The following is a 267080-nucleotide window of genomic DNA, read 5'->3' as shown; positions in this document are numbered from 1 at the left end:
ATTATTCTAATCGAGAGGATAGAAGATCGAGGGGAAAGTTTAAGGTGGGGGATGTAACTCAGCATGGCAGGTCGCTGCCTGGTGGCCATGAGTTATCGCGTGCTGCTGAGATTCAAGGTCACCTTTACCCCTCTCCACCTCCTCGCTAATGCTGTTGCCCGGCAGGTTTCCTGCGTTCAGTATTGGCTTTCAAATTTGAAAGTGACTGTGCGGTTTTCACTACGTCATTGTACAACTTTGTAGGAATATTGTGTACTAAATTTCAACCAGATTAGAATTTTACACCGAAATCTGTTTCGTCAGTAGTATAGAAATTCATTTGCAATATAACAAACAATAACACATTTTTATTTTGCATTCTTTTGCATTTTTTGCCGATTTGAGATGATCAGTCATTATTTCAATTTTTAAGAAGGTTTTAGGTCAACGTATATAATTTTGAAGAATTTTTAGATCATTTACATTTTTAAAATTTATGCATGTATTCTGTATTGTCAGACATAAAAAGTCAACAAGTGACAGCATCAATTTTTTTCTCCCCATACATATGGTTAAATTTGCTAAATATTTTTCACAGCCTTGCAAACTTTCTAACCAAGAAAGGGTAAAGAGTCTGTGAGTCTTGTGTTTCCGAGATATGTGCAGGAACACAATATACTCTCGTGTCTCAAGCACAAGGAATGCACAAGCCTTCACACTCGTCCCTGCAACCAGTTATTCAGCCCCGCGTACCTCAAGGCCAAGAACAAATGGAAATGAGGAGGGATTGGAAACAACTGCTACAGTACAGAATTATCCTCCCAAGTAAATCCTGTGCAAGTAAATGCCAAAGTGAATCCACCACAAAGCGCATTTTTAAATTGGCTAGTGAACAAATTTGGAAATGACGTGTTTACAACAAATAGGCATGTTTTATTTTGTAAATTGTATAGTGTGAAAGTGAGTGAGGAAAGGAATGTACAACAGTACCTACATTAAACGAGAAAAACATCTTAAAGCTGTAACGGATGCTAAGAACAAGATTTCCCAGGTTCATTGGGGGCGAAGTGATGGCATTACATCCAGCAAATAATTATGTCCATCTTATAGCAATGATGTTTTGCAAAAACGGCATTTCAACATTTCAGTTTTTCAGGAGGTGGAAAAAAAGGTGTTAAAATTAACTTTTGATATTTCATCAACTTTCTGTACATCAATATTTACAGAAATTTTGTGGAAGTCTATTCATATTAATGTTACAAGCATAAATTAAATCCTGATGGCCAAAATTGTTGATGACGCCCTTTTTGCAATACACTATCAATATACACTTCCTAGTAAATTAAGATATAAGAGATGATAATTTCTGTAAAACAAGAGCTGTGTAGTGAATAGTATTGTTACACAGTCACCAAAATTCAGTTTGGTCAAATATTTTAGTCATTTTTTAACTAATTTAATAGCATTTCCCCATAAATGTAAGAACATTTTTTTGATCATTTTCAGTAATTTTTTAAAGTCATCAACATCTACCCCATACCCATTACTTTGCAACATTGTTTTTGAAATAGTAAAAAATTAACTGTCGAATCACATTAATATGACCACCTGCTAGTATCCAGAGTAACCATCCATTGCAGCTGGACAGTGACAGTCAGGTGCTGATAGGTCTCCACGGGCATCTGGAGCCATGCAGTGTGTCCTACAAATGTTGATTGGGCATGGAGGGAACAGATGGTGAACACGACGATTGAGGTGGTCCCACAGATGTTCAGTTATTAGGATCGATGCTATTTGGCACCTAGGGAAGAACTTTGAAGTCTTGATCGTACTCTTCCAGCCATGGTGAGACACTTTTGGATGTGTGGCAAGGCACATTATCATGCTGGAAGATCCCATCCTCCTGAGGAAAGACAACCATCATGTGTGGGTGGACGTGATCGCCAAGGATGGATTCATAACCAAATCAATCAAGAGTGCCCTCCACATGGATGATGGGACCTAGAGAATACCACGAGAATATTCCCTAGACCATAACAATGTCCTCACCACCTTGTGTTCGTCCAACAATAGTTGCGGGGTATTTTTTCTCTGATGTTTCTTGCCAGACACGCTGATGTCCATCTGTTTCATGAAGCTGAAAACACAATTTGCTGGAGAAGGCTACCCGTCACCAATCAGCAACGGTCCAGTCGCCATACTGTTGAGCAATTCCAGTTGTTTTTGTTGATGCACCTGTGTTAGCATGGGTGCAGTCGCTCTGCTACTCCAGAAACCCATTCGCAGAAGGTTTCGCTGAACTGTTCTGGTAAAAATGTGTCTGGATGCCCATTGGTTCATTTCCACTGTAGCCTGTTAGTTGGCCTTTATGCACCGTCGTAGTACAAGTTCACTTCAGACATCAGTGGTGTGAAAGCTTCACAGTTTCCATGATTACTATTCCCACTGGTGCAATTTGTTCACTCACGACCTCTACCACAGAGGTACGTGAACAGTTCACACACATCGCTGTTTTGGAAAGGTTGCACCCCCCTCCCCACGAAAGCCAATGATCATCCCTTTTGCAACTCTGTTAAATCGCTTTCCTTAACCATGACAGCAGGAAGTGCACTGTGTACAGCCAGCCTGTTGGTCGCATCATATACCACTTCACCAGCCCACGTCACGGGGGATACGTCATGGGCTACACGCTGCAATTGACACTTCGAGCAGGTGATCATAATAATGTGATTAAACTGTGTAGAAAAGAGACAGCATTGTTTAACTAGAAACAGACTAATAAAAACAAAACAAAATCAGAGTTGTGTTGGTGTCACAGCAGGAAGCTTTGTTGTAGACTCACATACCGTGCGATAGATATTTACAAAATAAACTATTCAATCAGTATGAGTTTGAAAATTTATTGTTGATATTTGATTTATTAATTCTAAACAAATTTACACTTCTTCAATGGAAGTCTATGCACTGAGGCAGTAGCTACGCTTTGGCCGGGACTCTGGATGCATGGAACTCGCCTCACGAGCTCGACCATGTTAAATTTAAGACATTCTCTCTATAAGCCTTTTGATGCTCGGCATTGGTGATTTTGGACTTCTTTGAAATTTTGAAGCCATTTATTATCTGCATGTTGCAACATTTTTCAAACAGGGGAAATTTATTTTGCACTTCTTCACACCACAATTTTCTTAAATGTACTCTACTTAATTTCATTTAGAGATGAGCAGGAAAAGGTTTGAGGATCGGCTAGGCTTGTCTGATTCCTGAGCAGCTAGGCTTGTGCCATGTGTTTTTAGTCCCAAACAGAGCTCGGCTAGTTACGTTACTGCAGCCAGAACTAAGGAGAGAAGCTCGTAAGGCTGGCTTCCCTTACATGGATGGGCTTTCTAGGATTGTTATGTCCAGCAAGCTTATTAAGCTTGCCCCAGTTGATGCATTCAGCTCACTGATATGCAGCGATTATTTCACAGAATTTAAATACTTAACTATCAGCTAGACCTAGATTTATTATAAAAGAACCGTTCACTCCCTTGCTGGACAATGCATAGTCGTGTCCGCATAGGAGTTTCTCGCTCACCGCAGTGAGCACTAATATTTGGCCATTTAAAAAAAAAAAAAAAAAAGGAGAATAATAAAACTTATTTTTTCACCTATTCAATACTTAACAAGCAACAGAAAATTAGGATCTCATCCTTATTTTATTACATAATTATTAAAACATGGTACATGATTCGTTCATTTTATGAACATCTTCAGCCATAATGCCTTTACAAGGTCCAACGGTTTTTTTTGCTATTGGCTTTACGTTGCGCCGACAAAGATATGTCTTATGGCGACGATGGGACAGGAAAGGGCTAGGACTGGGAAGAAAGCGGCCGTAGCCTTAATTAAGATACAACCCCCGCATTTGCCTGGTGTGAAAATGGGAAACCACGGAAAACCATCTTCAGGGCTGCCGACAGTGGGATTCGAACCTACTATCTCCCGAATACTGGATACTGGCAGCACTTAAGCGACTGCAGCTATCGAGCTCGGTGGTTGATTGGTAACATTGATCTATAATTTGTATATATGATTCGTCGTTAAGAAACTTATTAATAACAATCTTTAAGAAACCTTATTAAATATAAGGAGCTGCCTGGCCGAGGCGGTAAAGGCGTGCTCGGCTCACCCGGAAGGACGTGGGTTCGAATCCCCGCCAGGAAGTCGTAAAATTTAAGAAACGAGATTTCCACTTCCGGAGGTGCATATGGCCCTGAGGTTCACTCAGTCTACACCAAAAATGAGTAACAGGTTAATTCCTGGGGGCAAAGGCGGCCGGGCGTAGAGCTAACCACTCCACCCCATCAGGTGCTGCGGTTAACAATGGTGGAAGCCTTTACCTTCCACTCCTCCAAGGGCCTTCATGGCATGTACGGAGGTGTATTGGTTCAAACACCACAAACGATGGCTTTATATGTGGACGAGACCTAGAGACACTGGAAGGTATCAAATAGGCTTCATTATGATTAGGCAGAGATTCAGAAACCAGGTGTTGGATTGCAAAACTTTCCCAGGAGCAGACGTGGACTCTGACCACAACTTGTTGGTCATGAAATGCCATCTGAAGCTGAAGAAATTGAAGAAAGGAAAGAATGCAAAAAGATGGGATCTAGACAAGTTGAAAGAAAAGAGCATGAGGGATTGTTTGAAGGAACATGTTGCAAAAGGACTAAATGAAAAGGCTGAAGGAAACACAATAGAGGAAGTGTGGATAGTTATGAAAAATGAAGTCAGCAGGGCTGCTGAAGAAATGTTAGAAAGGAAGAAAAGATCAACTAAGAATCAGTGGGTAACTCAGGAGATACTAGACCTGATTGATGAACGACGAAAATACAAGAATGCTAGAAATGAAGAGGGCAGAAAAGAATACAGGCGATTAAAGAATGAAGTGGATAGAAAGTGCAAGGTAGCTAAGGAAGACTGGCTGAAGGAGAAGTGCAAGGATGTCGAAGGTTGTATGTTCCTAGGAAAGGTTGATGCTGCATACAGGAAAATCAAGGAAACCTTTGGAGAAAGGAAATCTAGGTGTATGAATATTAAGAGCTCAGATGGAAAGCCACTTCTAGGGAAAGAAGACAAAGCAGAAAGATGGCAGGAACATATCCAACAGTTGTATCAAGGTGAAGATGTAGATAATTTGGTTGTGGAACAAGAAGAGGCTGTTGATGCTGATGAAATGGGAGACCCAATTTTGAGGTCAGAGTTTGACAGAGCTGTGATAGACTTAAATAGGAACAAGGCACCTGGAATTGATGACGTTCCCTCTGAATTACTGACTGCCTTAGGAGAAACCAGCATGGCAAGGCTATTCCATTTAGTGTGTAAGATCTATGAGACAGGAGAAGTCCCATCCAATTTTCAGCAGAATGTTGTAATACCTATTCCCAAGAAAGCCGGTGCTGACAGGTGTGAAAACTACCGCACGATTAGTTTAGTATCTCATGCCTGCAAAATTTTAACACGTATTATTTACAGAAGAATGGAAAAACAAGTTGAAGCTGAGTTGGGAGAAGATCAGTTTGGCTTCAGTAGAAATGTAGGAACACGTGAAGCAATCCTGACTTTACGTCCGATCTTAGAGGATCGAATCAAGAAGGGCAAGCCCACGTACATGGCATTCGTAGATCTAGAAAAGGCATTCGATAATGTTGATTGGACCAAGCTATTTAAGATTCTGAAGGTGATTGGGATCAGATACCGAGAACGAAGAATTATCTACAATCTGTATACAAATCAGTCTGCAGTGACAAGAATCGAGGGCTTTGAAAAAGAGGCAGCAATCCAGAAAGGAGTGATGCAAGGCTGCAGTTTGTCCCCCCTCATTTTCAATGTTTACATAGAACAGGCAGTAAAGGAAATCAAAGAAAAATTTGGAAAGGGAATCACAATCCAAGGAGAGGAAATCAAAACCTTGAGATTTGTCGATGATATTGTTATTTTATCTGGGACTGCAGAAGATCTCGAGAAGCTGCTGAATGGTATGGAAGAAGTCTTGGGTAAGGGGTACAAGATGAAAATAAGTAAGTCCAAAACAAAAGTAATGGAATGCAGTTGAACAAAGGCAGGTGATGCAGGAAATATTAAATTAGGAGATGAAGTCTTAAAGGAAGTAGATTAATATTGTTACTTGGGTAGTAAAATAACTAACGATTGCAGAAGCAAGGAGGACATAAAATGCAGATTAGCACAGGCAAGGAAAAGCTTTCTTAAGAAAAGAAATTTGCTCACTTCAAACATTGATATAGGAATTAGGAAGATGTTTTGAAGACTTTCGTGTGGAGCGTTGCATTGTATGGAAGTGAAACATGGACGATAACTAGCTCAGAAAGAAAGAGAATAGAAGCTTTTGAAATGTGGTGTTACAGAAGAATGCTGAAGGTGAGATGGATAGATCGAATCACAAATGAAGAGATACTGAATCGATTTGGCTAAATTTACATAAAATCAGCTTCATGGTCCGTATCGCACTTCAATAGATTCACAATTAAGTATTTATTTATTTTCCACCTAGTCGATACAATGATTGCTTAAGGCAATTTAATGGTTAAAAGTGGTACATGTTTCGTATATTATCAACATCTTCAGCTACATAACACTGTTTAGATGAAAAATATATAAATTGACAAAGTAAGCTTTAGAGGAAGTGTCCTTAAAATTAACATAAGATTGAAGGAGGGTCCCGTTTATGATAGATTTTATTCCAGAATTTCATATAAAACCATATTTGGAAGGTTTATCGCCTCTTTTACCACAATCCCAGCAGTCTTTCTGTAGGCAAGATGGACTTCATTATCATCGTCGCCTTCAAACGCATCATCACTCTCATGTGAAATTTTTTTGTAATGCTGCTGTAACTTCCATTGCTAGTTAATAAAATTGTATAATTTTCTAAAACTATATCACTGCCCAATTCACTCTGACTATCCCGTAACATATGTTAGATTTTATTGCTTGTAATACAATGTTTACTAGGGTCAGCCATTTCTGCTGATTATCAAGCGAGTAATCACCCTCCTTGGAGAGCGATTGCCTGCTGCGTGATCCAATCTATGATGTTCATCCCAACTTCAAGAGAGAGAGCAGATTCTCAGCTCTCAAATGGTATACTGCATGTCATGCCATCGATGGACAGAAGGCCTGAACTTGTTGAAGAAAGCTTCCCTCTCAGTAGACCGCCTGCCAGGCGTCTGTGTATGAATAGTCATTGTACGTGCGGCTGCTTGGCAGGCAGCAAGGTATGCCAGTGAGTTAAAGATTCAGCAGTGATTACACACACTGGATGACTATATGCAAGTCATGAAGAACTGCCATAGCAAAAATATGCGGTGAAGAGCAGACCATGAACCATCTGCTTGTCTAGAAGTTGTGTCCAACTACTCTCCTGAGTACCTGATTGATGCCACCAAGGAAGCATGCAAATTGGCTAGATACTGATCACACTACATTTAAATTTTATTTGTGTAGGGTAAGCAGTGGCGTATGCTGGGATCAAGACGTGGGCTACCACTAGACTTAGGTTACCCCTTTTCGATAGTTGGTTTAGTGAACGTCAAGCCTTAAGTGTTTTGAGCTGCAGCCAATAGCCAATGGAGAAGCCTGTTGTGTTGTCCAGACTGCTTCACAAGCTACTGCCATGGCCTCTGTCACTGCCAATACTAAACACCTGATCAGTACAGATGGTAGCCTAAGGTGTAGCAAATTGAAGTCTGGCTTTGTGGCTAAATGGATAGAATGCTTGCCTTTGCTCTGATGGCCCCGGTTCAATTTTCAGAATCAACCCCCTCATACTGTTAATTCTCCTGGCTTGGGGACTGGGTGTTTATGACGTCTTCGCCATTCGTTTTATCCTGATTAGGTCACCAGCAAGCCTATACAGATGTTGTGCACCATTATTATTATTATTATTATTATTATTATTAAATAAAAATGTTGAATTTTACAGCGGTCGTACCCATCTTTCACTGGTTAATTGGCTTCCTCAGGAGATCAGTGGTGGTGTCCGACCCATGATCATGGGTTCGATTCCAACCAACATAAGAGAACACTAAACCTGAAAGACTGCATTTCATTTTAGCAGATCTACCTATAAAAATAAGACTATATTACTCTTATAACAGCAGACTTGCAGTGTCTTCCTACAAGGATGTAGAAGTAAACGGGAGTGAAATACCAGCACTCTGTTATCTATATAATTAAGTCAGAAGGATGAGGTGAGGAAGTATATACAATGAGTAACGCATGGTTGATAGTTAACAGTGGTGATCTGATGGACCAAAGCCTAGCACACCTATCCTCTCCGGTCCCCACGCCTATCAGGCATACAGCAGCAAGCCACGTGTGGTGAGTCGATGGGAAGGGGCAAGAGTCTGGGCTGCAATATCCGTCTCCGAAGCCTTGTTCTCAGAAATACGTGCAGCGTTCTTTCTCATTGCTTTCAAGATTTATAAATGGAACAATGTGTCAGATGCTTATATAATAACTAGCTGATGTACCCGCACTTCGCTACGGGATTCTCAGAAAGACTGACCTTGTGGATTTCCTAACTGAAGTAAACAAAGCCCATTACAAAAACGTCAGTAGGAAAGTAGCGATGTTATAATAATAATATTAATAATAATAATAATAATAATAATAATAATTTCGTGCGGCTATTTCTAGCCGGCTGCAGCCCTTGTAAGGCAGACCCTCCGAAGAGGGTGGGTGGCATCTGCCATGTGTAGGTAACTGCGTGTTATTGTGGTGGAGGATAGTGTTGTGTGTGGTGTGTGAGTTGCAGGGATGTTGGGGACAGCACAAACACCCAGTCCCCGAGCCAAGGGAATTAACCATTTAAGGTTAAAATCTCCGACCCGGCCAGGAATCGAACCCGGGACCTCTGGGCCAAAGATAAGCACGCTATCCATTTAGCCATGGAGCCGGACAAAGTTATCTTATAAAAGACTTGATCAACTGAAAAACCGCACATTTTCTCACTTTTAACGAACAGTACTGCAGTCAGATCAAAAATTAGATGGATGGCTTTTCCGGCGTTTGCTCTATTAACCAGCGTTTCGTCTTAGGTCTGACACTAGACTCTTCAGAGTGGGATGTGTCAGACCCTACCCACTGACGCTGGGGTGTATGCAGGTGAACTTACCAGAAGCTTATTTATTGAAGCACAGTCTGATAACTGCATACGGGAGATAAAACTCCACAATGGAACCAATGCCCGCCTAGCAATTCCAAATGGAAATTCTAAGTTCCCATAGAGGGAATTAGATTCTTTTCCACCAATAGAGCATATCAAAAATCAGATCAAAAATTAGATGGATGGCTTTTCCGGCGTTTGCTCTATTAACCAGCGTTTCGTCTTAGGTCTGACACTAGACTCTTCAGAGTGGGATGTGTCAGACCCTACCCACTGACGCTGGGGTGTATGCAGGTGAACGTCGTCCATGAGGTCATTTCATTCCTCCCAAAGGGGAGGCGGGCCATCAGCTGAACAAAGCAGCTCTTCGGCCATGAGAAGGAAGGAAATGTTACTGAAAGACAGAATTAAGAGAGTATGTATCGTACATACCTAAAAGAGCGGGTTATAGCTGTGGCGCAGGGGGCCGTGATCCGCAAAGGGGCCCACAGGGCAGACCCACACCACACACACCGGGGCAGGAGGGACTCCCTGTCCGCCGGGTGTTTCGCATCCTCAACGCCGATGGCCCGACGTTTATGGTACGCCTTCGCCTCGCCTCCCCTGCTGATGTCGACCGCCTTCTCACCACCGGCGTCCGTTTTCGGGGACGTCTCCATCGGGTGGAGCGTTCTCGCTCCCCCCCGCGGCTTGCTGGATTTACTCGTTCCACGTCTCCTCCTTCTCCCTCTCCAACCGTCCCCCCGCCGCCACCCATCCCCCCGCCAACACCCATCCCTCCCCCAATTCCCCAGTCTCCATTCCGCCTTCCGCCACTCTCCATCTTAGAACTTCTTCGTCTCCTGGCCACTTCCGTTACGAATCTCACGACTAATCTGTACTACCTCCTTCTTCAATACTACCCCTGTCCTTCTCCTTATGCCTCCTTTTCGAACCCCCTCTCTCTTCCTCCACAATACTTGTGAACATTTGTCTCTTTTCTGTAACACATTCATGTTCTGCTATTGCGCGCCCGAGATATACCACCTCCTCCCTCAATAAATATGTATCCAGTTGGGGTCCGCCCCGGTGTGTGTGGTGTGGGTCTGCCCTGTGGGCCCCTTTGCGGTTCGCGGCCCCCCTGCGCCACAGCTATCACCCGGTCCTTTACGTATGTACGATACATACTCTCTTATTATGTCTTACAGTTACATTTTCTTCTTTCTCATGGCCGAAGAGCTGCTTTGTTCAGCTGATGGCCCGCCTCCCCTTCGGGAGGAATGAAATGACCTCATGGACGACGGACGACGTTCACCTGCATACACCCCAGCGTCAGTGGGTAGGGTCTGACACATCCCACTCTGAAGAGTCTAGTGTCAGACCTAAGACGAAACGCTGGTTAATAGAGCAAACGCCGGAAAAGCCATCCATCTAATTTTTGATCTGATTTTTGATATGCTCTATTGGTGGAAAAGAATCTAATTCCCTCTATGGGAACTTAGAATTTCCATTCAGTACTGCAGTGCCGATCTAACAGTCCAAAGTTCCAGAGCTGGAATGACCAGGCCACAGACATCCATCATCACTCCTCTGCCATAATTCTCTTAAATATGCAAACTGCTCATTCCAATCAGTGCCTCAGAGTACGGATTGAACAGCTCGAATGCTATGATGAACCAGTGTGTTATGTACCAGTAGTATCAGAAAATTTATGAACCAGAGGAATAGCATGCTAAAGAAGAAAGTTATCCAACTCCCCAGATACTTTCCGCTAATATTCAGGCAGGCTGTTACACTCGGTACGACCGGGCGAGTTGGCCGTGTGGTTAGGGGCGCGCAGCTGTGAGCTTGCATCCGGTGGATTCGAACCCCACTGTCGGCAACCCTGAAGAAGGTATTCCGTGGCTTCCCATTTTCACACCAGGCAAATACTGGGGCTGTATCTTAATTAAGGTCAAGGCCGCTTCCTTCACACTCCTAGCCCTTTCCTATCCCATCGTCGCCATAAGACCTATATGTGTCGGTACGACGTAAGGCAATTTTCATCCTAACTATCGTAGATGTGTGGCAACAGAAGACACAAAGGCCACCACAACAAACAATGGTCAATGTAATGTTATTGTTGATCAATGCTACGCGCTTTCAATATTGTAGGCCTTCACATTTAGTTTTCTTCCAACTCTGAAATACCACTCTTATCATAGTCGGTACGATAAAATTGAATAAAACATAAATGGTCGGAAATTGTATTCTCTATAACTTTTGTTATGTAGTACTTTGCGATAGGACCAATAACATAGGTATTTAAAAATTAAATTTTAGGCGTCTTCCCCTAAACTACGATTTTATACAGGGCGCATAAAACTGTTTATAGTTTAGACTGTAGTTTCTTATTCCCCGACTCTATATACCAACTTTCATTAAATTCTGTTAACCCATTTTCTCGTGGCTCGGCGTTGATATGAACTTGGCAACAAAAATACAAATTCATGAATATCTGTGTTATCAAAACCGTGCGGCAACAATGTATGACATAAATGATCGGAAATTTAATTCTATATAACTTTAGTTATGTAGTATTTATCGATAGGACCACTAATAATATAAATATTTGATGATTAAATTTTAGGCCTTCCCCTAAACTACCATTTCACTCAGCGTGAGTAAAATGATTTATAGCCTAGATTGTAGAGGCTTATCCCCCGACTTCACATACCGATTTTCATTACATTCTCTTCAGCCGTTTTCTTGTGATGCGTGTACATACAGACAGACAGACATTACGGAAAAGTAAAAAGTGCATTTCCTTGTTGCTATGGACATGACCGATACAGATATACAATTCTTTTCAAATTCTGAGCAATGTACAGACAAAACTCTTATTTTATATATATAGATGTATTTTAGATTTCCATCATTCGCATTTGAGGTTTGGACTTCACTGATAGCCTTGGTAGCCCTCAGTACTGTATATGCCACTGAGGGTAAGCCCATGTGATGTTGCATTACCTAGTTTCTAGAAATGATATGCTTGTTATATGTTATGTATCTGACACAATTAAATAAGCAAAAATAAAATGATAGTAAAGAAAATGAAGAAGGAAGACTGTTGAATCTGCTTTTGAAATGAGGATAACAAAAAGGAAGAAGGACGATGAGCATAAGACTGCGAGTTGGCAGAAAACCAGGGAAAATCAAAAAGAGAAAACTGTATTATCTTATTATGAAAACTTCTTCCAACAGCAGCAAGGGTCAAGAAATTTGCTTGAAAAGAAGCAGCTCATCAGTCTGATGTGTTCCGAGATGATAATCTAGAACTGCTATGGCCTAATATAAAGCCAATACAGTACCAACATCCAAACTGAAAGATTTGAAGAGTATTATGCATCCCATTCCAAATGACTGTAAAGGTTTCTATGAAAAACTAATAATAATGTTATTGGTTTTACATCCCCATACCTAATTTTACAGTTTTCGGAGACACTGAGGTGCCGGTATTTAGTCCCACAGTTCTTTTATGTGCCAATAAATCCACCGACACGAGGCTGACGTATTTGAGCACCTTCAAATACCACCGGACTAAGCCAGGATCAAATTTGCGAAGTTGGGGTCTGAAGGCCAGTGCCTCAACCGTGTGAGCCACTCTGCCCAGCTGCTATGAAAAAAAAAAAAGTATTTGAATGGTGGAAAATGTGATATAGATGGTTTTAATGAAAACCACAATTTTACACTGCAAAATGTACATGTGTGAGAAATTAAAAACTATTGTATGTGACTGTAATGTGTCCAAGAGTATGTTTTCCTTCAAATTTCTCTAATAAGATTGTATTTGCTTTACAGTCTGAATGTTCAATAACTAGTAAACACTTTCCACTATTATACACTAGTCCTATTAATATATGAAAATGAAAATCCACAGCCTGTTTCCAGTCATTCGACCGGGTCAGGAATGGAATGAATGAAGGAAGACCCCATCTAGCGGTGAGGATAGGAATTGTGCCGGCTGCCGAAGCCTGTTGCACTCCTCTGGGGCAGTGGTTAATGAATGACAGATGAAATGACATGATACTGGAGTGTTGCTGGAATGAAATATGACAGGGGAAACCGGAATACACGGAGAAAAACCTGTCCCGCCTCCGCTTTGTCCAGCACAAATCTCACATGGAGTAACCGGGATTTGAACCACGGAACCCTGCAGTGAGAGGCCAGCGCGCTACTGCCTGAGCCACAGAGGCTCCCTATTAATATCCGTTTTTGTGAAATTCTTATATAATACTAGAGCCCGGATTTCCATGCAAATGCATGTTTTTAAATAAACTGGATACACTTCTCAAATTTTGCAGATATTCGTTTTATGGCTTAACGATTCCAAATAACCGTTCTTTTTCCATGCATGTTTTGGCTGTTTTAGGAGAAAATTCATGCATAATGCATATTTTGAATATTTTGGATTTAATAGCGAATATGTGGACATTTAATATTGCATAATATGACTATTCTTCTGACTTTGGCGCTTATATAATGTTAACTTGCATGATAGTGCCTTTTAAAATCTTGGTTTGCAGAATTTGGGACCGCTTTTCCAGGTTGTACAGTATGTCTGTTATTGAGAGACAGAGAGAATGTATTGCTGGCATTCTATCTGATAACCGAAGTTAGTATATATGGTAGAGGTCCTATAAAGCAATTAACCAAGCACTTTCTTATCTGTTGCTTGAGTAAAAGTTGACGCAAGCCAAAAGGCCCCACGTTGATCTCTGTAATTCTTAGGAATAAGGTACCCCCGTTATTCATTGGTATAAATTTAACCGTATATTGTGTGTTACTAGATTACGGCTCATTTTTCGTCACTGTTGGATGAAAAAAACAAAACTTGTATCACACTTCTGTGGCACTGCGTTAGCGAGATAGCACCTTACAAAGCTTGGTTTTGCGTTGAACCCTTTTCCGTTGTTATTCTGGAATTTTCTACCCGGAACTCTCACTCGTCACACGTCTTTGTTATCGCAGCAGACAATCTTTAGTAGTTGAAGACATCATCTGCAATCATCGCGTGGAGAAGTAGCTGCGGCAGCCAGAGTTAGGTTGAACAAAGTGATCCGTTCAAATCCTGACTTTGAATTCGTCAAATTTATATAAGAAAATGCAAAAGACGTACAATATGACCTCACTTTGTCCCAGATATCTGCATTTAAGTATGCACCTGTCACTTCTTGTGATGTAGAAAGATCATTTTCTGTGTTAAAAGAATATGCTGACAGATAAACGGGTGAGCTTAAATCAAGACAATTTGGAGAAATTACGGTAGTTGTACAATGTTTCAAAAGGAACTGAATTTTGATTGTGCATATTTTCCAGTTTATTGTGCATGTTTTGCAATATGATAGTGCATGAAAGCATGCATATTTTGAGATTTGATAGTGCATGGAAATCTGGGCTCTAATAATAACATAATAGTATGAATAATAATAATACTAATAATAATAATAATAGGAACAACAGAAAAATTCAGAACGAATGAAAAGCTACTGGGCAATTCGGAAAGAAAACTTATCGAAAAGGATGACTGGTAAATGACTGACTGAAATGATCCAATGAGGCTGTAAAAGAAGAAGAAGAAGAAGATGTATAAATATTGAAATCTGTAATGAAAACATGAAAAAAGTAAAGAGATTATGTAATATTGTACTAACAGCACTCCTGTCCTATTTTCTTGCCGATTATCCCAAAGCAAAAAATTGAAGTTATGGAATCTAGTAACACGTTACAAACTACAGTACATTATTATTTTACACTGTTAGTATTCCATAACAATAAGGAACAAAGATGTATTTCATATTGTCAAATATGAAACTTCTCATGTTATCATGTAAGACTGATATCAAGACTGTTATAATGACTAACTGATCTTTCTACATAACATGAAGAAAATTGTGCATGTTTTGCAATATGATAGTGCATGAATGCATGCATATTTTGAGATTTGATAGTGCATGGAAATCCGGGCTCTAATAATAACATAATAGTATGAATAATAATAATAATAGGAACAACAGAAAAATTCAGAACGAATGAAAAGCTACTGGGCAATTCGGAAAGAAAACTTATCAAAAAGGATGACTGGTAAATGACTGACTGAAATGATCCAATGAGGCTGTAAAAAAGAAGAAGAAGATGTATAAATATTGAAATCTGTAATGAAAACATGAAAAAAGTAAAGAGATATGTAATATTGTACTAACAGCACTCCTGTCCTATTTTCTTGCCGATTATCCCAAAGCAAAAAATTGAAGTTATGGAATCTAGTAACACGTTACAAACTACAGTACATTATTATTTTACACTGTTAGTATTCCATAACAATAAGGAACAAAGATGTATTTCATATTGTCAAATATGAAACTTCTCATGTTATCATGTAAGACTGATATCAAGACTGTTATAATGACTAACTGATCTTTCCACATAACATGAAGAAATTGGTGCATATTTAAACTTGCACAAATTGTCTGCTGTGTAATAATATTGAAAGGCTTCAGCACTGTTTCACGCAGCACTCTGTTAATACAACTGATTGTACTAAATCCTGGGTTTTTCTCCAAACTTGAAGAGAACTTGTTCTTTACTTCAGCTCCAACAGGCCCTTGTAAACTCTTCAGGTAAGTGACTATGGAGCAAAAAACACCAAGGCAGTGTGACAGTTTTGAAGATGATGTCTCCAGAGATCAATTTGGCTTCAGAAGTAATGTAGGAACATGTGAAGCAATCCTGACTTTACATTTGATCTTAGAGGAGTGAATTAAAAAGGACATGGCCACATACACGGCATTCGTAAATCTAGAAAAAGCATTTGATAATGTTGATTGGTCCAAGGTATTTGAGAATCTGAAGGGGATCAGATACCAAGAACGAAGAATTAGCTACAATCTGTTTAAAAATCAGTCTGCAGTGATAAGAATCGAGGGCTTTGAAAAAGCAATCCAGCTTGCAGTTTATTCCCCCTCTTTTTCAATGTTTATACAGAACAGGCAGTAAAGGAAATCAAAGAGGAATTTGGGAAGGGAATCGTAATCCAAGGAGAGGAAATCAAAACCTTGAGATCTGCTGACAATATTGTTATTTTATATAAGACTGCAGAAGATCTGGAGAAATTGCTGAATGTCATGGACGAGTTTTGGGTAAGGAGTACAAGATGAAAATAACTACGTCCAAAACAATAGTAATGGAATGCAGTCGAACGAAGTCAGATGATGCTGGAAATATTAGATTCGGAAATGATGTCTTAAAGGAAGTAGATGAATATTGTTACTTGAGTAGTAAAATAACTAACGATGGCAAAAGTACGGAGGACATAAAATGCAGACTAGCACAAGCAAGGAAAGCCTTTCTTAAGAAAAAAAACTTGCTTACATCGAACACTGATATAGGGATTAGAAAGATATTTTTGAAGACTTTTGTCTGGAGCGTGGCATTGTATGGAAGTGAAACATGAGACGATAACTAGCTCAGAAAGAAAGAGAATAGAAGCTTTTGAAATGTGGTGTTACAGAAGAATGCTGAAGGTGAGATGGATAGATTGAAACATGAATGGAGAGATACTGAATCGAATTGGTGAGAGAAGATAGATTTGGTGAAATTTGACCAGAAGAAGAAATAGAATGATAAGACACATCTAAGACACCCAGGACTTGTGCAGTTGGTTTTTGAGGGAAGTGTAGGCGGTATGAACGGTAGGGGTAGACCAAAGTATGAATATGACAAGCAGATGTAGGTTGTAGTAATTACGTAGAAATGAAAAGGTTAGCTCAGGATAGGGTGCCATGGAGAGCTGCATCAAACCAGTCTATGGACTCATGACTCAAACAACAACAAACTCTCCAAAGATTGAATAGCAAGGCACAAATGTGAAAAGTTGCACTGGATATAAGCAATATCAGCATTAAGCTGTACAATGTTAAACATTTCCTTTTGCTGTTTCTATAGAAACTGCATCCTGGGGACCAAAATACTGCAGAACATGTTTCACAGAATCAAAATTCTTTGCGTAGTAGCCTACAGCATCAATCCAGTTCCCCCATCTTGTTAAAAAAATGACAGAGGTGGAAGTAGGAGTTCAGGAAAATGCTCTTTGAATTTATGAACTCTGGCATGAGCCTTTAAAAATACTTTCTTTGCATTCAAAATTAGTAACTCAATGCCAAGAAATTTAGCCTTTGCCTGGTGTAAAAATGGGAAACCACAGGAAACCATCTTCAGGGCTGCTGACAATGGGGTTTGAACCCACCGCATCCCTAATGAAAGTTCACAGCAGCGCGCTCCTAACTGCACGGCCAACTTGCTCGGTGTCATATGTTATCAACACAGGCTTACTCACTTCAGTATCTTCCAACAATCCTACTATCACATTTCCAATATGTCTTCCTTGTATATGGTCGTTTTGTCAATTGACACCCAAATGAGACCATCATTGATTTCCAAATGTGAATAGAGTGATTGTTTCCATGTATAAGTCAGGCACACAGCATGGGATTTTTTAAATCTCCAAATAGGGATGTCAGCACAGCACAGATCCCTTGCAAACTGACATTTTTGAGGTCCTGGATGATTTACAGCTTGAGATTCAGTCAGCAGCAACTGCCCTGAAAATTTCATCTTTAAAGCACGGGCCTGATGATGTGATGTGGAGAAGCATTGCAAAACTTGAAACTGTTGTTTTTCTTATAAACCTGGCAAAGAAAGTACTTTTTTTTTTCTCCACCTGTAGAAAAATAAAATTCCTCCATGTACTGTATTGCAAGGTTTTTGCCTTTGGCATCTTTTTGTTGAAAATACCTTGAAAATGCTAAGGCCACTCTACAGTGCAGCTGTTCACTCCAGTCTGAATGAACGGCTAAAATTTGTTTGGTCTGTCTTGTCTCAAGATCAGTAAAAATGAACAGCAACCGAGCCTGCACAAAACACTCAAGCAATGGTGAGAGAGGGTAAGCTGCTGACCTTGACACTGAAAAGGTTCTGCTGTACAACTCGACTGGCCCAGTAAGGTATAGAAAGTAAATAAGAACTCGAACAATTCTCTTTCTCAAATTGTTGCAGACGTCATTTAAACAACAATGCACGTAACGGCTAACCTGCATGTGTTACATTCAACAGTGACGTTTCACCTTAACTGTTCTCTTGCTTAAAAATTAGGGTTGCCTGTGAAAACTTCTGCTTTCACATTTTTTCCCTTGTAATTTTATTCCCTTAAATACTCTTTATTCTTGAAAGACAACCGAGAAAGTTGAAAATGTTAACAAATATTTAAAAACGTACTTGTAAGTGAAATATGTAAGAATATGTACTTAACGAGTAAAATATGTAAATATGTGTACTTTAAAACTCGTGTTTTTAGGCAGTATTAGGCATGAAACATCAACATATCACAAATATCATAAATGTAAGTATTAATAGAAGAATATGTAATTACATAACTACCTGGGCCCTGGTTATGTGCTATCCTCAATATTATATTTTCAACTTAACGTTAGGATGATGTACTGAAAGTTATTTTTTTGTTTTATGCAACTTGCTTTACGTCGCGCCGACACAGATAGATCTTATGGCGACGATGGGATGGGAAACGCCTAGGAGTGGGAAGTAATCGGCCCTGGCCTTAATTAAGGAACAGCCCCAGCATTTTCCTGGTCTGAAAATGGGAAACCATGGAAGACCATCTTCAGGGCTGCCGACAGTGGGGCTAAAACCCACTATCTCCTGGTTGTAAGCTCACAGCTGCGTGCCCCTAACCACACAGCCAACTCGCCTGGTACAGAAAGTTAAACTTGCTAAATTATATACTATATGTAAACAATTAAGCATCGAAAAAATGGAAAACATGAAAAAAATGAGCCTCATCAAGGAGCCATTATTGTTGTTATTGTAACTTTTTTTTTTTGCTAGTTGTTTTACGTCGCACCAACACAGATAGGTCTTACGGCGACGATGGGACAGGAAAGGGCTAGGAGTGGGAAGAAAGCGGCCGTGGCCTTAATTAAGGTACAGCCCCAGCATTTGCCTGGTGTGAAAATGGGAAACCACGGAAAACCATTTTCAGGGCTGCCGACAGTGGGGTTTGAACCTACTATCTCCCGAATACTGGATACTGGCCGCACTTAAGCGACTGCAGCTATCGAGCTCGGTATTATTGTAACTAACAGTCAGACTGTTTTTAGTTGCCACTTTTTTTTTTTTTTTGTTCGGGGCGTTGACCCATGTGGTTCTTTTGCCCCTACTGGCACCATATTGTATGATGAACCTGCGTGTTATTGGAATGGCGGTAGTGTGGAATGTTGTGTGTGAGGAAAGGAACGTTAAGGATGTCACAAACACCCAGGCCAGAGATATTAATTGTTACAATTAAAAACCCCTGCCCTGGCCAAGAATCGAACCCGGGGCCGTCGGGTGACAGGCGGACGCGTTGTCCCCTACACTGAACAGTGATGCATGCAACTCATCTCCATATGGGGTGTGCCTGAAAGGAGCTGCCTCACCTCAGGATGAAGTCACGAGTTTGTTTACTTACTTAACTTTACTTATATTGATCTAAATCACCTTAAATTGAAGGCATGCCCAGAAAAACGAGTTAACCCAAACTCTCTTAAAATGGAGAAAAATTGAGTTTTGTGAATGAGACTGAAAAAAATATAAGAAATTATCTGTATTCATTTTTATGAACATGAGGCTCAAGCACACTGTATAAATTTACATATTTTATTACAAACTTTTTTTAATAAGCCCAAAACAAAACAACATCAGTAACAAAAGGACATTTACATTAAATTTCTTAGATGCATCACAAAGCTAGCTCCAATATTAAAAATATCTATACTCACTACTAACTCAAAAGTATACATTGAAATCTTTCATTTAACCTTTCTTGAACATGTTACACTAAATTTATTATACTTCCTAACTGTATTTATTCCAGAAAATTTATGGTTGAAGATATTATTTAACAAAAATTTAGTTATTGCAATCATCAGAAAATGGCTCATTAGGAATAGTCTGCGATTCTGCTACAGATTTAAGGTTTTGGTAGTATGCATGATAAATGGGTGGAACATAATCCATCAATTCCTTTAAATCTCTCAGTTCTGCATGATTTGGGGGGAATGTCACACAACTAAGTGAGGGTTTACCAGCTAATTTTTGTTTTCTTCTAAGTTCCACACAATCATAAGCCTCTATTTCACAATCGTCGTTGGGCACTACTCGTTTCCGGGAATACGTTTTTCTCCTGCAATTCTTCTTGAAGTCTATTGGCTCTGTTGAAGATGTCGCTGATGACTGATCAAGCCAATCTTCGCATGAAACATGTGGCCACACAGGTCACATCTAAAGGCGGATGGAAGACGCGGTTGGATGTGAAGTAGTTTCTGCTTTTCATTGGTTTCAATTTCTTGTCTACGACGTGCCTGCTCAAACAGTGAGACACCTTCTGCAGTAGCTTTGTGCCAAAGAACACGGTTTTGTGCAGTTGTTGCCCAGGTGTTGGCATTTATGTTGGTGCTATTCATAGTCTTCTTAAGCTGGTCTTTATAACATTTCAAAGGAGCACCTTGAGGCCTTTTGCTTGCCATTACCAACCTCACTGTAGAGAAGTTGTTTAGGCAGTCTGCTATCATTTATATGCTGGATGTGACCAACACATCTAACCTGATATGTGATGATGAAGACTTCTATGCTGTTCATATGCGCCTTGTCAAGAACTGCCACATTGCTTATGTAGTCATCCCATTTGATGTTCTTGATGGATCTAAGTTTCTGCTGATGGAAGCTTTCCAGTTTCTTTATGTCATGATGATTAAGTGCCCAGGTATCACATCCATATAGAAATGTTATGACTCCAGCCTGGTACACCATTACTTTCATATATATTTTGAGATCCTTATTCAAGAAAGAAGCCTCTGTGGCTCAGGGCAGCACACTGGCCTCTCACTGCTCGGTTCCGTGGTTCAAATCCAGGTTCCTCCATGTGAAATTTGTGCTGGACAAAGCAGAAGTGGGATAGGTTTTTCTCTGGGTACTCTGGTTTTCCCTGTCGTATTTAATTCCAGCAACGTTCTCCAATATCATTTCATTTCATCAGTCATTCATTAATCATTGTCCCAGAGGAGTGCGACAGGCTTTGGCAGCCGGCACAATTCCTATCCTCGCCGCTAGATGGGGGTTCCATTCATTCCATTCCTGACCTGGTCAAATAACTGGAAACAGGCTGTGGATTTTTATTTTCATTATTCAAGAAAACTCTGTGGGAGAGGCGCTCATAAGCTGCATGGGCAGAATGTATTCTATTTTCCTCATCCTTTTCTGAATTGCAGCGTGTAGGTAGAATACTACCAAGGTAGGTGAATTGGTCTACTTGTTCAAGAGGTGTTCCTACTATGGTGACATTTAATTCAGGGACAGTACCACCTGGTGCCGACTGTGCAAGTACTTTAGTCTTATGTTGATGGTCAGACCAAATCATTCATAAGTTTCCTTAATCCGTGGGGGTTTTCTTACCTGTTCCCCTATCGGGCGTGTCCCACGTGGTGGATAGGGGGCCCTCTGGACTTGTCTGGAGGGTCTGAAGGAAATAAAATACCCTCTCGCGGACCAAAAACAGGTATTGCCAGAAAACGACTTGAGGCATTGTGATTGTTACCAGCCCAAGTCAAGGCTTGGAAGTGGAGGCCTCGCCCACACATGCTAGAGAGGCATCCATGGTTCCTCCACATGGGTGATACTGTGATTCAGGTGAAGTAGGGTTGCTGACTGAGGTGAAGGCTCATTGCGGGGTGCTGGAACCAACACATCACTTTGCTCTACGTAGCCTGGATGAGCTGCGGAATGGGAAAGGGGGCGATACCACCCTGGGGGAAGGGGGGTCATGGCTCTGAACTCAGTCATGATAATGCCAAGTGGAGACCACGTGAGTAGGCCTACTGAAGAGGGAAAAAACCTGGCTAGGTTCGGGCCAGGGGGGGACCACTGGATGGATGACTGAGGGGCGTGGTATCTGCTACGGAGAGCCTGAGTTGTGGGAGGACAATGTCTGGCTGTATGCCTCACCACGGATGGTGAGAACGACGCTCAGGACCCTAGAAGGGGCAAAAAACCATATGTTTTTTTGCTAGGGGCTTTACGTCGCACTGACACAGATAGGTTTTATGGCAACGATGGGATAGGAAAGGGCCAGGAGTTGGAAGGAAGTGGCCGTGGCCTTAATTAAGGTACAGCCCCAGCATTTGCCTGGTGTGAAAATGGGAAACCACGGAAAACCATCTTCAGGCCTACCAACAGTGGGATTCGAATTCACTATCTCCCGGATGCAAGCTCACAGCCGCACACCTCTACCCGCACGGCCAACTCGCCCGGTATGTTTGATTGAAATATGGATGCTTATAAAGAACCAATTTCAAAAATTTCGATATCAAAGGAAGCCATTGAAGCTCCAGTAGAGCAGATCCAGGAGAAAGCCCAAGACGAAAAAATGGAGACAGAAGTCCCAATTGGACAGGCTGTCGCCGACTCAAAACAAGAAATGGCAACAGAAGCTCCAGTAGAGCAGACTGCTACCACACGCAAACCAGGAGCATCCGTAGAGACAGAACTGAAGATTTCTGCATCGAAAATCAACAGATTTCATATCGACAGACCACCTTGCAACAGTGCATACATATTACAAGGAAAGGAAGAGAGTGAGGAAGGAAGCCAAAGTAGCGGCTGGAACTTGGACAGAGAAGAAGCTAAGGAACAGGGATCGGCGAGAAGCTATACCTCCGACAACACCCAAAAGGCCAAGGTTGGGGGATAGTACGCCATCAAGTTTGGCTACAAAACCGCCCACCAAAGAACAGAAAGGAGAGATGGTCATGTCCTTTTTGGAAAGACTAACTTCAATCAAGGTAGCAGTAATACCTAAAACCTTTCCAGATGGGAAACTGAAGGAGGAAGACGTATAGGATTTTTCATCTGCTCTGATGGCGCAAATGAAACTGCTGTCAAACGAACGCCTTCCAGGCTTCCTCGAGTCTCCAAGGCTGGAAAGTGGAGCAATGATACTGATCTGTGCAAATCCAGAAACTAAAAGCTGGCTGGAACAGACAGTGGCCAATTACAACCGTTGGAAAGGGGAGAATATGGAGGTGGCAGAAGCCAAGAAGGTGCTGAATACTACAAAGGTCATCACCAAGTTTCCTCCTCCACTTGACAAGATGAAAGTTGATGATGTGCTTGTCAGGATACATCAGCTTGACACCAAACTTCCGACAAAAGAGTGGAGTGTGCTGAATGCAACAACTACTGATGACACAGGAAGGACAATTGTTTTTGCCCTTAATGAAAGAGATTTTGAAGAGCTCAAGAAGAGAGGCCTTACGGCCAAGATTGGACTTGGGCAGATCAAATTTCAAGTAATTAAGGGAAAAACAAAACCTAGCGTTGGCAAAGATGGTACTGAAAGTTCTACAGGCCAACCTACAACATAAAAAATCAGCTGTGACCAATTTCATCGGGAAGTTCAAGTCCAAGGCTATCAATGTTGCTCTTATACAAGAGCCATCAGTAGTTAAGGGCAGAGTAGCAGGACTGGCAGAATCTGGAGATAAGCTAATGTACGATACCACATCTCCTTGGAGAGCGATTGCCTGCTGCGTGATCCAATCTATGATGTTCATCCCAACTTCAAGAGAGAGAGCAGATTCTCAGCTCTCAAATGGTATACTGCATGTCATGCCATCGATGGACAGAAGGCCTGAACTTGTTGAAGAAAGCTTCCCTCTCAGTAGACCGCCTGCCAGGCGTCTGTGTATGAATAGTCATTGTACGTGCGGCTGCTTGGCAGGCAGCAAGGTATGCCAGTGAGTTAAAGATTCAGCAGTGATTACACACACTGGATGACTATATGCAAGTCATGAAGAACTGCCATAGCAAAAATATGCGGTGAAGAGCAGACCATGAACCATCTGCTTGTCTAGAAGTTGTGTCCAACTACTCTCCTGAGTACCTGATTGATGCCACCAAGGAAGCATGCAAATTGGCTAGATACTGATCACACTACATTTAAATTTTATTTGTGTAGGGTAAGCAGTGGCGTATGCTGGGATCAAGACGTGGGCTACCACTAGACTTAGGTTACCCCTTTTCGATAGTTGGTTTAGTGAACGTCAAGCCTTAAGTGTTTTGAGCTGCAGCCAATAGCCAATGGAGAAGCCTGTTGTGTTGTCCAGACTGCTTCACAAGCTACTGCCATGGCCTCTGTCACTGCCAATACTAAACACCTGATCAGTACAGATGGTAGCCTAAGGTGTAGCAAATTGAAGTCTGGCTTTGTGGCTAAATGGATAGAATGCTTGCCTTTGCTCTGATGGCCCCGGTTCAATTTTCAGAATCAACCCCCTCATACTGTTAATTCTCCTGGCTTGGGGACTGGGTGTTTATGACGTCTTCGCCATTCGTTTTATCCTGATTAGGTCACCAGCAAGCCTATACAGATGTTGTGCACCATTATTATTATTATTATTATTATTATTATTATTATTAAATAAAAATGTTGAATTTTACAGCGGTCGTACCCATCTTTCACTGGTTAATTGGCTTCCTCAGGAGATCAGTGGTGGTGTCCGACCCATGATCATGGGTTCGATTCCAACCAACATAAGAGAACACTAAACCTGAAAGACTGCATTTCATTTTAGCAGATCTACCTATAAAAATAAGACTATATTACTCTTATAACAGCAGACTTGCAGTGTCTTCCTACAAGGATGTAGAAGTAAACGGGAGTGAAATACCAGCACTCTGTTATCTATATAATTAAGTCAGAAGGATGAGGTGAGGAAGTATATACAATGAGTAACGCATGGTTGATAGTTAACAGTGGTGATCTGATGGACCAAAGCCTAGCACACCTATCCTCTCCGGTCCCCACGCCTATCAGGCATACAGCAGCAAGCCACGTGTGGTGAGTCGATGGGAAGGGGCAAGAGTCTGGGCTGCAATATCCGTCTCCGAAGCCTTGTTCTCAGAAATACGTGCAGCGTTCTTTCTCATTGCTTTCAAGATTTATAAATGGAACAATGTGTCAGATGCTTATATAATAACTAGCTGATGTACCCGCACTTCGCTACGGGATTCTCAGAAAGACTGACCTTGTGGATTTCCTAACTGAAGTAAACAAAGCCCATTACAAAAACGTCAGTAGGAAAGTAGCGATGTTATAATAATAATATTAATAATAATAATAATAATAATAATAATTTCGTGCGGCTATTTCTAGCCGGCTGCAGCCCTTGTAAGGCAGACCCTCCGAAGAGGGTGGGTGGCATCTGCCATGTGTAGGTAACTGCGTGTTATTGTGGTGGAGGATAGTGTTGTGTGTGGTGTGTGAGTTGCAGGGATGTTGGGGACAGCACAAACACCCAGTCCCCGAGCCAAGGGAATTAACCATTTAAGGTTAAAATCTCCGACCCGGCCAGGAATCGAACCCGGGACCTCTGGGCCAAAGATAAGCACGCTATCCATTTAGCCATGGAGCCGGACAAAGTTATCTTATAAAAGACTTGATCAACTGAAAAACCGCACATTTTCTCACTTTTAACGAACAGTACTGCAGTCAGATCAAAAATTAGATGGATGCCTTTTCCGGCGTTTGCTCTATTAACCAGCGTTTCGTCTTAGGTCTGACACTAGACTCTTCAGAGTGGGATGTGTCAGACCCTACCCACTGACGCTGGGGTGTATGCAGGTGAACTTACCAGAAGCTTATTTATTGAAGCACAGTCTGATAACTGCATACGGGAGATAAAACTCCACAATGGAACCAATGCCCGCCTAGCAATTCCAAATGGAAATTCTAAGTTCCCATAGAGGGAATTAGATTCTTTTCCACCAATAGAGCATATCAAAAATCAGATCAAAAATTAGATGGATGGCTTTTCCGGCGTTTGCTCTATTAACCAGCGTTTCGTCTTAGGTCTGACACTAGACTCTTCAGAGTGGGATGTGTCAGACCCTACCCACTGACGCTGGGGTGTATGCAGGTGAACGTCGTCCATGAGGTCATTTCATTCCTCCCAAAGGGGAGGCGGGCCATCAGCTGAACAAAGCAGCTCTTCGGCCATGAGAAGGAAGGAAATGTTACTGAAAGACAGAATTAAGAGAGTATGTATCGTACATACCTAAAAGAGCGGGTTATAGCTGTGGCGCAGGGGGCCGTGATCCGCAAAGGGGCCCACAGGGCAGACCCACACCACACACACCGGGGCGGACCCCAACTGGGTACATGTTTATTGAGGGAGGAGTTGGTATATCTCGGGCGCGCAATGGCAGAAAAGTACACAGAACATGAAAGTGTTACAGAAAAGAGACAAATATTCACAAGTGCTGTGGAGGAATAGTGAGAGGGTTCGAAAAGAAGGCATAAGGAGAAGGACAGGGGTAGTATTGAAGAAGGAGGTAGTACAGATTAGTCGTGAGATTCGTAACGGAAGTGGCCAGGAGACGAAGAAGTTCTAGGATTGAGAGTGGCTGTCGACAGAGCCTGAGTTGTGGGAGGACAATGTCTGGCTGTATGCCTCACCACGGATGGTGAGAACGACGCTCAGGACCCTAGAAGGGGCAAAAAACCATATGTTTTTTTGCTAGGGGCTTTACGTCGCACTGACACAGATAGGTTTTATGGCAACGATGGGATAGGAAAGGGCCAGGAGTTGGAAGGAAGTGGCCGTGGCCTTAATTAAGGTACAGCCCCAGCATTTGCCTGGTGTGAAAATGGGAAACCACGGAAAACCATCTTCAGGCCTACCAACAGTGGGATTCGAATTCACTATCTCCCGGATGCAAGCTCACAGCCGCACACCTCTACCCGCACGGCCAACTCGCCCGGTATGTTTGATTGAAATATGGATGCTTATAAAGAACCAATTTCAAAAATTTCGATATCAAAGGAAGCCATTGAAGCTCCAGTAGAGCAGATCCAGGAGAAAGCCCAAGACGAAAAAATGGAGACAGAAGTCCCAATTGGACAGGCTGTCGCCGACTCAAAACAAGAAATGGCAACAGAAGCTCCAGTAGAGCAGACTGCTACCACACGCAAACCAGGAGCATCCGTAGAGACAGAACTGAAGATTTCTGCATCGAAAATCAACAGATTTCATATCGACAGACCACCTTGCAACAGTGCATACATATTACAAGGAAAGGAAGAGAGTGAGGAAGGAAGCCAAAGTAGCGGCTGGAACTTGGACAGAGAAGAAGCTAAGGAACAGGGATCGGCGAGAAGCTATACCTCCGACAACACCCAAAAGGCCAAGGTTGGGGGATAGTACGCCATCAAGTTTGGCTACAAAACCGCCCACCAAAGAACAGAAAGGAGAGATGGTCATGTCCTTTTTGGAAAGACTAACTTCAATCAAGGTAGCAGTAATACCTAAAACCTTTCCAGATGGGAAACTGAAGGAGGAAGACGTATAGGATTTTTCATCTGCTCTGATGGCGCAAATGAAACTGCTGTCAAACGAACGCCTTCCAGGCTTCCTCGAGTCTCCAAGGCTGGAAAGTGGAGCAATGATACTGATCTGTGCAAATCCAGAAACTAAAAGCTGGCTGGAACAGACAGTGGCCAATTACAACCATTGGAAAGGGGAGAATATGGAGGTGGCAGAAGCCAAGAAGGTGCTGAATACTACAAAGGTCATCACCAAGTTTCCTCCTCCACTTGACAAGATGAAAGTTGATGATGTGCTTGTCAGGATACATCAGCTTGACACCAAACTTCCGACAAAAGAGTGGAGTGTGCTGAATGCAACAACTACTGATGACACAGGAAGGACAATTGTTTTTGCCCTTAATGAAAGAGATTTTGAAGAGCTCAAGAAGAGAGGCCTTACGGCCAAGATTGGACTTGGGCAGATCAAATTTCAAGTAATTAAGGGAAAAACAAAACCTAGCGTTGGCAAAGATGGTACTGAAAGTTCTACAGGCCAACCTACAACATAAAAAATCAGCTGTGACCAATTTCATCGGGAAGTTCAAGTCCAAGGCTATCAATGTTGCTCTTATACAAGAGCCATCAGTAGTTAAGGGCAGAGTAGCAGGACTGGCAGAATCTGGAGATAAGCTAATGTACGATACCACATCGAATATGCCTAGAACATGTTTACTTGTGAGCAGAAAACTAAAATGCCTTCTGTTGCAGGAACATTGTTCAAAGGACTTAGTGGCGGCCAAGATAAAACTTGGAAATTGGGAAGGTCCCAGAAAAATAACCATCGGCTCTGCATACCTCCCATATGAATCAACTAATCTGCCCCCATCAGAAGAAGTTGAGGACCTTATTTACAACACAAAGAGGAAAGGCAAACACCTAGCCCTTGGAGCAGATGCAAATTCACACCACACGGCATGGGGCAGCACAAACTGCAATGCAAGAGGTGAGTCTTTACTAGAGTTTATTATTGGAACTGAGTTGACGATACTAAACCTAGGAAACAAGCCTACATTTATAAATATTGTAGGGATGTAATAGACATTACACTAAGTACTACGCATATTGCAAACTTTATTAAAAAACTGGAAGGTGCTGGAGGAACCATCATTGGTAGACCACCAGCACATCCGATTTGCAATAGATGTGAGACTATGTGGGATTGAAATGTACAGAGACCCAAAAAGAACTAACTGGGATAGATACAGAGAAGTTCTAGGGAAGGCTGTACAAAAAATTCCAAAAAACGTGAGAGGACAGAAAGAATTGGATGAGGCAGTGGAACTATTAGAAGAGGTCATTATAGACTCATTCCATGACAACTGTCCTCTCAAAGAAAAGAAAAACACCAAAAAAAGTAAGGTGGTGGAACAACAAACTATCCAGAATGAAAAAAGAGGTTAGGATGTTGTATAGAATATCATCTAGAAATGGTATGTGGGATGTATATCATAGGAAACTCACTGAGTATAACCTGGAGATGCAGAAAGCAAAAAGAAAATCTTGGAGACTGTTCTGTGAGAAAGTGGAATCACACACTGAAACAGCAAGGCTCCAGAAGGTTTTTAAAGCAACCCATATAAACCAGGTGGGGACACTGGAGAAACCAGATGGGTCATTTACTCAGGCGGGGAAGGACACGCTGGCGATGCTAATAGTGTGTCACTTTCCTGAGGCTGAGGAGATGACAGAAGAAGAAACGGTTGAACAGAGACCGGAGCTCGAAGAACAGACTGGAACTGTGCCAACAGAGTAATAAAACACAACTATGTAAATTGGGCAATTTCGACACATTTCACCCTATAAAGGCTCTGGGGCCAGATGAGATACTTCCGATACTCCTACAGGAAGGACGGGAGATACTCTCAATGCCCTGACGGACCTCTTCAGAGCTAGTCTAGTTTTAAAAAAAAGCTATTTGCTCGGGGCGTCAACCTATAGAGATCTTTTGCCCCTTAGTCTAGCATTAGGGTACGTGCTGAAATCATGGTCTGAAGCTAAAGCAGTATTCATGCCTAAGCCTGGAAGGGCAAACTATGCCCAAGCCAAAGCATACAAACCATTATGTTTAATCTCCTGCATGCTGAAAGCAATGGAAAAAATTCTGGATAAATATATCAGAAGAACGGTGCAACTGAACTCAACGTTACATGAAAAGCAGTTTGCATATAGACGTGGCAGATCCACTGAAGTAGCACTCCACCACTTGGTTTGTAAACTAGAGTATAAAGAAACTGCACTGGTGGCATTTCTAGATATAGAAGGAGCCTTCAGCAATACAACCTATGACTCTATGATCAAAGCATTGGAAAAGAGCAAGGTGAGTAAAACCATCGTCAAATGGATTAAATACATGTTAGACGGAAGGAAGATAAAAGCAACCCTATTTGAAGAAACACTGACGGTTAGGGCCACCCAAGGCTGTGCTCAGGGAGGAGTTCTTTTGCCTCTGCTGTGGAACCTCGTGGTGAACAAAATCATAATTATGCTCAATGAACAGGGTTTCTATACACAAGGATACGCAGATAACGTAGTGATTGTGGTACGAGGTAAGGTGATGAGTGTTATCCACGACCTCATGCAAAGATCACTCAACCTTGTGGAGAACTGGTGTCGGGAAGATCAACTATCAGTCAACCCGAACAAGATAACTCTGGTCCCTTTTACACGAAGGAGAAAGTTAGAGGGAAAGAGATCACTGAAGCTCTTTGGGCAACATATTTATATAGAAGAACAGGCAATGCACTTAGGTGTAGTGTTAGATAAAAATCTAACATGGAATCCACATATAGAAAGGAACATAACCCGGGCCATGAACTTGCTGTATGCATGTAGAAGAGCCGTTGGGAAGACATGGGGCCTAAGACCATCAATGGTAATGTGGATATACACAATGATCATTAGACCGTTGCGGGCCTATGCTGCAATCATCTGGTGGCAGAAAGTAAGTCAGGGAAAAGTTGGCAGTAGATTGGATAGCCTACAGAGAATGGCATGCATAGCCATAACTGGGGCTATGAGAACTACGCCAACAGAAGCCTTGAATACTTTACTAGACCTCCCATCACTATGCAATTTCATAAAAGGACAGGCTAGAATGAGTTCATATAGACTAGCACAATCAGAGTGCTGGAATGCACAAAGACCCAATTTATTTAAGACACTGTAAAATTAACAGAGTAATAACAGAGGAAGTTCTACACATGCCTTCTGATCATATGATACCAAAGTACAAGTTTGAAAAACCATTTGAGACCCAGATAATAATAAAAGAAGACTGGGTTATCAACAAATGGAATACTGAAAAAAAAAAAAAAAAAGAGATATAGTATGGTGGACTGATAGCTCAAAGATTGTGGACGGCACAGGAGGAGAGATCAATGGGGAAAGACCTGAGAGATCAATCCAGATGAGCCAGGGCAGACACACTACAGTCTTTCAAGCTGAAATGATAGCTATCACAACATGTCTTGAAGAAAATCTGAAAATGAACTATATGAATAAGAACATTTTCATTTTTACGGACAGCCAAGCGGTCATTAAGGCACTAGAGGCAGTCCGGATAATATACAGAATTGTCTGGTACAGCCACTCACTTCTCCTGAAGCTCTCAAAGTTCAACATTGTCAAAATAATATGGGTACCAGGGCATGCAGGTACAGAAGTAAATGAAAAGGGAGATAAACTGACCAGGAAAGGGGCAGAAACACATTTTGTAGGCCCAGAACCTGTATGCGGGATTTCCTATGGACAAGCCCAACACTATATAGGAAAATAGGTACAAAAGAAACAAATGGAAAACTTGAAAAACACTCCAGGATACAGGCTTGCAAAGGAACTGATAAAGGGACCAAACAAGAAGCATACTAAAGAACTGTTGAAACTCAGCAGAGGAAATATAAGATGGGTAGTAGGAATGTTGACAGGACACTGCCATCTGAAAAAACACCTACATAGAATTGGAATAATAAGGAAAAGCAATGAAGCAGAGGAATCGTCTGAACACATACTTTTCGAATGTGAGGCGCTGGGTAGAATCAGACTCTCCACTCTAGGACTACCAGGTGAAGACAGAAAAAAAATCCAAGAAGACCCAATAAGAACAACCTGCAGCTTTGTGAAGGGAGCAGGTATATCTAGGTGGGAATGAAAGAAAAACATGGTAGCAAAAGATCTTAGAGGTCAATGCTGATTAGGAACTAATATTTAGAGGCCCCATGAAGAAAAGAAGTTGATGGATGTTTGAAGCTCCTCAGGTGTATGTGCAGGTGTTGCATTGTCATCAGCATATTGAAGCTCCATTATGCAAGTATTATGAGTCAATCTCTGAGAACGGAGCCGGGTTTGGTTGAACAGTCGGCCATTATACCGAAAATTTCCACACCTGCATGGTCAATAGTAGGAGTCTCGTGAAGCATAGCTGCCAAGTGCAGGGCGAAAAGGGTGGGGGCAAGCTTGCAGCCTTCCTTTAGCCCATTTATGATGGGGAATTCTTCTCATAGCATATTCAGGTGAAGAACTTGTCCAACCATTCCATCACAAAAAGCCTGGATTAAGTATACAAAATGATCAGGACAGCCAAAGCGCCGTAATACCATCCATATAGCTTCTCTAGGAATAAAATCAAAGGCCTTTTCCAGATGGTAAAATACTAAACGAAGCAGGATTTGTTGTTCTCTGCATTTCTCTTGGATTTGTCTAGCTCAAAAGATCATGTCAATGGTACCTCTTGAGGCACGAAACTCACATTGAGACTCAGGCAGTACCATTTTAGAGACAGTCTGAAGACGGTTCAACAACATCCTTGCGAGAACTTTTCCTGCTATGGATAGTAGGGAAATGCCACGATAATTGCCGCAGATACCTTGATCACTTTTCTTATAGCAATTTTCATGTCGGAAGGCACCTTCAGTGTTTCCCAAATTACAAGGATTAGGGAGAAAATCCTGGTCTTCAAAGGTAGTCCTCCACTTTGAATAAGTTCCAGAGGGATGTTATCTGGTCCAGGAGATTTTCTTGGTTTCATACTTTTGAGGGCTTTGGTGAATTCATGAAGGTTGGTTGGACTGCCATCCACAGTTGCAGAGGATGTTGTGGCACATGTTGGAGGAAGTCTTTGGCAGCAGTTGAGCTTCGATTTAAAAGTAGGCTGAAGAGCTCTTTCCAGTGTCTCAATATGTCTTGACTGTCTGTAAGGATAGTGTTATTGTCAACGGCTTTCAGCGCACCTGATGAAAAGCGAGAGGTCCCCAAAAGTTCCGTTAGTTTGTTGTAGAAATTCCTAAGGTCCCTGGTATAGGACAAAGTCTGGAGTTCCTTGGCTTTCTGCTGTCACCATTTGTTTTTCATCTGTCTTATATCAGCCTGATATTTCATCTTAAGCTCTTGGAAACATGCTTTCTTTAGTACACTGGAAGGGATAAGGGATAAGTAGGCTTCCTTTTTTTTTTTACTAATTAGTTTCAGAATGTTTTCATTATTATCATAAAACCAGTAATTTCTCTTCCTTTTCTCATAACCAACTGTTTTTTTCTGCGGAATCTCTGATGACAGTTTGAAGGAAGTCAGTTGCTCTGTTATGACATTTTGGAATTCTTTAGCTGCTCTGTTATGGCATTTTGGAATTCTTTAGCAACAGTTTCATTTTGAAATTTGTAGGTATTAAATTTCTTCCTTGAAGGGTTTGTGAAACGAGTATGTGGTTTCTGGCACACTAAAATCCTGAGTTGGCTAAGTCTATGAACTCTCCAACAGTCATCGATGTTTCTAGCTGTCTTTATGATGAGGACGTCTTTCTTGTCGCTTTGTGAAGTTATGACATAATCAATGAGGTTCCAGTGTTTTAAACGTGGGTGCGTCCATGTAATCTTGTATCTGGTTGGTAAACGGAATTGTGTGTTGGTGATGAGTCTATGCTCTGCACAGAGGCCAAGAAGTAGTAATCCATTTGCATTACAGTTTCCTATGCCTCGATTGCCCACGACATTATCCCATAGCCGATTATCTCTACCCACTCTAGCACTGAAGTCACCAAGTAATAATAATTTATCCATGGTGGGCACTTTGGAAAGTATTTTATTCAGTTGATGGTAGATCTGATTCTTAGAATTTTCAGAGCTGTCCAAAGTAGAGATTAGTAAGCAGAGATGAGAGTGACGAATTCATCTCCATAGAGTGGTTTGCGGAGCGTTTTATTTCGGAGCAGTGGGTTATTAAACATTATTTTCTGATCACACTCTTAAGACATTGAATTGGAGGTTACGCTAGACCATGTGCAACTGTGAGAAATGACTTTGGCCGCCATTTTGAATGAAACAAAACTACGACCAACTTGAGTGATCGAGTCGAAACTCGAAGGTGTGAGTTGCAACATTCGCGACCTCTGCGCGCTTATGCCAGTCCACTTTCTGACAGATTTTAATTTTATCCTCAATATTAAGGAATTTTACAATATTTTCCGTATCCATAACTAGGCTATCACAAGACACATATGCACCACGCTAGTCAATTTCACACGATTATGTTCCTAATCCAGATATAGGCTTCACGACAAATATTAGCTACAGTTCACTGCACCACTCAACACAAAATACATTTCTACCTTCTGAATGGAATGTGAAATATAAACACAAACAGACTCACTGTGTTATTCAGCAATCTCACTGTTAAGCGGCAAGCAAAACTGAACATTCCTGAGGCGAATGGCTTGGTTCCTGAAAGTGCAACTTACCCTTTCAAGTTCAGGAAGTTTTCCTGTAATCACGCAACTGTGGCGACAGCTCTTACCCGAGTTGGAAACCACCTTTCTTCTAGAAGGGATGAGAAATACAGTAACATTTTCAGGTCTAGGAAAAATGTGATCATACTAAGCGGTAATAGCGAAAATTCGTGATGCAATAAATGAGGTCTTTTTATATAGATTTATTACGATGAGAATTGGGACTTTGAATTTATGACATGCTAAGCAGGAAAACATGTTAATGAGGAACGCACTAAGGAGGTTTCACTGTATTTACTATTTTAAGAGTCATTCACAAATACACTTTCTCATTCAGAAAATTATTTACTGCATTGGTTATCATGCTTATGCTCTATCTAGTTCCACTACTCGCCTTAGTAGGCAGATGTATAGCAATAGTGGCCTAGCCCATTCTTGACATTACAGATCAGGCAAATCCAGAAATGCAAAAAGTTTCACGTTTCATATTTAACCTAATATGATCGCTGAAGGACAGCCTGAGATCACGACAGGTACACCTCTGATCTGACAATAGATAGCAGTGCTTAACTCTTTTTTTAAATATATATATAATTTTGAGGGTTAACCAGTTTTTCCGGGCAGGCCTTCAATCAATTATCATGTCAGCCCAATACTAATTTCTGTCTCCCTGAGTATCCACAATAATTAATAATAGGTCTTAGGAATGGTGATGTCAAGGATGAGAGGAATGCACTATATTTTCAGTCAGTATATTTGTGGTTTGTAATAAATAATCATTCATTTAAAGCAAACTACTGCTTTGTTATATTGTGGTCAATAAATATATACAAAAAATCTCTCAGTCAAACATATAAAGAAACAACAACACAAATGTCCAGAGGATTTCATTGGAGTATTTTTAAGTTCACTATGTTGGCTGCTGTAGAAGGGCCATTCTTCTCGTTTTGTACTTAATGAAACGACCGATGTTTGCATTTACTGTTGTCACAATCAGGTAGTGCTCACCAAGTGATTTCCTCTGGAGGCGGAGCTGGAAAAAGAATGCAATTTTTTTATGGTTGCTTCCATTCCAGCGAATATGAAGTAAGAGAGAAATAATGCATCTTAAAATTATGTTCTCCTACTGTTGGAAACAGAACTTGGCATATGAGAATTCAAGTGAGTTATCCAACATACTTTCATACTGTATTGTAATAATCAGCGATGGCAGCAATGACTCATCTCTAGGGGGAAAAAACAATGCAATATTACAAAGAAAGTTATTCTTATGCCAACATGTCGCAAGAGCTAGATCAACCTCAGCAGCGCTGTCTCCAGAGATAATTTAGTCACAACAGAGATCACCAACAAGGTGCAAAAGAGCTCCCTACCTACAAAATTGTTTTAGATGTTTCAATAAATACCAACAGAGAATTTTGGATAAGTGAGCTGGAGAAAGAAAGAGGCAAACGTGGATGATATAACAAATTGTTTTTAAGGCTTTAAGGCCAATCATTTTCTGTGTACATAAGCATAAACTAACATACTGATTCAGTATCAATTAATATTATGCTGTTCTGATTCTTGTCCAAACGTGGGAACAGAGAAACATATCCTAACTCCCATCCTGTCATGCTCAATTGCAGCTTTGCAGTTCCTCTATGTGGTTTTTGGTTATGTTTTAAAAACAGAAACTTCAAGAATAACTGTCATATGCTTACTTTTAACTATACCATTTGTTTTTTAAGGCTGAAGACAGCCAAAAGGGGCTAAAACATGTACCTTTTATGTCTCAGTTCTTAAAAAGTAACTTAAAAATGCATTTCAGTCTCTAAAACACAAGTTCAATATAAATATTACACTGTAACTTACCTGTAAAAAAACCCCCAATAAACAACACGCTATTGAATAAGGAATAAAAATACATACTATTAAACAATGAATGACATGTTTCGTTCTTAAAAGAACATCATCAGATTCTATCAAGTCACACTCAATATTTGGTAATATTTATGTTTTAAAATCACAGGAATAGAACCAGCTTTTGGGTGGTTAGGCCGTGTGCATTATGCAGAGTTTCGTCCAGACGTGCCATTTGGACTCATCAGCTGGAATGGCACGCCCCTCCAGGACTCTGCTTAGCAGTGGCAGACCAAACTGTGTGGCCCCGCCGAGTTAGCAAATCAAGTTTGCTAACCTGCTAAAGGAGAAATGACTTCTCCGTTTAAAAAAATGCTCCCCCATTGGAGATACAATATCAAAAAAGGCTTTCACAGCCGCAGATCTTAAAATCACAGGAATAGAACCAGCTTTTGGGTGGTTAGGCCGTGTGCATTATGCAGAGTTTCGTCCAGACGTGCCATTTGGACTCATCAGCTGGAATGGCACGCCCCTCCAGGACTCTGCTTAGCAGTGGCAGACCAAACTGTGTGGCCCCGCCGAGTTAGCAAATCAAGTTTGCTAACCTGCTAAAGGAGAAATGACTTCTCCGTTCTCAGTTTGGTCTGCCACTGCTAAGCAGAGTCCTGGAGGGGCGTGCCATTCCAGCTGATGAGTCCAAATGGCACGTCTGGACGAAACTCTGCATAATGCACACGGCCTAACCACCCAAAAGCTGGTTCTATTCCTGTGATTTTAAGATCTGCGGCTGTGAAAGCCTTTTTTGATAATATTTATGTTTATTTCTGTCCAAACACCTAGGAATTGTCTGGCTCCATAGCTAAATGGTTAACACGCTGGCCTTTGGTCACAAGGGTTCTGGGTTCGATTCCTGGCAGGGTCAGGAATTTTAACCAACATTGGTTAATTTCGCTGGCACGGGAGCTGGGTGTATGTGTCACCTTCATCATAATTTCATCCTCATCACGACGCGCAGGTCGCCTACAGGTGTCAAATCAAAAAAACCTGCGCCAAACTTGTCCTTGGACACTCCCGGCACTAAAAGCCATACGCCATTTCATTTTTTACCTAGAAATTTGAAATTTGGAACTTATCTTAATGAAGTCCTGCTTTTCTCCACTCCAGCATATGTTCCTTTACAAATGAAACATATCATTCTTTGTTTAATAGTGTGTATTTTTACCCCTGTTTAATAGTGGTTTTTTTTTTTCCTGGTATGTTACAGTATAATATTTATACTGAACTTACATGTTCGACAGACTGAAAGCTTTTAAGTTACACATAAGTGAGTTGACACTGGAAAGCAAGGCTCCTCCTTAACAAATTAATTCTTACAGTTTTTTAAAGATGTATTTTGTATTGACTAAGGTGGACCTTGAATACCCACAGCCTGTTTCCAGTCATTTGACCGGGTCAGGAATGGAATGAATGAAGCCCCCATCTAGCTATGAGGATAGGAATTGTGCCAGCTGCTGAAACCTGTCACAGTCCCCTGGGGCAATGATTAATGAATGACAGATGAAATGAAATGATATTGGAGTGTGTTGCTGGAATGAATTATAACAGGGAAAACCGGAGTACCCGGAGAAAAATCTGTCCCGCCTTCGCTTTGTCCAGCACAAATCTCACATGGAGCGACCGGGATTTGAACCATGGAATCCAGCGGTGAGAGGCTGGCGCGCTGCCGCCTGAGCCATGGAGGCTCCTAAGGTGGATCTTATAGTTATATATTTTCTTATAATATACACTCAATTTGGAACAATCCAAACATTAAATTCTTATATTTCAATTATGTTAAGGTATAGGAATGGAATAAGAATAAAGTCTTTGAGTTATAAGAACTGTGAATATTGAACTATGATGAACAAGAGATAGAATGGTATCTTCGAGAGTACTGCCACAATTTAATTTTATGTTAGAATACTGCGAGTATTTATTGTAACTTTTTTTATAACTGTTTGATTATTCTCCTTCTGCCGCTTTTCCCCCACAGCTGTGGGGTTGCAGGTGCGTACTGTGTCGCACATGTGGCTTTGGCCGTTTTATGGCTGGGTGCCCTCCCTGACGCCAACCTTTTCTGAGAAATGTATCCACTATTCTGTGCGTCCGTGGTGGTTGGTAGTGTGGTGTGTTGTCTGAATATGAAAATGTTAGGTTCTTCAGTCTGTCAAAATTAATTTGTGAATAAATAAATTCAGAAACTACTTGTAAAAGAAAACATATGATAACAGAAATGACGATGAAGATGATGATTGTTGTATAAGGGGGCCTAACTATAACAGAATTATACCTGAAAAAGAAAAATCTTAATTAAAAATAGAATGACAGGTTTCACTCTTCAAAAACATCATCAGATTCTATCAAATCACACTCGAAAATATTTTGAACTGTATAAATATTTATGTTTAAATCCTTAAATACTTGAAATTTGGAACTTGCAGTGAAAACTCTTTAATTCAAAGTCGGTTAATTGGAAATAAGCGTATTTCGAAGTAAATGCCATTCCCCAAATTCAAATATAGGTTTTCATGTGCTATTTCAATCGGTTAATTTGAAATACGGTTCATATGTAATTCAAAGTTCTCATCAGGCCCCTAAGCTATGTAATTCGAAATCAGTACTGTAATCTGGTTGCTGCAGAGCAGCTAACAAATAAAGTCATTGTAGATGACAATTTACAACAATGAGCAACTGTCTCGGATCCCTTATCGTCGCATATGCCCTACTTTTTGTTTCCAGGAATTAAAGCTTATATTGGTGCTTCTTTGTTTTTTTTTGTTTTTTTTATCACATTGTCAACGAGCCTTATTATTGCCACGAGGTACATGTACGGTACAGTAGCAGAGTTAATTTTGTTCAAGTTTCGTAGAGTTTAATTTGTTTATAATGGAATTGCAAGCAGATGAAACATCGGAAACAGTCTCTTCTCACGCACCCGCCGGCTAAATAAGCAATGACTGTGTCATCTCCACCAGCAATGCCCCAGAAAATATTGTGAATGCAATGGATGCAATAGAAGATTTTACTTCGACAACTGACAGAAATGCACTTAAGCAGCGCACCCCACTCACTCGTATTTCAGAAAAGAATGGCATTGTTTTTCAGTGTTTGCCTAATGAGGAAGATGTTGAAATGCGTTATTGTTGGAACTTAATTTCTATGTTGGCTACCATGCTAGAATAACTTTATATTGGCCACCCTGCCACAGAGTTTTTCGTGTTTTAATTTGTTTTAGTCTGTTTTGAACATCGAGGTATAGGTGGCTTCAACAAAGTCAAATAGAATATCGTGTGTGCATTGTATCAGGATGTAAATATGATTGCATCCTGGATTATAATCAACTTACAGTACTTATGCAAGTACTTTATACCATAGATAATGCAGGATTTATTTTTCTTTGTAAATATCGGATATAAACCACCATAGACCGAAAACAATTAGGTGGCACACATAACCCAACTTCTGGCCTCTACAACCGTGCATAACTCGTCAATTTCAAAGTTTTTGCTGCGTCTGCATTTTATTGATGATGATGATAATTGTTGTTTTAAAGGGCCTAACATCGAAGGTCATCGGCCCCTAATGGTACGAAATGAAAGAACAAAAATTGCAAAGGCATCCACTGACCAAAATAAAAATAAAATATGGCATGAAAAATGAATGGACAGACAGGAACTCAACAAAACACAAAACAAACAAACAAAAACCAGTGGATCGAACTCAATACAGATCGAAAATAACATTATTGCCGACCAAGGAACCATTTATAAAGCACAATGATGCTTGGTGTCTAAAGGGGGTGCAAAATCCACGTCTAAGGCCCCACAGAATGGTACATGTCGCGAGTAAAATAGAACCATGGTATGTGTCATGTTGGGGTATTAATCAGAAGTAGCGAAGACTCACGGTGTTCCACAAAAGATGGTACTACTCACAAGTATTGCAATACGTACAAGCAACGCAGACCTATGGTGTGTCTCACACAATGACCCAACTCCGAGTCAACGCAAACCGAGAAGGTTCCCCACCTAGGTGTACTAAACACGGGCGCCGGTATTCCCGTGGTGTTCCTCACATAGTGGGTACTAATCACAGGCAACGCAGACCCACGGTGCTGCTCATATAGTGGTACAACTCACAGGCTACGCCCAGACCGGCGGTGTTGCACACATGGGTACGACGCACGGGTACTGGAATCCACCAGGCCAGGCTTTTACTGCTACTAATCACAAACCTATTTCGTACCGAATTTAGTGGTACTACTCGCAAGTACAGGCAACCTATGGTGTTCCCCGCGTGATGGTACGATTCAATATTAGTTTCATGGTTCTAATTCACAGCCCTTGGCCGCCCCTTTTAGTCGCCTCTTACGACAGGCAGGGGATACCGCGGGTGTATTCTACATGTGCGTCCCCCACCCGCAGGGGGTCTGCATTTTATTACTGTATTCTTTTCATGACTGTAGACACTGCTTGTGAATTGTTTCCATTTGTCTAACGGAATTCGCTACAATCGTACATCCTTTCTGCCGATGGCAGGTGATTGACAATAGTTTAGTTGCTTCAGTTTATAGCTTCGTATTAACGAAAAAGTATTCAAAATAATGGATAGGTGTGTTCTAAACATTCAGGAAGAGTGGGCCAGTCTATTTAGGTATGTAAATTTTAAGACTGATGAACCATGGACTTCTTTATTATTATACGTAAGTCTCTGTACGGTATATCCAATTTTTTTTCAGCTTCCTTTTATTCTTGTTGTATTCTAGCCTGAAAAAAAAAAAGAGGGGAAATTATGATCTTTCTTACAATTTCTGCTCTATTAGTCTTGAGGATTGGAGGTACCCAGGTTTGAGTCGCGAATACAACACTAGCTTACATATTTTCAGTATTTTTTTGTTACGCAGAAATTTGTTTAATTCGAAGTTATGTACCGTAATTCAAAGTCTGATTTTTTTGGTCCCAATCACTTCGAATTATTGAGGTTTTACTGTATTAATGAAGTTCTCTAACAGTGCTTCCTCACTCCTTTCTGATCTAGCATAGAATGTAAGGTGGTGTAATACTCTGTTGTTGTCGTGAGTCAAGCTGGCTATTTAGTCAGTTAACTTTCCACTAGGTAATTCTCAGGTTAGGTCAATGACATGCTGAACTGTACTTATACTGTAGGTTTTATTACTATTATTTTTACAACTGCGATTACTATTTATATTATTATCATATTTTAATTGCAGGGGTCCCTTAATGAGCAATTAATGGACTGGCTAGTTTACCGGTAATTTTCCGTCATGTCATTTTCTGTTGACTTCAACACCTTTTTCTGGATGTGTACTTGTAGTTTTTAAAATCATCATCATCATCATCATCATCGAAAATGTAGTTTTAAAAAATGTAAATTTCAATATCTCCTTTTATTTTCTTGTCTGCTTTTATTTTTGATGTGTTGAATATTTAGATCTGTGTTGATGCCTTTGTACTGGTGTGAATTGTCGTATACGTGCCATATGTATCTAATCGCATTTTTGTGGTCTTTGTATCTGGTGGGGAAATTAAGTTTTTTTTTGCAACTTGCTTTACGCCACACTGACACATGTAAGTCTTATGGCGACGATCGGATAGGAAAGGCTAGGAGTGGGAAGGAATCGACCGTGGCCTTAATTAAGGAACAGTCCCAGAATTTGCCTGGTGTGAAAATGGGGAACCACGTAAAACCATCTTCAGGGCTGCCGACAGTGGGTCTTGAACCCACTATGTCCCGGATGCAAGCTCACAACTGCGCACTCCTAACCGCACGGCCAACTCGCCCGGTGAAATTAGGTTTAGTTTGCCCTATATACAGGGTGGTCGGAAACAACGTGAACCGGGTATATGAGCATTAGAGTGTTGGTCATGCAGGAAAATAATATGAAATAAATAATTAGATATCTTGCACCGTTGTCATTTTTTTACCAGCTGCTGAAGTTACCCAATCAGATTGCTTAGTGGGCAAATTCAAATGGGCTTTGCGAGGGGGTGTTGCTATATATCATCTGATGGCCGGGCAGGCATCACTTTTGATAGTGAGACAAAGTCTCTCATAGTGCATTGGCACTGCCGGTGGCGTCGAGTGGCCTGCGCAGTGGCCTCCAAAGTATGCGCTAGCCATGCGTCTTGGTAGGTGTTCTAGGTACAACCTGATCCCAACCTGGCAAATGGGGGCGAAACGCTGGCAGCCAGGAATGAGTTAGCTGGAAAATTTATAATGTCCAATAACGAACCATTTATATTGGTATTGAGAGCCATGCCGAGAAATTAGCCTCAAACACAACCACACCATTGGTTTCAGCCTGTGTCACCATAGCGTAGTTGCTTAGGCGTGGTTCTGTCAGCTCGGAGGTCTGTATTCAAACCCCTCCCCTGGCAATGTTTTGTTTCCGACCACTCTGTATGTTCACAATTAAGTATTTATTTATTTTCCACCTAGTCGATACAATGATTGCTTAAGGCAATTTTTAATGGTCAAAAGTGGTACATGTTTCGTATATTATAAACATCTTCAGCCACATAACACTGTTTAGATGAAAAATATATAAAATTGACAAAGTAATGCTTTAGAGGAAGTGTCCTTAAAATTAACATAAGATTGACAAGATTAAAACAAACAAATAACTCAAGAGAAAATATATAATATATAATTTTAAGGACACTTCCTCCAAAGCATTACTTTGTCAATTTTATATATTTTTAATCTAAACAGTGTTATGTGGCTGAAGATGTTTATAATATACGAAACATGTACCACTTTTGACCATTAAAAATTGCCTTAAGCAATCATTGTATCGACTAGGTGGAAAATAAATAAATACTTAATTGTGAATCTATTGAAGTGCGATACGGACCATGAAGCTGATTTTATGTCACTCTGTATGTGATGTTGCACTTTGTTTCTTGACATTTTAGGATCATTCAAATTATTCGTTGTTATTGCTGGGCAGAGTGGTTGAGGTGTTGGCCTTCTGACCCCAACTTAGCAGGTTTGATTCTGGCTCAGTTCAGTGGTACTTGAAGGTGCTCAAAATACGTCATCCTCGTGTCCTTTGCTTTTCCCATTTTGTTGTATTTAATATCCAGCCACATTATTTTTATTTCTAATGTACTTCTTTTTCAACTTGAGTAAATAAACACAGAAATCATTCCAAACCTGCAGACTGAAGTGTTATAATTTCTCAGTAGATTTGAATACTTTACTCCACCTACAATATTATCCACAACAAAAGTCGGGTATCGAAAAATATTGTCAAGAGGTGTCTGAAAAGCTTTTGTTACCATCCTACAGTTCCGGAGGTACGCATGGCAGATTTACCAAAAGAAAGGGTAAGATTAGTTGTTCGACCCTTTGTTACCACAGGAGTGCACTATGCAGGTCCAATATCTGTAAGAGAAAGCCACAGAAGAGGCCGCATTCGTACTTACAAGAGTTACATAGCTGTATTTACATGCTTCAGTACCAAGGCAGTGCATTTGGAGTTGGTGTCGGAGCTAATGACCAAAGCTTTCTTAGCTGCACTGCAATGCTTTACGGCGAGAAGAGGTTTGTGCAAGCAGCTTTTCTCTGATAATGGGAAGAATTTCATTGGAGCAGCCAACTCACTACAAGATATCCAGTCCTTTTTGGAAAAGGGGTCAACGACCATTAGCTCCTCACACGCTCAGCAGCAGATACAGTGGAGTTTCATTCCTCCTCGGTCACCCCACTTTGGGGGATTGTGGGAAGCAGCTGTAAAGATGATGAAGAGACATTTGCTGACTGAAACACAGGGACGCGTGCTAACTTTAGAAGAAACCTACACTATTCTTTGCGATATAGAGGCTGTATTAAATTTACGTCCCCTTACTCCCTTGCCAAATGATCCAAATAATTTAGAAGTCCTAACACCAGCACATTTTCTTCTAAGTGACTCAATCGTGCAACCTATGCAAATGGATTTGTTGAGAGAACCCGATAACCACTTGTCACGTTGGCAGCATTTGCAGAAAATTCGGCAGCGGTTGTGGCAGAGATGGCAGCGAGAATACTTGCAGGAATTGCAAAAACATGTCGAGTGGCACGATATCAATCGACATATTGATGTTGATTCTTTGGTGCTGTTAATTGAGGACAACATCCCTCCTCTAGAATGGCCTAGGGGTAGGATAGTTCAAGTTCACCCTGGATGAGATGGTGAGGTGAGTGTTGTCACCGTTAGGATAGCTAGTGGAACTTTCACCTGAAGCATCAAGAAGATATGCCCTCTTCCCATTGAAAGGGATGACAAGGAGAACTGAATTAAATATTTCCTGTGATACCTCTAACTTTGTGTTATTTTCATCAAAGATATAATTTCAATATTATTTTCTTTAATTACAAAAATATGTATGTAGGCCCACAGAGTTTTGTATTAATGCATATGTTAAGAATATTTAAGTATTTTTACAATAGGTATAAGATTACAATAGTTAGTTGAAAGAACTCCTTTCAGGAGGGGGGGAAAAATATTATGAAGAGACTTTTAATTTTTATAAATTTATTACATCCATTGGAGTTGGCACTTTCCGAGCCTATTTCCGATTGGTCGGATGAGTTTGTATGGTTGAAAATTGTTATGCAAACAACAGTCATGTCCGTCATCAAGTTGTGATACTGCATCATTAAGACATATCAAATGTAATAAAGTACCGAAGGCACGAAGTTCCTTTACTTCAAAATCAATCAAAAACAAACATGGTTTTCATTCATTCCCAGATTTTCAGTTTTCCTGTGTTGCACGTTTTTTTTTTTTTCGTGGTTCCTCCAAAAATGGAGAATCAAGGGTCCACTGTATACGAGAGAATCTGAAGGAGTAAAATGACTGCAGTTAACACTCAACTGTAATCTACTGGATTATTCACGATGTTTGAAACCAGATTCCAATATTCTAATGTCACTCAACTTTCAGACAGAAGTGATGGTGATAAAATTGGGAAGTGTGACAACGATAGCTGACAGGAAAAGATGGCACCAAAGAGGGTATTTAAACAGATAAAAGATTATCTGGGATTAATATTTATACTCCAAAAATTACCTCACACATTGGAAGAATGGAATGAGTTATTGTCCTAGTCAGGAGGTGTGATGGTTGATGTCACACACTATTGAACATAGTTCATTTATCTGACATAATCATTCACTATTGAAAAATTGTGCTCACTTTGTTCTTTTATTCATATCTCTTCCTTGTGAAAGATCAATCTATTAAGTTTGGAATTTAATTTAAGCCTTTTCCAAAAAAATTTTTTTTTTTGCCGTCAAGGATATATATTTGATCCGAACATTTTCCTTTTTCACTTAAAATCATACAGAATGGATTATGAAGAAGTGTAAGATCAAATTAAGTAGTCTTCTGCACTTTAGGGCACATTCATCCAAGGAAAATAAAATCTGTACATCAGAAATTTCCGTTTTAGAGTATCAGTGAAGCACCTGTAATGTAATACATTGAGTGCTTAAGCTCAGGTGAATGATTTTTTGCCCCTCAGAAGAAATGTAAGGCGTCATATTTAAGTGCCATTTGGTCAAAAACGGATGGCTGCTATATTCATTCTCCCCAAACACCAAGAGATTACTGCTACAGTATATGAAACAACAAGGTTTACAATAACTTTTCACTCCAACATACCTTATGCTTAAGAGTTGGAAGGAGTGCTTCAAGCTTCAGCACAAGATTGATGAGTGCTGCTGCCCGATCAGTTTCATCCTCGGCAAACACATCCATGATGGTATCCAAAGCTTCAGCAATAATCCACAATTCAGTCTCTTTGGAACAAGCATCAAGAAGAAATTTTCCAATATTCTGAAGGAAAGTAAGAGAAATTGCAAATTCAGATCAACATTGAAAGATATAAATTACACCAAAAAAGTTAAAACATTTATTTAATATTATTTCTGAGCTCACCTCCTGTGATTGAAAACAACTAAACAGACAAAAAATTCAGGGATGCTCTTCATGTTAAGAACGATAGTGCAATTGGATAATTGGATTGGTGGGGAAAATATTTCTTTTCGTGAAAATGAGGTTACTTCCGGGTGCGCACTTCACACTGACGAACTTCCCATATTTGCTAGGCCAGAGCCAGTCGCTGCCTGCTGCTGTGCATCAGAGGAGGAATGGGAAGGGAGAAAAGTGGGAGACAGAGGTAATGCGTGGTGCGAATGCGCAAGTTTCTTGTCGGTTTGACATAGTCACTTCCCAGCCCCAACAGGCAGTGTACAGTTTGTTCTACACAAATCGACTGCTATGCGAACACTGTAGAACAAAAGATGAGCATGTACCAAGATTACAGGCAGCTTTTCAGATCGTTCGCGACACATAACACATCCTGAAAAGAGTCCAAACATCTCTACTACACCATTATGAAATGTGCATCGAAAAAGGAGGGGGACATATTGATCTACTGTACTGTAATCAAACAACTGGTCAAATTGTTTCCTTCATTCAGTATTTCATTCCATTTACAATGTTGTGAGCAAAGGAATACAAAATCATGGGACGACAGCGTTGCATCTTCAAGCATGGAATATAATAAAGAACGTCACTGCCACCATCAAACGAGAGGAGAAACGATATGGTGCATTCCTTGGCTGACAACTGTATCTTAATTACAGTGTGTTCTTGTACAGTATGTGTAGTCACGGCTGTTTAATAAACGAACTGTGGATACTGTGGATATTGCCTGTAAGAGACGACGACAATCCTGTGTGATTCACAACTAAGTATTTTTTATTTTCCACCTTGTCAATTTTCTCATGAGTATTTTGTTTTTAATGTTGTCATTTAATTTTCTTATGCTATTTTTAAGGACACTTTCTCTCAGAGCATTGATACTTTGTAAATATATGTATTTTTCATCTAGACAGTGTTATGTGGCTGAAGATGTTAATAATATACGAAACATGTACCACTTTTAACCAATAAGCTACCATAAGCAACAAATGTATCGACAAGGTGGAAAATAAAAAATACTTAGTTTTGAATCTATTAAAATGCGATACGGACCATGAAGTTGATTTTATGTAATCCTGTGTGAGTTGAACAAAGAGACTTGTGCATACGCATGGAGCATTATGTCTGTCTCTATCATACACCCCACTTCCCCTTCCTCCCCTTCTCTTTCCTGAAGCACAGCAGCGTCTCGTGCTCTGGCACAGCAGATATACGGTGAGTTTGTAAATTTGAATCGTGTGCGTCCTGAAGTAACAAAGTAAGCTCATTTTCTCCCAAAAGAAATTTTTTTTTTCCTGCGAATCCGATAGCATAATCACTCTTAACATAATACAAAGAGCGTCTCTAATTTTTTTGTCGGCATAGTTCTGATACACCCTGTATATTATACAGAGATCTTATTTTCACTAGTGGTTTAACATTGCATTAACGCATCAACGGTTTTCGACATCGCAAGGGTGGGAAAGGGCTAGCATTGGGAAGGTAATGGCCATGGCCTTAATCAAGGTAAAGCCTGAGCATTTGCCTGGTGTGAAAATGGGAAACCATGGAAAACCATTTTCGGGGCTGCTGACAGTGGGATTCAAACCCACTATCTCCCGAATGCAAGCTCACAGCTAGGCGACGTTAAATGCACGGCCAACTCACTTGGTATACAGAGAATAAGAAGTAACAGAATGTTATCTGAAAATAGGTTGATGTTTTCAAAGGTGAATTTGTTATTAAAAGTTGGAGGTATCATATTTACGCGAATAATCCCCTAATTTTAGGAAGGCTCTTTTTGAAAAATGAAATTAACTAAAATTTCTTCCACTGAAAGAGTAACATAGGCATAAACAAATATTTCATATCACTCCGCGAGGTCCACGTGGTCTTTACGCAAATTGAACGTGTAAATTTACGGATATAGCTGCTTTGCTTGACCCTATTTGAGATAATAGAAATACATTATCACTACTATAAAAATATATTTGCCATGAAAATCAGCAAGTAGGCCTAGGATTTATTTCATTAATCTGAACTTGCAGTAGGCTTGATTCTCTGTAAATCGGAAGATTCGTTGTTTCTTGCGTCACTAGGATCCTCTTTAAAATTATTTAAAAATTCGTCACACTCCATGTCTAAAACACTTTTCACACGCGGTGTCTTTTTACTCGGATATTAACATGACCGATGGTGAATAATACTTTTCGTGCAATGTAAACACTTGAAACAGACACACCGGCAAACTCGGATGTTAGTTTTGCAATACAGTAAAACCTCATTAATTCAAAATCGTTGGGACGCAAAAATCAGACCTTGAATTACATGATTTCGAATTAACCGCCAACTCGTTGGCCTACTTCAGAAATGCCAACCCTTGCCGCGTCACAAAATATTCTAAGACCCGTTACTGCATGCAATTAACATTGTTTCACAGTTTAAACCTTCCAAATGTCATGAAAAAGAACAATTTCCAAAATGTATCCAATAAGATGCATTTACATTACTCAAATAATGCACTTGGATAACTCACTGACAAATGTAACCTTGTATGACGAAAGAAAAAACACAATTCAAAGACGAGGACAAATTATGCTGGCTCCCCGGTGCAAGTGCTTTATTCTTTGGATTACTGTACTGTTTGCATTTTTAGATGCCTTGTACTTGCAAGGAAAGAAAGCACCCAATGCCCATAAAACATCGTGGCTTATCAAACTTTTCTATTCACTTTCCTTTGCAATGCAAAATAGTACAGTGACACTGTCTCCTTTAAAACAAGTCCGTTTGGGCTAGGCATAAAAAACAATGCAGTTTCATTGGCATTGCTAGTATTGTTTGGTGCGTACTAACTGATTAGAATTATGAGCCACGCTTTTTCGCCAACTGTTGGCATCGCCAGTGTTCGCGGATTCTGCTTCTCAGCACACCGCCTGTTACGTGATATTGTGGCATTCCTTAACATGCTGAATACAAAAGAATTATGATCCTTCAAACGCAGTACCTATGAAACACACTGTCGCCACACCGAAGTGAAAGTGCGGAAAGCTACCCCTGCACGTTCCTGAAGACGCATTCTATCGTGACATGGAGAAATTTTGAATTTAAATTACTCTGTAAAATGCTATTTTTTAATGTAAAAACTTTTAAATTTTAAGTCTGAATTGTTTTCCTTTTAAACATGACAAATGGGGGCTGTTTTCTTCCTCCATCTGCGGTTACACAATGCATAACTATATACTCAACTTCGAAAACTAGGTGAGCAGGAGCGCGTTGCCAACCTTGACGCAAATACAACCCGCACCCCAATTTCGTGCATCAATTAAAAAAAAAAAAAAATGCGGGGATTAATCGCGTAAATATGGTATTAATTTAATATGTTCCGTTTTAATAACTGTGACATGCTACAGGATGGTCATTCTAAATTAAATGTCTTCCATCTTGTGAAAGTTGAATGTTTTTCCCAAATCAATCTGTGTGTTCAAAAGTGTACACGCAGTGTATTTTTACCTACAAAAATGTTTTAAGAAGATGTTTGCTTCCCAAAATACGAACACAAAATTTTGGATACGTGAGCTGGAGAAAGAAACAGACAACTTAGACGAGATCATACACGACATGACAAACTGTTTTTAACGATTTAAGGTCAGTCAGTTTCTGTGTACATAAGCATAAACTAATATACTTATTCAGTATCAATTAGTATCCATGCTGTTCTGATTTTGGTCCAAACGTGAGAACAGAGAAGCACATCCCTACTCCCATCCTGTCATACTCAATAGCAGCTTTAAGTTCCCTCCCCTACATGATATTCCCCATGGGCGGTAGAATAACACCCATGGTATCCCCTGCCTGTCATATGAGGCGATTCAAGGGGGGCCCAGGGGATGTCAACTTGGGAGCATGGGTTAGCAACCAAGGGGCCCTTAGCTGAGTCCTGGCATTGCCTCCACTTGTGCCAGGTTCCTTACTTTCATCTGTCCTATCCGACCTCCCTTGGTCAACTTTTGTTTTTTTCAGATCCCAACAATATTAGAACACTCGAGGCCTAGGGAGTCTTTTATTTCCACGCTCTTCGTGGCCCTTGTTTTCCTCTGGCTGATACCTTCATTTTTCGAAGTCTCAGATCCCTTCCATTTTTTCTCTCTGATTAGTGTTATATAGAGAATGGTTGCCTAGTTGTACTTCATCTTAAAACAGTAATCACCACTATCACCACCTCCATGATAATAAAATTTCAAATTATTTTTCTTTGGAACTGTGAGGCTTTCTACTAAAAACACTTCTAAAACATAAGACAAGGAGAAATATCGATAACAAGGCTGAAATCACAACGTTATCACCCAGATTCTTTACCTGTCAATGATGGAAAGATTAATATGAATTACCTGGAGAATAGCTTGACTTCTTTCTTCGAGTGAAGTTGCCATTATCATACCAAGGGTTCCGACTATTCTTATGAGGTTAGCTCGGACATTAGCATCTGAACACTGTTGCTCGCCATTAAATAACAGCTGTAAAAGTGAATTTAACCATCATAGTTATAAAAGAAAAATCATGAAGGAAGAATTTACTAAAACAAACAGCCTTTTGGGTTTATATTGTGTGAATTAAAAACTGCTTGAAAATCTCAATCTTTTGAGAAGATTTTTGCTTCACTGACTTCTTCTGAGGAAGTAGAGACATGATATAAACCCAATAGACTACCATTTCCAGTATTCTGGACAATGAAACCATAGGTACTTTTAAGTTGCCTCCTTGGTCATATGAAGAATTGTGTGTTGCAATTATTGATGCCGGTTGCAATAATTAATTTTCAGGCAGAAACTATTTACAGAATGCACTCCTTTATTAATATCTTTAGCAATATCACACTGATTACATGTTAAGGCATGTCTTATCATAAACCAATACTAGCATTTACAAAATCTATTATTAGCATATATATATATATTTACAATTTGTTTTATGTCGCAACGACACAGGCAGGTCTTATGGTGATGATGGGATAGGAAAGGCCTAGGAGATGGGTAGGAAGCAGCCGAGGCCTTAATTAAGGTACAGCCCCAGCATTTGCCTGGTGCGAAAATGGGAAACCACGGAAAACCATCTTCAAGGCTGCCGACGGTGGGATTTGAACCTACTATCTCTCAGATGCAAGTTCACAGCTGCGCGCCCCTAACCGCATGGCCAACTCGCCCAGTGTCATTAGCATCAAGATATAATATGATCATTTAGAAAGCAAGAAAACAGATCAAAATAAACTTTCGATGTAATAGGTCGTGTTCAGTACACACTGAAGAGATGTTAACACAATGGTGACGGGCCCCGAGAATTCTCGTAGTTTCTCGGTCAACCGTATGTGACGGCTAAGAGAATTCTCGTTTTTATGGACCTCGTGTTTTCTTGATCGCTGCTACAATCTGGTGGCGGAATTATAAGTTTTAAACGGTGTAGTCATGGAATAAACAGTATAATACAACTACTGCTCCATCATCATCTTTTCTTTAAACTTCAATAACAAAATAATATCGGAAATGTCGAGCTATTCCTTGGAGCTTCAGTGCAGCTGTCAACACGGCGTGGTGCGTGCAGTTGCAAACAGATACGGATATTTGTGATGAATTACGTGCAGACCGGTTATCAGATATACCTATGGTTATGAGATACAGCAGAGACTCAGATGCATACAAGTTGAGTAAAGATAGCACTTATAGTATGTAGTAGGTATAGATACAGTCAGCGACTTCTCAAAAGATAATCCAGTTCGTAATTTAAAAGTCTGAGGTCAATATCTAGAATAGTATTTGCATTACATGAGTTTGAATGCAGCAGTGTAAATTCGTTCTTGCAGGCTTGAACTATCTGGACAACAGGGGGTAGTAGCCTCCTTTCGGACCTGGTCACCAATGTGTTAACACATTCACGCCTGTACCCGAGTTATTGCCTATAGCGTGTGACCATGCTGTGGACCGTATCCGAGTTAGCCCGGATAAGCACAACCTTGAACTGGAGCCGTTCCTACGCAGCTGGTATCTATTTTGGTCACAAATATGTGTGAGACAGATGAAGGTAATATCCATACAAATGCATCTACTCACCAGAAACCACATGGCCACGGCGATTTTCCCTCCCAATGCACTTCTTTTGTTTTGTTTCTGAAGGTAGCCTTGCGCTGGCCCAACTAGCTGCGTAGTTGGTTTGTGATTGCACAAGCGTGTGTATAATCGCGTTCTGAAGTGTAACCATGGTGTGGAGGGACAATATGAATGATGCAAGTGGTGCGAATTTACAAAGCACAGTTTTTCAGCTGCTTGAAAATTATCTTGGCCAGGGGTATACAGTCTATATGGACAATTATTACAACAGCGTTGGACTCACAAAACAATTACAGGAATAGAACACTGCCGTATGTGAAACAATATGGTCAAATAGGAGTGTACCAAAAGATCTAAAGGAACATCAGGGAATTCTCAAATGGGGGGGAAAAGTGAACCCGACATACAAGTACAGCCACCTCTCTCCGACATTTCAGCTTCATCTACTTCATGAGCTCCAAGTCAAAATCCTGCGATTTTGCCGCCGAAAAAGGCATCGGCCAAGGATCACCAATTAGGTTAGATGGGAAGAGAAAAGAGCATATTCTCTTGAAGTTTCCACCATCAAATAAAGTCAAGTTCCCCTCAAGAAGGTGCAGTGTGTGCTTCAAAAATAAAATTATTAGTGAAATACGCTATTTTTGTGAAAAGTGTGGTGTTCCATTCACCCAGGAAAGTGTGACATTACCTACTACACACCCTACAGAGATACTAGAGGACTTCATTAAGGTATGTGGAAAATTTTGTTTCCATATCTTGTTTAGTTTAGAACTTATTGTGAAAAGAATTTGTTGTTGTTTGCTCTGCCATTAACAGCTGGAATAGCTGGGCCAACCCTTTAAATAGCCTGCTCAGATGATGGGCGTGCATGTGTTCAGTATAGAAGAGAAATGGCCAATCAGACACCAGTGGGATCCAAACTCAGAACCTTCTGATTTTGTATAAGATGCTCTTACCAACTGAGCTGTGGTAATGTAGGTCACATTTGTTCTATTAGAAAGAATCTAACAAGGAAACCCTTGCATCTGTAAGTCTCTGATCTGATTGAGATTTGGTACTATGACTTCAGTAGGAAGTGACGGCCAGTTCATGTGTCACACTCTTGCACACACATTACTTCCCCACCTCTACCTGCTTCCTGCCGCTCACTCCTGTCTATGCGGTGCTTAAACAAGCAAACTTTGACACCCCAAAACAGGAGCTAAATATATGACTGGGCACCTAATTTTGATATGGCTGAATAAAGCATTCCTTCTGAAGTCATCGTACCAAATCTCAATCAGATCAGAGACTTACAGTTGTAAGAGTTTCCTTGTAAGGTACATCACAACCACAAATGAAATGGCGTATGGTTTTTAGTGCCGGAATTGTCCGAGGACATGCTCGGCTCGCCAGGTGCAGGTTTTTTGATTTTACACCCGTAGGCGACCTGCGTCGTGATGAGGATGAAATGATGAAGGCGACACATACACTCAGCCTCCGTGCCAGCGAAATTAACCAATGATGGTTAAAATTTCCGACCCTGCTGGGAATCGAAGCCGGGACCCCTGTGACCGAAGGCTAGCACGCTAACCATTTAGCCATGGAGCCGGACATCACAACTAGAGAGTGCATGCAAGTCACCTATTATAGGCCAATTCAATGAATGTTTAATTTTCACAACCGTCTTGTACCCGAAATAAACTTTCAGTACATGTAGCTTTCACAATGACTCCACCTTTCTGGTCTAATGCTCCCGTAGGCCAGCGATTTCGAACATTATACATCTGGGACATACTTGACATTTTTAGCAAAGTACGTAGACACTACGGGAACTGCGCTACTCCGCAGCATTCATTATAACTAAGTCAGATAACTAGATAACTAGTTTTTATCTGTCTGCTGTAGTCATATTGTATTGCCTGCCCTTTTCAATGGTTTTATGAATATTTAACACGAAGCGTGTAATGCTATACCGCAGTTCGTAGTCAGAATTCATCCATTCTTTAGTCATCATGCCATCTGTTTGGTAAATTTTTTTTTTTTTGCTAGTTGCTTTACGTCGCACCGACACAGATAGGTCTTATGGCGACGATGGGACAGGGAAGGGCTAGGAGTGGGAAGGAAGCGGCCGTGGCCTTAATTAAGGTACAGCCCCAGCATTTGCCTGGTAGGAAAATGGGAAACCACGGAAAACCATTTTCAGGGTTGCCGATAGTGGGGTTTGAACCTACTATCTCCCGAATACTGGATTCTGGCCGCACTTAAGCGACTGCAACTATCGAGCTCGGTCTGTTTGGTAAAAATCTATCCATATATTCCTTTTTTTATCCTGCATTTCTTGACGTAAATCTTCGTATTGTGTCGTAGAAGGCAATGGTGTTTCTAATCGTAGTTCTATATATAACGATTATATTGTTAACTCATAAGTTAGTCTCAAAGGAGCGGTTTTTGCCTGGCAGAGAACTTTATGATACATGGCCTTCACTCTTTCTAGTCTAGCTAGCTTATCCTTCGGTAGGTATTCCCAGATAATGTCTAAGGTGAATGTCATGATGAAGTCTGTGTGCACATAGACTTTTTTCTCTTAGCAGCAAGTAAGTTATTCGGAAAGCTCTGCCATCTGTTGAATATATTCGGAACCTTGGAAAGGTTAGAGAATCAAAGAGTAACTAGCAGGGAATAGTATTCTTCCGTGTTTGAAGGAAGTGCATACTCTCTGGCTTGACTTGGTAGTAATCAAACATGGCTGCATGCAATGACATTACTAAGGATGAAAATCACATATATTAGAATATTGATGGAAGTGTTAGTCACTTAGCAACCTGCTAAGTACAGAATGTATTGCGGGTTAGGGTAAACCTTCGCCTGCAGCTATTGGAGTGATCATTTAATGATTTGATTTTATGATTACGCAAAGTTGGCTCGTCGTAGAGACCTATCAATGTCTCATGATTCACCAGCAGGCAATTCTGGAGAGAATAAAACAAAAATAAAGCAAATCGGTTCACTAGAACGGACGGATGGATTTGCCAAATCTGTTTTTAGTAAACTCTTTTAATATATAGATTGCTGAGCAGGGAGCATGGCTGCTCGCTCAGAGCATAGAACATGCTGGCCAATGATCTAGACTTCACCTATAAAAGGGTGGACTTCTTTGACTTGAAATATTTTATATAATTACATTTGCTACAAACTGCTCTAAATGCTGCTTGTCACTTTACTACCATAACAGAACTACGTAGGTTTCCTGGACAAATGTATATTAAGGAGCAAGACAATAAATATTTTGTTATAAAAAACCTGAGACTGTGTATACAAAGTTTTGATACTGATTTTTTTGTTACAATTGTCTGCTCAATTTTTGTGTCAAGAAATGTACCTATTCATGCAGATTTGTTTTTGCAATGTCCTGAAACAGCATTACTTGCAATCTCTACATACTTCATCACATGAGTAATTGCTAAAATAAACATCAAAAGATCAAGTACTTTCGTTGCTAGAATAACCAGGAAAAGCTTTGAAAATGTCACATTCTTCTTCATATCCAGTAAACTATCTTTTCTTTCTTGATCTGTTACAGTTTTTTGAGTAGACATTCCTACTGACTGAATTACTACGAGAACAAATGAGTTTTCAAATACAATGAATATTCTACAAAATGTTGTACTTAAAATAATAAATCACCAACACCACTGCTTTCTACAAAAGGAAAATGACACCACTTTGCTTAAAGCATAAAGAATGTAATACCATCTATTAGGTCGTAAGACAATTTCCTTATTAGCAATACCGGTAAGTTTCATGATTGGGCCTATATAGATGGATGTGACTTATTTATTCAAAAACGTTAATTTATTATCCACATAATCAATATAGTTTATTCTCAAACACTACTAGTTTCGACCGTACACAGCGGTCATAATCAGCTATTAATCATAAAATTAGAATTAGGACATGGTAGTGATGTCATAAACAGGGGGGGTTAAACCTCATGAGTTAAGGCTACAAAAACAAACACATAAAATACACTAGTGTATACAGTAAAAGTCATCTGATAAATGGTCAAGTTGACTTAAATAAAAACTAGCAGGTCACAAGATTAATGACACTTAAAATGATTTCAAAACTGCACTTGTGTTGAACAAAAGATGACGTAAAAAAGCCATTGTCTATTAGTAGTCCAATCATGGATCATAGAAAAATATGCATTACAAGAAAATATCACAGTGAAATGAAAATCCACAGCCTGTTTCCAGTCATTCAACCAGGTCAGGAATGTAATGAATGAAGCCCCCATCTAGCAGCGAGGATAGGAATTGTGCCAGCTGCCAAAGCCTGTCGCACTCCTCTGGGGCAATGATTAATGAATGACAGATGAAATAAAATGATATTGGAGAGTGTTGCTGGAATGAAATATGACAGGGAAAACCGGAGTACCCAGAGGAAAACCTCTCCTGCCTCCGCTTTGTCCAGCACAAATCTCGCATGGATTGACCGGGATTTTAACAACGGAACTCAGCGGTGAGAGGCCAGCGCGCTGCTGCCTGAGCCATGGAGGCTCTAAGAAAATATCACAGTACTGGTGCAAATAAAACTGATTAATTGTTGATGTGGCTGTCAACGGCGTATCACTGAAGGAACATTCTTCTTCTGTTACAATAAATGAAGGATATCCCGGTGTTATTAAAGTAAGTCTATCCGTCCATTAGGGCGTTAATAAGAGGATATCCTTCGAGGTTACAATAGTGCACCCAGCACAGCTGTCAGTGTCAGAGAGAGTAAGCTGTATTGACTGGGTGGATATAAAACTAAAGTTTTTGTAAAAAGTAAGACAAGTTCCTTAGCACATCGTGAATATTACCAAATCAACATTTTAAAAAATGCAAGTGAAGAGGTTAATGCCCTACAATATCCAATTTCTCTTTGTAAAGGAGAGGTATTCTAAAAGTTATAATTACCTGTATATCAGACTCCTGTAACTGACCAAACAGGTCAGATTTGACTTTTGCAAGCTTCTCCAGAGCCGCTCTCATAGCAGCCGTGGCAGCCTCAAGCAACTCTGTGTCAGATGGGTCTGAAATGGGTGGATAATAATACTATGCTAAATGCAAAGCAAAACAATGTTATACACATGATGACAAAGGCTTAAGGAGAAGTAAAAAACAGAACCATCACCATATGTAGATAACTAATACTGTATCTGATGATTGAAGTAAATACGATATGTTTAAGAGGTTTGTAATTACCCTGATACTCGAAAGATTCCAAACGTAACTGAATGGTTATCATGTCAAAGGCATAAGGGATGGGTGTTAAATATATTTATTAATTCTGTTAGTCGAGCTCCTTTATTGAATGGGTCATTCCATGAAAAGAGGGGCATGGATGCAAAAAAAGTGTAAATATTTTCTGGGAAACATCAGGTGAAATTAGTTTGGCAAAACTTCAAAATACAATGTGAAAGTATCAGAATTCAATATATCAAGTAAGTTTTTGTTATACCGTATTTCACGGCATAATCGTCGCCACCGCGTAATCGTCGCATCCTTTATTTTCAATACAAAAATCGGACTTTAAACCTTTAATTACATAATCGTCGCACGTCCAAATTTTGTTCACTAATCTGGTTAAAAGGTAAATGGAACTGCAACGTAAGTTGCACATGAATGCGCAATTTAAATACGTGTATGGTTTATGGGCAATTTGGCAACACAGTCACGTTTGCGACATGTTGCACAACGTATAAATAAATAATACCGGTATATGTACGACGCATGGCTTACCGGTAGACTATCGGCAGTTTGACAACGTGGTCGCGAGACAGTGTACTATTTATTCACCACCTACAAATTATGAGTTCCCATTTGAAATACGTAAGGCTGTAAGTTATCGCTTATCGGCAACGTCGCCAGGAAATACCGGCTAGGTAGGTTGAATGGACCTCGAACCAGCCCTCAGATACAGGTAAAATTCCCTGACCCGGCCGTGAATTGAACCCGAGGCCTCCGTGTAAGAGGCAAGCACGCTACCCCTACACCATGGGGCCGGCTCCTGTGTTATTGCGCACGAAGTGAAATCCAAGATGATAACGCAGATTTCCACGGAATTATTCAGCCGAATTATTTACGATGTCTCAGTTGTCATCGCTAGACTCTTATCTTACTACTACGTCATAAGTGTCCGGGCATGGGATGAAAACTTTTATCCAAGCAGTCAAGATAATTATTATCCAATGCTATTAAAGTTTTATTTTATAAACTCGTCAGTAATGTAATGTAAAATCATCAATAACTGGGAAGAAATATTAACCTAATTACCGTATGTTTAAAAGAAATTGAAAAAAATGAATGTTTGTTACTGACGTCTCGGAATACAGTCAACTATACAGTAGATCTACACCGCGCTAGCTAGAGCTCCGGTTTGCGAGCTTTGCGCAAGCGCAGTAGTGTGTCGCAACCAACGAGCTAAACTGATAAATTGTTGCATGCTTCCTTGCTGCCTAACAGTATTGGCTGCTCTGGAATGGACAGATCACAGATGCATTTATTTGTTTCAGATTTACGTGATTACTGTAGACATGTGTGCGTGAGAATTTAAGTTTTTAATTTGTATTTTGGGTGTTTGCAGAAATAATTTGTTTTAATAGTGAACAATTACGGAAAGTCATTTATATCGCAAAACATCAACGTGTGAAGCATTTATAGGCGATTATGGGTAAATATAGAAACTATTCTGCGGGCTTCAAGCTAAGCGTAATTGCCTTCGCTGAACAGCACGGGAACAGAGCTGCAGAAAAAAAAAAATTCTGTGAGTGAAAAGTTGGTGCGTGACTGGCGGAAAGTAAAAAAACAAGCTAAAAAGCACAAACCCTTCTAGACGCGCGTTTAGAGGTCCTAAAACAGGGAAGTTTCCTATAATTGACGAAGAAGTGTTTAGGTACGTCAGTGAAATACGTAACAATGGCTGCAGTGTATCATATGAAATGTTACAAATTAAGGGACAGGAGGTAGCGCGCAAACACAACATACCGGTAACTCAGTTTAAGGCGACTCGTGGGTGGATTAAGGGGTTCATGCGACGACACAATCTGTCGGTGCGAAGGAGAACAACACTAAGCCAAAAGTTGCCTGCTGATTACACGGACAAGATTGTAAATTTTCACCGATTTGTCATACGTTTGCGCAAGGAAACTTCGTACTTGCTTTCTCAAATCGGTAATGCCGATCAAACTCCAATCTTTTTTGATATGCCTCGCAACAGCACTATTGCGCTAAAAGGATCACGGAGTGTATTAATGAAAACCAGCGGTAGTGAGAAGTTGCGATGCACGGCAATGCTAGCCATTACAGCTGACGGGAGAAAGTTGCCGCCTTACATCATTTTCAAGAGGAAAACGATGCCTAAGAATATACAGTTTCCCCGTGGAATTCATGAACGAGTGCAACCAAAGGGTTGGATGGACGTAGAACTCATGCTGGACTGGGTTAAAACTGTGTGGAATAGAAGACCTGGTGCACTACTAAAACAACCAGCTCTGCTTGTTTTAGATAGTTTCCGAGGTCACCTCGTGAACGAAGTGAAGCAAATTCTCACTACAAATAAGACACGACAGATAGTCATTCCTGGTGGCCTAACATCTGCTTTGCAGGCACTAGACGTATGTGTTAATAAACCCTTTAAAGACCACTTATGTCGATTTTACAACGAGTGGATGATGAGCGGCGATCAGCAATTGACGCCCGCCGGAAATATCAGGCGTCCACCCTTGGACTTGTTATGCTTGTGGGTGAAGAAGAGTTGGGATCTTATACCACCTGAACTAGTCTCCAAGAGCTTCAAAAGGACTGGGATGACGCAGTGTGGCAGGGAGACGAAGAATCTGATACTGGTATTAACAGAGGCGAGGACGGCGCATCAGATAGCGAAACCTGCGATAGCGACACCGAAGATTTGGAATAAATTGTGTACCGGTAAGTCCGCATTTCACAACAAAGCGATAATTTTTTGCAAGTGTAATATTTTAACTTTAATACTCAAATTAATGACAAATTAACTTAATACGTTCATTTTTATTTTCAGGTTGGAAAAACGTTCGCCGAATTGTTGCGAAAAATTATGAATTTTGTTTTAGACTATTTTAATTATTTTGATGTATAAACGCGAGTATTATGTGCATCTTAAATTTGTATCAAATACAATTTAGTTATAAATACATTTTTTGAGTAATACAAATACTGGTATTAAATATTCATCGTATAATGGTCGCACCCTACAATTTTTTTCGAAAATTTTGGTATAAAAAGTGCGACGATTATGCCGTGAAATACGGTATTTGCATCCAAAACTGATCATGTTTACAGGAACTGAGTTAGTCAAGAAATACTGTGATTTGATGCCAGCTTTTTATAACTGAAATAAGGAATCCAGCATTGAGCACTCTGATCATATTAGACGAGCATATTCTGATAAGCAGTTTGCTAATTGTATGATTGCTAAAAATGTTAATCTCTATGAAATGAACTTTATTGTAACGCAAGTCATGAAAAAGTTTGGTTGAAACTTACGATGCAATGATGATGATGTTTCGTAAAACTTGGTTTTCTTCTTCCCATGGTACTACTGAGCGACACTTATAATAAAACAAAATTTACTTTTTACATCTAATGCATGAAAATGCAAAATAAATATGTAATCTGAGTTGCACATTTCAACCTATGACATGGCGGTGTCACGTAATAGACCAATGATAGTGAGTGTTGTTAATGACACACTTTAGACTGCAAACCTTTACCGTATAGCAAGGGGAATACACTGGATATGAAACTAAATATTATTAAAATTATTTAACCAAAGATGAATAAACCATGAGTTTAGCCACTTCACTGCAATCAACATGCGAAATATAAAGAGGAGGGCAGAACGGCATAAATAGCTCTTGCAACATATGACTGGTTTAATGTATCTGGAGGGTTCTGATTTGATAGTGATATTGTTTCTTTCTATTTCCTGTGTATTTGATTTTATAGAAGCATATTTAAAACACAACAGTGAGAATTAATGACAACATTTTCAAAACACAAATTGTCTGTGGACCACTCACAATATCTACTGGATGACTTTCTACATTTCATACTTACTCCTTGTTCTTGAGTTCATACTCTTTTGTGGTTTGAAAGCATTTTTCATTCCCATATACACACTGCCACTTCATCAACTCTGCTTGCTATACATGTCTGCATCAACCCCCACCTTCATACTTTATACCGTATTTACGTGAATAATACCCGCATATTTAAAAAAAAATTGAGGCACAAAATTGGGGTGCGAGTTTTATTTGAGTTAATATTGGCATTTTTTTTTTTCAAAATCAGCCTTCCTAAAGTTAGGGTGCGGGGATTATTCGGTGGCGGGGATTATTTGCGTAAATACGGTAATTAGAGATCTCAAGTGTGTCTGAACTCTCAAACTCCTCATATGATGTTTGTAATAATTAAACAGTAAGAAGGGAATAAGTTATGTTGCTGTCCCACTTGAGGTTTGCTTTATCAGAAAATACATATCTACAGACATATCCTTTTTGCTGACTAATCTAGTTCTTTCTTTCTTTCTTTCTTTCTTTCTTTCTTTCTTTCTTTCTTTCTTTCTTTCTTTCTTTCTTTCATTCTTTCTTCCATAAGCCTATTTGGCTCCTCATCCATTTCATTCACCAAGATGCTTATAAGGAGTCCCTCACCTGTCAAATGGAAGTGAGATTGTTACTCCCATAGGTCTGAGGCCTGCATAAAACATTTGAATTCATAAGGCCTAAAATTTGACCTTAATTACTGCTTTAAACATTTCCATCTGTCGTTAAAATCTCTCCCTCACTGCCTTAGGTATTTACCCATACCCTGTAAAGCACTTGTTGCCAAGTTATTGCATCACATTGCTGAGAACTTGTTCCTCCTTCCTGGAGGATAAATGCTTTACATTAAAATATTTCTCTTTTATTTACTTTGTCTGGCCTTTTTGTAATTACCCTAAAAATACTTGGGATAAGCTGAAAAAAGAAAAAGTCCTATAAGAAGGGTGTTAGGGATGATTGACACCATGGGTTTCGCTACAGTCACAGTCCATTCAGATATTACAGAACCGATTTGCTGGGAACTGTATGCACTAGTGGTCATGGAACGAGCACCTGCAAACAACTAGTGGTACCTACCATTTCTTTGTTTAGTGACACAAGCTAACCTTAACGTTCAGCAGAAAGCAAGTTCAGTCACTGCAAGCATAACAAATCATCAGAAGTTTCTCTACTTGAATACAGGGTCTGTCTTATAAACTCAGATCGAACACACAGTGTTCGTACTCTGCGCTACAACAGCTGCCTCAGCCAAACTTACGTCGCATGCGGCCACCATGCTTTAAGCATGTATACAATCTTATATGAAATCTTATCTTATAAAAGATGCTGGAAGTGTCGTCCTTCCTGGATTATACAGGCATTATATCTGGTAACCACATTCTGTGTGATGTGAGTGAGTTTTGCCACTGTAATGTGTCTGATTTCATTTGTAATGCTTTCTTTCAGTTCCTCCAATGTGTGAGGATTTGTTCAATAACTTTTTCTTTCAGTTTACCCCACAAGTAAAAATCACACAGTGTTAGATCTGGAGAACGAGGAGTAAACAGACCAGCACTGATCACTCTGTCTGCAAACACTTCCGAGATTGTAAGAAGGGAAACTTCAGCTGTATGAGCAGCGACTGAATCTTGTTGAAACCACCCACACGATTTTTCTTCTTCCATTAATTGATGGAAGAATGGCATCACCCAAATGTCATCTTCGTACCTCTCTGCACTTATCGTCGTCTCGAAAAAAACAGGCCCAATTACTCGTCTTGCACTAAAAGCACACTAAACACTAATCTTCCTATTATAACGAGGGACATCATAAACGCCATCAGAATTTTCTGCACACTAACAACTATTAAGATAAAACCAGAACTTATACATACGAAAATATGGTGTTGCAATGATAACTGTCTCAGAATGTTAACAGCTGAGGTTCAGACTGGCGACTCATGCTCACTAGGTCAAAAACGTGCAGGCTGCTTGCAAGGTGAAGAACTATGAGTGCTTCTCCCATACTGCAGGTGCTGGAGCCCAGAGTACAAACACTGAGTTTGGTCTGGGTTTATAAGAGAGACCCTATATAATGACCAATAATTTTTTTCCTCTTTTTTTTTTTTTTTTTTTTTTTTTTTTTTTAAATTTTGCACTAACTCAGATATGTATTATGTCAATGATGAGGTAGGAAAGAACTACAGCCTAAGCATTTGCCTTCACCACTAGTTTACCAGAAAATGTACATAGAGTATAAGATACTTACTGGCTTGTTTAAAAACTAAATTTCCAATGCTAACCCACATTTTATACAGGTTACTAGGTCCTCCCAGATCATCCACATCCAGGGCTGACAAGATATTATTCAAGCAAAGGAATGCTCGGCATCGAACTGTAATAACTCTGGAAAATTAAGAAAGTGCTTTCATCAGTTTTAAACTAATCATTTAGTACAGCAAAGGTATCAGTTTGATTTTAAAAACCCACATAAAGTACAGTCAAAAATTCTTTCTTTAATACTATCTCTAATGCTCCTAATTTAAAGCCATTTTGATATACATTTATTTTATGTTGAACAGCTATCTGAACAGATCATTGCTTATGGGTGAACTCTTATCCCATCATTTCATGCTGTTATGTATATTATTGTATTGTTACATGCCAGCACAGGACAATTCAATCAGTTGTGACATTTGTGCAGGAAGTTCAAGTCCTTATTTTTTGTGTGTGATGTCAAGCAAGAGCTCATGGTGGGGTTGGGTGGCGTGCATCGAGTCAAGTTGAGGTTGTCCTTAATGTGTCTATAGGTTGAGAGTAGCGTTCTAGACAAACAAAATTGTAGCATTTATAATCAAAGTATTACGGGGGGCTGCTTCATGTAAAGCTTTATGATATGCGGAGAAGGCACTTAGTGTTTAGTGTGTGACAAAGAACTACAATAAATCAAAGTTTTAATTTGTGCCACACGAATTAATATAATAAACATCAGGGAGAGGAATGTGAAGAACTGTCAAAGATATCAGGGGAAAATACTGATCTGGAGGCTATCGAAGCAGTGAATCTTTTGTTCATCTCAGCTACGGAACAGCTTTACATACGGCCAGAGACCTTTGGCCATTTATTGAAGGGGACCTTGTTACAGTGATGACTGCAGAGAAAACATGTGGAAGAGTTTGAAAGGTTAATTAAGAGATAGAATATCCGAAAAATAAATTGTATCGTTAACTCTAAGGCATCTGAATATGGAAAACACCGAAACAAAATAGCAACAGTGAAGGGACAGGCCAGCCATTAAGGATTTACGTAGGTAGTTCCCTTCCCTGTCCCTTGACTACTGTTATTTCATTTCAGTGTTTTCCAAATTCCGACGTTCCTCATCACCAGATGTTTCATTCCGGGCTTGTGTCAATGTCATGTTGTGTACACCTGTTATGTTATGTGACCCTCTCAGACCAATTCTAATGGTTCCGTCAGCTTCCGCTTCGAACGCTAGCGTTGTACCGTGTCCGGGGAGCCATCTGATGATGAATGAACGTACCATTTCCACTTTGATTATAACGTCTAAATTCAAACTTCATTGTTTGAGAAGCCTTTCTCGTGGACAGTCGAGATTTTCTTCTGATGATGCAGAGCAAAGTTCTCTGCGAAACGCAAGGAAGTTCACCTTATTTTCTTGACACGGCATAAGCCCAAAAGTCTATAACATGTCTATAAGTACGGGCCGTGAAAGCAACAATGGCAACATCCTTTCTAGTTTACAGACACTGATAAATATTTGTACACTTAGCTATTTCTTTCTATATATATATTACTTCACTGAATTTTGAACACATTAGCACCATTTAAAGCCTGAAGTTTAGAGTGGAGAATTGAACATGGTTATGTACAGTATCCACTTTTTTGTAATTTCTGTATTTTAATATATTACACTTGAAATTATATTTTCAACATTTCTTTCTCTTTATTTACTAGTGGTTTAACATTGCACCGGAACGAATAGGTCTTACGGTGACGATGAAATAGGAAAGGGCTAGGTGTGGGAGGGAAGCAGCCATGGCCTTAACTAAGGTACAACCCCATGACATTTCTGATCAGAATTTTGAATGTAAGGGATTCTAGGCAAGTTCTTCACAAGATTATTTCAGCTGAAAAATTATGAGAGAGATAAAATTAATTCCTAAGAAGTATCTTTTTTCCAGTTATGGACAGAATTATGGCTGGTAGTTATAAACAGGGGAGCCTCCGTGGCTCAGACGGCAGCGCGCTGGCCTCTCACCGCTGGATACCGTGGTTCAAATTCCAGTCGCTCCATGTGAGATTTGTGCTGGACAAAGCGGAGACAGAACAGGTTTTTCTCCGGGTACGCCGGTTTTCCCTGTCATCTTTCATTCCAGCAACACTCTCCATTCTCATTTCATAGCATCTATCAGTCATTAATATAAACCACTTAGGGAGTGGCGACGCCATCGTACTAACAGCCTATATCTGATTCATTCATTCCATCCCTGACCCGGTCGAAGACTGGAAAACAGGTTGTAGATTTTCATTTTCAGTTATAAATAGGGATACCTAGTTTCACGAATGATGGGATTAATGAAACGTGGTCATATTTTACAAACGGCCAGTACATTATGTTTCACGCCTTCCTAGGTCAAACCTATAATTTCATACTCGCAAAATAATGCAAAATACGACAGTTACATTTTAATGCAAAATTCTGATTTTGTCAACAATTTTTTTTTCCCTGTGAAATTTTGGATTTTTGGGTAACATTTAACAAGGAATACTTAAATCATAAAGTTTAGTGCCGTAAACCGAAGCCCAAACTAGCTTCTGATTTGACGGATAAGCCAGGACGCCATTAACTGTATTGCTCCCAGTGTTCCACATGACGTAAATGGCGTGTTTACTGTTTTTGAGTAGGGATAGTTAATGATTAAAAAGTGAACATTTGAGAAAACTGAGGTGCGAAGAAATGCGAAAGAATGTCCACCTTCTTTTGTGAAATTTTGCGGTGTATGGACAATGAATGTTTTCAAAATTGTCAAAACCAAATCTGGGAGAATAGAGTAGCTTGTAAGAATTCCAAAAAGTAAAAATCAACAATTTCAGGTGTCAAAAGGCTCATCGGGAGCATCTCAAATTTAGGGCAGCTGAATGTCGTGAGGCGAGTTCTGTGCTGCTGGAGACTGCAGTTGAGCACATCTGCAATCTCAGTGATGGAAAATAATTTTGAACTCATGGTCTTGGAAATGCGTAAACTTATTTAGAATTATGAAATAATACATCAAATTTGAAACCCATATTGACTAGACAATATTAATTTTGACAATACCTATCAAACGGTATGAATTTTATGCCGACACTTGGCGACAAGTTCCAATTGTTGTTCATGTTATGGACAGAGAGAGAGAGGTTTTGTTTTCATGTGAAATAATGCCAAATTTGTATTTTTATATGCAATAACACAGAAATCAATCCCATTTTCTACCAAAATTTAAGATTTTTATTCACCATAAAATAGGGCCCCTAATTATGAATCTTTCTTCCAGATATTTCTGAGGTAGCTGGAGCCACTTTGACACATTTAACTTTTGGCCAAGGGTCCAAGTCTTCGTGCCTTTTCTAAAGCCACATGATTTTACAGGTGATAATCCCAATAACGGATCTATCAGCATTCAAACCTCAACCAACATAACCTCCTCACAGCTAACAGTAATACAAATATAAATTAACACCTCTTTTCAGCATCAATTCCTGTACCTTAAGATCCCAATTCTGTACACCCATTGGCTCGTGGATATTAACACTAAGTATGTAGTTTTCACTCAAGCTCTCACCAACTCACCAACTCAACACTCTTCATTACCCATGTATCCTTTTATGTGAAGCATATCACCTTGTTATTTCATACTGGTTCCGTCTGTTGCCACTGATAAAAATGTCAAAATATTTGTTTTTAGTAAAAAACTTGCTTGTTCCTACTTCGTTTTTAAATTTTCCAATCAGACCATATCTTATTATCAGGTTTAAAAAGAAGATAAAAGTATTACAATGTTTAATAATAATAATAATTGTTACCATGGTTTGGTGTATTAGCAGAGGTGAAAGAAGGTGTTGGGGTGAATGGGTCTAACTACAAATGCCAAGAAAAAAATTTAAACTGAAATGGAAGGTTATATTTTCAAAAAACAATTTCTCACTGAGTGAGATAACAATGACCAAGCAATTTAAAATCAAGACTTAGAAAGAGATCCAAGATTTCAAATTCTGTAACACACATCGGTTATAAGCCCTCATTTTTACAATTTTTGCATTTCCAGAACAAAATTTACAGAGAAGCATAAATTTACAAAGGGGCAGAAATCCCCTAGTACCAGGAGCACCAGCTCCGTAATTAACACATGTCCAGCCTCCTAGAGGCACTTTTACAATGCATAAAAGAGCTGACCCGCTCTAAATTTTTTAAGCCTATTAAAGGCAATACCCGACTTTACAATTAATCGCCATCAAGGCACAACTTACAAAATGAAACGGGGGTATCTTGTACCCAACCTACTGGGCCTTAGCAGAAAAGAACATGTTAAGTAAATGGCCTGAAATACAAAGGGATGGAGGCGAGAATTTGCACTCCTACATGTAACTTCTTAAAACCTAAAAGGCACTAGGCCGACGAAACAGGGGCTATTCCCAAACTATAGAGGTGACCCGTATAATAAAGAAATTTAAAACATTAAGGAAAAGAAGAAAATCAGTTACCAAAACAGTCACCTCAAACCAAACAGAAGGGGAGCTCGAGAGGGTAAAGTACTCTCTATCCCCGATTTACAATTAAAGATATTTACATAAGCCGGCAGAAATTTACATTACAGAAAGGTAGGTTACATGGCAAAAGTTTCGGACCTTTCCCGCGGGTTAAACTGCTGAGCTAGCAAGAAATAAGGATGTTAAATGGCCATTACCTTACTGAAGATCTGCTGGCTGATGAAAGAGGCACCTCCCACCTCCTGCTACACGTCCATACACTGGGTTAGATGTAGATCAAGTGGCCAGGAGACGTGAAAATCAGCAGTTTTTATACCCTCGGGGAAAGTTCGAGACCTTTCATGAATAAAACAGCCACACCCACTTAATTTTATTGGGTCGCTTAAAGTTACACACCAAAATCGAAGAAGAAACCTGTGATTGGTAGAAAATTAATTACAGAAATTCTTGATTGGTTAAAATCAAAACAGGCAGAAGACAGGATAAATATTGCCAACCCAAAAATGAATGCACTAAATTTAGTAAAGAACAAACTTGAGAATACAAAATTTCTTCAAATAAAGTTCCTTCACTTCGCTCCAGGGTGCATGATCATAGTTTTTTGCAGGGGCATCTATGAGAGAATGCCCACAGTTCTAGATAAATAGGAAACAAAACTAGTCGAAATTCACACGACATCTTCAGAGGAAAAATTTAAGTAGGTCCAGTTTTAAGTTCACTGTTTCTCCTGTAGAGGAGTACTTTAAGGCGGAAAATTTAAATGTGCGGCGTAGAGGTGTACCACCCGGTACAATAATAATAATAATAATAATAATAATAATAATAATAAATCAATGGCAACAAATCTGAAATTCAAACACACACGGACACAACAAAAAACAACAGACTTATAGCAAGAGGATAAGAAAGTTTTGGGAGGATGTGGAGAACAAGAAGACCAAAGGTAACTAACGGTTCTACGAGCTGCTTAAAGGGCCCAACGAACAACAACAATAATAACAATGTTTAATGACATAGAGAAATAGAAGGGGAAAATAATGAGGAAAGTCTTTGATCTGGTCTACTCAGAGGGAATCTGGAAGAAACGCAAGTCTTGGCAGCTTTATCAGCATTCTGTAAAGATCACCGACACCATCAAGAAAAGGCGATTAAAGTTCTAAGGGCACATTCTCAGAATGAACAATGACAGGCTCACCAAAATGATTCTCAACCTTGCTCTCTCAATGAAAGTCAAGAATAACTGGCTTAGTGAAATAGAAAAAGACCTTCAGGAAACTGGCACCCCATGGGAAATTATTCAAGATTGACTATGGTTCAAAAAAGCAGTCAACACCCATCATTTTGCTGAGAAAATGAGTACCAGGACTAATAAATCATGGACTGAAGAACGGAGAAAAGTGTTCAGTGCCCAGATGAAGAGATTTCGGGAGAAGGAAAAAATCAACATCTGTAAAAGAAATTCTATCGCGCTCTACAGATGGGCATAATGCTGTAAAAAAAAAAGTTATTGGTTTTATCTTCTAACTACCTTTATGGTCTTAGAAAAACTGACAGAATTCATCCCGTAGAAATTCTTTTATGTGCCAGCAAACTGACACGAGGTTGGCATATTTGAGTACCGATACCTTTACATACCACCCAAATGAGCCTGTCCACTTGGACTCAGTAGGCCAGCATTCTACTGTCTGAGTCACTCAGAACTCGCAATGTTATGCTTCTTTTCACCACTGACTCACCTTTTATAAATGTGTTTGCCTTCCGGATGATCCTTCAGTATGTCGCATACATTCTCAGCTGGGAGTATTGTCTTATCCCAGATCTTCTGCACTAGTTGTTGAGCAATAATAGCTTCATGGACCTAATTACAAGCAAAATAATAATATCAGTAATATGTAGGGGAAAAAAAAAAGTTCATATTATTATTGTTATTATTATCTTGCATCAGTTAAATTATGTTAACAAATACAGTACTTTATTTTTGTTCAATTTTGTTTAATTGTGAAAATAAATTTAAAGATGATGATGATGCTTGTTGTTTACAGGGGCCTAACATCTAGATCATTGGCCCTTAATGGTACGAAATGAGATGAAATGTAATGACAATTTAAAAGTCCAAAATCATCCACTGACCAGAATTCAAAACACGATGACAAAGAATGAATGGAGTAATATGAATTTAAAACAATCAGTGGATCTGACCTGCAATGCCCCACATTCCCAGAAACTAGTGTAAAACAACAGTATTACTGACCAAGGGACTGCTTCTAAAGCACAATCCTGAATTGATGATGCTTTTTGTCTAAAGGGGTCCAAAATCCAGGTCATCGGCTCCTCATAATGCTACTTATTACTAGTAAAGTAGAACCATGGTTTTTGTCATGTTGCGGTACTAATCAAAAGTGGCGTAGACTAGCGGTATTCCACACATTATGGTACTACTCACAGGTAATGTAATATGCGCATGCAACACAGACCTATGGTGTTTCTCGCACTGCATCGCTAGTTACAGGCAATGCAAACCTATGGTGTTCCTCACGTAGGTGTACCAATCACAGGGACTCATACTATCTTGTGGTGTTCCTCACATAGTGGGTATTAATTATAGGCAACACAGACCCACGGTGTCACTCATATCGTGGTACTAATCACAGGCAACACCTAGACCTGTGGTTTTTCTCACATAATGGTACTAATTACAGGCAACGTAAGCCCGTGGTGTTCTGTATGTAGTGGTACTAATCACGGGTACTATACAGTAAAACCCATTCTGATTCACACACTGTTGCTACTAATCACAAACCTATTGTGTACCTAACATAGTGGTACTACTCGCAAGTAAAGGTGACCCATGGTGTTCCCTGCGTGATGGTACTAATTACAAGTAGTCTCATGGTCCTAATTCGATCATCCCTTAGTCGCACCTTATGACAGGCAGGAGGTACTGTGGGTGTATTCTTCGTCTGCGTCCCCTACCCACAGGGGGTTGTGTGTTTGGTCTGTGAGAGCTATTTTATTTCGCTCAAGTCCGCCAACAAGCCAGTTAGGATCCCCCTATCTACCACCTGGGAAGCGCCACGTGGGAGTATCACTAGTGTACCAGGTGTGTGGTAAATTTGAAGATGAAGAGTCATTTCCATACTGGCCAGAATATATGACGAACCCACATAATAAATGACCCAGAAGTCTTGAAATATAAAAAAAGATTAGTATAAATGTTAAAGAATGTAAGTGATAACATTACTAATGCACAAGCCAGGAAAAGGGGTAAGAGACAGAGGAATAATAGCACCTTTAAAAGAAAAATCTTGGTACAGCTGGCTTCACTCATAGTAGTGACTCCTTGTCAGACTTTCAGCGAAAAACTTAATGGCATCTGTGGTGAAGAAGGCACCCACAAAGACTTCAATGACTTAACAGGCACAGAAATAATAGCTGCACAGATGGCTGGGATGGTGACAAGACTGCAACAAATTGCCACTGAAACCAATTTCTACTCTGTCGAGGAACATGCTCTTGTCAACATGCAGCGGCGCACAAAAGAATAACTAAGCGGACCTTTCAAAGTCCAGCAGCAATCGAAGAGCTATGAGGGAGGAGGAAAATGAAATCTAGGAACATCTAGTGACAAATTGGCAAGTTTGGTGGCAGATGTATGAACAGTTGTCTTGTTTTAGGAACTGTGGCTGTAGAGCAATTCAGTAGCTGTATCCATGACTAATCAGCCCTATTTAGGAACCACTCTACTCAACCTGCATGGGGAGGGGGCTAGAAAAGGTGCCCTAAACCCAGCCAGCCACTCAAACAGCTGATTGGAAAACTGCATCCAATCGCTGCACCACACTGCAATTGAAAATATCGTAAATATTATTTTGCTACCTGGAATGTCAGAACCTTCTTTTGATGACGTAGTATGTGAAAGGCCAGAGAAAGGAACTCCTCTTACTGTCCACAAATTGAGATGATATCGTACAGATATTGCAGCACTCTCAGAGGCTTGACTCACTCACTAAATCATGAAGGGTGACTGAGAAAGTGGGAAAGGGTGTTTTACATTCTTCTGGAAAAGCACTATATGTGTGGAAATGATTCTACTATAAATAATGAGGTTCCGAAAACACACCTGCCAACTTTCCAAATGACCCATCAGTAAAATCCCCGTACGTCAAAATATGCTTGAATACAATGCACCAATATGCGGTAAAACATGACAAAACTCATGTATTTTCTTCAACAACATTAATATAAAACACTAAATGCAACCAATGGCTTTATAAGGGACAAAATAGTTCACCTCAGTTAAACTAACACAGATATCTTTAAAATGCATCAATGAAATCTTTTTACACAACGTAATTTGTTTATGCACATGACTAATTAAAACTTTGAAGTAAAGAATATGTTGCTGTACAGAATTATATGCACACAAATTATTTAAATTATTTACACCATCATATACACATCTTCATTCTGGTTTAACAGCTAAAGTTGTGGCTTGCTTTGCTTTCTTGAGAAAGTCAATACAATATGTGTTTGTATAACATGCTTCAGAACTTGTGGTCTTCAAAATGGAAATGGCTTCCCGAGTTCCACTGGACATCAATGACCTGAACAGTATTCTGTTCTTAATCGGTCTCTGCATTACTATGTGATATGGTAAGAACAGGCAGCATGAATATAGAGATCCTGTCATATTTATAAGGTCCATCAGCTCCACGGATATTCAACAACTGTGCCCATTTTGAATCATTTGTAGTTTGGTTCCTTACAACACTAGATATGTCGTCTATCTGAAAAGCCGCAAACTGGCTTCAGAGTTCATTCACAGCGTTATATCTTGTTTCATTTTCTCTTTTACATAAAATAACAGAAAACTTCTCAAAAAAACAACAGAAGAAAACTGTGCTTCTTCAATGGCATCAAGTTTAGCAACCTGTGCATGTTTTAGCATTTCGTTCTTAAAAGGGAACTTGTTAACCATGTAGTCACAGGTTGCACAGAAATAGTTACTAACTAATGAGAAAAACAGAGAATTGTCTTCATCTTGTAGCGCCTTAACCAAGTTTGAGGTTTGAATGCCAATTAATTCATTCATCATCCTTCTGATTCTTGACTGGGTGATCTTGGACATCAAGCAATGCCGACCGTCTAACTACACTTGGTTTGACAAACTTGGTGAGCATCTGTTTCAATAGATCCATCATTAATTCAAACAGTAAATAAATATGTGGGGAAGCACTCTGAAGGACTGAATTGATCTTATCAGATGATGGGATAGTTACATATAAAAAATACAAAATGCCTTGTTCAGGTCAGAGGAAAGAAACATAAACAGCTTTCTTCACGAGATGTAGTGGGATTCACGTTTCTGGGAGCAGGTGAGTCATGTTTGCAAGAACATGCCATTCCTTTGGCAGAAGAAGAGGATGAGGAGGAGGAATATGAACTCTCTTCAATTGATTTTTTTTTTCAATTTGTTTTATGTCGCACCGACGACAGGATAGGAAAGACATAGGAGTGGGAAGGAGGCAGTCGGGGCCTTAATTAAGGTACAGACCCAGCATTTGACTGGTGTAAAAATGGGAAACCACTGAAAACCATCTTCAGGGCTGCTGACAGTGGGGCTCGAAGCCACTATCTCCCTGATGCAAGCTCACAGCTGCACGCCCCTAACCGCATGGCCAACTCACCCGGTCAATTGTTTGTCATCAGATCTACTGTGTCCTACTTTGGGTATACTGTAGTAAAGAAAAGAAAAACTGACAGAAATATTTAGAGCTCCCACTACCAACTCATCCTTAAAAATTAAGGAAGTGGATCCCACTGATCTAATAATCTGTCTAAACACCTGCCTAGGGATAACTATCTTGTGCACATATGTTTGAACAACTTCTTTGTTTCCTTTCCAAGCATTCAAAGAAATTTCTGAAATTGTTCTTTTCTTTTGGCACTCTTCTCCAAATACTATCCCATTGTCGCCATAAGACCTATCTGTGTCAGTGCGACGTACAGCCACTAGCAAAAAATAATAGAAAATATCAACAGGAATCTCAACAGGAATGTTATAGCAGCTTTTTCAGCAGCCAAGTTGTCCAGCTCCGTGGCTAAATGTTTAGCGTGCTGGTCTTTGGTCCAGGGGGTCCCGTGTCCGATTGCCCGCCAGGTCGGGGACTTTAACCTTCACTGGTTAATTCCGATAGCTCAACGGTGTGTGTGTGTGTGCGCGCGCGCGCGTGCGGGCGCACGTGTGTTCACGCGCCATCTTCATCATTAGAATCCATCGTAGTTAGGAACCCATCCTCAGACACGCAGGTCGCTGATGCGACGTCAACTCGTACGACCTGTACCTTCACAATTAAGTATTTATTTATTTTCCACCGAGTCGATACAATGATTGCTTAAGGCAATTTTTAATGATCAAAAGTGGTACACGTTTCGTATATTATCAACATCTTCAGCCACATAACACTGTTTAGATGAAAAATATATAAAATTGACAAAGAAATGCTTTAGAGAAAGTGTCCTTAAAATTAACATAAGATTGACAAGATTAAAACAAACAAATAACTCAAGAGAAAATATATAAATTATTTCTACAATAGAAAGCAGTCGTCAAGGAAACACTTGTACAATATTCCATAGAGAAATTGTCCTAATAAATATTCTTTTCTTAATAATTCATGAAAAAAGATCAATTTATAAATTAAAAATTATACAATTTAGAAGTAATTATCGAAATGAAGAAATCCTGATATCACAGTGCAGCTCTTATTATTAATGTAGATGAAAATATAATTAATTCCTAGTTGTCAAATCTTATTAAGCCTGCTTTCCTTTGGAACAGTAACTCCTGTCATTCTTTCACAGTTTTGTGCCGGGTGTAATAATGATGATGCGTTCTTCCTTGCTGTTGCACCTGAGGAGGTGGAGGAGCGGGGGATATAGGTGTGTCAAGAACTTCCTTGCTGTCACCTATAGCTTCAACTGAGGAGGAATAAGTTGTAGGGCTATCTGTAGGTGGAGAAATTCCAATTCTTTTTTCTTGATCCTTCTCAAGCATTTTCAAATATACTAGAATTTGATAATATAATGGATTCTTATATTCTACAGCCTCATTAAGGTTATCATTTTTCTTTACAAGTTGGTCTAGATGAATGTACAGGTCTTCATATGTGTTCATTAAGCTGCCCTTTTTTAACTTTTTTATGATGGTCAGGTCTTGTTCTATGTTGGTAAATTTATGACCTGTGGCAGTCATGTGTGATCCCATTGCTGAGAATCTTCTATGTTTTTCAGCATTCACATGTTCCAAATATCTAACTTTAAAATTGCGGCCAGATTGTCCTATGTATGTATTCTTACATTCAAAGCATGTGAGTTTATATATACCGGAATCAAAAAATTTATCTTTTTCCGAGAGATTTATTGTATCATGGTTGAAAATACTATGTTTTATGTTGTTATTGGTGGAAAATGCAATTTTGAAATTTTTTCTCTTAAATAAATTTGTTATTACATGAATGTTTGGATTATTATATGTGAACTTGATATATTTTTCAGTTTTACTAGGTTCGAATGCTAATTTAGATTGTTGCTTCTCCGAAAATTTATTAATTATTTTATCAATCATGTTATTGTTGAAACCATTCAAGAGGGCTTGTTGTCGGATAAACAACAGTTCTTTATTCCTTTCAGATTTGGATAAAGGAATACTAAACGCTCTGTTAACGTAACTATAATATGCTGATCTTTTCTGTGCCTCAGGGTGTAACGAGTTGTTCTTGATAGTGGTCAGTGTGAAAGTGGATTTTCTGTGTATTTTGAAAGAAAATCCTTTTTCTTCTCTTGTTGTGACTATGTCCAGAAAATTCAGTGATTTTTCAACTTCTTCTTCTAAAATGAATTTTATATTGGAATCCAAATTATTCAATATATTTAAAACTTTATTGCTATCGGTGAGTCTGTTATCTATTATAGCGTAAACATCGTCCACATAACGTGTCCAAAAATCCAAACCCTCTATTTGATTAATAATTTTCGTGTGTTCCAAATAGTCTAAGTATATATTAGCCAATATTCCTGATGCTGGGGCTCCCATTGAGAGTCCTTTTTGCCGGTAAATTTTATTATTAAACGTAAAATAATTTTGATTTAACACAAATTTTAAAACATTAATAAAATCTTCAATTTCTGGTATGCTTACTAATTTGTTCTTCGTTAAATTCTTCTTAATGATTCTGATAGTGTCTTCTATTGGAATGTTTGTATACATGTTGGTTATGTCAAACGAACATGTCGTGTGAGATGATCCAAGTTTAAAATCTTTAACTAGATTGCAAAAATCCACTGAGTTTTTGATAGGTGTTTTACAATGAAATACGTATTTACTTGATAAGAAATTATGTATAAATCTAGAAGTTTTATAAATGGGGCTATTTTTGAAATTTATGATAGGTCTAATTGGTTCTCCCTGTTTATGTAATTTCGGTAGTGCTCTCGCAGTCGGGAGTCTAGGGTTCATATTTATTAATGTTTGCACATCATGTTCATTAAACAAGAAAGACGTGCTTTTTAATAGTTTTTTAAGATCCCTCTGAATACGTGATGTCGGGTCTTTATCAACTGTACTAAACGAATTGTTATTAAAAAATGTTTCTGTTTTTTCAATATAAACATTTCTATCTAAGGCTACAACTGTTCCTCCTTTATCTGCTTTTGTGATAATTAAGTTATTTAGTTTGATTTTTTGTTTCAAGTTATTAACCGCCTTGTTGGTGCCTCGAAGTGATTGTAAACCTTTTACTAAAATAGGAATTTTCTTCTTAGCTTCATACCTTATGTCATTCTGTAAGTCTACAGGTAGATTCTGTATTGCTGTTTCTGTTTCAGCTAATGTGGTGATTAAATCATAACTTTTGTTTGAACTTGGCCAATTGAAATTAGGGCCTTGACTTAAAATAGAGGTTTCTTCTTCATTAAATTCTATCTCAGACAAGAATATTTATTAGGACAATTTCTCTATGGAATATTGTACAAGTGTTTCCTTGACGACTGCTTTCTATTGTAGAAATAATTTATATATTTTCTCTTGAGTTATTTGTTTGTTTTAATCTTGTCAATCTTATATATTTTTCATCTAAACAGTGTTATGTGGCTGAAGATGTTGATAATATACGAAACATGTACCACTTTTGACCATTAAAAATTGCCTTAAGCAATCATTGTATCGACTAGGTGGAAAATAAATAAATACTTAATTGTGAATCTATTGAAGTGCGATACGGACCATGAAGCTGATTTTATGTAACGACCTGTACCTGTCGAATCCCCTTCCAATGCTGGGACCGATAAAACAGTACTTATAATACTTTCTTGAGTAGCATCATAAAATGAAATCACTACGAGATACAACTTGAAATCGGTATCATTTCTTCCATCTGTCGACAGCATTTGCCTGGTGTGAAAATGGGAAACCACGGAAAACCATCTTCAGGGCTGCCGATAGTGGGATTCGAACCCACTATCTCCCGGATACAAGCTCACAGCTGTGCGTCCCTAAGCGCACGGCCAACTCACCCTGTAAAAAAGCAACAATGTGTTGCAGTACATGCCATTTCATTTCGGACACACGGTTTTGTGTGACCACAACCATACTTTTTGTGATTTCCAATGTAGGAAGCATCTTTCTGAACAAAGCTCCTGCATGATCAACTGCACTCAATGGAATGTTGTGTTCCACTAAAAAAATAATTAAATAAACACTCTGCTTTGATTAAAACGTATACAATATCTCCAGCTTTGGCAACAAAAAATACTGTCCATTTTCTGATTTTCTTCCTTAGATTTCAAATGACCAAGATGTTTAACACATTTTACATGATTAGTCAGGTCATTTTTGCCGCCAAGTGCTATGTTAATACCACAAGAGCACACGGTACAAAAAGCAAATTGTTCACCTTTTGTAGATTTCAGTATACATGGGAAATGTATAATGATAATTTTTTTTCCGTATATTTACTCATGATTACTGATAAACAACATGATCATAAGACAAAATAAACAATGAACACAATTCATGATATTCCACAACTACATAACCTCAGCTTTGCACTATGTGGCAATAAATATATAGCAAATTAAGCAACGAAGATAATTCACATGTTTTTCCGTAGCTAGAACACAACCTATGCTTTGTAATTCATGGTGAAGAACAAACAGAACTACTTTTTAAAAAATACAGGACGGTAAAGGTTATCAAACGAATCTATGCAAAGAACAAGCGAACGGTTATCCAAGAGTCAGTCTCAATCAATATCGATCGACTAGGATTCAGGACGCATCTCGTATTCCCAGTCGAAGATATAAATCAGAGCGATCTATCGAATAATAGCTGGTCACAGAGCACGTATTGGCAGCCTGCGGAAGTTATTCTGACGCAAATTTTAAAAAGAAGATCTTGGTACGTAAAATCGTATTTATTACAGTTCACCCGTAAAACCGTAAAACACAGTCTTTCCGTAAATTTTACGGAAAAACCGTAAAAATTGGCAGGTATGTGAACATCTTACCCGCACTACCTTCTTGTCATAATGTACATACCACGAGTGCAAGGCTAAATCTTGGTAACACGCAACTGTAATCAGTGCTTAGCTCCCACTTTTAACATGGAGGATGATACTATAGGGAATTTTTCCTTTTTTCCCTTTTGATTCCAAACTACTCAATATAAAGAGCAAGGACAAGAGAGATTTTAATCTCTGGAAAGGGGTTGTTGGTGAAAATGGTGTAGATAAGGGATTCTTAAACTGTGGTATGCATACTGTTGGGAGTACTAGTGCAATCTTTAGGGAGTACGAAACAAATTCTCAAGACAAAAAAATGCAATGTTAAAGAACCAAAAGTTACAGGGAACTTATTGTTACAAAATGTTCATTTGAATTTGAAAGCTGTATCATTGTTGCCAATTGTCACAGTGCAGCTGGTTCAGTGTATGTTGTTTTAAAGACAGTGTGATAACAAATTATTATAGTTAAGTGGCTAATTAACATATTCACGCCCATCATCTGAACTGGCTATTTAAAGGGCTGGCCCAGCTATTCCAGGTGTTAGTGGCAGAACAAGCAACGACGAATTCTTTTCGCAATAAGTTTTAAACTAAACGAGATATGGAAACAAAATTTCCTACATAACTTCATGAAGTCCTCTAGTATCTTTGTAGGGTGTGGTAGGTAATGTCACACTTTCCTGGGTGAATGGAAACACCACACTTTCCACAAAAATAGCGTCTTTCACTAATAATTTTATTTTTGAAGCACACTTTGCACCATCCTGAGGGGAACTTGACTTTATCTGATGGTGGAAACTTCAAGAGAATATGCTCTATTCTCTTCCCATCTAACCTAAATGGTGGATCCTTGGCCAGTTCCCTCTCTGGCGGCAAAATCGTGGGACGTTGACTTGGAGCTGATGAAGTAGATGGAGCTGAAATGTTGGAGAGAGGTGACTGTACTTGTATGTCGGGTTCACTTTTCCCTGGTATACCTTTGTAAAGCCCGTATCCTTGAGATTCCATGGCATCCTCATAGGTATTTCTTGCAGTCCCATTATGAGAATTTTGTGTTGGTCCATTATGTCAGTTATCACTTTTAGTTTACCGGTCCGCCAACGCAAGTTAATAACGCTATGTGTGGAAAAGGAGGTGATTTGTTTTGGTGTGATTTGTTTTGGTTTGAGTTTTGATTTTGTAAGGCGTGTGTGTGTGTGTTAGGGTATTTCAATGCATCCGATCGAATTTATCTTCTAAGTGGCAACCCACCGTGTCTGAATGCTGCCTTCTCTGACCTCTTGGTTCAGCCAGTGAAGTATTTCTTAAAAGACTTTTCATGGTCACCTGTGGTGGGACTAGGTCTTGAGTTACAACTCTGGACATGATCCAGTGAGGTTCCCATTAACGTCACGGTGGGTGCCCTAGCCTTTGTAGGTACCCCTATAAACTGCAAGGAAGTAGTTGATGATCGATGGTTCCTCTGCCTTTTCTGCCATTGGGATGTTGCCAACACCCTCTTCCGCCTTCCTAGCCATTGACCATTCAGTCTGAAGGTTTGGTCTGCGAGAGCTATTTTATTTCACTTGAGTCTGCCGGCAAGGCGGTGAGGACCCCTCTGTCTGACACCTGCGATGCACCACGTGGGAGTATCATCTCTCACCCCTGCTACGACAGCGTAATAGGTAACATGATCTTTACTGTACACCAACTGTATGAAAAGTCCAGAGAACAGCACTGCTTCTAAATCTTGTTTTATCTCACCAAATCATCTCTTCCTTGGTTGACCTCTTGGTGCCTTGTATTTTACTTCTTTCTCGAACCACATTGTGGCTGTTTTCTGAGGGTTCTTTCTCCTTAAGTGACTAAGCCATCTTAATCTAGTTTCAACACAGACCTTGAGTGACTGTTCCACCTGCACTTGATGTCATATTTCCTCGTTTTTATTCCACCTCTTCTATTCTCCTTATTTTTCTATAGTCATCGATCATGTAGAGGAAGAGCTTCCTCCTCCAGGCATACTCATAACATACAGAATGGATGGCAGACTTTTCAACCTAAGAAGGTTAAAAGCAAGAACACAGAATTCCACATCATCACTGATTGAAGTTCATAACAATACCGTTACTGTTCAGTCAGAGGATGATTTAATGTCAATCACGAATGTTTTCTCAAAAAAATAGGGCCAAGTTGGTTTCAAACTTAAAATTTATCTAAGACTAAATACTTCATCAGCTAGTACTGGGAGAACACCCATGAGGAATGAATGTCACCATTACACTGGTGGGGAAAATCTTGAGGTTATGAAATAGTGATGGTGTCCTCTCATCCAGACCAGTTATTGATACATAGACACAGGATCATACTGGTGGTGCTGCTGCATCCTTTGGCCATCTAGGAAGCAGAGTTTTTAAGAATCATAATCTGTGTACAGTCCAGTAGTTATTCCAGTGTTGCTATGTGGATGTAAAGGTTGGACAACATATTAAAGACATCTCAAGAAATTTGGATACAAGTACCGAAGCCAAGACAATTCAGACAGTAGCTGCACTGTACACGTTATATGATCCAAATGCCAAGCTCTTGACTTCCAAAACAGGTGTTAATTTTACAAATGGTTTAGATTCATGTTGAACATGTTGCAAACGAGAAGAATTGGAGATTCCAAAATAGTTGCTTGCAGGAATGGGCATTTTGTAATGTTAGTTTTTCTGTTTGATGTTAGGTTGTAAACATAAGAAAAGTATAGTTTACAGACTAACATTGTAGTACTGACTTATAGTCAAGCCAATATGGTACTTTCCTATTATTGTTTATCAAATGGAATTTAATGCAGTACTCATATTTCAGAATTAATATTACTAAACCTTACAGAATATAACAGAAAGAAGTGTGCTATATTGCAAACAGTATAACACTTCATTTATAATAACATCCAGGCACTTGTAAAAGTAATACTGAAGTTTTAAGACACTGTGAAAATGCCACAGAAATACTTTCCATATTCATTTAATAGCTTGAATTACCTCAGGTGGCATTGTGAGAGGCCAAGTCTCTGTCCCAGCTGGTTCATTTTCTGGCAAACTTGAGTCACTTAGCACTTCATCACTACAGTCTGAGGAATCTTGCTCCATTGCTTCCTCATCAGCATCTACGAGGAAGAAAAGGTATTATCAGTTTCATTAACAGTATTGTTTCTTTCTGTTGTTCCCTCTATCCACACTAGTCATCTCAAATGAACAATATATCACTTCAAAGTATGTGATAATAATTATTTATGTAACTGCAACAGGAAGTAAACTTTTACGTTATGAGCGAGATGTTTATGTCCGAACTGTAGGGGAGGGTGGAATTTTTAAACAAGTAATGTAAACTTCAACAAATTAATTAATTAATTTGTTGATTGTACTCATCGATACGGTCATGAAGTGGACAGCTTGCAATAATGTAAACTTGTCACTTTAGTGACTGTTGTGTAGAATATTTTATTCATTCTAAGGTAATATACTTATTTTAAATAAAATATTAAATTATAAGTTATTCTTACATGTTTCTCCAGGTTTGACTCACACAGTAATGTTTTCTTCTTTAGTTGCATCTTGCTAATAAAGATATAAGAGGAGTGTACATGGAGATATCGTCCCCACCTCTGGCAAACTAACAAATGTGCAAATTGTCAAAAAATTAGGAGAGCTGAAAGAAATTGTGATTACTCATATCAAATCCATTTTTATATTTAACTCATTGCGGACCGTGGACGGCATAAGACGTTTAAGCTTGCTCCTATGCTGCGGGCCATGGACGGTGTAAGACGTTTAATGTTCCGGGCGAAGCAATGCTGTTTATATTCGTCATCTGTGCATTCTTACACCTTAGCCAGCGTTACTGGTTGTACAAGGAAGTTGGTTGACCTTGTTGAGATAACCCTCGCGTTGAGTGGGCTCATGTTTATCTCGGCAGTTTTAGCTGGAAAATCTCAGCACTACCTCGCGCGTCAAGTCGGTACTTGAGATTCCAATGCAGTGCATGTTGTTCTTACCGAGCGTAGTATAATGGCTTATAAAACAAAGTTTCTTACGGAAGAAGAACTGTTAGATATTGTTCGCAATGATGATTCTGGTGATGAACTTATTCCTGAAATAGACTCAGATAGTGAAAGTGAGAGTGACGAGGAAATTCTGATTTCTGAATGCGATAGGCCTATAGAGGAAAGTGAAGTGCCTGATACATATCATCCTACCGAGCTCAATAGCTGCAGTCGCTTAAGAGCGGCCAGTATCCAGAAATAGGGAGATAGTGGTTTTGAGCCCCACTGTCGGCACCCCTGAAGATGGTTTACCGTAGTTTCCCATTTTCACACCAGCCAAATGCCGGGCCTGTACCTTAATTAAGGCCACGGCCGCTTCCTTCCACTTCCTAGGCCGTTACTATCCCATCGTCGCCATAAGACCTATCTGTGTTGGTGCAACGTAAAGCAAGCAAGCAAAAAGATACATATCATCCTAGTTATTGTCCACCTGTTCCACCATGTACAGGGAATTCAGGGCTAAACGTTCAAATAGAAAATGAGCAGGATATTATGAGTTACATGAGTATTTTCGTGAATGACGAATTTTATCAGTATGTGTGTGAGCAGACAAATCTATACGCGAGTCAAGTGATAAGTGCGGCACCCTGGCCTTTCACAAATAATTCGATTATGCAGTGCTGGAAACCGATTGATGTCTCCGAGATGAAAAAGATTTAAGGGTTGATGTTCATCACAGGTATAGTTCAAAATCCTGATATAAAAATGTACTGGACCGAAGACCCTGTTTTTCAGACTCCGATATTTTCTAAAACAATGTCCCGAACACGCTTCCTTCATATTCTTTCATTTCTTCACTTCAGTGACAGTAATCATTATACCGGTAGTACAGACAGGCTGTATAAAATTAGACCTATTTTGGAAATATTGAGCAATGAATTTTCAACCGTATACACTCCAAGCAAAAAAATTCCACTGGATGAGGGGTGCTAGCTTGGCGAGGGCGTTTGAAATTTCGAGTCTACAATCCTGGAAAACTTACTAAGTACGGCATTTTAGTCAGGATGGTGTGCGAGTCTAGTTCAGGATATATTTGCACTCTCAAAATTTATGATGGAAGTGGAATTTCACTCAGAGACACAGTGTTGGAATTACTGAATCCCTACCTTGACCAGGGGTACGTGGTATATATGGATAATTTTTATAACAGTGCAGGTTTGGCTAAGGAGTTGCATGAGCGCAACACTACTGTTTGTGGAACAATACGGCAAAACAGGGGGGTCTCTAAAGAAGTCAGGGAACGACAGAAAAGTCTGAAGAGGGGAGAAATGACTTTTATTAGAGATGACGAGGTTCTTGTTCTTTCATGGATGGACAAGAAGGTCATAACAATGATTTCAACAATGCATTCAGCAGAAATGACGGAAGTACCAAAAGGTAGATTTGGAAAACCTGCAATGAAGCCGGAATGTATTGCTGATTATAACCCACACATGCATGGAGTGGATATTGCTGATCAGTACCTTGCAATGTATCCATTCATGAGGAAAACAGTGAAGTGGCCCAGAAAGGTTTTCTTTTTTATTTTACAATGTGCCCTCTTTAATGCATTTAGGCTTCATCAAAAGAACACTAGAAACAAATCCCTCTCATTTCTATTGTTCATGTCTGTAGATATCTGATACAAGACATGCAAATAATTCAGTCAGTATCTCCAGTTCCTTCTGAAGCATCTTCAACAAGTATGAACACCTCTAAATCCCCACCCCCACAACGAGCACCAACAAAGAACCCAGTTTTCCGGCTTGATGGAAAAAGGAAGCAGCATGTTCTTGTTAAATTTCCTCCTGTAAAAAATAAGAGCACCCCCTCAAGGAAGTGTAGAGTGTGCACAAAAAACAAAGTTAGAAGTGAAACAATATGGTACTGCAATAAGTGGGGTGTTCCTCTCCACCCTGGAACCTGTGATACCAGATATCACACCCTCAGTACCTACTAGAGGTAAGCACAAAGTATCATGTTTCTAACAGCTATAGTTCAGGAGTAATGGTAAATTTTATCAAGTGATGCATGTTAAGAGGGCCTGGCATGAAAATGGCTGGTCCAGGCATTCAAGTGTCCCGCTGAGAAGCTGGTACTGAACGTGTTAATGAATGGCTTTATGTATTAGTCATACAGATCGAGCTGCAGATGTGAGACTTTGTCTGAGGGTAGACATTATATAAATAATAAAATCTAGGCCACAACTTTAGAACTACAGGTTCCCTAGTTAATCACTTTCGCTAGTTTGTCATAGTGGGGACGATATGCAATAATAAAACATCAAAATTAATGTTATTTTAAGCAGTAAACAGTCCACTAAGCTATCAGAGTCATAAACATCGTCATCCCATCCTGGATTAATGAAAGTAATATGAAATTTATTATATACAATAATAATAATAATAATAATAATAATAATATAATATGGCCTAAGCTACCATGTGCAGGCATTTTAGTTTGACGCCATCCCGCTGTCTGCTCGTCAATTTCGACATTCTGTTTTACTCTAGGCCTATTGGATGGTAGAGTAAGCCAAATCTCCCTTGGGTACATATGGCTGAGTTTCAATGAATTTTGTCAGGTAAACACCAAATGAGTCACCAGAGATATTTTACATGCCGACATCGTATGACATGGAGTGCTGAACTGACTTTTTTCGCCCTTCAAAAATCCATCAACCTCTGTCGGGTTTGAACGTGCTATCTTGGGATCCGGAGGCGACACACTACCAATAATCCACAGAGGCAGCTGTAATATATGCCACATTTATCTATCGTAAATGGATTAACCTATAGATCAGTCAAAAAGGTGGTGGCGACAGATTACACGAGCTGGGAATGCAGAGATGCTAATTTTGCTGTAGGTGGGTAAAGAACTACAGTGCTGCAATTAGGCAGAGAAACAATTCAACAAGGTTAACCCATTGAGCCCTGCATATTTGTTGGATTGAAACTGCATTGGCGCTGGGATTATTTTGGAGGAAATATAGTGTCGATTCATGTCGTGAGAAATTTCTTACTTACAAGACTACTAAAGATTTAAATATACATGAAAACAAAAGGCTTTCATACCACAAACTGCGGAACAAGGAATACAGTAAAACATTTTATTTTATTAGCATCACGGGTCCGTACTCAGTCCACCTGCTGAGCTGTAACATGGCCTTCTTTTTGAATTTCCTCTTCGATTTCCACATCTATTTGTTCTTCAGGAGCATTGCTAACACTAATACTAATATTACTACTAATTTCACTGAAAAAATTACATTCCTAATCATCATTACTTCCTAAAAGGGGTTATATATCGGTAAATATCAGTTCTATACTGGCAGCCATCTTGTTTACAAGCGAATCTTAAAGTCGAGAGATAGCCCACTTCAAACTAATATTACCAAGCACACTATCGATATATATTAGCAAAGAGCATATAACATTGCAAAGAAAGAATCCCTACACAAATCACAAATGCAACCCACTCTGCCATCTCTTGAGGAAAAGTTGAATTACGTAGTAAAATGAGACAACGGAACAGTTCCGTGATCCGGCATTTGGTCCGCCAAGACGAAGCACGGAACGGTTCTGTGGCTCGGGCCCAATGAGTTAAGTTTAGGTGTTCTCTGATTCATAATCTATCAGACTATCCATGTTTACATTGCTACGAAGTGGAGTTCAACCAATTAAGAGACAATTTCTAATAAAACAGTGGGGAAAGTAATTACATGACGGTGAAGTGTCATTTTCTGTTCTCTTCTGTTGGATGGAGAGATGGCGTGGAATGACATTAGTAGATGAATAAGTTTGAGTGGTGTCTTTAAATGTAGGAAAGATGTATGAAGATAAATTTGGAATTTAAGAGGATAACTTGGGGCAAATATTTGTTTATAGGAAGGGAAGTTAGGGATTGGAATAACTTGTCAAGGGAGATGTTCAATAAATTTCCAATTTCTTTGAAATCATTTAAGAAAAGGCTAGGAAACAACAGATAGGGAATCTGCCACCTGGGCGACTGCCCTAAATGCAGATCTTTTGACTGATTGATGCCATGTAGGAAAACAAGACTGGAACAGGTCGATCATTTGAAGTATTTATGATGTATGTTCTGCCGAGATGGTAGTATAGTAAGTGAGATAAGGCAAGGTACAGAAAAGTTAATGCAGTGAGCCTGCAATTGCGATCAATGGTATTCTGTAAGGAAAAAGCAAGTTCTTGAATGAAACTCTGCTGTACGAGAGTTTTATTCATGAGTTAGAAGTAACAGATATAAAAGTAGTGAGAATTATTGCTGGTACAAACAGGTGCCAACAATGGTAGGAGGGTACTCAGAAAGATGAGATAAAGACTACAGAATAAGATGAAGCTGTATGCATAAACTGGCTTCAGTGGCGGAGTTATGTGAGACACAAGTATATGCCTTCCATTTAAGGAATAGGGAAGCTTATCGTGAGTTATGTCTAGAATGGTCAGGTGTCCAATTGCAGCACTGTCACACTCCAAAATACCTGGGAGTGATCCTGGATAGAGCTCTTACGTTCAAAACCCATTGTAAAAGATGAAAATCTCAACACAAAAGAATCTTATTCGCACATTGGCAGGGTCACAATGGGGTTCCCATCCTCAAACAATCTGAACTTCAGCAGTGGCACTATGTTTATCTGCTGCTGAATATGCTTCCCCAGTCTGGTACAGTTCATCTCATGCCGGACAGGTAGACACGGTCCTAAGTGAAGTCTGCAGGTTGATTACAGGTTGCTCAAAGCCTACTCAGCAGGTAAGCTCTATTACCTGGCTGGAATAGCACCACCCTGTGTACGTAGAGAAGTAGCTGCCAATAGAGAGAGGCTTAAAGTGGAACAGAACAGTGCCCACCCACTGCATGGACATAGTTCTCCTCAGCAATGGCTGAGATCCTGGAAGAGCTTCCTGAGTACATCTGAGGTGCTTACTGTCTCATCAGAGAAGGCAAGGCTGGAGCTGTGGAAGAAGAGTACCCCTCACCTTTGTGGATGGATGCCAACTGTTGAGCATTTACCACCTGGACATAATGAAAGCTGACTGGTGTGGAAGTCCCTGAACAGACTACGATCAGGAATGGGAAGATCCAGGGATAACAAAGAAATGGTGGTTCAGCTACAAGTGATACAAGATGTGAATGTGGACAAGAACAAGCCATGAGCCACATGCTTCAGTGCTCTCTGTGGCCAATATCATGCACAGAGAATGATTTCCTATAAGCCACTCCGAGTGCGTTGGACATTGCAAAATGTGAAAATGAGAAACCATGGAATAGCACCTTCTGAGCTGCCAACAGTGGGGTTCGAACCCGCTATCTCTGGAATGCAAGTCGACAGCTACGTGACCCAAACTGTGCAGCCACTCGCTCGGTTTTTAAGAACTATTTTGTAGCTTTAGAGTTATTGTTGTGTGTTTAGTTTTAACTTTTAGTTTTAGATTATTTCATTTTGCGTGGAATTTCGTACTTGTGGCAGTCCAAATTGTCTGGGAAGTAACTGATCTTTCAAATAATATAAATATGCGATAACTGTATGCATTTTCACGTAGCAGTATAGATATGAAATATACGGTTCCAACTGTCATTGTAACTGTCACCAATCAGCTTAGACAATCCCAAACTTGTAAATTCAGTACTGATATCTTTCATTTTGGACATTTTCTCTCTCAGTCCTTAAAACTCACGTGCCGATAGAGCCAGAACTTGGATGTCATCCAGAGTGTCACTATCTATCCCAGCGATCCCGAAAACTATGGATTCTACACTAGTATAGGTCGTTTTTGATTATTTTTACTCCCTCCCCACTCCACCCCTAGGGGTGCGAGGTGTGTCTTACTCCCATGGCATTTCTCCCCAGATAGTATCAAGTCATATGTGTACCAAGTTTGGTTGAAATTGTTTAGCTTTGCCAATATCTTTATATAAATATATTGCTCCTCAACTGTGTGCAACCCTCTAAGTACAGAATGTATTGCGGGCTAGTGTAGGCCTTCGCCTGCAATTATTGGAGTGATCATTTAATGACTTGATTTTATGATTACTGAAATCTGACTGAACTTGGAGACCTACCAATGTCTCATAATTCACTGGGAGGTGGTTCCAGAGAGATTAAAACAAAAACGAAGCAAATTGGTCCAGTAGAACGGATATACGGATTGGCCAAAGCTGTTTTTAGTAAACTCTCTTAATATATAGATATTGATAATTCTTCATAACAATGTGTTAAGGTTGGGGGTTAGCATAGAGATAATTCTGTTAATACTCAACATTAAAGTAACATACCGAGTGACTCTCAGGCAGCTTTGAGAGCAATCCAAGAAAAATATAACTTTCATCCGGTACCGGTAGCTGTTAATATAAGATCACACATATTAGGCTACAGTGACCATATCTGCATGAAATGGGTCCGAGGTCATGACGGAGTAGAAGGAAATGAGAGAGCTGATGAAAATGCCAAAGCAGCTACTACTTCTTCTGACGCCTTGTTGATATATGAAAAGTCCCCTATGTCTCATGTACAAAAGGAACTGAGGGAATATACACAAGATATGTGGAACAACCAATGGATCACCAGCACTAATGGCCGGCTAACAAGGGAGTTGTCCTTTCCAAATATTCAAGACAGACTACAAAGTAGGTTTTTGCAACATGAACATATTATAACTCAGTTTTTGACAGGACATGGAAAGTTTGGATCATACTTCGAGATGGTTTGGAATCAGTATTCAGAAGACCTTTGAAATGCAACAAACTGTTCCTCATCTTTTATTTGAGTGTCCGATTTTTAACAGGAGTAGATATGAATTATTAATGCATTTAAACATGTGTAATATAGAATACCAAGCACCTCTCACTATGGTATTTCAGAGAAGATGCTGTTATAAAGTGTTTGTTAAATTTCTCCATCTCATTTATAAGTCATCTCTATTTTAATTCAATTGTCATGTATTAACTTAGTCTCACTATCTATAGCCCTAATATACTACTTGTAAAATTGGGTTTGAAATGGGAAATTCAATAATAATAATAATAATAAAAGTAACATACCATCACTGGAGGAAAGGTTGGCCAAGATTTCAATGGCTGTCTGCTGTGCTTCTAGAAGATGCTCAACTTCTAGAACAGACTTGTCCTCACTCCCATCACCCTTCTTTCTTGAAGTGACAGCATCGAGTGGGAGAGAACTTGTTAGAGAATTGAGCGCTTTGCGCTGGTCCTGGTCCAGTGCAGCGGTCAGATTACATAGCACCTGTGTCAGCATTGGAGGTGGGATGCTCGACACCTTCCAGTACAGCATGTTGAGAAGAAGACCTGGAGGAGGGCAAACAAATTAAATAATGGTGACAGTGAAAACAATTTTGAAGATACCTCTTCTTGTTGGCATTGTACCTTAAAATATATTTATTACTGTATATGCAATGGAAGTGAAAGATAAAATACAGTGAAACCTCATTAGCGCATTCCTCATTAAGACATGTTCTCGCTTAGTACGTCATAAATTCCAAATCCTGATTCATGTTATATTAAATTTTATAAAAATACCTCACTTATTGAGTCACAAATTTTCGCTAGTACCACTTCGTACGAACACATTTTACCCATCCCTGAAAATATTCTTTGTCATCCCTTGTGAAAGGAACGTGATTTCCAACACAGATAAGAGCCCTCGCCACAGGAGGCTGGTCGGGTAAAAGTTGTGAGAGAATGGGAAATGGCTTTGAATTCTTGAACTTTACAGGGTAAATTACACTTTTGGGCAGCATGCTATTAGCTTCTGGAAAATTCAATTTTGCTTTCTGATTTTCAGTGATATTGCTGAATAACCTAGTGAGCCTGATTGTACTTGTATTTGCATTCCATTCAGAACTTAGATATTTATACTGTGTTGAGTGATGCAGTGAAGGGTAACGAACATTTATCATGTAACAGCCTACCTACGGATTAGGAATATCAAGTGAAGTTGACTAGCACGGTGCATATTTGTCTTGTGGCAGCCCATTTATGGTTACTGAAAATGTCATGAAATCACTTACTAATGAAAACAAAATTAAAATCCAGAAGTGGACAGGCATCTGTATCTTTCAGCGATGGCAGGTATGTTGAAACTAGTGCCTTCAAGTTTCGACTCGAGTAGATCGAAGAGTTGTCGAATTGCGGATTTCTCAGTAATCATGTATATCCCTGCTCTTTCCTGTCCCTTGTTTAAGAATATTTCGAGTTTTCATGTGCCAATTCCAGTACCTGAAAAATAACCACCTATGTTCTGAGAATTCAAGCTGTAATGGCATTCTTTTTTTTTTGTTGCTATTTCCGTTTACGTCGCACCGACACGGATAGGTCTTATAGCGACGATGCGACAGGGAAGGAAGCGGCCATGGCCTTAATTAAGGTACAGCCCCAGCATTTGCCTGGTGTGAAAATGCGAAACCACGGAAAACCATCTTTAGGGCTGCTGACAGTGGGATTCAAACCCACTATCTCCCGGATGCGAGCTCACAGCTGCGCGCCCCTGACCGCACGGCCAACTCGCCCGGGTAATGGCATTCATGATTTGTGCCGTGTCATTCGTAAAGACATAATAACATAATTATTACGACTGAAATCGTAATTGTTGGCAACTCTGCTATTACCAGCAATATCATGAAGGCTTTGAGGTTCCACATCACATCTACTGAGAACCACTGGTCAAAAGTTTCCAGTATTTTCTGAACCAGATATTATGTAACATATCAACAAACTTTGCTGATAACGTGAAGAGTGGGTTTCATGCCACAAGTCAAATTCCGACTAATCCAGACCACATAATGAGGAGGTTCGGCAATGCAGTGTACAGGCATAAGGCTTTCAGTTTTGAGAAAATGCACAAGGAAGCTCGTTGTCCTTCAACAAAACCTACCACTTTTAGCTGCCGCAAATTAAATGTTCTTCCTGGGATGTCAATTTTGAACAATGACTTTCAAAGAGATGAAAGCAGTGCAGACGCAAAAGATAGTGTTGGCAGCAGTAGTGAAAGTTGCATCTAGGAGATACGGGGTTCAAACCCCACTGTCGGCAGCCCTGAGGATGGTTTTCCATAGTTTCCCATTTTCACACCAGGCATATGCTGGGCTGTACCTTAATTAAGGCCATGGTCACTTCCTTCCCACTCCTACGACTTTCCTATACCTTCGTCGCTATAAGACCAATCTGTGCCTGTGCAATGTAAAGCAAATTGAAAAAGAAAGAGTGAAAGTGACCAAACACAAAGCAAGAATAATTAACTTCTAGTGTTGCAAGGTTCCTAGTTGCTGATTATAAATGTAAGTCGGGGAACAAAGAGCATATGGGGTAGTGTGTAGGGGTGGCCACAAATGATGGTGGAAGGAATATAGATATCAAATTATTGCACTCACAAAACAACAGCAAAAACGTGTTTTTAACATCCCTGATAGGGATACAATAGCCAAAGGGAACAAGTTGAGAATAGAGATACTTAGAAAGAAAATGTATTTTAGACTTTTGGCCATGGTGAACATGTTCACTATTTTTTTTTTACTTTTTTAGCATTTGTATTTGTATATTTTGTAAGAAAAAATGTTTAGACCTTTCAGTATGATTTCTGTGGAGTTTATATCAATAACTCATTAAATTTATTATTACAACAATTTTAGCCAGCTATTCATACATTGGACACTGTAAAAACACTTTAATTATACCTACAACAAAGCAGGAACAATGTAAAATATTTTAAACATTAAACAAAAAAGTTAATGTCCAAAATTGCTTTATACACTTGGAAACTTTGGACAGAAGTTAAAAAAAACATGCAACCAAAATCACCCTCATGTACAGGGTAAATTCAAACTTTTTTTCTCTCAAGCACACATATGTTGACGGATAACTTTGTTTTAAGGTTACTGTATTAATTAGACATATACCTGATTGTTTCTATGATAAACAATACAATTTAAGATAAATGAAAATAACCTCCAAACTGTCCAGAGAGTGGTCAGAGCTAAATATTCTATGCTATACCTACCAGAAGCTAAGACCTTAAGAAGCGTCACAGTGGGATCATTTCCTTCCAGAGCTATCAGCTTTAGAATTAGAGCCTCATGTTTCTGTAGGACTTTGATCGCATATGGGTTATCTTCTGTTACCGTGTGAAGACACTGAGCTGAAATCACAAATCACCATAAAACACCTCTCTTGAATTAATAACAAGCAGCTGATTATCAAAGGAATGTCATAAGTAACAAGCATAACAATCCAGAGACAGGGGTGATCATTTCTTAAACGGTATTAGGACATGAAAAGAATGGAGGACACGGTGTACTTTACCAAGAAAACTACCAACAACATAATCCAAAAAATTATTATTTATCACAAGAAAACTACTGGTACTTCAGTATTTTGAAGTGTTTCATCCAAAGTCATGTATAATGAACTTGGATTTATAAATGAAAAATACTAACGTAAGGCACAAATTTGTTTACAGAGGCTAATTTCAACACTAGTAAGAATTATATAATTTTTCAAAGGATATTTTATAGCATGAACTTTTTGCGTACAAATGTTAATATTTCATCAAAATATAAAAATAACCTGAAAAATTCTGAGCCATGAAATGGAACTTCAATAAAAGCCAGCAAGAAACAAAATATAACAACAGAATAATACATTTTATTAACATGTATAACTAGGTGCATTAAAACATTCCCATGACTAGGGTAAGGACGTTCAGAAAATGTCATATTTTTACCCGTCTTCCATTTTGGCTGTTTGTAGGAATTAAGGAATGGGACGTTTCTGAGCATATTTAACCTTATGTTATAGAGCATATAAATGCATATATATGGTTTAATCATATTTCCATATTTTTTCGTTGTTTAAGGTCATAAGTTTGGTTACAGGTTATATTTAACATGGATAAATGTACTGTACTTTTAATGTGATGTCCAATGTTGCTCATATCAATGAGTGTGTGTGACAAAACTTGAAGCTGGGTCGCAAAGCTGAATAGTTGATGCTAATTGTATCTCGTTGGACTTTTACATCAGTAGTTTTAGAATAACTTACTTTAGCCTAAGAATTGCAGTGTGGATATTTACACCCAATCGAATGTCATCCTTGTTAAGAGACAAAGAAATAGCACAAGAGCTTTATCTTCTTATCTGTCTTAGCACTTGTGGCTCATGACAACTTATCTTTCTCCCCTCACCTTCCTTAAAAGATACAATTTTCACGTCTTCATAGTTACATTAACAGTGTTAGAGCTGACATAAGGACACCAACAGAAAGTGTTAAAGTGCTGAAGAGTTTGGGGAAGAATGCTTCTCTACTGAAGGAAAAAACCTCTTCTGCAAAGAGTTCGAAGTTAAAGTAAATGCTATAAAGCATTTTAAAGTCTAGCAGCATAGCAACACTGCTAGACATAAAAATGCTGAGATGAATGGGGAATAAGAGGTATGTATTTTCTTTCTTTCCTATATTTTACTTCAATTAAATATCCATGGCAACTGTCGGCGCATTCTTAATTCCAATAACTAATACGAATTTATTGGTTTACAAACGCAGTGATGTGGTCTCTTGTCATCATTGTGTAAGACTGCAATATTCATTAAAAATATTGCGGTACTGACCTCAGTTTAATAACAGATAATGAATTTATGGCAGAGACTAGTGGAATTAAGTTAAAAGTACTAGTAAGGAAATTAATTGAACCCTAAATTTACCACTTGAAAGAAAACTAAAAAAATCACTGCACAGTCTCCAGTAATGTATAAAGCTTGGTCTGAGCAGGGTCCTTATCTGGCACATTGCTTTTGAAAGCATCCCAGAACTACTCAATATGATTGAGGTCAGGTGACGTTGAGGGCCAGGTAAGCATCCTCACGATCATGTAATGTCAAAGAACTATTCGGCTCCAATTCAGGAGTGATAGGCCGCTGCATTGTCTTGCTGTATGTACAAGTTGCCGGCAGGGAGCTGGAGACGAACAAATGAGTAGACTAGTTCTGACAGCAGTTTGTACTCTCATCATTGGATAGTTTACTTCAGGCTGTGCATCATGCTTTTATAATGTGTGTGTGCCCACCTGTTACTATAATAATTCTTACTTTGGAGCCGATGACCTAGATGTTAGGCCCCTTCAAACAACAAGCATCATCATCATCATCATCATCATCATCATCATCATCATCATCATCAATTCCTACTTCTTTTTACTCTTGTTTCTTTAACTTAATTGCATTTTAGACTTCTCCCACCCATTCCTCCCCTTGCTCTGACTGCCACATACTTTCTTCTTTTTCCTTTCTCACTGACTTTTCTTTTTTATTTTCATCTCTATTCTCTTTTCCTTGTCAATCTTGTGTTATGCTTTATTTTATTTATTTCTTCTGCAATATTTCTCCCCCATTGTCTTTGTTTAGTCTGTCTATTTTGCAACACACAGATTTACTGAACAAGAAATACCTTACTTTGAGCTAAGATGGCATTGTCACTTCCCACCTGGAAAACTGGCACAGTGTGAGTCATGTGGTTATGAAAGAGAGTTGCACCACTTACAACAGACCAACAGTCAAGTATTTGCAAGTTCAAATTGTCACTGTTTAGTTTAGTTTACTGCCTTTTTTATATGGCAGGGCTCAGGCTATGAAGCCTGCTATTATGCCAAACCATATTATACAATACTGTTATACAATTTATAGGATAATGTACATAAAATCATTAGTTACACATATTTCTAAAAATCACTAAAATTAATTTACTTAACCTCTATAATTTTGTATCCTTATTGATAGTTAAGAACTAAATATTACTTTTTTTATGTTGGTGAGGTCTACTTTTTTACAGATCTGAATACCACATTAAACATTTTTTTTTTTTTTTTAAACTCCGATTGCCTATGCCTCTAATTTCAGCTGAGATTGAGTTCCAGAAACGTATGTTAGCAGGTATAAATGAGTTGTACGAGTTACTGTAACGAATGGGAATGGACAAGAGGGATCATGAGGATGATCTGGAGGGAGCTCTATCGGAAGGAGAGAGGTATTTAAAGTCTGTTCTAGGATAGTCTGGTTTGCTTGTTTGCAGAACACTGTGGAGAAGGAAAACAGCATGGTACTTACGTCGTTCAGCCAATCTTAGCCATGACAGCTGAGAGAGGAAAGGGCTAATATGAGTCTGGATTGGGATATTTAACACGAATCGAGCACAAGCATTGTAGGCTCGCTGTAGTCGACATGAAAGTGTTTTGCTCATACTATTATAAACTACATCACTGTAGTGAAATACTGGAAATATTAGACTCTGAACTAATAATTTTCTTGTGCTACTTGGAAGGAAGTCCCTCAACCTTTTCGCAGAATGTAATGAATAGAATATTCTTTAACAAATTTTTTTGACATGTTCCGACCAACTTAAATATGGAGAAGTCTTCCGGGTCGAGAGACGTATTATCTCTTCTGAAGATGTGAAGCAAATTCTCAATGAAACAAAGAATATCTCTTCTGTTTTCTTGGATATGGCACACTCCCAGGTCAGATTATCATGTCTATTTTTTCAACAATCTAGAAATATTAGAAGGTCTTCCTTTTTTTAATCAGAAATAAAAATATTAACTCTTTCATTCTCTTAGACTGCCTTGCTTTTTTCCACAGTGTTCTAAAAACTCACGTACATAAACAAGAAATACAGGCATAGACAGAAAATTTTCTTAAAAACATTCCACCTGGCAAAATCTTTCATTATTGATGTTACCGTGTTTTGGTGGTGTACAGAGGTGTAAGAAGGTCCCAGGGTGAATGGGTGGATAGAGATAAGATCAAAGCATAATTTAAAACACTAAAATTTGAAATTTTATTTCTTTCCTTTCTTTTTCTGGGTTTGAAGTTTGATAAATAATTAGAATGAACAACAACAACAACAACAACAAACAGTTGAATAGAATAATGATGAGCTCGTCAGCTCAGATAACAGGAATGACTTAAGTCAAACTTCAGGTATACAATAATTTACAAAAAATTACTTGTAGCTCCAAAGTTACACTATTTTAAAGAGCACTTTTGCTTCACAATTTACACTCTAGGAGACAGACTCCAAACTTTACTTCAGTCCGGCCTCTCAAAGAAACAAGCTTCTTATCCAAATTTCACATTAGATCACTTTGAAAACAGTGTTTACTGTCAATTCTGCTCGACAGTCTGATCCATAATTGTCTATAAATAACTAGAATTTAAAGAGGGGCAATAAGTGCCCATACTGAATGGCCTAAATGTACAGAAAGAAACGGTTTAAGAAAATTGGCCATGAACAAAATGCTAGGAAGTGAAGCACTTGCACATCTTTTGAAACCTTTTGAAAAGCACTTAAAATCCTACTTGGGCTTATGGCCCTAAGTTACAGCGGCTAAGCCTATGCTACAGAGGGTGAATACAGTAGATGGCAAAAATATTAACACATTCATGCCCGTATCCGAGTTATTGCCTATAGCGCGTGACCATGCTGTGGACTGTATCCGAGTTAGCCCGGATAAGCGCAACCTTGAACTCGAGCCGTTCCTACGTAGCTGGTATCTATTTTGGTCACAAATATGTGCAAGAAAGATGAAAGTAATACCCTTATGAAGGTTTCTACTCACCGAAAACCACATGGCCATGGCGATTTTCCCTCCCAATGCACTTTCTTTGTTTTGTTTCTGAAGGTAGCCTAGCGCTCGCACAACTAGCTGCGTAGTTGGTTTGTGATTGCACAAGTGTGTGTATAGTCGCGTTCTGAAGTATAACCATGGCGTGTAGGGACAATATAAATGATGCAAGTGATGCGAATTTACAAAGCACAGTTTTTCAGCTGCTTGAAAATTATCTTGGCCAGGGGTATACAGTCTATATGGACAATTATTACAAATAGAGTTGGACTCGCGAAACAATTACGGGAACAGAACACTGCCGTATGTGGAACAATACGGTCGAATAGGGGTGTACCAAAAGATCTAAAGGAACACCACGCAATTCTCAAATGGGGTAAAAAGTGAACCCGACATACAAGTACAGTCACCTCTCTCCGAAATCTTAGCTCCATCTACGTCATCAGCTCCGAGTCAAAGTCCTGCAATTTTGTCGCCAAAAAGGGCACCGGCCAAGGATCCATCATTTAGGTTAGATGCGAAGAGAAAAGACTATATTCTCTTAATGTTTCCACCATCAAATATAGACAAGTTTCCCTGAAGAAGGTGCAAAGTGTGCTTCAAAAATAAAATTATTAGTGAAACACGCTATTTTTTTGGAAAGTTTAGCGTTCCCATTCACCCAGGAAATTGTGACATTACCTACCACACCCTACAGAGATACTAGAGGACTTCATTAAGGTATGTGGAAAATTTTGTTTAAATATCTTCTTCAGTTTAGAACTTATTGTGAAAAGAATTCGTTGTTGTTTGCTCTGCCACTAACAGCTGGAATAGCTGGGCCAGCCCTTTAAATAGCCGCTCAGATGATGGGCGTGAATGTGTTAAGTTCCAGAAAAAATGTTTTGTAGAATACAGAAATTTAGAAAATCAAAGTCACTCCCATACCAAGTGGAATGGGAATTAAGAGGGTGAACACTCTTTATCCCGTAAGTTACATATTTTCCAGCAGGGATTTGAATCGAGTCCTTAGACTTGCCTGAAAATTTACATTTAAAAGGTGATATTAAACTTTAGAAATTTACATTAAGAAAGAATTTTGAAACCTTCTCCTCAAGTTCACTTTCTGGAGCTATCACATTTTTAAAAGATGTCTGCTATTATCTTGAACTGGTGGGCCTTCTGATGACGGGCAAGACTGCCCCTTCCTCCACTAACACCATATGCACTCTAGACTGCAAACTCACAGCTCCGCGACCCTAACTGCACATCCAACTTGTTTGGTTGTATGATATGTAAAAGCTAGTACAATTTTTGAAATTATCACACCTGTACAAGCTGTACTGACCTACTTTTACTCATAATGCATAATCCGCAGGCCTTTATTAAAATCCCACCATTAAGGAAACACATCACTCTTTCAAATCCCATAACAAGTTGCCCGTGAGTGGAATTTAATCTCTCTGTTAACTTTTTACAAGCTGTGAGAAGCTATAGTGTTCAGTCAAGTGTGCGTGGTGAGTTTTGAGACTGGCATTTTGCGAATTATAGAGCTATCTTGCAACATGGTTCGTAAGAAGACAGTCAATGAGGAAGAGATTGCTTCAATTTTGAACTCCACAGATGTAGATGAAAGTGATTTTTCATTTTCAAAAGTCTGATGACGGAAATTCAAGTAGCGAGTCTTCTCAGTGCAAGAGACCCTCGAGTGCCCCAGAGAACAAAACAGCTGACGAAAGGACTGACGTGAGTAACTAAGACCCAGGATCTTCAAGTACCATTCTGATATTTAATATTAATCAAGGACCAATTTTACATTCATATTTTGACATGGCAACCGAGCCTACAGAATACTTTTCACTATTTTTTGATACCAAAATGTTCACACGATTCACCAGAAAAGAGCAATTCAGGGGAAACAAATGGAAACAACAGGCAACACCTCCAACTAGAAGATGCAGAATCAAAGACTGGCCATCTCCAACATTTTCTGATATAAGGGCTTTGACTAGCCCAATAACTTATTTGTGGAATGACTCGTATGCCTTTTATGCAGTACCATGCTGCCATGAAAAAATTTCATTATATCTTTTGCACCTCTGCGATGGAGTACATCCAATATTCAAGGTAAGTAATTAATATTATGTACATATGTATGTTTATAACTAGTGTTTGATAATTCTGGATGAGTTTTAATTTGCCATATTTTTGGTCCACATACAGACATAAAATGCTTCCGCCTACTAGGGTTAAATTTAAAAAAAGTACGGTGCCATTAGTGAGTGGAAAAAATAAAATTTAAACTTTAAAAACCTGAAGATCGAACATAACAAAACCAACAAGATCGATACAATTTGAAAGCCTGCTTATTTATTAAACTGTTATGCCACAATCTGTGCAAATCTAGTACGACCATGATGCTTACCAACTGCTAATGTTGTTTCAAAACCAAACACTGAACCCTCCAAATATCTGACTAAAATGGGTAGAAGTTGACCATCATTAAAATGTTTCAGTGCAGTGCTATTGCTTTCACTGAAAATAAAAAATACACAAAGTTACAAATACAGATTAAGCATTAAAAACATTTGACTTAAATGAGTACTCAGCAGGTATATGAAAGCACAAAAACTGGCTAGTAAATGAAGGTAGGAAAAAGATTAAAAGACTAATCGTTCTTGTGATAACCCAGCAACCTCAGGAGGGTAGCTTCCTTAAAGAAGTCATGACTGGAGATGTAAGAGCTGAAAATGTGACAGCCTTGGAGACTTAAACTGAATCCCTGAGGAATGAAAAACTGCAAATTAACCAAGCAGTCTCCTCCTAGATAAAAAGTTTACAGAAAATAACAGAAGAAAGAGATTTTTTTTGCTAGTTACTTTACGTTGCACCGACACAGATAGGTCTTATGGCGACGATGGGACAGGAAAGGCCTAGGAATGGGAAGGAAGCGGCTGTTGCCTTAATTAAGGCACAGCCCCAGCATTTGTCTAGTGTGAAAATGGGAAACCAAGGAAAACCATCTTCAGGCCTACCGACAGTGGGATTCGAACCTACTATCTCCCGGATGCGAGCTCACAGCTGCGCGCTCCTAACTGCATGGCCAACCTGTCCGGTAAAGAAAGAGAAAAGATCACTGTAATATTCTATGTTGCATGAAAAGATTTCAAGCATGTTGATGAAAATGAAGTAATATTTCTCTAATATTCATCTGTTTATTAAGTGAGAACTTAATCACAGAGTCTGATTTATATGAAGGACAAAGTCTCTAGACTTAACAGAAGGCAAACAGCATTAAATTTTGATCAGAAAATTAGCTTCTGAAATATGATTGTACCTTACTACTGAGAAAAATAATGTTATTGGTTTTACATCCTACTGACTGATACTCAGAGGTGCTGAAGTGCTGGAAATTTTGTCATGCAGGAGTTCTTTTATGTGCTGGTAAATCTACTGACAAAAGGCTGCAGTATTTCAGTATCTTCAAATTCCACCTGACCAAGCTGGCTCTGAACCAGCCACACTGAACTCCGAAAACCAGTGATCTACCTAATGAGGAAAAATAATTGGATGCAAACAGACAAATCATATCTGACAGGGGATCAATCTTCTTCCTAGATGTAGCCTACTCTGCTTATATTTATTCCTAGCAATGTTATTTCTGGTACTCTCGTTCCAAAATTTACTACACTGACCAGATCTAATAAAGAAAAATTTGAAGAAGAATCAGTGAAATATGAATTGCTGAAATAGTTCATACCACAACAAGTCTTCCTTCATATGAATTGAATTGTTTAAAAATATTTTTGAATAAGGAATATATAACCAAAAGAAGCCTGGCTAAAAAAAAAAAAAAAAAAAAAAAAGCAGTAACATGCATAAATAAACACAATCACGGTCTAGTGTACATTGGGAACAAGGGAAGAGGACAAACCTGAAAACACATATGGACAAATCCCATATCTTTGCATAAACCATAATCAACAAACAAATTTAAGGAATTTACAGACGAAGAACATGAATGGAGGAAAGTTCTTCTCCCTTTTTTTTTTTTGCTTGTTGCTTTACGTCGCACCGACACAGAAGGTCTTATGGCGATGATGGGGCAGGAAAGGCCTAGGAATGGGAAGGAAGCGGCCGTGGCCTTAATTAAGGTAACAGCCCCAGCCTTTGCCTGGTGTGAAAATGGGAAACCACAGAAAACCATCTTCAGGGCTGGCGACAGTGGGGTTCGAACCCACTATCTCCCAGATGCGAGCTCACAGCTGCATGCTCCTAACCGCACGGCCCACTCGCCCAGTGGAGGAAGGTTCAGCTTCTTATCTTTGCAGTCTATTGTAAGATCATAGTCAGTTCCTGATATGATAGCAATAAGTAGTGCATTCCTCATATGGAACTGGTTTTACATTTACCCAACACATCCATGGAGAAGTGCAAGACACAGATTTCTAGTCTGTGAGCACTGTTATGAATGTGAGAATAGAGATACCACAGGAAGGTTTTATGCTTCAATATCCAATATCGGTACGTACAGAAGTAACCAACTAGCTTCTCTTGAGAACAACTGCAATAGTCAAGAATTACATCTAAAAGGAACTCTGACTATAAGAGATCATTTGGCACTGAATTTGGAAGATGTAGACTATTACTATGATACATGATTAGGCATAAAACATCATCTGCCATGGATTATGAACTGTATTTTTACGATACCGAGATAAATTATGGGCCAATGCCAATAATTCCTACTCCTCATCCATGATGGAAAGCTAAAACAAGTTTTCCCTCATATGGGTTGAATTGTTTAAAAATATAATTGAATAAGGAATGTATAATCAAAAGAAGTCACACAAAAAACAAAACAGGAGCAACATGCATAAGAGATAATGAGAGTTGAGTGTACATTGAGAGCAAGGGGAGAGGGCAAACCTGAAAACACAAATGGACAACATAACATTGTCTTTATTGGTGAACTTCCAGCTCATCAATCCAGGTCTCTTAGATTTATTTCTTCACAGGCTTTGATGAACTTGTTTCTGCTTGCCAGTTTCATCAACAGCAGTAGCCATCCATACTCATCGAACGGTCATTTCTCAGAGAGAGCATTATTCTTGATATGGAAGTGTGGATAGGATGACGAAAATTCAAGATAAACATTAGAGAAGGGAGATTAACCTGAAGTGGAGAGGACTTTTAACATTCTTTATGGTCCTGGGATGAGCGAGAACATACGGAAGTTTATATGAAAGATATTCAAAATACAATCAATCAATCAATCGATCGATCAATCAATCAATCAATCAATCAATCAATCCTGATCTGCATTTAGGGCTGTTGCCCAGGTGGCAGACACCCTATCAGTTGTTCACATAATCTTTTCTTACATTATTTCAAGGAAGTTGGATATTTATTGAAGATCCTCCATGGTAAAATATTCCAACCCATAATTCCTCTTCCTATAAACAAATATTTGCCCCAGTTTGTCCTGTTGAATTCCAACTTCATCTTTCTTACTTTTAAAAACTCCATTCAAGCCTACTTGTCAATTAATATCATTCATTCCATAAGATCTCTCCGCTGAGAACTCAGAGAGTCAGGCTGTTTGTCTCCTTACTCCAAAGTCTTCCCGGCCAAAAGCTTGTAATATTTTTAAAACACTACTCTTTTGTCAGCCTCCCATAAGTCCAAACTTTCGTCCACGTTGTGGGAGGTGGGCAATGGCATGAAGTAAGGGATTGCCTACAGGGGTGATGTACAGCAGGGACTGTGTATGACCCATGACTGCTATGGTAACTGTGAAGGCCCTAAAGGAACCCTGAAAAGTGATAGCTAATGGGGCTCTGGTGAAGTCCTCAATGGCAAATGCAGCGGAAAAAGAGACTTTTGGAACAGCAAAGCTGGCAGACGAGGCAACCCTCTTCCCGTGGGGTTTAAAGAAACAAGGGGAACCACTGCCTTGTGGTGAAGAGGAATCTTCAAAGGCTAAGGGAGACAACCCGTACAGAAAACAGGAGGCCTGGAGGCTTAGGTGGCAGTCCCAAAACCAATCTCGGGTTGCTGTGGGCTAATAACTCGCACAGCCTTAAATATAAATTAATAAAGAAACCAAAGTGAAACACAACCGGATGGATAATAAGTTGACAACTTTTGGCATGAAAACGGAAAACGAGAATAGGTTTTTAGAATGTCAGAACCCTGAGAGGGAGCAGTAGATTAAAACACGTGGCTAAAGTGATGGAGGAGTACAGGCTGGATATCCTTGGATTAAGTACAGTGGCCAGACTTTGGAGAAATACAGACTCTTAATAGATGCACATTCCTTTATTCTGGGCAAACGGTAGGGGGATGCAGAACATACAGAAGGTGTAGTATTGTTACTGAATGAAAGCACAAAGAGGAGCTTTCTTGATTGGAAACCTATCTCAGAAAGACTGATGACAGCTCGATTCAAGACCTGGGTTCGCAATGTGACCATGATCCAGTGTTATGCTCCCACAGAAATGTCAGAGATTGAAAAAAAAAGGAAGAATTCTACTGCCAGCTAAATGAGACTATTAAGAGAGTGAGAAAGAGGGATATTATTACCGTGATGGGGGATTTAAATGCAAAGGTTGGTTCTAACAATTAGGGGCTGGAACAAATTATGAGAGTGCATGGAGTGCATGGATTGTAACAAAAATGGGGAGCTTTTCATTGATTTCTGTGCTGGGTGGCACTTTATTCCCTCATAAACAATGCCATAAGATTACATGGGTTTTGCCAGATCATGTTACAGAAAACCAGATTGACCTCATCGCCATAAGTAGAAAGTTTACAATATCATTGACTGACGTGAAAAATAAAAAAGGGGCAGATACTGGAAGTGATCATCACTTGGTAGTTGCAGAGTTTAGAATGAAAACTGTGGCAAGTAGAAGGAAATTCAAAAGGCAAAACAAGAAATTTGATTTAGGCAAATTGCAAGATTAAAGCAAAAGGAAAGAATTTCAGATAGAATTAAGAAACCGCTTTGAAGCTCTTGCTGTTGAACCAGAACTTATGATGGACGTTGAATTATCATGGAAGAAAGTTAAGAACACATATTTAGAAGTTAGTGAGAAGGTACTTGGATTTCACAATTATCTCGAAAAAGAATGGACGTCTGAAGGTACTTGAAAAAAAATAGAGGCTAGGAAGTTAGTTAAGGCAAAGATTAATATGTGTAAAACAAGACAACAGAAAGCCGCAGCACAAAAGGAATATGTGAAAGCTAATAAAAGTGTGAAGAAAAGCGTAAGAAGGAATCATATACAGTGGGTAGATGAACAAGCATGAATGACAGAAGAGGCATCAGCAAGGGGAGATGCTAGGGAATTGTATAGTATCACAAAGAAACTGTTAAGGAGAGAATTTATCAGGAATATACGCATTAAAAACAAGAGAGGTGAACTACTGACCACCCAGGAAGAACAGTTACAGAGATGGAAGGAACATTTCTCAGAGCTGCTCAATAGAGATATAGAACAGAATGGTAACCAACAAATGGAACCAGCAGATAGTGACCCAAGAATGAATTTACATCCTCCACTCTGTCCAGAAATAGAGAAGGCCTTGAAACAGATAAGAACTGGAAAAGCACCAGGTATGGATAATATCGCGCCAGAAATACTTAAAAGCAGATATTGAGACCTCGGCATAATTACTGCAACCGCTGCTGGAAAGGATCTGGAATGAAGAAAAGCTACCAGCTGAATGGAAAAAAGGCTTGATTGTTAAGATACCAAAGAAAGGGGATATTACTAAGTGTGATAATTGGAGGGGAATTTCATTGTTGTCGGTACCTAGTAAGGTGCTTTCACGGATCATTTAAGAGTGGGTGAAGGATATTGTGGAATTGCATCTTAGAAGGGAACAGGCTGGTTTTCATAAACACTGTAGCTGTGTCGATCTCATAAACACTATGAGAATTATCTTGGAACAAAGTACAGAATGGCAGAACACCCTCTACTTGACTTTAATTGATTTTGAGAAGGCCTTCGACTCTGTAAATAGAAGAGTTATGTGGCAAACACTTGAAGAATATAGTATACCACGGAAGATCCTGAATCTTATAAAGGATATGTAAGAGGGTTATAAATGTCGAGTTCTGCATATGGGAGATCTTACTGAGCCAACAGATGTGACCTCGGGAGTTTGACAGGGCTGTATTCTTTCTCAGACGCTTTTCCTACTTGTGTTGGATAGTGTTTTGAGAAGAATGTATCGAGGTGGGAAAAGGGGGATCCAGTGGGCTTACAAGATAGGTTAGAAGACGTTGTTTTTGCAGATGACATTTGCCTACTGGTTCAACATTAAAAACTTTATATCATGTCCATATTGAAAGAAGATAACATATGTTTGCCTACTGGCTGAACAGTTCAGGGATATGGAAAAGAAGATTAAGCAGTTGGAGGAGGTGACAGAGGATGCTAGACTTAAAACTTAATAAGACCAAGGCGATGAGGGTCAATTCCAAGATTGATGATAAACTGTCTATAGATAATAGAGAGATAGAACAAGTAGATTCCATCGTATATCTTGGGAGTATGGTTACTACAACTGGAGGAGCAGACGAAGACATTAAGAGTCATACCAGGAAAGCAAATGGTGCTTTGTTCAATTGTATCCTATATGGAGAAATAAGAACAGTTCTAGAAGGAATAAGCTATGACTTTTTAATACAAATGTTAAGTCCGTTCTGCTTTATAGCTGTGAAATGTGGAAAAGTTACCCAGAAGACGACTAAACAACTGCAAGCCTTCATGAATCGCTGTCTTAAGACATATCATCAACAGAAGATGGCCGGACGTTATCTCAAATGAAAACCTTAAGCAAGCCTGCTGGAGCCATTGAAAAGAAACCCCAAGGTGCTAGAAGGCGCGGACGCCCAAAGAAGACCTAGAGAAAGACGATTGAAGAAGAATGTCTAGCAGTGGGATAGACTTGGAATGAAGTGAAGAGGTCAGCCAACAATAGGAACAGATGGAAGTGTTCATGGAAGCCCTATGCTTCAGGAAGAGCAACAGGAAATAAGTAAGTCAATTCACTCTTTTGTCAGAAATAATCCAGAACAAATCGAGCAGCTTTTCTTTGCATTTTTAAATATTAATTTATATTGGAATTACAAATTTACTCATTCAGGACAAATATTTCATGTTCTCTATGCGAATCAAAATCTGTGTCAGGCAGGTCACAAAAAGACATGCAAAGGGCCACCTGCATCCCGTGGGCCACCAGTCTGACACACTTGCTATACAGTATAACATCATCTGCAAAACACCTCATCTGTGATTCCAATTCTTTGCTCATATCATTTATACCCTAACGTCCAATAATACTGCCATGTGGATTCCCCTCTTCCCCGTCCTAATTGTTACAGGATCAGATAGATCTTAGCCGAGCTAGCCTATAAATTTCTATTTAGGCCCAATATATTTAAGAAATAATGCTTGCTTTGTCCTAAATTAGAGCTTCCTTCATGGTACAATAATGAATTATTTATTTTATTAGCTTCCTAAAAATTATCAAGGCTGCCACAGGGACAAAGCAAAACAAAACACAAAATATGGAAAATAGTAGAAGAGATTAAAGACAATAACACATTATTATGTAGCATATAAATGATTTAGTAAAATCGCGATAGATCCCTTAACTGCCGAGATTGCAATATATACAATTTTTTTTTTTTTTTTTGCTATTTGTTTTACATCGCACCGACACAGATAGGTCTTTTGGCGACGATGGGATAGGAAAGGCCTAGGAAGTGGAAAGAAGCGGCTGTGGCCTTAATTAAGGTACAGCCCCAGCATTTGCCTGGTGTGAAAATGGGAAACCACGGAAAACCATCTTCAGGGCTGCCGACAGTGGGGCTCGAACCCACTATCTCCCGATTACTGGATACTGGCCGCACTTAAGCGACTGCAGCTATCGAGCTCGGTATATATACAATTAAATCAGATTCACATTTAATGTCAGACATGGAAGAGCAATTATCTTCAAAGCATTAAAATACATTTAGGATTTTTTTACGAATATCTATTTATTTTTATATCTCTTTGGAAACATGCGAGGGGAAAAAGTAATACAACAAAATAATGGACAGGAAGGTAATTAAATTCCATTCCATTCAACAATGCTTCTATGACCAACTGCCATATACCATAGCGAGAACTTACCATAAATTCCAGAGTAAATGAACTGCTTGAATGAAAGTATCTTGGTGCTCAGTGTCAGCTCCTTTCTTCAAAGGCTGCAACTCACCACCATACTAAAAGAAATAAAGAAAAAAAATAACTTCAGAATTATGACAACTGCACTGTGCTTGGTTTCAAAATATGGAGCAATTTTGCATACTGTACTCTGTTCCTTAATTAGAGTGATGAGCTGTATGTTATTCAAACCAAGTAAACTGTAAGCATATCTTGTACCTAATACATATTTATGAAAGTGGTATCAGGTAGAATTCATAGTACAATAAAAATTTTGGATGATTCATATAAGCTTACTTTGATGCATAAGTAATGGAAAAGAAGAAAAAAAGAACAAGAGATGAATTGTCACACACAAAAAATTGCCCACAATTGATCAAATTTTATATAAGATACACAGCAAACCAGTTCGAGAAAAGAGAATCAGTAAATAAATTAGCAAATGATTATACCGGTACCTCAAGTATTTTACCAACAATAGACGTTGTAAGCAATTTTTATATCAGCCTATTTTGTTGATATACAAGTGGTTATTGAATGTGTTAACTGTTCAACATTATTGCATTCCTAAACACTATCGTATGTTCTGTATTATTAAAAGTTTTGTTGTGCATTAAAATGCACAAAATCGTATTATCCGTGTTTTCAGTTATCCGTGCGAATTTGTCCGCTGATTAGCCCGGATAATCTGAAGTCCCAGCTTATAAATCTCATATTTATTCCGTATTGGCTCAGCACAACTAAGGTTAAGTTATGAGTAGGTTCCCACCTTCCAATACTTATCAATTTCTATATAATAGGTTTATTAATTACATAACATAAACCATATAACCTCTAGTACATGTTTCGTTCCGATTTATGGAACATCTTCAGCTAAAATTTGACAAAATGGCAAGACAATTAAAATACATTGATGTTATGATGATACAAAAGCTAAAAGATATGATAAAATGGCACGAAGATTAAAACAATACGGAATAAATATGAGATTTATAAGCTGTAATTTAGCCAACCAGGCAAAAAAACAATCAAATGCCTATTTGAACTTAAAGATTAAATTGTCAAAAATTGGCAAAGACATAAATTTCCTAAAACAATGTTTACATCAAAAACTCGTTCCTAAATTTCTAAATTCAGTACAGAGAAAACCTTGTACAACAAAATGGCATAAAGCTACTCAAGAAAAAACTAACGACTTATGGCTCAAAAATGAAATTAAATTTCTATACAGAAAAAGTCTTTTTTAAACTCTAAGTTATATAATGCTCATCTAGAAGCTTCCTCCCTTATGGCCCCTATTGAATGGGATTCCTTTTTGAAATATGGTGATACTAAAATTCAAAATATCTTAGATAAGAAACAAGAAACCTTGAACAAAAAACTTTACGTTCTTACTCTAAATCAAAAAAACATAAATCAGTCAAAAGAATCCTCCATTAACATCGAACCCAATTCAACCTTTCATCCCCCAACTAAGAATCTAACTGACGTTGTTTTCGAGGACAAAGAGTTGCAGATTATCAACAAAGGACCCAAACATAATTGGTCTAATCCATACAACCAAAAGCAATACATAACAACCATTGCTGAAGTAGAACAAGTCATAGCTCAGCTTCCAATAGATCGACAACTTGAAACTAAATTCGAAGTCAAAAAGAAACTTGAAGAATTATTTAAAGATCAGAAAGTTAACACACCCCATTTACCCTCTACAGATATAAAAGGCCTAAAACAAAAAATAAAAGATAATGACCTTATAATCACAAAGGCGGATAAAGGTAATGTGTCAGTTATTATGCATAAAAAAGAATATATAGAAAAAACCGAAGCATTTTTTTCAGATAATACTTTCACAAAAATTAAAAAAGACCCGACTAACACTGTCCAAAGAAAACTAAAACAAATACTTAAAAACATTAATTTCATCCTTAATGAGAACGAAATATCAAACCTAATTAATATGAATCCAAGACTACCAACAGCAAGAGCTTTGCCTAAGATACATAAACCTGACACACCCATTAGACCAATTATTAACTTTAGAAATAGCCCCACCTACAAAACCTCTAAATTTATCAATAGCTTCCTAAAAAAGTACTATACTTTCCAAAGCAGAACCACAATGAATAATTCAATAGAATTTTGTAAAATTATCAAGAACACAAAATTAAAACCATCTTTCACCTTGAACTCATTCGACGTCTCTAATATGTATTCTACGATCCCCACGAAAGAAACTCTAAATATAATTAAGAACAACTTAAAGACATACAGAAAACTTAGTAACCATGAAATAGAAGAATTTATGTTACTCCTAGAATTTACACTTAACAATAATTACTTTTCCTTCAATAACACAGTATATCAACAAAGTGGTCTTCCTATGGGATCTCCAGCGTCAGGTATCCTTGCTGAAATATACATGGATCACTTAGAAAAACATAAAATTTTAAATGATGAAAAAGGTATCATTATCTGGCTAAGGTTTGTCGATGACATCTTTGCAATTATAGATGAACAAATCAATAGTAGCACTAATTTATTAGACCAGATCAACAGTTTAGGCCCTTTCATAAAATTTACGTTAGAAACCGAGAACAATAAAAAACTAAATTTCCTTGATTTAACAATCGAAAGGAAAGAAGAAAAGTTGGCCTTTACAATCTTTAGAAAACCGACTAAAACTATAAATACCATACGAAAAGATTCGTACCATCCTGAGGCACATAAAAGGAGTTCCTTTTTAAGCATGTTAAATAGAGCCTTTAACATTCCCTTGTCCAAAAACGACCTCCAAAAATAAATTAATCTCATTTACAAAATAGCGATAAGCAATGGATACACAAAACACTACACAGATAGATTAATGAATAAAATGAAGAATAAACCTCAAACGCAGCTGGTAAAAGAACATAAAAAGAAAAACTTCGCCACCTTTACTTATAATAACGGGAATATTTACCAGATTACTAACATTTTTAAGAAATTCAATTTTAAAATTGCTTTTTGCACCAATAACAACAATCAACGTTTAATTTTCAATCATCAAAGCATTGCAAGTAATAACAAATATTTAAATTCCGGGATATATAGGCTTAAATGCTCAAATTGTGCCAATTCTTATATCGGACAAACAGGCCGTAATTTCTTAGTAAGATATCAAGAACATATTAATGCCGAAAAACACAGGAAGTACTCGGCCATGAGTCTTCACATGACCGAATATAAACACAGTTTTACATCGATAGAAAGGGACTTAACCATTCTACGAACGCTAAACAAAGGCAAATTAATGAATATTCTTGAAAATATCTATATTGAAATTGATCAGAAGCGAAATCCCAACCAGAATGTTAACGAAATTACGGAAAATATAAATATATTATTAGAAGAGGCTACCAAATTAGATTCATCTAGAAAAACCATCAAAAAGAATCCCAACAAACAACCAACACACCTCCTTCCGATTAGCTCCACCCCACACAATTGTTCCCCTACCTTTCCTTCCGTTTCCCCTAGCCTATCACAACGCCACTCCTCAATTAGCTCCACCCTACACAACATTTCACCCGCTCTCCTCACGTCACTTACCTCTCCTTCCAATACTCCCCGCCCACCGCAAGTGCCTTACACATGTACACAAGACTCAGTCAGTTAACAACACGACATAAGGGAGGACGTTAAATACGACACGACTGTCTATAAGGTAATCAACTCCATTATCCTTCATTCTCGCGAACATACATTTTTAACAAGGTTTTCTCCTTAAAATATTTTTTATTTTACTCATTCTTTTCTCGTTTCAGACTCATTTCAATAAGCTAACCACAACTCAACTTCAACTACGGTTATTTTATCAAGAGTTCCCCCGATAAATATACATTAAGAAAATCTTGTATTTCTCCAATTTATCTTCAAGATTAACAAAATGTACACGTCTCCAACATGAAGAAGAACTTTATCGCCGTTTTTAATTCGTCATTTGAACACTGACTTGTTGAATTGTTAACAAACATGAATGAACTTTATTTCATCATCATAATTATATGTTTTAATCTTCGTGCCATTTTATCATATCTTTTAGCTTTTGTATCATCATAACATCAATGTATTTTAATTGTTTTGCCATTTTGTCAAATTTTAGCTGAAGATGTTCCATAATCGGAACGAAACATGTACTAGAGATTATATGGTTTATGTTATGTAATTAATAAACCTATTATATAGAAATTGATAAGTATTGGAAGGTGGGAACCTACTCATAACTTAACCTTAGTTAATCTGAAGTCCGCTGTACATGACTCAGATGGGCCAGATGGACACTCGCAAGGCAAGCTACAAGTGCCTAGCTAAGGTGGCTGAAGTGGAAAATACCAAACTAGTGCCACAACTCAAGTAATAAATGTAATTAGTCCAGAAATGGTCAAATATAGCACGAACAATTACTCCACAAATGGTAAAATACTGCAAGAGACAAGAGATAACTGGCTACATAAAAAGCAAAGCAAAGTCATCTCCGTATAGGCCAGGAAGGCCCTTGGAGGAGTGGAAGATAAAAGGCTTCCACTATCCGTAACCTCGGCACTTGATGGGGTAGAGTGGTTAGATGTACGTCCGGCTGCCTTTGCCCCCACGAAATAATCTGGTACTCAGTTTTGGTGTGGGGTGAGTGAACCTCAGAGCCATGTGTACCTCCGAAAGCGAAAGTTTCATTTCTTCAATTTTTCGACTTCCTGATGGGGAATCGGACCCATGTTCTTCCGGGCGAACCGAGAATGCCTTTACCGTTTCGGCCAGGCGGTCCCTAAATGGCTACATAGAATCATACTAATATGTGGCAATTTTCAAATCCATTCTTTCAGAGATTTAATGTGTTAATCGTGCAAGAAATCAAAGGTGTCACATGGCTTCCGCCCCCCAATCTACTTTACGTCGTATGGACACAGACAGGTCTTACGGCACCGAGCAAGTGGCTGTACGGGTTGGGTCATGTAGCTATCAGCTTCCATTCGGGAGATAGTGGGTTCGAACCCCACTGTCGGCAGCCTGTGGTTTCCCATTTTCACACCAGGCAAATGCTGGGGCTGTAACAATTAAGGCCACGGTCGCTTCCTTCCCACTCCTAGCCCTTTTATATCCCCTCGTCGCCATAAAACCTATCTGTGTCGGTACGATGTAAAGCAAATCGTAATAATAAATAATAAAAAGATCTTATATTGACGATGGAATAGGAAAGGATTCTAGGATTGGGAACATCTGCAGGGTTGCGACAGTTGGGTTTGAACTCACTATCTAGTGAATGCAAGCTGGCACCTACGTGCCGCAAACCGCGTAGCCAACTCACTCGGCCTGTTCTATGAAAGAGGACATATACTTCGTTTCAAATATGAGTGATAAACTGACGGTCAAAACATAGTAAACTTTAAGATAGACCTGTCATAGTGGTATCAGATCAGGGATGTCAGCCTGTATGATAATTATCAGAGCATACGAGATTAGATTTTGAGATGAATACAATGTACGATGTTACGTTGTACGATACTTATATGATATGAGTAATTTATGTTAAAACTTCACAATATTACCAATACTTTGTTCAGCAGCACAACAAACGTGTGAGATAGTCGTGATGTCGATATTTCTCTGCAAGCATCCTGTATGGTAGTAAGAACTATACTACACTGCAAGCATATCCTGCAAACGATTCTGGACACTAACATCGTTCCCGCCAGATGGTTACAGATCGTTTGAAAAATACATACTTTCAATCACTTATCGTACCTCAGTTCTTTTTACTAGTTGCCGCACTAACACATCGAAGGTTTTCGGCGACGGAAGGATGGGAAAGAACTAGTACTGGGAAGGTAGCGGCATGGCCTTAATTATGGTACAGCGTGAAAACGGAAAACCACGGAAAACCATCTCCAGGGCTGCCGACGGTGTGATTCGAACCCACTATCTCCCGAATGCAAGCCCACCGCACGGCCAACTCCGCTCGGTCGTACCTCAGTCTCCTATGCAACTATGTAAAGATGTCGAGTCAAGTGAACGGGTCTAGCAAACGCGAAATTAACGTGGAGAACGTAAGAAATAGGGAACTGGAGGAGTAATGTACTCGAAGGCATTCTTAACACAGGGTGAGCAATATAAAGCGGAACCAGTCCCGCAGCCCGGCAGCGCAGCCTGCACACGGGAGATGCGTGCGTGACGGGAAGTCCGCAGTAAATACATTGTCGGGAAAGCTATTTGTAACAAACAACACAAATATAAAAGTACTCACATATATCACGCCAGAAGATGTTGAAACTGTCTCCCTTCGTTGTTCAAGCATTTCTGGTACCTGCTTAGGAAATTGTTCATTACCCTCCGCAGTTCCCTCTGAGAAATGGCAGCAATTTCTTGACATATGTAGTTTCGAAGTTCATCTAAAGTGTGTGGATTTGTTTTGTACACTTTCCCTTCCAATGCCCCCCAGGGATAAAAATCTCAGGGGGTTAAATCGGAGGACCGAGGAGGCCATATGTTGTTAGTGAGCCCATGACCTTCCATGTTAGGCGCCTTTAAACAAGAAGCATCATCAGCATCATCATATGTTGTTAGTGATAACTCTTATCTTCAAATACTGCATGGAATCCCTGTAAGGAAAAGTGGGCTGTATGTGCCGTCGCAGAGTGTCGCTGGAAAAACGCGACACTTCCTTCCCTCTCAGTTAATTCTTTTTTTTTTTAAAGCCGCAAAATGGTTTGCACATACCTATCACTATTGACAGTTTCCGAAAAAATTGGGCCTATTATTCTCTCGCCGCTAATAGCGCACCACACTCCTATTTTTGCATCATTCAGGGGTACTTGGTGAAGCTGATTAGGCTTTTCAGTACTCCATTAACGATTATTTTGTGTATTAATATACCCACTTAGATGAACCCACGATTCTTCCAAAAAAAAACCATTAGATTAGGGTCAATTTCTCTGTCATGTATCGCATTCAAAACACATTTACAAAATCGCATTCGTAATCCAAGGTCACCCGGTTTAAGTTCTTTCACTGCAGTAAATTTTTACGGCTTTAACTTCGGTCACTTTGTACCCGTTCGAACAGAACCTTAGGAAATTTCCATTTCCTGAACAAGTCGTCGAAGCGGTTTTGTAGGAGATATTTCCCGAGTGTTACAGAACGGTACAAGTCTCACAGCTGTGGCGTAGCCACTGATCTCTATACATGGATCGCTGATGGCAGGTCTCCGCTGCAGGAGAAAGTACGCCAAGTTGAGCGCGCGGTTCGCCATGTTGGCGTACCCAACCTAGAGCTCTCCTTATGGGGAAGCAATGATAATAGTCAATTTTAAGTCGCAATTAATGGCGCATTGGAATAATTAAAAATATAGAGACATGTTCACTCAAAGCATAAGGACATTGGGATCACTGACACGTCATTCCGAGGTCAGTAAATCTCCGGGATAGCAATAAACATGAGTGTATAATAACGGCCGACAAATATTTTTTTTTGCTAGGGGCTTTACGTCGCACCGACACAGATAGGTCTTATGGCGACGATGGGACAGGAAAGGCCTAGGAATAGGAAGGAAGCGGCCGTGGCCTTAATTAAGGTACAGCCCCAGCATTTGCCTGGTGTGAAAATGAGAAACCACGGAAAACCATTTTCAGGGCTGCCGATAGTGGGATTTGAACCTACTATCTCCCGGATGCAAGCTCACAGTCGCGCGCCGACAAATATTAACTTAGGTGCTGAATACATGCAATTAGCGATCGGTAACACAATACGAGTGAAAACCAGTTTCTGGAAACATTGCTGTAAATTGTATACTTGTATGCCACGAAATTATGCATTCTTAAAATGATGTACCTATAAACGTAGCTCAATATACAGGCCTAGATTCGACATATCGTAATCGGTGCTTGATAATGAATTTCTGTTTCCTGTTTCCATGAAATAACGCGCATATGATCAAATTAAAATATCATTGAAGCAAATGTACACATTTATAAAACCAGCAAATATTCAAAACTTGTCAATATATTGAACCCATAATTCTACGGTGAGAAAAATATTTTTTTTCTCCAATATTTATTTGGTATTAAGAAAGTACTTTTATGTTTGAAGGTAGCCATGTTGCGCTCCTAAGAGCCCCGATGTCGCGTGGGAAGGTTCTCACTCACGGCAAGCTCGTGAATTGCCGGGACACCTCGGTGGAACTCGAGTGCCCGACAATTCTTTAAATTCATGGAATTCTATACAACGAGGGATTTTGGCAATATAGTAAATGAAGAAATAAATAAGCAAAATTATTCGTACACCCTCCGTGAAGACAGAGACACCAGGGAAAAACATAAATGTAGTTAAGCCTAAGTGCAGGTTAGAGTGAGATCAGCGAACCAGCTACACTTGCCAAGGTCAGGGGAGGAAGAAAACGCGCGAAACGCACGGGCAGAAATAATTTATTTCCCCGGTTATGATTGTAGAAAAATTATAAAATTAACGTCTAACATAAGTGCAAATCTGTCCGGAGTTCTGGGACAAGTCTCATCAAAATCCGTCTATTAGACGCAAAATTGGCAGATTACACAATCAAGCCTCATAGAGGGGATAGCGTCCCTTCTGAGATTATAAAAGAAACCCCCCACCGTAGATTTTGCAGTGTCGATCTGGAACTTGAAGCCGCGGGAGCTTGTGCCCGTCGTCATTAGAATTTCGCGCCAGATTGACCGACAAATAATTAAATACATGTCCGTGGCTAAGGTCCATATACTTGGTTAAGAAGAGAAAGCGATTGGAAAGTTCTGAACGTTTGCCGACAAACTAGGAAAGTGTAGGCAAGTTTTATTTATATAATCTCATGTACGCTTGAAAGTGAAGAGGTTTTTTTGGGGGAAGCTATTCAGAGTAGTTCTGCTCCCTTATCTGCTGAACACCTGTTTTTATTGAAGCAACGGAGAGAAACCACGCTGGGAACGCATCAGACAGTTGTAGTCGACTGCAGAGCGAGGGAAGTTCGTGGTGCAAATTACAGAGAAAGTGCCTGATTTATATGGTAATTTTAATATCGTGTGTGTGAAGGGTAGTGTTTGTATGAGTGAGATTTTGGAAATGAAAATGTTATCTGTGAGAATGAGCGGCTAAGCCCGAGGTCAGCTGGTGATGATGTAACCAGAATGCTGGGAATGTCACCATTGTGCAGGTCTGTCTATTTTATATTATGTTGTAGTTAGTTATTTGTTCTGTCCCAACAAATTTTCCAGATGATTGTCGGGTTGATATTCGTAATTATCAGGCGAAAAGTGTTGTAATTTTTGGTCAGCGTGTGAAATTTTCAGTGTGTAAAGTTCATGTCAAGAACGGTAAAATGCGACGCCTAAAATTTTGTGTTGAATGTTCGATGAGATATCATCCAAAGCGTGAATTGTTGGAACGTTATAAGTGTAAATTAGTCGTGGCGAATATCTTAATCTCAGATGTCAGTTGAATTCAGAAATGTTGGTCGATAATAATAATAATAATAATAATAATAATAATAATAATAATAATAATGTCTACCGCGGGATAAGGAAATTTTTCTATGTTAAAGTGCATTTAACCAGTATATTTTTACAAGGATCGCAGGCATATTTAGATGATTTCGGTGAAATTTGTTAGAGTCACAGTCATTAATGGGAAGGAAATTTTAAGACATCGTGTATATCAATGATACGAAAAGTCGCTGGGTGCTCTTGGACTCTCGAGGTTCGAAAGTCGTAATAATAGTAAAGTAAGAGATGTGTTTAATAATGGTTGTCGTTTTCACCAGGGGATCGAAGTATGAAAAAGGGTCTTGAAGGAAAAGGGATTGAGAGCGACGGATTTATATGTATGTGGAGATGAGAGAGACGGATGAAGTGATACCGCTGGAATAAAGCGAGGAGAAGGAGTTTGAGACAAGCTATATTTTTAAAGAGGAAGTATTTAGGAAACAGGCTGTGTTGAGGCAGGCTGTATTGTTTTCCGCAATCAATCCGAATTTGAGACGACTATGGTGTGGAGCATCGTAAATTTATAGAAAGATTCCAAGTGAAAACGACTTTAGTAAATGTTAAAGTCTTGGTAGTAAACATCCAGTAATTCTTGTTACGTAAAGCCCGTATGGATAATAAGATAATGAGCGACCTCAAGGATCAAAGAGCACTTTGGACCCATGGTTGGGTTGTACTGAATTTGTTCACTGGAGAGGTCATTGATAAAATAGTTGGAATTGATTGATAGGCGATTTGAGAATTTCGAATGCGGTAGTGATGATTATTATTTTGAAGGCATCCACTAAATTGTAAACGTGTGTTGGGAATTTTCATTTGCTTCCCTAACACTTCAGTGCACAGGCTGAGATTGTGTTCGAGGTGGAGAATCGTTCGTCACGTATATTTATTTTTGAGCTCACGTATTGTAATGGTAGAGACTTACTGTATTTTTTTTCGACTTGCATTCATTTGATAGTAAGAGACGTGGTTCCGATCGTGTGGTATTTGTCTGACCAGATTTTGTATTAAATGTCGGAGGTGTTTGAAATTGCTAGTTCGCCTGATATGTTAAGGGAGGCGTAGTACGACCCACTTTGACGCCCGACGATAGATTTAGGACGTCACATGTTATTCTTGGAGTCACTGATGATGAGACGTCCTAGTTCACGCCCGACGATAGAATTTGGAAGGTATCATGTACATAATGATTAGTGTTAGGGTGTACAGATTTCAAGTGAGCCCGACGATAGGTCTGGGATGGTAGCTGTACACACTCAAGTCTCAGTTTAGATGTTTCTTTTTTTTGTCGAAGCGGCCTGGATGAAGGTAGCAGTTACAGTACGATATGATTCTATGAAGAGGGTCAATGCGTAGCTCTCCATTGAGATAACGGGACAGCTGTTGACGCGTGAGGGTTGTCCAAGTGTTGGATATCGACCTGATGGAGATTTAATATTTTTACTGTGATTCTCCGTGCGTGTTAAGCTTTAATGACTTCGAGATGTTGATTTATTTTTACGGACTTCATTGTTTTCTCGTTTTAACGTCCGTTCTCGTTTGATAGTGTGCATATTGACACTCAGTGTATTAGTGTGAGACTTGAGTTGCGAATGCGGTTTCGATTCGTCAGCCAGTATTTTATTTTATTTTCAATCTTGTCGTACTTTCATTTTATTCATAGTTAAAGTAAGTAAGTAATCACTTTACAAGTAGTGTGTTGGGACAGACAGTAAATAGAGAGATCTGTACTGGTAGCATTGTTTTTCAAGGGAAAGAATTCCTTAAAGTTGTAGTAAAATTTATTAAGCATATCAAACCCATTTCTAACCTGAAAATCGGTTCGATAATAATATTTTTCAAGTGACTTTCCACTTTTTAATTATCTTCAGTGTTTGGCATTTCTTCTAAATGCATGATTAGTAATTGTCTCCTGCATTTCGCAGTTTTGTTCCTTTAGAACGACATAACGTAAGATCCTCACGGATCCTGTTGTTGTTGGTTCCTTCCGAACAGCTGTTTGGGGTGATGCACATTTAGCATCGGGATTACCTTATCACTTAAGGGTGTCATGAATGACAAATACATGGTGGGATTTTATTTCAATTGTGAATGATGCTGTTAACTTGTAGTGAACACCATGCTTTCCCATAATATTTCGCAACCTATCCAAAGCAACTGATAGTCAGTTTGGTTCGATTAAGGGTCCATTCGGCGGGTGTTCCGTATCCGTTAAGGGTATTCGACTGGTGGATAACCTTAATTGAGAGAAAATCAGGCGTTCTACTTGTTGAAAGTCAGATTTTCCACGGATCGTGTGGATTAACTCTCAGTTCTCGTTTGGAATAATAGGTGCCCGGTTTTCAGGTCTTCCCTTTTTCAGTTTTTCAGTTTCGCTGTCCACTAACATATTAGCTTCTCCGAAGCAACTCTTCGACATTGTAAGAAACAAAGTGACGGTATGTAATGTGACTGTGTTTGGAACATTCAAAAATCAATAATTTATATTTTTTTTATTTTGCAAGAATGCATATTAAATTAATGATGTTATCGTGCTCTTTCAATTTAATAAAAGTTAGTAAGCACATTTTTGCTCCTCATTTCAAGTAGTTAGGCTCTCTTCTGAACCCCATCGTTTGGTTAAGATCGTGACCGAATTTATTCCCGCAACGACCCAGGATTTAAGAGTTCTTAATTGTTCTACTGTAGCAGCCGTGGCCGACCAACGATGGAATGGTAAGTTCAAGGGTTCAATATCACATTACCTGCAGCTTAATTTACTATTACAGACCTCTTTAATTAAATTCAGCTAGCAAAGCGATATTGATAGTCATCATCAGAAATATGTAACACCAGTTAAAAGAGTCCCAAATACCACGAATAGTATAATGGGATAGCCCCAACCACCCACCACACTTTCCCTTCTCCCACCACTCCAGTGTCTGAAACCCATAATTATTACTGATGTAAATAAGGTCTAGAATTCTTCCAGACTTCATTTTCTAAGATTGTTATAAGGTCACGTCAATTATTTAATCGAAACCGTCAGTTTAATTATGAGAAATAAAAAAATATATAAGTAAATCTTTACTTGCAGTTAATGTTCAGTAAAATTGAAAACAGTTGGCTGTACATCACTTCTAAGGTGTACAGTTTGTCCATTTCTATCAAAACAGTCTTCCTCTAAGTGATCCGAGCAGAGAACAGCTGTTTTAGAAGGCTCCCAATTCTCCCGCCTGATACTCCTAATCGATGATCGTAGATGTTCGGGTCTCGAGAAAGGAAACCTGCACCGTGCGCTCGCTGCCATCTTACCACGCCAGTCATCTTCTATTCGGCTTACTGCTACCCAAGCTACCAGCCATCCAGGTATAGAGATCAGTGGGCGTAGCGCATGTGCTCAAATGCTAGCCTACCAATTAATGGAACGTATTATTGATAATTCAAATCCTACATTTGTTTACATCGGTATGAAGCTTCAATGCTTAAACACAGGCCAATATGTACCAGACGCAAGCGGTAAAGCACTGCTATACGGGCGGAATGAAGTATCTTCAGTCATTCGGCATGTAATCCACAGGCGAGTACGTTGACATGCTCCTTATCTATGGGGAAGCAAGAGAAAATTCGTTGCAGGTACCACGTTTGTATCAGGAAAGCTATCTGGGAGGTGACATTCGAATGTAAAGACTTTCCGCAGTGTTGAAAGATGTTTACGAACAACAGGGTTACTTCAAATGATACCACCTGACCAACTGGTGAGAATGAGGAGACTGTTCTGAACACAGCTCGCAATAACCCACACAAGTGTACACGAGCAACTGCACAACACGTGGGCATCAGACAGGCCTCTGTACTACGAATACTGCATACACACAAATATCACCCCTACCGTCTGCAACTAAACCAGGGTGCATCAAGCCCGACTCGGCTCGGGCCAGCGTTTTATCTCGGGGCGACTCGGCTAAGCTCGGTTCAATTCTGCTTGGGTGGTGGAGCTCTGTAGAGCAAGTGACGTATGGGGGAGACAGGAGGAACGAGCAAGACAGGCGAAGGGAAAGAGAGAGAGCGCTATTGTTCAAAATCAAGGAGTAGGGATCTGCACTCAGGTCAACCTAGCCAAGCGTCTTTTGCATCTTGAGTCGCGCAATGTACCGGTGCATGCACCCTGAGAGGTCCTGGTGTATGGTGTGGAATCTTGGGTGATGGCCTTATTGGACCGCATTTCTTTCAGAACCATTTAAGAGGCACACGCTACCTGCACTTTCTACGCCACGAACTACGGCTTCTGTAGGACGATGTGACATTTGGAGAACGTTCAACGATGTGGTTTCAACAGGATGGAGCTTCACCAGAATGGATGTTAGCCGTCCATAACCATCTCAATAAAACACATCCACGAAAAGGGGTAGAAGAGAGGACACATCTCTCGGACCGCCAGGTCACCGGATTCAACGCCATTATACTTCCTCTTGTGGAGGAATTTGAATCAATTTACATCCAATAGCCCGAAAATCTCGAGCGCCTTCGACAACTCATCGCCGAAACCTGTAGATCAATAACACCAGCTAATACTACAGCACACTAGAATAACCATTCAGCGGCGTGCCCAGATGTCCATAAACCAAACATGTCATCAATTCGACCATTTTCTAACATTAACTATTGTTAGCACAGTTTCGCCCCCCCCCCCCACTACCTATCTTATCTTCGTCCGAATCTGATGACATATTGACCATTCCTAGGGCTGCATAAATTTACAATCACTGAAAATGCGCATAAAATGGAATATTTCGCATACATTAAGAGATAGTAAACATAAAGAAATAAAAATAAAAGAGTATCCCTGCCCCGGACTCGAACCTATCACATGCAAGACTGGCGCACCGTAGCGTTCGGCTTGCTCTTACCATATACTGCACCGCGGCACAATGCATGTATGTAGATTACAGCTCATGTGATAGTTTTAACACTCTCACAACGTACACTTCGTGTTTCATAGACATTTCATTTACTGTACATATCAAATCATATAGAAAGCACCGTCGTGGTTTCGTTTATTTAACTCACGAGGGGTCGCGTCGCGGTCTTTTAGACCGGGCGCATATACTTCTTTATCCTTTAGAAATAGTTACACGGTATAAAGCTTCCTCCTTTTCTGTACCTTTCAATGAACTCGTCCACTACACGTGTTTACGTTCGCTGTTCCCTCTTCCACTATCAGTCAGTCAGTGGAAAGCTTTGTCTGTAAGCCTGGTCGTTTCCACTGTGCGCGATTCCTGGCGTTAGCTTATTACCTGGTCCTTTACACCGTGCGCGACTCCTCATGTTCGCCGTCTGCGGTCTTTGTTGCCGGTATAGAAGTGTTTTGTGGGTATAATGGATATATTTCTCTTCAATCATACATTGTGTTTTGCTATGAAAACTGGTATTAAGTTCTACGGATATGCATTTCTTTCTTAATACGACTTGTTTTGCTACAAAAAAACTTAGTATTTCGTTCCACGGATATATTTTTCTTTAATAATACAATACGTTTTACTAGAAAAACCAGGGGCGGCCGTACCTTATGTGCTGAAGTGCTGCAGCACATTGCCTATTGGGAAAATTAAATTAGTTTAAAAATATTATCTACAAATACTGTACAGTGCATTGAAAAAGACGTCAGCCAAAGAATAGGACATTATTCAACCCCCCTCACAACCAGATAACTACTGGTGCGCTCCACGTCGGGTGCTGTGCGATCACAGCTCACAGAAACTCTGCCTTTTGCGCATGCGTGCCGAACTTTTTCGATACAAAGAGAATGTGTTCCGATCGGTTCCGACAGGCTGTGGAAACAACAGCCAAGACATCACTACACATCGATTCTTCGTTCGACCACAGACAGGCAGCACTTGCACTAGGCACACTTGCATAACGAACGATATGAGAACGTGGCAGCTGGCACCCTCTTGACTCAGCGGTAGTATTTAGGAGAGGATCGCTCAAAGCAAACGGGAAAACGAAATACTATAGAGCTGTTCGCGCCAGGTATTTTAATACCAAAGAGGATAAATACTACCAACTTGCCTATTCCATAGTCACATTTGTAAATCGATGAACTATAAAAATTGTACTTTTTATGTTGTCAAAATAAGGACATGATATTGTGATTTTCTTTAATTAATATGTCTAGTTTATAAATGACACTATAAAAACGTAACATATAATTTTGCATTACGACGTTGCTGGTTTTATTTCAATGGTGTTGGTAACATTGGGAAGTTCTGTTTTTGCGCGCTCATACCAGTGTTTGAGATCGTGAATATTTTGCCATTGCATGTGTTATTGTGTGTTTAATTATATAGTTTTATAGTCTTTTATGAGGAATGTGTATATGTGTTGGGGTTGTTTGCGTGTTTGTTCAGTGTGGAAAACTCAGTGGAGAGCCTCTTGAAAACCACATACCGGTATGGTTCTAAATATTTTTATTTTTTGGAGTGGGGATAGGTTACAGCACACAACTGATTTTCTGCACCAGCCGCCACTGAGAGAAACTCGTATTTTGTTTGGTGGTCGAGGTATTGTTTTAAGAGAAAGTACAACTAGGCAACCATCCTCTATATAACACTAATCAGAGAGAAAAAATGGAAGGGATCCGACACTTCGAAACATGAAGGTATCGGTCAAAGAAAGACAAGGGCCACGAAGGGCTTTAAAATGAAAGACTCCCTCGGTCTCGAGTACTCTAATACCGTCGGGGTCGGAAAAGAACAAGAGTTGACCAAGGAAGGTCGGATAGGATAGAAGGAAGTGAGGAGCCTGACACAACTAAGTGGAAGCAATCCCACGACTCAGCTAAGGGACTCGTGGTCATCAACCCACGCTCCCAAGTTCAGAGCCCCTGGGGCCCCTTTTAGTCGCCTCTTACGACAGGCAGGGCATACCGAGGGCGTTATTCTACCACCCCACCCACAGGGGAAGTATTTTGTTTCATAAATATGTTTTTCTTTAATAATAGAATGTGTTTGCTTTCCTTTAACAACACAGCTTGTTTTGCTATAAAAGCTAGTATTTTGTGTCGTGGATGTAATTTTCTTACACGATGCAACGTGTTTTGCAAGAAAAACTGGTATTTCGTTTCATGGACATGTTTTTCCTTAAATATACAATGCGTTTTGCTACAAAAACTGGTATTTGATCGACCGTGTGCGACCCATCACGCAACTCTTCTGACGCGACCCCTCACGGATTAATAACGGCTACCTATTTTGCATAGGCCGTAAATACAAAGATATTCGTTTTACTATGTATACTGTGCGTACCGGAAGGACAGGTGTTTTCAGGGCGTATATAAAGTTGCGGTTTGCATAAAAAACCAATATTGGTATTAACCTGGTGTAAACCCACGCGTTCTCAGTGTGCGGTTTTCTCTTGTCCGTACGCTTAGCGCGGTCATCTAAAAACTCACGCGCTTAATCTCCACTCTATCAGCCGTCTAAACAGCTCTCTTGAGCATGTACACGTCGTTTTTGACAGCTGTCAACATTCAAAACGCGCGCTCTCGTTCAAAAATATATGCTCAAATGGCTTAGATACATGCTGCCCTCTAACGGTCATCCACTGAAGTCAGTTCGCTAGTACTGCATTCTACAGTATATCCCCCACCACTGACCTATAGTGGCGTTCTCTATATTCCCCTCACCACCCCGCAATGCTGAAAGCAGCTAAGACCTTTCGAGTATTTTATCCTAATCCAATTAACATCACCCGTTTAGCCCACGGACTACATCGTATTGCAGACGAAATACGGACACGAACTTGTCCACACTAGATGGGGTATATGGCTATCTGTAGTTTCCTTCTATCAAAATCATTTCGAACAAGTGTTTACACATTTCGAAGATAATCAGACCGCGAGTGTTCGTGAAGCAAAGTTGAGATTTGAAAATGAAACAGTCTATCAAGTTTTTAATTTCATTCATTTACATTTTTTGGCAATGTTATTGGTAAAACGAACGTTTGGAGACCCAAGGTGCATCCCTCTAAGTGTCTCTCGAACTTGTTAACCCTAGAACTTCCAAGAAATGTAGTAATCGTTAAATCCCAAGAGGAGTCTCTCGGAATCTTGTTTCAAGGTGGGTAAAATTTACTGTAAAAGAGGTAGCATAACTGAAGAATGGTCCCTTCACAAACAGCATTTATTCAATTCAACGTATTTTAGCATTATCAATATTAAAATGCATTACCAGGATGAGAAAACTGATCTATCTACAGTATAATTGAAACTATTCCAGGCCTAAGAGAAATGCATATATTTTTTCTATACGCCTGGTACATCATCCCTTGGTATTACGGTACGTATCTGGTGCACTTTGTGGTAGCTTTTGAATGTTTACCACATATATTATATTCCTGTCACATTTGCAAAACACAGTTTTTCGCATTCTTCCATTCCTGTGAACACATAGGTAGCAATGTTTCTTGTTTGCGACTGTTGCCGTCATAGGAGCTGAACTCTCAGGGTCATTTGTAACACTTTCAATGCAATGAACTGGGGATTTACAGAGCCCTAACATCAGAACCTACACTCACATCCCCATCCGAAGACTGCGATAAATGTTCCATGTGTATCACCTCGTCACCAGACGAAGTGATACACGCCTTGGAACTTCTTCGACATATTCCGGGGCGGGGTTTCTTCCTACGAGGGGAACGCCCAGGTTTTCCAAGAGGAAAATCTGCTGGGGCAATCTCAGACCCTCTGGGTGGAGGGCGAGACCCCATTCGTAGGAGAGGTGGCAAGGTTGTGGCAACCCAATAAACCCTACTTTACTGGGCCCTTTACGAATTTGAATATAACCTAAAACCTTCCGCTCTAATAAAGTAAGGGGTAAAAAGGTGCGATTGTAGGGGCTTATTAATTTTAATTCAGTGTAGGAGAATAGGATTGCGACCTCGATGTTGGATTCTTCTTTCCCGCCGTCGATTCTTGTTTAGACGGGCCCTGGTCGACGATGCGGCTTTCGCCGATCTCTTGAGGGAAGGAGACGTTGCCTTCTTCCCCTGCTGTGCCTGTGTAGGTTTCTTAGCCGGCACATACTTGTTTGTGGTCGAAGGCTGGGTCGAACCCGCCTTCGAGCTTTTTCTCTTTGCGGCGTTGCTGACCGGAGCAACTGTCGCCTTGAGCGCAGCGATCTTCTGGGACGGCGTTGCTGTTGTGAACGACGAACCTGCGAGAGACTCTGCTATCATGCTGAAATCTAGTGTCTTGGCCGGGGCACTGAGATTATTGAACTTACGGCGCGCTTCCTGGCAGGAAAGAAAATCCAGGGCCTTGATCTCCTGGATCTTCCTGTCACTCAGGTATACCGGACAGTTCCGATCCCGAGAATGAGGACCAGGGCAGTTAGCGCACCTATATGGAGTTGTGCACTCTTTCGCGCCATGAGCTTCTTTTCCACACGTACCACACAAATGGATTCGAACAACGAGATACCATGTGTCCGAATCTCTGGCTTTGATAGCACCGCATAAGAGGCGGGATGTACGGCCTCACATCGCAACGATAGGTTGTAACCTTGACTTTCTCTGGCAACACTGACAATTGAAGGAGACTGTGAACGCACCCGTGGCAACATCTTCACCGTTGACTTTGCGCGTGATGCGCCGGACGTGTGTCCCGCCACGGTGCTTCATATCTTCCATCAATTCATCGTCAGTGTTCAGAACGAGATCACGGTGGAAGATAACTCCACGAATCAGATTCAAGGTTTTGTGCTCTTCCACTTTGACGGGGATTTCGTCAAAGTGATCGCACTTAAGCAACCGATCTGCTTGGAGCGCACTGCTCATCTTAAGAAGCAAACCACTACTGCGCATTTTCTTATGATCCTCAAGTTCGCCGTATACACCTTCGATGTGTCGACTGAAATGGATCGATTTAACCACCTTGAAATCTTGCCCATCGGTTCTGATAGCAACCAGGAACCTAGGGAAGCTAGAACCCAAACTAATTCGCTGCACTTGTTCCTAGAGGGTTGCCCTCGTTAGGGAATTAAATGTTAAAGACTTGGGTAGCGAACTACCCGTGGCAGGCGGAAGTTGTTTCGACACCATGCCCGAAATCATCCTCCCCGAAAGCCACGCACTACGATCAAGGACCTCTGTAGCCGAACCAAGCAGCCAAGGCAATACCCATCTGGTCGTAGCATGTATTGCCCGGGGTCCGATGTTGGACGATGCCTAATACGCGAAGGCTGAGGCAGAGAGTACTAGGACTCCCTTCCTCCAATCACCTGCAATAACATGTACCCCATAGCATGTGCAGATTAATAAATATAGAGAAAAAACAAAAATAATATGTCCTTCTGGCATTCGGCTGTGCGAGACCTATGTTGTCAGACGGATACTACTGCACGGGTACATGGCGCTCCCACCCGAAGGCTTCCCGGGATCACCAACGGGCTTTCGAGCGTAATCGCACGCGTAGGAGGCCCATCTTCGAGCAGCACGCACTTCAAGAATTTTGAATCGGTCTACAACTAACCCTCAATTTAAAAAAAATAAATAAAGAGGGGACCGATGGCCACATGACCCTTCTAGTCGCCTTCTACGACAGGCAGGGATTACCTGTAAATGTATTCAGCCCCTCCCATCCACAGGGGTTTCAACACATGATACCAAACCGCAATCCATGTCCGCGACAAGGTCGCCCCTTTTAGTCGCCTCTTACGACAGGCTGGGGATACCGGGGGTGTATTCTACATCTGCGTCCCCCAACCGCAGGGTGTGTTAACCTTTCAGTCACCTCTTACGACAGGCAGTGGATACCGTGGGTGTATTCTTCGTCTGCGTCCCCCATCCACAGGGGGTGATACACACAGAACTCAACAGTAGAGCTCAGTTTAATTATTAATATAGGAAGAGATTCATTTCTCAAACAAGTATTATTCTCGTCCATAAAGTGCATCCGGTGGACTCTCCTATGCCAACAGCTTACGTTCTTTAAATTAACAGTGCAACTAGGTACTTAAATCAAGATCTTAAAAAGGTACTCAGGTACATTACGAATCACTGTGAAAAAATGACAATAAATAAACAGCGGAGGTGGATAATTTTTAGAAGACAGAACTCTTTTTTACAATATTCTGACACTAATACTTGTTGTCTATGTAGCCTTAGAGAAGGAAACAAAACGACTGTAACTGCGGTACGTAATCAGTTGAAGATCAGTCAAAAGGTGCTGAAAGACGCATTATTCCCCACCAGTTTAATGTGGAGATGTAAGGGAGCCCCATGGGAGTACCCCTTAATGTTCCTAGGTACAGTTTGTACTGGTCCCCTTGCTCTCTCGTGGCAAATGAAATACCTCCCCAGTTTTTGTCAACCTTAAATGATGAAGTTGAAAATGCTAATATCTAGAGGGACTAATTCACCCAACCATCTCAACTTTAACTTACAGAATAATATATGACTCGAGCATCCATCATCTTGTTGCTGCTGCTGCTGTGTGTATATTACGATACCGCAATTCAAGAACGGTTGGGATAATATTCTCTTCATAAATGGAGAGCTCCTCACTTAACAGAGAAACAATTCACTAGACATCCATAAGTTTCACGACAATAATTTTATTTTGAAGATTTCCTCAGCCTTCTTCAAGGTTATAAGACACAGGATATTTAGTTAGCCCGCAATTCCATCTATAACATTATGTAAAACTACCATACCATTCGTGTCACCTAAAAGTCCTAGGCGTTACGTTCGATAACAACATGTACGGACAACGCATAATACAAGCGCCATAAAGAAAACATTCCCCGCATTGCACACGCTGAGCGGGTACAAATACTTATTTCCTGAATTTAAAAAAATGCTGGTAGAAGTTCTAGTTTTCCCTCATTTCGACTATTGTGATGCGATTTATAGAGACGCTGGGCGCAAATTTTCGAGCAGATTGCAACGTGGTCAAAATGCATGTGTGAGATACGTCTGTAACCTACGTTACTATGACCACGTAACTCCTTCATATAACCACCTATCTTGGCCCCGACTAGCAATCCGTCGCCATCTCTATAAAGTCCTTCATTCTTCACAGCTATTTTACTTCATATTTCTCATTTCTCATCCTATCACAGTCTTAACAGTAGATCTAATTAGATTAATTAGATTCCATTCTTGCTTTACCTACCCATAGAACTGTCATTTACGATCATTCATTCACAGTACTTGCCTGCTGTGTGTGAACTTCCTTCCTGAAAGTATCAGAGGGTGTGCTATTCGCACTTTCAAAGAAGCACACCCATAAGGATCATAAGCAAACTTGATTTTGCTACTAACAACCATTATTGTCACAGATGCCCTGGTAGAAGACCAGTTTGAAATTCTTAGTAATTTGAGTTTTTTAAATGTTATTAAATTTAATGCACTACCTATTTTTTACACGTAGAATATTACTTTTAAGAATTTGTCCTCTTATATTTAATTTATTACAATTTGTATTTAATATACTGTAACGTAATACAATGTATTATACCGTACATATTTTTCAGTGCCTGGTTAGATGGAAGAAAAGGCCAGAAGGCCTTAATCTTGCCAGGTAAAATGAAACATTACTTACTACTTACTTAGGCATACTTACCATTTCTCTGAAATGAAATGACCACGTTTCGTCTATCTGTCTGATAAATACTATTAAGGTGAAATAGTGTGAAATAAAATGGGCCTCTGACGATGACTCGGTGGCATGCGGCTAAACGGCCGTACCCAAGAAATAATAAATACACCTCAGAATGGTTGAAGAAGCAGCATCTTCTGGGACTATAATTTTTTTGACGCCGTGAGTGCCAACCATGTGGGTCTGTATCTTAATTAATGCTACGGCCGCTACCTTTCCAATCCCAGCACTGTCCCATCCTTGTGTCACCTAAAACCTGCGATATGTTAGTCTTTTTTAAAAATACTTCTACTATCTATGATCAAATCATTGATAGAGTATTCAGCCTTGCCCTAACATTATTCATTTGGACTCACGTTGAACAACTTTTAGTTCAGAAAAATTTCATCTCAGTGGCCTGTATTTCTTGATAATCAGATAGGGTCCGTTTAGGTTTAATTTTCAAATGAGGAAAGCTATAATGCGTTGAATGTAATTCGAGTATCTTCTCTCGTTTTCATACTCACCGCCAGAGTCTTTTTAAAGTTACCATGGTCACTGTACCACAGACCATTTGCCATTACTGAAGTCCATTTTTATTGCACATTATCACCATGAACGAAAGTTATGTCAAAAATATTTGCCTGTAGAAACCAGACTAGTGAACTATTCACAGATTGCAATGTACACCTCAGACTTCCCCCCCCGCAACGCAAACTGAGAGTAATGCAATGCCTTCGTAATCCATCTAAACATCGTAATTAATCCCCAGTGAGGAATAAAAAAAAAAAGAGTTCTAACGCATTCCCTGAAGGCTTTCTCCACTGTTCCTACTGCAAAGTGAATCTGCAGTGGAGCGGCCGAGCGATGAAGTAGGTCTACGAACAAGAAAAATACGAGAGCTACAAGAGGTAGTCCATGAAGAGGTACTGAATTTACAGTAACACAGTTGTATACAATGAGGTAACTGCAAAGAAAACGCCATTACTGAGATTCAAAATCCACAGGGTCAAATAAAAGAGAGAGAGAGAGAGAGGTGGGGGGAGAGGAGGGCAGGTGTGGTGGTCTCGTCTCATAGTAATTTCAACGAACATCAGTTCACAAATCGCGAATGGCCACAAGGATTCTACTTTTTTTACAATTTAGACGATGGTAACTGAAAATATTAAAAATACCGAACAGAAAGAAAACACTCATCAGTTCTATAGGTTTCCTTTCAGACAACTCTTTTACATTAGAGATGAAGCACGCCACCAACTAAATTCAAATATCCCAAAATGACCATATTTTCTAGGGGTACGCTCTTATAGGATAGGCCTGTGGTTTTAACTAACAAATAAACACGAAATATACTCTACTAATAATCAATAATTAGCAATAATTAAGGTGTGCCATTTTCTAATACAAAGGTATGTAGAATTTTGATGTATTTAATTCTATTTTTGGCATCTATTAGAGATTCACCGAACTAGTTCACCCTGACTTCGCACGGGAGCAACCTTCAAATTTCCTTGTAGGCATCACTTCACAGCATATGTACACTTGCGAGCAGAAAATGTGGGCCATATAAGATAGGCGATTTAGGTTCGCAATGAAGTGTCTGAAAGACCTGCCCTCTCCATCGGCAACCCCGTTTCTCCCTCTTGTATACTTCTAGCAACATGACCGCTAAGTTCTTGCCTTCCCCTTCACCCTCCTCAACACCCCCACCACCACCCGCACCTGCTCTGCTACCAAGTCGAATATCTAATCATATTACACATATTGCACAGAATAATTTAAAGTCGCCAATACGTTGCCACAGCTGAACCCAGCGGGTACGCGCGGCCGCCATATTAGTTTTACCAAAACATTGATGTGAACAATTACCATATCTATGTTGTACTTATTACAAACGTGCTGTGCGTCTGAAGGAAAGGGCTATATCATCTGTTTTTACTGCTTTCCCCAAGTATCTACTAGCAAAATCGAAGGATAATTTATTTTTATTTTAGCCATTTGATGAGAGAAATATGCCGTAGTACACATATAGAGAGCACTATTTTTAAAATGTAATTAACAGGAGATGAGGGTCCTTACAATTGCAGTACTCCATAAATTTTAAAATTTCTTTTATTAGGCTCCTCTATGGCAGTACAGAAAATACCTGACGTGGAACGTTCTGTCTAACACAAGTTTCTACACTTTTATTATAATGTCCATAAAGACAATTGCTTACAGAAGTAAAATAAAATTATTGCGCCAGAAAAAGAGGCGAATGAAGAAAACACCGGCTGAACTAAGCACTAATATAGACAGGCTCTTTTTCTTAATCTGTTTTACGTCACACCGACACAGATAGGTCTTATGGTGACGATGGGATAAGAAAGGGGTAGGAGTGGGACGGAAGCGGCCGTGGCCTTAATTAAGGTACGACCCCAGCATTTTTTTGGTGTGAAAATGGGAAACCGCGGAAAACCATCTTCAGGACTGCCGACAGTGGGGTTCGAACCCACTATCTCCCAAATATTGGATTCTGGCCGCACTTAAGCGACTGCAGCTATCGAGCTCGGTCAAACCATTATTCATTTTGACAAATACTTTCCAATTGAACTTGACTGAATTAACCCATAGGATTAATTAATTTAATCATTATTTCGTGTAGCTAGCCTGGTGCATCGCTTGTAAGGGTGGGAGGCGTCTGCCGTGTATAGGAAAGTGCGTGTTCATGTGTGAAGGATAGTGTGATGTGTGATATATGAGTTGTAGAAATGTTGGGCACAACACAAACGCCCAGTCCCCGAACTAAGGAAATTATTCACGATTAAAATCCCCCGACCCGGCTGGGAATCGAACCCGAAGGACCGATGGCCAAGACGTGACCATTCAGCCATGGAGCCGGACAATGTATTCAATCAAACGTGCTGATGTCTATATACCTTCTATTTTATATTTATATGATTTACTGAATCTCCCTCTTGTTTTAACAATTTTATAATAATTATTTAGGGCTAGTATGGTAGATTATATTTTTTTGCGTAGTAAGTTTATATGAAATTTAGGAAATGTACATTATTGACCTTGCAATTATCTAATTTATACATAGGCCTATTGTGTACATTTTTTATGTGTATGGTATTATGTGTAAGAACTAATATTTATAAAGGCCTAGACACTCATAAACAATGCTGTTTCTTTTATCTAATATATGCCTTTGTAAAAACGCCCCATTATTTTAGTTATATCTTGCAAATCTGCAATACGTTTGAGCTAAATACCATCTGATACCGTCGCTGAAGAAACAAAACCTCGTATCTCACAATGTCCTTCCTACCCATTATGTTCCTTAAGACTGGTCACGCCTCCCAGTTACATATGGATATACAGCTCATCAGAACAATTTTCGTCGGTTAATTTTCTTACGCATGTATACAGTATATGCATGGGCTGTATATCCATATGTGACTGGGAGGCGTGACCAGTCTTAAGGAATATAATGGATGGGAAGAGAATTGTGATATACGAGATATTGTTTCTTCTCTACAATAGGCTTTACGTCGCACCGACACAGATAGGTCTTACGGCGACGATGGGATAGGAAAAGCCTAGGAGTGGGAAGGAAGCGGCCGTGGCCTTAATTAAGGTGCAGCCCCAGCATTTCCCTGGTTAAAACGGGAAACCACGGAAATCCATCTTCAGGGCCGCCGACAGTGGGGTTTGAACTCATTTCTCCCGGATGCAAGCTCACAGCTGTGCGGCCCTAACAACACGGCCAACGCGCTCGGTTATTGTTTCATTAACGACGATATAATCCTAGGCTATTTGATCGCATAACTCCGAATCTTTAAGCTACTGCGATTTAAAAAGTGTCCTGGACTGTCAAGTGCGTATCATTATGACTGAGATGATTTTCTATTGCGTTAAATTGGTAAAAAGATGAAATAACAACGTTGAAATGCCTTTCAAACCACTGATTCTCATAGTAATCAACTGACACTGATGATCTGGCCAATATGGCGACGTACGGAAAACTCTGCTTCAGCGAGCGCATTGCAGTAGGCGTCGCCATTTCAAAATTATTCTGTGCTCAATTCATTGGACTGGCCATTGTCTCATTATTTACTCCAATCATAGCATATTTCATCAAACGAGGCTATTTCTGAACCCCTCTCCATTCGACACCAGGGCATAACAACGTTCATTTGTTTACTTTTGTTCCTCCGTATTTACTTCAAGCCAGTGATACAGAGAAGCAGTAAAGGATGGGCGGAGCGAAGTGTTAGGTAAATGTAGTAGAAATCTTACGGAAGAGTAAACACTATTGAGGTCTACGGGAATGGGCCACATTTTCCGCACAACTCAGTGCGGCGTTTCTCTAAGACCCTTCAGTCTGCCTGCTTATTAGCTCGTTCCTTCTCCTCACATGATATTTAAACCATTCCTGTGCTTTTACAGAAGTCCCAAACAGTTCACGCAAAATAAAGAACATTATCTTGATAAGATTATTGAGGTGAATAAACGTCTTTGATTAAAAATACGTGATTAATCTCAAAATACACCGCTGTACAAACTACTCGGTGGAAATGAACGAAAGAGCGGTAACATCTTGCCAGACGTCTCCCACGGGTGCATAGAAACCTGGCGTGAGGTCAGCGCGACTATAGCGCCAAATGGGTCTGGCCCCAAAAAATGAGGCAGTTAAAGGAACGGGACAAGACGGTGTGAGTCAATCAGTGAGCTGCTGCTGTGCACTGTGGTGGTGTTCTTCATTACAACATGGCCGGGGGACAATATTTGGATGACTTCACACGAGGAAGAATAATCGGGAAACTGAAAGGAGGACGAAGTGTGACGAGTGTAGCCTAGGAGTGTGGTATTGCTCATAACTGTTTCACGTGCATGGAGAGCACTGCTGCCCGACGAAGAGCAGGGGGTCGACCACGATCAACTACAGCAGCAGATAACCGCTACATTGTGCAACAGGCAAGAAGAGACTCACGTCAAACAGCGGGTGTAATTGCAACCGCATTTAACAGGACTGCAAGGACCCAATCTCGTGCTCCACAGTGGCACGGCGACTGTATGGCGGTGATCTGTTTGCCCGACGACCATTACGTTGTGTTCCGTTGATACCCGCACATCGGAGGCCAAGAGCATCAGGTCTGGATCGACGAGGGGTGGGTTAGCGTGCTCTTCTCAGATGAGAGCAGATTCAGAATGAGTAGTGATTCTAGACGTACCCTCATCTGGCGAGAGATGGGAACAGGTAATGAACCCAGGAACGTTGTCGAACATGGTCAGTTCGGTGGTCTAAGTGTTATGGTACGGGGAGGCATAATGTTGCAAGGGCGTACCGACCTCCAAATCTTTGAACGGGGTACACTCACCGGTCAACGTTATTGTGACAGTGTACTCCCTCCCCATGTGCGTCTTTCCAGGGGTGCATTCGGCCCTGACTTCATATTTATGGATGATAATGCACGACCGCATCGAACCAGCACAGGCGGAGGAGCTCTTGAAACGAGAGGATATTCAGCGAATGGACTGCCTGCCCGTTCCCCCGACTTAAATCCCATCGAGTACGTGTGAGACATGTTGGACAAACGTATTACAGCACGTCCACATGCACCAACGACCATCCAGCGGTTGTCAACCGCGCTGGTGGAGGAATGGAACGCTCTACCATAAGAACTCCTTACCAATCTTGTGGCCAGCATGGGAACACGTTGTAGAGCATGCATCACTGTCCGTGGTGAACACACGCCCTTTTAAGAACCATGTCCCTTGTTTTGTGATGTGCAGGGGACCATCATGAGTCGCAGTGACTTACGTATAATTTATTGTCTCTGTATAAAAGTGTCGTTTCTGTTCGTCTCGTCACATATTCCTTTCAGTTGCCTACCGTACCATACTGTAGCAATTCTTCCTACGTATGGTTCAAGTTTCATCGAACTAAGCTACTTGGCATTGACACAACATACGAAAGTTACTTTCGTCCTTAAGTTTTGCACTATAACATAAACATGCTTACTAAGAACTACCTTTTTCATACAGGTACATTCCATTAAATGTTTTTTTTGTTTTTTGTTGTTGTTGTAGAGCTTTCTATACTTAACAATTCTTCCGCATATACATGGAATACTGTTACGTAGTTTGTAAGATATACAGTTTCACAGAAAAATATTAAGCATTGTATTGACACTTCAAACGCTAGAAACTGCGGTTCAAATGATTCATCACCAATACCCATATACAAAATAAGTACTGTACCTCACTTTAGCAGGCCATATTTGTCGAGGGAATGTTACAAACGCAAATTATGAGGATATTTCCGCATGGAAACCAAGGTTCTCTCCGTCAGTTGGTTTCGAAAATGCAGAGGTTTTAAAAGAGACATCTGACAACTCGAGCAATTCTTATCTATAATTTAGAAAACACCAAAAATGTTCTTATGAGTTTCTTAACAATTAAACACCAAATTAATCAAGAAACTCTACATTATTTTGTGGAATGAATATCTAAACACCTAAAAGTTCCATGTTGGGTTCGCCATAAGAAAAAAACGAGTCAGTTACTTCACTGAAGGAGCTGGTACTTTTTCAGCAGCAATACTATAAGGTGAATGAGTTAAGATGGCATTGTCTCATTCAAGACTAAAGCAGCTTTTCCAGCCTGGTTATACCCGTGCAGGATCTTTCGGTATTAAATGTTGAGAATAGGATTTCACAAAACATGCAAATTTGTATTATCAACAGTTGACCACGGTAAACAGGTCCAGCAACGCCAAGATCAATTTGTGATGATGATACCATTGAGTGGTAGTGACCGCTAATATTGGGGATGGGGAGAGGAGGATAAGGTAAGCTGTAGGTTCCTCTGGTCCTATAAATTCGGCATCTCTGAGCAACAGTCCCAGGATGACCTCCAATACTGAAGAAAAGAGCGATGAGGACAGTAAAACGCTTTCAACTGGACCATACAGCCCAGATAAAATATAATTCTCTGATTTGCAAGAAGGCTGAGTGAACCTGAAACTATCTGGTGTATACACACAAAATCCACGGCCCACAGAGTTCATTAAAGGCCTGGGGTGAAAATGACTGTTACTCAGCAAGAAGGACCAGCCGATACGGGCGTTCTATGGAGCTACAGTGACGATATTATTGTTAAGTTCTCGTGATTGTGTTCACTGCCTCTCATATCAGACATTTCCTTAGCTAACCTCATGACACGCACTAAAAAATTATAGGCCTATTAGCTGATGTACCGGTACCCGTGCTTCGCTACGGAATTCTACATTGTATACAGAATTCTAGGCTAGGGTAGTGTACAAGTTGTGAGCAAGATTCAAGCCGAAGACAGTCGTGATCAGTGGACACTCTTCGTCTTTTTCGGAGGGGGGGGGGGGGGAGGGGGGTCGAATAGTGGAGAGTCCCACGGCAAAAACTATGCTTTTACTAATCTGTTTTCTAGGAGTACCTGATGAGTCGGAAAATCTCCTCCAAGCCAGAGGAGAAACCCCCTTTTCACTACTAATTTGGAATAAAATGAATGTGGAATTTAATAAAAGTGAAGAAAAAGAAGCTTTTCATAAGAAATGGCTCTTTTCAGGGTTGAATTTTGAGTTATTTACTGAATTGTGGTGCTATAATATAATTTGGAATAGGCCGAAATTATAATTCTGGACCAGGTCGTACTACTACTACTACTACTACTACTACTACTAAGTGAGCCTTTGCCGTAAGTGTGCACACAGCTCATTCAAAACAGAGCGTCAGAGTAGGGATCGAATAGCTGGAATACTATGAAGAACCAGTGTGCTACGTACCAGCAGTATCAGAAAATGTATGTACCAGAGGAATGGCATGCTAAAGAAGAAAGTTTTCTAACTCCCCAGCTATTCTCCGCCAATATTCAATCGGGCTGTTACACTCGGTATGCAGAAGTAATCCCATCTATTGACGTCCGAAACGGGGGAGGAGCTTACCGTCAGCTGTTTCCAATATGGCGGCGAGATAGTGACGGGATGTAAACACGACAGTGATCGGGTGTGCGTCTGTAGGATTTATTAAGTGTTCAAAATGTCTTTGGTGTCGTATGCGCAACTGTTGAGAGTTGTCGGAGATTTCATGCGTCCATTAGTGGAAGGGGAAGAAATATTCAAGCGTAATTACTTGATATGTGTAGGTAAAAAGTTTGAAACAGAAGATGAAACTGGTTGTGTTTACAATCATCCCACATCGATTCAAAACCGCACAAAGTTAATGTTGTCTTGAACAAGGGGGTGAAAATATGAAGTGCAACTGTATATGTAAAGCGGGTTTGTCAGAGAAATGTTACCGCTGACACGCTAATTCACCTTAACAGTTAAGCTACTGTAATTTTCCACTATTAGAGGTTATGGAGTAATTTCTTAGCCAGGTGACGGGGGAGTTACCTGTTTTGTAAACTGTAATCTTGGGGAAGAAAGAAAATAATAATTCTACTAAGTAAATGTTGTAAAGCAAATAAATCCTAGGCTTTATACAGGCTTGTGTTGGAACAGCCCACATAAACTTAAATGTTCTTCCATTTTTACCATCAGCACAAAAGTTAGAACTTAGAACCGACAATAATAAGTATAAAAAAAATATAACTACCTACAGAATATGCAGAGCAAAGTTGGAAAATTATCATTTAAGAGTACTATAACCTCTACAGTCACAGCTGTTTGGGGTTGAAGAATACTTGGTTTGTCCAATTCTACCAAATAATTAGGTTATGGCTTCTAATTTATGATGACCGGGCGAGTTGGCCGTGCGGTTAGGAGCGTGCAGCTGTGAGCTCGCATCCGGGAGATAGTGGGTTCGAACCCCACTGTCGGCAGCCCTGAAGATGGTTTTCCGTGGTATCCCATTTTCTCACCAGGCAAATGCTGGGGCTGTACCTTAATTAAGGCCACGGCCGCTTCCTTCCCATTCCTAGACCTTTCCCGTCACATCGTCGCCATAAGACCTCTCTGTGTCGGTGTAACGTAAAACAAATAGCAAAAAGAGCTATTTATGACGGCAAAATACTACATATTTTCTTTCATTGATAGAAGTATTATATAGGCAATTTAAATTCAGTGCTTAATTACTATCAGTTAAAGATATTACTCACATGTAGATAGTTAATTTACTGTCTGCTGTTACACATATGAAGAAGTTTACAAAGAGCGGATTACATTCTATGTGCGGCACAGAAGTATTAGGCTACAAGTTTATCAGTATTTTTGATGTAGCTAAATCTTTGTGAATACAAATTAGAGATAATAACTATCAATGAGTACAATAAACAGTACCGGTACCTACGCTGTGGAAAGAAGTCGTCTTCACGAGAATGCAGACTGCGCACTGTCATGTATCGCGCAACGCGTTTTCCAATTGACAGCGCGGAAACCCATCTTTCTCTCTGAACGTTTTGTACAGGAAAGTAGTGACCAGATTTCGCATCCGTTTTATACGATTTGCAACCTTATACAGAGCAGTACCTCCTCAAATTTGACAATTTTCTTTCTGTTTCCATCACGACGTCAATGCTTCGCCATATAAATATACCTCACCAGTCACTATGTTGCAGCTTCAACATTCTACCGCGTGGCTGCGCCATCTAACTTTTCTGACGTCAATTGGAGTTGAGGGCACCATAAAAGACAAAGAACATCACAACAAACAATGGTCAATGTAATGTTATTGTTGATCAATATTGTGCGCTTTCGTTATTGTAGGCCTTCAATTTAGTTTTCTTCCAACTCTGAAATACCACTCTTATCATAGTCGATATGGTAAAACTGAATAAAACATAAGTGATCAAAAATTGTATTCTCTATAACTTTTGTTATGTAGTACTTTTCGATAGGGTTAATACCAGGTATTTAAAAACTTAAATTTTTGGCGCTTTCCCCTAAACTACGATTTCATCCAGGGTGAATAAAATTGTGTATAGCTTAGACTGTAGTTTCTTATTCCCCAACTCTATATACCGATTTTCATTAAATTCTGTTAACCCATTTTCTCGTGGCTCGGCGTTAATATGGACTTAGCAACAAAAATACATTTTCATGAATATCTGTTATCATAGCCGGTATGGTAAATTTGTATAAGACATAAATGATCAGAAATTTAATTCTATATAACTTTAGTTATGTAGTATTTATCGATAGGACCACTAATAATATAGATATTTGAGAATTAGGCTTTCCCCTAAACTACCATTTCACTCAGCGTGAATGAAATGATTTATAGCCTAGATTGTAGTGGCTCATCCCCGACTTTACATACAGATTTTCATTTAAATTCTCTTCAGTCGTTTTCTCGTGATGCCTGTTCATACAGACAGACAGACAGACAGACAGACAGACAGACAGACAGACAGACAGACAGACAGACAGACAGACAGACAGACAGACAGACAGACAGACAGACAGGACACAGACAGACATTACGGAGAAGTAAAAAGTGCATTTCCTTGTTACTGTGGACATGGCCGATACAGAAATATAATTATTTTCAAATTCTGAGCAATGTACAGACAAAACTCTTATTTTACATAGGCTTTATAGATAACCTGTCACCAGAAATTCTTGATAGATGACGTTGCATATTATTGTCTCGTATAGCTGAGTACGTTGACTCTGAACTTGAGTAACCTATTTTTTTAAATATTCTTTGTGTTATTTCGGTTTAAAAAATTTGCCGACTTTCTTCTTCTTCATCCTCATATTATTATTATTATTATTATTATTATTATTATTATTATTATTATTATTATTATTATTATTATTATTATTATTATAATATTGCTACTTGTTTAACGTCGCACTAACACATCGAAGGTTTTCGGCGACAGAAGGATGGGAAAGGGCTAGGATTGGGAAGGTAGCGGCCGTGGCCTTTATTAAAGTACAGCCCCAGCATTTGCCTTGTGTGAAAGTGGGAAACTGCGGAAAACTAACTGCAAGGCTGCCGAAGGAGGGATTCGAACCCACTATCTCCCGAATTCAAGTTCCCCCTGTGGGTGGGGGAGGTAGAATAACACGCACGGTATCCCGCCTGTCATAAGAGGCGACTAAAGGGGGCCCAGGGGTTCTGAAGCTAGGAACGTGGTGATGATGATGATGCTTGTGGTTTTAAGGGGCCTAACATCGAAGGTCATCATCGGCCCCTAATGGTACGAAATGAAAGAACAAAAATTTCAAAGGCATCCACTGACCAAAATAAAAATAAAATATGTCATGAAGAATGAATGGATGGACAGGAACCCAACAAGACACAAAACAAACAAAAACCAGTGGATCGGACTCAATAGAGATCGAAAATAACATTATTACCTACCAAGGAACCACTTATAAAGCACAATGATGCATGGTGTCTAAAGGGGGTGCAAAATCCAAGTGTAAGGCCCCACAGAATGGTACATGTCGCGAGTAAAGTAGAACCATGGTATGTGTCATGTTGGGGTATTAATCAGAAGTAGCGAAGACTCACGGTGTTCCACAAAAGATGGTACTACTCACAAGTATTGTACTTCGTACAGGTAACTCAGACCTATGGTGTTTCGCACACAATGGCGCCACTTACAGCCAACGCAAACCGATGAGTTTCCTCACCTAGGTGAGTTAAGTTTGTCGCTTAACAAGTTCGTGGTTAGCTTGTTGGGTTGTTAAGCTAGGTCCTCACAGGTTCTCCACGAGTCTGAGTATATCTTATTCCAAATGAAACGAAGATGTCCAATATTGTATTTATTAATTTACTAACACTTATTACATTTGAAGATTTAAAGTCTATTTACACGTTCTGAGGCCTGACGCCTAACAGCCAACTCAATTAGTTGGTAGTTCTTAACTGACTACATTCCAAGATACCTTTTCCATTTGGAGTCCAGGGTTTTATATGAATTAGGGCAATCACGTGTCAATCCCTCTGGGTGGGATACATTGTCTTCGTACTGGTTGATTACCAAGGAAGAGGGGATATGTGTAGCAAAGAGTTAGGAGTTTAGGAAGGGGTTTCTGATGGCACCAGGGAGTGGGGCACATACGTCACGGAAAGGTTTGGGCTGATTCTGCCAAGCCTGAGGATATGTGTCAGGATATGTGTCATCCTGGACTCTGAGTTGTTATTGAAACTTACTCACATCTTGACTCACCAGTATTGGTCACTAGTTTGCCTAAGGTCTGTTGAAACTGCTTGACACTCATACAGTATGCCAGCAGCAGTAATAATAATAATAAAAGTAGCTTTTAGAAGCCGAATACACTAGTATTAATGGGTGAGGGTTCTATTCCCGGTGAGGGATATAACTCCTCCCCCCTTATTTTCATGTTACTGTCCTCAGTAACATTTACATTTTTCTTATTCCTAATTTTTACAGTTTTACATAATTTATACATTTTCTTTCTGAACATGATTGTAATACTTCCTATTATTAGTAAAACAAGGATGACATTAGTAGACACAAATGTTTTTATGTCAATAGAGGTTGTACGGATGGGTTTTAAGTCTAGTTTCATTTTCTTTACATCTAAATGAGAAATATGAAACGTAATTTCATTCTTAATTAAAGGTTCCTTCTGGATACCTAGGAAAGGATAAGTATGGATGTAATTAGTAGGTTTTTGTTGTAAAGTTATTCCCATACTGGAGATAGGGCAAGATTCATTGGAATAAATTACCTGTGGTCCAGAAATCTGGATGGATTTCTGGGATTCTGGAGATGTTTGTAAGATTACCTCTGGGTTTCTTGTAAAGAACAGAATATGTTCTTTGTTTAGCGGTCTAAATAATTTTACATCATTCTTTACAGAAGCAAATTCACATCCTGCAGTATTTGTTAAGTTGCAATTTGTGATTCTGGTGTTATAATATAAACATACGTATGATAGGGTGTTCTTAACACATGGTGCGGTAGACCATTTCATAATTGGACCTTGTAGGTAGTATTTTTCAGATGGGACAAGTATAACATTATTAATGGTGGGTACAGGGGTTACATCATATAATTTATATTGATTTCCATCCGTGATTGGCATGGAAAGGATTATTATCATTTCTTCGTCCAGCACAAGGACTTGAGTTTTTGACATTTTTAGGTTTTCATACTGATTATATTGATCGGTATGGATCATACTCTGTGTAGGATAGATTGATAACAAATGTTTGACAATGTTAGTTAAGTCTTTTCTTGATAGCATTTTTACATTTGTCATCTCGTGAAATGAAAGACTAATGGTTTCTTGAAGCACTCGTATGATATTTCGGAATTTGTTAATACACAGTAACACGTATTGGATGTTTTCTAGTAGATTTATCTTGAAGTCTTCTGTTCGAAATATACCTTGAATTACCTTCATATTGTCATTAACATGATTCATTTCATCATAAAAGTTTTGAGCAATTGAATTTGTAAATGATACTAGTTTATTTATATGCTTGATTTCATTAAAATGACTTTGTTTTAAAGTGTTTAATTGATTTTGTAAATTATCTAAATCGTCCTGGTCTAGATTGCCAGAGATGAACTTAATTACTTTTCCTAGTCCGTTTATTAAACCTCGTTTAGTTCTGTTAGAAGTACTGGGTATTAGCTTATTTAATTCTTTTTTGGTATCTTTGGTTATTTCAGTTAACTCGTATATTAAGTGAGGAAAAGTATTATTGCTTTTCAATACAAGACTAGAGACAGTATCATCAATAATTTTATATGATTCTTTTAAGGTAGTAAGATTGAAATGAACCATGAATTTATGGTACTTATCGATTACCAATACAGATCCCATGGGGTCCGCATAAAATCCTGATGTGGTTATGGGTTTGGTGTAGATGGTGGCATATCCTGGTAGGAATCTGGATCGGGAAGAGATTTCCTTTTTGGTTTAATGTCACGGAAATTTCTGACATGGGTCTTGCCATTTTTCATTTTACAATATACTCGGTTCTTTTCGATTTTGGTTATTGTGCCTTCATTATATAGGTTTTTGGACTTCCTATTTCTGGTTAGAGGGTCTAGGACATATACCTTCTCACCTATTTGATAGGAGTGTTTGAAAATGGGGTTTGCTGGGTCAGATTTATTCTCATTTAAGATTTTCATCTGGTTTCCTTGTCTCTCAATATATTCATTGATTTTTGGAGACGAGGAGAAGATATGATTTAGTGCTTTGTAATACGGGCCGTATAGAACATTGAATGGTGGCTGTTTGGTTGTGGAGTGAATTGAAGAATTATAATTTGTGACCGCAGTGGTTATTAGCTGTGGGAGTGGAGTGAATTTATCATGATCTCTTGAGATTCTCAGTTTTTCGAGGAGGGTCGAATTCAGTCTTTCTACCGGGGAGTTAGACGATGAATTCAGAGGTGTAGTGGCATGATATTCAATGTTAGTAGCTTTACAGTATTCTGTAATTAAGCTATTCTCAAATTCTCCTCCCTGATCATGGGTAATTCTCTTGGGATATCCATGGTGTGAGAAATACACTTGCAGTTGATTCAGAACTGCCATGGCTGTGCCATTGGATAGTAAATACGCTTGTCCGTATTTAGAGAATACGTCTAGTATAGTTAAAATGCGGTTCTGTTCAAAATGAAAAGTGTCAATATGAATCAGAGCGAACGGGTGGTCGGCTGTAATAGGGCCTTGGTTTGGTACTTCGTTAGGGTGTCTTTCATATTTATTTCTCTGACATAAGTTACATTGGTTAATTAGATTTCTAATTTGTTCTTTCAAATGTGGCCAATAGTACTTGGTTCGAAAATGTTAAAATGTTTCAATGATACCATTGTGGTTTATTGAATGGTATTGTAATATCAACTGTTTCTGAGTCTCTGAGCTTTCAATATCTTCTAGAAATTTAGATGTCCTAATGATTATTAATTCTGACGTAAATAATTTCTGACATACCCTGATGAATGGGATTTCGAGTGTTACGTCGTCAAAGTAGGCGGCATATCTGTTTGACGTGTTAATAATTTTGAGTAGGTGACTATTCAAATCTTGTTGGAGGTTTTTCTCTGTCACTATCATGATATGGCGGGTATATTTCTTGAATAGTTTTTGTTCAAGGATTTTGGGAAAGTTACCATATTTTATGATAAGTTGGTTACGGTTTTGATTCAAATTTCTCTCTGATGTTTTTAGAGTGAAAATGGGATCTTCTTGATTTGAATGTACAGTTTCATTGTCCATTTCATTCTGGTATGTATCATCTCCGGGGATGGGTACATTAGAAACTGTTTCATCATTTACATTTACTTGTATTTTGGAAAGAGCATCTGCGACATAGTTAGTTTTCCCTTTAACATATTTTATATCAAAGTCAAACTCTCCTAATTTCATTTTCCAGCGGTAGAGTCTTGAACTGGGATCCTTTAGGGTGAAAAGCCATTGCAGTGGACGGTGGTCACTTTCCACATGAAAGTGTCGTCCCCATAAGTAAGGTTTAAAATGCTTACTACTTTCTACGATGGCAAGCAATTCTCTCTCTATGGTGGAGTAGTTTCTTTCAGCGGGGTTTAGGGTTTTGGAATAATAGGCAATAGGGTGTCCCTTCTGTGTGAGAACACTCCCTATGGCAAAGTCTGAACTGTCTGTGGTTAACACGAATGGTTCTTCGAAATTTGGGTAAGCTAAGACTGGAGCATTTATTAGAAGGGTCTTTAGTGTTTCAAATGCAGATTTGTACTCAGGGTTTTCTGCATCGATTTTCGATCCCTTCTTTAGGCAACGGGTCATTGGATATGCTACTTTAGCAAAGTCCTTTATAAATTTCCTATAGAAACCCGCTAGTCCTAAGAATTGTTTGATTTCTTTGGTGGTCTTGGGAATAGGGTAACTTTTAACTGCCTTGATTTTTTCGGGATTAGGTTTTACTCCGTTCTGTGAAACAACATGACCTAGGAAGGCTACTTCCTTGTGGAGAAATTCGGTTTTATCGAGCTGTATTTTCATATTTACTTCTCGTAATTTCTGCATTACAAGGGTCAGGTGTTGTTTATGTTCCTCTAGGGATTTGCTATATATGATGATGTCATCCATATATACCAGACAGAATTTGAAAAGAAAGGGGCGTAGGACATTGTCCATTACGCGCTGAAAGGTGGCCGGAGCGTTTCTGAGTCCGAATGGCATTCTGCGGTACATTAGATGCCGATTGTCTATAGTAAAAGCAGTTTTTTCTATAGATCTAGGATCCATTTCAATTTGATGGAATCCTTGGGCACAATCTAAAGTCGAGAAATACTGGCAGTGACCTAGGTTGTCTAGAATTTCTTCTATTCTAGGGAGAGGGTATTTGTCTTCAATGGTCTTCTTATTCAGCTGTCTGAAATCTATGACTAATCTCCATTTCTTCTGTCCAGAAGCATCTGGCTTCTTGGGCACGGCCCACACGGGATTACAATATGGAGATTCGCTGTCGGTGACTATTCCCTGGCTAATAAGTTTTTCAACTTCTTCACTTAATACCTTCTTTAGTGCGGGAGGATATCGGTAATTTCTCTGATATACCGGGTCCTCATCAGTAGTTCGAATAAAATGCTTTACGGCGTTAGTGAATGTTAAATCGCACCCGGGATAGTAGAATACATCCGAGAATTCAGAACATATTTCTGATATGACTCTAAACTCTAGATCGTTCATATGTTGTGTGCGGAGATATTCTTGAATATCGTGGTCTGAAATAGAATTTATTTCCAGTGGCTGTATTGTAATGTTCTCCAAAGGTTCAACTAACACTGGTTTGTTAAATTCTTGTTTTAACTGTGTTTCAATAGGGTACATGACCTGGTAGTTTTCTGCATGCAAAATTGCATCTGCAAAATATATTCCTTCATGTTCAAACTTTGGAATATATACATCCCCTTGTTCGATATTGACAGGGATAGCAATTTTCTGCATGTCTGGAAAATTTACTTGCTTGTTGTTTGAGTGGAAATAGAATGGTATGTCTTTGTTGTTTAATGTAACTAGGTTTGATTTATAATCTATTTTTGCACCTAGTTTAACAAAATCAGCTGTTCCGATTAGCGCGTCGAAATATTCGTGCCATTTCATGACTCGAAAATCTACGGGCGTGTCAATTTCATATTCTGAAAAAATGGGGAATTGTATGTTTTCTTCACCCATTGTTTCCGAATGAACAGATTGTATGCAGAATGGTTCTCGGAACAAATATTCTGCAAAATATTCATGTGCTATTGATGGGTTCATTATTGAATGACAAGCACCACTGTCTATCAAGATTTTGAATCCAAATAGAGTGATGAACGGCAGTTTGGGAGCGTTTCTTATGTTATTTAGGTCTTCGCTTGAGATGGCGGGACCAAGTGAAAATCCTGACTCTGTTCTTGGTTTTCATAATTATTCTGAGGTAGTGATGAATCGACCGTGTCGTATTCGAACTCGTATTCGTGGGGTTGGGTTTCCTGAGTGTAGTCTGATGACTGTGCCTCCTGAAAATATTCTGGTGGTACATAGTCACATTCGTTAGTCTCCTCTGCGTGTGTATTTACATTCCCTCTGATGGTAGATACCCCTGACATAGGTGTTGGGTACCTTTGAGTATTGGTCGTGAAGCGTCGGGCAAGGTTATTTGGTGTAGGATAAGGTCGGTTCATTGGCTTAAAAGGTTGTTGGTTCTGTGGTCTGGCAGTAGGTGGGTTCGGACCTTGGAAGGGTCTGAAGTTTGGTTGTTGGTTAGGATTTCTGAATTGTTGGTTTGATTGGGTAGCGAAAGGTCGCATTTGAGGAAAGTAATGGTTCTGTGGTCTTGGATACATAAATGGATTGTGAGTGGCATGGTTTAGTGGTTGTGTCGTTTGATTGTTCCTGTTAGGTGGTGTCTGCATGAATGGCTTGTGACTGGCACTGTTATTGAGAGGATATTTCGGTGTCCCTCTCAATTGATCCATGTAATTTTCATGCGCTGTCATTGTCATAGGTCCTACAGTGTCTTAATGCTTGACTTAAGTCTGTAACTTGAGCATACCGTAGGTACGCTCGGTACGGTTCTAAAATACCTGCTTTAAAAGTGTTCAGACTCAGATCATCTAGCTCTCTCAACTTGAGCTCCAAGATCTGGTCTCTGTAGTTCAATTTGCATAAACTTTTACATTGGAGGACTAAAGTGTCCAACCTGTCATGATAATCTGTGTAACTCTCGTTTCTCTTTTGGAAACAGTTGGAAATTTCCTGTACTAATAATCTCTCATCTTTGACATCACCAAATTTTCTAATTAATTTCTCCTTAAACTTCTCATAACTAGAGTTCGCATCGAGATCCAAAATACTACTAGCTTCTCCTTTTAATTTGGATTTAACGACATTAAATAAAAATTCATTAATAATATTTGCGTTGGGAACTGTAAGGGCTCTCTTGTGAGTATTTATAAAACTATCGCATCTCGCTATGAAATAGTCTAAACTACAAGATGCGCTTCCGTTAAATTCAGGTAGCAACTGAATTTGGGCATATTCAAATTTTGAAAGCATTTCTGTCTCAGTCATTGTAGTGACTTTATTTGACTGATTAGTTGAAATAATTGACAATTATTATTATTATTATTATTATTATTATTATTATTATTACTGCTCTTGCTCAACTAAAAGAGATGAATGATGTTATTACTGGCAATATTCAGGCATTACAAATAGGTACTTTAAATGTAACTCACAGGCAGGAAATGATGATCAGCATGGACTGCATTCTCCTTGAGCTGTGTAGTCGGTTGGTCTTCCTTCTGCGTTGTCGTGCTATCGAAAGGCCCCTCTGCGGAGTTGTCGGTACGCACGTACAGCGATGGCGGTTGGTTGCTGTCGAAAGGCGCTTCTGGAGCGTTGTCGGCTAGCTTCCTTCCTTCAAGCTGGCGTAGTCGGTTGTGGTCGAAAGGCCTCCAGTGAGGTTGTCAGTTCCACTTCCTTCTAGCTGGCTGGTTCAAATGGAATAGATGACTTCAGTAGTTTGCGGGAAGATACTGGCTTGACGGACAAGTAGCGAAAGGCGATTCTGGATCGTTGTCTGAATACTTTGTCCAACTAGCACGTAGATCTTGTGGCGATCGTGTATCAAATCCCGGCCACAGGCCCCCAGTTAAGTTTGTCGCTTAACAAGTTCGTGGTTAGCTTGTTGGGTTGTTAAGCTAGGTCCTCACAGGTTCTCCACGAGTCTGAGTATATCTTATTCCAAATGAAGCGAAGATGTCCAATATTGTATTTATTAATTTACTAACACTTATTACATTTGAAGATTTAAAGTCTATTTACACGTTCTGAGGCCTGACGCCTAACAGCCAACTCAATTAGTTGGTAGTTCTTAACTGACTACATTCCAAGAGACCTTTTCCATTTGGAGTCCAGGGTTTTATATGAATTAGGGCAGTCACGTGTCAATCCCTCTGGGTGGGATACATTGTCTTCGTACTGGTTGATTACCAAGGAAGAGGGGATATGTGTAGCAAAGAGTTAGGAGTTTAGGAAGGGGTTTCTGATGGCACCAGGGAGTGGGGCACATACGTCACGGAAAGGTTTGGGCTGATTCTGCCAAGCCTGAGGATATGTGTCAGGATATGTGTCATCCTGGACTCTGAGTTGTTATTGAAACTTACTCACATCTTGACTCACCAGTATTGGTCACTAGTTTGCCTAAGGCCTGTTGAAACTGCTTGACACTCATACAGTATGCCAGCAGCAGTAATAATAATAATAAAAGTAGCTTTTAGAAGCCGAATACACTAGTATTAATGGGTGAGGGTTCTATTCCCGGTGAGGGATATAACTGGTGTACTAGTCACGGGTGCCGGTCCCAAGAGCCCCGTGGTGTTCCTCACATAGTAGGTACTAATCACAGGCAACGCAGACCCACGGTGTCGCTCATATAGTGGTACAACTCACAGGCTACGCCCAGACCCGCAGTGTTGCCCACATGGGTACAACGCACGGGTACTGGAATCCACCCGGCCAGGCTTTTTACTGCAACGAATCACAAACCTATTTCGTACAAAGTTAGTGATACTACTCGCAAGTACATGCAACCCATGGTGTTCCCCGCATGATGGTACGAATCAAGAGTAGTTTCATGGTTCTAATTCAATCATCCCTTGGCCGCCCCTTGTAGTCGCCTCTTACGACAGGCAGGGGATACCGTGGGTGTATTCTTCGTCTGCCTCCCCCACCCACAGGGGGGAATAGGAACGTGGATTGGCGAGCATGGGGCCCTTAGCTGGGTCCTGACATTGCTTCCACTTACTTGTACAAGGCTCCTCACTTTCAACTATCCTATCCGACCTCCCTTAGCCAACTCTTGTTCTTTTCCAACCCCGACGGCACCGGTATTAGGTTTGCGAATCCTAGCGAGTCTTTCATTTTGACGCCCTTCGTGGCCCTTGTCTTTCTTTGGCCGATATCTTCAATTTTCGAAGTGTCGGTTCCCTTCCAATTTTTCTTTCTGATTAGTGTTATATAGAGGATGGTTGCCTAGTTGTACTTCCTCTTAACATTATAATCACAACCACCACCGAATGCAAGCTCACAGCTGTGCGACCCTAACCGCACAGCCGGCTCGCTCGGTACTTTCTTTTTATCTCAAGCTTGTCAACAAATAAACGCCGGCTATAGAGATGTGTTACTATTTCACAACATGATTTGAATCACAGGCTAAAAGTTCCGTCATGTTCATCCACGAAAGTCTAAGGACATGTATGTGAAACTGTGACCTGAGTCCCACCCCCGCGCGCTGAATTGCCCCCCACGGAGGATGCCCACAGAGACCAAATGTAGTTAGCACATGGCTCGGCTCCCATGTTACACTCTCATTATTGGTGATCATAACATCGCCGTACCTTCGGGATACTACGAAGCAGGCACACGTTCAATTATACACACGTATCTCGGAAAGCATCCACCCACTCAACGTCTGAATCGAAATGAAAAGGACCTTCACTGTATTTGAAATATTTTATAAATTGTACAAGACTAATTAAAAAATACTCACTTCTCCCGAAAATCTGGCATGTTTATCAGATGATTGCTTTTGATCTTATTTTTAAACTTTTGACTTGTAGTTTTGTGGTTTTTCTTTTCTCGACTTTCTACCTGACCATTTCAAGAAATGCATATCAGTAGCTAGTATTTTATTTGCGAGCAGAATGCACATTGCCCGTTTTCTTTCCATGAAGTAAAACACTTTGAACTAAAGCTTCACACGTCAATTTATAATTCTGTGAAGAATACTCTTACTCCAGATTAGTGAATCCAGCATCTGAATTATTCTTTCTTACATCGCTTATTCGTCTCCCTATTTTCGACAGAGCTTTATTGTAGAATTTTAAGATTGAAAGTCAAGGTACGTTATTTACGTCTGTTTACAGCCTTAAACCAATACAAGCTTTAAATTTAAATTTAACAAAACTGCTGAAATCATTATCATAATCAATTTAGACCAGTTTTCTTGAAATCTGAATCACAGAGGCATGTCTTTTCATTTCAAAAATCCCACATGCGTTGTCTCGAAGCCCCGAAGTCGAACCTCCGGCAATGACAATGCCACTCAGCTATGACATTAGTTGTTTATAACTTTAATCCATCCAGTATTCGGGAGATAGTAGGTTCGAATCTCACTGTCGGCAGCCCTGAAGATGGTTTTCCGTAGTTGTACCTTAACTGAGGCCACGGCCGCTTCTTTCCCACTCCTAGCCCTTTCCTCTCCCATCGTCGCCATAAGACCTACCTGTGTCGGTGCGACGTAAAACAACTTGTAAGAAAACTTTAATGCCAAAATAATAATAATAATAATAATAATAATAATAATAATAATAATAATAACAACAACAAATGTCGTTGCTGGCGAGACTTAGTATTTACAGTGAATTATGTCTTCTAGTATGGGCTAAAACTAATTTGTTACTTTTATTGACCTGTCTCAGTCTCACCCTTGGCTTTGACAATATGAAAGTGACTGCCGCATGAATGATGCTTGTAATGCCGTTCCTTATGCAGCCAGTCCCTATCATGAATGGTATGAAAATGTCGCTCGTAGGGTTGGTTGATGCGTACATTTCAGTAGACTTGGCAGACAGATATGTAATAGCAACTTCTGGCTCATTTCTCTAGTTCTCTTCAGTGACGCGTGGGTATATATGACAGCTGATGGCGGAGCTGTTGAGGATCCCACCAACCTTCGGACTGACTAATAATATTATTATTATTATTATTATTATTATTATACGCAGCTGAGACAATAGCCACGAAGGGACTCTCAGATTTGGAAAAGAAAGAAAGGAGGTACCTTAGAAAGATTCTTGGACCCATAAAATCATCAGACAAGTTTACGTTTCGCATGAGACCAAACCGAGAACTATACCAACAATTTGAAAACATCACCACCACAATGAAAAAGAAGAGATTGACGTTCTACGGACATATTAAAAGGATGGGATCGGAGAGACTCGCCAACAGGATCCTCACCTTCCAGGAGAAGAGGAAGACACAAGTCCCATGGGTAAAAGAAGTCCACCGAGATTTAGAAAAATGTGGGATCACGGCAGAAGATATAACAAACAGAAAAATCTTCAGGCAGAGAGTTGCGGAGGTGAAGGACCTAAATGATGAGAAAACGAGGAAGAACAGAGTATTCTCGGCAGACGAACGAGCACGAGCAAGCCAACGGATGAAGGAATACTGGCGAAAGAGGAAGGAGAAAGAACTTGAGAAAGCAATGAAGTTGCGTAATCGTAGCCCATAGATGGCTGAAACGAAAAGAATTTTTTTTATATAATAATAATAATAATAAAGAATTCCAGTGGAGTAATAAATATGACGAGCATATAGTTTTTGTGGTATGAATAAGAAAAGTAAATTTTTCCATGAACATATTTATCGAGTTTTGTCCTAAAAAACAGCATCCAAACTAGTGAAACAATAAAAAATTAAACTCGCAGCCACCACACGTTGACGGCTTTCCTATGGAAATAGGAATTGTTTCTTTTTTCTACGAGTCAATGACACAGCGCAAGGTTTTCAGCAACGTTGTGATAAGAAAGGGCTAAGATTGGACAGGCATGCGGTCGCGGCCTCAATCAAGATGCACAGTGTAAACATGAGAAACCACTGAAGAACATGTTCAGAGCTGCTGACAGGGGAGTGCAAGCTCACAGCTACACCATCCGAACCACGCAGCATACTCACTCTGTGATTGAGACAGTTACTGTTCTCCTATCTGCAGGAATATTTGGTAAAAGTTGGTTATTGCTTAGTTGGAAGGTCCTGACTGACAAACAGTCCCATGGGTTTACAATTAGTACGTGTGGGCAGAAAACCTCGTGTGTGTTGGAATTTGTATGGCAGCCTGTAAATTACCACGGTACAGGATTGGGAAGGAACTGGTAGTGACTTGTACGTTAGGGATCATGTGGAAAATGGTGGATAGATGCCTAGGATGGTCGAAGGTGGAACTCACTTTAAATTCTCTAAATGGTCGAAAGTGGAACTCACTTTAAATTCTCTAAGTCAGCGTCAGTGCCAGCGCTGGGAATCGTTCCTGGACCGACCGAGTGGGAGGCTGATATACTAATCACGGCGGACGAGGTCCTCGTACCCTCCAAAGAGTTAACATCTCGAGTACGCCGAGCATACAGTGTTTCGAATTGTTCTAAGAAGTGGAGATACAATTGATTGCCTGTCAGCGGGCGGTGCGCGACTTCAGCACATCTCGCTCTTAACGAGGTTCCTGTGCAGCATCCGACATCCATTACACTCACTCAACCATATTACAACTTGAACTGCTTGCACCCTAAGAACTATTTTCTTCGCTGATGATGATGATGACTTGTTTAAAGGGGCCTAACATCTAGGTCATCGGCCCCTAATGGTACGAAATTAGACGGAATGTAATGACAATTTGTAAGTACAAAATTCATCCACTCACCAGAATTCAAAACGTGACGATGAAGAATAAATGGATGAATATGAATTTAAAATAATCAGCAGATCCAACTCACAATAGTTAAAGTTAAAACATTCCAAAATCGACCCACTGACTATAATTCAAAAAGACGACGATGAACAATGATTATGAACTTAAAACAATCAGTGGATCCGACTCGCAATGCCCCACCGTCCCAGAAACTATCTTCAAACAGTAGTAGGGAATGTTTCCAAAGCACAAACATGGATCCATGATGCTTGTTGTCTAAAGAGGTCCAAACTCCAGCTCATCGCCAGTAAAGTAGAACCATGGTATTTCTCATGTTGCGGTACTAATAAAGTAGCGTAAACTCACGGTGTTCCACACATTATGGTACTACTCACGAGTATAGTGTGTCGCAAAGGTAACTCAGACCTGTGGTGTTCCTCGCATAATGGCGCCATTCATAGGCAACGCAAACCCATGGTATTCCTCACCTAGGTGTACTAATCACGGGCGCCGGTATTCCCGTGGTGTTCCTCATACAGTGGGCACTGAAACGAAATGGCGTATGGCTTTTAGAGCCGTGAGTGTCCGAGGACAAGTTCGGCTCGCCAGGTGCAGGTCTTTTGATTTGACTCCCGTAGGCGACCTGCGCGTCGTGATGAGGATGAAATGATGATGAAGACAGCACATACAATGATGGTTAAAATTCCCGACCCTGCCGGGAATCGAACCCGGGACCCCTGAACCGAAGGCCAGTACGCTGACCATTCAGCCAACGAGTCGGACACAGTGGGCACTGATCACAGGCAACACCGAGACCCGTGGTGTTTCTCACATAACGGTACTAAACACAGGCAACGTAAGCCCGTGGTCCTCCCCATATGGTTGTACTGATTACAGGTACTGTAAACCCACAGTGATTACTCTCTACTGCTACTTATCACAAACCTATTGTGTACCTAATATAGTGGTACTACTCGCAAGTAAAGGCGACGCATGGTGTTCCCCAAGTGATAGTACTAATCACAAGTAGTTTCATGGTTCTAATTCAATCATCCCTTGGTCGCCCCTTATAGTAGCCTCTTACGACGGGCAGGGGATACCGTGGGTGTATTCTTCGTCTGCGTCCCCTACCCAAGGTTTTTTTTCGGTGATTGAGGTTACCAGCTTTCCTGCCTTTTTTATTTCCCGAGTCTTTCCAATTGGGAGCCCACTTACATTTAAGAAGAATCCTCTCGTAATTTGTGAAGCAAACATATATATATATGGCTACATAAAAAGGGCTTGGGACATCGTACTTAACATGCACTTAGAGAGAGTGTGCAGTATGCGCGCGCGCGCGCGCGCGTGTGTGTGTGTGTGTTTCGGGGGTCCAGACTCAATGTATGCCATACCCCGTACCCTACTGGAGTCTGTATTTTGTAGATGAAAACGACTGCGGCTTAGCCTATATGTAAGGAATCGTTCCGTCATTCATTAGGGCCTGAAATGGGAAAACATTCATAGGATGGCCAAAACGTTGTATTTTAGCTTCTTCGCTTCTTAGTTGTGTTCGCGAGGCCCTCATTCCAGCAGAACACTCGTAGCAGGAAAACTACATCGGCAGACTTTCATTTCTACGTGGTCCCGGGAATTTTAACCTTCATTGGTTGAATCCGAAGGCTCGGAGGCTGGGTGCCTGTGCCGTTTTCAGCGTCAGAAATCATCGTAGGTAGGGGCCCACTCTCACAGATACGTGGTCTCGTATAAGGCGTCAACTCAAAAGACCTGTGCTAGGCCTCTCCGGAGCTATAAGCCATTATTATTATTATTATTATTATTATTATTATTATTATTATTATTATTATTATTATTATTATTATTATTATTCCGTGTGAAGAACTACATACGTGATTTTGTAGCTAACGCTTTATCGTAGATATGTTTTGTTAATGATGTATATTATTATTATAATAATGAAAGAAATATTTTACGGAAAATTTTCGGCCCAGTCTGGACAGAGGGAGTATGGATGAAAAGGAAATCTCATGAAATTTATTGTCATACTGAAAAAATCTCAGACACTATCAGAAAAATGTTGAAATTATATGGTCACATTCTCAGAATGAACTATGCTAAACTGACTAAAAGAATTCTAAATCTTGTCCTCACACTGAAAGTCAAGAACAACTGGCTAAATGAACTACAATCAGATCTTCAGGAAATCAATATCAACCAGAAAACTGTGAAGAACCGATCTGCTTTCAGAACACTGATTAATAATCATTATTTCGCGGAGCCAAAAGATGGAACTAATAAAACCTGGACAGAAGAATGTAAGAAGAATTTCAGTGAGAGGATGAAGAGATTTTGGAAAGAGAAGAAAGCAAAATCATCAGCTGAATAAGTTCAAGCGTGCTCCTCAGTTGGGCACAACGGTGTGAAAATAAATATATATAATAATGGTATAGGAAAGGGCTAGGAATGGGAAGGAAGCGACTGTAGTCTTAATGCCAGCATTTGCCTGGTGTGAAAAGGGGGAAAGCACGGAAACTACCTTCAGAGATGCTGAGCAGTGGGGTTTGAACTCCCGAAAGCAAACTGACAGCTACGTAACTCTAACAGCACAGCCAACTCACTCGGTAAATATATAATTAACGGTTAGGTATGTTTTATCTAATGATTTCTTTACAATTAATTTTGACTTTCCTATTCATTTTTGACACCCAATGTAATAAATTATACTCTCTTCACTAGACCACCAACGACCGAGCGAATATTCATATTCTACCTCTGTCGTTCTTACCGCCTACAGTTCCCTCAAAAAGCAACTGAACATGTCCCGGGTGTCTATGCCCTATCCTTTTATCTCTTCTTCTAGTCAAATTTCGCCAAATCGCTCTCCTCTCGTTAATTCGATTCAGTATCTCTTCATTCATGATTCGATCTATCCATCTCACCTTCAGCATTCTTCTGCAACACCACATTTCAAAAGCTTCTATTCTCTTTCTTTCTGAGCTAGTTATCGTCCATATTTCACTTCCATACAATGTCACGCTCCAGACGAAAGTATGGTGTTATATGTGCATTTTAAGCGTTTTTTTTATGGGGTTGATGGATTCTTACTCTCTTTCTTTTGAAAATAGTCGCCTTCTACCAACAAATTAACAGAAACCAACATGTTCCAACATCACTTCAAATACTGAAAACAGTTTGATATAGTTTCCAGTGTTCACCACTTCTATGAATGGTCACAAAATTAACCTGCACGCATGTGTAGCCGCAGGGAGAACCCATTTGGGATCAGAACAACAGCTGAGTACTAGGGGTCCGGCAGAGAGTTGACAGGAGTCTGGCAATGGCAGACTCATCGTGGGATCCCTGTTCGCTAAAAACTTCTCACCTCTTGTGATTCCCAGGGAACTTAGAAAATCGCTGGAGAACTGACTAGCACCTATGAACACCACAAAGCAGTGTGTAGCAGTCAGTCCCAACAGGCGCGCGACAGACAGTAATCAGAGTCGCACAGTCAAGACATGCGGAGTGAAGGAGCTGAATTATAAAGCGAGCCATTAACTATTTAAAACGTGGTTCGCTTTCATCTCCACCCAATCAACATACCGTATATATATGTGGTAGAGTAATCATACAGCAGGTTACTCAATAGATCCTCCTGTCCTTTCCACTACTCACAGCTACCAGCTTCGTTCGCTGTAACGAAATTATCTCCCTCATTGATTTTCACTCTCTCTCCCCTTCCTGCCTCGCTATCTGACTTTTTCTATTAAAACTCAATGCATAATTAAGTGAATTCCTTTTTTCAGCTCCCGAGACAGATGACATAAGACACGTTACAAAGAAATTCTTACAAGAGATGACACGCGAATTTTATTTTATATACATTACGTTATTTTACAACAAGCGAAGTTAATTTTCACTGGGAACAAGTCCTATGCTATTCATGAAATAGTCTACTGTTGATTAATTTAGATGTCAGGAATAATAATAATAATAATAATAATAATAATAATAATAATAATAATAATAATAATAATAATGTCATCCTTTACGGCGCAGTTGGTCTGTCATCATTCTGTTCTTAAGAAGATAGCAGGTTTTCATCCTAGCCTAGGTCGGTAACATTTGAGGGCTTTTAAAAGCGAAAGCTCAGTGTCGCTGGCTTCCGTAGCAAAGTTAGCTTTCGTTGTTTGGTACTTTTTGGTTAATTACAAAGATCAATCCTTAATGTTCTAGAAAGCTGCGGATAATTCCACATTTTAAAGACTACTTTCTTACAAGATGCTTTGGTCAATGTCTAGGACTCCTCTCCATACAATAATACCCGCAAGTAATTTATTGCATAGTCGCGTTCCTATTCCTCCTCCTCTTAACAGGTCAGCTACGTTCCTCCTCCTTACCTAGTTTTATTATCAGATATCCCTTCCCTTAACATGCCAATCCTTGTTAATACAAACGTAATGAGAATAATTTATTAAGTAATCCCTCAAAAATCGAATGCATCATCTTAATGTCCCGTTAATTAGCCAACTATCAGTCAAAAACAAAAGCACACAAATGAAACTTGAACATGAATCATACATGTATTTTTTAATTCTTTTTATGCCAACAAAGTAATCCTAAAAGAAAAGTACTTTAGCGCGTAGGTTTCGGAAGACAGCTCATGTCTTGTCCTATAGCAGTTACAGTACACATCTTTAAGAACAGCTCTCATGAAATGTATTTTTTCTATAATTTTAGTCAAATTTACACGAAATTCTAGGCGTTGAACAATATAGTTTCAATTAGGAAAACATGAGAAAATATTTCTGAAATTATTATACGTTTTAAAACAATCTGGACCATTTTCAGAATATCCCACGTGCAACAATTATTTATTTCTTATTTTGAGACTTAGTTATGTAGGTTAGAAAAATAAAGGAATGCACTGTAGTATTATATCTGGTTTCAGTGCAACCCTTATATTTTAACATGTATATATTAATATGCGGGGGCTGGGCTGAGGGGCTCAGACGGTTGAGGTCTTCTGACCCTAAAGTGGCAGATTCGATCCGGGCTCAATCCGGTGGTATTTGAAGGTGCCCAAATATGACAGTCTTGTGTCGACAGATTTACTGGCACGTAAAATAACTCCTGTATGACTAAATTCTGGCGCCTCGGCGTCTCCGAAGACCGTAAAAGTAGTGAGACGTAAAGCCAATATTATTATTATTATTATTAAGGGGTGAAGCATGATAAACATATTTTTCACACTTCAACACAAACTATTTCTGAAAGTAATCAACTGTTATGAAAATGGATACTTCATATAATGAAGAGTGCATGTTAGCGCAAAACCTGAAGGAAATCCGATTACTACTATTACGCAGGGAAGCGTTTTGAATTACACAAAGCTTACTTTGAGTAATTTACACTGAAGTAATATCACTAAAGCTAAGGGTTTCATTCCATCGTTCACAATACTTGCATGATCATGTTCACTTCCTTTACTTTTTCTGCCCTTAGACACATTCTCCAGTGATTTTTTTTTTTTTTTTGCTAGGGGCTTTACGTCGCACCGACACACTCCAGTGATTATGACCAGAATGTTGTTTATTAGAGTTTATGTCTAATCGTACTTTATTTATTTGTACTTCGTACAATGATAGGCTGCCTAAATCTCACGAAGTATACCATAACACTTACATATTGAACATACTGTATGTTTAACTATAAAGAATTTTCGGGAGTTGATCCTTCTCGTATGCAGTACTATAGAGGTAATTTATAACCATTTGGACGGAACCTTTAATGGCTAAGACGGCCAAATCATAGTATACAGTAGATTCTTGGGAATGCCAACACTTTTGAAAAAAAAAATTAACTAAGAATTTTGATATGTTTCCTCTTACTCCGATGAAAAGTCCTACAATCCTTATACAGGAGATGTATGATTCTTTGAAGTGGCTGATGATTGGTTCATAGATGGCGCGTTTTCCCGCATCCACCTTTTCTGGTTGACTGGAGTCGATCTCACATCTAATGGTGGGGTCCAGAATATGCAAAGTCCTTTTCTCAGTCCATTCAAAACCACAAACGTAATTTCAACATCACCGTGAGAACTTTTAAAAATGGTCTCACTTACAAATAATATATCATCGTTTGCTGGAAGTTTTACACCGACAGTAAAACATCTATTAGGTTTTAAATCTTGGACATTAAATTATAAATTCTGCATGTTGTTCCTCTTCATAATGTACGAGCCATGAACGTAGCCATATATTCGGCTAGAAACTCTTATTATTTGCCAGATTTTGAACATACACGTGCACAGGACTGACGACCTCAAATCAACAACAATCAGAATATATACTGTAGAAGAACGACGTACATTTCTATCGAGTTACAGAGTACGGGCAAGGAGATCAGCGAGATGAAATCCGAAGCATAAAATTTCAACTGTGTGAGAATAAGTTTCTTTATTGCTCTTGCATATATTTCACAGAAGTAGAAGGGAGAGAAGAGAGGAGAGTAGGTCGGAGCAATTTTCATGTGCGTGCAGCTGTACACATGTTTGGCCGTCTCGCTATTGCTATCTCTGTCGGCTCCCAAGGGACTGGTCAGTCTCATTTCGGACCAGACTAATGAAGCCCATCACAATTTGAGTTGGTAGATTACAACTGGGGACACTAGATGGCACCAAAGGCTGCTAATAATTCCCCATCCCCCCACTCCCCTCCGCCCTCCTAACTTTAATGTGATGGTTGCAAAATTACTACCGTAGCATACACACACATACATAGCGCGGCTAACACTGATAGATATGGGGAAAGAGCCCACTGCAATAACTAGAACCCATGGGATTCAATATTACTGATGAGTGATGCCGCTACAGTTGAAATTACACCCCTACTCCCGCCAATAGACGGACAGCGACAGATATTCTGCGGTACCGTTGCTACAGCATAATTTCTATCATAAAAGTGATAGTGACGCAGTCTACACAAACAGCATTATCACAACAAACAAAGTACACAATTAAACACACCAACTTTGTAAGAAAAGTGGGCAATTATATGACACAGATTACAGAGTTCGTTAACAATTGCTGGGTATCATAGCTTTTCGAAAACCTACCACGTGGCAACCTATCGACATTTAAATAGTGTTGTTTCCATCATTCTTTTGTTGTTGTTTCCTGAGGTATCTGATCAATAGACATCGGATATGTATGCGAATGCATATTATGTTTGCCGATATGCAGACCTCCAAAACAAACAAAGAAGTACGTTTCAGGGTGAAACTGGACGAATTATTAAATTTAATAGGGCATATACACTGACTGACAGAGCAAATGCAACACCAAGGAGGAGTGGTTCGAAAGGGATGAAAGTTGGGGAAAAAACAGAGTCGGCACGGAAGAATAATTGATGTTTATTTCAAACCGATATGCAGGTTACACAATGCGCACGGCATCGACTCAGTAGGATGTAGGACCACCGCGAGCGGCGATGCACGCAGAAACACGTCGAGGTACAGAGTCAATAAGAGTGCGGATGGTGTCCTGAGGGATGGTTCTCCATTCTCTGTCAACCATTTGCCACAGTTGGTCGTCCGTACGAGGCTGGGGCAGAGTTTGCAAACGGCGTCCAATGAGATCCCACACGTGTTCGATTGGTGAGAGATCCGGAGAGTACGCTGGCCACGGAAGCATCTGTACACCTCGTAGAGCCTGTTGGGAGATGCGAGCAGTGTGTGGGCGGGCATTATCCTGCTGAAACAGAGCATTGGGCAGCCCCTGAAGGTACGGGAGTGCCACCGGCCGCAGCACATGCTGCACGTAGCGGTGGGCATTTAACGTGCCTTGAATACGCACTAGAGGTGACGTGGAATCATACGCAATAGCGCCCCAAACCATGATGCCGCGTTGTCTAGCGGTAGGGCGCTCCACAGTTACTGCCGGATTTGACCTTTCTCCACGCCGACGCCACACTCGTCTGCGGTGACTATCACTGACAGAACAGAAGCGTGACTCGCCGGAGAACACGACGTTCCGCCATTCCCTCATCCAAGTCGCTCTAGCCCGGCACCATGCCAGGCGTGCACGTCTATCCTGTGGAGTCAATGGTAGTCTTCTGAGCGGACGCAGGCCGGGAGTGCAGGCCTCCTTCAACCAATCGACGGGAAATTGTTCTGGTCGATATTGGAACAGCCAGGGTGTCTTGCACATGCTGAAGAATGGCGGTTGACGTGGCGTGCGGGGCTGCCACCGCTTGGCGGCGGATGCGCCGATCCTCGCGTGCTGACGTCACTCGGGCTGCGCCTGGACCCCTCGCACGTGCCACATGTCCCTGCGCCAACCATCTTCGCCACAGGCGCTGCACCGTGGACACATCCCTATGGGTATCGGCTGCGATTTGACGAAGCGACCAACCTGCCCTTCTCAGCCCGATCACCATACCCCTCGTAAAGTCGTCTGTCTGCTGGAAATGCCTCCGTTGACGGCGGCCTGGCATTCTTAGCTATACACGTGTCCTGTGGCACACGACAACACGTTCTACAATGACTGTCGGCTGAGAAATCACGGTACGAAGTGGGCCATTCGCCAACGCCGTGTCCCATTTATCGTTCGCTACGTGCGCAGCACAGCGGCGCATTTCACATCATGAGCATACCTCAGTGACGTCAGTCTACCCTGCAATTGGCATAAAGTTCTGACCACTCCTTCTTGGTGTTGCATTTGCTCTGTCAGTCAGTGTATATGCATATCTTCATATATTTGAGATTAGTGCATACATTTTCAAATTTCGGATTTATTGTGCATGTTTCCGACTTCTATTATGCATATTTTAACATGTTTTAAAGGCAGTTTTCAAGGAAATGTAAAGTAATTAATGCCGTAAACTCTTTCGGCAATCAAACGTTTCAAAGGGAACTGACACTTATCAAGACACTTCCAAATCATACCAGAATCAATCAAGAAGTTAGAAACACGTGGGTTGCGTCTTGGTAATTCACCGGACACTATGGAGAACGTGAAGCGTAAACTGGAAGGAAACGTTGGACTTCGTCTGCAGCCGGGTTGAGTGGCTCAGGCGGTTGAGGCGCTGGCCTTCTAACCCCAACTTGGCAGGTTCGATCCTGGCTCAGTCCGGTGGTATTTGAAGGTGCTCAAATACGACAGCCTCGTGTCGGTAGATTTACTGGCACGTAAAAGAACTCCTGCGGGACTAAATTCCGGTACCTCGGCGTCTCCGAAGACCGTAAAAGTAGTTAGTGGGACGTAAATCAAATAACATTATTATTACTTCGTCTGCAAAGATAATGCCGTGATGTCCTTAAACGAAATTCGGGCTACGGCATCATGGTAGCTATAAACAAATATCTGGCTGTTAATAATAACTTAACTCCCAAATTCAAGTGCTGCCCTGTCACATCCATAGATGTAAAGATAGCATTCTCCGCATTGAAGCTAGTTTTAACAGAAGAACGCCACAGATTTATACCAGAAAACTTGGAGAAGTCTCTTGTAGTGTACTGAAACAGCAAATTATGGACAGGAAAAGTAACATGTACAATGAAAGAGGAATGTGTATTTAAGTGTGCTTTTTCACGTTTGTGGGTTATTTTTTCACGGTTTTCTTACAATCTTATTAATTTATTTATCATGTGTATTAACACACTGTGTCTTATCTAGGAGGCGAATGCATGTTGTTTTAACAGGGAACACTGATAGATTGTTACGTCTCAGACTATGCTAGGTCATATGGCGAAGATGGGATAGGAAAGGGCTAAGGATGGAAAGGAATATGGGTTTCCGTGGTTTCCCATTTTCGCACCATGCAAATGCTGGCGCTGCATCTCAGTTAAGGCCACGATCACTTCCTCCACACTCCTAGCCCTTGCATATCCCAGTGTCGCCATAAGACCTATCTGTGTCGGTGCGACTAAAACAAATTGTTAAAAAGAAAAAAAAAATACAAGGGTCAATCTTCGAGTCCGTAAGCCTCGTGTAATATATATACAGTATATAAAGCAGAATGTTTGTCTGTCTGTTCCTTATACAAATCCATACCGTTCCACTAATCTGAACCAAATTGTGTATACTTACCTTTTAAGACTCTGCGGTTAACACCATCTACAAGAAATTTTAACAGCCTTTTCCATTCCCTATGTTTAGGCACTTTGGCATATTAATATAGGCTAAATATCAAATTTGTCGTACAAGGATGAGACAAACCTCATTTTAAGCCTCACGACGCGAAGAACAAAACTCGTTGTTAAGGCCCTACGGGCCCTCCCCCACAAACCGTGTTTTAAGGGCCTAAAACCAACCGTTATGGAGATATTGGGATCACACTACCCCGCTCTAGGAATCGGATGAAGAAATGACCACTGTAACCATGGAAACGCCAGCTCAAGGATTCTGTAGTAGAATACAGGCCTGGTGTTCGAAGTAGGCACGTGCGTAATTGTAGGCGACGCATAGGAGAGATTCTGCTACACATATGACCGTGTAGAAAAAAGCACTGTGGGGGGTAAGCCACCCCTAGGAGAGATCTAAAATAGTGTCCAATCCATAGGTTTCGGGGTCACTGAGATGAACAGTGACACTCCGCATGTAGTTTAAGTCTAACTTCACCCTCCATCGGCATGGGGGTGAGAAGGGGTGAAAAATTCAAAACGGCCAAGATTATGGATGTATGTGGGTGCATCCCTCTGGGCCGGGGTGGAAAGGGGTGAAGTATAAAAGTAATAGAAAACGATCAATATTAAAGTAAAATCCATAGTTTTCGGGGTCGCTAAGATGGATAGTGACACTCGAGATGTCGTTTATGCCCAAGATCAGCCGCATCGGTACGGGGATGAGAAGGGGTGAAAAAATGTTCAAAATGGTCAAGATTAAGGATGTATGTGTTATATTCCAGCATAGCTCTCAATGAACTTGGTGCACACATGACTTAATATACTATCTGGAAAAAATATATATGGGGGTTAGACACCCCTAACGGAGGGAATAACATTAAAAATAATCGTAAATGACGAATATATCTGTCGAATCCACTGACACTCCGGATGTCTTTAAGTTGAAGGTTATCCCTCATCGGCAGCGGGGGGATGTGAGTAGGCGTGATAGAGCAAAGTAGAAGAGAGGGAGGAGGGGAAGAAGAAGGTGGTAGTGTTCCACGTTGGTATCAACAACGTAAGGCAAGCTGATATAAGTACCAACATAGTTGGGGATGTGTGGGATCTGGTAAATGCAGCACGGGTGAAGTTTAAGGAAGCGGAGATTGTTATCAGTGGAATTCTGTGTAGGAGGGATACTGACTGGAGGGTGATTGGGGATTTAAATGAGACTATGGAGTGGGTATGTGGGAAACTGGGAGTGAAATTTCTAGATCCTAATGGGTGGGTAGGAGATAGGGATCTGCACTCAGATGGCCTTCACTTACACCGCAGTAGAACGTATAAGATAGGAAATTTGTTTGGAAGGGTAATGGGGAACTACATTCAGGGAAACGGGGTTGTCTAGGGAGCGCTGATAAGGGAACAGAGATCTGGAAGTCAAGTAGGGATGACATAAAAATGTTAGTGTTGAACTGTAGAAGTATTGTAAAGAAAGTAATAGAATTAAGTAATTTAATAGATATATATTCACCAGATATTGTAATAGGAGTTGAATCATGGCTGAGAAATGATATAATGGATGTAGAAATTTTCTCACGGAACTGGAGTGTGTATCATAGAGAAAGGATAGGAATGGTGGGAGGGGGAATATTCATTCTGGTGAAAGAAGAATTTGTAAGCTACCAAAATGTTAAAGATGAGAAACATGAAATTCTAGGTGCAAGGCTCATTTCTAAAGATAATAGGCAACTTGATATCTTTGGAGTGTACAAACCGGGAAAGGATAGCACTGACACGGATTCAGAATTATTTGATAAGATCATCAGCTATGTGGGAAACGACATGGAAAGGAATGTGATTGTAGCGGGGGATCTGAATTTACCAAATGTCAATTGGGAAGGAAATGCGAACGACAGGAAGTATGACCAACAAATGGCAAATAAGTTAATATGGGAAGAACAGCTGATTCAGAAAGTGATGGAACCAACTAGAGGGAAAAATATCCTGGATGTGGTGCTGGTAAAACCAAATGAGCTCTAGAGAGAAACCGAAGTAATAGATGGCATTAGTGATCATGAAGCTGTTTCTTTTTTGGTGTCAGAAAGGATGGTCTTAAAAGTAGGACTATTAGGTAGTGCCATATGGGTGATAAAGCAGGCATGAGGCAGTTTTTAAAAAGTAACTATAATCGGTGGAAAACGGTAAATAAAAATGTAAGTTGACTCTGGGATGGGTTTAAAGCAATTGTTGAGGAATTTGAAAACAGGTTTGTACCTTTAATGGTGGTAAGAAATGGTAAAGACCCACCTTATTATAATAAACAAAGAGACTAAGGAGGTGCAGATTGGAAAGAAATAGAGTTAGAAATGGCTGTGGAAGTAAGGAGAAATTGAAGGAACTTACTAGGAAATTGAATCTAGCAAAAAAGGCAGCTAAGGATAACATGATGGCAAGCATAATTGGCAGTCATACTAATTTTAGTGATAAATGGAAGGGTATGTATAGGTATTTGAAGGCAGAAACAGATTCCAAGAAGGACATTCCAGGAATAATTAATTAACAAGGGGAGTGTGTATGTGAGGATCTTCAGAAGGCAGAAGTATTCAGTCAGCAGTATGTAAAGATTGTTGGTTACAAGGATAATGTCCAGATAGAGGAGGAGACTAATGCTAAAGAAGTATAAAAAATTACATATGATACCAATGACATTTACAATAAGATACAAAAGTTGAAAACTATAAAAGCAGCTGGAATTGATAAGGTTTCTGGGGATATACTAAAGACAATGGCTTGGGATATAATACCATACCTGAAGTACTTATGTGATTATTGTTTGCTTGAAGGAGCAATACCAAATGAATGGCGAGTTTGCTATAGTAGCCCCTGTGTATAAAGGAAAGGGTGAAAGACAAAAAGCTGAAAATTACAGACCAGTAAGTTTGACATGCGTTGCATGTAAGCTTTGGGTAGGCATTCTTTCTGATTATATTAGACATGTTTGTGAAATTAATAACTGGTTCGATAGAAGGCAGTTCGGTTTTAGGAAAGGTTATTCCACTGAAGCTCAACTTGTAGGATTCCAGCAAGATATAGCAGATATCTTGGATTCAGGAGGTCAAATGGACTGTATCGCGATTGACCTGTCTAAAGCATTTGATAGTGTAGATCATGGGAGATTACTGGCAAAAATGAGTGCAATTGGACCAGACAAAAGAGTGACTGAATGGGTTGCTATATTTCTAGAAAATAGATCTCAGAGGATTAGAGTAGGCGAAGCTCTATCTGACCCTGTGATAATTAAGAGGGGAATTCCTCAGGGCAGTATTATAGACCTTTATGTTTTCTTATATATATATGATATGAGTAAAGAAGTGGATTCAGAGGTAAGGCTTTTTGCAGATGATGTCATTCTGTATACAGTAATAAAGTTACAAGATTGTGAGCAACTGCAACGTGACCTCGATAATGTTGTGAGATGGACAGCAGGCAATGGTATGTTGATAAACAGGGTTAAAAGTCAGGTTTTGAGTTTCACAAATAGAAAAAGTCCTTTCAGTCTTAATTACTGTGTTGATGGGGTGAAAGTTCCTTTTGGGGATCATTGTAAGTATCTAGGTGTTAATATACGGAAAGATCTTCATTGGGGTAATCACATGAATGGGATTGTAAATAAAGGGTACAGATGTCTGCACATGGTTATGAGGGCGTTGAGGGGTTGTAGTAAGGATGTAAAGGAGGGGACATATAAGTCTCTGGTAAGACCCCAACTAGAGTATGGTTCCAGTGTATGGGACTCTCACCAGGATTACCTGATTCAAGAAATGGAAAAAATCCAAAGAAAAACAGCTCGATTTGTTCTGGGTGATTTCCGACGAAAGAGTAGCGTTACAAAAATGTTGCAAAGTTTGGACTGGTAAGAATTGGGAGAAAGAAGACGAGCTGCTCGACTAAGTGGTACATTCCGAGCTGTCAGCGAAGGGATGGCGTGGAATGACATTAGTAGAAGAATAAGTTTGAATGGCGTCTTTAAAAGTAGGAAAGATCACAATATGAAGATAAAGTTGGAATTCAAGAGGACAAATTGGGGTAAATATCCATTTATAGGAAGGGTGGTTAGGGATTGGAATAACTTACCAAGTGTTGGGAATGCACTTCGAAAACGATAAAACACGGGTACAATTCCACAATAATCGAACACATTTATTTTAATACACATATATACATGGAAGCCATCTTGCGAACAACAAAATGATACCAAACTAAAACTTGAAGTGTCTTTCTTTGCTTATTTCAAAGCTCTCATAAACAAATCTCAGGAGTAACAAGAATCAAAGAGGTTACACTAACTGATCTCACACAACATCCTCCCACCTAAGTCAAATGAATGTTAACATGAATTGACTTACACCCTTTATGCACAAATTGCCACTTTCATAAAATAGTCCTGAAACAATTACAAAATGATAAAATTCAATAATATAAACACAAATAAATATGTTAATTGACACATATCACAAATTGAACTTTTCTGGCTTGTGAATCAATCGTCCTAGACGAGTTATTTTCACTGTCTGCTTTGAAACTTGAGGACCATCTTCAGCAGGAGTAGAAGAGTCACATGCTCCGGCCTCGTGATTATACTTTATATTTTCCTCACTTGGAACAAAGTCTTTCCTTAGGTGGGTATCCTCAGGTGGTTGAAACTCGAGTTCTAGTGGGCATATTCTTTGAACTGGCCTTATAAGCTCGCCTGAAGCAGTGACGACACGAACTACTCTAACATTGCCATCCTTTCCCTTAACAAGCTCGACAACTCGTCCCAATGGCCAATCCATTCTTCTAGTGTCATCATTGCCAACCAAAACAATTTCTCCCAGTTTGAGATCATGTGGCTTATCCTTGCTGGCGAATAACTTCAACTGACCTAAATACTCAGTACGAAATCTTTCTCTAAGATTCTTTTTCAACTGAAGGCGATACTGCAGTTTTTTCCGAAGATCAGTTGCTTCGAACAGGTCATACTCGGGTACTCCTACTTCTTCTATGTCGTGTAGAAACATGTTTGGAGTTAGAGCAGCCAGATCTGATGGGTTGTCAGACAAATAGGTTAATGGCCGAGAATTTATGACGGTTTCGCAGTCACAGAGGATTGTCTGCATCTCTTCATAGTTGACAGATGATCGACCAAGCACTCGACGGAGAAGAGTTTTGAGCATTCCTACTAGTCGTTCCCACCAACCTCCCCACCATGGCGAAGCTGGAGGATTAAAACGCCAATCTATCTTCCGCGCTGAACTGTATTGTGAGATTGCATTCCAGTCCAGTTTGTGACAGGAGTTCTTAAACCCAACAAAATTTGTTCCCTGGTCACTGTAGACAATGACAGGTCTTCCTTGTTTGCTGCAGAAACGTCTGAAAGCTTGTAGAGAGCTATCTGTTGATAACGAAGATACCAGTTCCAATCGAACTGCACGGTAAACTCCACAAGTGAATAAGCAAACCCATGCCTTCTTCGAGGTTCCATCATCGGCTTTGATGTAGAGAGGACCAGCAAAATCAACTCCAGTAACTTCAAAAATTCTTGCGTCACGCACTCTACTCTCAGGTAAAGGTGAAGGATGAGCTGCCAACTTCTTTGAACTATGACGTTTACAAATCATGCAGGAGTTAATAACAGCTCTAATTGTTTGTCTACCTCCTAGAATCCAATACTGTTGCCTCAGAATTGACAAAAGCATCTGCGTACCAGCATGACAGTTGCTAAGATGGGCGTCCATAATCAGTCGCTGAACGACTGGGTGATCAGCCTTTGGGAGCACAATGGGATGACAAAAGTCCCTGACATCATCCCGGTTTGATATCTTGGTCATCAAACGAATCAATCCCTGTTCGTCAACAAACGGAAGTAAGCTCTTTAGTTTGGAATTGAAAACATCTATGAACACTTCCTCCTGCACCCACCGTAAAATCTTCCTTTCTGCCGTGACAAATTCCTCACTTGTCAGGTCACAATGTATGCGTTGAGCTTTGCTGATGCGACAGTTGGTCAGAAAGCGGAACATCCAGCCTACCATCCTTACAATTTTCTTGTACTGAGAAAAGTGTCGGTAATACCAATCTTTACCGATGTCTTCTGAATTACTTGATATCAATGAAACGACATTCTTCCTTCTCTCCGAATTTATCTCTTCCTCATTATAAGAAAAGTCAGTTTGTGGCCAGCAGTCTGGATTTTCTCTCAACCAACCAGGGCCTTCCCACCAACGGCATTGTATCAACTTCTTCACAGAACATCCGCGTGATGGAAGATCTGATGGGTTTTCTTTTCCAGGAACATGTCGCCATTCGCAATCAACTGACAGTTCTCGTATCTCTTTAATCCGGTTCATGACAAAAGCATCCCATGCTTCACTTCGCTGAATCCAAGCGAGAACAGTTGAAGCATCTGTCCAAAAAATTGCCTTAATATCGGGAATACAATAATCCTTTACAATCGATGCATATAATCTCGTTGCTATTGAAGCTGCTAAAAGTTCTAACCCGGGAATGGTCAATCCCTTGCCTGATTTTCCAGTTGGTGCAACTCTTGACTTGGCAGCCACCAAGTGAACACTCACTTCACCCCCTTGCTCAACACGCAGGAATACAGCTGCTGCATATGATGTCTGACAGGCATCTGAAAAAATGTGAAGTGTCCAGGAGTCGTCTGGGCTGTTGCAGTTAGACAACCAACGAGGAATCTTGACTTGAGCTAAAAGAGGAACTTCTTCAAGCCAACTCAAGAATTTCATTTTGATCTCTTCATTGACTTCCTCATCCCATGTCAAACCTTCTCTCCAAGTCTGTTGAAGCAACAATTTTGGTATTAATGCTACACTACATGTGACACCCACCGGATCAAAAATTCTATGGGCAGCACTCAAAATAACTTTCTTTGTTATTTTCTCGAAGCTAATCGAAAGAAGGTTATCTATGTTGATTGCTAGGGAATCGTCGGACTTGTTCCATAGGAGTCCTAACACATTGATAGGTCCGGAAACATCATTACTTCCGGTCAACTCCCACCCTCGAAGACAAAATTGCCGTTCCCTCATGACACCTGAAGCTACATCAATAAACTGTTTAGCTTGTTCTTCATCGTCCACACTGGCAAGGCAATTTTCAACATAGAAGCTCCACAAGAAGTTCCACAAATGACTTGGGCCATGGTGACTTCCCTTCCTCACACAGTACTAATGTATTTTCAAGGTGAAGTTTGATGCATGATTCTAATAGAAAAGGACTTGGAAAGACTCCAAATACAACACGACAATGTCTGTATGTCTTGAGACTTCCATTTCTGTCTAACCACAAGAATCTCAAAAAAGTTCTGTCTCTCTCACGAATGCTGATATGGAGAAAAGCTTTTCTTATGTCTCCAACAACTCCCACCTTCTTCAGTCGGAAACGAGCCAACACGGAAGGTATTTTCTCAATTAAATTAGGGCGTTTCTCAAGACATTGATTGAGGCTGGGCTGTTTATCTTCTTTAGACGAGGCATCGAACACGGGGCGCACTGGTGTTGTTGATCCAGGTTTCACAACGTGACGATGAGGCAAATAGTGGCAATGAACATCCATTTCCTGAGGAGGCACTTCTTCTATCACCCCTCCCCTCAGCCAATCATCCAGTACTTCCTGATAAGCATCATAGTAACCTTCAGTCTTCAATCTCTTAACAGTAGACATCAGTCTCTTCAGTGATAATTGGTAATTATCAGGCAGTGGAGGATGGTTCTCAACCCATGGGAGGTGAACTTCAAACCGCTCTTCTTCATTGACTGATACTGTATCAAGGAAATGTTGCTGTGTAGTAGACTCAATCTCAGATCTGCTGCGTTTCTCAGATGGATCGCTAATCCCTAAAGTATCTAGAGTCCACAAATCTGTGATGGTGGCTTCTCTTGTTAGCATAGCAGTCACCACCATAGCCATACTTTCTTCATTCCTATGTTCTGAAGGTACTTTGCCCATTAAAATCCATCCCAAACGAGTTTCCATGGCCACTAGTCCAGTACTTAGTATCTTGTGGCCTCCTGTAAACAATTTGCCTGCAACATCAGCTCCAATTAATATTTCTATTGGTCCATAAGATTCGATGTCACTCAAAACAATGTTCTGACTACTTAGTTCTTCAATCCAAGGACCTTGCTGTACTGAAGGTATGGCACCACAAATTCTTGTTTGGTCTAATGCTTCAAAGTAACAGTTGTAGCTACCATCCAGACTAGAGAGATATATAGTGTACACACAATGATGGTATACTCCAGTGGTTGTACCTCCAAATAGCGAGTGTTGGATATTTTCCTGTCTGCCAGTTTGATATCCCATTTCCGTGGCTGTACTCTTCAAAATGTAGGAACGTTGTGATGCTGAATCAATTAATGCTCTTACAGTCCGCTCAACTCCTTGGCCCCGAACCTTGACAACTAGTGTTTGCATCAGCACCCCACAATGGTTCGACAAACTAGCTAAAGCTTCATCTTTCTGGACTTGCGCACTAGAAGCCATCTTGTCTCCTGTTGAGTTCGGTCTCTCTACGGCTGAGTCTACCTGGGTTTGTGGCAACTTATCACACATACCCACAAAGTGTCCTCGACTACAAATGATGCACCTAGGCCTATTTCTACATTTCTTCGCTGGATGTCCGACCTTGAGACAAGAAAAACAGCATCTTTTAGTCTCAAGTGCAAGATGACGTTCTTGCAAAGTCATCTTCTGGGCCTTAATACAGTCTTGAGACTTGTGATTAGACGAACAAAAGACACACCCTGCTGTTTCTCTACCAGATGCAGTAAGGAGACCTGCTGCTGTGGGAATGTTCTCATTCGGATTAGTGGTGTAATTCAAGCTCTTTTCCTTCTTCTTTGGACCTCCCTTGACAGCTACCGAAGACAAAACACCAAACCCTGACATAGCCAAAGTAATCTTCTGTTCCTGTTCTACTTCACATCTAAGAAATTGCATCAAACTGTCTAATTTGAAGAAGACTGGCCAATGAGCGCGAGTGAAGAAGTTCTCTCCCAAGTTCTTAGAATGTCCTCAGGCAAACATGACTCTGCTAGTGGTAAAAGCATGGAATTATACTTGTCCGTTGTGACACCTAAGGTTCCTAGGGCTCCTATATGGCTCTGAAGCTTATCATAGAGGGATGATAAACACACCTTATTAGGGCTCACAGCATTCTGTAAGATTAAACTTAACAACTCCCTAATGTACACTTCTACCAGCAAATCATCCTTCCCATAGCGTGCTTTGAGACTTGATATTGCTTTACAATAATTTTCTCCGGTAGCAGGAAAGCTCTCAACTAAATCTCTTGCTCTGGATCCAGAAGTGGTGGCCTGTATGAGGTATTGGAATTTATCACTAGGGTCTAAAAGAGGGTCCTCATCAATTTTCTTAAATTGTGACCAGAAAGGAAGCCAATCTTTTAGTTCACCTCCGAACTTTTTCAATTCCAACAAAGGCAGCTTGTATGAACGCTTAACTTGGAGTGACGAGTTAGAATTAACTGATACTGCAGTAGCTTCTGAGTGCCGGTCTTCATTTAATAATTTCGTAACAACAGTCTTAACCTTATAAAATTTGAACTTATACTCGTCAGCCATACTGATTTCTTTGTCTAACTCGTCATCCCTAACCTCCACGTTCTCAATCATATTAGTGAAGATAAGAGTATCCATACCTGTTAATTCATGAAATTTTGTTTCTAATAGATCCATATGTGCACTAATACTTTCCGTATCTTTCTCCGGCATCTGTAGTAACGCGTCGAGCTCATTGTAGATCTTGGTTATTGATCGCCGTAATACCGCTCTTGATTTCTTTGTCACAGCTATATTCACTTCCATGCTTGAAATACTACGTATGAAACTGTTTATGATTATATAACTGTCTAATGTCCTGTCACGGTCGCCAAATGTTGGGAATGCACTTCGAAAACGATAAAACACGGGTACAATTCCACAATAATCGAACACATTTATTTTAATACACATATATACATGGAAGCCATCTTGCGAACAACAAAATGATACCAAACTAAAACTTGAAGTGTCTTTCTTTGCTTATTTCAAAGCTCTCGTAAACAAATCTCAGGAGTAACAAGAATCAAAGAGGTTACACTAACTGATCTCACATAACACCAAGGGAGATGTTCAATACATTTCCAATTTCTTTGAAATCATTTAAGAAAAGGCTAGAAAAGCAACAGACAGGAAATTTTCCCCTTGGGCGACTGCCTTAAATGCAGATCAGTATTGATTGATTGACTGATTGGTTGATTGATTGATTGATTGTCCAAAATGTCCGAGATTACGGATGTATGTTCCAGAACAGTTCTCAACCAAACTCGGTACAGATATGAATTACTATCTTGTAAAGATACTGTAGGAGTAAGACAGCCCTAGGAGAGGGGGTGACAAGTAAAATAATCGAAAACCCATATTAGTTTCACACATATCATGAGTGGGAGTTCAAAGGGTACATAGTGTCGAATCGATAGTTTTCGGAGTCACTTTTTTTTTTTTTTTTTTTTTTTTTTTTTCGTGTGGCTATTTCTAGCCGAGTGCAGCCCTTGTAAGGCAGACCCTCCGATGAGGGTGGGCGGCATCTGCCATGTGGAGGTAACTGCGTGTGATTGTGGTGGAGGATAGTGTTATGTGTGGTGTGTGAGTTGCAGGGATGTTGGGGACAGCACAAACACCCAGCCCCCGGACCACTGGAATTAACCAATGAAGGTTAAAATCCCCGACCCGGCCGGGAATCGAACCCGGGACCCTCTGAACCGAAGGCCAGTACGCTGACCATTCAGCCAACGAGTCGGACTTCGGAGTCACTGAGATGAATAGTGACATTCAGATGTCGTTGAAGTCCAAGAAGTCCAGCATCCAACGGGATAGTGATTCAGAAGGGGTGAAAAAGAAAATGCCCAAATTCACCGAGATTAGTGTTTGATTACACAGTTTTCGGGGTCCGTCGGCTGATTGGTGACAGTTTCAGTGACAGTTGGAATCTGTAATGCGACGCGTTATAACTTATTTTTATTATTTGTTTGAAAGGACCAACTACTTCCCAGACAATCTGGGCTGCCACAAGGAAATACTTTAATGTGAAACTAAATAATCTAAAAAAAGTAAAATTATACGGAAAACAACCATTCTAAATCTACAAAATGCATAAACAATCAATCAACGTCACATTTTAAAAACTTAAAAAAAATCACCTCAAAAAGGTAATACAAATCCTAAAAGTAAAAGATGTGAAAGAGAAAATGACCGAGATTGCAGATGTATTTGTGTACAATATCTTTCAGAAAAGCTCTCAACCACACTTCGTACAAATACGAATTACTATCTGGACAAGAAACTGGAGGGGTAAGACAGCTCTAGCAATCCTCGGGGAGGGAATGACATAGAAGAATAATCCAAAACGAACAATATTATCGTCGAATCCATAGTTCTATAGTGATTGGCGATTTGAGCTTTCTCAACCGATTAGTACAGGACATTAGTTCGAACCCACTATCTCCCGAATGCAAGCTCACAGCTACGTGACTTGAACCGTGAAGCCAACTCGCTCGGGCATAAATATTCTAGTGCGGTCGTGAAGCGACCTTCGAACACGCTTGATTCTGACAGCTCATGGAACTTTAATATGACTGAATTAAATTGAGAGTTCTGTACAGGAGGTAGAGAAAATCTGAATGCGAAGATGTGAAGAAAATGGCTTTACCTCAGTTGATGTGGAGCTGCTTCTGTTAATAAGATCAGGATCACAAAGCAACAAGAAAATAAACTTTTTGCTTTTCGAAGATAGCAGTCCGTAAGAGTAGAAGACATGCGACGCGGCAGCTCCGTCGAGCAGAATTAAGTTCCTTGCACGTGTTCCTTAACAAGTACACGAGGCAAGGTTAGTTTAAAAGCGGATTATTACTTGACGATCGATTATAATGAGAAGTCATTTTCTTAACAACATATTCAAAATGTCAAAGAGCGAGATACAATGTACTTTACGTCGCATCGACGTAGATGGGTTTTATGTCTACGATGGGATAGGGAAGGACTAGGAGTGGGATGGAAGCGATCGTGGTCTTAAGGTACAGCCCCAGAATTTGACTGGTGTAAAATGGGAAACCACGGAAAACCATCTTCAGAGCTGCCGACAGTGGGGTTCGAACCCACTATCTTCCGAATACAAGCTGACAGATTCAAACCGCGCGGTTACTCGCTCGCTAAGGGCGAGATAATAAGAACCAGTGAACTAGAATGGATATGCATATGACTTGCTCGTTGCAAGCGACCATTCTAAGCAAATTCCCGAACAGAAAGCAGCAAGTTCAAAACTGAAATCTCTTAGCTATATCAATGGCAGTTGTTTATGGCATGCTTTAGAGAGAAATCGAAAGCACAGGACACTGGGGTTCACTCAGCCCATAAGAAAAATGAGTACCAGGTTAATTCCTGGGGGGAAAAGACGAACGGACATAGGGTTACCCTCCCCCTCCCCCCCCCCCCAATGGTGCAACAGCCCCGAAGCCCCATGGCCAACCAAGAGACCACTGCTCAGCCCGAAGGCCTGCAGATTAAGAGGTGTTGTGTGGTCAGCGCGACGGATCTTCTCGCCCGTTATTACTGGCTTTCTAGACCGGGGCCGCTATCTCACCGTCAGAAAGCTCATCAACTGTAATCACGTAGGCTGAATGGACCTCGAACCAGCCCTAAGATGCAGGTAAAATCCCTGATCGGGCCGGTGATCGAACCCGGGGCCTCCGGGTAAGAGGCAGGCATGCGACCCCTACACCACGATGCCGGCGTAGGGCTAACATTCTATTCCAATGAAGTTCCAAGATTATGAATTACAGAAGCCTTTACCATCCCTTTAACCATGGTTTTTGATGATCTATACAGAAATTGTCTTCCTTTAGAGATACATTTTTGAGTTTTTCCTTTTCTTTTTCTTATCTGCTTCACGTCACCAGGGAGGAGAAAGGTGTCATCGGTGGGATTCCAACAGGAGAGCTGAGTGCAAGCTTGTAGTGGAGGGAAAGGTTAATGCCAATAGTCCCAGAAGAAGACATCCAATCATCTAGGAGGAACACCTGCAGCCACATGAAGCTACCCTTACAGCGAGTGCAAATTCATAGAATATAGACATTTGGTGTTTTTGTTTTGTTTTGCTAGTTGCTTTACGTCGCACCGACACAGATAGGTCTTATGGCGACGATGGGATAGGAAAGGCCTAGGAGTTGGAAGGAAGCGGCCGTGGCCCTAATTAAGGTACAGCCCCAGCATTTGCATGGTGTGAAAATGGGAAACCACGGAAAACCATCTTCAGGGCTGCCGACACTGAGATTCGAACCCACTATCTCCCGGATGAAAGCTCACAGCCACGTGCCCCTGACTGCACGGCCAACTCGCCCGGTTATTTGGCGTTAACATGAAATATTGGATTGCAGCAATTTCCTGTACTTCATTAGATACATAAATGTGTCTAGTTTAATATTATTTAAAATGAATGGTTCGTTTTCCATTGACTTAGTACTATTCCACTACAAAAATATGGGCCGTGCCTAGAAAGATTTCTCGGAAACATTAACAGGTGACTTGTCATGGATAGGGAAAACGATTCATTGCAATTGAAATACCTGAAGAGGTCTGGAAAAGTTTGGTTATATTCAAATAAAATATAATGGGAATCAAAAGTAACAATTACCTCAACCAAGAGTTCTGAACAGCAGGTAACACATGAGATTCAAATAAAATGTAACGCAAGAACCATCTCTTGAGGGCATACTGGCTAGAAAATAACCCGTAACCATTGAGTAAAAACACAATATTTCGGATGATTACTGAATGCTACTGATATCAAAGCTGGTAAGACCCTGGATTTATGTTTGAAAATAATTATGTCTTTCAAGCGGAAAGATTCACAGAAATCAGGCATTGAACTTGGCAGACACAAAAGTGATGTCCTTTTCCTGTCACATACGTAACATGTGTAATTCATTTTTTACTGTTATTAAATCGGTGGTAGCAAACCTTTGCCTTGGAAGATGTATTCAAAACCCTTCATTGGGATAATAAAGGAATAAAAATCAACGGGATATATTTGAACCACCTGCGTTTTGCCGATGACATCGTGCTCATAAGTGAAAATCTAGATGATCTAGAAAGCATGATCCAAGAATTAAAAACTGCTTCTGCTAAAATTGGTTTGGAAATGAACATTAATAAAACGAAAATACTAAGCCCAGACAGTCGACCACTTAAAATGGGAAATCAATATATAGAAGCTGTCGATGAGTAAACTTACATCTATCTTGGACACAAGATAAAACTTGGAAAAGACAACCAACGTGCAGAAATTCCTCGCAGAATAGGTATGAGTTGGACTGCATTCCGAAAACTAAGATTCATCCTCACCAACAAGGATGTTCCAATTAACCTGAAGACCAAGGTTTATAATACGTGCGTGCTTCCAGTTACTACTTACGGTCTGGAAACGATTACTCTGACGAAGGAAAGTGCTCACAAGCTTCAGCGAACACAACGAGCCATGGAGCGACAAATGCTAGGGATTAGCCTTAGGGATAAGATCCGTTCAGAGGACATCAGGAGAAGAACTAATGTAACAGACATCCTAGAGAGAGTAGCAAGACTAAAATGGAAATGGGTAGGACACGTAGCTCGACAAGACTACAACAGGTGGACCTCTAGGATTGTTCACTGGAGACCATGGGAACACAAGAGAGGCATTGGAAGACCCCAGAAGAGATGGCTCGACGACATAAAGCTGTTGGCTGGAACACGCTGGTTCCAAGTGGCTCAAGACCGAAGCACATGGAAGAGTCTTATCCAGCAGTGGATTGAAATAGGCTAGAAAAGAAGAAAGAAGAGACCATTTCATCAATTAGGTTATTGAGCAAGTATAGTTGTATTGTTTCCAGGTAGGTGAACATTAAAAGTTATATAATTTTTCACAATTATCACAACTTTGACTGTTGCAGCTGTCACACCTATAACCATGGATTTCCCGCGACAGACCACCAAGACTTGACACCTGCAATTTAGGATAGCAAAAATACGAAACATCGCCATTCCCTGTCAAAGCCAAAGGATATAATAATAATCATAGTAATAATAATAATAATTGTACCGGGAGGTACACCTCTACGCCGCACATTTAAATCTTGCGCCAATTAAAATCTCCTCTACAGGAGAAACACTAAACTTGGAACTAGACCTACTTAAACTTTTCTTCAGAAGATGTCACTACCGTAATTTTGTGTTTATGAAATTGCCAGTACTGTGTAAATTTCAACTTGTTTTGTTTTCCATTGATCAAGAAGTGTGGACATTCTCTCATAGATGTCACTACAAAAACTATGATCATGCACCCTGGTTCGAAGTGAAAGAACTTTTTTATACAAATTTTGTATTCATAAGTTTGTTCTTTACTAAATTATGATCATTCATTTTTGGGTTGGCAATAGTGATCTCTTCTTTCCGCCTGTTTTGAATTCAGCCAATCCCTAATTTCTGTAATTAATTTCTAACCAATCACGGGTTTCTTCTTCGATTTTGTGTAACCTTGTATCCGCCAATAAAGTAAGAGGGTGTGGCTTGATTATTCATGAAAGGTCTCGAACTTTTCCCGAGGGTTTACAAACTGCGGATTTTCGTGTCTCTTGTTCACTTGATCAACATCTAACTAAGTGTGTGTATGTAAAGCAGGAGACGGGAGGTGCCTCTTTCATCAGGCAGCAGGTCTTCAGCAAGGTAATGGCCGTTTAACAACTTTGTTTCTTGCTAGCTCAGCAGTTTAACCCGCGGGAAAGGTCCGAAACTTTTACTATGTAACCTACTTTCCTAAAATGTAATTTTCTGCCGGCTTATGTAAACTTCATAAAGTCTGCAACCGTAAATCGGGGATAGAGAGTGATTTACCCTCTCGAGCTCCCCTTCATTTTGGTTTGAGGTGACTACGTTTTGGTAACTGATTTTCTTCTCTTCCTTAATGTTTTAAATTTCTTTCTTATACGGGTCACCTCCATAGTTTGGGAATAGTCCCTGTTTCTTCGGCCTAGTGCCTTTTAGGTTTTAAGAATGCATGTTTAGGAGTGCAAATACTCGTCTCCATTCTATTTGGTGTTACGGGCCATTTACTTAACCATTATTCGTGTTCCATGAAGGCCCAGTAGGTTAGGTACAAGATACCCCTGTTTCATTTTTGCAAGTTGTGCCTTGATGGTAATTAACTATAAGGTTTTGATATTGCCTTGGATAGGCGTGAAAAACTGAGAGCGTGTCAGCTCTTTTCAGGTGTTGTAATAGTGCCTCTGGGAGGCCTGAATTTGTCATTGTTGGAACTAGTGCTCCATGTATTGGGGATTTTCTGCCCTTGCGTTAAAATTTGTGCTTTGGTAAAATTGAGCTAGGAGCTCAAAATTGTAAAACTGGGGCTTGTAGCCCAAGAGTTTTAAAATCACTAAAATTGGGATCTTTTTTGTCTTGCTTGTCATTGTACCTGATATATTGTTGTGTTCACCTAGTGAAGGATTGTTAAGTTTGAAGTTCTAATAAAAAAAAATTAAAAAATAACCTTTGTTACAGTTTTAAATTTGATTTTGTAGTTAGACCCATTCACCCCGGCACCTTCTTTCACCTCTGCGTTCCACAGATACCCCGGAACAATAATAATAATAGTAGAATAGTAATTTGGTTTCAAGATATAGACAGCCGTCACAGTCTAAAAGTAGATTTATCCGGCATTCTTCTGGAGTGGATGTTCGATAATTGCAGAGCTCAAAATAGCCACTGTCAGCTTCGGGACTGGAAACCATGGTCATTGAACTACACAGCTCCCAGTTTAATCTGAAGAGCGGCATAACATGATTAGTTTAGTTCCGAAGACGACCTTATGTATTTTCATTGAAAGAAAATGTCACCAAATGGGTGGGGTTTCTAATGTTCCACCTCGCTAGGAAAAGAGATGCGGCACTCCTTGGCTCACAGCTGCAAACAGCAAGATGATTTTTTTGCTAGGGGCTTTACATCGCACCGACACATATAGGTCTTATGGCGACGATGGGATAAGAAAGGCCTAGGAGTTGGAAGAAAGCGGCCGTGGCCTTAATTAAGGTACATCTCCAGCATTTGGCTGGTGTGAAAATGGGAAACCACGGAAAACCATCTTCAGGGCTGCCGACAGTGGGATTCGAGCCCACTATCTCCCGGATGCAAGCTCACAGGCGCGCGCCTCTACGCACACGGCCAACTCGTCCGGTACAGCAAGAAGACAAGAGGCGATGCACTGCGAACTGCGGCAGAGCAAGATCTCCTCAATTGGTGAGTAATGAGGAACACTTTCTTAAGAAGAGAGTTCACCTGTATCGCACTCCTTGCGCACGACCCTCGCGAGAAAGAGAGGGAGAGAAATCGGATAAGACGTTGCAACAAGAACCAGAGTGAGACAGAGAGTGAATATAAATATGACAGCATAACAATACTTTATGGGGCTCTCATCTTTTCTGCTATTCCAAGGGCCACCTAAATCTTTCTGTCGCTGCACACTCCCTGAGGGACCAGCAACCCCTCTTCCTAGTAATATATGTACAGTCACTCGAGGAATAAGCTGCTACAAAACACAGATCGCCCCGACACTTGTTTCACTACTGTACCACGCGGAGGGTAATTAACTGTTATCCCAGTTCAGAGCTTTCAGTTTTACTGATAGAAAGTTAAAGTTAGAGTTAAGCACGTGAAACGTCTAACGTATATTTAACAAAAACAAACCAAGCCAAATCCCATGGCGCAACAGCCCCGAAGGGGCCTACCACACCTACCAAGCGACCGCTGCTCAGCCCAGAGGCCTGCAGACTACGAGGTGTCGTGCAGTCGACACAACGAATCCTCTCGGTCGTTATTCTTCGCTTTCTAGACCATGGCCCCTATCTCACCATCAAATAGTTCCTCAACTGTAATCACGTAGGATGAGTGGACCTCGAACCAACCCTCAGATCCAGGTAAAATTCCCTAACCTGGCCGGGAATAGAACCTGCGGCCTCTGAGTAAGAGGCAAACATGCTACCCCTAGACCGCGATGCCGGCGTTCTGACGTATATAGTAATTAAAAATAATCAACAAATTGAAATTTTCACGCTATTTTTTTTATTCATTTCAAGTTTATTTCATTTGCACATTTTTAGAGGTTCTTGTTGTTTGTCCAACCGTTGTCCCGTTTCTCTATGGGGTCGGGTATGAGGTGAGATAATCTGTCGTGATGGGTTTTTATGACCGGATGCTCTTTCTGACGTCAACCTCATCAGAAGAGTTAAGGAGATGAAATGAATGACGTGATATATGATAATAGGAATAGAGAGGTGAAACCCGGTGCCGGCACATAGCCTACTCCTGTCGATTAGCACCAAGGGGTCTGCTCAAGGTGTAACGTCACCATCCGACGGACGAATCATCATCAACCTCGTGATATGCCCTCACTCCATACGAGCACTGAGGAGAGGTTTGGAACTGAATCCAGACTTTTGGCAAAATATCTAGATTTACACATGTTTTAGTAACTGTCAAAATTTTATTTTCGATAGAGCTAACCGTTTACCTGTTATTTTACTTGATGTAGGGCAAAAATTGCCCAAATTTGGGACATACCACTGTAGAATCCTCCACTAGTTCGAAACAGTGAAACATATCAAAATCAAAAGTACCCCATGCGTGACTCAGGATTTCAAGCTATAGCCTAACCAAATTTCATCTCAAACAGTTCGGTGGTTTTCGAGCCTTTCCGAAACACACAAACAAACTAACACCATCTAGTTTTTATTAATAGTAGGTAGAAGTAGTATAGAAGAAAAGTACAGAGTGATTCATATCAAACGGGTGATTTTTACTACGGTTTAATTTCTGTTTAGTGATAGTTACAAACACGCAATATATTTCTATTTATTTATTTAAATTTCATTCTACCATTGCAAACTGCGATATGACAAGGAATACCATTTCCATTAAAAACAAAGTTATAATTTATATGCTTGATAAATCTATATCTACTCCTAGTTATTAATAATTAACTATTTGAATTATTTCGCAGAATCTGCATTGAACTTTTCAGTGCAAGAACGACCACTTCTTGGCTTGACTGCCTAGAAATCAAAAATAACTTGCAGAAACGTCCTTGGATCATTAATCCAAAGTCATGGACTTTCTCCAGTGCGTGTTTCTTTTTGGAAAAATTCTGCTATCCATTCATGTATATTTTCTTTCTCACGGTCAACTTCTTGTGGCTGTTCAGTCTCTCTTTCAAATTGTATGATAGGATCAATGATGGAACCCGACTTGTTTTTCTTGTCGATTACAATAATGTCCACTCCTGTTGTAGTTCCGCTGTCAGCAAGAGAAGCTGCTACCTTGCTCCTAATTCGATGGTGGCGAGTGTTACGCGAGAGTTCACCGTGTGGATAAGAGCCTACTAAGACGTGCACTTAAAATGGTTTCTGTCTCGCTACTGTGTTTGCAGCGGGTGCTGTCCTGGCCAGTAGCGGCGATTAGGCGGGGCGAAGGGGAGCAGTTGCCTCCCCCCCCCCCCCCCCCGCTTTGCGGTGAAAAGTATTACATTTTGATTCCATTTTAGCCAGCTTAAACTAGGAGTTTAAAAAAAAAACAAGTTGCACAAGCCCTGTTGTCTTATCAGCTGATCCTTTCCTTTATTTTCTTTAATTACACCCTATTAACAAAATTATTAGCAGAAATACGCACAAAATATCGTTCGTCACGGATAACCGATTTGTGCAGCGCCAAAGCAAGCAATGGACACTTAGCATGTGCCGTAAAGAACGGTAGCAGGGTACATTTTTTTCCAAAGTAATGGACACTGAGGTATGATTCACCCGCTTGCCGCGCACATTCGTCAGTTTGTAAGTATCTTTAGTGTTTGTTAGTTTCTTAGTGTGCAGTCAAATACTAAATTATTTTAATTGTATAATCACACCGTACTTTTATTAAATGTAATAAATGTGTAATATTGTTCCTATGGTGAAAGTTTTATTGCATAGCATTGAATCAAAATTTCACATAACAAGTATTACCGCACTTAAATTGGTAAACTGTCAACCTCTACCTCTCTGTCGAAATTCGCTTAGAGAGCATCAAAGAGCTTACCACTTTGTAGCTTTTTTTCTTCAGTATTGATGAAATCCCTCCTCCCCCCCGCCCGCCCTCCAACCGCTATAGGCCTATCCCGCAAACCCGGGTACTGTTTGTTGTCGGTTTTTTATTGCCCCCACACTTTTAATTCCCAATCGCCCCTACTGGTCCTGGCTTCAACCATGGATGACCCTTACAGGAGTATCTGTGAGGGAATTGCTTACCTTCACATTATCATGTCTGACGGTGCAGTGTCGTCATCACAACGTATCTATCTTATCGCCAGTATTTTAACATATTATTCCCTTGGTCGTCCCCGGATTCTCTTCCCTAGAACTTCACCTTCAAAAATTAACTGGAGAAGAAGAGTGTCATGCCTGAGTATGTGACGAACTATGTTTTCCTCTTCTTCATCGCCTTCAGTAGACATAGTTTTCCCTTTACATCTTTTTAAAGCGAGGTCAGATTTAACTTTTCGTCCCTCCAGCTTGTCCTGGGCACTCTTCTCCAGAACCACATTTCCACGGCCTTCCAGTTTTTTACAAGTTTCTTTACGTCGCACCGACACAGATAGGTCCTGTGGCGACGATGGGACAGGAAAGGGCTAGGAGTGGGAAGGAAGCAGACGTGGCCTTAATTAAGGTACACTTGCCTGGTGTGAAAATGGGAAACCACGGAAAACCATATCCAGGGCTGCCGACAGTGGTTTTCGAACCCACTATGCACCGAATACTGGATACTGGGCGCACTTAAGCGACTGCAGCTATCGAGGTCGGTACGGCCTTCCAGTATAACCTCTACATAGAAGGTGAATAAACTAACAATCATCTTTAAAAAATTAAACTGAACATTAATGTGAAAAGTACTAATGTAAGCAAATCAAAAGAAAATACAATAATGCATCTAAAATGTGCAAAAAGCACAATCCAGCAAGTGCATAAGTTCTGCTATCTAGGGTCAGTTATAACGGATGAAATAGAACAGTATTATGCGAAAAGACCTTTCAAGACAGAAAACAGCGCTTAGTGAATAAGTCAAACATTCAACAAAAGAAAAAGTTCATTGAGACATTCACTGTCAGCGAATTGCAGGGTTGTTCTGAAGCTCCAGAATTCCAGTCTGTACATCTGAGAACCTGGATTAACATGAGTTTTTCAATTCAGACAGAAGTTGCTTATATTGTGACAAATCTGGAACCTCAATGCAATCATTGTTTGAGAGCTGTTCCATTCGTGGATTATTTTGTGGCACGTGAATTTTAAAAAAGAACTGGCTTTATTCTAAAGCTTTCACTGAGCAGAATGCGTGTCTTCGGTTTACCACCCCTGATCTATGCGAACGTTGCCACGGTCTCTCCCTTCTCAGAACGCCCATTAGCCCCAAGTAACAAAGTACTGAGGATATATCCACCGGAAAAATGTTTTACACTAGAATCAATCATTTATGGCAACATGTTTGCTATACAGCTATATCCGACTCCTTACGATTTAAATAATAAAACACTAAAAGACGTTGAATAGAGTTCTTGCCCCCAGTTCCCCACAAATTCCATTCACTGGGGGAAAAAATATCCAAACGTCATGAAATAAGGAATGTAGAATACGGAAATTTTGGCTAGATATTTGTCGAGGTAATATATTTAATTGATTAAAGGTACAAGACTACAGGTTAATATTCGCGCGAGAAAAGCCGTCGTAAATGTGCCATGCTGGTCCATTAATAACCGGTATAATCGCCTGACTGTTGAATGCAGGCATGCGAACGTGCATGCATCGTGTCGTACAGGTGCCGGATGCAAGCTTGTGGGATGTAGTTCTATGCCTGTTACACTTGGTAGGTCAATGCAGGGACGGTTAATGCCGGTTGTGGATGACGCTAGAGTTGTCGTTCAATGATGTTCCAAACGTGCTCGATTGGGGACAGATCGGGGATCGAGCAAGCCAGGGCAACATATCGACACTCTGTAGAGCACGTTGGGTTACAACAGCGGCATGGGAGCGTGCATTATCCTGTTGGAAAACACGCCCGGAAATGTCTTCATGAATGGCAGCACAAGTCGAATCACCAGACGGACGCACACATCTGCAGTCAGGGTGCGTGGGATAACCACAAGAGTGCTTCTGCCGTCATGGGAAATTGCTCCCCAGACCAGAATTCCTGGTGTAGGTCCAGTGTGTCGACGCCGCAGACAGGTGGAATGCAGGCGCTCACCTGGCCAACACACGGCCATCACTGGCACCAAGGCAGAACAGGCTTCGATCGGAAAACACTCCGTCCTCCAATGAGCTCTCGCTTGACACCACTGAAGCCGCAGACGGCGGTGGTTTGGGGTAAGTGGAATGCACGCCGCAGGGCGTCTGGCTCGGAGCTGTCCTTCAAGTAACCGATTTCGAACAGTTCGTCGCGTCACTGTGGTGCCAACTGCCGCACGAATTGCTGCTGCAGACGCAGTCCGCTGGCCACAGCCATACGCCGAATACGGCGGTCCTCCCTCTCGGTGGTGCCACGGGGACGTCCGGAGCCCGGTCTTCTCGTCACCACTGCTGCCAGCACGCATGCACAGTGGAGACATTCCTGCCAAGTCGTTCTGCAATAGTGCAGAAGGAAAATCCACCTGCACATAGCTCTATTACACGGCCTCGTTGATACTGACCTCGTCGCATACTTGACCCACCCACAGTCACTCCGTCCAGTCTCACAGGTAACAAACGCTCCCGCACAGTACAGTCCGCATTTAAAGCAACGTCATGGGGCCGCTACTATCGCCACGCGAATGCGATTTTCGGGAAATTTGAATCAACGTCATCTTTCAGATGTATAAACAAGCCTACCAACGGTCGTTAATCTAGCGCAACCCCTTCTTGGTGTTTGTATATTTTCTCTGGAACGAAGTATGGATACGTTCATCACTCCCCACATTTACGCTATGTACAAGAGCAGAATTCGTTCTGCATTCGAATTTTCGGTTAAATGAGGTATTTTTAGGTTATCTACTCGATTACGGACGAAGTTACATAATATGCCTTTTCATTTCCATCGTTCAGAGACAGGGGTTTTTTACTGCAGTTATTCTGGGCGGAATTTTTACATACATACATTACATACATTATCATTATAGACTGTTATGCCTTTCAGCGTTCAGTCTGCAAGCCTCTGAGAATTTACTAAACGTCGCCACAATCCTCGATTTCCAACTAGTGTTGTGGCCTCATTTAGTTCTATACCTCTTATCTTTAAATCGTTAGAAACAGAGTCTAACCATCGTCGTCTTGGTCTCCCTCTACTTCTCTTACCCTCCATAACAGAGTCCATTATTCTCCTAGGTAACCTATCCTCCTCCATTCGCCTAACATGACCCCACCACCGAAGCCGGTTTATGCGTACAGCTTCATCCATCGAGTTCATTCCTATTTTTAACTATCAATAAAGATCCTGGCAAAAAAAGGGTCGTGTTTAAAATCCACCAGAAAGGGCCTAGATTGGAAATGCGCATTGAATCAGTGGAGCTACATTTTACTTTTTTGAGTGCTTCTGAAATATGACCACCGGTAGGTTCAACGCTGTGCATTGCGGGACTGCATGCTACAAGGGGCGAGCTGCGTTCTCCAAGAGCTTTTCAAAAAGTTCACTTATACTCTCCCAAGATGAATGCCGAGCTCTTGCATTCATTTTATAGTTGTCGGCAAGGCAGATGTAAATTATATAGGCGCCTAACTCATTCTGTATCAGTAGCCTATCGCCGTGTATGGGAACATGCCAGACATGTTCACATTGTCCGTGTCATTATTCAGCTAGCCTACATCAGTGACGCACACGTCTGTTTCTATGAACTGCAACGTTAAGTACAGAGAATATGCGCCTACTCAAATGTGTTGCGTTCAGTCGAACTTATAACCGAAGCGCTGAAAAAACACGTATAACAACGTCACATTGTTTAAGTTCTCCGAACTGATTTAAAACGTTGATCTAAAATATATGAAGCATTTTTAAATTTTAAATTCTCAGGGCATTATCTGCCATAAGCACAGCACCTTAAGTAGGACCATAATTAACGCACTGCGTTGGGCAGGTGGCGGAATTGAGTTCCTGCACAATCGCGGGCATTTAAGAGTGTTTGAATGCGACACCAAAACTGGATTGGCAGATTTAGTAACACGTAAAATAATCTTCTAATATTCTATGATTTTTTGTTACAATTTTCTTGTCTTATGGCGACGATAGGATAGTATTATTTATTTATCGGATGGCTACACATTACAATTAGGCGTACAAAATTAACAAAAACTTTCTTGATATTATAAATATTACACTAAGATATCTAAATTGGTGTCATATTTTATGACATCATCAGTTGCCACCAGCAAGTCTGTGAAGTTCCCATTATAGGACCTAGTCTTGCAGTCCTGTATAATGTGGCGGATGGTCTGCCTGTCAGTTCCACAGTCACATTTTGTAGATTGTAATTTATCACACTTATGGAGAGCATCTGCGCACCTGCCATGGTTGGCCCGTATTCTACGGCAGACCCAATTCTGCGAGGCTGTTTAAACGCAGGAGGTTTCCTCGTGATGCAGGGTAGTGTTTGACAGCTTGGAGGGTAGTTTTCTTGCCAGCTTTGCTTCCAGGAATTAACAAGTTTGAACTATGTCATAGTAAATTCCCTACCAGTGATCACTGGTCGGTATCTTTGTAAATCCTGCATGCCATTAGTATCGGAAACTGAGGGATGTCTAAAATTGTCTTGTACTTCCGAAGAAGAGCGTTCTTCCGCCGAAGGTCTGGAGGAGGTATATGACCAGAACAGAAGGTGGGTGTTCTTATAGTTCCACTAATAATTCGCATTGTGCTGCTTAGCTGAGGAAAGGGCTAAGAACGGGAAGGAAGCCACCGTGGCCTTAAGGTACAGCCCCAGCGCTTTATGATCTACTGAGCATAATTCTAGCAGAATGGCAAAGTTCCTGGGGTATTTATTGGTGGTGCTGAGTAATGACATTTGTAGCACAACTAGTGTATGAGTGTTATGAAAGGTGTTGCTCATAGGATCAGTCGCACCGGCTGGCCCAGTGAGGAAAGCAATGGCAAACTACCTCACTCCTCATCTTGCCTAGTACGCCTCATTTGGGCTCTGCCATTGGTTTTTGCGGTTTCCCTATAACAGCATAGCCTTTGGTGGTGCTAACTGAGGATCCAACCAGCCTCTGGGCTGATGACCTAACAGACACGTGAAAAACAAATATGTTTTTGAAATGTGCTAAATTCATGGACTTTTTAAAGTAATCACAGACAGCTTTTTCTAACATTATTTATTTAAAAAAGGTAAGCTCGAAATTTTGTCTTTATATTTTGATCATGACCATGGGGCATCCAATGTTATGTGGAATCTTAACCACTGGAACATGAATGTTCATTCCATATGCATTGACTGGGATTGCAACCGCGAGCGTCTTAGTGAAAAGCCAATGCATTATCGGCCTGAATCGCGTAGGCTGATTGAGGTCTGCAACGCGAATGAAGGTAGATAGTTTCGGCTACCCATCAGACCAAATAGACTTTCTCGTACATGATAAGAGAAGCAGAGTAAAATTTAAGTTCTAGTATTAAATGATTTCAAGAAGCGTGTACGAAGAGGTGGTCAAAATGGCAACTGGCAAATAGGAATAGAGGAACTTGCTTGATTCATAGACTTGTAGACGGAATACTGAAGGGCAAAGCGTACAGGTATGTCTTTCAAATACAAGTTTCGTTAAAGAGCGTACAGAACTCTGCACACTTCAAACATTTTCATTATCGTATAAGTGGGAAATAAATATACGTAGTATCTGTGTACCTTAGTTTTGATACGTAAGTGAAAAACAGATTTTGTTCCAAGTGTATGTCATGGCATTCATCCCCCTGTGGATGGGGGCGATAGAATAACACCCACGGTATCCCCTGCCTGTTTTAAGAAGCGACTAAAAGGGGCCCCAGGGGCTCTTAATTTGGGAACGTGAGTTGGCGACAACTGGGCCATTAGCTGAGTCCTAGCACAAAGTGTCGGATCCCTTCCATTTTTCTCTCTGATTAGCGTTATATAGAGGATGGTTGCCTAGTTATACTTTCTCTTAAAACAATAATAACCACCACCACCATCATCATCATTGCATTCAGAACGCTTTTTTTTTTTTTACAATTTGCTTTACGTCGCACCGACACAGTCTTACGGCGACGATGGGATAGGAAAGGCCTAGGAGTGAGAAGGAAGCGGCCGTGGCCTTAATTAGGGTACAGCCCCAGCACTTGCCTGCTGTGAAAATGGGAAACCACGGAAAACCATCTTCAGGACTGCCGACAGTGGGGTTCAAACCTACTATCTCCCGGATGCAAGCTCACAGCTGCGTGACCCTAACCGCACGTCCAATTAGCTCGGCAACTTTTCTACTGAGCACATACTTGCGCAGTGGAATACAAACGTTCAGTCTTAGGGAGAAAATACTCCACACATCGGAAAAAAGTGTTGCGTCACCCCTGTGTGTCATTTAACTGTGTTGCTACCTTGGCTTGTCCTATGCAGACCGTAAATACAACCCTTAGGATGTTTGAAAACATACAACTGCACGTAGCCAAACCCACTGGCAGAACACCACGCTCAAATGGGAGGCAGTATCTCAGTTGAAGTTGAAGCAGTACTGTGGACGCATATTCTGAGATGTGAAGACCAATACATTAGACTAAGACCAAGGACTCTCATCATTATCCTACGTATAAATCGGCGCGCCTCTTGCTCGGGGATTACTGAAACAGACTGACTTTTAGGTGGCACAAGATTCAATTAACCGGTATGCATAGGGATATTTCGTCGCTATTCAACGAGATTCAATCTCGAGAAGCTATCACATATAAAGATTAATACCCCCTGAACATAACACTAACAGTTGTGAGGATTCACCGCTCTTATGCTCTACACCCAGAACGTAACCTCAAGACGACAGCTGTTGGTCCGTACGCCTTAGCTCCACATACGTGTTAATATTCGAACGTTACTCGCCTGTTTCTTGAAACAAGTAATTTCTCATGCAGGATAGTAAACATTCTTAGGAATTGTATTAAACAGGACTACAGGGATTTAAAGGCAAACTACTTTGAGACGAGTCTATAGTAAGTTCAGTGGATAAAAGCGAGAAAGTATTCACTAACAACGAACGGTTGATTCTCGTTATGTGAAACACTAATGATTATAGGCAAGCCTTGTCGACCCGTATCTCCTTTAAAATAGCCTACTTCAATCCATCCCTGACTTTACAGATGAGAAGTGGCAAGGGGAAGAAGGGGTGAAAGACAGGAGCTTGGAAAGTGTAGGGAGTGAGAGGGGTGCGGAGGAGGTGGGAGGGGGTGGGGGGAGTTTAATCCCAGAGCTGTGGGACCTTAGCAACTCCCAACACATTAAAGTTAAGCAGAGCAGATCTCAAGGGGTCCCATGGGACATCCATTAATGACTGCTGGGGATTCAGATGGCTACAGCAAAGAGGTTGCTGAGCCAAGTTACATATGCAAAGGTAAGAAAACATTCTTCTCTCTAGCCTTATATACCTTCTGTCTCAAGAAATCTTTGTGCAGATGTATTTACTTACTTTGCATAAATCTTAAAGCATTATTACACGGTGCTATTTCTTCCGGTGGCAGGCGGAGCAGCGGTAGAGAGAGGGCACGGTACGCACTGGGAGCAAGGTGGAATGAGCTTGGAGACCGCACCGCGTCCCCTGCAGCATGCCGCCCCGCACAGCACAGCATTGTTTTGACTGGGGCATCAATCCTACCGGGGCGCCCATATTTCAGAAGCGACCACCCCTTCTTTCCTCACAGTCTCCCGCCCAGCTCTACACAGATTTGTCACATGTCCGTCCGGGCTAATTTCTGAAATCCCCATCCATTCCGATAGAGCGATGATCAAAACTCCCAATGTTAAGCTAGAAGCTGTACAGGTACCGAATTAAGTGTGTTCAAACTTTCAGCGGTCAACGAGGTAACTCCCTATTCCGTGAAAGCTAAGAGATTCAAGAGTAAAACAACAAGGTTATCAACGTCATCGAGGAAATAATCCGTCCATATAAAAACAAGAAGGATGACAACAATAAGCGGGCTCCAAGTTTTCAATTTTGCTTTACGTCGCACCAACACAGATACAGTATGACAACGGTGGGATAGGAAAGGGCTAGGAGTGGTAAGGAAGAGGATGTGGCATTAATTATGGTACAGGCCCAGCATTTGCCTAGTGTGAAAATGGGGAAACCAACTTCATGGCTGCCAACAGTGGAGTTCGAATCCACTATCTCACGAATGCAAGCTGATAGCTACGTGACGTATGGCCACTTGCTCTAAAGGTCGTACTGATAAAATATAAAACAGCACAGAATAACATCACAAATTGTAGAGCAGGCTTACTACTTAGTAAAAAATCCAGTCGTGAGCACAACATAAACCCAGACAGTTTCATTAAAGACCGATTTCCTAAATTGCCCCGTAGTTACGATCAACCTGAAACATAAACCAAACCAAACCCCATGGCACTACAGCCCTTGAAGGGCCTTGGCCTACCAAGCGACCGCTGCTCAGCCCGAAGGCCTGCAGATTACGAGGTGTCGTGTGGTGAGCACGACGAATCCCCTCGGTCGTTATTCTTGGCTTTCTAGACCGGGGCCGCTATCTCACCGTCAGATAGCTCCTCAATTCTAATCACGTAGGCTGGGTGGACCTCGAACCAGCCCTCAAGTCCAGGTAAAAATCCCTGACCTGGCCCGGAATCGAACCCGGGGCCTCCGAGTAAGAGGCAAGCACGCTACCCCTACACCACGGGGCCGGCTAACCTGAAACATAGTTTCGCATTATTATTATTATTAATATTACAGTAGAACCTTCGTTATCTGAAACACTTTTTACCGAAATGTCGTTTAACCGAAACGATCGGGAAAAAGATTTGGTTAAATAAGAAAAAACACAAAAAAAAACAACAATATGTTGTCTAATTCTGACGTGCTGCTAATGGAACGGTGGCATGACGTAGCAAACGATAGGAAAAGAAAGAAACAAAAGAAAATACAAGACTTTTTCAGGGGAAAAAAAGCAGGGTCTGCTGTATATTTACAGTACACGAACTATCGAACACCGTTTAGTTTTGTAAATACAGTTGTCAGACAAACCACGCGTCTCGACGGATTGTGGGCGAAGTCCAAATCCACAGAGCAATTTTAGCCCTTCGGTCTTGAGTACACTTTCGACATGTATTTAGCTAGACTGCATAGATGTAGAAGGGGCTGCCTGGCCGAGACGGTAAAGGCGTGCTCGGTTCGCCCGGAAGGACGTGGGTTAGATTCCCCGTCAGGAAGTCGTAAAATTTAAGAAACGAGATTTCCACTTCCGGAGGTGCGCATGGCCCTGAGGTTCACTCAGCCTACACCAAAAATGAGTACCAGGTTAATTCCTGGGGGCAAAGGCGGCCAGGCGTAGAGCTAACCACTCTACTCCATCAAGTGCCGAGGTTACGGATAGTGGAAGCCTTTACCTTCCACCCCTCCAAGGGCCTCCACGGCCTGTACGGAGATGACTTTGCTTTGCTTTTTGCATATATTTAGAAGTGGTGGTACTTTGTAAACGGAATCGAGCTAGTCAGGTATGACCTGCACCCTGAGGCGTGGTTAATTTAGAAGGGACTTGGGCCTTTTGTAGCAAAGACCTTCAGTGTCATATTTACCCAAGTTCGAAATGAGGTAGTTCGGGTTTCCAATATTAAAATACTTTGTCAACAATGTACTATATATGTAGCCATATTGTCTTCATTTACCTTCATCTAAACCTTTAAAAAACTATTATTAACCCCCTAAAAATGATATTTCAATTATTATCCTAAATTTGGATTATCCAAAACCACCTCCCCCTTTGTTTCGGTTAACAGAGGTTCTACTGTGATATTATTATTGTTTATAGAAAGTGGATCAAAAATTCGTACGAACGTCTCGTAAATATATTTATTTCCAGCATTTGCCCAGTGTGAAAATAAGAAATCACGGAAAACAATCTTCAGGGCTGCCGACAGTGAGGTTGGAACACACACGCCATCTCTCGAATGCAAGCTAACAGCTCCACGGCTCGAACCGCGCAGCCAACTCGTTCGGTCCCAATAAACACGAAATACTGCAAATATAACGAAATATCGAATAGAGTAGGTGGTAAACAGTACAAAATTCAAGAAAGTTTTTCACTACGATGTACTTGTGAAAAATAAAGCATCCAATATTTTAGATCAGTGGTGGTATTTCCCCGTATTCGAGATCCAATGTCTGTGGAGCAAACTGATTTCCCATGCATACAAGTATTTGGATAACGTACAGTACTATCCGAAGTTCTAAGTAATATTTATTTAATAAAGCGTACCGTAAAGTACCTTAACAACAAGAAGACCGTTACTGATTTTACGCCCCACTACCTAGTTTTAAAGTTTTCAGAGACGCCAGAGTGCCGGAATTTTGTCCCCCACGACTTCTTTTGCGTGCCAGTCAATCTACCGACACGCAGCTGACGTATTTGAGCAGCTTCAAATAGCCAAGGACTCAGCCAGGACCGAACCTGCCAACTTGGGCTCAGAAAGCCAGCGCATTAACCGTCTGAGCCACTCAGCCCGGCCGTATGGGAAAAGGGTTCGAACTCGAAGGAGACGACGCTCGCGATACCAGGCATCACTAGCGCACATCACTACTGGTTAGTGATTCATTCGGAGAGAGAGAGAGAGAGAGAGAGAGAGAGAGAGAGAGAGAGAGAGAAAGACGCGCGAACGGTGAACGAAGCACGTTTCGAGAAATTTTCTCACGCAGTACTTGTCGGATTTTGAAAATAATCACGCTTATGAAATTGCATTTGCATATCTCTAATGCTACGTGTAGAAAATAGTGTAATTCCATTTATAAAGCCAATGTTGGTGCCGTTTTCTCAACAGATATTGAAGATCTGAAAAAATACTGCAAGTTCGATTTATGAGCCCCGTGGTTATACTAGGCCTATTGAGGTGAACATTTTGATTGATTCACCCTGTATATTGATTAGTTCACGAACTGTAAACGTATTGCTGTGCTAAGCTTCTTCGACCACTGCTCACACCTGTGTAGCAACCTGTTTTACGGCCGAATGTCCTACCTGACGCCAACCATATCTGGGGAGATGTAATTTTGTGTTGGTTGGTAGTGTGGTGTGTCTGAATTTGAGAAGAAGCGTGCTGGAGCAAACACAAATACCCAGTCCCCGAGTCAGAAGAATTAATCAGACGCGATTAAAATCCCCGAACCGGCCGGGAATTGAACCAGGGACCGTCTGGACCGAAGGCCTCAACGCTGGCCATTCAACCAAGGAGTCGAACTCTTGCTGTGCTATAAGGTGAATTTTCGCTATTGTGAAATTACGCAAAATGCTAATATAAACTTGCACATCTGTATTTTCATTTTTCATTACCTTTAAACTAGTTTCTCCTGTGTTTTGAAAACGGGGTAAATTGATAAATGCATTCAAAATGCGAAATGTATATACTGGAAAACAGGCGATTGTATTCAAATAACACTTTGGTTTATTTTATTCGTCTTCTGGAAACTTAGAAACAGACGAGTTTGTGCATGCTTGGACTCCCTACAAATGCTGTTGGTTGCTAAGCTCAGATATCTAGTCAGTATCCAGTCAGTGAATTAGTAGTGGGGGTGGGGGAAGGGCAAAAAAAAAAAAAAAAAATATATATATATATATATATACCGGGGACCTGGGGAATACAGTAGGGAGGAGACAAAACTGAAACAAAATTGATATAAAATGGTTTTTGATGCTCTCTAGCGAATTTCGACAGAGATGTAAAGATTGACAGTTTACCAACTTAACTGCGGTAAGAATAGGTTTTTTTTTTTTTTTTAATAGATTTTGATTCAATACTATTCGTACAATTAAATTTTCACCAAGGGAACAATTACACATATGCACAACTAAGGTTTTGTGCCGTCAGATACTTATCGCACTTCTATACTCTGCTGAGCAAGTATTCACTACTTGCTGTGGCGCTGAAAATCGGGTTAGCTGCATCGAATGATATGTTGTTCGTATTGCCGCTAAGTATTTTGTTAATACTGAAAGACATTAAAGGAAAGAATTAGGTAACGGACAACAGGGTTTATATAAAGCTGTAGGTGGCTAAAATGGAATAAAAATTACTGTATATTTTTCCACATAGTGGGGGTGGAGGCAATCCCCCCCCCCCCCTCCCCGCCCCAATCGCCGGGACTGCACATAGTTTACATAAGCAGCTCTGTAATGTATCTGAGGCCCTACCAATATCATAGGTGTTGAAAGTTATTATAGAATAAAATTTAACTGTAAGGATAAGAAAACATGAAACGGGGATGGGGGATAAAAATTTTGTCCACAAGAAAGGGTTATATTTAATGTGGCATTAAATCTATCAGCACACTTGCCAAGAATGTAGGCATTCTTAAATAACAACTTATGGTGTCAGTATTTCAATGCATAGTGTTGAGCAGAGGATGCAGTTGTCCAACTGTTTTAACATGTTATGCTACACTACAGCCAACGGCGTAGCTGTGCTGAAGCATCAGATCTCATGAGATCTCCGAAGCAACACTGGGTATCAAAAATAAGGTTCTTAGAAGGAAACCACAATTTCATCGATTGCAAATATTAAAAATCATTTAAGCTCTTTAGGCTTTTTTCAGTTGTGAATTTACCAGAGTTTCGACCCAGTGTAGCAGTGGCCTCATCAGTTGGATTACTACACCATTCCAGTATGCTGGCGGCTAGTGCGCCATTGAGACACCACTGCAGGACAATGCAGTGACTGTGCACTAGGGGAAGCATGTGCCTCCACTTTCATAAATGCCTCACTTTGAACTTTTCTTCTAGGAAGCTTATTTTTTATATAGGGGAAGACGACCTAGATGTTAGGCCCCTTCAAACAACAAGCACTATCATATTTTTGATATAAAGGCCAAAGGCAGGCATTTATAAAAGTGGAGGCATATGGTTCCCCTAGTGCACTGTCCTACATAAGAGGCTTCCAGTGGTGTCTCAATGGTGCACTAGCCGCCAGCGTCTTGAAAAGGTGTAGCAATCCAACTGATGAGCCCACTGCTACACTGGGGTGAAACACTGGTAATTTCATGACTGAAAAAGCCTATAGAGCTTAAATGTTTTTAACATTGGGTATGTTCAGTACTTGGATGAGTAGTCATATGCTGTTGGCTATGGAGGAATGGAAAGGAACAGACCAGTCTACAGCAAGTAAACTCTGGCTCAGGATGCCTTATCAGAGGCTCCTGGGAATCCTGACTAGCTTGCCAACATCCAGGTTTGGATAAGGCACTTGAGTACACTACTAGCATTCAAAAGCCAAGGATAATGAGCAAAAGGACTTTTTGCACGGAACGTGTCACCTCCTAATCTGTAGGCCTTTAGACTAAGCAGCAGTCCCATGGTAGGCCACGGCCATTTATGTAGCATCATTAGATCTGTTTGTTTAGAGAACCTCCATGTAAGTGAAACTTTCTCTTTCTTCTTGTTCCATATCCTCATCAGACGTTGGCTGTCAGCAAGGCCATGTGAATCTTGTTCTCAGCAACTCAGAAAAGAGTAGGGATACAGAGTCTATACCATTCTCGTAGATTCTGTAGCGCAGCTTTGACCTTGTAAGATAAGCTGAAGGAGTCTATATTCATAATTTCGATTGATTTGGCCAAAGCTCAGAAGTTTCTTCTTTTTGGACAGGTATGTACTTTTTTATTTTTAGCTACTGATTTAACATCAATTAAGGTACAGCCGCAGCATTTGCCTGGTGTGAAAATGGGTAACTTCATTTTTCAGATATTCGAGTACCTCAGTGATACGTATTGTATCAACCTATGGTATTCTGAGCAGATGTCAGTAGCACCAAATCTCAAAGGATCAAGGTTTTTTTTGGAGGTGTTCTCTGCTAGGATCCTCAGCACCATAAAGTATGACAGAGAATATACAACACCAAAGTCATTATGTTCATTGACAATGATACATACATACTGGGTGTCCATAATTAAACTGACGGTATTCAGCAGGGCCTATAATAATAATAATCGTAGGAATCTGAAATTTCGTAGATATGCTAACTAAGCATGCGCTCGCGAATGTCTCAAAAATTATTAGTTCCAAGTCTTGCCACCACCGGGCGAGTCGGCCATGCGGTTAGGAGCGTGCAGCTGTGAGCTCGCATACGAGAGATAGTGGGTTCGAACCCCACTGTTGGCAGCCCTGAAGATGGTTTTCTGTGGTTTCCCATTTTCACACCAGGCAAATGCTGGGGCTGTACCTTAATTAAGGCCACAGCCGCTTCCTTCCCATTCCTAGGCCTTTCCTGTCCCATTATCACCATAAGACCTATCTGTGTCGGTGCAACGTAAAGCAAAAAAAAATATCTTGCCACCAGGGAAAACTATGACGCTGCAAGCAGTCATAAAGTGCAATTTTCTGTAACTCTGACATCAGAATGTTCTTCCGGTGGGATTGGATTGTGTCACTTTCCTGGTCGCTGCAGGAACAACCACTGCATTCAGCTTACGTGACCGTTCGGTGTGATTTTACAAGCTCCTTCACTCTTGGTCCATTTATCTTTGAGAAGATGTACAGTGTCATCCGCACGTTATAGTGACCTCCTTGTGCAACATGTGCTTCCAGCTTTGCAAGAACGCAATTGTGACCGCACCGTTATTTTCATGCAAGACGGGGGAAAACCACATGTCGCTCGCCAGGTGAATTTGCTGCGAGAAACCTTCAGTAACGACAGCATCATCTCTGGGCATTTTCCAGATGTGTGACCTTCAATATCCCTCGACCTAAATTTGTGCGACTTCTGGTTGTGGGGATATTTGAAGAATCGTGACTATCACAGACACATCCAGCCTCTACCTGATCTAAAGGCTAGCATATAACGACATGTTGCTCTGATTTCATACAATATGCTGCAGGCAACTGTCGACCATGCCATGCTGCCAAGTTGCGAGACCATATCGAACAGTGTTTGTAATCATCTATCCAAATAAACATGGCAGGACTACAGTTTTCATGTGTTTGATGTTTTCCTGCCTTTATCCACAACCCTACCACTGCTTATAGCACCATATGTTTGCCTGGTGACTTGGAAGCTTAATTGTTGTGGCATAATTCGCAAGCGCATTGCTTAGTTAGCATAACTGCGAAATTTCAGACTCCTACGATCGTTACAGCCCGTGCTGTGCCGCGCTGAACTCCGTCAGTTTAATTGTGGACACCCGGTTCATATGTACATACTGGCAGGAAAAAATGCAACACCATTACTGTGAATGTCAATGTCAGCCTACAGAGAAGATAGCTTAATCGCATTACATAATCAACAATACAGACCAAACCAAGCAATAGACGCCAAGTATAGTATAGTACAGTATAGTATTTATTTATGAACAAACAGGCTTTCCGCCCCATTACATGTTCACGAAGCAATAAGACACAATATTAATAATTATAATAAAAAATAATAATAAAAAAATTAATAATAAAATAATGATAATAATAATAATAATAATAATAATAATAATAACTAAATACATAATAATATAATAATGATAATAGAGATAATAGGAATAAATAATAACAAAAATGATAACAATTCTGTAGCAGTCATCGGCTCGAGGATCCAGCAAACTCATCACTTGTCTTTATGCCTACAGCAACTTCCGTTACATTCATTTTACCTGATCTACTCCCGATCAATACCAAAACATCGACAGTCAGCACTTACATTCTAACCAGCCATAACACAAACAAAAGTCCTCCATGTTCACAACAATAAATAACACAATCATAACACAGCAGAAAATCATAATAACTTACAATCAAATTTCAACACTGGGCTCCCTCCACACTTACCTTAAATACCACTTTTATTTCAATGCACTACTACCTCTCATGTTGCAACTTGTCCTTATTTACCCATGCTTGATCTCATTTTAAAAACCAAGCCATGCTCAGCATTACATTTGCTATCGCAACCACCACGCATTACGTGTCCTTGTGCATTCAGCACATACGTCATCTTCATTGTCCTCTAGCTTACTCTCTGTCCAAACCATAACAACCAACATTCCGCAATTGCCCTTCAATCCATCATACACTACATTTACCAACCCGCACTTAATACAATCATCTCTCCAACTCCAAAAATTTCAGCAATAAATTAAACCATCTCATTACCAAACCATCTTCGCCTATACCAACACTTCTCCCACACCACATTTCGTTTCAATCGATAATAAAATCACCTCTCAATCACTACCATTTAATACCAACACATTACCTCCCGAATTCAGTAATCAATGCTCCGTTTACATCATCTTATTAATACCAAACACAAATACAATAATACCACTTCCCAAATCTAAAATAATTCAGCAATAAATAAACCATCTACATACAAACTCCCGGATTCAGATACCACCTCTTACCCACAATTTCCATTCCAGATCCACCTCATATACCTTCCACAATACACCACTAAATCTAAATGTACAACATCTCAGATTTACAAAATAACACCGCTTAACACTGCTTCTCACCACATTTCAACCATAGTCCTCAATAACTGCGACCATTTTATACCACCACTTCTCCAACACCTCATTTCAGCAATATGACACATCTTAACTTAATCATAACACATAATCATATCTAGATACCAAGTCATCTTCACCTTAAAATACCAAACACTCATATACCATCTCTTCACCAACACCACATTCCAATCTCCACCATCCAAAACTCTGCTCCCTCTTAACACTCGCTTAGTTAGCATTAAATAAACCTCCTACCAAACCAAAAGCTAATACAGCTACCCTTCAATACCAACACATCGCTTCATATACCACCTCTCAATCTCATACCACACTATCATGCTATCCTCTCTCTTATATACATAACCATTCCACTCCCCTACCCCCTTGTCCACCCTCTAACTTACCCTCCTTCATTTTACTCTCGCAGGCCTTTTTTGTCACACATAAATACCTGTTCAATTCACCCCCTTTTTCCCACTGTTTAATAATCCATCTCAAGATTTCTTTCTCATCCGCTCTCCCCAAAATTTTCCGATGCTCAGCACTCAATAATCCATGTCTTATCTCCCTCGTTTTCTCACAGTCTCTTAGCAAATGAAATTCTAAATAAAATAATCAACAATACAGACCAAACCAAGCAATAGACGCCAAGTACTGGAGGTGCTTAGTGCCACATCAATATCCAGTGTACCGTACTTGGGCAGCCACGCAGCCCTATATTCTCACATGTAGGCGATAAATATGATCCTACGGTATAGTGTCCCAGGCCACTTGCACCTGCTGTCGCAACTGTACAATGTTAGTAGCTGGCCATAGAGAATGGGTCAGATGCCGTCCCATCATGTCCCAAACAAGTTCAACGGAAGAGAGGGTTGAGGATCATGGTGGTCAGGGTAGTTGTCAAACACCACGAAGAGCATATTGGAGAAGTACTATTCTGCTCAAACAGCACATCACCTTCCTGCCACATGAAATACAACAGGGTAGGTCGAACAATGCTCAGGACGTACCAGGAAATTTATAACAGACTCTCCACAAACACCAAAGATGAATAGGAATTGTAGCTTACTGTGCCCTACACTCTGATGCCACGAGCTGAGCTCGTATGTCGGGGGGCAAATATAATCTGAAACACAATGCTCACCATGTAGATGTTGCAAACATAAATGGCCATCACTTGCTTGAATGTACAACTTGCCCTTATCACTAAATACAACAGGTGATCCTTGTCCCACACCACAGGAGACATGCCAAATAGTGTGACAGAAGAGAAAGCTGGCCCAAAGGCACGCGTGTTCACAGTCCTGCTGTAAGTAGACATTTCTCTATGGTACATGTTCACAATCCTGGTGCCACATTTGCTCAGACCTCTGCTGTAGATGTGTTATAGTCCATCAGTGATGCCCTAACAATACTGCAATCTTCACATACGTCTGTGCTACACGACCGCCCCGAACCTGGTCTATGAGTTAGGCCTGTTCAACTGACCACTGATGATGACATTGCCATACTAGGAACATATCAACACCAACACGCGTAGCAATCCATTGATATGTCTCCCGAAGCAATCCCTCCCAAACGGCTGAAATTGCACAACAGGGGCATGCAGCCATCGTTCAGGCACACACGCTTAAACAATGCTATATCTGTCAGACTAAAAAAAAACTTTATAATAATTTAAATACCCCACTTTCTATGCTTCTATTGAACTAGAGCACAAATATACTATGCACTGGTTCTCAATAGGCAGTCCATGGGTCATATCCAGCCTTGAATGAAAAAAATATGCCAGGCAGATGGTGACAAGAAGAAGTGTCATTATGTAACTTTTGAATAAAATTAATGACAATTTTTTCACACATGTGAACAATTTAATTTTAACAATGCACAGGCTTTCCTGACATGAATCATATTAGAAATAGTTCTCAAAATAAGATAACTAATGTTCATCACATAAATACCTTCAAATTAGCTACTACTTCTTAAACTCCAGATTTCAAACTGATTGCTGAAGGGCACTGCTCTTATTTTCCTCATTAAATAAAGTTCCTGTAACCTTCATTTAAGTTTAAATAATTTTCAATTTGGTTGTTCATAACAATGAAAATGAAGTATAATTTAAAAAATTCATCATCACCTCAAGAACGGTGATCAATAGACGATGATGATAATGGCGATGATGGTGCTGGTGGTGGTATGAATTTATTAATATAGATATTGGATGATGCCTCAACAAGTCGCCTTTATCTTGGCTGCTCAATTAATTCTAAAAAATATTTCTGTGCTAAAAAATCCTATTTCTCCTCACTGGTCCATGGTGAAAAGCATGAAAGTCACAATAGCCCTCAGTAAAAAGTAATGGAGAATCACGGTATTACAGCTACAGTAAGTGACAGTGACATTGATGTTCAATAACCGCTATAGTTATTTCCAAAGAAAATTACCAAGATCATCTTAGGTGCAGCAACTATTCTGTACAAGTAATTACTTTCTCGAAGAATACCGTAGTAGTCTGTTTATGTAAAAGAAATGAACAATATGCTGGATACTATTTCTAGATATCACATGTAACTTTTTAACCCCAAAATTCAAAAGTTGTGATGTTAATTCACAAAGCAGTTTGATTCTTAGGATTGATCAAAATATGTTCATAGTTATTTCCTAGCAGTACATGCTGACTGCACTTGTATTTCAACGCAAGAAGACTAGATAGCTACCTGATACACAAGTGGTGATAGTTGCTACAAATTTACAGTATACTGTATCACCAGTTCCTCTGAACATTAAGGAAGAAATATAATGTCCAAAAAAAAAAAAAAAAAAAAATGGGAGTCTCAGGTAAAGAGAGGAGGATAGAGTCATGACAAGTGAGAGAATGAAAGATTCTTCAGGCCTGGATCCAAGGGGAACAAGAGTTGACCAAAGGAGGCTGAACAGCAAAGTTAATGGAAAAAATCCAAGACAAGAAAGTATAAGAAATGCCAGACTCTGCTGAGGTCTCACAAGCTGTGAGCCTAAGAAAGAATTGGATAACAAAAGGAGAGACCATGAAGGGAAGGAAATGAAAGAATCCTTAACTCTTGAAAACCTGATGCCACTGGGATCATCTAAGAAACAACTGATCAAGTGAGGTTGGAAACATCCTCCAAATAACTTCAAAATAATTTAACTATGTAATTACAGACCTTTTGGATGAGAGCAGACAGAGGAGTCATCACATCTTGTTCCACCAGCAGGTCACACACTGCAGCATCACAGTTAACAGTCAGGTTTCTGAAAGAAGGGAAGCAATAAGAACATGTAAGCACATGTACTAGAAGGTATGCCAAGTCTGTATTTTACTGCAATATCATCCAGCTCCTTTGCTGAAGGTCCATGTAGAGACCTTTGGTTCAATTCCCAGCTGAGTCAGGGATTTTAATCGTAATTCTCTTGGCTCAGGGACTGGGTTTTTGTGTTGCCCCAATATCCCTGCTAATCATTCATGATACACAACACAATCTTCCACCACAATAACATGCAGTTTCTTATACATCGAAGGTAGAAAAGTCTCCTTTCAAGTGTTCGGTTTTCAAAAATCTATATATTAAAAAGGTTTACCAAACTGACAGAGATTAGTGTTGAATCCACAGTTCTTGGGTTCATTAGGCTAATAGGTGACAGTTGGAATCGTGTACATCATACAGTATGTATAGCGCGACATGTATTACATTATCACTTATTTTCATTATTTGTCTGAAAGGATCATTTACTTCCCAGACAATATGGGCTGCAACAAGGAAAAACTTCCACGCGAAACAAAATAATCTAAAACTAAAATGTTAAATTAAACACACAACAATAACTCTAAAATTACTAAATAGTTCATAAAATATTAATCAATGTCACAATAAAGAAATCTAATCACTATACACATCATTAACAGGTAATATAAATCCTAAATAAAACATTTTAAAAAGTACCCAGGCAATACATGAGTAATTTCATATAAGACACGTTATTTGACCTACTTATAATGAATGCTGCAGAAAAGCAGAATTCCTCTAGTAAATTAGCCTAATTTTATTTTTCTTATTTTTTGATATTTCATGCCCTTTTTACGGTGCTTCTGTCGCAGTTCTAAATCAAAATTTCAACTTTTTCGTTGGTTGGCAATATAATGAAGTGCTTGCTGTCCACACATTTCTGGAACTTCAGAAATTTGATTTTTAACATGAATTTTGGACAATATTTTTAAAGAAGTCCATCAACTTAGAACTTTTCACTATATCTTGCACAAGATTTTATGGATTTTAAGGACTTCATTTTCAATTTTAATACTCATTCCACACCATTTGAGACTCATTCTTCCTCTTTATATTTGATTTTTTTTTGCTACTTGCTTTACGTCACACCGACACAGATAGATCTTATGGCGACAATGGGATAGGAAAGGCCTAGGAATTGGAAGGAAGCGGCCGTGGCCTTAATTAAGGCACAGCCCCAGCATTTGCCTGGTGTGAAAATGGGAAACCACGGAAAACCATCTTCAGGGCTGCCGACAGTGGGGCTCGAACCCACTATCTCCCGATTACTAGACTTTATATTTAAAATCCAACATTTTTACTTGAATTCTTTATTACATAAGAATGTTAGATTCACTATGTAATATCCACTTATTTCATACATGTTCCTATTGTATAATCTACAGCAGATGCAGATGGCCAAAACATGTCCCGATCACTAATTCTGTAAAGTTTTTGCAATTTTAAGTTGTAAATAAAATGTAATTGTACTAGATGCTACCTGCGGCTTCCCTCGCGCCGATTTCGTAATTTGATCAAATTAATCATTCCACCGTATTGCGTTAAGACATTATCTGAAAATCCCTCACTGAAAAATTGCGGTTCATTTACCTCAGTACCTCTTTGTAAACCACCTTTATGGTATTGCCTTTTGGGCCTAAGATGACCAGGCTAATGGCAGAGCTAATTCTGGAACATGTGACATGGAACTCTACATGTGAGAAAGTCCTCTCTCAAGTCGGAAAAAAGAAAAAGTGCTTGTTTTCTTTTAAAGGAGATTCCAAATACCTATTTCCACACATGTAACATCTTCAGCTTTTGATATATAAGTATCCTCATAAAAAGAATTTCAACTCCTTCTTCACTTATTTTTACCCCCATTAAGTGGCTTTTCCAAAAATAAAAAATGTTCCTTAATTTTTAAAGGAGATTCCAAATACCAATTTTTACATCTGTAACATATTAAGTTTATGCGATTAATCATTTTGAAAATTCACTCCCTTTTTATGATCTTTTTACCCCTCTCAAGTGGATTTTCCAAAAACAAAAAAAAGTGTTATTTATTTTTAAAGGATATTCCATGCATCCAATTTTCACGTCTCTAACATCTTCAGTTTTTTTAGATATAAGCATCCTCATGACAAGGATTCAACCGCCTTTTCACTTAGTTTTACCCCTTTAAGTGAATTTTCAGTAAATAAAAAGTATGTGTTTCTTTATTTTTAAAGGAGATTTCAAATACCAATTATCACATCTTGAAGACTTGAAGACTGTACAGTTTTTGAGATATATACTCATCTTAAAAATCCAGCCCCCCCCCCCCCCCACCTTTCCCCTTAGCAACGAAATATCCAAAAATCCTTCCTTAGTGAGGAATATAAATATGGTATATATGTAATATAAATGTATCCCCAAAATTCCATTTCTTTATGTCCAGTAGTTTTGGCTCGGTGATGGTCGGTCGGTTAGTCAGTCAGTCAAGACATGTTATTTTATATATATATAAATTGATTAAGTGGACAACTAAACTTCTATTTTATTATATTGAATCTTTGAGTGTCACTTGATAGAATATGACGATGTTCTCTGAAGAACTAAACATGTCATTCTTTGTTTAATAGTGTTTTTTTTTATAGATATGTTACAGTGTAATATTTATACAGGGGGGTACAGAAAAATGTAGACACTTTTTGACAGTCAATATTAATGGAACAAAATGACATACAGTTACAATTCTTCCATGGGGGCAAAGGTTATTTTGTGTGTTCAAAGTAACCCCATTAGCGGCCAAACAATGTTGATGCCGCTGAACTGCTGACCGAACTACGGCTGTCAGTGTTGTCAGTGTGATAGCAGCACAGGACCCCTCGATGGTTTGTCGTAGCTCGTCCAGTGTAGCTGGCTTCTGTCGATAAACTTTATTTTTCAAGCTCCCCCATAGGTAGAAGTTAAGAAGTGTAAGGTCTGGAGACCGTGGTGTGCTGAACAGCTCCTCTTCGACTTATCTATCGTACAGGTAGATTTTCATCCAAATAGGGTGTGACATCTCTGTGGTAGTGAGGTGGAGCACCATCTTGCTGTAGATAAAATCTTTCATCTCTCGCATGGCAGGTAAAATCGATGTTTGCAGCATATGAAGACACATCTCACTAGTTAGGGTACCTTCAAAGAAGAATGGGCCAATCAAACCGCGCAATGACATACCACACCACACATTAACACCAGGTAGATTAACATGTTTGTCCACGTGGACGTGAGGATTTTTAGGAGCCCAGCACACACAGTTGTGGCGGTTTACAATACCATTCAGTTCGAATTCTGCCTCGTCAGGCCAGATAACCATCCCTGCAAACCGTTCATCCTCGCGAAGCATGGCTTCAAATCACTCGCAGTACTCCATCCTTCGATCTGGATTGTCCTCATTCATAGCGTGCAGCAATTTTGGAATGCAGACTTTCCACTTTGCAGCTTTCGGAATTCATCGTGCGCTTGATCGGCTTGCCACAGCAGTGTTGCAAGTTGGACTCAATGTTTTTGGTCGACCAGACCTTTTCCTATGCACATCCTGAACAGTACTGTCACTTCAAATTTATACCGAATACGATAAATTGTATGTGTTTGTGGCTGAGTTTTGTACATATTATGCCACTGTCATTATACCTCCATCATGTTTTCGTACTTCCAGTACCACTTCAGAAAGGCCTTGTATTGCTCAAACGACAATCTTACTTCATTGAGTGCTGCACTGTCATCCGCTGCGAAACGCGTGCAAAGATAGTCGCCCCATTCACGTGACCATCATCTGTTGAGAAAACAAAGGACTACGCTATTGTGCAAAAATTGCAACGACATGTTATTTAACTTGTGTGTTCGAAAGACTGATAACCCTTTAAGTTACATTTAACTGAGTCGACACTGGGAAGTATGGTTTCCTTCTTAAGAAATTATCTCCTTTCGACAATGAGTGTATGACAAAGGAATAAAATGTAAATAAATGGAACAATAAGTCTGCCTCTTAACTGAATTTCCTCACTAAAACTTCTAACCTGTCCAAGTTTTGTTTAGTGGAGTCTGAGGATTGGAACAGGGTACAACACAGCCTCATAAAGTCAGCTGAGGAGCTGTGCTTGTGAGAACTCAGTCATGGAATCCCTGGCATGAAGGGCAATACATTCAGCTGCAGGATGACCTTTACAAATCGCTGTGCTGTTGATGTCCCTTATATCGTCATTAGGGATGACCAAATGTCATATGTTTATGACTTCACGGAACAGCACACCAGCAGTGGAGGCGGTGTGACATGCCACAGCAAAGACAGAATAAATATGATAATTACGAGGTCTAAAAGCCTCCGTGGCTCAGGCAGCAGTGCACTGGCCTCTCACCGCTGAGTTCCGTGGTTCAAATCCTGGTCATTTCATGTGAGATTTGTGCTAGACTAAATGGAGGTGGGACAGGTTTTTCTCTGAGTACTCTGTTTTTCCTCTGTCATTTTTCATTCCAGCAACACCCTCCAGTATCATTTCATTTCATCTGTCAGTCATTAATCATTGCCCCAGAGGAGTGCGAGAGGCTTTGGCAACCGGCACAATTCCTATCCTTGCCGCTAGATGGGGGCTTCATTAATTCCATTCCTAACCCAGTCGAATGACTGGAAACAGGTTGTGGATTTTCATTTCATTTCGAGATCTCCAGACATGAACACTGTTATTGTCAGTGCCTGAAAAAGAAGCTGGATTTGTCATTAAGGACAACCAGATTCTCATCCATAGCAGTCTAGGATGACGTCTGTGACACCACTGTAAACGGAAACAGCGGTTGGGAAGCGTCGGTGGCAGAATATGTAATGGACGCCATGAAAATAACATTCCTTCAGCCAAACGTCTGAAAATGGTTCAGGTACATACAGGGGTCTATAACAATGGTATTGTACGTACCTGAATTGCAGACACCATAATAGTTGGATCTACTCGTGCTTTCAGAGGATCAAATAATTCTCTCTCCTGGTTGTCAATCCAGGGCACCCTGAGCCCAGTTGCCGTGGGTGTGTGCCCTCATGCATCCACTGATCCCAACATGAACTAACAGTCTGGTCAGAATGGACTAGCTGCTGGGCAACTCATCGATATGACCACCCAGCCTCGTGCATTCCAATAACATACCCATTCTCAAACTCTGAGAACTAGACAAAATCTCTTCGAACGCACTGTGGAGCCATGTCGAATGGTTGACAAGTTTCCACAACTGGAAACGACATTCCTCTACGTACAAGTAGCCTTGGCGAGCCTTTACATAGGGCATGTCTCTAGTCGCAAGATCGTTCAACTAGCCAGTACTGTCCGAGTACTGTACTAGCCACGTCACTACGCTGATCATTTGGCTATCTCCTCGAGAAGAAACTCCATGCAGATTTTTGCAACAAAACATCACCACCTTCTTGGTGTGCAATTTGTTGTTGTTTTGAGTGTACGTTAAGTATGTATGTCTAACCCACATCCCATTCTCTATGGGGTTAGGTATGAATCGAGATGAATCTTCAGAGTGAGTTGCTCTTCCCAATGTCAATGTCATCAAAGGAGTTAATAAGATGAAATGAATGTGATATATGATGGTAGGAAGGAAGAGGGTGAAACACGGTACTGGTACATAGCCTACTCCTGTCGAATAGCATCAAGGGGTCTGTTACCTTTACGTCCCCATCGGACGAACAAATCACCATCAACAACGTCCTATGCCCTCACTCTATATGAACACTGCAGAGGTTTTTTGGAATTTTATCCAGACTTTGGCACACAATCTAGTGATAGAAATTCTATACCACCACCTCTCCTACCCTGCCAGCCAACATTCTGATGGTGACAATTTTTTGACCAATGTACACACCATTGGCAGGTATGTAAATGATTAGAGTTTGCAATTCCCTGTGATAGGTATAACAGTCACCAGGGTGCATTAGTGTTCTTCATGTATAGTGTTATGAGGCCTAGAATAGTATAGGAAAGGACATGAATAGCATCAAATGTTGAGTGATCACTGTGAAGGACTTGGGAGATGCCACGTACTCATGTGAGACAGTGTTATCAGCACCTGACAGAGTTTGAAAGGGGCCTCATTGTGGGTCTCCATTTGGCCAGCTGGTCGAATCGTGCAACATCCAGATTTCTGGGGCATTCAGAGGTGACAGTGGCCCAATGTTGGACTGAATGAGAACGTGAGGGCAGGCATACTTGTCGTCAAGGTTCTGGTCTACCACCACAAGGGAGGAACGCTGTATTTTGCATCAAGCACATTGTAATCCCTTCACATCTGCGGCTTCCATCCGAGAACAAGTAAAGAACTTCCCGGAACATTCTATGTCATCCTGCACCATTGGTCAGAAACTAGCAGCAACTGCACTAGGGAATTACTGTCCCCATGCGTAGGCTGCCATTAAAACCACAACACAAACGGCAGCGTTTAGAATGGTGCCATGACCGGGAATGGCGTCGCATTGTTTTCAGCAATGAATCGCAGTTCGATACTACCCCAGATGACCATTGTCTGCGAGTATGGCGGCAACCTAGGGAGAGGTCCCAATTTTTCATTGTTTTGGAGAGGCACAGGGGTGTTATTCCTGGTGTCATGGTGTAGGGAGCCACCGGGCATGACTTCAGATCATGGCTGGTAGTGAATGAGGAACTCTGATGGCACATGGTACGTCACAGATATCCTGCGCCTGGGCAATGCTCGTCCACACATGGCACGTGTCACTATGATGTTGAGGTACTTCCGAGGTCAACAAGATCCCCAGATCTATGTCCGATAGAACATGTGGGACCAGCCGTCCCAGTGCCAGTTACAACAGTTGTGGGCCAACTTGCCTGGGGAGAGGATACATCTTTATGACACCCTTCCCAACCGAATAAGTGCATGCATCCAGTCCAGAGGAGGTGCAGCCTCATACCGATAAGGGGGCTTGTACTGCCAGGTTCTTTACTTCCACTGCATTTTCATCTATTTTAACTAGATTGTATGATGCTTATTGATATCATTACGGCAACTTGGGTCTGTAATTCTCAATTGTTAATACTGAAAAATTATGAATATCCAGTTAACCCAGAGCAACACAACGCAATGTAACGCATAACCATCATATTTTACCCATTGTTCATTTAGCTCTAAATGTAAAAATTGTTAACCATTTGTGCGTTACACTGCATGTATTATGTACACAGTTTTATGTTATGTACCCTGCCCACTTTGTAACTTCTAGCTGATGATCATGCCACTAAGTATCGAAACCGGTACTAGACATAATAAATAACATGTTGTAAACATCTTATACGACATACTTAGTATTGAATAGGTTGAACCTTTTCTCAGTTCTAATAAGGCCTTGAGTTGGTGCTGTATGTCTTGTGCGAATGCAGTCAATATGATGCCTCTCCCCGTCTGCAGCGAACAAAAATGCGGCCATCATTTTCAAACAAATAGAACCTGGATTCATCCAAAAACACTACCTGCTGCCATTCCTTTCCCCAGTGATGTCGTTCAATACACCACTGCAGTCTAGCATGTTTATGCACATTAGTCAAAGGTAGGCGGAGAAGTGGACGAACGCGCCGGTAACCCAGACCGTAATAAACTGCAACAGACTCTCATTCCCGATAGTGTACGATGTATTACACTGTTCCACTATTGCTCCAGAGCAGAGGAGGACGCAGATCTGTCCCTCAATGCCATTCGTATGAGGTGTTGATCTTCTCGCAGGGTGGTCTGGGTGGTGCGACCAGACCCATCTCGTCGTGTTCTACGGCCTTCTGTGAACCATTCTATACACACCCGCTGCACTGCCGACACACTCTGTCCCACACGAGCAGCAATTTCCCAGTTGGATGCATCATGTTCTCTCATGCCAATAATGCGTAATCTTTCAAACTCGCTCATTTGACAGTATGGTTCTTGCATACATCTGCGAGACATCCTGCACATCTGCTCAAGTCACACTGATCCATTACCTTCGGTTTATAATGACGAGTTTATAGTGACACAGACACATTTTACCAGTCGTTAGTGGTGCGAAGAGATATTGATATGGATCTTGCTATATCCTTTACATCGCACTGACACAGATAGGTCTTATGGCGACGATGGGACAGGAAAGGCCTAGGAATGGAAAGGAAGCAACCATGGCCTTAATTAAGGTACAGCCCCAACATTTGCCTGGTGTGAAAATGGGAAACAACTGAAAACCACCTTCAGGGTTGCCGACAGTGGGGTTCGAACCCATTATCTGCCGGATGCGAGCTCACAGCTGCGCGCCCCTAACTGCATGCCCAACTCACCCGGTGATGTGAACCTTGAACCTGAGGACCAACATGGTTCAAATGCTAATAATTTCTTCAGAACATACTAATGCACATGTCCTGTGAATATGAACTTCCTATTTCCAGTCTTTCAGGGTGTTCTGGTTTTTATGAATATGAGTGTAATAATAATAATAATAATAATAATAATAATAATAATAATAATAATAATAATAATAATAATAATAACAACAACAACAATAACATTATTGGCTTTATATTCACTAAAAACTTTTATGAGTTCTGGAGATGCCGAGGTGCCAGAATTTAGTCACGTAGGAGTTCTTTTACATGCCAGTAAATCTACCAATATGGGACTGACATATTTGAGCATCTTCAAATACCACCGGACTGAGCTAGGTTTGAACCTGCCAAATTGGGTCAGGAGGCCAGCACCTCAACCATCTGAGCCACTCAGCCTGGAGAGATCACCCTTCTGAATGGAATAAACTCTTGGGTGGAGCATTTGACTTAATGTACGAACATAAGGCTGGTGATGTAAGCAACGAACAGTGAAGACTCATGATGTTATCATCAAACTGAACCTTCAGTAAATCATATAATTGTCCTGACGTTTTACCGAGGACTGTGTTTGGTATTTTCAAGGATACAGAGTGACCTTGATGTCCGCAAAGCTCACAGTCGAATGGAGCGCTGTCACAATTCCACCCCATTGTATAGTCCGCCAAGGTGTGAGGCAGTCAGTGAATGGCTGTTCTTCAGCCAATGATTGAAACACTATGGAGCCCAGTGTTGGTCGACCTGCCATGGCAGAGTCAGGCAACTGATCACCCATTGCTTCTTTTGGCCTACCGTGGCCACCATGTCCTCCACAAGTTAAAGCTTTCAGGACTGGAAACCAGGCTTTGTTGACCCATTCAGATTCCACCTTAAGGTTGAATCAGTTGGTGTGCTTCAGGATTTCAATGGCTACCCTTTTTGGCCGGGTGTGGTAAGAGACAGTAGTTGCCAGAACTTTGGTGTTGCCGTACTATATGTCGTGGCTTACTAGCACTCGCCGAACAAGTATACAATACATTATGCTGCATAGCTATCTGTCTCTCAAATAATTAGGTCAATAACTTTGTTGCCAAAATACAGCAGAAAAACACCTAAAACACATTCAAAAAAGCTTTTTGTTGCCCGATACACCGATAAGGGTGATCTTTTGTATGCTCGCGATAAAATCTACCTCTCACCACAACCAGTGAACAACAGATGTTCCTTTTTCATCTGTGCTGTTTTGCTTCGCATAGTCCCTGTTGTATCACTATCAAAATTATCGCTTCCTGATGCATCATTCCCACTAGTGTCATTTTTGATATGCTCTATTGGTGAAAAATATCTAATTCCCTCCATGGGAATTTAGAATTACCATTTGGAATTGCTAGGCGGGCATTAATTCCATTGTGGAGTTTTATCTCCCGTATGCAGTTATCAGACTGTGCCACATAAGTGGCTTCTGATAAGTTCACCTCCATACACCCCAGCATAAGTGGGTAGGGTCTGACACATCCCACTCTGACGAGTCTAGTGTCAGACCTAAGACGAAATGCTGGTTAATAGAGCAAACGCCTGAAAAGCCATACATCTAATTTTTGATCTGATTTTTGATATGCTCTATTGGTGAAAAATATCTAATTCCCTCCATGGGAATTTAGAATTACCATACTATGAATGTCGAACCAGCTCAAGTGGTTAATAAGAAAAGACAGCAAAGGAGTATAGTTCTCACTTGGGAGAGGTTAGATGATATTCAGGCCAGTTTTGTGTATATCTGTAGAAATATGAAAAACCTGATTTATGAGTGAAATAAACTTTGCTTTTGCTCTCCTGAAAACTATGTAATTGTGATGTAACTCAATTTACACAAACACCCTCTAAATACTGGACAGTCAGGCTGAGTGGCTCCATCTAGCCTAACGAGCCCAAACTAGTAGGGGGATCAATCCTGAATAAGCCTGGCAGTATTTCAATGTCCTCAAATATGCCACCTTTGTGTTGATAGAATGTAAAAGAACTCTTGTGGACTAAAATTCTGCCACAGCAGTGCTCCTGAAAGTGAGAGGTAAAACCAATAATATTATCATTAAAATACTGAAGAAAATATTGTGAAGAAAGAAAAATATAAGTGGGGGTGATCTTCCAAGAATGAGAACTCGGGAAGTAAATCAGAAAAGAAAACAGTAGTCAAAGACGACACATTAAAAAGAGGAAGAATGGACAGTCTGTGACGTGTGCTGCAAGTGTTTCTATATTTAGCCTACTTCAAGTAAATTCTGGATCATTTAAAATTGTACCGCACATGTCAAATTTTCTGGGACTTGCACACAACACAAGCTTCGAGAAGTGTCCAAGAACAAGATAACCAGCATCAAATTAAAATTCAATTGGCTTACATGAAATCGAAAGGTGACTCCTGTTCGGTCATTGGTCATTAACTTTGCTGTGTTCTTTCCTATTTCACAACCTAGCGCGGGCTACCTTCAGTAAGTGTGTCGCAGGGTAAATTCATTCTGTCTTTGGGATCATGTACAGTGGACGTGCTGTCCGGGAGCTCTGGATTTTCTCAGGGTAAGAAAGTTTTAAATTTCCTAATGTAACTTAGACTAATTTTATTTTATTTTACATTTTAACTTCTTACAGGAGTATTCGTGGATTTTACTAACATGAATCTAAACAAATTCACGATAGTGTAAAGTTATTTTACATCCATCCTCAAGTTTGCATGAGGCAAGCTTTTCTAACAGTTTCTGTACCTTAAAATTAAATTGCTCACTAAACTTGACCTCAGTAATTCTGCTTTATTTCAAATCATTTTCCTATGACCTGTATTTTTCTTTAGCGGAGGTGGTCGCTTCACATTTTCAATTTGTAATCAATTAGGTATCTTTTCTTTATATTATCTACTCACTCTATGCAGTGGGCCAATTTGCGTTCAGATCTTAACATTTGATTTTGTATCTATAGTAAAATTACTTTTCTTCAAGACTCATACCAGTAAGATCATTGCAAGACTGCAAGTTAATTACGCCCAAGTTTATTTTTCTGTTTTAGTGTTTATGCTAGTGTTCTTTATTTCCTTCTTTGTTTTTTATGATAAATAGGAATTAACTAAATTATTCTTTATTTGGAGTTTCAGCCACAAAAGTTTACGTTACACTGCCTCATAAGGCTCCTTCTGCTCTCCATATCCTGCCTTTAGTTGCTGTGTATTTACCTTCTTTAATTTTGATTTTATGGTGCGGTTTTAAGGATTCTAAATGTTTCAAATTTCTTTCATTTATAATTTTATGTTAATGCGCTCAATAGCGGTTACACATCCATTACATAGTCTCTGGAAAAAGAGAAAAATGAACTCAGCTTTGTAACCCAGTGTCTCAATTTTTTGACCTCACTAGATTGAAGTATTTTCTGAGAAAAATGCACATACAGAGTTGGTCTGTCAGTACTTTATGAAATTTTGTACCACAGCATGGACTAATATGACATCTACACCGTCTTGGTCCAATGAGAATGATGGAGTAGAGTTTGAAGGTCCTACAACTGATTGGAAATGACATTCGATTGGGCTTCAATGACATTATGTACATACTTTCAATGAAGATCTACCTGGATAAAGTTGCTGGTTCTAGCCCATGTAGAATGTGTTGCTATTGATGTAAGCCAATCTGTCATGAGAACAGTGGCCTCTTTAGGGCCACACTCCCTCCGAGAGACTTTATCTATGGCTACGGCGAATACTGCCCACGCGGCAAGGAAAAACTTTTAATTCACATTTCCACCACAAGCCCTTTAGTTCCTAAGTAGACAGGTTGGCAGCCTTGTGCACCGCCCGACCACGTCCTCCGCGAGAAGTAAACAAAGGAATGTCGTTCTGCGTGTACGTGTTTGCGGTGAAAGTTTGGTAGTGACGGAGCAAGTATTGATTAACATTCATAACAGAAATGTTCCTCGTGGATAGACGTGTCTTCTTTTCTGAGGATGTGAAGCAAAATCTCCATAAAACTTTAAAAGAATTTTTCCTTGTTTTCTTGACACGGCAAAAGCCCAAAAGCTGCATTTTCACGTCTATAAACAAAATCTTTCCTTTTTTTTTTGTGAAAAATAAGCAAGATTAACTTTGCAGAACTGAATCACTTACAACATATTCCACATAAATCAACTGCACAATTGTATAAAAAATCTTACAATTAACAACCACAACAAACCTCAAGGCCCCAGCAGCTGAGTTTCTAACAGGAGAACTTGGATCCAATAGAAGTGGACCCGCTATTCTAACAATCTTGTGCTTCACTACATCTTGAACAGATTCGGGATCATCAAATACAGTTGCAAGAGAATGGAGACCGACAATCTTGTCTTCCACACTTCCCTGCAACTAAAAAGGAGAAATACATGTAAATAATTCAAAAAGAAGGATGCAATACTAATATATCCATTAATGAATTATGTATTCTGTAAAGCTCCTACTTTAATTAACATAGTAATACAATTTGTTTTCATAAAATGAATGGGTTCTATGGAATGCATTTACTGCCCAGTTTATTTTTCCCCAAGAAGAGTGATTTAATATATTAAATAACTCATTTACATGTAGTTACGGTAATATTGAACTAGAATTGTCCAGCAAAGAAAATCATTTTTAATGAAGTTACGATGTTTTTCTTTGAAGATATGTGAACAACTAACTTCATAAGTCAAGTTACGATGTTACTGTTTGGGCATTTTAAACCAATAATGACCATCAACTTCAAGTTTTGACTTTTTTTTTTTTGTTAAATTCTATTTTTACTACTTAAAATGAACTAAAAGGAAGAACTGACTGAACTTAACACTCTTGGGATTGTTGCCTGTGAAAAAAATATCGTTAAAGACCATGAAGTTAGACATGTGTCTCAAAATAATAAATTTAAAGGTTAGGTGATTTGGAGGGATAAAGGTATTTTTAATAATTATTACCAGAAGTTATTATTTTTACCTTTGGAATTTGTTCTTATTTGGAAAATACAAATATAAAATGAACTGTGAGACCACTTTTATAAGTCTTTGTTAGTCACTAATTGTGCCTGATTGAGTTGGTTCGGCTACAGAAGTTTCCAGATTTTTGTAGAAATGCTACTGGCAACAGTCCCTGATATGCATTATCAAGTTCCAAGGTGCAAATTGATTCCTGTCTTCCTCGTAGTTTCTGTCTAAACTTCCACATTTCTCCTCTAATCGGAAGCTTTAGCTGTTGCTGGTGAAAACTACCTTTCTGGTCCAGCTGAACAAATAAATACACACTTACCTTGTAATTGAGTTGAACGAACCGCCATGTTCCTCACTAACTCAACCATCAGTTTGCCCCTTGAATACATTTTGGAATGGGTAAAAGACTACACACAATAATCACCATAACATTTTAGTCGGCGTTTTACACTGCACTGGTAACATTCCTGCCTGTACTGTGTCTCGACTTCAATGACAGGAAATGTCTCTCCCCTGCTGCTAAAATGAGTTATCAACTGATCATCTCTCAGGTCACAGAGCAGTGAGAATGGAACCTTGGAACATCTTGGCACGTCAATGCAGACAAATGCTCAAAATCAGTGCTATCCTTAACATGCAGTGTTGAGTGAATGAGTTGAATACTTCCTGTAAGATGATCGTAACTTCACTTTTACAGAACTTGTTATAGACAACACTCCATGAAGGAATGAGGAAGTTGTAATTCTCCATGTAGGAACTAACGATTTAAAAAGGCAATGGAATGAATATATAATGGGGGACATTTATGATCTGGTGAACTTGACTAAGAAAAAGTCCCCGAAGGTAAATGTTGAAATTAGTGGTATACTGAGGAGACCAAACGTATCATGGAAGAAGATTGGCTGATTGAACGAAGAGCTTCAGTGGGTGGTCGAAAGTTCCGGATCACTTTTTGTAGACGGCAACAATTGGATCGACGACAGGGACTTCAGGAGGGATGGACTTCATCTGAACCAGCGAGGAGTGGCGAGACTAGGTGAACTCTTTTTAAGGGTTACCAAGTCCTTTTCCACCCAAATTGATGATGGCGCAGAACAGGAAGCTGAAAGACGATCTAGGACGGAAGCAGATTCGATGCAGCGACGACAACAACGGGGCCACCGACAGGATATTGTGAGTGGCAGTGATAGCGGATTGGGTAAGTTTCTTAGATTGTTGCAGGTAAACTGCGAAAGTATCGGTAATAAAATCCCAAAATTCAAAAACTTAGTTGATGCGAGTGACCCAGATATAATTGTGGGAACAGAAAGTTGGCTATCGGATAATATATATAATTCAGAAATATTCAGGTCAAAATTTCTAACGTTTAGATGGGATAGAGGGTCGAAAGGAGGGGGGGGGGGGGATTTTCATTTGTGTTAGGTCAGAGCTAAGCAGTAAGTTAAAATGTGTTCTCGATGACTGCAAAATAATTGGGGTGGAGGTAAATAATGCACACAATAAACAAAATATAGTCATTATTGGAGCTTACCGCCCGTCGAAATCAGGTTTAAACACGATCACTCGTCTTTCAGAATTGACATATGTAAATATAAGCTCCGGGAAAAGAACTACTGTATAATTGCAGGGGTTCTAAAACTATCGTCAGTAAACTGGGCTGGGTCAACTACGGGGGACCTATCGCAGGAAGCAGTTAACTTATTAGTGTGGAATAATGGCTTTTCCCAAATCGTTACAAAGATCACACGTAAACAAGCACTTTTAGATGTTTTTCTAGTCAGACCGGATGACATAGTTATATCTTGTGATGTAATTCAGAGGATAAGTGTCCACAGTGTAGTGGTATTCAATCTCTCTTGGAAAACTTGTAATACGAGGCATGTGGGAATTTCTAAGACTATTTGGTGTTATACGAGGGGAGACTCCTTAGGTTTTCAAAACTTTTTGAGGTTGTGCTATACTAATTGGTTGAAGGAGGGCAAGGGGATGAACGACATTTGGGAGAAATTCAAAAACATTTTAAATACTGGACTGAATAAATTTGTTCCCTAACGGATAATTAGGGAAAATTCAGATCCGCCGTACTACACTGTGACTATTAGGAAGCTTAAATGTAAGACTAGGAGTGTTCAACAGAAGAAATAACAACGATGCGTGCAAAACGGAGTATAGAAGTTTGGTGAAGGTTTTGCTAGCAGAAAAGAAAGTGGCTGAAGAGAAATATCTCGACAATATCCTTAACGAAATTTGAAATTCCTGCAACCCTTTTTTTAAAATATATACGAAGACTGAAGGGAGAGAACAAGTCAGTTCCTTTTCTTTGTATAGGAGGGGATTTATTGGCCACAACAGATACAGATAAAGCGGAAGCATTAAATAAGTACTATGGAAAGGGGTTTAATACAGCAGCACAGTTATTCAGGTACAATTTTCCGAACACTAATAATTATTTCCAAATTAAAGCTTCATTATTGCATAAAGGTCTTTCTAAACTCAGAAAAGGTAAATCTTGTGGGCCAGATTCTATTTCCGGAGAGGTACTTAAAGTCGGAGGTGAAGCGATCCTATCGTATGTAATAAGAATCTTTAATATATCATTGAACAATACGATGGTTCCAGAAGATTGGAAATAGGCCATTGTAGTTCCTATTCACAAAGGGGGTGACAAGAGCGACTTGAATAACCACAGACTGGTAAGTTTGACATCAATCTATTTGAGCAATTAATAGTAGATTTGAGGTTAAAATGGGACTCTTGGGGAATGATATTTAAGGGGCAGCATGGTTTTAGGGAAGGCTTCTCCTGCGAAAGTCAGCTCTGTTCCGTATGTCAAGATATATCGGATAAGCTCAACAGTGGGTCAAGAATTGATGCAATAGTAATTGATTTTGCTAAGGCATTCGATCATGTGTCACAGAATATCCTCCTTAACAAGTTAGCGCATATGAGCATTGACATCAGAGTTGTGAAATGGATACGAGAACTCCTCAATGGAAGAACTCAGAGGGTGCGCGTGGGAGAAACGCTATCTTCTCCAATAAGTGTTATGTCTGGTGTGGCTGAGGGTAGCATTATTGGGCTAATTCTTTTCATACTTTTTATGAATGAGATGCCTGATTCGAAAAAATTGGAAGTGCGTCTCTTTGCCGATGATTGCATCATATACCGGGAGATAAAGACTGAGGAGGACGAACTATTGCTTCAGCAGGATTTAGATACAAATGAAAAATGGGCACGTGAAAATCGAATGAAAATCCACAGCGGAAAAAGCAAGAAATTGTGTTTCAGTAAAAAGAAAATGACAGGAAAAAGGGATTACAAAACTGGAGGGGAAAGTGTTGTTGAAGTTGATAGTTGTAAGTACACAATAACCTTGTTACTATTAGAAAAGACAAACTGGTCAGAGCAAGTGGAAAATATAGTTAAGAAATCCTGGAGATCGTTAAATTTTATTATGCGGTACGTCAAGAAAGCTAATTCTGGTGCAAAAAGTAAAGCTTATAAATGCCTGGTAAGGCCGATTTTCGAATATGGATCTGCGTGCTGGGATCCATACAAGTGGGTTTAATAAATTGCCTATTATAAGTTCAAAGAAGAGCAATGCGTTTCCTAACCGGGAATAGAAGGAATACCATTAACTGGGAGTCTTTAATCTACAAGAACTAAAGCTCGTCTATGTGCTCTTTATAAGAGCTATACAGGAAAGGCTGCCTGGAGTAGTATTAGGAATAGGTTGGAACCTCCCTTATACTTATTGAGAAATGATCATAAGCAGAAAATTAGGGCCAGAAACCAGCATATAGACGTGGGCAAGTTTTCCTTTGTAAACAGCACCATAAGGGATTGGAATAAATTACCTGCAGCAGTCTTTGATAGAGTCCCTTCTGGTATCAAGTAATTTAAGATCATTAGTGCTAGTGAAAAGTGAAAAGTAAAAGTTGTAAATTGCAGACACTGAATTTGCGATTTTCTGCTTGGTTTAGATTGTGAAACTAGTAGTTTTTCATGTGATATTCTCTTTCCAGGGAATTGGTTGTTGTAGTTGTTGTTGTTGGGTATTACCTATGTTTTTAACTTTACTTTATTATCATTATAATGTTAAGCTAGTAGTAACCTCAACCCATAGTATTGTAAACTGCAGTGTTAGGCACTGGAAATACTTAAGTTGTGTATGAAATTTTATATGACGACGCTGGATTTAAAATGTTAAAACTAGTAGCATTTCCTGTAATATATTTTTTTTTTTTTCCCAAGGAACTGCTTGTTGTACTCCAGTTGGTGTTGTTACATAGGTATTGTACCGGGAGGTACACCTCAACTCTGCTCATTCAAAATAAGCGCCTTAATAAACTTCTCTATCGATCAAAAAGTGAACTGATACTACATGAACTTAGAACTTTAATCAAAAGATGTCACTACTGAAATATTAAGTAATTGTGTTATGGTGATGTTTCATAAACATTGAATTTCTTATTTTGTTTTGCTATACATCAAGAAGTTTGGACATTTCTCCACAGATGACACTACCAAAAACTATGATCATGCACTCTCGTGCAAGGTGGAAGAACTTATAAGCTAAAGAAGTTTTGTATTCCCAGGTTTTCCATAACTGAATCTATGTTAATTTATTTTTGGGTTGGCAACACTTCTCTTTCTTTCCGCCAGTTTTGAATCTGGCCAATCAGGAATTTTTATAATTAATTTTCAACCAATCCTCCATTTCTTGTTCACTTTGTGTTAACCAATGAATATTGAGAGGGTGTGGCTGGATTAGTCCTGAATTCTCTCGAACCTTCCCTGAGGGTATATAAACTGCGGCTTTTCTGGCTACCTTGTCAATTGATCATAGTCTTTCTTTGGCCGGCATTATATCTATAAGGTAATGGCCATGTAAATTCTATCTTTCTTGCTGTTTCCGCAAATTGATCCGAGGGGAAGGTCCGAATCTTAACTATGTAACATACTTTTCTAAAATGTAAATTTTCTTTCGGCTAATGTAAAACTTCATAAAATCTTTAACTGTAAATCGGAAATAGAGAGTGAGTTACCCTCTCGAGCTCACCTTCATCTTGGTTTGAGGTGTCTACGATTTTGTAACTTTTTTTCTGTAATGTATTACAATTATTTCCATGTGCGCCACCTCAAGTATCTTGGGATTAGCCCGTTTCATCGGCCGAGAGCCCTGTAGGATTTTATATTTCATTATCTGGAGCGCAGTGGTCGCCTCCATTCAGTTTGTGTTCGGGCCGTTTATTTAACCTGTTCTTTTTCGCAAATGCCCTGTAGGCTGGGTACTAGATACCCTTGTATAAAGCTATTTCCAGTTGTAATTCGTGCCTTGTGAGGCCAGAGATTGTAATATTTTGATGTAATGTTGCCTTGAGTGGGCTGTAAGAAATTGAGAGCAGGCAAGCTCTTTTCCACGTTTTTGTAATAGTGAGAGTGCCTCTTGGAAGGCTAAATATTGTAATTTCTAGAGCAAGTGCTCTTAAATCAGGATATGTCCGTCCCTCTTTAAACCTTGTGAGTTATCAAGTTGTGTAAACTGAATCCGGTATCTCTGAAGTTGTAAACTAAGGGCTTGAAGCCCCAAAGATGTAAACTTCATTAATCTTGGATTTTTTCAAGTCTGGTTTCAAGATTGGCATTGCACCTGATTGTTATTTCACTTAGTGGAAATTTGTTAAGTTTTTTTTTATATTAAAAGAAACATAACCTTTGTTAAATTTTTAATTCATTTCTTGATATTGTAGTTAGACCCATTCAAATCCGCACCTTCTTTCACCTCTCTGCGTTCCACAAATACCCCAGAACAAGTGGTAGCAGAGCGTGGTTGAATGGGTCTCAAATAAGCCCCTTGTGACAGCTAAACATATAATCCGCGCCAAACTCTAAGAATTTTCTTGGTCGCTGGGAATTTTTCTAAATTTGTAAGTTTTCTATCATCATGTCTGGCCCTTGCGAAGTCCTCGCTCCTGGGTACTTGCGCAAGGAGGAATTGATCTATAAGTTACTCATTAAAAATGTTCAATCTGGAGGCACGGTTGCGGCAGATAATGCCAAACTTAAAGAGTCATTAGAATTGCCAATTTGTATCCCAATTTTGGGGGAGAAGGAAATTGACGAGGCTCTACCCACCATCACTGACAACACCACTGAAGTAGCGTCTGTGGTGAGTTTTTTTGAAGTAAGCAATCCATCACCTAACCAACTTAAAAGGGTACAGGCTAGATTGTTCCATTCTTATAATAGGGCTAGAGACCTATTGTCTCTAAAATTAAAAGAAGACCATGCTAAGGAGGCTAGTAATTTAGTTGACCATCTATCAGGAATGTCAAATAGAGTTAATCAATTGTTGACTGGGGCAGCTGCTGCCAAAACCGACCAAGCCCCTGTGATAAACATAGTGAGTGACGAGGATTCTTCAAAAATGGTAGAAAGTAGAAAATCCGGGGCAACTCAACAAACACCAGCCCCAATGGAAACCAAGTCTGGTCACCCAAAACAAATTCCACTTTGCTTTTTGAACAATGTTGTATTTGAAGCCTTTCAACCCTCTAGGCCGTCACCAATTATGTCACCCTGTTTTAGTAGTTTGCCCCATCCACTGGCTATGTTGCTTAGGGGTATTTCTAAATTTTCAGTTATCTCCACTAATGATGTCATTTCATTTCTCAGGTTTTTAGTTGAATTCCAGGATCATGCTCTAGTGTTTTCCCTCTCTCATTCGCAAATTCTTCAAATTATGTATCCATATTCCGTACGCGTCCTCTCGGACAAAATAGTCAAAGTCTATAGCTGATAGCTTATCCATAGAAGATTTCCACGCCCACCTTTTGGCAAATTTCATTCTGGCTAGGGCAATGTCCTCTTTAATACAGAAGTTCTATTTTAGGGTACAACGTCTGGACGAAAATCTTGCGGACTTCATCCAAGATATCAAATTTTATACCCGAGTGTTCGCTCTGCATTTTTACGAGGAGCAAATAATGCAAACTATTGTTGAAGGTATCTCTCCACCTTATAGATCTTATTTATGTTTTGAGACTCGTCCCCAAACCTTGGCAGAATTAGAGGCTATGGCTGTCCCAGCTGAAGGTGTGAGGTATGCCGACACCTTAAGAGTTACGAAGGAGCCCCCTCCATCATCTAGTAGTTTTCGGCCTCCACCTTGCCGAACTTTCACCACCCGCAAGTGCTATGCTTGTGGGTCTACGGAACATCTACTTAACAAGTACCCAGTGATAAAGTCGAGTGGGGCAAAGAATGGAGCAGGGTCATCTCAAGAATGTTTCAAATGCGGCTCGTTTACTCACCTCGCCAAGAATTGCCCTAATGTCAATAGCTCCCCCTCCTGCTCAACTTCTGGTGCAACCTCCGCGAACTCCAATAATATAAAGTGACTAGTGTCATCGGCTGAGTTGGCACGTTCATCTTCCCAAGGCTCAGCATCCGTTAAACCCACCGAAAGCTCTGGTAAGAATAAAAGTTCTTCTAATCTATCATTTCAATGCCCTAAACAATGCCTCAGAATTGGGGCGGAGACCCCGCACTTGTACCTTTTCTTAAAATTGAATTGTGAACCTGTCACTGCTCTATTAGACTCAGGGAGTGTGTGTTCTATTATTTCGGCTGAATGCTATTCTAAATTAAAGTCTGTTTGTGAGTTTCCCGACTATTATTCTTCTTCTGTCCAATGAGTTTCAGCTAACTCTTCTCCTTTAGAAATTTTGGGTTTCATCTTTGCTAAAATTCGTATTTCTAAATTTACCTGGAAAATAAAATTATTGTGGCTAAACACTTGTCTTGCCCTGTAATGTTGGGGGCTGATTTCATGTCTTCTACTGGTCTGGTGCTCGACATTCAGAGCAAGTCGTGCACCTTCAAATTTGCTAATAATTGTAAAATTCCTTTGCTCAAATGTAATTTTATGTCATCTTTATCTGTTTCGCCTACACAGGATGAGATCTTGTTAGACCTTAGACATCTACCTGAGGAGCAGGCTGAAAGTATTCGTAAATTGTGTCAATCGTTTCCCGATGTATTTTCTGATACTCTTGGTGTTACTGACCTTACCGAATACAAGATTGAGGTTACTGATTCGATCCCAGTTAGGTTTCCACCTTATAGGCTGTCTCCACCTAAAACGAAGGCTCTAAAAGAGATCATCGATCAGATGTTAAAAGATGGTATTATTCGACACTCTAAGTCGGAGTATTCATCGCCCATTTTTCTGGTCCCAAAACCCCAAGGTGGCTTCAGGCCTGTGATTGATTATAGGGCTTTAAATTGCAAGGTAATGTTACAATCTGTGCCCCTTCCTGATCTTCACTCTTGTTTTTCATGGTTTCGGAAAGCCAAGTTCTTTACCACCTAGGCCTTAATCAGGCATACAACCAGATCCCTCTAGCTGAAGAATCAAAACATCTCTGCTTTTGCCACGGATTGAAACTTGTATGAGTACAACCGTGTGCCTTTCGGGCTCCCCACGGGGGCAGCTGTTCTCACTAGACTGCTAGATAGGGTCTTCTTTGACGTCAATTTTGAATACTTGTATCACTATCTTGATGATGACGTGGTATTTTCGGAGACCTTTGAAGAACACCTAGATCATCTAAAGGAAGTACTCTATCGACTTCGTAAGACAGGGTTAACTGACAAGTTATCTAAGGTAGCTTTCGCTAAACCTTCTATGTCATTCCTAGGGCATATTGTGTCGCCCAATGGTGTTTCTATTGATCATTCCAGAACACAGGTCATCCATGATTTCAAACCTCCTAAGGACATCAAAGGTATTGCCAGGTTCATAGGCATGGTGAATTTCATCAGAAAATTTATTCCTAACTTTGCTGACAGAGTGGCGCCCTTGAACTCACTCCATAGGAAAGGCGTCAAATCTGAATGGGAACTGTCTCAACAAGCCGCTTTTGAAAATCTGAAATTAGCTCTCTGTAATGCCCCCGTCTTAGCTATGCCTGATTTCTCAAAAAAATTAATTGTCCAAACCGACGCCTCATCATCGGCGGTGGCTGCTGTCCTTCTTCAGGAAACTGAACTCGGAAGGCGACCCATAGCTTATGCTTCTAGGACATTATCGGCTCAAGAGGCCAAATATTCCATCAATGAACTTGAGGGTTTGGCAGTTTTATTTGCGCTAGAGAAGTTCTGACTCTACCTGGAACATGTCGAGTTCGACCTTGAAACAGATACCCAAGCATTAAGTTGGGTCTTATTTAGGCCTCATCGTACTGGTCGAAAAGCCCGCTGGGCCATCAAGATTTCCGCTTTCCAGTTTGATGTGAGACATATCAGAGGACTTAAAATGTTGTTGCGGATGGACTAAGCTGCATGTTTTCTCACGACGTGGAGACCACCGAACAGGAAAATAGTTCTTCTCTTCCCACGCCCATACCTTCAGGTGTTAATGCCATTCTAACTGATGCCCCCATGTTGTTTCAGGACATTGAAAAATATCAACGCGAAGATCCAGTGCTGGCTCCTATTATGGAAATCTTTTCTTCTGGGGAACATGTTGGGGTTTTGTGTTGCTCGTCGAGGCATGATCAAAAAATAAAAGTAGTGGTTCCAGCTGTTCTTGTGCCTATGACCTTCAAGTACTATCATGAGACCCCATTAGGGGGGCATTTAGGCATCTTCAAAACTCGGGAAAAGATCCGGGAGATGGGCGGCGAAATTCGTGATTGGTAAAAGCTTGTAAATCTTGCTTGTTTAGTAAGCCAACCTTGTCCACTAAGCTAGGTCTACTATCATCTCATCAAGCGCCGCGCCCCATGGAACGCCTATATATAGACTAAGTCAGACCCTTCCCCCAATCAAAGGGAAACACCAATAAATTCATTCTAGTGTGTGTAGATGGTTTCACCAGATTTTCTTGGTTATTTCTGACTAAGCTGGCAACCGCTCAGTCCACTAACTTATTTCTTGTTTGTATTCTATTTTTGCTTCTTTTGGCCCCTGTCAATATACATAGTTTCCGATAATGCTAAAGCATTCACATCCAACCGATTCTGTAAATTCTGTTTTGATCTATCTGTATCACATGTAACTATTTTGGCTTATTATCCTCAACCATCCCTGGCTGAACAGGTCAATCGTAATCTTAGATCTGCTCCAATCACATTTCATCATGAAGATCATTCCAGGTGGGATACGTCCCTGCATTGGTTGGCCTTTGCTTAAATTTGGTAGTTCATGAGTGCCATAAGTTTAACCAATCTCTCACCTTTGGTCACTTAATGATATTTTACCAGAGACAATAGATCCCGATAATATTAGTGATCTATTGAAGAAGGCTAAAGGCAATCTTAAAGCTTCCCATGAAAAGGTTAGGGAAAGATACGATCGTGGACAGAGGCCCACCAATTTTAAAGTCGGAGATCAAGTCGTGGTTAAGAATTTTGTTCCTCCAGGCAAGCTTGTCCCCAGATTTCATGGGCCATGCGTTATATTAGATTTTTTGACACCAGTTACATTATTGGTCAGTAATCCAGCCACATAAAGAATCTTTAGGGTTCACCTCTCTCAGGTGAAACCTGCGTAATTTAATTGTTTACTTTAGCTTTTAAAATTTGGCAGGAGTTTAAGGTTATGTTTCTTTAATTCGAGGCCTTCTGCCCCAATTGTTTTATTAAATTTTGTAATAACCTATTATGTACAATCTTCCCCCCTGTTTTTCCTGCTGTCAATTCTCTGGTGGCCATTACCACGCCCCATCTCCTGCATCCACGCATTGTACACACACATCACCGCAAACACCGCCCGCCCCTCTACCTCTCAAACAAAGATCGTAGTCTCCAATTTCAAGCAACAACACTTCTGTTGCCAAGATCTTACTGTTTCAGTAACCCTGCAGCCATCAGCCGCAGTGTAGTAACATCCGGCGCGAGAAACTGGAGTGGGGTAAGGGCCCACTCCACTCCAGTGAAGACTTCTTGCGAATGGCGCGCCGGGGTTCATCTTCCCACCAAAGGCTCAAGTGCGGTAACCCTACCGCCAACACATCTGGGTACTGTACATATACATCTAATCTGCGGCCACCATCACCACGACTACCCCTCTCATAGTAGCGGGAGAGGTGTATCTGAGGGTATTGGGGGGGGGGGGGGTATTCGGGCAACCTCACCTGATCATCGACAGCAGGTCTTGCTGTCAAATCTATCAGCATCTATTTAACTTTCTATGACAACAAGGACACTTTAAATCTTGATTTACGTATTTTCCTACAAACCTTATTTTGAAAAAAAAAAAAAAAAAAAAAAAAAACTTAGAAAAAATTGTTTTCTTCAACTTGAAACGTTTTTTCAAAATTCTTCTGTGTCACCCCAAGGAAGGACATTTGTGGGGGGGGGGGGGGGGAAAGGTCTGTACTGAGAGGCCAGTATCTGTATTCGGGAGATAGTAGGTTTGAACCCCACTGTTGGCAGCCCTGAAAATGGTTTTCCGTGGTTTCCCATTTTCACACCAGGCAAATGCTGGAGCTGTACCTTAATTTAAGGCCACGGCCGCTTCCTTCCCACTCCTAGCCCTTCCCTGTCCCATCGTCGCCATAAGACCTATCTGTGTCGGTGTGGCGTAAAGCAAGTAGCAAAAAGAAAAGTAGTGTGTTCAATCTATAATATTGTAAGCCGTAGTGGTAAGCACTGGAAATACTTAAGTTGTGTGTGAATTTTTATATGATAATGTGGGATTTAGAATGTTAAACTAGTACCATTTCTTGAAATATTTTCTTTCCATGGATTTGCTTGTTGTACTCTTGTTGTTTGTTTGTTGTTGTTGTTGGGTAATTAAGTTAACTTTACTTTATTATTACACTACTGTAAGTGACCTTTGCCACTGGGATATTTCCCATTTGCGATGTACTTGTTAATTAATAGTAATAATAATAATAATTTAAGTACATCGTATCTTAAGTTATGAAGTTCTTCATTGGAACTAATTTCCGCCGAGCAAAACATGCCCAAGACTGCACAGAACCGGCCATGAAAAAATTGCGATTTACCATTTCTCAGAGAGGCATTGATATATACACGGATGGATCCAGAACCCAGCATGGGATCGGAGTGGCGTTTTTTGTGTCTAATTCACACGTCACTAAGCAATACCACTTACCTAACACATTTTCTATTTACTCAGCTGAATTATTTGCCATTTGGCAAGCCCTTCTGATTATCAAAGACCATGCTTTTACTAAAACTACCATTTAAGCCGATGCCCTGAGTGTTTATAATCTCTATCTTCTCTCACCTTCTCCCCAAATTGGTATCTTTATAATGTTAAGCATCTCATCTATTCGCTGGAACAATCAAGGGTGTATCTCACATTAGTTTGGGTGCCTGGACACACTGGTATCTTTGGCAATGAGCAAGCAGATTATTTCACCACACGTGCTGACTGTGAAATTGCTTAAAATTTCAATAAAGTAAAGGGCCCCATACATCTGCAGTCTTCTGGGATACTTACCTGCGCAGAGTTGCCTCCGGGAGGTAAGTCAGAAGTATGCAGTTGCCCACATATGCTCAGAATGATTTACTGAGGTAGTTGAATACATGATAAACTGTTTTCTGTTTAAGATAACACATTTTGGATGTTTGAAAAAATAATACGGATAGAAATTAATCAATTAGTCGGTATGGAAGATGAGCTGTTACTTGGACTTAATGTTTCAGCTCTGCGCGAAGATGACACATAAGAAAAAATTTCAGTTTCATCTTCGTAGGTTAGCACATTTACATTTTCTGCAGCAAGTCTGAGAGAGCGCTTTCGTTGCAAAGTCTCCGTCTGAATTCAAGCAGCACCAGAATGTCAGACACTTGCCCGCAGATGTTTTGTCGGCAGATTTAATGGCCATAAACTCAGGGTCATGTCTGAAGAGACTGATTTGCGCGGACTTACCTCTGACTGAGTCTGCATGTGTATGGGGCCCTTAAGGAACAGGAAATCCAACAGATAACCATTTCAGATATAACCATATAACCTACCTGCTAGAATAATAGCAATAAAACATAGCACAAAAAATTAATTCATTGTTATAAATAATATTCTGTGTGCACTGATTAGGAGGCCGAACAGTTAGATTCCCTAATAGGCGTGGCTATCCCTACCTCAGTGGTAATGGAGCAATTTACATGTAGCCTACTGGACGAAAAGAATGTACGCTATAATGGAGAATACTTAACAGAATGCAAAACCAAACTCTGGTAATGGATATGCCACAAAAGTGATGCACACATAATGGAAAATATTTTGCTTCTGCTCACTGTTGAACATCGTACTAACACATTTTCATTTTTGATGATGCTCAAAAGGAATCTTGGGGTAGGACTGGGAAGAAAGCAACAATGCCATTAAGTAAGGTACAGCCATGGCCTTTGCCTGGTGGAAAAACCATGGAAAAACATCTTTAAGGCTGCTGATGGTAGAGTTAACCCTCACCAACTGTTAAACGACCCATAACCTGTAGCCAACATCAACAGAGGAATACAAATCCAAACTGTGGTCGAGCATTAAGTGTAAAAGAGGGCTAGGAGCCCGAACTCCATCACGGACAATAAAGGCTTTATCTAATCTATCTAAACTACTCAAATACCACAAAAATGATTAATGAAAAGGCTATAATAATGTCTGAAAAAGTCGCTAACAAAACAACAATTTTCTTTTCTATCTGCTTTACAGCGCACCGACTCAGATAGGTCCTATGGCGACAATGGAACAGGAAAGCGCTAGGAGTGGGAAGGAAGCGGCCATGGTCTTAATTAGGGGAGAGACCCAGTATTTGCCTGCTGTGAAGAGGAAACACGGACTGCACAACCAAATCGCTCGGTATGCCTTCTTGTTTTCTCTCTGTTTTACCCTGCAATAACCCAGACAGGTCTTACAGCGACAATGGGAGAGGACAGAGCTAGGACAGAGAAGAAAGTAACGCAGGTCTTCCCCTTAAAGGTTAGTGGCTAAATATGTAGCCACCACTTTCTTTTCTGTACGCTCAACTTAATTTTTCTCCCCAGTCTGCAAGATATTGTATTAGTGCAGTTTGTATGGGTGTAATTTTGATCAGACCAGTGTCTTTTGACTGCTTATTATCACACTTGTTACAGTACTGAGTGGCTAAATATTTAACTACTATTCATCCAGGTGCAGAAAGATAGTCAAATATTTGTGGACTTGGTGTCCATATGTAGCCACCAACAATCTATGCAAAAAGGGCATGAAGAAATGTGAGCGTTAAGGGGTTAATTAAGGTACAGCCAAACCGGTAGCGTATCCAGTTGGAGTTTATATTGACCATCTCTGGCTACCGGTATTTGAATTCAAAACTACCACTGAAGATTACACAAAATGATCATCGCCTAGTGGTATACAGTAGAACCTCTGTTAACCGGAACCGGGAGGGGTTTGGATAACGAAAATAATAAAATAATAATAAAAAATAATTTTTAGAGTTAAGACATGCCTTTGCTGGCGAGATGTAGTGTTTACAGTGCACTATGTCATCTGGTATGGGCTATATCAAATTTGTTACTTTCATTGACCTGTCTCAGTCTCATCCTTGGCTTTGACAATATGAAAGTGACTGAGGTATGAGTGATGCTAGTAATACCATTCCTTATGCAGCCAGTCCCTGTTATGAATGGTGTGAAAATATCGCTCATAGGGTCGGTTGGTGCATGCATTTCAGTGGGCTTGGCAGACTGATATGTAATAGCAACGGGAAACTACCTCACTCCTCATTTCCCTAGAACGCCTCTTCAGTGACGCCTAGGCTATTTATGACAGCTGTTGGCGAAGCTGCAGAGGATCAAACCAGCCTTCGGGCTGAATACCCAACATACAACATACAGAGTTAAGACACATTTTTTTGACATTTATTTTCAGTTGTTTTGATTAAATGGTACTTCGGTTAAAAGTGTTCCAGATAACAGAGGTTCTACTGTATAACCTCAAGAGTTCATTTCAGTAAAATACGCAAGCTGTTTCTATTTCTTCATACTCTGCTCTTTCCTTTTATTATGCTTCAATTGACTTAACACTGATGCAGCAAGAGTATGCTTCTGCCTGTAGGCCTAATAGACAAATGCTTGATCACAGCACACATGTAAGTTATTTAAACTCAAATCTAAAGCAGAAATAAGTTGTGTCTGGTCTGTATACAGTCTCTTAAAGCGACTACTTTTTAAATACTTTGTCTACATCCTAGAGCTAATGGTTTGCTGAATTCATATAGACCTACAATGTACACAAGAAACTACTTGTAGCCAGAGAGAAGCACAAACACTGTACTAATTTTTAAGTGATTCTGTAGCCTATTACTCACTGCCATACATTTTCAAAATAAATGTTCATACTAAATGAATCTAAATTCCTGAATTAGGCTACAAAGACAATTCAGGATAAATGATAAAAATGGCACACTTATCTCTCAAAGATTGCGTAAATAGAATAAAATACGGTAGGGCCTAATTGAGGATATTTAAGTACAAAAAAAAAAAAAGGTAAAAATTAAATAAATCAAAAACATACAAAGCAAAGAATATCTGGACAAGCACATGTATAAGCCCATGTGCTCCCATAACAGTCAACATAGATCAGGTTGAGAATATCAGTATCATGAAACTTCATTACCTGGCAGATATAGTCAAGATTCAGGATAAATCTATATCATTAAAATTGCGTCATCCGAGCTAAATCCAGAAATGTGTACAAAAGAAGCTTATATTGCCCATATATAAATAATTTGGATTAAAATAATGTAGGCCTACTGAAAAATGTACGGTAAAGGAGAAGCAATCATTTCCGGCAAGTAAAAAAAAAAAAAAAAAAGAAAATTAAGGTTAGAATTCAACCTAAAATTGTCGCATCTCTCCACAAATACCTAATTTTCGGGACTTCAAAATTAAAACCTAATCCGAAAGAAAAAAAATATGTCTCTTGTTTTTGAGGTATATACTTACATGCTCAATAACTGTCAGGATAGCACTCTCTCTTTTCGAAGTAGAAGTATCACCACTTCCTAACTCAGATACCTCTTGCTCTATTTCTTTAACACTTGGCAAACCAGTGGGTGCATTTGCTTTATGTTTACGTCTATTATGTTTCGTTTTACCCATTATTCAAACTTGCTTTTTAAAACTGAATACTGAAAGGTTCACATCAACACGAAGTCGCACATAACCACATGGTCTGATGTGCCTCACGTTGTCAGAGCGGCCATATTGAGATCCACATGTACGGCAACGTTAACACAACTATTTTACCTCCGCAAAATATATTTTCCATGTGGCTTCAGGAAATATTGATGAATACTTCATAGAATGAATAATCAATATGTATACTTATTTATTTAGCTTTTAATTAAGAAACGAGAGAATGTTAACACCTAGAGGTAATCAATTTTGCATTCAGCAGGGAATTCTTCTTTGCATAAAAACAAAGAAGCAACAACAATCATTCTCATTGCCAAAGAGGTTAGATCATGAGAAGACATGCACACGCCCAACGCACACACATGTTCAGAAATAACGTCCCGACATAAACAAAACATGGTGCCCCCCTCCACAAACCTCGTCGCTTAAGCCTTACGGCATTGCTGCAGAGAGACAGCCCGCTACAAATGGTCATAGCGGCAGATGTATTGAAGTACAGTAGCTGGAAACCCACCCTGAAGATTAGGGTATCAGGAGGTAAAGAAGGTTTTCAACCGAAAATTATTTGATAGTATATAGTTAGGAATGTATAGATGCGTTATATCGGATCATAACTTGGAAACAGGGCCGATGACCATAAATGTTAGGCCCCTTTAAAGATCAAGTATCATAATCTTCAAGCAATTTGGAAACATCGTTTACCGGTTCGTAATTTGGGTCTGGATTTTACTGAAGTTTTATAATCATAACGGATATTGAATTAGGATAAATTCTATAAATAGAAAATTAATATGCTAAAATAAGATTTTGATGTATAAATTATTATAGTTGTGTAATTATTTCTTAATAAAAATAACTGAAACTTCTTTTTACTTCTTGAACAATAAGAAAATAAATCTGAAATATTTTGTTATTTTGTCCTAAAATATACAACACAAGTGCTATTATTGCAACATCTCAACATAAATAATTATTATACAATTTAACCTTTTTACAGGAACGTCTTATAATCGAAAATATTAACTTATCATATCTTTCTAGAAAATATATAAATAAACGAAAGGTAAAATAATACACATAATAACACTGTCCATGGTTGCATAGTCTAATCACATAATAAAGTTTCAAAATAAAAGGAAAATGGAAGTAAACACAAAACTAATCGTGAAATGAGTATTAAATAACTAAACATTTGAATCAAATACTGTTAAATGCTGGAGTCTCCCCCCCCCCCTGCCCTCCGCCCCCCTACCTCCTCGCTTAAGGCATTGCTGCAGGTATAGTAGGGCCCACGAGAGTTGAAGTCTGACAGGTGAGCGGCGAAAGCTGTAACTACGAAGTACGCTGCGTTGTCATAGTTACCTCAATTCGCGGTCTACCACCTTTCAGACAGGCTGAGTGTTTAATAAAACATGTTGGCCTAGGCATAATGCAATTCATTTACCCTTGACCGGTTCCTAAGCTCGTGATAATAATTCCAGCATTTAAGACAGAACACGACATTATCGATATATATAAAAGATTTCATAATCACTAACAAACACATCAGTTTCTGACAATAACCTCAACAAATGCACATGTTAATTACAGTATAGAACAACACTACCCACATTGATAGTTTTTATTATTTAACGCCGATTGTTAACGGTACTTGTACAATTCGGGAATAAACTACGGTACGGTATAATAAACACAATAGGAAGACGATACTTCATCGAGAAAAGAAATCAGTCAGAATATGAATGACAATGATGGAATTAAGGAGACATTCGGACTTTCCCCAGTAATTGCTCAGAAAATAGCAATAAAATTTACAGACATGCAAGGTACACAAAGCACTGAACCGAGATATTTGTAAAAATAAAAAGTACTCACTGCTCTGCCGACAGCAATCAGTCATCTAGAAGGGGCTCTATCCCATCCATATCATCTCCTGTACTATCCTGCTCGTTGTCACTGTCACTGACACAATCATTTCTCTTCCCTGGCTTCGAACAGTCACACCTCGGTCAGTTGTATCTTTTGGCGTTTCTTTTGACTTGGAAGTCATTGTTAAACACTCAAAAGAACCGATCAAATAAAACTACACGGATTCTTTACGAATAATGGAGTACTTCACACTAACACTATAGTCACACTACATGATCGCTAACATCTACAGACGAACAAAACTAGGAAAACTGAACAACTAGCCATCGATAAACTTAAAGAAATACACTAACACCTAACATAATATTCTGAAAACATACACATTAAGCAGCAACGGCTAGCACAGCTAACACAGTACCATTCGGAATACTATCACAAAAGCGACTGAGAGCAAGCCAACCCACGTGGTGATAGCGTCCTAAAATGTTGCAACTCTGTTATCGTTGCCATAGGAACAGGCCATTTTCGAACAGCGTTAGTCAACTTTTTCTCGCCGGTGGCGCTAAACGTCAGACTTCAACTCTCGTGGGCCCTACTTTAGACAGCCCGCTACAAGACTTTGTTGTGATTGAAAGGGTCATAGTGGCTGATGAACTGAAGTGTAAGTGATGAGATCCTCCTCCCTTCCAAAATATTAATAATCAGTCCATGTCTCGTTCCTTGCTCTTGCCGCTTGGGAATGGGTTCTATGAGATGTTGAAAAAAAGTCTGGTTCACGCCTCAGATTCGCTCAGACTCGATGGCAATGTATTAGTAGAGCCACTCTTGTCCTCTCCTGACTTGGAACCCACGGGCTTACTATTCTTGCCGAAACATATTCTATTATGTTATGTTGGCTGACTTGGGAGGCCAGTCAACGTCAGGATGCTGTTCCAAGAAAGCGTTGGTTACATGTGCTGTGTGAACAGAGCATTTATCTTGCATAACCTGATAATGGAGGAACTTCTTCCACGGGGTAAATATCTCGAACACTAGGAAGAACAGCACCTTCTAAAATGTCCTCGTATTGCCGCACTCCTCAGGGGTAATAACTAATGACTGTCAGATGAAGTGAGAGAGTGTTGCTGGAATGAAAGATGACAAGGAAACCCGGAGTATCCGGAGAAAAACCTGTCTCGCATCCGCTTTGTCCAGCACAGACCTCGTATGGAGTGGCCGGAATTTGAACCTCGGAAGCCAGTGGTGAGAGGCCGGCGCGCTGGCGTCTGAGCCACGGAGGTTCTTGAAAGAGAGAGAGAGAGAAATGATTTTGTGGTTGCAAAATTTGAAAATTGCTCTCAGAAGGAAAGACCAATGGACACCCCTGCCCCTCCCCGATAATCTCTCCCCCCCCCCACACACAAATCAAAATGCTCAAATTACGCCCATGACTGCAGGTGAGGGGTTCGGCGGTCGTGGTCTATACTAGGAACAGTTTCGCATTCGCCTTAGTGTAAGAGAATGGAAGACCAAGGAAAACCATTCTCAGGACAGCAGTCGGCGGTGACCAGCTCCTCTCCGTCTTCCGAACTCAAAGGCGTAGAGCCACGGTGCCTATCACAAGCACTCAACGCCCGTCACAGTACCCCTTACACTGCAGTTGTCGTCGTAAAATTCTCCATACCGTAGGTTGTGGAATGGCCAGCTCCAAACTTGCTCTAGTCGTAGACTTCTTTGGACTTCTTGCATAACTCACGTCTTCCACAACGTGGTTTGCTACACAAGGACGTCCCTGTCCTTTCTCTCGGTGTGCCATACAACCTGTTTTCCACTAATCGATCATACCATGCTTTGGTAGTTTTCACCTGTGGCGGAGCTTTCGGATATTCTGCTCTGAAATGTCTTTGTACGGTAATTTGCGATTTCGTTTCATGAAACTACAGACAACACAGTGCGCGCTCCGCACCTTGTACACCTCCATGGTGTCTGCTCCACGTTTCCTGCCAGACGAGCGAGGAGAGTGCATGGAGCGAAGTCTGTCGGCTAGGCCTAAAACTTGATGATATGGCATGAGGATTGGCAGAAATAAATTTCCATCAGTAGTTTCGAAATTATTCACTGATACTTTCAGGTACCGGAACTAATTTAGAATAACTCTGTATTATGTCACCGCATACTACTGTAGATCAGGGGCGTATTCTCCTTGAATGCAAGGCATTCATTGCATGCGTTATGATAACACAAAGAACTGTCTGATTTACGATTTTAGGTTGTTTCAGGTCAAATATTAACGATTTCATCTCTCAGAAGTTCAAAAGGTCCGCGCAACTGTACTGGTTCCGTTGCTTGACTACGTGTGGTGCTGGTGTAGTCTCGCCGTCTACTCCACTCTCGGAAGAAAGAGACAGCAAATGTAGGAGTTACGGACGTAAGGCATTCGATCTTAAAATTGCATTCAGTGGCAGACGTAGTTCTGAAACCCTCCGAACGATTTCGCTGCAATTGAAACTTGGTCAAAATTTGTCACCTCATACCCGTGCTACCCTCTGCCATCTGTTAGCAACTTGGAGAAGTCGGCATGTTTACAGCGAACGGGACACATAGATTACCCCCCAGCGAGAACCCAACGTGACGAAACTGACCAATGCCACTGGGGTGACTTACCTCCAGTGCTTGAGTTGTGGCTAACTAGTGAGTTAATTCATTGTGTGTTTTGCTGATTAGTGAGTTCATTCTGTGCGTGCTGTTCCTGTGCTATTCGTCGTTTTCGGTGTGTTATTATATTTTGCGCACATGTGGTATTAACGATGGATGAGTCTAAAACGGATATAATTGTAAATCAGTTTGAAAAGCCATTTACTGGCCGTTCGTTTGATGAAAAGATGCAAATAGTTAAAGCCGCGAGACCTCTACCTTCCCTCGTAAATTTCTTCTTCTTCTTCTTCCTCTTAATCTGCTTACCCTCCAGGGTTGGCTTTTCCCTCGGACTCAGCGAGGGATCCCTCCTCTACCGCCTCAAGGGCAGTGTCCTGGAGCTTCAGACTCTGGGTCGGGGGATACAATTGGGAGGATGACCAGTACCTCGCCCAGGCTGCCTCACCTGCTATGCTGAACAGGGGCCTTGCGGGGGATGGGAAGATTGGAAGGGATAGACAAGGAGGAGGGAAGGAAGCGGCCGTGGCCTGAAGTTAGGTACCATCGCGGCATTTGCCTAGAGGAGAAGTGGAAACCACGGAAAACCACTTCGAGGATGGCTGAGGTGGGAATCGAACCCACCTCTACTCAGTTGACCTCCCGAGGCTGAGTGGACCCCGTTCCAGCCCTCATACCACTTTTCAAATTTCGTGGCAGAGCCGGGAAGCGAACCCGGGCCTCCGGGGGTGGCAGCTAATTACACTAACTACTGCACCACAGAGGCGGACCCTCGTAAATTTAAAAACAGAAAACAAGAATTGTGTACGCACGTTCAATCCAGAAACTTACAGTAAAACTCTTTGGCTCGAGTTCACCTACATGTAATTAGGGTGAGTAGAATTGAAATTTACTTAATACATTGTGTTAACTGCATGGTTACTAGTTGCATGCCTCAGTGGAGATTCCAGGATACGCCACTGCTGTAGATTCTCTGCAAGATGTTCATTAACTTAGTCAATGGCGGCGATTAGGCGGGAAGAGCGGGGCTGTGACTTTGTGGAGAAAAATAAATTTTTATTCCATTTTATCAGCTTAAAACTAGGAATTATACAAAACATATATACAAACCCTATTGTGTTATCAGCTAATTCAATTCTTTATTTTTTAATATTAAAAATTTATTTACCTGATATACGCATAACATGCCATTTGACGCAGCTAACCGATTCGTTCAGCACCACAGCAAGTAGTGGAGACTCGCACAGCAGCGTGTAGAAACGCGATTGCTATCTTATAGCTCACTGAAGAGTTTTGTTCGCGGAGAAGTCCATGTGCTGCAGCATGACAGAGAGGTGGATCGTTCACTTCGCTAGCTGCTACCGAAGGGTTCACATTGGCTCCTGGCAAAAAATGAAATGAAATGGTGTATGGCTTTTAATGCCGTGAGTGTCCGAGGACATGATCGGCTCGTCAGGCGCATGTCTTTTGAAAGCTTACAATATAGTATTGAGTCAAAAAAAAAAAAAAACCAAACTAATATTACCAGAGTTAAAATTAGTATACTGTCAACCTTTACTTCTCTGTCGAAATTCGCTCAGAGAGCATCAAAAACTTACCATATTGTAGGCTTTTTTTTTTTTTTTTTTTCAATGTTGTTGTCTAACCCCCACTATATCCCCTAGAGCCCTGTTAATTTTTGGTGTCTGTAAAGTTGTGTTCACCGGACGAGTTGGCCGTGCGCATAGAGGCGCGCGGCTGTGAGCTTGCATCCGGAAGATAGTAGGTTCGAATCCCACTATCGGCAGTCCTGAAAATGGTTTTCCGTGGTTTCCCATTTTCACACCAGGCAAATGCTGGGGCTGTACCTTAATTAAGGCCGCTTCCTTCCAACTCCTAGGCATTTCCTATCCCATCATCGCCATAAGACCCATCTGTGTCGGTGCGACGTAAAAGCCCCTAGCAAAAAAAAAAAAAAAGTTTTGTGCAGCCCCCCTCTCCCCCCACTCCCTCACTTCTAATTCCCAATCGCTGCTACTGTTCTTGGCTGGCACAATTGCTGGATCTTTCCCACATAGGGCTTGAATGGCGTACGATGTGCCGACACTTGACCTAGAGATATTTCAAAATGACGTCAACAAATGCAAGAAGCATGCAATGAAGTACTGTATTGTAGGATTATGTTCGTCACCTCCATTACATACGCAGTGGTACAGGGGTGAGTTGATGCCCAAGGAGGGTACGTACATGGTGGGCTCTAATTACAGGAAGAAGTGTAAGTGAGGAGTATGTAATTTCAGGATTACCGCACTCCGTAATGAAAGGCCGCACCGCGTGCGATATTTCACAAAAATCTTAGATAACATTCTGTTTTCTAATATCAATAAAAGCATAAAATAAATAAAAGTTTCAATGGGTAAAGCTCAATGTATAATGAATGTTTGTATGTTTGTATGTAAATGACGCATCTCCTCCTAAACCATTGGAGCAATTTCAATCAAATTTTGAACACTTATTATTTGCTATCTGGAGACGAGCGCCGTGGGGGTAAGCCACCACTAGCCCCCTTAGGGGGGTTAGGGGGGTCAGGTACAAACATAATCGAAAATAGTGTCGAATCCAGAGTTTTTAGGGTCGCTGAGGTGAATAGTGACAATCCCGATTTTTAAAAGTCAAATTTTTGCTCCCATTTGGGTGGGAGGCGAGGGGGGACTGATAAATAAAATTAAACGAAAATAGTGTCGAATACATAGTTTTCGGGGTCGTCGAGGTGAATTGTACACTCCGCAATTTTAGTAGCAGGAGACAAACCACTTGGGGATAACACAGCCAAGGAAACCTTAGGGGCGGGGGAGGGGGGCAAGGGGTCAGATATTCAAATTAACGAAAATAGTGTCGAATCCATACTTTTCGGGGTCGCTGAGATGAATAGTGACACTCCGGGTTTTTTAAAGTCCAAGTTCAGCTCCCTTTGGGGTGGGGGTGAGGGGGGTGATATATAAAAATAAACGAAAAAGGTGTCGAATACATAGTTTTCGGGGTCGCCGAGGTGAATTGTACACTTTGGATTTTTAATATCAGGAGATAACCCACGTGGGTGTAAGACAGCACAGGAACCCTTAGGGGCGGGGGGGTGAGGGGGGTCAGATCCACAAATTAACGAAAATAGTGTCGAATCCATACTTCTCGGGGTCGCTGGGATGAATAGTGACACTCTGAATTTTTTAAAGTCCAAGTTCAGTCCCTTTTCGGGTGGGGGCGAGGGGGGAGTAATATATAAAATTAAACGAAAATAGTATCGAATATATAGTTTTCGGGGTCGCCGAGGTGAATTGTACAGTCCGAATTTTGAGTATCAGGAGACAAACCACGTGGGGGTAAGACAGCCCAGGAAACCTTAGGGGCTGGGGGGGGGGCGAGGGGGGTGAGGTATTAAAATCATCGAAAGTAGTGTCGAATACATACTTTTCGGGCTCGCTGAAACGAATAGTGACACTCCGGAATTTTCAAATGTCCAAGTTTCTTAACTGTTCGTCTCCAAGTACTCCTAGGTTGTCCATGTTTCCCCTTTCCTATTGGGTTCAATTCTAAGACCGACTTTTCAATTGCTCCGTCCTGTTTTCTTAATGTGTGTCCTATCCATCCCCACTTTCTTTCCCACCGGGCTAGCTGGCCGTGCGGTTTGGGGCGCGCAGTTGTGAGCTTGCATCCGGGAGACAGTGGGTTCGAGTCCCACTGTCGCAGCCCTGAAGATGGTTTTCCGTGGTTTCTCATTTTCACAAAAATGCTGGTGCTGTACTTTAACTAAGGCCACGGCCGCTTCCTTCCCTCTTTTAAGCCTTTCCTATCCCCTCGTCGCCATAAGACCTACCTGTGTCGGTGCGACGTAAAAAATGTAAAAATAAACCTTTCCTTTCCTTATTTCTACATCAGTGGGTTTCCGCTCGGTTTCCTTCCACAGGTTTTCGTTTGTGATCATTAGACCTCGGAATTTTAGGTGCTTAAAAATTTCACTTTAGGTACCTAAAATAGGCTCTCGAATATGAAAAAATAGGTTCTAAGATATATTTGAGGTAGCTTCAATTTTACGTATTTTAATGAGCATTTATCAATTAAAATGTCATTTTTATTTTGATAAATTGATAAGAACCATTTAAGGGGAAAATAAAACAATTTTCACTCACCTCTATGCTGCAAACGTCACAGAGGATTTTTTTTAATGTCGCAGTGACACAGATATGTCTTACGGCGACGATGGGACAGAAAAGGGCTACGAACGCGAAGGAAACGATGGAGACCTTGATTACGGTACAGGGAAACCACGGAAAAACAATTGCAGGGCTGCCGACAGTGGGGTTCGAATCCATTCCGAATGCGAGCTGACCTGAACCACTCGCTAGGTCAGAATATAACTTTACCATCCGATGTGAAGTGTTGAGATCTGGAAGCTGACACTTTTGGCGTAATTCACGCGCTGAACAAACGGAAACACTGAAATGTTCTCATAGAATGAAATTAAGAGGTTTGTTTCCAGCAGATCAATGGACATTGTCTTCCGCCTCGTAACACACAGACTATGGACGTGTTTACTGCGGGAGTTTCAGCACTCTCGGAGAGTGGGGTTTGCAGCTTCGCGATTTTAATGTGACCCCCTCTGTGGTGTAGTGGTTAGAGTGATTAGCTGCCACCTCGAGAGGCCCGGGTTCGATTCCTGGCTCTGCCACGAAATTTGAAAAGTGGTACGAGGGATGGAACGGGGCCCACTCAGCCTCAGGAGGTCAACTGAGTAGAGGGGATTCAATTCCCACCTCAGCCATCCTCGAAGTGATTTTCTGTGGTTTCCCCCCACTTCTCCTCCAGGCAAATGCTGGGATGGTACTTAACTTAAGGCCACGGCCGCTTCCTTCCCTCTTCCTTGTCTATCCCTTCCAATTCCCCCCCCCCACACACGGCCCCTCTTACCAGGTGAGGCCGCCTGTGTGAGGTATTGGTCCTTCTCCCCAGTTGTATCCCCCGACCCAAAGTCTCACGCTCCAGTACACTGTCCTTGAGGCGGTAGGGGTGGTATCTCTGCTGAATCCGAGGAAAAAACCAACCCTGGACGATAAACAGATAAAGAAAGAAAGAAAGAAAGAAAGAAAGAAAGAAAGAAAGAAAGAAAGAAAGGACTAAATTAAAAGTGTGTTTAATCGATTTAGGAAAAACGTAGGAATTATAGGAATGTAGGCAAATGTAGGTTATAACATCAATTTAGGCATTTTTAGGTTCTGTACGACCACCGATTTCAATCTTGTAAAAAAAATAGGTTTTGCCTAAAATCCGAGTTCTACCGAGATTTTCAGACCATCTTAAGTTAATGATTCATCCTATAGGCACTTAAATGTTTCGCTACAGATTATGTTACGTATGGTACCAAATTGTCTTCAAAACTTCTACTTCTATCACAAGGTTGATTATCCGTGTGGATCGTGAGTCTGGCCTGAAGCTTGAAGTTAGAAGTCCTGTGTATTACCTTGTGTATTTCCTAATTGGCTTGGCAATTATGAAGTAGCATAGGTATGAGCAATGTGAGTGGTGCCATTCCTTTTGTAGTCAGTCTCTATAATAAATGCCGACCTCGCAGTTAGTGAGCCTGCCACCCACGCGGCGACGCCAGGCTCGATTCCCGGCCAGGTCAGGGATATATATATATATATTTTTTGCTAGTTGCTTTACGTCGCACCGACACACAGAGGTCTTATGGCGACAATCGGACAGGAAGGAGTTAGGAGTGGGAAGGAAGTGGCCGTGGCCTTAATTAAGGTACAGCCCCAGCATTTGCCTGGTGTGAAAATGGGAAACCACGGAAAACCATCTTCAGGGCTGCCGACAGTGGGATTCCAAACCCACTATATCCCGAATGCTGGACACTGGCCGAAATTAAGCGACTGCAGCTATCGATCTCGGTCAGGGATATTTACCTGGATCTGAGGGCTGATTCGAAGACCAAGCTCCTCAGCTACAAGTAGTACTAGTTAACAGGTATAACCTACTGTACAACTTATTTTTGCACCAGAGCTTGAAACAGTAGGACACTTTAGGCAATTCTGAGAGATAAAATTTAGATGTATTACAGCTTTCAGTATCCTTCAAAATAAGACACTTACGTCGCACCGGCACAATTACTGTAGGTGTTATGGTGATGATGTGATAGGAAAGAGCTAGGAGTGGGAAGAAAGTGGCCGTGGTCCCAGCATTTGCCTGGTGTGAAAATCGGAAACCACGGAAAATCATCTTTAGGGCTTTCACCACAATGCGATTTGAACCCACTATCTCCCACATGCAAGATCAGAACTGCGCGACTCTAACCGCAAGGCCAACTCGCTCGTAAATAAATAAATAAATAAATAAATAAATAAATAAATAAATAAATAAATAAATAAATAAATAAATAAATAAATAGACGACAATCCCTTCTGTGCAATGTTTAATAAGGAACCGATTTAAGAGACATTTTGACTGACAAGTGTCTACCTTGCCATATTTATCTTATATCTGTCTTTTCTCAAAATTTTGTAAAAAAAAAAAAAAAAAAAAATTCTCGCGCTACTATCACATAGCTCATGTACTTCAAATAATGATTAAATAAATAAATGAAAAATGCCGGACTGAGTATCTCGGACGGTAGAGCGCTGTTTACTTACTGAGTTCTTTAAGACTTCGCGATTTCTTATGATGTCTTCCCCGATGTTGAATTAATTCAGGTCTGCACTTGTATCCTCCAGCCATTTTTTCCTATTTTGGGAATTTATTACATTGAATAATCTTCTTGTAAGTCTATTGTTGTCCATTCTAAAAATGTGTCTAAAATTTCAAACTTTTCCTCCGTTCAGTATTAATGAAACTATCTGTTTGACTATAGAGGTCTGCATTTCGCCTTTTGATCCAAATTCCATTTTCTTGTATGGGGCCAAAATGTTCCTAATAATTTCACATCCTTGTTTTTCAATTATTATATTTATTTATTTTATTTATTTATTTATTTATTTATTTGCGAATAAGCCCATTAGAACTACGCAAAGTACTTAGAGGCGTGGATTTGCCTTCCTTTGTGCCCATATTTATTTCATTCTTTTACTGTGGGCTTCCTTTCTTTCTTCAGACCAAGCTGTTCCGGTCTTCTTTGGTCTTTGCATTTGTGAATTTTGGATCTGAAGATTACCCCGTTCTAGACATCTGCTGGTGTAATTCCTGCCTGTTTCAGATCAGTTTTGATTTCGCCAATCAATTTCGTTGCGTCTGTTTGGCTTTACTCCTGTTTTCATGGAATTCGACTAGGCCCTATTTCTTTTGTAAGTCTATCTGGGTGTATTCTTTTAATGTGTCCATAGAATATTAACCTGCATTTTCGAATGTCACTGTGAATATTTGCGTATTGTTTGATTTATTGTCTGCCTCTGAGTAGATATTGTCCGTCGACGAATTTTGGGCCTAGGATTTTTCTTATGATTTTGTGTTTCTTTCTCTCAGTATTTTAAATGTTTACTTTCCTGTTCAAAATTAGCGTTTTTGATCCATTATTATTATTATTATTATTATTATTATTATTATTATTATTATTATTATTATTATGAAATAAATACATAAATAGAAGTAAAGAAACACATGAATATACAAATCAATAAATCTCGCACAATGTTCTTTGCATAGAGGAACCCATCTCGGCATGGAGGAAGTTTAAGCGGTGTTCGCGCCCGGTCGGGCTGTATGTGTAGAGTTTGCCAATAATGGCAAGATATAAATCTGAGCGCAGGGGTAGTGAGAGGGCACACTCTCTGGGGACGACTACTTTATCTCCGCTCAAATACAAGCCTTTATTTTCCTCTCGACCCCGAAAACCCAATCCCGCCGTGTGACAGCCATTTGTTTTCTATATAAAAAATGTATAAAAGACTCCAAAAGCAAACGACAATAAATTACCACCAAAATTTGAATCTTCAACCGTCTTTTCTAAAAGTGTCTCTCACTGAGAGACAGCAAGTGTTGTTGCCACACACTTGTGAACCAACTTGGAAAGAGAGAATATGTGTGTCGATAAGGACCGGATCACATGGTAGTTCGCCAAGAGCTGGATGTTAAAATGAGAACAGTAGCGAGGGAGTCAAACAACATCCGAACTAGTTTGTGATACCGTCTAGTATTGGCTATTTAAAAAAATAAAATAAAAAAATCCCTTCTAATATTCTCATGATATGTATTAAAATTGTGTTTTTTACAACTTGCTTAATGTCGCACCGACACAGATAGGTCTTATGGCGACGATAGGAGAGGAAAAGCCTAGGAGTGTGAAGGAAGCGGCCGTGGCCGTAATTAAGGTACAGCTCCAGCATTTGCCTGGTGTGAAACTGGGAAACCACGGAAAACCATCTTCAGGGCTCCGACAGTGGGGTTCGAACCCACTCTCTCCCGGATGCAAGCTCACAGCTGTGGGATCCTAACCGCACGGCCAACTCGCCCGGTGTATTAAAATGTTATACATAGAATTTAAACATTTAAGTTTCTACATTTCCTAACAATTTTCATCAATCAATCAATCAATCAGTCAATCAATACTGATCTGCATTTAGGGCAGTCGCCCAGGTGGCAGATTCCCTATCTGTTGCTTTCCTAGCCTTATCCGAAATGATTTCAAAGAAATTGGAAATTTATTGAACATCTCCCTTGGTAAGTTATTCCAATCCCTAACTCCCCTTCCTATAAATGAATATTTGCCCCAATTTGTCCTCTTGAATTCCAACTTTATCTTCATATTGTGATCTTTCCTACTTTTATAGACGCCATTCAAACCTATTCGTCTACTAATGTCATTCCACGCCATCTCTCCGCTGACAGCTCGGAACATACCACTTAGTCGAGCAGCTCTTCTTCTTTCTCTCAATTCTTCCCAACCCAAACATTGCAACATTTTTGTAACGCTACTCTTTTGTCGGAAATCACCCAGAACAAATCGAGCTGCTTTTCTTTGGATTTTTTCCAGTTCTTGAATCAGGTAATCCTGGTGAGGGTCCCATACACTGGAACCATACTCTAGTTGGGGTCTTACCAGAGACTTATATGCACTCTCTTTTACATCCTTACTACAACCCCTAAACACCCTCATCAATTGTTAGTAATTTTAAACATTGTGATTTGATAGAATTTGATGATGCTCTCTTAAGAACGAAACCTGTCATGCTATTTTTAATTAATGGTATCATTTTCAGGTATAATCTGTAAATGATTGTTTTCTTTTTCAGCTATTTCATACATTTATCTTATATTGAATTAATTTCGACATACAGACTACTGCAGAACCTCACAGTTATATTCAATTAAACACAAATGTAATTTGATAGAATCTGTTGTTCTTTCAATAAAGAAATAAAGGGCTGGTGAACTACCCGGTATATAGATTACAGAAGAAAATACTTTATTATGATGCATAGAATACATGCAGAATAATTGAAATGAGTGGTGTATTCACCCCTGGCTTGCACAACTTGTCATTCTCGTCCGATTTTAAATGACTATAATGTCACTGGTTTTAACGTTTCACTGACTTCTTTTACGGTTCTCGGATACGCCTCACGATTTCGAACGAAATAATGTTTTGGTCGTTTTCATAGGAACAGCCATCCTCGCATTATTCACCCTTGTCCAAAGTTCATCAACATATTTGCTGCTTAATTTTCTCAGTTCTGAGGAAAAATCTGGAATTTCTTCCTAAAATGATAATATAGAGTCTATTGTGGCAATAAAACGTAGACATGTTATAAAATGTTGTTAGAAACTAAGTGAAAAATGAAAATCCACATCCTGTTTCCAGTCATTCGATAGGTCATGGATGGAATGGAATCTAGTGGCGAGGATAATAACCGTGCCGGCTGCTGAAACTTGGTGCACTCCTCTGGGGCAATGATTAATGACTGACAGGTGAAATGATATTGGAGAGTGTTGCTGGAATGAATGATGACAGGGAAAAGCGGAATGTTAGAAAGTAAGTAAGAAACTGAAAAGTTCATATTTTGTTTATTGGTCTGTCCTTTTTAAATTCATATGAATTCTTGTAAAGCTTTTATGTGCAAATGCTCTAATTTTACGTACTTTTGTATCTTGGTCATTTTCAACACGATTCATTATATGCTATTAATATTTCCACAAGGAAGTAGTTGCACGGTTTGTGGCACATAGCCGTCACCTTGCATTCGGGAGATAGTGGGTTTGTACTCCACTGTCGGCAGCACTAAAGATGGTTTTCCGTGGTTTCCCATTTTCACACCAGGCAAATGATGGGACTGTACCTTAAAAATTTATTATTATTATTATTATTATTATTATTATTATTATTATTATTATTATTATTATTATTATTATTATACCGGGGGTACACCTTCCCCAGCCAGTTAAACTGCTCGCCTTCTTTAAGACCATCTATGTAAACAAACTTGCACTGGTGTACAACAAGATACTTTGGTCTTCAACTGTTAGATGTCTCTACCATCGGTTTAATTGCTCCCTCTAGCGGGATGAACTCTAAGTATATCATAAAGGAATGTTTATTTTTGCAGTTGACAAACCTTAGGCTTTGAGGATTGTTTTGTTTATCTATTGAAGTTGTCAACACTTCAGCTGGTTCATTCTTCAGTTGTAATCAACCTTTCAGACACTTGTAAATATGTTCTCTAGCCAATTCAAATTGGGGTTGTGTACAGGAATCCCGCCTATCAGTAAACAGTTTTGGAAGCTTCCCCTTAAAAATACTATGAAGGCAGGGCGCTTTAGGGCCGTCTTGTCTTACTTGCTCCAGTGATTTGAGTTCGGCGTGTCCTAAGGGAGGCAGGGGCGCGGCCTGCGTGAGGAAGGCCCAGCGACTCTAGGTAATGGCAGAATTTTCATAGATATGTATAGCTCCTGTGGATAGTGTGAGGAGAAGGTTTCAACCTCTTTTATTGAATGTAATTTTTTAAATTTGGTGGTTTAAATGTTGAATTTTCGGCAAATCTGAGGATTCTGTTCTATTCCTTACTGGGAAATATGTAATGTAAGGGAACAAAATTGATTATGTTCTGTTGGTTCCCATTCAACTTGGCATGGGGTGACTGAAGTTTTTAAAACTATAAATTTCAGAACTTATTTGGCATTAACGTTTCTCATTTAGTAGTATAGCACTAGCCTTCGTATTTTGGGGCCATAAGCCCACTTAGGATTTTAACTATTTCTAGAAGGAGTGCAGGTATTTCACCTTCTTGCATTTTGTCGATGGCCGGTTAAAAAAAAAAAATATTTGCTCATGACGTCGACCTCTGTAGATCTTTTGCCATTAGTCTCACCATATGTTAGGAACCTGCGTGTAAGTGTAATTGTGGAAGGGTAGAGTGTTGAATGTGAGGAAAGGAACGTTAAGGACGACACAAACACCCAGTCCCCAGGCCAGGGATATTAATCATTCACAATTGAAACCCCTGACCCTGCTGGGAATCGAACCTGGGTCTGCCGAGTGACAGGGGGACGCGTTGCCCCCTACACCGCGGGGCCGGACTTGATGGCCAGTTACAACCAACCTTTCTCTTTTGTCATTAAGGCCATTTAGTATGGGCAATCATGCCCCTGCTTATTCAGTAATTGTTTCAGGTGTTAGTTCCCTTCGGGAACAGTGAATTATATAACTGTTGAGGAATGGATAAGACCACATCGGGTAACTGTATAAATATTTTAATGTGAGGACAACCTATAGGTTGTCAGGTAGAACTTAAGTGCACCATAAGAAATTGATGCCTCTGCGAGGATGGGTTATGGTATTTTTGGAGCGCGGACTCCCATGTAGTGTAAATGGTCGGAGCAAATCATGCTCTTGTAATTCTGTGTCTGTCAAGAGCAATAAGGCTCTTTTCTATGTAACTGCCTGCTAATTATTACAAGTTTTGTACCCGATGATCGGCCTTTTAAATCCCCATATTGTTAGAGGTGGCGAACTCAATAATAGTCTGTTCTATTGGATTGTTATTCATTCATATTTTCTATTTTTCAAATTTAAACTAGAAGAAAAGGAAAAGAGTAAAATTTCAAAATTTGTTGTGTTAAGTTCTGCTCTAGTTAATTCCTCTTCCGGCCATTCAAACTCCACGCTTCTTATCCCTCTGTGATCCACGAAGTTCCCATAATAATAATAATAATAATAATAATAATAATAATAATAATAATAATAATAATAATAAAATGTGGCTTCCGGAGTGTCCTGGCCCAGATCTTTCGAGTTGACAACTACAGGCGATCTGCGCGCCTGTGAGGATGGTGGATGGAGATGTATGACGAATTCTAATGCTGAAGACGGTACAGTGGCGTATGTTGAGGGCTTCCAAGGCTATCGATAAAGCCCACCCCTGAAATGAGAAATGTAGAAGACTAAAGCGTAAGTTATTATAAAATAAGCGTCTGGCACATTGTTCCATTTGCAAAACTTGAAAGCTATGAGAAGAAACGTCGCACGTATTTCTCAGACCAAGGCGTCGGAGACTGATCTTCCAGCCCAGGCTCTGCGTCCCTCTCTCCTCCACCCACCTCACGTGGCTTGCTACTGAATATCCGATAGTTGCGGGGACCGGGGGGATAAGTGTGCTAGGCTTCGCTCCGTCAGATCGCCACAGCTAACTACAGTAACAACCATGCATTCCTCATAGTATGTATTTTCTCACCTAATATTTCTGACTTAATTACACTCAACTCTCGATTTACCGTAATCGGATCAACCGCGTTGCGGCTTAACCGCGATATTAAAAACACTAAAAGTGCACGAGTGTTAGGAGATACAGTAATTCAGAATTAGAAAGGGTCGGGATAATATTGCTGAGTCGTAATAGTAGCAGGGGTGGCACGACCTTGAAGTTATTTTGTAGGTGGTGAGCCAGTGGTATACTCCACACCGCTCCACTCTCAGTCATTGTCTTGTTTTTGTACAGTGCAGTTCAGTTCGCAAACAATGGCAACCAAACAAAAGCGTGTCGTTTTGACGATTCAACAGAAGTTGGATATTGTATACAAAATATAAAACGCGGTTCTACCATTAAACAGGCGTGTGTCCAATATAACGTTGGTGATTCTACAGTGCGTGAAATTTTACGCAAAAAACTTATATCTCTTGCTTGTTCGTCGGATGCAAACAGCAGTATGGCAAACCGAAAAACTATGATAACATCTACGTTTGTAGAGCTTGAACAATGCATGCAGCGAGCTCAAGGGACTCCAGTCTCGAGACCGATCTGTATGACTAATGCGAAGTTTTTCTTCGAAGCTCTTGGGATGGAGGGTGATTTTGGTGCATAATCTGGATGGTTTACACGCATAAACAGCGACATGACATCCGTGACGTTAGTGTAAAAGGCGAGTTCATAAGTGGAAATACAGAAGCTGCTCAACAGTTCAATTCGGATTTTGAAAAATTTGTTCTGGATGAGGGTTTGGTCCCAGAACAAATTTACAATGCGGATGAGTCTGGCCTGTATTGGAAATGCCTACTAACCCGTACTCTTGCTTTCAAACAGGAGCGTTGTGCACCAGGCTATAAAGCATGTAAAGAAAGGATGACGATTATGACCTGCGCGAACGCATCGGGCACTCATAAATGACCTTTACTCGTCATTGGAAAAGCGAAAAACCTCACTTTCAAAGGTAGCCTACAGAGGCCAAAAATTTTCCTGTTGTGTACAAGAACCAAAAGTCTGCTTGGATGAACAGAGAGATTTTTAAGCTGTGGTTCGACAAAAACTTCGTCTCGCATGGGGCTGCCTTGGCAAATGTCGAGTACATCGAGGACCAGGATGATGCTCTCATCACCGAACATCTTGTTTTGAGGAACTTGGGAAGCAAAATAAAGAACATGTGTTTCTGGGAACAAAGGCGGAAAACCATGACTGATTATTTTCAGAAACAGTAAAGTTAGGTAGTCTGAATAGTTTTCTTTGCCTACTTTTACTGCGACGTATTGGGTAAGTTAATAAAAACAATACAGTAGTATCATTTATTATCATTTTACTGTACTTTCAGTACGCCTGTTCTGTTTTTAACTTTCTGCTGGTTAACTAATCCGAGAAGCCTTAACCCTACATTATCCCGGGTAATCTAGAGTTGAGTGTATATCGATAACAGAGTGCTGGTATTTCACACCCGTTTACTTCTATATCCTTGTAGGAAAACACTGCAGGGCTGCTGTTATAGAAGTAATATAGTTTTCGTTTTTATAGGTATAGGTAAATCTGTTAAATGAAATGCAGTCTTTCAGGTTTAGCATCCTCTTTTGTTGGTCGGAACAGAACCGTGATCATTGGTCGGACACCACCACTGATCTCCCGAGGAAACTAATAAACCAGCGAACGACGGATATGACCGCTGGTAGAGCTGTGAAATTCAAAAAGATAATATTTCATAATCATAATAATAGCGCGTGGAATCTGTATAGGGTTGGTGGTGACCTAATGAGGATGAAATGAATGGCGAAGACATCATAAACACCCAGTCCCCAAGCCAGTACGAGACTTGAACCACGGACATCGGACTAAAGGCAATCATTCTATCCATTTAGCCATAAAGCCGGACTTTAATTTGCTAAATAATTCTCTGATCAGGTGTTGAGTATTGACAGTAGCAGAGGCCAGGGCAGAGGCAGCCTTGTCAACACAGCAGGCTTCTCCATTGGCTGTTGGCTGCAGCTCAAATCGCTTAAGGCTTGACGTTCACTAAACAACCTGGGAAGCACAGCCAGACTCAGTGAGAACCTCAGAACTAGCAGTATGTTACGCGGCAGGAGAGTATGCTTGTCCAGTATGGTACAGATCTTCCCATACCAAAGCAGTAGACCTGCCAATCAATGAAACGTGTCGCATCATCACTGGCTGTCTGAGATCTACACCGCGAGAAAAAATTGTACCATCTTGCTGACATCGCACCTACTGATATCCGACGTGAGGTAGCAGCACATCATTAAAATACCAAGCTCATCCAGCTTATGGACTCCAACCAGCACCATCACGGTTAAGTTCACGCAAATGTTTCATGAAGACCACACAGAAACTTAAAGAAAACACAACAGCACGCAAGATTAATTTTTTAGCGAGCTAGGGTTGAGCATCTTGGACGATGAAAAGAACCTTGTGAAGAATTACCAGCTGGACATATGGAGTACTGGGTGTTAACACGTGCAAGATCAATCTGCACAAGTGGGGATATTTTGTGGATTCTGTTTTGTGTGGCTGTGGTGAAGTGCAGACTACGGCCCATCAGCTGGAATGCCACATGTACTGAGAAAGAGCTGCTTGAGGCGACAAGGAACGTACTCGACGTCTGCTAATTTCTGGTGCACCACTATATAAACCTTTGTGCACAATTTATTTTTATTTGTTTTCTGTACACATTTTTGAACATCTTTATACGTAACTCCGCTCCTGACACGAAATAAATAAATCCAATCTCTAATTTACTGGTAATAAAATCTTCCATCCTCCGATCGATTTGTCGAAGATTTTGTACGTAGTTTAAAATCCACTGCGTGCAATAGGCTTTAGCTTGAGCAAAGTAAGTGCACTATTTGAAAGTCCGTAGAAGTAAGTGAAGTCATGTTTGAAAGTGAGTTAAGGAACGAGATAATTTATCACTGTTTCTACTGCAGACTTTTCAAGTTCTCTAACATCCTTCCTCCTCTACTTCTCTACCGAACTCCCTGATGTGAAAGCCATTTCTATATCTTTAAAGTGAAGACTGTCTAGGCGCAAATCTACCTCATTTCTCTATTGAAGCACCACACTGAAAGCCAAGAGGGAGTAGCGTGCAAATATCAGCAGAAATAAGCACAAGAATAAATCTCATCACAAGGGAACAAATGCCATTCACAATTACATTCAACCTATCTAGATCTTGGTGCAACAGCTAGAGAATAGACAACTGCATTTTGATCAAGAAAGACGAAGGTGAACATTTAGTTATTTTCTACAAACATATCTAGACACACTCACCTTTATCATCATTTTCTTTATTTCTATTTTTTTTAATCTTTACTTGCATGTGTATTAAAGCGCATTAAAGATGTTCACGTTTCATAATGTCTCCATTTAAAAGCTTTCTTTCAAACTATGAATATAGAGTATTACTAATGCGTAGGGTATCAGTCACCAGCTATATTTTTGTGCTCCAGGACTCTTTCCATTCCTTTGTTCCCATAAGAAGGTACCGTATTGGTCCTACTGCCTGTGTAATTTCTATGACATAAATAAATAAATAAATAAATAAATAAATAAATAAATAAATAAATAAATAAATAAATAAATAAATAAATAAATAAATAAATAAATAAATAAATAGATAAATAAATAAATAAATAACAACGTACCTCACAAATAATCACTTAAGGACCAAGATGAGGTATTTTATTCATGCCTGCTTCCTTTGCTACAAATTTAGCCAGTTTCTTTAATGACTCTAATGCTTTATGTTTGTCACTGATTAGTATGCAAGCCTCTTTGAATATATTGATTATACAATATTTATATTCTCACCTTGCATTATATTTCCCTTTGCTCCTTGTGATCAGTGAATAGCGATTAAAAGCAAGGTATTCTATATCTTATTTTGCATTTCTTACCAAGGTTAATAATGTCTACTAGCCCCTTTAGGTATTCTCGTCTAAGACGACATATACAGAATGTGTCATATTATTTATTTATTTATTTATTTATTTATTTATTTATTTATTTATTTATTTATTTATTTATTTATTTATTTATTTTTTAAACAATATTTTAGAAGGCTCATTACCCCTTCACTTCCGATACTCCCACTCGCTTTACTGATATTGTCCTTTTCATTTCTCTTACCTCGTCTTTATGAACAAAATATCTTAAACCACATTCCATTTTATCTGATTTAGTGAGAATAATGAATTGTGTAAGATGTACAGTGAGTTTCTCTGATTGGTTGGCCGACAGGCGCGCCCAGCGTATCTGCCTCCCGTTGACTCATCACTTCCCGTTACGCAGCGCAACAACAGCACGGAAATGCCCGCACTTCGCAGTTCAGGTCCGTTGATCTGTGTTGATCTATCTCTCCAACAGTTCTCGAGTTGTGAAATGTTACTTCGGGGTATAATTCTCATAATGCCTTCACATGTGTACACAGTAGAGGAACGGGTGTTTATGTACGAAAATTATGTGAAAACAGAGTCTTGCAGGGAAGTTGTTAGGCGATTTGTAACGCAATTTCCAGGTGTACGTCCTCCACATGGAGAGACAGTGCGGAAACTCGTAAACATATTGAGGGGAACTGGTTCTTTACTCAATAAGAAGCGAAGTGTTAACAAACGAAATCGCAGAAAGATTAGAACATACACCTACAAAATCCCTAAGACGACTTGGACAAGAAGAGCTCAGCATGGCGGACTACGAAAATGTTAAAATCTGGAGAGAAATAGCCTCAATTACGGAAAACGAACTTACGCGTTTCCTTAGACGATGCCAGAAATGTGTGGATGCAGGAGGAGAATATTTCCAACATCTCCTGTCATAAGGTACGAGCTTATTTTCTTAATTTTAATTGTTATCTCATGTCATGCACGGATAAAGTGAGCGAAGTGATGTCCTTGTTGTTACGCCGCAGAGCGGGAAGTGATGAGTCAACGGGAGGCATAAGCTGGGCGCGCCTGCCGGCCAACTGACGAAAGAGACTCACTGTAATTTGATCTTCAAACTAACTAATTTCTTGAAAAAATACGGTAGATCGTAATTCAGGACCACCGAGCTAGCTGACCGTGTGATTAGGATCACGTACCTGAGAGCCTTGCGTTAGGGATGTGGTGGGTTCGAATCCCACGGATCACAATCCTGAAGATTATTTTCCATGGTTTCTAATTTTCACACCAGACTAATGCTGAGGCTGTACATTAATTAAAGTCACGTACACTACCTGCCCAATCCTAGCCCTTTCCCATCCTTGCGTAGCCGAAAACCTGCGATGTGTTAGTGCGATTTCAAAAAAGTAGCAAAAAAAGTAATAAAAATACTCGTTTATAAGAAGATAAATTAGGGATTACTTTACCAAGAGAGATGTTTGATGAAATTTCCAACTTATTTGATATTATTTCTGAAAATAATAGGAAAACGAACGACAGAGAATCTGCTACGTGGATGACAGTCCACAATATAGATCAGTGCTGACTGATTCATTTACTGTTGTGATCGTGATATACAGCGTGTGAGGTTATTGACTTACTTGACTTAATTCCTGTTGTTCCTTGTGGAACATAGGGCATCAACAAAGCATCTCCATCTGATCCTGTTGTCAGCCAACCTCTTCACCTCTCTCCAGGTCTTGCCTTCTTCCATTGCCTCCATGTGTACAGATCTTCGCCACGTTTGTTTGGGCCTTCCTCTCCTCCTTCCATAGCCCAATTTTCGTTAGCCTTTTCAAGCCAAAGGTCGTCATCTTCGGATCCGTCCGGTTTCTCATTGTTGATGTTTCTGTAATAAGGTAATTTAAGGTTGTGCGAGTTATTGGCCCACAGCACCCGAGCTTGGTGGTGGGGCTGCCACCTACGCCTCCAAGCCTGCTGTTTTCTGTTGGGGTAGTCTCCCTTAGCCTTTGAAGATCCCTCTTCACCATAAGGCAGTGGTTTTCCTCTTTATTTTACCCCAAGAGGAAGGGTTACCTCCTCCGCCAACTTTGCCGTACCAAAGGTCTCCTTCTCCGCCTCAGTTGCCGTTAAGGACTTCACCAGAGCCCCGTTAGCCGTTACTTTTCAGGGTTCCTGTAAGGCCTTCACAGCTACCGTAGCGGTCCTGGGGCACACAAGGTCCCCGCTGTACTTCACCCTTACAGGCTATGTGAGGTTATTAGTTTTATTAAAAATCAATCTCGAAGAGGGGAAATGTTATAATTAATTTATGATTTGCAGTTCACATAAATCTTCATAATTTAACAACAATAATATATTATATTATTGTAGTATTATTGTTATTATTTGCTTTACATTCCACTGACTAACGTTACGGCTTTCGGAGACGTCGAAGTGCCGAAATTTAGTGCCGCAGGAGTTCTTTTACATGCCAGTAAATCTACCGACACGAGCTTGACGTATTTGAGCACCTTCAAATATCACCGGACTGAGCCACGATCGATTCTCCCAAGTTGGGGTCAGAAGGCCAGCGCCTCAACCGTCTGAGCCACTCACCCCGGCAAACTTCGTAAGTTGCGATATCATGTACTGTACTATATATAAGATGCCCACATATTGCACACAATATAGTATTTCTTCTTCTTTCGTTTTGACCGACTATGGACGACGTTATTTCGAATTCTGCTTCATCTGTTTCTATGCTTTAATCCTCGTCCAGTTCTCCTTCATCCTTTCATTTTGCAATTTCTTCCCTTCTTCTGTCCAGGGCGCTTGGGTGCGGCATCTAAATTTTCCTTTAGGGGCGTAGCCAAGGGGGTTTACTGTGGATTAGAACCCCCCTCTCTCAATGAAAATTTTACAAAAATAAAATGAACGGAAACTGGCAATAAATAATAACGTAAATAAACATTCAGATACATAATTGTAGAACCAACAGATCTGTTGAATCTATTTTCTAAAAAGTCTCGAAAGTTAGATTTTAGATTGTAAACTGTAAAGCTGTTGAACTTGATCATATTGTTCTTGATCTGTATTTTATTGTAATATTTTGTAGAGCACTGCAATCTGAATATTAACATAATTCCCTTGTATCAGTGTCCTTATAATGCATGCGGGCACAACACACGCACAACCATCTTCACTGTGTTATGTCATCATTTTGTAACTATGCCTCCCCTCCCCTCCCAATCGACCGATTACGCCTACGCTACTGTTTCCTTTAACACTCTTGGTGGTATTGATCCTCGACTTGTAAGCATCCTTGGTGCTGATTTTCGTTCCTTGTATTTCCATTTCTTCCAGGTCCTCCTGATACCAACACACCATGCTTTTCCTGTTCTCAAAAGTTTTTATCTGATTAGTCAGTCTTCCCGGGTTCATTCTGTAGACATTCCGAAGAAAATGGCTCTCCTCTTCCGGATAGTATCAGATATCTTTTCCATCTTGAGACGTAATTTTTGGTTTCCTTTCTTTCTGTATGACCCATTCTCAGTTTTTTAGGGTCCCATTACTTTCCTCATAATCTTTCTCTCGATCAGTTCCAACTTCTTGACCAATTCTGTTTTCATGTTGATAATATTTCTTAGCAGGCCTAAATGCAATTCCGGAAAACAGCCTAAAATCGTTTGTTTCTTTACTCGTTTTCATTTTTATTAAAATCCTAGCCAAATTAACTTATATAATTATTTCTGTAATATGTTCCTTAGTTCTATATCCTCAGGGATTTTTTTAAATGTCCATACCGAATGTCGTTGTAAGGGCTTAAGTGAAACAATGCTTTGGCTCACATTAGCGCTCTTAGTTGTAGAAAAAAAAACTGCTAATCTAATCGACCGGATAACGATGATTAAGAAAAGGATTGTAATTTTGAGGAATAAATAAATAATATAATCTCATACTTTATTATATTTGATTTACCTAAAATTCGTAGCTCATATCCCCAGGATGTTTTCAACATTGAGCTGCTTGCCTGAAGAGCTGGAACTGTGGATTTTTATCGGGTTCAAACATTCAGCTGCATATAAATCCTCCGGGCTGATCACTGTCTGGTAGTGTCAGTGTTTTGCATTGATAGTATTTATTACTCCCAATTAAATTCGACACTTTTCTTTGTTAGCGCTTAACGTCGAACTAATATATTTAAGGTTTTCGGTGATGCAATGTTGGTAACTTGCTGGGGTTGGAAATGTATCGGTCGTAGCGTTAATTGAGGCACAGTCCCAACATTTTTCTTGTTGTAAAAAAATTGGAAAACATAGAAAACCACATTCAGGGTTGCCGACGATAGGATTCGAACCCGAATGCATGTTACGCAACCCGAAACGCACGGGCAACTCGCTCGGGTTAACTGGTCTCTTGTTGCTCTTGACTTTATAACACACAGCAAAAACGAATGCTTAGATAAAATGACGATTCATGTCACCCTAGTGTCCCTTTTTCAAAATCTGGTCAGTCTACTCTACCTCGACCGTAAGAATTGTATACAAACGAACGCCGTAATTTTATGTATATTAGTGTCCAAAAGTTAAGCATAATCAATGAACGAGGCCATACCGCCTGATAGGAATGTCAGACGGATTGCTGAACAAACGGAAGCTGAATCCCACACCATATGTCACACAACTTGTCCAAAAAAAAGTGTCAGAAAGGTTCTGATAGCAAAGGTAAACCTTTGACAACAACTAACAAAACTTGGAAATGTCTTCCACAACAAAATATGCTGTTAATAGGGTGTATGGTTACACCTAACGGCCACACATGCTTCGGACCGACGTGGCATGCTCTCTATCAGATGGTCTTAGAGCTCTTGTGGCAGTCGATCCAATTCCTCCGAAAGGGCAATGCGAAGGTCTTGGAGGGTCCTTGGTGGAGGTTGACGGGATGCAATTCGCCTCCCCAATGCATCCCAGGCATGTTATATAGGATTCAGATCCGCAGACCTCGCTGGCCAGTCAATGCGATGAATGTCTTCCCCAGCCATAAATTCATCCAGCAGAGCAGCGTGGTGCGGTCGGTCAATATCATCCATTAAGAGGAAGTCTGGACCAACCGCACCTCTGAAGAGTCGAACATGTGGTCTCAGTATCTCATCCCTGTATCTCCGAGCGTTAACAGTGTTCCTCGGACCACGCATGAAGATGTGCAGGTCCGTACGGCCATTCAGTATGATGCCGCCCCACACCATGACGCCAGCACCACCATACTGGTCCCGTTCCACGATGTTCCTGTGATTGTATTGGCTACCCGGCGACGGGAATCGTTTTGCAAACTGAAGCGGGATTCATCAATGAAGAGCACATGTTTCATTCATTCATGGTCCAGTTTCGATATTGACGGCTCCACAGTGCTCTGTGCTGGACTGAGCGGGGCACACAGCGCTGGTCGTCGGGCAAACAGCTCTGCTGTTCTGAGACTCCGGTACACAGTTTGCCGGGAAACGGCAAACCCTGAGACGGCTGCAAGCTCCGCCGACAATTATCTTGCAGGTGCACTCCGATTTCGTCGGGCGGTTAAGGCCAGATAGCGGCCTAGCTGCGGGGTGGTTACCCTTGGTCGACCTGGTACTGGCCTACGACTAACATTCCCTGTGTCACGAAAACGTCTCCAAAGCCTGGAAATGACACTTTGTGGCACATTCAAGGAATCGGTGACTTCGGTCTATCTGGCCTGCTTCCAGGCGGCCGAGTATTCTACCCTGCAAAACGGGGTACAAATGGCGTCGTTGTGCCATTATGTTGTCACGTTCACCACGAGGCTACACTCCGCACACTATAACAGGGCAAACACGACTGAAGGAATATGGGGCGCAGACACTGGCTGTGTTTACCTTGTGGTTACGCCGCTAGTCAAAGCAGGGAGCACTCCTTTCCTATACAGAGCGAACACGTAAGGTTGGTAGGTGCATATATCGTGCGATTTGAGGTATTTCTCCTGTTGCCCTGTTTACTCGTAACTTATGCTTAACTTTTGGTCACTAGTGTACACGCATGTACAGAAATAGCGTTCTGACATTAACAATCAACACTGCCCCAGTCCAGTACTGAAAAATTGTGGACAGGGAGTGAATGGGTAGTGCTGAAGGCACAGTGTGTGTATTGCTATACGTTCAGAGGTGCTCACGCTGGGCATTCCGTCCCGCGGGCGCCCAGCACTGTAAGTGATGAGCGCAGCGTGTTCTATTCAACCACAGTGACGTCGTGGCTACGTCACAGGCCATGAAGGTTCGGCGAGGTTCTTCCAGTCACTCTCGATCACTGCAGCGATACTCGAGTTTGAAATGGAGCCAGAAAGTAATGAAGAAAAAATAAGTTAATTATCTTCATTGCTGTTTGTGTATTTTGACCGGATACAATAAAGAGTTAGGCCTACAACCTCAAATATTTCTATAATATACCCAATGAATTACAATTTTCATTATTACATTTTAAGAGGCGCTTTAGAAACTTGTCTAATAAAATACGGAGTTAAGGTGTATAAGCTGTGTCTTGTGGTTGTTTAGGTTTAAATTATCTGATAAACTCACCAACAATCGAATCATGCTTACCGCGAATATCATCAGTTAGGTTATTTATTTAAAGGCATTCTGTATGTCTGTCTGGTAGATTTATTTACATTGTTGTACTTTAATCTTGGATATTAAATATATATGTCCTCACTCGTGATGAAACTCCCCCTCGCCATGGACGCCTGATAATTTTTTTAAATATACCGGGCGAGTTGGCCGTGCTGTTAGGGGTGCGCAGCTGTTAGCTTGCATCCGGAAGATAGTGGGTTTCTAACCCCACTGTCGGCAGACCTGAAGATGGTTTTCCATGGTTTCCCACTTTCACACCAGGCAAATGTTGGGTCTGTACCTCAATTAAGGCCACGGCCACATTCTTCACACCCCCAACCCTTTCCTATCCCATATACAGACGAAAGGACAAGGTGTTAACTACATGTGTGGCCAATGAATAGCACTGAAATATCGTAACACACTAATTTATTACGGTAGTATAGAGGGCAATATGGCCTTCCCGGTGCAAAGGAATGACAACACAGTACACATAAAGTTGACGTGACAAACCTGGGCCTAAAGACCCTCAAAGTAGTCCCCTGCTACTGATACCACATGCTGCTAACGATGTGGGAGACGCTGAATACCATCTGCCGCAGCATTTGCCGCACCATGTGTGAATCGAGTCACCTGTTGGCGCATAGCGTTAGCAATGTCCTCTCGTGTTGCAAACCGCCTACCACGTAGTGGTTCCTTAACCTTTCGAATGAGATCAAAGTCACAGGGCGAAATGTCGGGAGAGTACGGTGGGTGCTCCAATTCTTCCCATCCCCAACGTCGCAGTAGCTGCCCTACACACTCTGCTTTATGTGGTTTTGCATTGTTGTGCAGGATTATTGCACTGTCCACAAGATCCTGACGTTTCTCCCGAACGCCACGTCGTACGTGTCGCACCAGGAAGTCCGTGTAGTACTGTGCGGTCACTGTTCTGGCATGTGGAACAGAGTGGAAAACAACGACAGCCCTGACGTCATACGCGACGATCACCATCAATTGGACTGGGGAATGATTCTGACGGACTTTCTGCCTCGTTGGTGATTCAGCATGTCGCCACTCCGCAGACTGACGTTTTAGTTCTGGTTGGTATGCTCTGGCCCAAAATTCACTGATGGCGATTATTCGTGACGAGAATTGATCGCCGTCCTGTTGCCAGCGTGCAAGGTGGACGGAGCATATTGCATAGCGCACCCACCTTTGAACTTCCGCCAGTGCATCCAGTACCCACCGTGATGCGATTTTGCGCAGTTGCAGCTCATTACGCAACATCCTGTGGACGGTGCGTTTCTCGATGCCACTTGCCCTCTCTAACTCCAGCAGCGTCCATCGTCTGTCTTCATCCAGGAGCTGCTCGATGACGGCACGTGTTACGTCGGTCCGCACACTGACAGGTCATCCAGAACGTTGCTCACCACTGGTTGACACTCGTCCTTGCTGAAACTTTCCTACCCACCGTGCTACTGTACGGCATGGTAGGGCATTATTCCCAAGGGCTTCCACTAATTCACTGTGACATTCCATCGCATTTCTCCCTCGGAGAACGGCTATTTTGATGTAAGCGCGCTGCTCAACACGGGTTACTTCCATCTCGCACGACACTCACCAACTGACTGATTTCACAGCCCTCGCTGCGCTACTACCAGCTATCGCAGAGCCATCTGTTGTTCTGCATACACACTATGCCTGCAGAACGTCCACATGACACATATATGTTTGTATCCGTTCACATATCTACAAGAAAAAAATAGCTGCCATGACTTTTGCCACAATCCTCGTACATTCTGTGGTGAATACAGAAGCGAGCGTTACTCGAGCTAGTGATATTATACGAGTTTTGAAAATCTAACATAACAGTAAAAGTAGCTAACATTGGAGAATACGGGACTAAGGCAGAGCGAAGAATATTCTGACTTAGACTTGGTAGAGGATGAATGCTGAGTTGTATTTTTTCTTAAAACAGTAATCACCACCACCACCATCCCAGAATTTACAAGTGGAACTCATAGAGCTAACATGTGACGCGTGCGGTTGAAACAAGAGTACAAAGAAAGGGAAATTATTGACTTTTAAGGAACGCTTTCCATAACTCCGAAAGTTTGCGGCAGAAATCCTATCATTGGAAGTACTTGCAGATGTGAACAGTTATTTTCCAGGAAGAAGATCAACAAACCTCGATTCCGATCTCGGATAACATACATATTTTTTTTAAAATTTGCTTTACGTTTCACCGACACAGATACGTCTTATGGCGACGGTGGGATATGAAGGGGGGTTGGGAGCATGAAGGATGCGGCCGTGGTTTTAATTAAGGTACAGATCCAGCATTTGCTCGGTGTGAAAGTGGAAATCCATGGAAAACCATCTTCAGGGCTGCCGACAGTGGGGCTCGAAGTCACTATCTCCCGGATGCAAGATCATAGCTGCGCAACCCAAACCGTACGGCCAACTCTCCCGGTGACATACATCTCAAGGCAGTAATGAAAATAGTGTCTGCCAGCACTATCAAGCCTAAAATTGACCGAATTGTTGTCAGCAAACGTCAGCAGGGCTCAGAAATCCAGTGAACTTATTTTTTATTTTCAGAGGAAGCGAATCCATGATGCCCAGGGTGTAGACAAATGCTCACCGGAATGCTCTTAAATTATTTCATCATACCTTTGTCTTGTCAAAGAGAATACTCTTGATGTATTTATGCATCTTGAACATGTCAAAATTATATTCTTCGTTTAATATTTGTTTAATGTGTGTAGTAGTTATGTAGCCTAAAATTCTGTTGTCTTTGTATACATCTTCCGTATTAAAATGCTATCAAACCTTGCCACATCTTGTCAAACCTTTAGGAATGTTCAATTTCTTTTTTTTAATGTTAAGAAGGAAGCCATACTTTATAGTGTTAACTTTGTAAAATGTAACATAAAACTTTCCAGTCTGTCAAACATACAAACATTTCAAATACATTATTACACTATAAGCATACCTGTAAAAAATACACACTATTATACAAAGAATAAAATGTTTCATTCTACAAGAACATCTTCAGATTCTATCAAATCACTTTAATCAAGCGTAAATATGTACGGTATTGTTTACGATGCGTAAACTTGTCAATGATAGACAGTTAGGTGATAATATGAACAAGTAATAACAAAAATGATAAGTATTCAACATCACCGTATTAACATAATGAAAAACTTTTGTGCTTATCTAGATTGCCGAAGTTTAGTCTGTTATATACTATACTATTTCAGGATTGTGGTCATAAAGAAGCTTGGTATTCGGGAGATAGTAGGTTCGAACCCCACTGTCGGCAGCCCTGAAAATGGTTTTCCGTGGTTTCCCATTTTCACACCAGGCAAATGCTGGGGCTGTACCTTAATTAAGGCCACGGCTGCTTCCTTCCCACTCCTAGGCCGTTCCTGTCCCATCGTCGCCATAAGACCTATCTGTGTTAGTGTGACGTAAAGCAACTAGCATAAAGAAGCTAGTGGGACGTTTTGTGTTTGACAGGCTGGAAAGTTTATGTTACATCAATAATCTTTGACAAGATTTGACAAATTTTCTTGTTAAGTATTCAATTGAAAGAAAAAATTCCTTGGTGTACAACAGAGTGGAAATTTCCTTTCTAACTTTCTTACCCTCCTCTTGGATGATGGAAACCACGTTTTATCGGGTAAACCTAGCATGTTAGTTTCGTGTACCAATATCCAGGAGATCACAAGTGATAGTCTGGAAACCAAGAGCAGACGTTCAGTTCAGTACTGGAAACACATTTACCTAAACCTATCCAGGGGTAGCACGTGGAGGGATCAGCGTACAACAAGGTATTGACCAATCCTGATCTCCTTATCTATGAAGATGTCAACGTCAGATTCAGCCGCCTCAAATAGAGATCTCCTCCTTTCGACCATATTGTCACCGAATGCGTTGGAAGGGCATTCGTTGGATTCATCCAGGACTTTGTAGTGGCTTTTACTGAGGCCATACGATGGTTATTTAATTTATGTCTAACTCTTTGAGCCCTTTTGCTTGCATGGTTGTTTTTATTGTTATAATGTGTATATTTTGTAATTATGCATATAATATTAATTGTGTTTATTCATGTATATTGTTTTGTGTACGTTACCACACGCTAATAATAATAATAATAATAATAATAATAATAATAATAATAATAATAATAATAATAATATGGTAGGTTATTATTATTGATTGTTTACTTTTAGGTATTTTATTACCTGTTAATTATGTGTGAAGCGAATTTTTTTTAGATTTCGTTCTTGTGACGTTGACTGATACATCACCCCCTTTCCACCCTTACCCAGAGGGGTGCACACACATAAATCCATAATCTGGGCAATTTTGGACTTTTTCATCCCTTCTCACTCTCATGCCTATGGGGGCTGAACTTGGACTTAAACGAAATGCGGAGTGTCACTGTTCATCTCTGTGGCCCCGAAACCTATGGATTGGACAATATTTTCAATCATTTTATATGCCACCCCCTTCCCACCTCCACCCGTAGGGGTGGCTTATCCCCACAGTGTTTTTTTCTAGACAGTCATATGCGTAGCCGAATCTCTCCTTGGTCTAGCCTACATTTACGCACGTGCCTACTTCGAACCGCAGGCCTGTGTTCTACTGTAGAATCCTTGAGCTGACGTTGCAATGGCTACGGCTGCTCATTTCTTCATCCGATTCCTAGATCGGGGTAGTGTGGTGGCAATATCTCTATAATGGTTGTTTTAGGCCCTTAAACATGATTTTCGGGGCCCATGGGGCCTTAATGAGTCTTGTTCTTCACGTCATGAGGCTTAAAATGAGCTTTGTCTCGTCTTTGTGCGACAAATTCGATATTTCGTCTATATGGCTTATAATGACTTTTAAAGGTAATTTTTTGACACCTTGGGTTACATTATTTCAATTTTCGTAGGGATCTATAATTGTTTTGAAAATAAAATACAGCCCATGTTACTCACTGGTAATATAGCTTTCTATAGGTGAAAGAATTTTTAAAATCGGTTCAGAAGTTTTTGAGTTTATCCATTACAAACAAATATACAAACATACAATTTTTTTATCTTTATAATATTAGTATAGATGATTCGTATTTCCTATCCTTCTTCGATTGGAGGTTAACAGGAGCTGTGAGGCGGACTGGCCAGAGACCAGGCGCTAATCATGGTTCGTTATGGGTAACTGATGGCATCTGTAAGGTGTTTCTACAGTCTAAAAAGCATAACTGTTATCCGTCACAGATATATTAGAGCCTAAGATAGCGTATCTGTTGAGATTAGACCGCTCCCCGAAGGCTCGTTTCACTTAATCTGAATGCTATTTATTACAAGAGTGGGATACAGGTTAAGACGGGGGGTAGAGCTGGTTCGACAAATTGCGGAACTGTTGGGAGTATTACAGGCGATCAGCATATCCCAGGCTCAGCCTCGCACTACAAATAGCGTGCATTATCAGTCCCCAGTGGCGCATTAACGTGAAAACTAATCTAGTATCACCTTGAAATCCTTCAAAATAAAATATTTATTTATTATCTCTAGAACGTGCTTTCGCGATGTTAGTCTGAATCCGATTATTAATTTATCTCATGTTATTTGTTCAATACCCTTTCAATTGCTATAGTTTTTAAGAGACACCAGGATGTTAGAATTAGGGAAAGGGTTTTTATAAACTAACAGGTTAGAATTAAAAACGTATTTAACCAAGGCGCAAGTGTTTTCTACCCGCACAACGGTTCTGCGTTGAGATTTGCATAACTATTAGTGATCTGAATTATCAGACACCCTAACATATCTGCAACTTGCCGACATAACTGTGGAGCGGCTAGCTTATTCTTGCGCCTTGCTCAAATACGTTTGCATTCTAAGGTATTATTGCCTAAAAATATCTTCTCCCTAGTTAGAATTTTATCGCACAGGAGTTCTTTAACGTTCTGGAAGCCAGTGACGCGGAGTTGCCGAATATAAACATCATCAATTGCCGTTGATCTCACGCAGGATCGAACTCGCTATCTTGGGGACAGAAGG

General features: G+C 40.3%; 1 protein-coding gene across 1 annotated transcript; it reads right to left on the bottom strand.

Moving 5' to 3' along the window:
• Positions 1-35139: 35139 nt before the first annotated feature.
• LOC136874292 (HEAT repeat-containing protein 3) lies at positions 35140-233401 on the bottom strand. Its single transcript, XM_067147931.2, has 14 exons — positions 233150-233401; positions 216422-216591; positions 203767-203854; positions 107574-107665; positions 99806-99915; positions 92791-92928; positions 89820-90083; positions 81721-81845; positions 69891-70012; positions 63656-63792; positions 57243-57358; positions 50593-50718; positions 45902-46075; positions 35140-35383 (listed from the first exon to the last, which is right to left on the bottom strand). The coding sequence occupies exons 1-14, from the start codon at positions 233303-233305 to the stop codon at positions 35261-35263; spliced, it is 1941 nt and encodes a 646-aa protein (XP_067004032.2). The 5' UTR covers positions 233306-233401; the 3' UTR covers positions 35140-35260.
• Positions 233402-267080: the final 33679 nt, after the last annotated feature.

The sequence above is a fragment of the Anabrus simplex genome, chromosome 5 (assembly GCF_040414725.1).
Source record: "Anabrus simplex isolate iqAnaSimp1 chromosome 5, ASM4041472v1, whole genome shotgun sequence".
Classification (NCBI taxonomy): Eukaryota; Metazoa; Arthropoda; class Insecta; order Orthoptera; family Tettigoniidae; genus Anabrus; species Anabrus simplex.
The sequence above is the reverse complement of the archived record's forward strand: the minus strand, read 5'-3'. Positions and strand labels throughout refer to the sequence as shown.

What these genes read in the sequence shown, in the direction of transcription:
- LOC136874292 (XM_067147931.2), bottom strand. Translation starts at nt 233,305, where the DNA reads ATGGGTAAAACGAAACATAATAGACGTAAACATAAAGCAAATGCACCC. An exon ending in CATTTACTCTGGAATTTATG is followed by an intron (nt 99,916 to 107,573) that starts GTAAGTTCTCGC and finishes TTTTATTTTCAG; the next exon opens with TGAAAGCAATAGCACTGCAC. An exon ending in TGAAACAACATTAGCAGTTG is followed by an intron (nt 92,929 to 99,805) that starts GTAAGCATCATG and finishes TTGTGATTTCAG; the next exon opens with CTCAGTGTCTTCACACGGTA.